At 43.7% G+C, this 288,358-nt stretch overlaps 1 protein-coding gene across 5 annotated transcripts; it reads left to right on the top strand.

Moving 5' to 3' along the window:
* Nucleotides 1-82,259: 82,259 nt before the first annotated feature.
* On the top strand, nucleotides 82,260-275,331 carry scara5 (scavenger receptor class A, member 5 (putative)). Of its 5 annotated transcripts, none has more exons than XM_063070132.1 (9): nucleotides 82,260-82,664; nucleotides 100,843-100,986; nucleotides 120,363-120,494; nucleotides 185,189-185,863; nucleotides 202,100-202,180; nucleotides 203,197-203,301; nucleotides 212,237-212,290; nucleotides 240,876-241,064; nucleotides 274,870-275,331. In XM_063070132.1, exons 2-9 carry the CDS (start codon nucleotides 100,866-100,868, stop codon nucleotides 275,004-275,006), a joined length of 1,494 nt encoding a protein of 497 aa, XP_062926202.1. In that variant the 5' UTR covers nucleotides 82,260-82,664; nucleotides 100,843-100,865; the 3' UTR covers nucleotides 275,007-275,331. The 5 variants fall into 5 exon arrangements, with proteins under 5 accessions (XP_062926202.1, XP_062926211.1, XP_062926187.1 ...); XM_063070141.1 differs by having other exon boundaries at nucleotides 82,261-82,664; nucleotides 185,525-185,863; nucleotides 240,873-241,064; XM_063070117.1 differs by having other exon boundaries at nucleotides 82,261-82,664; nucleotides 240,873-241,064.
* Nucleotides 275,332-288,358: the final 13,027 nt, after the last annotated feature.

Raw genomic sequence — 288,358 nt, 5'->3', positions numbered from 1 at the left:
ACTTTAACTGAAATGATGAATCCAGTGAATCTGCCAGACAGGTATCGTCGATGGTTAACGGGACTCTGACAACTTGCACTCGTTCTTTAACTATACTTTATTTACTTGTAGACAAGGAGAACAGCCCAGCCCCCGTCACCACTCTGTTTAGACGTTCAAACAAAGAAATGCCATTTTTATACTGAAATGACTGGTTGGAGATAGATATTCATCCAACTGAAATTTGTACACTTCTGATTCTCACATTTGCATGTATAAGTGCCAATTGTAATACATATATCAGATGTTACTTACATACTGCCCATTACACCATTTTTGGTGTTTAGGGCAGCAATGAAGCTCCTCCAACTCTGGTGGCGCTCAGGGCTTCCTTAATCACGCCAGTAGTTTCCTTTTGGTTTTCACTACTGTCAGTCGTGCAAGTCCCAGCTGGAGAGTCAGGAATACCATCGCACTCAGATGTAGAAGGATTCTTCATTGCTGCTTCCGTAACAGTTTTGTTTTACGGTCAGGGTTGTTAGCTCTGAGCCGAAGCTCTAAACCTGAAGAACCAGTGGACCACTCTTAGTCTGGTCTTTACCCGTTGACCTCTCTGACATGGGTGACCCTACCAAGAGCAAAAGCATGAAGTCCTGACTCCAGCCAACACAGCTCTCCAGGTCATTGAAGCACACAAGACTCCCAATCACGACAAGGTTGTAGTCCTTATGGAGGATCAGCTGTTAATAACCAATTAAATCTATATGTTAAAGGCCAATAATACTTTGTCCTAGAGCTGCCTTCATTTGCAACTTTATCACGTCCTGCTATGCTCAATGACCTTGGTTCCCAGGACTAAACAGAAAGGCCGTACAAGAATGACGTTTTCAAGAGCCATGTTCATCCTGGGTGACTGTACAATGTCTATACACTGTCTCTGTCAGTTTATCATCTTGACTATTGCCTTAGTGAACTTCAACACATAGAAAGGCTGTGCAAGGTGTCTGTGCTCTGTTCTGCCAGCACACATTTTAAACCTTGCTTTGTTGAAATTGATACTGGTACACTGGTACTACCAGAGACTCAAAAATGCAGATCATCACAGCTTTACTGAATGTTGAGAGTTGGACCATAAGTCCATAAGACATAGGAGCAGAATTAAGGAATTTGGCCCATTCAAGTCTTCTCTGCCATTCAATCATGGCTGATCTTTTTTTCCCCTCCTCAGCACCACTCCCCTGCCTTCTCCCCATAACCTTTGGAGCTGTGTCCGTTCAAGAACCTATCAATCTCCCCCCTTCTCACTGGTTCCCATCGCTCTGCCAAATTAGCTTGAACCCTCCCCAACAGCTCTAACAAACCTGCCCACGAGAATATTGGTCCCCTTGGGGTTCAGGTACAACCTGTCCCTTTCATACAGGTCATACCTCTGCCAGAAGGGATCCTAATGATCCAAGAACCTGACGCCCTGCCCCCTGCTCCAGCTTAAAAATCTTTAAATGTGAACGATAGAATTTCCATTGCATAATATTAAAAGTTCTTTCCAAATAGCTCTGGAAGACCGTGGAGACAGCTCACTTTGATAAGAAGAATGATGACAGTTTTTCATTGTATATGGTGGTTGTCCAACCATGAAAGGAGATCCGTGCAGGCCAGTTTTGAAAGTGGAAAGCTGTAGCACTGGGGGCAGTTCCACTCTCTCGACCTCTGGAGTCCGGCTGCAATGATACAAACATGCAACACAAACTGAGGTCTTCCTTGGGTGCAGTGGATGACCATGACATCTTCTGTGCCTTGCCGTGCCCTCTTCTCTCCCTGGAGCATTGCAGTACTGCCTGCACTGTTGATCTCATCCTCTCAGTCTGCCGGAGCTGACTTCGCCTGCCAGGACAGGCTACTTGGAGGAGCCACAGGTAGGGGCTGATTGGGGACCAAAGGTGAGTGAGCTGCGTAAGCTGCCCTGGAAATGGACATGACAAGCCCCTTCCCCAGAGGTCCTACCCCTCCCTGGACACTCCAAACTTCCCATTTTTCCACATATTAATCAGATACAAAGCAGTCAAAAGAAAAATTATCAAAGCCCTAATGTTAGAGAAGGAAGTAAAATAATCTTTCAAGCCTAATAAAATCCAAGTGGCAGCAAAGAATTAAAGCAATATAAATTCCCCACATCAGTTATCCAAAAAAAAAATAAAAACTGATAATCTGAGAGCTTGTATTTTGTTTAAAATAGTAATGAGGCACTGTGGTGCCATTATTACGTTGCCAAGACCGTAGTTTGCTAACGGAATCCACACACCAAACTTTTTTTTTAGTTGAAAGTAGGTCCATTTGTATTTTATTTAGCAAGATTTGTTTTTGGAGATGTTATGAAACATCACTGGGAAATTTGTTGTTTTACAGTAGCAGTACACCGCAATACATAATAAAAAATATACATTACAATAAAAAATACATTTTTAAAAATTAAATCAAATAAATAGAGAGAGACAAGAGAAAAAAGATATTCTGAGGCAGTGTTCATGGATTCATTGTCCATTGAGAAAACTGATGGTGGAAGGGAAGAAGCTGTCCCTGAAATATTGCGTGTGTGTCTTCAGGCTCCGGTACCTCCTCCCTGATGGTAGTAATGAGAAGATGACTTGTCCTGGGTGATGGGTGAGGTGAGTTTCAGTTACAGCAGAGGAAGAACCTGTGTGGCCCAAGTTTATAGTTTAGTTGATGCTCCACTCACACCACATGGGGGATAGGCTGTTTGCATACAGTAATATCTGGGATTTGGCAGACTGGGCTTCGCTTCCTCACCGTTTCCAATTTAACTAATACATTCTCTCCATCAATCCCACTTGTTTGCCTATGTCAAAATTCAATTCTGCTATTTACTCTTACATCTCCTGCCCATTACCTGGACAAAAGGTGATCTTACCTCACCTGTCATTGTCCACTGTCCTATAGCTTTAGCAGACTCAAATCTATGCTGTTTTGTGCTTCTGCATTTCATACCTTGTTTCTATCTCCTTCCTGACAAATATTTTGTCTTCGGCCCCTTGAACTCCTCTTGTGCTTATCCTAATCACTCCTGACTCAATAACCTCCAGATCTCTCCACTCCCTGAATTCTCCATTCCTCCGGCTCTGCTTTGATGCATATCCCCCTTCCACTGTTCAATACCCAACGCTGCCATGTATTTTGTTTCCTGGGCCACATGCACTCAATGGGTACCTTATTATATAGCTCCTGTACCTGAATGTATGTTCATGGTCTTGTAACTGTCTGTACCACCATCTGGAATGAGGGATGGTGGGGGGGGGGTGCATGGCACGGGATCGAAATAAGCTGCAGAAAGTTATAAACTCTCTGCTCCATTATGAGGACTCATCTCCCTAGCATCCAGGATATATTCAAGGAACGGTGCCTCAAAAAGGTGGCATCCATCATTAAGGACCCCCACTACCTAGGACATACTCTCCTCTCATTGCTACCATCAGGGAGGAGGTACAGGAGCCTGAAGACACACACTCAACAATTCAGGAACAGCTTCTTCCTCTCAGCCATCAGATTTCTGAATGGACAATGAACCCATGAAAGATACTGCCCAGAATAAGGCAATAACAAACCACTTCTGTAGAAAAAATTGGCAAGAGCAATCATGGTCATGGAAAGATCCTGATTATGTACCACGTCATACAACTTGGGACATAATGATGATGATGATCTCAATAAACTTTGTGCAAAAATCTTTCCCTTGAAATCCCCTTAAGAACTCCTTTCTCTTACCTTGTGACAGAAATGTAAGGCAAGCAACAGAGCCTGCAATTCCCGAGCATTTAAGATCAAAGAGGTGAACAGTAACTGGTTTTGGAGCCAATTAGTAAAGTGAGAAATTAGATGTAATGTCTGGTGCGGCCTGATGTGCTCCACTGTGTGAAGAACTGAGCCTGAGGCTATGTGCCTGCTCCAGGCTTTGTGTCTACAGATGCACCTTTCGTTCTGAATGCTGTTTGTTTTATTGTTTGCATGATTTATGTTTTTCTGTCTTGCTGCGCATTGGGTGTGTATTGGTCTTCTATTAATGGGTTCTTAGAAACATAGAAACATAGAAAATAGGTGCAGGAGTAGGCCATTTGGCCCTTCGAGCCTGCACCGCCATTTATTATGATCATGGCTGATCCTCCAACTCAGAACCCCGCCCAGCCTTCCCTCCATACCCCCTGACCCCCGTAGCCACAAGGGCCATATCTAACTCCCTCTTAAATATAGCCAATGAACTGGCCTCAACTGTTTCCTGTGGCAGAGAATTCCACAGATTCACCACTCTCTGTGTGAAGAAGTTTTTCCTAATCTCGGTCCTAAAAGGCTTCCCCTCTATCCTCAAACTGTGGCCCCTTGTTCTGGACTTCCCCAACATCGGGAACAATCTTCCTGCATCTAGCCTGTCCAATCCCTTTAGGATCTTATACGTTTCAATCAGATCCCCCCTCAATCTTCTAAATTCCAACGAGTACAAGCCCAGTTCATCCAGTCTTTCTTCATATGAAAGTCCTGCCATCCCAAGAATCAATCTGGTGAACCTTCTTTGTACTCCCTCTATGGCAAGGATGTCTTTCCTCAGATTAGGGGACCAAAACTGCACACAATACTCCAGGTGTGGTCTCACCAAGGCCTTGTACAACTGCAGTAGTACCTCCCTGCTCCTGTATTCGAATCCTCTTGCTATAAATGCCAGCATACCATTCGCCTTTTTCACCGCCTGCTGTACCTGCATGCCCACTTTCAATGACTGGTGTATAATGACACCCAGGTCTTGTTGCACCTCCCCTTTTCCTAATCGGCCACCATTCAGATAATAATCTGTTTTCCTATTTTTGCCACCAAAGTGGATAATTTCACATTTATCCACATTAAATTGCATCTGCCATGAATTTGCCCACTCACCCAACCTATCCAAGTCACTCTGCATCCTCTTAGCATCCTCCTCACAGCTAACACTGCCACCCAGCTTCGTGTCATCCGCAAACTTGGAGATGCTGCATTTAATTCCCTCATCCAAGTCATTAATATATATTGTAATCAACTGGGGCCCCAGCACTGAGCCTTGTGGTACCCCACTAGTCACCGTCTGCCATTCTTCTGGGTTTCTTGTTTTGTGGCTGCCTGTAAAGAGACGAATCTCAAAGTTGTATAATTTATACGTACTTTGATAATAAATGTACTTTAAACTTTGAATTTTGAAGACAGAACTTTGATGTCAGAGGTGAGATTCTTAACTAAGCTCCCTAGATCAAAATCAAGTGTTCACTGAACTTTGTTCTAAAAAATATAAAGTTCGAAATACATTTATTATCAAAGTATTTATAAATTGTACAACCTTGGGATTCTAATTTGTCCATGGTGTCCTTCCATAAACATCATTTTTGTTCTGTGTTTTTCTTACAGTGGACACATGAACAGAGACTTTGGCAAGTTTTAGAGATTTCTGCAGATGTTATCATTGGGTTCTTTTTCACCTCCTTCAGCATTGTACATTGTGCTCTTGGTGAGATCTTTGCAGGATGCCCACTCCTAGGGAGAGTAGCAACAGTACTGAGTTTCCTGACTTTGTGTGTCTTTTTTATAGGACAGGGCACCTCTACAACCCACACCTCCAATCTCATTTCATTGACTGGAACACTGGACTCCAAATAGCTTTTGTAGAAGGCATTACCTCAGAGGTTCACATATAAATACATAAGACCATAAAACATAGGAGCAGAACTAGGCCATTTGGCCCATCTAATCTGCTCTGACATTCAGTCATGGCTGATCCATTTTCCCTTCCTCAGCCTCACTCCCCGGACTTCTCCACATAACCATCGAAGCCGTGTCCAATCAAGAACCTATCAAGCTCTGTCATAAATACACCCAACAACCAGGCATCCTCAGCTGTGTGTGGTAACAAATTCCACAAATTCACCACCCTCTGGCTAAAGAAATTTCTCCACATCTCTGTTTTAAATGGACACCATCTATCCTGAGGCTGTCCCCTTTTGCCCTAGGGAAACATCCTTTCCACATATACTCTGTCTAGGCCTTTCAACATTTGAAAGGTTTCAATGAGATCCCCCCCGCCCACATCCTTCTGAATTCCAGCGAGTACAGACCCAGAGCCATCAAACGTTCCTCGTATGACAAGCCTTTCATTCCTGGAATCATCCTTGTGAACCGCCTCTGGACCCTCGACAATGCCAGCACATCTTTTCTAAGATGAGGGGCCCAAAGCTGTTTACAATACTCAAGGTGAGGCCTCACCAGGGCCTTATAAAGCCTCAGCATCACATCCCTGCTCTTGTATTCCAGACCTTGAAATAAATGCTAACATTGCATTTATCTTCCTCACCACTGACTCAACCTGCAAGTTAACCTTTAAGGTGTTCTGCACAAGAACTCCCAAATCCCTCTCATCTCAAATTCCTGGATTCTCTCCCCACTTAGAAAATAGTCTGCATATTTATTTCTACTACCAAAGTGCATGATCATGCATTTTCCAACATTGTATTTCATTTACTGCTTTCTTGCCCATTCTCCTAATCTGTCTAAGTCCTTCTGCATCGTTCCTGTTTCCTCAACACTAGCTGCCCCTCCACCAATCTTCGTATCATCTGCAAACTTGGCAACAAAGCCATCTATTCCATCATCTAAATCATTTATATACAGCATAAAAAGAAGTGGTCCCAACACCGACACCTGCGGAACACCACTAGTCACTGGCAGCCAACCAGAAAAGGATCCTTTTATTCCCACTCGCTGCCTCCTACCAATCAGCCAATGCTCTAACCATGTTAGTAACTTTCCTGTAATACATGTAATATTGGATCATTTTTCTCAATAAATAAATGAACAAATAAAATGTTGTGCTATTTATTTAATTGTGTTCCCTTTTTCTAGTTTTAGGACTTAAATGATCACATTTTAGGTCATATTTATGCAGAAATAGAGGAAATGCTATTGGGTTCACAAACTTTCTTGCACCACTGTGTCAATATTATGTAAGATTAACATGTGTGAAAACACCAAGATTGATTCTGACTAATGTATTTGATATTTTAAGTCAGATTGTTCACACATATTTATCTTATGTGTCATGTTATGAATAAATATCTATCAAAGTGTATATAATGGGAAAACATTGCTTCTATTCAGAGAAAGATATTGAGGAAAAAATTTTATATGATTCAACTACACTAAATAAACTTGCAAAACAAAATGATTCATCATGTTCCCTTCAGGTGCTTTAAAAGAAAAGCCCCATACCGTCATCTATGATAATTACAGGGTAGATTTTTATTGTGAGCATATTTCACTTTTCCATTAAACCTACAGTCCGTGCTGTCCCATTTCTGAATTGACTCAGATATTTGCCTCAAAACAAAATATTTGGAGTTTAATTTTTAATGCCTCTTGAAGAAGGTTTTGGATGGTTTGTCTATGATCACATGTACATCAGAATCAGGTTTAATAGCACCACATTTGTCATGAAATTTGTTAACTTTGCAGCAGCAGTACAATGCAAAACACGATAAATATAGGAAAAATATAGAATTACGGTAAGTATATATATGTATATTAAATAGTTGAATTAAGATATATAGTGCAAAACACAGAAATTAAAAAAAATAGGGAGGTATTGTAGCAACACACATAAAAGTTGCTGGTGAGCGCAGCAGGCCAGGCAGCATCTCTAGGAAGAGGCGCAGTCGACGTTTCAGGCCGAGACCCTTCGTCAGGACTAACTGAAGGAAGAGTGAGTAAGGGATTTGAAAGTTGGAGGGGGAGGGGGCGATCCAAAATGATAGGAGAAGACAGGAGGGGGAGGGATAGAGCCGAGAGCTGGACAGGTGATTGGCAAAAGGGATATGAGAGGATCATGGGACAGGAGGCCCAGGGAGAAAGACAAGCGGGGGGGAAACCCAGAGAATGGGCAAGGAGTATAGTGAGAGGGACAGAGGGAGGAAAAGGAGAGAGAGAGGAAGAATGTGTGTATATAAATAAATAATGGATGGGGTACGAGGGAGAGGTGGGGCATTAGCAGAAGTTTGAGAAGTCAATGTTCATGCCATCAGGTTGGAGGCTACGCAGACAGAATATAAAGTGTTGTTCCTCCAACCTGAGTGTGGCTTCGTCTTTACAGTAGAGGAGGCCGTGGATAGACATATCAGAATGGGAATGGGACGTGGAATTAAAATGTGTGGCCACTGGGAGATCCTGCTTTCTCTGGTGGACAGAGTGTAGGTGTTCAGCGAAACGATCTCCCAGTCTGCATCGGGTCTCGCCAATATATAGAAGGCCGCATCGGAAGCACCGGACACAGTATATCACCCCAGCCGACTCACAGGTGATGTGTCACCTCACCCGGAAGGACTGTCTGGGGCCCTGAATGGTGGTAAGGGAGGAAGTGTAAGGGCATGTGTAGCACTTGTTCCGCTTACAAGGATAAGTGCCAGGAGGGAGATCGGTGGGGAGGGATGGGGGGGATGAATGGACAAAGGAGTCATGTAGGGAGCAATCCCTGCGGAAAGCAGAGGGGGGGGGCGGGACCCTGGGCCTCCATGATCCTCTCATATCCCTTTTGCCAATCATCTGTCCAGCTCTTGGCTCCATCCCTCCCCCTCCTGTCTTCTCCTATCATTTTGGATCTCCCCCTCCCCCTCTCACTTCCAAATCTCTTACTAGCTCTTCTTTCAGTTAGTCCTGATGAAGGGTCTCGGCCCGAAACGTCAACTGTGCCTCTTCCTAGAGATGCTGCCTGGCCTGCTGTGTTCACCAGCAACTTTGATGTGTGTTGCTTGAATTTCCAGCATCTGCAGAATTCCTCGTGTGAGGGAGGTATTGTTAATGAGTTCAATACTCATTCAGAAATCTGATGGCAGAGGGGAAGAAGCTGTTCCTGAGTCACTGAATGTGTGTCTTCAGGCTCCTGTATCTCTTTCCCGATGGTAGCAATGAGAAGAGTATTTGATAGGATACTGCCCACATTAGATTAGTAAGGCCCCTTTCATTGTCAAAAGTTTGTTCAGTGACTTTCCTTTCCTACAGTCAGAAATGAGGATATTCACTGCTGCTTGCACAATGTTCACTTCCATTCATAAATCCTCGGCACTGAACTACAGCAAAGGACAGGGGACGCAGTCTCCTGTGAACCCGTCACCAAACTGCACACTATCCTCGCATGGCAGGATAACACCAGTCCTTCAGTTTTGCAGGATCTAGTTCCTAGAATGCATCCAGCACATCCTTGGGTGTATTGGTTGTTAAAGCAAACAACACAATTGATTTCCAGTTAATTGGGCCACCGGTTAATCAGGCAGCCGTTTATTTGGGTCAACTCTTAAAAAACAAAAACAAATCGAGAAAATAGCTGGTATTCCCTTCATTTATTTGGGACACTGTGCTACTTAATTGGGATAGGAGACTGTTGTCGGACGGTTTCTAACTAATGTCAATCACGTGCACATGTGCACTATGCTTAAAGTAAACAGTTTTTACATAGTGTCAGTTGTGCATGTTTCTGTTCAAAAAGCAGTGATTTTTGCCACTGATATTTGGCAAGAAATAAACAGTAAGACAATTCAGAACTGTTTTGCTCACTGTGGCTTCAAGCATTCAGGTTTGGCGATGCCAGAAACAGCCGGGAGCGAAAATGAAATGATTTTACTGCCACTGGGAGATCCTGCTTTCTCTGGCGGACAGAGCGTAGATGTTCAGCGAAGCGGTCTCCCAGTCTGCGTCGGGTCTCACCAATATATAAAAGGCCACATCGGGAGTACCGGACGCAGTATATCACCCCAGTCGACTCACAGGTGAAGTGATGCCTCACCTGGAAGGACTGTTTGGGGCCCTGAATGGTGGTAAGGGAGGAAGTGTAAGGGCATGTGTAGCACTTGTTCCGCTTACACGGATAAGTGCCAGGAGGGAGATCAGTGGGGAGGGTTGGGGGGGACGAATGGACAAGGGAGTTGTGTAGGGAGCGATCCCTGCGGAATGCAGAGAGAGGGGGGGAGGGAAAGATATGCTTAGTGGTGGGATCCCGTTGGAGGTGGCGGAAGTTACGGAGAATAATATGTTGGACCCGGAGGCTGGTGGGGTGGTAGGTGAGGACCAGGGGAACCCTATTCCTAGTGGGGTGGTGGGAGGATGGAGTGAGAGCAGATGTACGTGAAATGGGGGAGATGCGTTTAAGAGCAGAGTTGATAGTGGAGGAAGGGAAGCCCCTTTCTTTAAAAAATGAAGACATCTCCCTCGTCCTAGAATGAAAAGCCTCATCCTGAGAGCAGATGCGGCGGAGACGGAGGAATTGCGAGAAGGGGATGGCGTTTTTGCAAGAGACAGGGTGAGAAGAGGAATAGTCCAGATAGCTGTGAGAGTCAGTAGGCTTATAGTAGACATCAGTGGATAAGCTGTCTCCAGAGACAGAGACAGAAAGATCTAGAAAGGGGAGGGAGGTGTCGGAAATGGACCAGGTAAACTTGAGGGCAGGGTGAAAGTTGAAGGCAAAGTTAATAAAGTCAACGAGTTCTGCATGCGTGCAGGAAGCAGCGCCAATGCAGTCGTCGATGTAGCGAAGGAAAAGTGGGGGACAGATACCAGAATAGGCACGGAACATAGATTGTTCCACAAACCCAACAAAAAGGCAGGCATAGCTAGGACCCATACGGGTGCCCATAGCTACACCTTTAGTTTGGAGGAAATGGGAGGAGCAAAAGGAGAAATTATTAAGAGTAAGGACTAATTCTGCTAGACGGAGCAGAGTGGTGGTAGAGGGGAACTGATTAGGTCTGGAATCCAAAAAGAAGCGTAGAGCTTTGAGACCTTCCTGATGGGGGATGGAAGTATATAGGGACTGGACATCCATGGTGAAAATAAAGCGGTGGGGGCCAGGGAACTTAAAATCATCGAAAAGTTTAAGAGCGTGAGAAGTGTCACGAACATAGGTCGGAAGGGATTGAACAAGGGGTGATAAAACAGTGTCGAGGTATGCAGAAACGAGTTCGGTGGGGCAGGAGCAAGCTGAGACAATAGGTCGGCCAGGACAGGCAGGTTTGTGGATCTTGGGTAGGAGGTAGAAACGGGAAGTGCAGGGTGTGGGAACTATAAGGTTGGTAGCAGTGGATGGGAGATCCCCTGAGCGGATAAAGTCGTTGATAGTGTGGGAGACAATGGCCTGGTGCTCCTTAGTGGGGTCACGATCGAGGGGTAAATAAGAGGAGGTATCCGCGAGTTGTCGCTGTGCCTCGGCAAGGTAGAGGTCAGTACGCCAGACTACAACAGCACCCCCTTTATCAGCGGGTTTAATAATAATGTTAGGATTAGTGCGGAGGGAGTGGAGAGCAGAGCGTTCCGAAGGAGTGAGGTTGGAATGGGGACAAGGTGCGGTGAAGTCGAGACGGTTGATGTCCCGTCGGCAGTTGGCAATAAAGAGATCCAGAGCAGGCAGAAGACCAGAGCGGGGTGTCCATGAAGAAGAGGAGGGTTGAAGACGGGAGAAGGGGTCATCGGTGGGGGTGGAAGAGTCCTTGCCGAAGAAGTAGGCTCGGAGACGGAGACGGCGGAAGATGTTTAATGTTCTGTGTCTTATTCGCTTGCTTTTACCGTTTATGCAAACTCCTTATAGGCAGCGGTGCAAATTGACTGCCGGTCACTGGTGCTGTAAAGTGGTGTGCTAACCCCTAGGCTACTGTCCCACCCCTTGGATAGTTAATTAGAGAGGAAGGGCTTGGAGCGAGCAGGGAGAATGTGTGGTTGGGATAAACCAGATGGGCCGAATGGCCTGCTTCCCAGCTGTGTTATCCAATGTCTAAAATTATTTACATTGGAGAAAGACTGAAAATGGAAATCATACCAAAATACAGAGATATAAATTTCATAATGTATGCTAAAGACCCCAATATTTTGAGCAAGATTTTCTACTTTGGCTCAGACTCATACTCAACTGTATTTTTTGTGTTGTCTGCCCGACCACATTTCTAGAATGCATTCCTTCAGTATGTGTCAACCCTAGCTGTATAGAATTTAGCAAATCAATTGCAAATAAACTTGCAACGTGCACAACGAAGATCACTGTGATCTTCCCACATCTGCAGGCATTAACAGTACACATGCCGAAATCCCCACCAGTACGGCAAGCTGTGGAATTTGTGCCGCATTAAAATTATTTCGGATTCTTTATTGCCAAAACAACTTGTGCTAAAGAAGTTTATAGTCCAGATCTGGTAATCTTCCCTGTGGTTGAATATACAGATCAGTGTTATGCCTCAACAATGCCAAGGTTGTTTAATGCCTTTTCCAGCACACAAGTGCAAAGGAAAAAGACATAATTGTGACTCCAGAATCGAATGCAGCACAGAAAAAAGATAAAGGACACAATAATTTTTTAAAAAACACAATAAACATCAATACATAACACACAGAAATGCTGAAGGAACACAGCAGGCCAGGCAGCATCAATGGAAATGAACGTTTCGGGCTGAGACCCTTCTACAGGATGGGGAGAAGATGGCAGATCATAGATACATCTGACAGATTCTATACATAGATTGACTGTATATCCACAAAGTGACACAAGGCTCAGGAGCGTCTGTACATAGGGTGGCTCTGACAGGAAATGATAACTGGTGGAGGGGTGGGTTAGTGAATGGAAGCGTTTGTGGAAAGTGACTGCTTTTGAATCTGGTGATCCTGATGTCGATGGCACATAGCCTCCTCCCTAATGGGAATGGGGTAAGTAGTCCATGAGCAGGTTGGTGTTATGTAGATGAAGGATGCTATAATGCCTCATGGTACATGCAGTGCTTAAAAAAAGGTATTCACCCCCCCTTGGTAGTTTTCATGCTTTTTTTTTAAGACATTGAACCACAGTGGATTTAGTTTAGGATTTTTTTGACACTGATCAACAGAAAAGACTCTCTTGTGTCAAATTGAAAACATATTTCTACAAATTGGTCTAAATTTATTACAATTACTAAACACAAAAATAATTGATTGCATAATTACTCACTCTCTTAAAAGGAACCATTTCTGGTTGGCTGCCAGTGACTAGTGGTGTTCTGCGGGGGTTGATGTTGGGACCACTTCTTTTTATGTTGTATATAAGGGATTTAGATGATGGAGTAGATGGCTTTGCTGCCAAGTTTTCAGATGGTATGAAGCTTGGTGGAGGGGCAGGTAGTGTTGAGGAAACAGGTAGGATGCAGAAGGACTTAGATTATGATTAGATTATGAGAATGGGCAAGAAAGTAGCAAATGAAATACAATATTGGAAAATGCATGGTCATGCACTTTGGTGGTAGAAATAAATATGCAGACTATTTTCTAAACCGGGAGAAAATCCAGGAATCTGAGATGTGGAGGGACTTGGGAGTCCTTGTGCAGAAGACCCTAAGGTTAACCTGCAGATTGAGTTGGTGGTGAGGAAGGCAAATGCCATGTTAGCATTCATTCCAAGAGATCTAGAATACAAGAGCAAGGATGTGATGCTGAGGTTTTATAAGCAAGGCACTGGTGAGGTCTCACCTTGAGTATTGTCAACAGTTTTGGGCCCCTCATCTTAGAAAAGATGTGCTAGCATTGGAGAGGGTCCAGAGGAGGTTCACAAAGATGATTCCAGGAATGAAGGGGTTATCATACGAGGAACGTTTGATGGCTCTGGGTCTGTACTCGCTGGAATTCAGAAGGAAGAGGGGGGGATCTCATTGAAACCTTTCTAATGTTGAAAGGCCTAGAGAGAGTAGATGTGGAAAGGGTGTTTCCCACGGTGGGAGAGTCTAAGATAAGAGGGCACAGCCTCAGGATAGAGGGGCACGCTTTCAAAACAGAGGGTGGTGAATTTGTGGAATTTGTTGCCACATGCAGCTGTGGAGGCCAGATTGTTGGGTGTATTTAAGGCAGAGATTGATAGGTTCTTAATTGGACATGGCATCAAAGGTTATGGGGAGAAGGCTGGGATTGGGGTTGAGGAGGAGAAAAGGATAACCCATGATTGGATAGCAGGGCAGACTCGATGGGCCAAATGGCCTTATGTCTTATAGCCTTAAAGTCAGTATTTAGTAGATGCACCTTTGGCAGCAATTTTTAAGCTATTCCTATGTAGCTTTGGCTTATGTTTGGGATCATTGTCTTACTGGAAAGGAAATCTTCTCATAAGTCTCTGTTCTCTTGCAGACTGCATCAGGTTTTCCTCCAGAATTTCCCTGTATTTTGCTGCATTTATTTTACCCTCTATCTTCACAAGCCTTTCAGGAACTGCTACAGTGAAGCATCCCCACAGCATGTTGTAGCCACCACCGTGCTTCATGGTAAGGATGGTGTGTTTCTGATGATGTGCAATGTTTAGTCTGATGGCCAAAATGCTCAATCTTGGTTTCATCAGACCACAGAACCTTCTTCCAGCTGACTTCAGACTCTCCCACATGCCTTCAGCAAACTCTGGCCAAGATTTCATGTGAATTTTTTTTCAACAGTGGCTTTCTCTTTGCCACTTTGTCATAAACCTGTGCCTGGCGGAGCACCTGGGCAACAGCTGTATGTGCAGTCTCCCCCATCTCAGCCACTGTGCCATATTCTTTCCATTTCATGATGATTGAACTGCACTCCAAGAGATATTCAGTGACTCGGAAATTTTCTTGAATCCATTTCCTGACTAGTGCTTTTCAACAACCTTTTCACACAGTTGCTTGTAGTGTTCGTTTGTCTTCATGGTGTAGTTTTTGCCAGGATACTGACTCACCAGCAATCCAGATACATGTGTATTTCCACTACAATTAACTAATTATGTGACTTGTAAAACCAATCGGCAGCACCAGTGATGACTTGGTGTGTCACTTTAAAGGGGGTGAATACTTATGCAATCAATTATTTCGTGTTTTATATTTGTAATTAATTTCATTCATTTTATAGGGAGCTGTTTTCATTTTGACACGAGTCTTTTTCTGTTGATCAGTGTCAAAAAACCCAGTTACAAAATACACGTGGACTAAGATGTTAACTGTCCTGTGCTATCACCAGCGGGATCATCAGTTGATCTGCCACCTGTCTTCAGGAGTTTCAGGCCGCTTATGATCAAGACTCCCTCGAGGTGGTGGGCCAGCAGTGCTAAAGCACCACCTCCCACTGGTGAGCTTAAAAACTTGGCATCTGCCTCTGTTAGAGTTGTTGGTCGCTTCCATCCAACAGATAGTCTGCTCTTCAGGTGTCTATGTATTGATTCAATGTTGTAAAACAATAAAATATGAAAACTTCTGGGGGGATAGTGAATAACTTTTATAGGCACTGTAGATGGCATGGTAGATGGATGGCGTGACATGCTATATAGATGGTGGAGGCTGTGTAAGAGGTAGATGCTACATAAGGGGTGGATGTTATGTAGATGGGAAAACTATGTAGCCTCCTCCCTGATGGGAGTGAGACAAATAGTCAAATAGTCAATAGACAAATAGTCCATGAGCAGAGTGGGTGGGATCCTTCATGATGTTACTGACCCTTTTCCAGCATTTTGTTGTCCTTGATGGCGTGTAGGCTTATCTATCAATCTCTGTAAAAATAAGCAAGAAGTTGTAATCTGAGCCCACTAACACCCACAACGCTTACAAAACTTGTAGAGCTTGATCCTCTGATTCTAACAAACTTCCTTGTGACGTGGAGAACATGGTGTTGCATTTCAAAACTTTTCACCGCCTTGTCTGGATATTAATGTGCCCAAACAGCTTCCTTTGTGTACATAATACAGTAATACTCACCAAGCGTTACGGTTGTTCCGCGCTGAGGTACTCAGTCCAGTTTTTCAAGCTTATTGCACCACATTGTTTCACAAAGTGCCTTATGCTGTTGCGACATTCCTGTCAGAAGCTCATTCCTAACAAAAACCATTTATATTTTCTTTGCATTTTGTGTTCATGTAACAATCAACGTCATCTTAGAAGTGACTACATTCCTCAAGTTCTCTAGGAAACAGTTGTCACACATGCCAGTAACACATGCCTTTAACAGTCTGACAATTGTTATTTGACTGTGTCATTTGGCGTTGGTAATTTTTCCAGCTCACTACTCAACTTCCCTCTAATCACCTACACAGGAAAGTTTGTTGATGCTGGAAGTCCAGAGCAACCAAATGGTGGGGGAACTCAGAAGGTCAGACAGCATCCATGGAAGTGAATACACAGCCTTTCTCCAGGACTGGAAAGGAAAGGGGAAGACACAAGAATAAAAAGGTTGGGGGGGTAGAGGAAAGAGGCTAACTGGAAGGTGATAGGGGAAGGCAGGTGGGTGGGAAAGATAAAGGGCTGGAGAAGAAGGAATCTGATGGGAGAGGAGAGTGGACAATAGGAGAAAGGGAAGGGGGAGGGGACCAGAGGGAAGTAATAGGCACATGAGAAGGGATAAAAGGTCAGAGTGGGGAATAGAGGTAGAGGGGAGGGGGGAGGAAAAAGAATGAGTTTTACTGGAAGGAGAAATCAATATTCATGCCATCAGGTTGGAGGACACCCAGATGGAATATAAGGTATTGCTCCTCCACATTGAAGATGGCTTCATCTTGGCACAAGAGGAGGTCATGGACCAACATTTCTATGATGATTTCAATGTCACGTGGTGTTATTGGGACTCCTTCAAGACTAACTACTTTCCTTTAACATGCTTCTGCTACTAATGAAGATGAAGATAAAGATAAAGATGAACTCAAGTGGTCACATGTACAGTACTATATAAAAGATTTAGATACATATATATATATAGCCAGGGTGCCTAAGACTTCTGCACAGTACTGGATTTGTTAACATGGAGTGGAGAGTGAGTTTGTAAGTCTGGTTGTTGGGAATGGTGAGGGTGGAGTGCTGTGAGAAGGATGAGAGACTAGTGGTGGAGAAGAAAGGCCACATTAACAAATGCAGACACACCCAGTCCTGAAACACCAGACAAGGTCAACTGATTCCAAATAATTGGTTTATTGATCGTTACAGAACGTCTCTGTGGTACTTCCCTCTCCCTCCCCTCTCCTTTCCCCATTTCCCAACCATGACTCCCCTCACCCTGCCCCCTTCTCACTCTCAGTCCACAAGAGAGACCCATATCACAATCAGGTTTATTATCACTCACACAAACAACAGGAATTCTGCAGATGCTGGAAATTCAAACAACGCACATCAAAGTTGCTGGTGAACGTAGCAGGCCAGGCAGCATCTCTAGGAAGAGGTACAGTCGACGTTTCAGGCCGAGACCCTTCGTCAGGACTAACTGAAGGAAGAGCTAGTAAGAGATTTGAAAGTGGGAGGGGGAGGGGGAGATCCAAAATGATAGGAGAAGACAGGAGGGGGAGGGATGGAGCCAAGAGCTGGACAGGTGATTGGCAAAGGGGATATGAGAGGATCATGGGACAGGAGGTCCGGGGAGAAAGACAAGGGGTGGGGGAACCCAGAGGATGGGCAAGGGGTATAGTCAAAGGGACAGATGGAGAAAAAGGAGAGTGAGAGAAAGAATGTGTGTATAAAAATAAATAACAGATGGGGTACGAGGGGGAGGTGGGGCATTAGCGGAAGTTAGAGAAGTCGATGTTCATGCCATCAGGTTGGAGGCTACCCAGACGGAATATAAGGTGTTGTTCCTCCAACCTGAGTGTGGCTTCATCTTTACAGTAGAGGAGGCCGTGGATAGACATGTCAGAATGGGAATAGGATGTGGAATTAAAATGTGTGGCCACTGGGAGATCCTGCTTTCTCTGGCGGACAGAGCATAGGTGTTCAGCAAAGCGGTCTCCCAGTCTGTGTCGGGTCTCGCCAATATATAAAAGGCCACATCGGGAGCACCGGACGCAGTATATCACCCCAGCCGACTCACAGGTGAAGTGTCGCCTCACCTGGAAGGACTGTTTGGGGCCCTGAATGGTGGTCAGGGAGGAAGTGTAAGGGCATGTGTAGCACTTGTTCCGCTTACAAGGATAAGTGCCAGGAGGGAGATCAGTGGGGAGGGATGGGGGGCACGAATGGACAAGGGAGTCGCGTAGGGAGTGATCCCTGCGGAAAGCAGAGAGAGGGGGGAGGGAAAGATGTGTTTAGTGGTGGGATCCTGTTGGAGGTGGCGGAAGTTACGGAGAATAATATGTTGGACCCAGAGGCTGGTGGGGTGGTAGGTGAGGACCAGGGGAACCCTATTCCTAGTGGGGTGGCGGGAGGATGGAGTGAGAGCAGATGTACGTGTAGGGGAACCCTATTCCTAGTGGGGAGATGCGTTTGAGAGCAGAGTTGATAGTGGAGGAAGGGAAGCCCCTTTCTTTAAAAGAGGAGAACATCTCCCTCATCCTAGAATGAAAAGCCTCATCCAGAGAGCAGATGCGGCGGAGACGCAGGAATTGCGAGAAGGGGAATTGCCAAAGGAAAAATTATGGGCTCCTCCCACTTCTTCCAAACTAAAGGTGTAGCTATGGGCACCCCTATGGGTCCTAGCTATGCCTGCCTTTTTGTTGGCTTTGTGGAACAATCTATGTTCCGTGCCTATTCTGGTATCTGTCCCCCACTTTTTCTTCGTTACATCGACGACTGCATTGGCGCTGCTTCCTGCACGCGTGCTGAGCTTGTTGACTTTATTAACTTTGCCTCCAACTTTCACCCTGCCCTCAAGTTTACCTGGTCCATTTCCAACACCTCCCTCCCCTTTCTAGATCTTTCTGTCTCTGTCTCTGGAGACAGCTTATCCACTGATGTCTACTATAAGCCTACTGACTCTCACAGCTATCTGGACTATTCCTCTTCTCACCCTGTCTCTTGCAAAAACGTCATCCCCTTCTCGCAATTCCTCCGTCTCCGCCACATCTGCTCTCAGGATGAGGCTTTTCATTCTAGGACGAGGGAGATGTCCTCCTTTTTTAAAGAAAGGGGCTTCCCTTCCTCCACCATCAACTTTGCTCTCAAATGCATCTTCCTCATTTCACATACATCTGCTCTCACTCCATCCTCCCGCCAACCCACTAGGAATAGGGTTCCCCTGGTCCTCACCTACCACCCCACCAGCCTCCGGGTCCAACAAATTATTCTCCATAACTTCCGCCACCTCCAACGGGATCCCACCACTACGCACATCTTTCCCTCCCCCCCTCACTCTGCTTTCCGCAGGGATCACTCCCTACGTGACTCCCTTGTCCATTCGTCCCCCCCATCCCTCCCCACTGATCTCCCTCCTGGCGCTTATCCTTGTAAGCGGAACAAGTGCTACACATGCCCTTACACTTCCTCCCTTACCACCATTCAGGGCCCCAAACAGTCCTTCCAGGTGAGGCGACACTTCACCTGTGAGTCGGCTGGGGTGATATACTGCGTCCGGTGCTCCCGATGTGGCCTTTTATATATTGACGAGACCCGACGCAGACTGGGAGACCGCTTTGCTGAACACCTTCGCTCTGTCCGCCAGAGAAAGCAGGATCTCCCAGTGGCCACACATTTTAATTCCACATCCCATTCCCATTCTGACATGTCTATCCACGGCCTCCTCTACTGTAAAGATGAAGCCACACTCAGGTTGGAGGAACAACACCTTATATTCCGTCTGGGTAGCCTCCAACCTGACGGCATGAACATTGACTTCTCTAACTTCCACTAAGGCCCCACCTCCCCCTCGTACCCCATCTGTTACTTATTTTTATACACACATTCTTTCTCTCACTCTCCTTTTTCTCCCTCTGTCCCTCTGAATATACCTCTTGCCCATCCTCTGGGTCCCCCCCCCCTTGTCTTTCTTCCCGGATCTCCTGTCCCATGATCCTCTCGTATCCCCTTTTGCCTATCACCTGTCCAGCTCTTGGCTCCATCCCTCCCCCTTCTGTCTTCTTCTATCATTTTGGATCTCCCCCTCCCCCTCCAACTTTCAAATCTCTTACTCACTCTTCCTTCAGTTAGTCCTGACGAAGGGTCTCGGCCTGAAATGTCGACTGTACCTCTTCCTACAGATGCTGCCTGGCCTGCTGCGTTCACTATCATCACTCACACGTGGCATGAAATTTGTTTTTTTATTTGTGGCAGCAGTGCAGTGCAAAATATAAAATTACTACAGTACTGTGCAAAAGCCTTAGACACCCTAGTTACAGTACATATACAGTGACATGCAAAAGTTTGGGCACCTCTGGTCAAAATTTCTGTGAATAGCTAAGCGAGTAAAAGATGAACTGATTTCCAAAAGGCATAAAGTTAAAAATGACACATTTCTTTAATATTTTAAGCAAGAAAACTTTTTTATTTCTATCTTTTACAGTTTCAAAATAACAAAAAAGAAATAGGGCCCGAAGAAAAAGTTCGGGCACCCTGCATGGCAGTACTTAGTAACACCCTCTTTGGCAAGTATCACAGCTTGTAAACGCTATTTGTAGCCAGCTAAGAGTCTTTCAATTCTTGTTTGGGGGATTTTCACCCATTCTTCCTTGTAAAAGACTTCTAGTTCGGTGAGATTCTTGGGCCGTCTTGCTTGCAATGCTCTTGAGGTCTATGCACAGATTTTCGATGATGTTTAGGTCGGGGGACTGTGAGGGCCATGGCAAAACCTTCACTTTGCGCCTCTTGCTCATTGTGGCCAAAAAGTTCTATTTAAAAGGTTCAAAGGAACCTCTAGACAATCCTGATGCGTTTTGGAAACAGGTCCTGTGGACTGATGAAGTTAAAACAGAACTTTTTGGCCGCAATGACCAAAGGTATGTTTGAAGAAAAAATGGTGCAGAATTTCATGAAAAGAACTCCTCTCCAACTGTAAAGCATGGGGGTGGATCGCTCATGCTTTGGGCTTGTGTTGCAGCCAGTGGCACGGGAAACATTTACTGGTAGAGGGAAGAATGAATTCAATTAAATACCAGCAAATTCTGGAAGCAAACGTCACACTGTCTGTAAAAAGGCCGAAGATGAACAACAGGATAATGAACCTAAACACTTCAAAATCCACAATGGACTACCTCAAGAGGCACAAACTGAAGGTTTTGCCATGCCCCTCACAGTCCCCAGACCTAAACATCATCGAGAATCTGTGGATAGACTTCAAGAGCAGCGCATGCAAGATGGCCCAAGAATCTCAGAGAGCTAGAAGCCTTTTTGCAAGGAAGAATGGGCGAAAATCCCTCAGACAAGAATTGAGACTCTTAGCTGGCTACAGAAAGCATTTACAAGCTGTGATACTTGCCAAAGAGGGTGTTACTAAGTACTGACCATGCAGGGTGCCCAAACTTTTGCTTCGGACCCTTTTCCTTTTTTGTTATTTTGAAACTGTAAAAGATGGAAATAAAAAAGTTTTCTTGCTTAAAATATGAAAGAGATGTGTCATCTTTAACCTTATGCCTTTTGGAAATCAGTTCGTCTTTTACTCGCTTAGCTATTCACAGTAACAGAAATTTTGACCAAGGGTGCCCAAACTTTTGCATGCCATTGTATGTGCCTAAGACTTTGGAGACATACTGTATTTATATGTACTTTGATAATAAATCTAATTTTAACTTACGTTCTCTGCTTGTCCCACTCTGCACAGGTTTGTCCTCTTGTTGCTTTTGTGCAGTCTGGTTGCTGAAGAATTTCTACCAGCAGAAATATGCTGTTGCTCTCAGATCAGATCTGCAGTGAAATGTCATAGCCGGTGATCTCTGCCAACAGTCTCATTGATTATTAGAGGTTTGTTTATTTATTTGGAGATACGGCGTGGAGCAGGCCATTCTGGCCCTTCAAGTTCCACCGATTTAACCCTAACCTAATCATAGAGCAATTTATAATGACCAATTAATCTACTAACCTGTACATCTTCGGACTGTGGGAGGAAACCAGAGCACCTGGAGGAAACCTACGCGCATACGGGAAGGAGCATACCAACTTGCTTACACAGGGTGCCAGAATTGATCTCCGAGCTGCTACGTCCCAAGGTATGATAATGTCAAGCTAACTGCTAGGCTACGCTCACAGCAATGGTTGGTCTGCACAGCTGTAAAAAAATACTGGGGGGAATGTTGGACGGGTCCAGACAAAAGTGACTCTTAAATTTATCAGCCCATAAGCGTAAGCGTTGAAATCTAGGGTTGAACCAGGGGCCTTCAGGTCTTCATTCTAATGCTTTCCCACACTCAGGTTGGAGAAACAACACCTTATATTCCGTCTGGGTAGCCTCCAACCTGATGGCATGAACATTGACTTCTCTAACTTCCGCTAATGCCCCACCTCCCCCTCGTACCCCATCTGTTATTTATTTATATACACACATTCTTTCTCTCACTCTCCTTTTTCTCCCTCTGTCCCTCTCACTATACCCCTTGCCCATTCTCTGGGTTTTTCCCCCCCTCCACCTTTTCCTTCTCCCTGGGCCTCCTGTCCCATGATCCTCTCATATTCCTTTTGCCAATCACCTGTCCAGCTCTTGGCTCCATCCCTCCCCCTCCTACTTTCAAATCTCTTACTAGCTCTTCTTTCAGTTAGTCCTGACGAAGGGTCTCGGCCCGAAACGTCGACTGTACCTCTTCCTAGAGATGCTGCCTGGCCTGCTGCGTTCACCAGCAACTTTCATGTGTGTTGCTTTCCCAACTGAGCTATTTTGCCTACTAAATACTTCAGTTAGTTTAATACAATTCATCTGTTTTGTTTTGCATGTATGATTGGAGCAGGAGTTCCCAACGTTTTTTATGCGGTGGACCAATGCCACTAAGTAAGGGGTGCATGGATCCTAGGTTGGGAACTCCTACATTAGAGAGTAGGTCAGAAAGGCTCCTCTTATTATAAAGAGAATATCTGGATACGGAGCAATAAACACAGGCAATGAACAAAATAAAGACGCAAAGCGTCTGGCACATTTTTTGCATATCTTTTGCAATGCTCCACAGCACCAACAATCAGCAAAGAGGGTTCAATTCCCACTGCTGTCTATAGGGGGTTTGTACGTTTTCCCTGTGGCACATGGGTTTCCTCCGGGTGCTCTGGCTTCCTCCAACATTCCAAAGATTTGGGTTAGGGTTAGTGAGTTGTGAGCATACTATGTTGGCACTGCAAGCATGGTGACACTTGTGGGCTGCCCCCAGTACATTCTCGGATTATGTTGGTCATTGTTGAAAATGTCACATTTCACCGTATATTACGATGTTTCAATGTAAACTTCTCTTTCTGTTTTTAATTGTTCATTTCTCGCTTGATGGGACAGAGTAGTCTGGTGAGAATGGCTCCTGGGGCAGTGTTTTGTACTCTGTGTGGGATGTGGGAAGTCTCCCGGATAAACGCATCTGCAGCAGGTGAACCGAGTTGCCGCTCCTGAGAGAATGGATTAAGGAACTGGAGCTGCAGCTCGATGACCTTCGACTCATACGGGAGAATGAGGAAGTGAAAGGCAGGAGTTACAGGGAGGTAGTTACCTCTAGATTGCAAAAGACAGGTAATCGGGTGATTACCAGGAGAAGGAGGGTAACTGTACAGCCAGTGCAGAGAACACCTCTGCCCATTCGCCTCAATAATACGTATACAGCTTCAGATACTATTGAGGGGGATGACCTACCGGGGGGGAGCCATAGTGACTTGGTCTCTGGCACTGAGTCTGGTGCTGCGTCTAGGAAGAGCAGAGAGGTGAAGAGGACTGAGGTGTTGATAGGAGATTCAGAGGAACAGAGCCGAGGTTCTGTGGGCATAATAGAGACACCAGGATGGTATGTTGCCTCCCTGATGCCAGGATCAGGGGTGTCTCAGATCGGGTCCATGGCATTCTCAAGGGTGAGGGCAAGCAGCCAGACGTTTTGGTACATATTGGCACCAATGACATAGGTAGTCAAAGTGAGGTGATCCTGAAGAAAGATATTAGAGAGCTAGGTAGAAGGATGAGAAACCTGTAGGGTAGTAACCTCTGGATTGCTGTCTGTGCTACATACCAGCAAGGAAGAGAATGATTTAGCATGTGATTATGTGACTGAGGACAGAGGTTCACATTTATGTATCATTAGGATCACTTCTGGGAAGGTAAGACCTGTACGAAAGGGACAGGTTACACCTGAACAAGAGGGGGTACAGTATCCTTGCAGGCAGATTGGCTAGAGTTGTTCAGGAGGGTTTAAACTAATTTGGCAGGGGAATGGAAAACAGAGTAATATTGCTGAGGATGAGGTAGCTGGTTTACAAACAGAAACAATGTGTAGTAAGGAGAGGCTGCTGACAGGGCAAAATTGTTAGTCAACAGGATGAGCTGCAATGTAAAAGGTGGACAAAGTTGAAAAGGGTGAATACAGGGGTGAAGGTGTAATATTTGATTGTGTGCAGTGTATGGAATAAAATGAACTTGTAGCACAGTTACCAATTGGCGTGGGCATCACTGAATCATGGCGAAAAGATTATAGCTGGGAGCTTAATGTCCAAGGATACACGCTGTCAGGAAGGTAGAGAAGCTGGTGTTGCTCTGTTGGCAAAAATGAAATCAAATCATCAGGAAGAGGTGACATTGGATTAGAAGGTGTTGAATCATTGTGGATAGAGCTAAGGAACTGCAAGTTTAAAAAGACCCTAATGGGGAATTGTAAATAGACCTCCAAACAATAGTAAGGATGTGGCCTACAAGTTACAATGAGAGATAAAATATGTATGCCAAAAGAGAAATGTTACAAGTCATAGGGGATTTCAATATGCAGCTAGATTGGGAAAATAGGTTGGTGCTGGATTCCAAGAGGGGGAATTTCTAGAATGTCTATGAGATGGCTTTTTAGTACGCTCGTGGGTGAGCCTACAAGGTGATCAGAGATTCTGGATTGGGTGTTGTGCAATGAACTGGAATTGATAGAGAGCTTAAGGCAAAAGAACTCTAAGGGAAAGTGATCGTAATATAATCGAATTCACCTTGAAATCAGGGAAGGAGAAGGTAAAGTCAGATGTATCAATATTACAGTGGAGTAAAGGGAATTACAGAGACATGAGAGAGGAGTTGGCCAGAACTGATTGGAAAAGAACACTGGCAGGGATGATGGCAGAGCAGCAATGGCTGGAATTTCTGGAAGCAATTCAGAAGGCACGGGATATATATATCCCAAAGAGGAAGAAATATTCTAAAAGCAAGATGATACAACTGTGTCTAACAAGAGAAGTTAAAACCAACATAAAAGCCAAAGAGAGGGAAGTTAGAGGATTAGGAAGCTTTTAAAAACCAACAGAAGGCAACTTAAAAGGTCATTAAGAAGATAAAGATGGAATGTAAAAGGAGGCTAGCCAATAATATTAAAGAGGATACCAAAAGTTTCTTCAGATACATAAAGTGTATCTGAAGAAGAGGTGAGAGTGGATATCGGACTGCTGGAAAACGATGCTGAAGAGATAGTAATGGGGGACAACAAAATGGAGGATGAACTGAATAAGTATTTTACACCAGTCTTCACTGTGGAAGATGCTAGCAGTTTGATGGAAGTTCCAAGAATCGGCGTTCATGGAGTGTGTGAAGTTACCATTAGGTAGAGAGAAGGTTCTTGGAAAATGAAAGGTTTGAAGGTGGTTAAGTCACATAAATCAGATGGTGTACACTCCAGAGTTCGGAAAGAGGTGACTAAAGAGATTCTGGAGTTTGACTGACGTTTCAAGAATTACTAGATTTTGGAATGGTTCCGGAAGACTGGAAAATTGCAAATGTCACTACTCTTCAAGAAGGCAGAGAAGCAGAAGTAAGGAAACTATAGGCCAGGTCTGCCCTCAGTGGTTGGGAAGATGTTGAGGCCGATTATTAAGGATGTGGTCTCGGTAATTGGAGGATACACATGATAAAATAGGCTGTGGTAGGCATGGGTTCCTCAAGGGGATATTTTGCCTGACAAATCTGTTGGAATTCTCAAGTGGGATAGACAAAAGAGACTCAGTTGATGTTGTGTACTTGAAATTTCAGAAGGCTTTTGACAAAGTGCCACACACATGAGTCTGTTTAACTATTGTATTACAGGGAAGATTCTAGTTTAGATAAAGCAGTGGCTGATTGGCAGGTGGCAAAGAATGGGAATAAAAGGAGATCTTTCTGGTTGAATGCCGGTGACCAGTGTCGTTCCACAGGGACCGATTCTGCGTTGGGACCGATTCTTTTTAAGATAAATGGCAATCATTTGGATGATGGAATTGGTGGTTTTGTGGCCAAGTTTGCAGACAATATGAAGATAGGTGAGGGGCAGGTTGTTTTGAGGAAGTAGAGCGGCTACAGAAGGACTTAGACAGATTAGGAGAAGGGATAAAGAAATGGCAGATGGAAGACAGTGTCTGGAAGTATATGGTCATGCAACTTGGTAGAAGAAATGAAAAGGTTGACTATTTTCTAAATGGAGAAAAAATACAAAAATTTGAAGTGAAAAGGGACTTGGGAGTCCTTGTGCAGGACTCCCTAAAGGTTAGTTTGCAGATTGAGTCTGTGGTGAAGAGGACAAATGCGATTGTCACATTCATTTCAAGAGGCTATAAAAACAAGGATGTAATGATGAGACTTTATAAAGCACTGGTGAGGCCTCACTTGGAGAATTGTAAGCAGTGTTGGGCCCCATATCTTAGAAAGAATGTGCTGAAACTAGAAAGAGTTCAAAGGAGGTAAACAAAACTGATTCCAGAATCAAGTGGCTTGTCATATAAAGAGTGTTTGATGGCTCTGGGCCTGTATTCACTAGAATTTAGAAGAGTGAGGTATCACCTCCTTGAAACCTATGGATTGGTGAAAGGCCTTGATAAGGTGAATGTAGAGAGGATGGTTCCTTTGGTGGGAGAGTCTGACCAGAGGACACAGCCTCAGAATAAAGAGGTGTCCTTTTAGAATGGAGATAAGGCGGAATTTCTTTAACCAGAAAGTGGTGAATCTGTGGAATTCTTTACCACAGGCAGCTGTGAAGGCTAAATCTTTATGTGTATTTAAGGCAGAGGTTGATAGATTCTTGATTTGTCAGGGCATGAAGGGAAATTGGGAGAAGGCAGGAGTTAGGGACTGAGAGGAAAGTTGGATCAGCCATGATGAAATGATGGAGCAGATTCAAGGGGCCAAATGGCCTAATTCTGCTCCTGTATCTCATGGTGTTTTGGTAAATGTGGCAAATAAAGATTTCTTCTTTTTCTTAAATCACTAAACCAACAACAGAATTACATCTAGGTTTTGGGCAATGATGTGGAAGATGTCTACTGTTCTAGTAGGTTACAATACTCAGTGATGTCGATGTCAGGGAAGAACAATGAAAGCTACTATATATTTTCACTGAGGCATCGATAGCAGCACTGTTCCCTCTCAGTTGCATGAGTACACAGCTGTGCAGAAACTGAGGTGCTACCGTGCACATACCCTTCACTGCAGCACAGTTGGAGTTTTCTTTCAAGTTACAAATTGTAACAATAAACACAGAATGGAAATCAGTTGATAATTGTTAATAAAACACCAGGCCATAGAACAGTGATGCTGTCTAAGTTTAAAAGTTTACCAAAGTTGAAAGATTTTCTTTGTTGTACTGTATTTTATGATATCCTTCAATTAATAAATTTAATCAAAGGTGTGTAATTTTTCAATTTTCATTCTAACTATTCATAGTATGCATATTACTATAAAAAACCTTTTAAAGTGCTGTGCTCTTTTTTGCCCATGTAAAAATTTTCTGTAAAAAAAATTAGAGGGGATGTTAGACAGGACCACCCAAAGGGCCAGACAAATATGACTCACGTCACTTACTGTATTATTTCCTTTCTCTTTTGAGTTGCTCTTCATGTTACATTGGGGTTAATGATTTGTTGGCATGCTACGTTGACGGTGGAAGGGCGGCAACACTTATAGACTACCCAGAACAACCCTCGCTGATTTGATTTGAAATAAAGAATGCATTTCACTGTATGTTTCGATGTACATGTGGCAAATAAAGCTAATCTTCAACCTTTAGCTGCTACATTATAATACCTTATAAGGAGCATTTTTATACAAAGGGCCCAAAGTGTTGCTGAGGAGCCCTGCTACTCCTCCCACAATCTACTTGACCCATGACTGTCTGGAAGGAGGCACAAGATGAAGAAGACCTCAACGGTGGAACAGACGGACGAAGTTACTTCGAACTCAACGGCTGTGAAGGCGGATGAAGGCTGCAACAAATCCATCAGCTCCAATCGTCGTGGTTTCCATGCCATTGGAATCAGTTGGTTGATTTGTGAAGTATCGTGTGCTTCTTGGAGTGCAACATCAAGTACACGTTAAACAAATACACGCACAGGCATCTTCGCTCTGTGGGCTACCTCTTCAGAATGAAGACCAGCATCCTCGACCTCGAGGGATAGCCATGACGATGACGACAAGATGAAGATTGTTTAATGTCATTTCCAGTACACAAGTGTAAAGGAGAACAAAATAACTGTTATTCCGGATCTGATGCGGCACCAAAAAATAATTAGAATTGGACAACGAATGCAGTAACTATATACATAGATCAATTGAATGCCCATAAAGTGACACCTGGCTCAGGAATGTCAGTACATAAAGCCACTGACAAGAATGATAAAGAGATGGTGGTTGGGGGTGTGGTGGGTGGCTTCTGGACTGGCTGCAGTGATGACTGGCTTTCATGGCTGAGGACTCACTTTTGTGAACTTCAGTTCTGAATGTTATTTGCTTACTTTTGTTGTTTGCACAATTTGCTTTTTTCTGCTCATTGGCTGTTTGACAGTCTTTTTTTAAGTAGGTTCTATAGGGTTTCTTTGTTGTATGCTTGCCTGTAAACAAACGATTCTCGGGGGTGCATGTAGTACACATACCTTGTTTAACAATATTTTTATTGAATTTTACATATATTTCACATATACAAATAAACAATAATAATAATTAAACTAAATAGTGAAACATGTCCTCATGTTTTTCACAATCATCAAAGAAAAAGAAATATAACATTTCACACACTTCACATATTTAACAAAGAAATAAAATAAAAGTACATCAGAAAGAAAACTGTAGAAGCACTCAACACCACACAGCTATTTCAAAACGACTGTGCGCCTTCATGTCCGAGGAACTCCGATAAAGGTTTCCACACAGTTTCAAATTCTCCTGCCCTTCCTCTGGTTATGTAAGTCAGTCTCCCCAATACAATACAAGATGCCATCTCCTTCACCCATACATGTATCGAAGGTATATCCATTTTTCTCCAAGATAAAGCTATCATCCTCCTGGCCAGCAGGAATCCAAAGTCAATTAAAACTGACTGTTTTGAATTAACAGTAAAGTTCTTTGGATATATACCTAGTACACACGTTTTTGCTTGGCGAGGCACCTTTACCCCAACAATCTCAGATATAGTCTGAACAACTGTTTTTTCAGTATTTTTTAAATTTTGGACAATCCCATACACAGTGAAATAGAGTACCCTTTTCTTCTAAATATTTAACACAATTGTCCGGGATGTCAGGGGACCAACGGTTCAGTTTGACCAGGGAAATATAAGTTCTTATAGAAACATAGAAACATAGAAAATAGGTGCAGGAGTAGGCCATTCGGCCCTTTGAGCCTGCACCGCCATTCAGTACGATCATGGCTGATCATCCAACTCAGAACCCTGTACCTGCCTTCCCTCCGTACCCCCTGATCCCTTTAGCCACAGTTATTACCCCTCAACCACCAACCAGAGGGGATAACTTCACTCTCCCCATCACTGAACTCTTCCTTCAACCTATAGATTCATCTTCAAGAACTCTTCATCTCATATTTATTGAGATATTTATTGTTTATTTATTTATATTATTTTGTTTGTTTTCTGCTCTTTGTCTTTGCACAATTCGTTGTATTTTACAATTTGGTTGTTTATCCATCTTGTGTACAGCTTTTTATTGATTCTATTGTATTTCTTTGCACTTACTGCGAATGCCCACAAGAAAATGAACCTCAGGGTTGAACTTTGATAATAAATTTACTTAGAACTTTGAACTTAGACTCTTCCCTTGTCCAGTGTGTTCCGATGTAGTGTACAGAAACCCACCCTTTGGCCAGTCCAGTCCATGCTGAACCTACTCTCATCCAGCTGCACTGGGAGCATACTCCTCCATATCCCTGCCACCTGTGTACCTATCCAAACTGCTCTTAAACATTGAAATCAAGCTCTCATGACCACTTGCACTGGCAGCTCATTTTATACATTCACCACCTTCTGAGTGAAGAAGTTAGACAGTAAGACCATAAGACCATAAGACCAATTTTGAGGCTGTGCCTTCTAGTTCTGGACACCCCCACCATAGGAAACATCCTTTGCACATCCACCCTATCGAGTCCTTTCAACATTCGGTAGGTTTCAATGAGATGCCCTCACATTCTTCTAAATTCCAGTGAGTACAGGCCTAAAGCTGCCAAATGCTCCTTATACGTTAACTCTTTCATTCGCAGGATCATCCTCATGAACCTTCTCTGGACTCTGTCCAATGACATAATGATAATCCATCCTTTCTGAGATATATGGTCCAAAACTGTTGACAATACTCCAGGTGTCTTATAAAGCTTCAACATTGCCTCCTTGCTCTTATTTTCTATTCCCCTTGAAATAAATGCCAACATTGCATTTACCACACATGTTCTCCTTAAACTTCTCAGCTTTCACCCTTAACCCATCACCTCTGGTTGTAGTCTCACCCCACCTCAGTGGAAAAAGTCTGCTTGCATTTATCCTATCTATACCCTTCATAATTTTGTGTACCTCTATCAAATCTCCCCTTGTTCCCCTATGTCCAAGGAATAATGTAACTGGACATTTTGACGTCAGGTCATCTACCTGAAGTTTTTGCTCTGTTTGTTTACTTGACAGATACTGAATGATCTGCTGAGCATTTCAGGCGATCGCTCTTATTCAGCTTGCTGTAAGTACTGTATTCTGAACCTCATGGTTCAAGGATTGGTTGTAAGTAAGTTTAAACTCTTCTGACAGATCATCTCTGAATAGCACTTCCTTGAACAGACGCAGCTTCTGTTACTTGGACCATCTGGCCTTCCACCCTATCATGAAATGCATGCGAGTTTCAATTACATGTAAACCTATATGGTGAATAAAATTGGTCCTTGATCCTTTATCATGGACATTCCCTCTCTTCCCTCTCCACGGATGCTGCTGAATTTCTAGGGGTGGCGCGGTAGTTTAGCAGTTAGCGTAATGCATTGGCGCTGGGGACAAGGTTTCAGTTCCTGCCACTGTCTGTAAAAAGTTCTCCCCATGACTTCATGAGTTTCCTCCAGGAGCTCCAATTTGCTCCCAAGTCCAAAGACATACAGGTTTGTGGGTTACTTAGTCGCATGGGTAGAACTGGACAGTGCACATTCATTGGGCCGGAAAGATCTCTTACCACGCTGTAAATGAAATACAATAGTAAAATAGGTTCTCTGCTTTTATCCTGATGAAGGGTGTCGGCCCAAAAAGTCAACTGTTTACTCTTTTCCATAGATGCTGCCTGTCCTGGGTTTGTGCTGGGCACCTGGCCAAGTGGTTAAGGCGTTCGTTCAGTGATCTCAAGGTCGCTAGTTCGAGCCTCAGCTGTGGCAGCGTGTTTGTGCCCTTGAGCAAGGCACTTAATCACACATTGCTCTAGTCTGTGCGAGGAGTGCTGCCCCACACAGACTTCCAATCTGTGCCTTGTAAGGCATGAAAATGCCCAACGCAGGTCTCTCGTGGTCTGAGTTGACATTCGCTCCCTCCCTGCCAGTCCTGCTGAGTTCCTCCAGCATTTTGTGTGTCTTGCTTTGGATTTCCAGCATCTGCAGATTTTCTCTTGTTTGTCTCCATTTTTATATTGAATAAAGTTTCTGATTACTGAAAGAATTGTTACCAAGATTGTTTAATAATGAGCCAAAATCATTAAAACTTACGGTTTAAAATGGGTCTGATGAAACACAGCGATGACTTGCTGGCAACAAGTAAAACTATTAATTACTTTATTAATCGCACTTTTTCTGCTAAACGATCACTGCAATCAACAGCCTGTATCGTCCCTTTAGGAGCTGAGCTTTTGTACCACCTACATGACCTGGCATTTTTGAGGTGTGAGGTCCAGAAGGTGCAGGATGGTTGTGGTGTGTTGGGCACAGGCCAAATCGAAGCGGCGGTGCCAGGGTCTGAGAGCAGGGAAGGAGCCAATGTTTGACCAATTTAAGCACCAGGCCGGATTGGAAAGGTTGGGTATGGGCCAAACTGAGCTGGTGGGGCCCAGGCCCAAGAGCATATCAAAGCGGCCAGGCCCAGGTCCAAGAGGGAGGGACTTCTTGAGGTTTGGCCGATTTAAGCACCTGGCCAGATTGAAAAGGTCATAGCTGGAGGAGAGGGACAGGCCAGTCTAGTTCAGCTCTCTGCTCATGAGGATCACTCATCTCGGCACCAAAATGAGGCTGTAGCCTGCATCTAATGGGGTCCGGGATCGGCTGTGACGACTGGCTTTGTGGTTGTAGATTCACTTCCGGGAACTTCAGTTCTGAATGTCATTTGCTTATTTTCATTTGTTGCTCGGTTTATTTCTTTTTTCTGCACACTGGTTGTTTGATGGCCTTCTTTTTTTCATTTTTAAATCTTTTTTTAAATATAATCTTCTACAGCTATAAAATACAGAGATTCAACAAATTAATATATATAATTAATAAAGCTGAAGAAAAAAACCATATATATGTAAAAGAAAAAAAATTATAAAAGAAAAAGAAGGAAAAGAGAGAACCCCAGCTAACTAAAAAAAACCCCACTAACTATAGAACAAAAAAGAAGGAAAAAAACCCATTAGGAACCAACTCCTGGAGCGATACATCTTACAATCATTTATATATATTGTTGTTTTCTTTTTCTTATATATATATATAAAAGAAAAAGAAAACAACAACGACCAAATCACATTTATATAACATAAAATTGGAAGGAAACCATGTAAATTGATTCAAATTAAATGATAATATTTAGCAAAACAGCCCCACCTTCTCTCAAAATCAAATTGGGGATCAAAAGTTCTACTTTTGATCTTGAACTGATTTTGAGGCCTTCTTTTTTGAACGCATTCTGTTGAATTTCTTTGCTTTGCATGTGGCTGCCTGTAAGGAGACAAATCTCGAGGTTCTATATATATACATACTTTAATAATAAATGTACTTTGACTTTGAGCTTTGACTTTGAGCTGATATTGACAGTAATTTGATACAGTTTACCAGACATTAGAGAAAACGAAGTACACGGTAGGCCAAGACAGTGAGTGGGTACTATTGCACAGCGCAGCGAGTCTACAACCACAAAGCCAGTCATCCAAAAGCTTCAGTGGAGAAGGATTGGCTGAAATAACTTGAGATCGATTGGAAAGACCTTTCCAACTTAGACACTGAGAAGTGTTTCACCTTCAAAGGTTCACCTATTATCTAAGTGTACAACTCTGAAACTCTTCTTCCTCAGATAGCCATGAAACCAAGAAAGAAAAGGAAAGAATGGCAGTACGATTATCAACCCCCAAAACCCTCCTCCCTGCACAAAAAAAAACACAAACATAACAGGTATATCGACCCCCCCCCCCAAATCCCCCTCCCCTGCACACAATAAAACAAGAAAGATCAGGCAAAATACACAAAATATAAAAAACTCTAAGACTGGAAAAAAGTCTATAGTCCAAGTCCATATCCAAAACGTAGAAAACCTGGGTAACAATGCTCAGGCCCAATGGCAGTACTTTCCCTCTATGTAGCAGTGTGATCCCACCACCGATCAAAAGGCAGTCTCCTCTCTCCATAGTAGAGCAATCTCCCAGCCATTAAAAGGCAGTCTCCCTCTCTGTAGCAGAGTGATCCCACCAGCGATCAAAAGACAGTCTTCCCGTCAATCCTACCTATGATCAAAAGGCAGTCTCCCTTTTTTGTAGCAGATCAATCCCACCAGCAATCAAAAGGCAGTCTCCCTCTCTGTAGCAGAGCGATCCCACCAGCAATCAAAAGGCAGACAGCCGGCGCTCATCTTCTGCATTTGCCTCAATGATTCAATCACCCTCATTGTTTTAATTAGTGAACGGTAGAAGCTTTAATTGGTGAAACATTGGCTTGTGCCCCATCCCACAGCCTTCTTGCCATGAGGTTTGCGCACGCTGCCACTACCTCCCAGCCTCCTCTCGGAGACTGCAAAGCACTGAAACACTCAAATAATCACCAAACTGCAAATCACAGGCTGCAACAGTTCCAGAATCACATTCAAGATGAAAAAACAAATGTAAAAGACATAAAAGAAGTGGTTTCATAATCTATCCAGAAGATATTGGCCAACATCACACGCACACACACACAAACACACACACAAACACACACACACGCGCACACACACACACACACACACACACACAAACACACACACGCGCACACACACACACATACACATGCACACACACACAAACACACACACACACGCACATACACACACATGCACACACACACACACGCACACGCACACATACACACACACACGCACACACACATACACACACATGTACACACACACACACACAAACACACACACACACACATACACACACATACACACACACGCACGTGCACACACACACGCACACACACATGCACACACACACATGCACACGTACACATGCACACGCACACACACGCACACACGCACACACACACACAAACACACACACTCACACACACACATACACAGACATGCACACACAAACACATACACACACACACACACAAACACACACACATGCACACGCACACACACAAACACACACACAAACACACACACACGCACACATACACACACACACGCACACACACACGCACACACACACACAAACACACACACATGCACACACACACGCACACGTACACATGCACACGCACACACACACAAACACACACACAAACACACACACGCACACATACACACACACACAAGCACACACACACGCACACACACACACAAACACACACACACACGCACACACACACACATACACACGCACACACACAAACACACACACACGCACATACACACACATACACGGACATGCACACACAAACACATACACACACGCACATACACACACACAAACACACACACACGCACACACATACACAGACATGCACACACACACACAAACACACACACTCACACACACACACACACGCACACACACTTCTATAAGGTCTCCTTCTGATGCACAGTAGAAGAAAACCTCCTGAGTTTAGAGATATTCAGGATATTACATGAACACAATCCAGCCCAGATGGGTTACCTGGCCAAAAGTGAAAGGTCTGTGATGTTTATTGTTTATTTATATATTATCATTGTTTCTTCTTTTTGTATTTGCACAGTTTGTTGACTTCTGCAATCTGGTTGAACACCCCAGCTGGGTGGTCTTTCATTGATTCTGTTGTAGTTATTATTCTATAAATTTATTGAGTATGCCCACAGGAAAGTGAATCTCAGAGCTGTATATGGTGACATATAAACACGAGGAATTCTGCAGATGCTGGAAATTCAAGCAACACACATCAAAGTTGCTGGTGAACGCAGCAGGCCAGGCAGCATCTCTAGGAAGAGGTGCAGTCGACGTTTCAGGCCGAGACCCTTCGTCAGGACTAACTGAAGGAAGAGTGAGTCTCTTTACAGAGGAGCTATGTAGTCATTGAGGGGGATGGTTTGTTTGCACCTTCCTGAAGTCCATAATGATTCCCGCTGTCTCCTCCACATTCAGGCTTAGGCTATTCTTCTTACACTAATCCATCTGTACTCCATCTCGTTGTCGTTCACTGTGATAAGTCCAACCACTGTTGTGTCATCTGCAAACTTCTGATGACACAGTTCGGGCTGGATACCGTCATGTGCCAGCACACAGCCCTGGGGAGCACCAGCACATAGCGTATTGGTACAAGAGACGCTGCTGCCCACACAGACTGACTGTGGTCTTACTGTTAACAAGTCCAATATCCTATTGCAGAGGGAGGTGTTAGGACCCAGCATATGATGGGGTATGATAGTATTGAACACCAAAATGAAGTTTATAAACAGCAATGTGGCATATGAGACTCCATTTCCCAGGTGAACAGGGCAGAGGCTATTGAATTGTTGGTGGATTGATTAGCGTGATAAGCAAACTGGAAAAGGTTCAGTGTAGCTGGGAGAAAGACTTTAATGTGCTCTGTGACCAGCCACTCAAAGTATTTCATAATGGTTATTAATGCTGCCAGACAATAGTCATTTAGATGGGTTACTGTCGCCTTCTTTGGCACAGGAATGATGGTTACCACCTTGAGAGCCGAGGAGACAATAGATGGTTCGTAGTTTTCATGGGTTCAATGTACATTCAGAAATCTGATGGCAGAGGGGAAGATGCTGTTCCTAAATCATTTTACATTCTCGTCCCATCTACCTGCATCCAGACCTTAGCCTTCCATACTCCTCCCTTCTATGTACTTATCCAAATTTTTCTTAGATGCTGTAATTGAACACCCATCCATCACTTCCGCTGGGACCTCGTTCCACACTCGCACCACCCTCTAAGTGACGATCCCTCTCAGTTTTCCCTTAAATACTTTACCTTTCACCCTTAACCTATGACCTCCTATTCTCACCTAATCTGAGGGCAAAAGGCCTGCTTGCATTAACCCTATCTATATCCCTCATAATTTCGTATTCCTCTATCAAACCTCCTCTCATTCTGCTACACTCCAGGGAATAAGTTCCAAACCTGTTCAACCTTACCCTGTAACTCAGATCCTCAAGTCCTGGTGACAAGTATCTGAAAATTTTGTCTGTACTCTCTCAATCTTGTTGATACCATTCCTGTAGGTAGATGATCAGAACTGGACACAATACTCTAAATTCGGCCAATTTCTGTACTGTAGCACTTTGTGACTCCATGACTCTAACTGGGTGTTTTGAATCGACATTTCAGCCTGTGACTTTTCATCAGGATAGGACTTAGAGAAGAACAGCACAGAAATAGGCCCTTTGGCCCATCTAGTCTGTGCCAAAACCATTTAAGCCTCCTGCTCCCATTGACCTGCACGTGCATAGCCCTGCATAGCCCTACCATCTGTACACCTCTCCAAACTTCTCTTAAACGTTGAAATCGAGCTCGCATGGACCACTTGTGCTGGCAGCTCATTCAACGCTCCCACAACACTCTGAGTGAAGAAGTTTCTCCTCACGTTTCCCAGAAACTTCTCAGCTTTCACCCTTCAATAGGGCTTCAATAGGTAAACTTAATGTCAGAGAAATGTATAAAGTACACATCCTGAAATTCTTTTTCTTCGCAAACATCCACAAAAACAGAAGAATGCCCCAAATAATGAATGACAATTAAATGTTAGAACCCCAAAGCACCCCCAGCTCCCCCCCATGCATAAACAGCAGCAAAGCGATGACACCTCTCCCCCACCAGCAAAAAAGCATCTTCACCTTCCACCGAGCACTCAAGCGTGCAGCAAAACATCAGTAAAGACACAGACGCAGTACCCGAAAGACTACTCGTTCACCCGGTAATTCGACGTACCATAGGCTCTCTCTGTTCCTAGTAAGGGAAAAAGAGGTGCCCCCATTTCACAGCGAGAGGGAGGACATAACAAAACAACTCACTGATTTATGGTGTTAAAAGCTGTTCTGTCGCTTTTTCCAAGCTCTGTGACCAAGGAACTCAGGTCCCTGGGCACACAGCCAGCAGCCAGCTCGCTTCCTTCAACCTTCTGTGTACTCCCACGACACATCAGGCAACGGCACCGACCTCGAATCCACCCGCCTCCAGAGCCACGAAAATTCGGCACCCTGAAGGGAAGCTAGTCTTGCAGGTCGCATCCTTGGCATATGGAAAAGCATCCAATTGAGGCCCTGATAGCGGGTCCCATTTCCGCAACAGCGTGTAACTCCAGGTCAGGGTCTTCAAAAGAATCCTGAAAAGGAAAAAAGGAGATAATAAAGATAGAAATAGAACTGTTTCTGAAGATGCAAGCAAAGGAGTGGCCGTTAGGTGCCGTCATCCTAACCGCCCTTAACCCTTGACCTCTGGTTGTGGTCCCACCCAACCTCAGTGGAAAAAGTCTGCTTGTATTTACCCTATTGATACCCCTTATAATTGTGTATACCCCGGGGACATTCTTGGGGCGCTAGATGGAGTAGGTCGCATTTTGGCTTTGCTCCGTTCGCTTTTCAATCTCTTTACCACTCTTTTACTATCCATATCAAAGTGTTTATAACACTTTTATATGCTTGAATTTTGATTTTTAATCGATGGAAATGACTACCAGAGGAAAACAGGCATTAGCTGAAGGCAAGGAAGCCGGTAATAGAAATGGAAAGAAAGAAGGTGTTTTTGAACAGCCTAAACAGTCTCAACTTACTTTGGAGGCTATCTCGAAGCTCTTGGATGATAAATTCAGTAAAAGATTTGATACTTTGGAAGTATTGTTAAAGGAGATCGAAGGTAGATTGGCAGTACTTAAGCAGGAGAGCGAAAAACAATAACAACAAATTTCCGAACTCATTGAAGCTGGGAGATAGAGAAATCTCAGACTGGATCTATTGGAAAAGAAATTAACTTCAACCTCTCAAACACTGGAACAGTATAAAGTCAAGACTACTGACTTGGAGAGTTGTAGTCGGAGACAGAATTTGTGAATAATAGGACTCAGTGAAGACGTTGAGAGCAGTGACCTTAATAAATTTTTTTCTCAGTTTTTAATGGAGGTGTTCAGTTCTGATGTTTTTTCTTCTCCCCCTATACTCGATCACGCCCACCGGTCTTTAAGAGTTAAACCCCCTAAGGAGTTGAAACCTTGACCTGTGATACTCTGATTTCAAATTGCTCATCGGAAAGGGGTTATTGTGCATGGAGATCTCAAGTTTCGTCTAGTTGAGGGCTACAGTCCTGAGGTAATGCAAGAAAGATCGTTTTTTAAACCAGTGATGTCTGAGTTATATCAAAGAAATTTCCAACCAGCTCTGCTATTTCCAGCTCACCTAAGGGTTGTTCTGCCTGATGAATCGCGTAAATGGTTTAAATCTGTGGACGAAGCATATCAATTTCTTGAGGATCAAAGTTAGAGCTCAGATGTCTAATAAATTTGCTGTTTCTTCACGTTTGTATTCATTTGGCTTATAAACTGGTGATGTCCGAGCTCTATCGAAGAAAGTTCCAACCAGTTCTGCTATTTCCAGCTCGCCTAAGGGTTGTTCTGCCTGATAAATCACGTAAATAGTTTAAATCCGTGGGTGAAGCTCATTAATTCCTTGGCTTCTGTACTTAATAATAATCAGAGATCCCCCTTTTTTAGGCTTTTTCAAGGTACTAGACAGGGCTGTTCTTTAAGCCCTTTACTATTTGATACTGCCTTGGAACCCTTGGCAATCGCTCTTCGTGATTCACCCAATATATTTGGCATTATTCGTGGGAATGAGATGCATAAGGTATCATTATATGCAGATGACCTGTTACTATATATCCCTAATCCAGAGAAATCCATCCCTGCAGTAGTATTATTACTTGCTCAGTTTAGTAGTTTTTCTGCTTATAAATTGAACCTTAATAAGAGTGAGCTTTTTCCATTAAATATGCAAGTTCCAATCTATAGACAATCACCATTTAGACTGGTTACTGATTGTTTTACTTATTTAGGTGTTAAAATTACCAAGAAGCATAAGGATCTATTAACATCCCTAAATCCTTTTTTGATATTAGTGATTCTAAAATTTCTTCATATATATGGCAGAATAAAAATCCTAGATTAAGTAAGAAATATTTACAGAAATCGAAACAGGATGGCGGTTTGGCATTGCCGGACTTTAGATTATATGATTGGGCAATTAATATTCAATACCTAACGTTCTGGACACAAGATTTGGATGAAATTCAATGTCCACGATGGGTGAACCTCGAGTGTGAGTCTGTACTGGGGTTCTCATTGGCTTCTATTTTAGCGGTTTCGTTTCCCTTTACACTTACTAAACTGAATAAACAAACGATTATTCCGATAATTAAACATACAATACGAATATGGTTTCAATTTCGTAAATTTTTTGGATTGAATAAATTTATCCTATCAAGTCCTATTATATTCAATTTTTTCTTCCAAACATCCAGAACTGATCAAGCTTTTCTTTTATGGAAAATGAAGGGAATAATATGTTTTCGTGACTTATTCATGGATAATTGTCTCATGTCCTTTGAACAGTTGTCCAATAAATATAATTTACCCAGATCACATTCTTTCAGATTTTTACAGATTAGAAACTTTTTGAAGGTTATTTTACCTACTTTTCCGATATCACATCGAACTGAAATTACAGAAATTTTTTAGGTTTAAACCCCTATCAGAAGAGTTTAATAGCAATTGTTTATGATTTAATTACGAAAATACGTTTAGGTATGTCTGATAAAATTAAGAATGAATGGGAAAGAGAACTTCAGGTATCTTTACCCATAGAGAAATGGGAGAAAATTCTGCAACTAGTTAACCCTTCTTCAATGTGTGCCAGACACGCTTTGATACAACTTAAGGTGGTTCATAGGGCCCATATATCTAAGGATAAGTTGGCTCGTTTTTATGGTCATATAAATCCTGTCTGTGACAAATGTAATTCTGAGGTAGCTTCCTTGACACATATGTTCTGGATTTGCCCTCTTTTGGAAAAATATTGGAAAGACATTTTTGATATTATTTCAGTAATTTTACGTATTGATTTACAACCTCATCCAATTACTGCAATTTTTGGATTACCAATGATAGACTTCAGTCATTTATTCCCTTCAGCTTGTCGTTTGATTGCATTTGTTACATTAATAGCCAGAAGATCCATTTTATTTAAATGGAAAGATTCTAATCCCCCTACTGCATTTCAATGGGTTTCCCAAACTATAACATGTTTAAATTTGAAAAAAATTAGGAGTGGTACCATTGATCCTTCAGTTGAATTTGAAGAAACTTGGAGGCCATTTATTCAACATTTTCATATGATGTAAGTTAACCTTTTCTGAATCTTTTTTAATAACTTTTTGTTTATGTATAGAAGAGCGGAGTTAATGACAAATAATGATCTTAACCGATGAAATATGGCAGCCCAGTTTTTGTTTTGTTTTGTTTTGTTTTTTTTTAGTGTGGGGGTAAAAACTTTTTTTTTGTATCTTTTTTCTGTTCAGTTATAAAGAGATTGGGAGGTTTAAATTAAATAGGTTACTCAGAGTTTGTGTCTGTATACGTTAACCGTAATTAATGTAATCCCGATCTCTTTGTATCATTATCATTGTTATGTCTATCAATTTGAAACTCAATAAAAAGAGATTGAAACAGAAAGAATTTTGTATACCTCTATCAAATTTCCTCTCTACCTTCTACATTCTGAAGAAAACAGTCCGAACCTATTTGACCTTTTCTTATAACTCAAGTCCTCTAAGTCCAGTAACATCCTTGTCAATTTTCTCTGCACTCTTCCATCCTTGTTTACATCTCTCTTGCAGGTGGGTAACCAAAACTGCACCTACTACACCATATTAGGCCTCACTAACATTTTATATGTGGATAGAGAATTGGTTGGCAGACAGGAAGCAAAGAGTGGGAATAAACGGGACCTTTTCAGAATGGCAGGCAGTGACTAGTGGGGTAACGCAAGGCTCAGTGCTGGGACCCCAGTTGTTTGCAATATATATTAATGACTTGGATGAGGGAATTAAATGCAGCATCTCCAAGTTTGCAGATGACACGAAGCTGGGTGGCAGTGTTAGCTGTGAGGAGGATGCTAAGAGGATGCAGGGTGACTTGGATAAGTTAGGTGAGTGGGCAAATTCATGGCAGATGCAATTTAATGTGGATAAATGTGAAGTTATCCACTTTGGTGGCAAAAATAGGAAAACAGATTATTATCTGAATGGTGGCCGATTAGGAAAAGGGGAGGTGCAACGAGACCTGGGTGTCATTATACACCAGTCATTGAAAGTGGGCATGCAGGTACAGCAGGCATTGAAAAAGGTGAATGGTATGCTGGTATTCATAGCAAGAGGATTTGAGTACAGGAGCAGGGAGGTACTACTGCAGTTGTACAAGGCCTTGGTGAGACCACACCTGGAGTATTGTGTGCAGTTTTGGTCCCCTAATCTGAGGAAAGACATCCTTGCCGTAGAGGGAGTACAAAGAAGGTTCACCAGATTGATTCCTGGGATGGCAGGACTTTCATATGATGAAAGACTGGATGAACTAGGCTTATACTCATTGGAATTTAGAAGATTGAGGGGGGATCTGATTGATACATATAAAATCCTAAAGGGATTGGACAGGCTAGATGCAGGAAGATTGTTCCCGATGTTGGGGAAGTCCAGAACGAGGGGTCACAGTTTGAGGATAAAAGGGAAGCCTTTTAGGACCGAGATTAGGAAAAACTTCTTCACACAGAGAGTGGTGAATCTGTGGAATTCTCTGCCACAGGAAACAGTTGAGGCCAGTTCACCGGCTATATTTAAGAGGCAGTCAGATATGGCCCTTGTGGCTAAAGGGATCAGGGGGTATGGAGGGAAGGCTGGTACAGGGTTCTGAGTTGGATGATCAGCCATGATCATACTGAATGGCGGTGCAGGTTCGAAGGGCCGAATGGCCTACTCCTGCACCTATTTTCTATGTTTCTATGTTTCTATGCTTCTATGTTTCATCATAGCATCTTAACCAAGTACATTCATTTATGAAGGCCAACGTGCGAAAAACTTTCTTTATGACCCTAACACCATTTTCAATGAATTATGCACCTGTATTCCCAGATCCACTTTTTCAACCACATTCATCAATGTCCCACCATTTACTGTGTAAGACCTACCCTGGTTGGTCCTACTGAAGTGCAAAACATCGCACTTCTCTACATTAGATTCCATCTACCGCTTTTCAGCCCATTTTTCCAACTGATGCAGATCCCTCTGCAAGCCATGATAGCTGTCCTCACTAAGCAACACACACAAAGTGCTGGAGGAACTCAACAGGCCAGGCAGCACTTATGGAAAAAAAGCACAGTCGTCATTTCAGGCCAAGATCCTTCAGCAGAACTAGAAAAATAATGACTGTTCACTGCACCCCCAATCATGATGTCATTCACAAATTTGCTGATCCAGTTAACCACATCATCCTCCAGATCATTGATATAGGTAGATGACAAACAACAAAGGATCCAGCACTGATCCCTGTGGCACACCACTCGTCACAGGCCTCCAGTCAGAGAGGAAACCATCTACAACCGCTCTCTGCCTTCTCCCACAAAGCCAATGTCTAATCCAATTTCCTACCTCATCCTGAATGAAGCTGATGCCACTTTGCCGCAATTCTACAGACTCTGTATCCGGTTCCTGAGTAAATACAGATGTAAAGAATGCATTTAAGATCACCCCCATCTGTTTTGGCTCCACACATGGATCACCATTCTGGTCTTCCAGAGAACCTATTTTGTCCTTTCAATCCTTTTGTTCTTAAACTACATGTAGAATCTCTTAGAATTCGCCTTCACCTTGTCTGCGAGAGAAACTTCATACTTTCTTCCAGCGCCCCTGATTTCTTAAGTATTTTCTTGCATTTCTGATGCTCCATAAGCACCTCATTTGTTTCTACATGTCTATACCTGCTGTGCTTTTTTTCTCTCTGACCCTGGGCCTCAACCCAAAGGGCCCGTACACTTGCTATTCTTTTATTCTGATAGGCGCATACTAGCTTTGTACTCTCAACATTTCATCTCTGAAATTTTGAAATCCAAGACATCTTTGCCAGAAACAGCCTGTCCCAATCCACATTTGGCAGGTAATTTCCGATACTATCAAAATTAGCCTTTCTCCACTTTAGAATCTCAAACCGTAGACCAGACCTATCTAACTATTTGCATATTTACTTTGAAACTAATGGCATTGTGGTCACTGAATGCAAAGTGTTCCCTGACACAAACTTTTGTCACCTGCCCTGTCTCAATCCCTAATAGCAGATCCAGTACCACACACCCTCTCGTTGTACTGATGAAGGAAACCCTATCCCATCTAGTCACTTTACAGTATGGGATTACCAGTCAATATGTGGAAAGTTAATCAACCTTATGTTTCTTGCAACAGTCCACAATCTCTTTACAAATTTGTTCCTCTAAATTCCTAGGACTATTGGGTGGTCTGTAATATAGGGTGTAATATTTCCACCCTTAACACCTCACTAGTCAAGTTCTCCAGTCTGTCCTGATGGAGAACTGCTGTGATATTTTCCCTCACTAGTAATGCCATCCCACCTCCTGTAATCCCTCCTGCTCTGCCGTGTCTAAAACAACGGAGCCCTGAGATATTGAGCTGCCAGTCCTGCCCCTCCTGTGTATAAGATGATGAGAGGCATTGATCTTGTGGATAGTCAGAGGCTTTTTCCCCAGGGCAGGGCTGAAATGGCTAGCACAAGAGGGCACAGTTTTAAGGTGCTTGGAAGTAGGTACAGAGGAGATGTCAGGGGTAAGTTTTTTACTCAGAGAATGGTGAGAGCGTGGAATGGGCTGCTGGCGAAGGTGGTGGAGGCGGATATGATAGGGTCTTTTAAGAGACTCCTGGCCAGGTACATAGGCTATGAGTAACCTGAGGTAGTTTCTAAGGTAAGGACATGTTCGGCACAGCTTTGTGGGCCGAAGGGCCTGTATTGTGCTGTAGGTTTTCTATGTTTCTAACCAGGTCTTACTAATGGCTACAATGTCATAATTCCGGGAGCTGATCCATGCCCTGAGCTCATCCACCTTTCCTATAGTTCTTCGTACATTAAAATACAGTATATGCAGCTCAGGACACTAGTCGCACCACACTCAACCTTTTCATTCTTAACTTTGTCTGAGGTCTTACCAACATTTGCCTCCACAACCTTTCCATTAAATGTTCTGGCACTCTGGTTCCCACCCCCCACAACTTTAATATAAACCCCACCATGCTGCATTAACAAACCTTCCTGCTAGGATATTAGTCCCCCTCCAGTTCAGGTGCAAACTGTCCCTTCTGTACAGGTCCCACCTTCCCTGGAAGAGAGCCCAAAGATCCAAAAATCTTATTCCTTCCCTCCTGCACCAACTCCTTAGCTACATATTAAACTGCCTAATCTTCCTATTTCTGGCCTCACTAGCACATGGCACAGGTAGCAAACCCTGGAGGTCCTGCCCTTTACCTTTCATCTAACTCCATGAGTTCCCTGTGCTGAACCTGGTCACTTTCCTACCCATGTCATTGGTACCTACCTGGACCACGACTTCGGGCTGTTCACCCTTTCACTTGAGAATGCTGAGGACTCAGTCTGAGATATCCCAGATCCTGGCACTCTGAGGCAACATACCATCTGGGAATCTCATTCTCGCCTGTAGAATCTATAGAATCCTCTATTTAATGAATCTCCTACTACCAATTGTACACACACACACACACACACACGCACACACACGCACACACACACACACACACACACACACACACACACACACACACACACACACACACACACAGTGGCCAAGTGGTTAAGGCATTGGACTAGCAACCTGAGGGTCATGAGTTCGAGCCCCAGCCGAGGCAACGTGTTGTGTCCTTGAGCAAGGCACTTAATCACACATTGCTCTGCGACGACACTGGTGCCAAGCTGTATGGGTCCTAATGCCCTTCCCTTGGACAACATTGGTGTCGTGGAGAGGGGAGACTTGCAGCATGGGCAACTGCTGGTCTTCCATACAACCTTGCCCAGGCCTGCGCCCTGGAGAGTGAAGCCTTCTCAGGCGCAGATCCATGGTCTTGCAAGAATAACAGATGCCTTTAGTTAGTTTATCACCACAGCATGCCTTTTCTCCCCATCTCCCTTCTGAATCACAAAGGCAGGCTCAATGCCAGAGACCCAAACTGCTTTGCACTGTTAGGTCAACTCCCCCACCCTCCAACAGTATCCAAAATGATATATCTGTTGTTGAGGGGTGGCCACAGGGTTACTCTGCACTGGCCCCTTTTCCCTTCTTGACTTTCACCTACTCTCCCGTGTCCTGCACCTTAGGTGTAATCACCTCTACCATGTCCTATCTATCATTCTCTCAGCCTCCCGAATGATCCGCAGTTCATCCAGTTCCAGCTCCAACTCCTTAACGCTGTTCATTAGAAGTTGTAGTTGTCAGGGACACTGGAGGTCTCTGTGCCTTCCCACATCCCACAAGAGGAGCATTCCACTATCCTGCCTGGCATCTCTACTGTCCTAGCTGAGCAGATATAAAGAAGGGAGGTCTAAAAACCTTATCCTAGAGCTTTTCCTTTTTGCATGAAGCCTTGAAGAGCTAAAGCCTCAGGATCACCATTCTGCCTCTGTACACTCAGCGACGAATGATGTGACAATGCCCGTGCCTTCTCTTAATTTGCTCTTGCTAATCAACCCCAGTCGCGGACTGGTCACTGGTCAAAGTTCTATTACGCTGCCGTGACCCACTGCTCCCTTTTTCTACTCAGGTAGTGGACCTGAGTGAAACCTCCTCCTTGCAAACTTCTGATGTCCAGATTGGCTGCTGGTCAAAGCTCTGTTCCGGTAAGATGGTGGCATACACAGGTGCAGTGACCTCTGCAGGACCAACCAAAAAGCTGCTTTTGTATTTTTTAAATGCCAGATCCAAGACAATGCTCCCACGGCTTCACAAGACCCTGATCCGGGGGGGGGTGGGGGAGTGGTTCGAGACTAAGCATGTGCTACAACTTCCCCAAGGGTGACCTGCGGGCTAGCGGAGGGAAGGAGCGCCCTACACCTCCTTTGGTAGAGATGCTTCGATGTACATTTGGCAAATTATGCTAATCCTGTCATTAATCTTTTTAGAACTATTAATGTTGGGGTTGGAATTTTTGGGGGGAATAACCTTTACAAATTAGTTACCCGAAGCTCTATAGCTTTTCCCCCACTTTATCTGATTACTAAGTCTATTTTGCAGATTTACGTAAACAAGTTCTTAGGGCATTTCACATCATCTTTTTTGATGTGCCAACTATCCTCCCACAGAATGACAGTTCAGCTTCACAAGAAGTCCCACCCTTTAAATATGTCCAAAACTAACAAACAACTTTGTATAGCAGCATGGACAGGCTACAAATTTGCATGCTTACTCTCACGATTTCCTGAGACATACTAGCTGACGAGAACAGTAAACAGATATTAAGAGAGGGATATGAGGGGTATAGATAGGGTGATGCAAGCAGGCTTCTTCCACCGAGGTTTGCGTGAGGGTGAATTTAGAGGGTCATGGGTTAAGGGTGAAAGGTGAAATAATTAAAGAGGACCTGAGGTGAAACTTCTTCACTCAGTAGGTGGTGGCAGTATGGTATGAGCTGTCAGTAAAAGTCATAGATGTGGGTTCAGTTTCAACATTAAACAAAAATTCGGACCAGCACTTGGATGAGAGGGGCATGGGGGTCTATGGTCCAGATGTGGGTTGATGGGACTAGTCAGAATAATAGCTCAACACAAACTAGATGGGCTGAATGGCCTGTTCGTTATGCTCGGACGCTCTATTACTCTATCGCTCTCAGAAAAATGAATCTCTGGGTTTTACCTGGTGAGATGTATGTACTTTGATAATAAATTTTCTTTGAACTTTGTATTTTTGACTCTATAAACAGAAAATACTCAGCTGGTCATACAACACCGATGTTAAGGTGAGTACTGACAATGACTGACCCAGGTGTGGAGGAACGACAGACTCCCATGTAGAGACAGAAACAAGAGTTTATATATTGGAATTCCCCAGCATCGGCATGACCAAGCAACACTGCGAGACGAATCATTGTCAAAACAAGGACCCCTCAATAGATGCTAATCTGGAGTCTGTTTTAAATAAGCTCAGAGTGCTGAAAAACTTCCAATCAAAATAAACTTGACAAGATTGAATAGAAAGCGCAAGGGCTTAACAACGCTAGTTCAGACAAAAATTAACAAATATAGGTGCTCGAGAATCATAGAAGCTCAATACTCTACGGCTCACCGCAGAGGCCCGCATGGCTCATACAATAGAACACAGAAGAGTACAGCCCAGTACGGGCCACTTGGCCCATGATATAGTGCTCACTGTTCAACCTACTCCAAGATGAATCCAACCCATGTGTGAAAAACCTACCTCCAACATCTCCCCTAAACTTTCCTCTAATTGCCTTAAAATTATCATCTATGAGCCATGTTGTACGACGCGGGCAATCATGGTCTCTATGACTGTGATTGTCCTTGGCAAATTTTTCTACAGAAGTGGTTTGCTATTACCTTCTTCTGAGCAGTGCCTTTACAAGATGGGTGACGCCAGCCATTATCAATACTCTTCAGAGATTGTCTGTCTGACGTCAGTGGTCACATAACCAGGACCTGTGATATGCACCAGCTGCATATATGACCATCCACCACCTGCTCCCATGGCTTCACATGACCCTGATCAGAGGATGGGTTGCGGAGAGCTAAGCAGCTGCCACACTTTGCCCAAGGGTGACATGCAGACTAGCAGAGGGAAGAAGCAACCTACACTTCCTTTGGTAGTAGCACATCTCCACCCCACCTCCCATATTAGATAAAAGGCATCCGTTAGTCTTGCGAGACCATGGATCTGAGCCTGGAAAGTCTTCATTCTCCAAGGCGCAGGCCTGGGCAAGGTTGTATGGAAGGCCAGCAGTTGCCCACGCTGCAAGTCTCCCCTCTCCACCGCACCGATGTTGTCCAAGGGAAGGGCATTAGGATCCATACAGCTTGGCACCGGTGTCATCGCAGAGCAATGTGTGATTAAGTGCCTTGCTCAAGGGACAACATGTTGCCTCAGCTGGGGTTCGAACTCATAACCGTCAGGTTGCTAGTCCAATGCTTTAACCACTTGGCCACGTGCCCACCATGTTAGATAAGGGGACCAAAATTATTCACAATTCTCCAATTTTTTTAAAATTTAAATTTCCAGCATCTACAGTGTGCAGTTGTTGCAAACCATGGGGTGAGATTTAAAAATTTACCAATGAAGTTATGAGGAATGTAGAATCCTTTCACGTTACCCTAATGCCCTGGTTTGCAGAAGGCGACTACATCAGGTTCTCAACTTGGCCATTATTGCTGAGGTTTCATATTTATGTTTGCCTTAATGAATCGTGGCATTGAATTCATAGCAATAGTTGCAGCAAATCACTGGTGATGACTGCAAAGGGCTTAGTTTTTTTTTGGTACTGTCCGGTTAATTGTCTCAATTAATATTTATGTGTATGATTTCAAACCATTAGACTATAAGACAATAAGATGTAGGAGCAGATTTAGGCCATATGGCCCATCAAAAGTTTGCTCTGCCATTTCATCATAGCTGACCCATTTTCCTTCTAGCCTCAGCCTCCTGCTTTTTTCCTGTGCCGCTCATGCCCTGACTAATCAAGAATCTGTCAGCCTCTACCTTAAATATACACAAAAACTTGGCCTCCACGGCTACCGGTGACAATGAATTCCACAGATTCACCACCCTCTGGCTAAAGAAATTCCTCTTCATCTCCATTCTAAGAGGACAACCGTCTATTCTGAGGCTGTATCCGTGGGTCTTAGACTTCCCCACCATGGGAAACACCCTCTCCACATCCATTCTATTGAGGACTTGCAACATTTGATAGGTTTCAATGAGATCACCCATCCCATAATTTTTTCTGAATTTCTGTGAGTAGAGGTCCAGAGCTATCAAACGCATTTCATATGACAAGCCTTACATTCTTGGAATCACTTTTGTGAACCTCCTTTAAACCCTTTCAAATATCAGAACACCCTTTCTTAGATAAGGCGCCCAAAACTGCTCACAATATTCCAAGTGGGGTCTCACTGGTGCTTTATAAACATTACATCATTGCTTTTATAGTCATAGTCATAGTCATACTTTATTGATCCCAGGGGAAATTGGTTTTCGTTACAGTTGCACCATAAATAATTAAATAGTAATAAAACCATAAATAATTAAATAGTAATATGTAAATTATGCCAGGAAATAAATCCAGGACCAGCCTATTGGCTCAGGGTGTCTGACCCTCCAAGGGAGGAGTTGTAAAGTTTGATGGCCACAGGCAGGAATGACTTCCTATGACGCTCTGTGTTGCATCTCGGTGGAATGAGTCTCAGAGGATTTATATTCTGGTCCTCTCAAAATGAAAGTGAACTTCACATTTGCCTTCCTCACCACAGACACAACCTTCAAATTTACCTTTCAGGAATCCTGCATGAGGACTCCTAAGTGACTTTGCATCTCGGCTTAAACCAGTCATTAAAGAGTAAAGGTTTTCTTTGCCACATTTACATCAAAACATTGGGAGATACAATAAAAGAGTCATAAACACAAAATACTCTGCAGATGCTGGGGTCAAAGCAACACTCACAACATGCTAGAGGAACTCAGCAGGTCGGGCAGCATCCGTGGAAACGATCAGTCAATGTTTCGGACCGGGAGCACCGGATGCAATAGATGACCTCAACAGCCTCCTCTACATCGGTGAAACCTGACGCAGTTTGGGGGACCGCTTCGTCGAGCACCTCCTCTCTGTCCGCCACAACAGACAGGATCTCCTGGTTGCCACCCTCTTCAACTCTGCTTCCCATTCCCATTCGGATATGTCCATACATGGCCTCCTCTACTGCCATGATGAGGCTAAACTCAGGTTGGAGGAACAACACCTCATATACCGTCTAGGTAGTGTCCAGCCCCTTGGTATGAACATAGAATTCTCCAACTTCTGGTAATTCCCTCCCCCTCCCTTCCTCTATCCCTATGTCACTCAGCCCCCACCCCCAGCTGCCTATCACCTCCCTCATGGTTCCGCCTCCTTCTACTACCCATTGTGTTTTCCCCTATTCCTGCCTAACCCCCCCTGCTTCCCCTCCCCCACCCCTTTATCTTTCCCCTTACTGGTTTTTCACCTGGAACCTACCAGCCTTCTCCTTCCCACCCTCCCCCACATTCTTTATAGGGCCTCTGCCCCTTCTCCCTACAGTCCTGACAAAGGGTTCTGGCCCGAAACGTCGACTGATCTTTTCCACAGATGCTGCCCGACCTGCTGAGTTCCTCCAGCGTGTTGTGAGTGTTACAATAAAAGAGTCATTTGCACTAAATTCAATCAGTGAGGATTGTGCTAGGGAAGCCCACAAGTGTTACCACACTTCCTTCACCTACACAGCATGCCCACAGCTCACTAGCCATAACCTGCACATTTTAAAACTAATGGTACGTCTTCAGAATCTGGGAGGAAACCGCCGACTCACACCAGAGGAAACCGACAAAGTCAGGGGGAGAATGCACAAACTTACAGACAGTGGTGGGAATTGAACCTCGATCAGTGATCACTGCCGATGTAAAGCCACTACACCACTGTGCCATTCTTTAAATAAATGCAGTTGAAGTAGAGGGCTCTGAAGAACATTAATATGAACACACAATAATTATCCGATGGATACGGACCTCAAAATGACACTGATTAGTCACAAGGAAATATATCGATGACTCACTTGTTCATAGTGTTGAAACGTTTCTACACGTAACATGGCTCACTGACTTAAAACCTCTCCCTATACGCCCACCTCTGATCCAGTCGCCTGGATGTGGCCAGATCTCAAAGAAGATACTGAAGATGTTGCTTCTTATTTTGGCTATCTTGGCTGAGGATTATTGAGACATGTATCTGGCTGACTGTGTTTGGTGATGCTGATTACAATTGTTGAGGGAGCGGGGTGGTGGTTTGATACCCAAGTTCTCTCTGCACTGATTCATAGGCATGCTGGGTATTTCGGACTGGGCTGTGCTTTGGATGGATCATTAGTTTTGACCAATGTTCTCCTTTGTTATATACTGTATGTAAACCTTTAAAAATTACAGCACTGTGCAAAAGTCTTTGGCACATATCTATAGCTAAGGTTTCTAAGAGTTTTGCACAGTGCTGTACTGATTTTATGTATTATACTGTACTGCTGCCACAAAAGAAAAAAACAAATTTCATGACATATGTGAGTGATGATAAACCTGATTCTGATATGGGTCTCTCTTGTGGACTGAGAGTGGGAAGAGGACAGGGAGAGGGGAATCATGGTTGGGAAAAGGGGAGGTAGCGTGGAGCAGCAGAGTGACATTCTGTAATACAAACACGAGAAAATCTGCTGACGCTGGAAATCAAAGCAATATGCACAAAATGCTGGAAGAACTCAGCAGGCCAGACAGCAACTATGGAAGAGAGGAAACAGTCAATGTTTTGGGCCGAGACCCTTCATCAGGACTAGAAAAAAAAAGATGAGAAGTCAGAGCAAGAGGGAGGGGGAGGGGAGGAAGAAGTACAAGGTGATAGGTGATAGGTGAAACTGGGAGAGAGGGAAAGGTGAAGTAAAGAGCTGGGAAGTTGTTTGGTGAAAGAAGTAAAGGGCCGGAGGGGAGGGAATCTGACAGGAGAGGGTCAAAGACCATGGAAGAAGAGGAAAGGGGAGGAGACTGAGGAAGTTGATGGGGAGGTGTGGAGATAAGGTGAGAAAGAGAAACAGGATTGGGAGTGGTGACAGGGAGGGCGACAATTACTGGAAGTTCAAGAAATCAATGTTCATGCCATCAGGTTGGAGGCTACCCTGATGGAATATAAGGTGTTGTTCTTCCAACCTGAGTGTGGCCTCATCACGGTAGTAGAGGAAGCCATGGACTGACATGTTGGAATGGGAATGGGAAATAGAATTGAAATTGGTGAACATTTGGAGCTCCCTCATTTTCTGGCATGGGTGCTCAGCGAAGTGGTCTCCCAGCCTCTGTCGGGTCTCACCAATAAACGGAAGGTCACACCGGGAGCACCGGCCATAATAGATCATCCCAACAGATTCCCAGGTGAAGTGTTGCCTCACCTGGAAGGACTGTTTAGGGCCCTGAATGGTAGTGAGGGAAGAGGTTTAGGGGCAGGTGTAGGAATTGCTCTGCTTGCAAGGAAATTGTCAGGAGGGAGATCATGGGGAGAAACAAATGGACAAGGGAGTCGCGTATGGAGCGATCCCTGTGAAAAGCAGAAAGAGAGGGAGGGAGAGATGTGCCTGGTGGTGGGATCTCAGAGGTGGCAGAAGTTATGGAGAATTATGTGCTGGACATGGAGGCTAGTGGGGTGGTGGGTGAGGACAAGAGGGACCCTTTCGCTGGTGGGAAGGTGAGAGGGCAGATGTGCGTGGAATGGAAGAGGTGCAGATGAGAGTGGAGGAAAGAAAATCGCTTTCTTTGAAGAAGGAGGACATCTCATTTGTTCTGAAATGAAAAGCCTCATCCTGAGAGCAGATGCTGTGGAGTTGAAGGGACTGAGAGAAGGGAATGGCAATTCTTACAAGTGACAGGGTGGGAAAAGGTATCACCCAGGCAGTTGTGGGAGTCAGTGGGTTTATAAAAACTATAATGTAGGTAAACTGTCTCCAGAAATAGAGACAGAGATTGAGAAAGGGGAGGGAGGTGTGGGAAATGGAGCAGGTAAATTTGAGGGCAGGGTGGTAGTTGGAGGCAAAGTTGATGAAGTCAACGAGTTCTGTATGGGTGCAGGAAGCAACATCAATGCAGTCATTGATGTTGCATGGGAAAAGTTGGGGACGGACACCAGTGTAGGCTTAGAACATAGACTGTTGTACGTAACTGACAAAAAGCTGGGCCCACGCGAGTCTCCATGACTACACCTTTGGTTTGGAGGGAGTGGAAAGAGCCAAAAGAGAAATTATTGAGAGTGAGGAGCAGTTCCACCAGACCGGGACATCTGTAATGATCAACAAACCAACTGTTTGAAATCAAATGACTTTCCCTGGCTGGTGTCTCAGGGCTGGGCGTGTCTGCATCTGTGCCACCTCCAAGCTCCTGGCACCTCTTTGTTGCCACCTGTCTCATGCCCCTTCCACAGTGCCCCACCCTCACCGTTCCCAACATCCTTTGCCCCTGCCGGATTTACAGACTCACTTTCCGCACCACATTGACAAATACAGTACTGTGCAAAAGTCTTCGGCAGCCTAGCTGTGTATTTGTGCCCAAGACTTTGGCACGGTACTGTATGTATCAAGAGGTATGCATCTTGTTGTATTATTGTTACCATCCACAGTGTTGACAGTATTTACTAAAGAGTACTTTATATATCCTTGTATAAGAATATCCTTGTAATTTGCCTTAATGAAAAGAGGCTATGGATACCACACTGTCAATATGTTTGGGATGTCACAGCTTGAAGAAGTGTGCAGACAGTAATCAGAGATGAAGTAACAGGAAGTTGACTTGAAGACCATAAGACATAGAGGCTGCAAAGTTGGTTACTTAATCTTTATTATTTGCCTTTGTCAGCAGCAACACAAAAGGGTCTTTAGAGATTGGAGTTGACCGCTTTCTCCAGAATAAAAGTTCTATTTTCTTATTAAGGTGAATACATTGTGAAGTTAATTGCCTGAAACATTTTCTAAACTGTTTCATCAACAAGGTAAATGCATATTATGGTTTTCACACTATCTTGTTTCTGCATGATTATCAATCTCATCTGCTAAAATACAATTAAAAGAATTTAACAAGATACAATAAACATATTATCTGTCGGGGAACGTTCAACGTGATGGCGTGAATATCAATTTCTCGTTCCGGTTAAACAACTTCCCATTCTCTTTCTCTATTCCCCACTCAGACCTTTTACCTTTTCTCATTGGTCTATCACTTCCCCCGGGTCCCCTCCTCCTTCTCTTTCTCCTGTCTTCCACTCTCCTCTCCTATCAGATTCCTTCTCCAGTCCTTTATCTTTCTTACCCACCTGGCTTTCCTTATCAGCTTCCAGCTATCCTCCTCCAGCCAATTAGAGTTACTTTGTATTGTATTTTATTCCCTTCCTTTCGTTTTTTTTAGATTATGAAGTCACGCAGTCCTCTTTTATTGTCATTTAGTAATGCATGCATTAAGAAATGATATAATATTTCCTCCGGTGTGATATCACAAAACACAGGACAGACCAAGACTGAAAAAAACAGACAAAACCACATAATTATAACATAAAGTTACAACAGTGCAACAATACCATAACTTGGTGAAGAAGTCCATGAGCACAGTAAAAGTTCAAAGTCTCTCAAATGTCCCACATCTCACGCAGACGGGAGAAGGAAGAAAAACTCTCCCTGCCACGCCCAACCACAATCCGTCTCTGAGTCATCTGAAAACTTTGAGCCTCCGAATCAGCTCTCCGACACTGAGTACTGAGCGCCATCTCTGTCCGAACGATTCTACCTCAGCCTCAGTTGCCAACAGCAGGCAAAGCCAGGGATTTTGAGGCCTACCCTCCGGAAGATTCCCAAACGCGCAGTAACGACAGCAGTGAACGAGCGTTTCAGAAATTTCTCCGGATGTTCCTCTGTGCTTTCACGTCCCTCTCCATCAAATCAGAATTGTCCACGGCCCCTATTTAACGGATACCATATCATTTTTCACCGGAGGTCTGTGCACACACAACGCGCTGCTCTCTCTCCTCCCGCCTTCCCCAGCTTTTAATTTTGGCATCTTCCCCTTCCTTCTCAGTCCTGAAGAAGGATTTTGGCACAAAACATCGACTGTTTGGCCATTTCCGTAGATGCTTTGTGTCCTTTTTGAGTTCCTCCAGCATCTTGTGTGTGTTGGTCTGGATTTCCAGCATTTACAGTCTTTTTCATGTTTAAAATAGAAAGAAGTCATTCTGAATTTTAGTGGTGCAAACAGAAGATTATGTGCAAGATACATATATTTTAATTTTAGTTGTGGAGATAAAACCATAAACTCCCTCTTTCCCATTGGACATAAAGCCAGCATACAACTTTGATTAAAGGTGATAGTACAAATCATTCACCCATACAAAATATCATGCAGTTTTTCAATTTAATTATTTTCTTGTCAGCCAAAACCACCTCTTTCTTAGATCAGTGTGATTTCAGAGGACAGATTCAAAGTTCAAAGTACATTTATTATCGGAGCATAACCTTGAGATTCATCTCCTTACAGGCAGCCACAAAAAAAAACCCCATTAGAACCCGTTTAAAAAGCAGAGTCGAACACCCAACGGAAGGGAAAAAAACAAAGCATGCAAACAATAAAAGTAAACAAATCGCATTCAGAACATGTTTTCTATGCCAAATGTTCTCAACCATAGACTGTCTAGCAAAATAAACAACTTTAATTTTGCAAGATAAAAAGAAATAGTAAGTTAAGGGAGCAGAAGTGATCAAACAATCTGTTGGAGGAACCTGGTGGGGTAGAGCAGAGTCTGTGGGAGGGGTGGGAAGAATTGTTGACATTCACTTCACAACCTTGGATTAGGTCTCGTGGGGGTGTTATTTCTGGACTGAATTAGATTCGCCCATGAAATACGCTGTAAGAGATCATGAAGGACCTTTAGTGAGGTGGAATTTCTTTAGCCGGAGGGTGGTGAATCTGTGGAATTCTGTGCTACAGCCACCTGCGGAGGCCAAGTCATTGGGTGTATTTAAAGTGGCGGTTGATAGGTTCTTGATTAGTCAGGACAAAGGTTACGGGGAATTAGAATCAGAATCAGGTTTAATAACACTGGCATATGTTGTGAAGTTTGTTGACTTTGTGGAAGAAGTACAATGCAATACATAATTATAGAGAAAAAGCTGTGAATTACGTAAGTATATAATAGTTATATACGTGCAAAAATAAAAATAAAAAAGTAGTGAGGTAATGTTCTTGGGTTCAATGTCCATTCAGAAATCGGATGGCAGAGGGAAAGAAGCTGTACCTGAATCATTGAGTGTGTTTCTTCAGGCTTCTAAATCTCCTTCCTGATGGTAGCAATGAGAAGAGGGCATGTCCTAACTGATGGGGATCCTTCATGATGGCTGCCGCGTGTTTGAGACATCGCTCCTTGAAGATGTCCTGGATACTGTGGAGGCTAGTGCCCATGATGGAGCTGACAAAGTTGACAACACTCTGCCCCTTATTTCAATCCTGTGCAGTGACCCCTCCCCCTCCCATAACAATGGGTGATGCAGCCAGTTAGAATGCTCTCCACAGTACGTCTGTAGAAATTGGCGAGTATCTTTGGTGACATACCAGGTCTCCTCAAACTCCTAATGAAACTTTGCTGCTGCCCTGCCTTCTTTGTAGATACATTGATACGTTGGGAAGGAGGTTGTGACGGATAATGCTGGAATGGTAGAACAAGTTCAATGCGCCAATATGTCTTATGGTCTTATGGAATGTGTTTATGCTGCATCCGCCCTGGTTCTCTTGTCCAATATTTTGCCATTTGAAAGCTTAAGTTTTTTTTTCAGGCCCCAGGACCGAATATCATCTTGAAACCCAAAACTTTCATACTGTTTGACCCTAGTGCAGGGCCCTGGTCAGGAACTTGGAACTGGTTTATTACTGCCACATGTCATGTACTTATTGTTGCCCCAGTAAAGCAGCCAACAGCAGCAAAGGCCCTACCTACAGAACTCTGCAAAAAGTCTTAGGTACATATACATTGCAGGAATGCCTAGGACTTTTGCGCAGGACTGCAGTAATTTTATGTATTACACTGTACTGCTGCTGCAAAAAAAGACAAATTTCATGACCTATGTGAGTGATGATAAACCTGATTCTGAATTGGGTCTCTCTTGTGGACTGAGAGTGGGAAGAACAGAGGAAGAGGGAAATCATGGTTGGGAAAATGGGGAGAGAGAGGGGGAAGGAGCGGGCAGCACCAGAGATGCACTCTGTAATAATCAATAAACCATTTATTTGGAATCAAATGACCTTGCCTGGTGTTTCAGGGCTGGGTGTGTCTGCACCCACATGCTCCCCCCAAACCCCCGTCCTTGGCACTCCTTCTCTGCCACCTGTCCCACACCCCTGCTGTGGCCCTCCACCTTCGCCGTTCCCAACACAATTGTTTCCGCCAGATTTACAGACTCCTTCTCCACTCCATGTGGACAAATACAGTACTGTGCAAAAGTCTTAGGCATCCCAACTATATAGGTATGTGTGCTTAAAACTTTTGCACAGCACTGTGGATTCTCTCTTCTCCCCTCTGCCACCCGAAAGCATGTAACTGCAATGCATAGCGTCAGAGTGCGTATGACGTCAGGACATGGAGAAGAAAAATGGAAGTCTGGGGAATGAACATGGTTGTTCAATCTACAGCGGTGTCCGAGTCACATCAATATCACAGTAACCAGCAGGCTCAAGGACAGCTTTTACCCGACTGTTATATGATTACTGAACAATTCCCTGGTTGAAATCAAATTGACTCTTGACCTGACAATGCACCTTGTTATAATCTTGCACTTTATTGTTTGTTTCAGAATTTCACACACACCTCACACACTTGACGATTCAGGAACAGCTTCTTCCCCTCTGCCATCAAAAATCTGAATGGACATTGAACCCACGAACACCACCTCAGCACTTTTCTATTTCTATTTTTGCACTACTTATTTAATTGAACTTAGATTTAGATATACTTACAACAATTCACAGTTTTTTCTCTATTATTACATATTGCATTGTACTGCTGCTGCAAAGACAACAAATTTCACAACGTATGCTAGTGATATTAAATCTGATTCTGATCCACTTGTGCTGTTGTTGTTATACTTTGCATTCTGTTATTTACCTTGGTCTACATCAATGCACTGTGTAATGATCTGATCTGTATGAACAGTGTACAAAACAAGCTTTTCACTCTATCTCCGTACATGTGACAGTAATAAACCAATACCGGTACCAATTCCAAACGACTATGTAAAGAACAAGGCCTCAAACCCAACACCAAGCTCATGGTCAAGCTCTCTCAAGGGACAGGGCCTGAGAGTCAATATAGGGCGCACCAGTAGTGGGGTGGTTAGCAAAACACGATCACAGCTCCAGCGACCCGGTTTCATCTTGCGCCGCTCACTGTAAGGACTTTGTACATTTGTCCCATGACCACATGGGTTTCCTCTGGGTGCTCCAGTTTCTCCCACTTCCAAAGACGCATGGGTTAGTAGGTTAATTGGTCACATGGGTGAAATTGGTCACATGGGTGTAATTGATCACATGGGTGTAATTGGTCACATGGGTGAAATTGGTCACATGGGTGTAAAAGGTCACATGGGTGTAATTGGTCACATGGGTGCAATTGGGCACATGGGTGTAATAGGTCATATGGGTGAAATTGGTCACATGGGTGTAATTGGGCACATGGGTGTAATTGATCACATGGGTGTAATTGATCACATGGGTGTAAAAGGTCACATGGGTGTAATTGGTCACATGAGTGTAATTGGGCACATGGGTGTAATTGATCACATGGGTGTAAAAGGTCACATGGGTGTAATTGGTCACATGGGTGTAATTGGGCACATGGGTGAAATTGGTCACATGGGTGTAAAAGGTCACATGGGTGTAATTGGTCATATGGGTGAAGTTAGTCACATGGGTGTAATTGGTCATATGGGTGAAGTTAGTCACATGGGTGTAATTGATCATATGGGTGAAGTTAGTCACATGGGTGTAATTGATCATATGGGTGAAGTTAGTCACATGGGTGTAATTGGTCATATGGGTGAAGTTAGTCACATGGGTGTAATTGATCATATGGGTGAAGTTAGTCACATGGGTGTAATTGGATAGTGCAGGCTCGTTGAGCTAGAAGGATCTGCAGTATCAGTGCTGTATCTCTAAATAAAATAAATAACAGGTCATCCTCAATCCCATGACGTCCTAAGAAGGATAAGAATACTTGAGCTATACTTGGTGTAAGCACTCATACTCTGGGGACACTCTCTTGTTTCTCAGGTCAGGAACCCTGAGCTGAGGAAGTCCCAGCCCCAGTCTAATCCATTTCCTTTTCACTGATGAATAACAGAGGTTGGAAGATAGTGCAGTCCTTGAAAGCCAAGCAGAAATGTTAACTGATTGTCCCTGAAAAGATGGCTTGATGGAACGTGCCAGGACACAAGGACAGAGATGAGGAGGAACTTCTTCAGCTGAGGTTGATGAATCTGTGGAATTCATTGCCTCTGACTGCTGTGGAGATCATGTCATTGGGTATATTTAAAGCAGAAATTGACAGGTTCTTGATTAGTAAAGGCATCAAAAGGTAAAGGGAAAAGGCAGGAGAATGGGGTTGAGAGGGTTAATAAATCAGCCATGACATGAAAGAATGGCAGAGCAGACTCGATGGGTTCAATGGTCCAACTTTGTTCCTATGTCTTATAGTCTTTTGGTAATCAAAGTTCAAAGTGAAATTTATTATCTGAGTACATATATATCACCACATACAACACTGAGATTCGTTTTCAGGGTATACTCAGCAAATCTATAGAAAAGTAACTGTAAACAGGATCAATGAAAGAGCAAGAGCATAGAAGGCCAAAAAATGGTGAAATGCAACTAGAAGTAAATCTCAATAAAGAAAGAGAGCACGAAATAACAAGACAAAGAGTCCTTAAAATGAGATTGTTGTGGTAGGGACACAACTATTGCCTAGGACAATCTAGATGTTAAGCACTCACGTTGGCTGTGGTAGGGACACAACTATTGCCTAGGACAATCTAGATGTTAAGCAACACTCACAACACGCTGGAGGAACTCAGCAGGTTGGGCAGCATCCGTGGAAAAGATCGGTCGACGTTTCAGGCCAGAACCCTTCGTCTAGGTAGTCTCCAGCCCCTTGGTATGAACATAGAATTCTCCAACTTCTGGTAATTCCCTCCCTCTCCCTTCCCCTATCCCTATGTCACTCTGCCCCCTCCCCAAGCTGCCTATCACCTCCCTCATGGTTCCGCCTCCTTCTACTACCCATTGTGTTTTCCCCTATTCCTTCTTCACCTTTCCTGCCTATCACCTCCCTGCTTCCCCTCCCCCACCCCTTTATCTTTCCCCTTACTGGTTTTTCACCTGGAACCTACCAGCCTTCTCCTTCCCACCCTCCCCCGACCTTCTTTATAGGGCCTCTGCCCCTTCCCTCTTCAGTCCTGATGAAGGGTTCCGGCCCGAAACGTCGACCAATCCTTTCCACGGATGCTGCCTGACCTGCTGAGTTCCTCCAGCGTGTTCTGAGTGTTGCTTTGACCCCAGCATCTGCAGATTATTTTGTGTCCAGATGTTAAGCTGGAGGGCAATTGTTAGAAGTTTGTGCTCTATCCTATAGCTGCCTTGCATACTGCATTGCAGTTCATCATGGTTTGATATCAAGTGCCATCGTTATGCTCTGTTGGCACTGGAAGCACAGCAACACTTAATGGGCTGTTCCTCACATCCTCAGACTGATGATTGCTGACACAAACTGCATTTCACCATACGTTTCGCTATCTCATTGTACTGTACATGTGACAAATAAAGCTAATCCTTAATCTTTAATCAAATACTGCTTAGGACACCTGGGATCTCAGGTACAAATTTCAAAGTAATTTTCAAAGTACATGTCTCTTACCAGTAACTAGCTTGAAATTAATTTTCTTGCAGACATTCACAGGAAAATAAAGAAATGCAATAGAATAAGACCAGAAATCCAGGAGACATAGGAGTAGAATTGGGCCATTCGGCCCATCGACTCTGCTCCGCTATTCAATCACAGCTGCTTTATTTTCCCTCTCAACACAAGTCTCTTGCCTTCTCTGTGTAATCTTTGATGTTCCTACTAATGGTCTCCATACTTGAGGAAGGATATACTGGCTTTGGAGGCAGTGCAGAGGAGGTTCATCAGGTTGATTCCAGAGAAGAAGGTTTTAACCTATGAGGAGAGATTGAGTCGCCTGGGACTCTGGACTCTCTGGAATTCAGAAGAATGAGAGGGGATCTTAACATACAAAATTTTGAAAGGGATAGATAAGATAGAAGTAGGAAAGTTGTTTCCATTGGTAGGTGAGACTAGAACTAGGGGACATTGCCTCAAGATTCAGGGGAGAAGATTTAGGACGGAGATGAGTAGAAACTGTTTTTCCCAGAGAGTGGTGAATCTGTGGAATTCTCTGCCCAGGGAAGCAGTTGAGGCTTCTTCACTAAATATATTTAAAGAACAGTTAGATAGCTTTTTACATAGTAGGGGAATTAAGGGTTATGGGGAAAAGGCAGGTAGATGGAGCTGAGTTTACGGACTGATCAGCCATGATCTGATTGAAAAGCGGGGCAGGCTCAATGGGCCGGATGGCCTACTCCTGCTCCTATTTCTTATGTTCTTATGTAATTAAGAACCTATCAACCACTGCTTTAATAATACCCAGTGATGTGGCCTCCATAGCTGTCTGTGGCAATGAATTCGAAAGATTCACTATCTAGCTAAAGAAATTCCTCCTCCTCTCTTTTATAAAGGGACATCCTTCAATTCTGAGGCTATTTCCTCTGGTCCTAGTCTCCCCCACTACCGGAAACATCCCTTTCGTGTCCACACTATCTATGCTTTTCAATATTTGATAGATTTCAATGAGATCACCCCCCATTCTTCTAAACTCCAGTGAGTACAGCCCCTCGGCCGTCAAATGCTCCTCATATGTTAACCCTTTCGTTCCTGAGATCATTCTTGTAAACTTCCACTGGACCCTCTCTAATGTCAGAACCTCCTTTACGAAAAACTATACATAAAAAAAGACTGACAAACAACCAATGTGCAAAAGAAGAGAAATTGTAGAATTTTTATAAGCCTGTGCCCTTTTCGACTACTATCTACAACTTGTACACTGAAAGTGTTGTTTAACTTTATGCTCAAATTGATGGTTGCATTTTCCACTTTGCAGTGGTAACATCATTTCAGTGGTTACAGACAACGTCAGGATACGTGTGGATATGCAAAGCACCGTGTAAATCCAGATCTTTCCATTTCTTAGTTTACAAAGTACCCCCCAAAAAATTAAACTAATTTACAGAAAAAGTGATTGGAATGCAGAAATTATATATGGTTGAAAGAGTATCTGCAAGTTTTTCAGAATCAGAATCAGAATCAGGTTTATTAACACCGGCACATGTTGTGAAATTTGTTTTAAAGGAGATGTGCAAATTGCCTGGAAAGGGGAAATGTTAAAGAGCAAGGGATGAGGGCATGAAAGTCAGATCACATGGGGAGAAATGATTAGATTAGATTAGATTAGATTAGATTATGAGGACACGCAGTCCTCTTTTATTGTCATGTAGTAATGCATGCATTAGGAAATGATACAATATTCCTCCGGTGTGATATCACAGAAACACAGGACAGACCAAGACTGAAAAACTAATAAAACCACATAACTATAACATATAGTTACAACAGTGCAACAATACCATAACTTGATGAAGAACTCCATGGCACAGTAAAAAAGTTACATTCACAATGCGCTGGAGGAACTCAGCAGGTCAGTCAGCATCAGTTGAAAAGATTAGTCGACGTTTCGGGCCGAAACGTCAACTAATCTTTTCAACTAATGCTGACTGACCTGCTGAGTTCCTCCAGCGCATAGTACGTGTTCATTTGACAACAGCATCTGCAGATTATTTTGTGTTTACAGTAAAAAATTTCAAAGTTTCTCGAAAGTCCCACATCTCACGCAGACGGGAGAAGGAAGAAAACTCTCCCTGCCATGTTCGACCACAGTCCGACTTCTTGAGTTGCCTGAAATCTTTGAGCTCTGATCAGCTCTCCGACACCGAGTACCGAGCACCATCTCTATCTGAACGTTTCAACCTCAGCCTCGGTCGCCAGCAGCAGGCAAAGCCAGGGATTTTGGGGCCTACCCTCCGGAGATTCTCGATCGCACATTAACAACAGCAGCGAACCAGGCATTTCAGAAATTTCTCCAGATGTTACTCTGCTTCTCACGTCTTTCTTCATCAAATCAGAATTGTCCACGGCCCCTATTTAACAGATACGATATCATTTCACCAGAGAGCTGCGCGCGCTGCATCACGCTGCCATCTTCTCCTCCTGCGTCCCGCCTAATTCTGACTCCATTGACCATAAATAGCCTGTTCTTTGTCTAGAGCATTCACTCATTACATAAATATTAGTTTGTCAATTCCACTCTTAATTCAGAATTTAAGCTGAGATCTGAGGACACAACCTCAGAAAAGAGGGATACCCATTTGGAATATAGATGAGGACAAATTTCTTTAGCCAGAGAGGTGAATCTGGGGAATTTGTTGCCACAGGCACCCGTGGAGGCCAAGTAATGGCTTGGGTGTATTTAAGAGAGAGTTTGATTAGTCAGGGCACGAAGGGATACAGGGAGAAGGCAGGAGATTGGGGCTGAGAGGGAAATGGGTTAGCCATGATGAAATGGTGGAGCAGACTTGATGGGCCAAATGGCCTAATTCTGCTCCTATACCTTATAGTTTTATGGTCCTGCTAATGCATGTAATTTAGAACATTTTGATGAAAGGCCATGAAAGGGAAAAGTTAGTTCCATTTCTTTCTGAATAGGTCATGCCTGATCTACTGAGCAGTTGGTTCCTGTATTCTCTGTTTTTAAAAAGATTCTACAGTGCACCACTGAAACAGTGAAGCCTTGGCAAAAATAGTACCTTTCAGGCATAATGGTAAAGCACTATGTCCCAATGAAGAGCCTCGGCTCGAAACGTCGACACTTTATTCCTTTCCATAGGTTTTGCCTGACCTGCTGAGTTTCTCCAGTGGCTTGTTTATGTTGCTTTGGATTTCCAGCATCTGAGAATCTCTTGTGTTTATTGTGAACCGAGTTATTTTGTTTTAATGGTTCAGATGAAGTAGGAAGTCCAAGAGCATCTTTTCAACTAAATGCTATTGACAGTGGACATTAGACTAGAAGACTAGAGCTTAATTAGGCCACTCAGCCCATCAAGTCTGCTCTGCCATTCCATCATGGCTGATTTATTATCCCTCTCAACACCATTCTCATGCCTTCTCCCCATAACTTTTGATGCCCTTACTAATCTATCAACTTCTGCTATAAATATACCCAACAAATTGGCCTCCACAGCTGCCTGCGGCAGACAGTTCCACAGATTCACCGTGTTCTGGCTAAAGAAATTCTTCCTCAGCTCTAACACGAGGAATTCTGCAGATGCTGGAAATTCAAGCAACACACATCAAAGCTGCTGGTGAACGGAGCAGGCCAAGCAGCATCTATAGGTGGAGGTACAGGACTAGTCCTGACAAAGGGTCTCGGCCTGAAACGTCGACTGTACCTCCTCCTAGAGATGCTGCCTGGCCTGCTGCGTTCACCAGCAGCTTTGATGTGTGTTGCTGTTCCTCAGCTCTGTTCTGAATGAATGTCCATCTATCTTTGGAACGGCAATAAACGTGGCTACATAGTCATCCAAATCATTAATGTACTATGTGAAAAGAAGCAGTCCCTACACCAACTCCCAAAGAATGCCATTAGTCGCCAGCGGCCAACCAGAAAAGAACCCCCTTATTCCCATTTTTTGTCTCCTGCCTATCAGCCATTCCCCTATCCATGCTAGTGTATTTCATGTAATACTTTGGGGTCTTACTCCGTTCTCATGAGTGGCACCTTGTCAAAGGCCTTCTGAAAATCCAAGTAAACAACATCTACTGTCTTTCTTTTTTCTATCCTCCCTGCTATTTCCTTGAAAAATTCCAACAGATTTATTAGGCAAGATTTCCCCTTACGGAATCCATGCTGACCTTGGCTTATTATATTATGTGCCTTCAAATATTCCAGAAGGTCATCATTAAAAAATGGACTCCGACGTCTTCCCAACCATTGAACTCAGGCTAAATGGCCTATAATGTCCTTTCTTTTGCCTCCCTCGCTTCTTAAAGAGAGGAGAGATATTTGCAGTTTTCCAGTCATCCAGAATTATTCCTGAAACCAGTGATTCTTGAAGGATCATCACTAATCAAAGTTCAAAGTAAATATATTATCGAAGTACATATGTGTCACCATGTACAACCCTGAGATTCATTTTCTTGTGGGCATTCTCAATAAATCCATGATGGAATAATAACCATAATAGAATCAATGAAACACCACACCAACTTTGGCATTTACCAGTAACCAGTGTGCAAAAGACAACTAACTGTGCAAATACAAAAAATAAATAAAAAACAAAATAAGCAATAAATATCAAGAACATGAGATGAAGAGTACCTAAGAGTGAGTCCATAGTTTGTGGGAACATTTCAATGGTGGGGCAAGTGATGTTGATTGAAGTTATCCCATTTGGTTCAAGAGCCTGATGGTTGAGGGGTAATAACTGTTCCTGAACCCGGTGGTGTGAGCCCTGAGGCTCCTGTACCTTCTTCCTGATGGCAACAGTGAGAAGAGAGCATGACCTAGTTGGTGGGGCTCCCTGATGACGGATACTGTTTTCCTGCAACAACACCCCATGTAGATGTGTTCTGTATTATGTGTTCTATGTTCTTTTACTGTGGGGTCACAAGAATCTCATTCAATAAGTCTGATTCATTTGTTGATTGAATTTATGGAAAATTTTTGGACCCTATTGCTAAGCTTGTTCCCAATCTTTGCCATAACTTGGTCAAGTGGTGAGACAAAGCAGTTTCTGGGTTTATGGTATTATTCAGCAAAATGGTAGCATAGTTTGTACTCAATATCAACATCATAACTGCACCTCTACTTTCTTAAAAGTCTTCATAGATTTGACAGGTCACCAAAAACTTTGCCAAACTTCTATAGATACACAATGGAAAGTATCCTAACTGGCTTGGTATGAACAGAAAATTTTACAGAAAGAGGTGGATACAGCGCAGTCTATCACCGGCAAAGCCCTCCCCACGATTGAGTACATCCACAAGGTGAATCGCCACGAGAAAGAATCAGAATCAGGTTTAACATCTTGAGCATATATCGTGGTTTTGTTTTGTTTTGTGGCAGCAGTACATTGCAATACATAATAATAAAAACTATAAATTATAAGAAGAAATATATATAGGAAAAGAAATTAAATTAAATGAGTAGTGCAAAAATGAAATAAAAATGTAGTGAGGTAGTGTTCATGGGTTCAATGTCCATTTAGAAATCGGATGGCAGAGGAGAAGAAGCTGTTCCTGAATCATTGAGTGTGTGCCTTCAGGCTCCTGTACCTTCTCCTTGATGGTAGCAATGAGAAGAGCACGTCCTGAGTGAGGGGAGCTCATAAAAAGGAGGGAGAGAGAAACCGGGGAATTATAGGCCGGTTAGCCTAACGTCGGTGGTGGGGAAACTGCTGGAGTCAGTTATCAAGGATGTGATAACAGCACATTTGGAAAGCGGTGAAATGATCGGACAAAGTCAGCATGGATTTGTGAAAGGAAAATCATGTCTGACGAATCTCATAGAATTTTTTGAGGATGTAACTAGTAGAGTGGATGGGGAGAACCAGTGGATGTGGTATATTTGGATTTTCAAAAGGCTTTTGACAAGGTCCCACATAGGAGATTAGTGTGCAAACTTAAAGCACACGGTATTGGGGGTAAGGTATTGGTGTGGGTGGAGAATTGGTTAGCAGACAGGAAGCAAAGAGTGGGAATAAACGGGACCTTTTCAGAATGGCAGGCGGTGACTAGTGGGGTACCGCAAGGCTCAGTGCTGGGACCCCAGTTGTTTACAATATATATTAATGACTTGGATGAGGGAATTAAATGCAGCATCTCCAAGTTTGCGGATGACACGAAGCTGGGTGGCAGTGTTAGCAGTGAGGAGGATGCTAAGAGGATGCAGGGTGACTTGGATAGGTTGGGTGAGTGGGCAAACTCATGGCAGATGCAATTTAATGTGGATAAATGTGAAGTTATCCACTTTGGTGGCAAAAATAGGAAAACAGATTATTATCTGAATGGTGGCCGATTAGGAAAAGGGGAGGTGCAACGAGACCTGGGTGTCATTATACACCAGTCATTGAAAGTGGGCATGCAGGTACAGCAGGCGGTGAAAAAGGCGAACGGTATGCTGGCATTTATAGCGAGAGGATTCGAGTACAGGAGCAGGGAGGTACTACTGCAGTTGTACAAGGCCTTGGTGAGACCACACCTGGAGTATTGTGTGCAGTTTTGGTCCCCTAATCTGAGGAAAGACATCTTTGCCATAGAGGGAGTACAAAGAAGGTTCACCAGATTGATTCCTGGGATGGCAGGTCTTTCATATGAAGAAAGACTGGATGAACTGGGCTTGTACTCGTTGGAATTTAGAAGATTGAGGGGGGATCTGATTGAAACGTATAAGATCCTAAAGGGATTGGACAGGCTAGATGCAGGAAGATTGTTCCTGATGTTGGGGAGGTCTAGAACGAGGGGTCACAGTTTGAGGATAGAGGGGAAGCCTTTTAGGACCGAGGTTAGGAAAAACTTCTTCACACAGAGAGTGGTGAATCTGTGGAATTCTCTGCCACAGCAAACTGTTGAGGCCAGTTCATTAGCTATGTTTAAAAGGAAGTTAGATATGGCCCTTGTGGCTACAGGGGTCAGGGGGTATGGAGGGAAGGCTGGGTTCTGAGTTGGATGATCAGCCATGATCATAATAAATGGCGGTGCAGGCTCGAAGGGCCGAATGGCCTACTCCTGCACCTATTTTCTATGTTTCTATGTTTCTATACTGATGGATGTCACCTTTCTGAGGCATTGCCTTTGAAGATGTCTTCAGTGTTATGGAGTCTAGTGCCCACAATGGAACTGGCTAAGTTTGCAACTTTTTCCAATCCTGTGCGGTGGTCCCTCTATAGCAGATGGTGATGCAACCAGTTGGAATGCTCCGAGCAATACATCTGTAGGAATTTACACATCTCTTTGTTGACATACCAAGTCTCCTCAAACTCCTAATGAAATATAGGGGCTGTCTCCCTCCTTTGTAATGCCCAGGATAGATCCTCAGAGATGTTGACACCCAGGTACTTGAAACTGATCCTCCTTTCCACTTCTGATCCCTTGATGAAGACTGATGTGTATTCCCCTGACTTCCCCTTCCTGAAGTCTACATTTAGTTCCGTGGTATTACTGACGGTGAGTTCAAGGTTGTTGCTGTGACACCACAGAACTGCTGATCTATCTCACTCCTGCACACCTCCTCATCACCATCTGAAACTCTGACAACAATAATTGCGTCATCAGTAAATTTATAGGTGGTGTTTCAGCTGTGCCCAGACACACAGTCATGGGTGTAGAGAGAGTACAGCAGTGAGCGAAGCACACATCCCTGAGGTGCACAAGCTCTGATTGTCAGTGAGGAGGAGATGGCATTTTCGGACCGCACAGACTGGTCTCCCAGTGAGAAAGTCAAGGATCCAGTTGCAAAGGGAGGTGCAGATACCCAGGATTTGGAGCTTGTCGATTAGAACTGAGGATATGATTGTGTTGAACACGGCATTGTAGTCTGTAAACAGCAGCCTGATGTTGGTATTGCTATGGTCTAGGTGAATCTAGACTGACTGGAGAACCAGCGAGATTACAACTGCTGTAGACGTTTCTAGTGCTTGGCAAAATGCAGAGGGTCCAGATCCTTGCTTAGGCACGAGTTGATTCTGGCCATAACCAACCCCTCCACAGTAGATGTGTGTGCCACTGGGGAACAGCTGTTGATGGAGTTCACCCTGCTCTTCTTGGGCAATGGTATGTCTATCACCCTTTTGAAGCAGGTAGGAACCTCTGACAGCAGTAGTGAGAGCTAGAAGATGTCCTGCCGGTTGGTTGGCGCAGGTTTTCAGAACCCTACCAGGTACACCATTACAGACCGATGCCTCGTGAGAATTCACCCTCTTGAAAGATGTTCTGACGTTGGCCTCTGAGATAGAGATCACAGTGTCACCAGATACTGCAGGGAATTGTGCAGGTGTAGTTTTATCCTTTCATAGTGTATAGAAAAGGCATTGAACTCATCTGAGAGTGAAGCAGCACAGCCATTCATGTCAGATTTTGCTGTGCAAACCCTGCCCAATGCAACCGATTCCATCTTTAACCTCAATCAAAATTGTTTTCTTGACCCTAAAATAGCTTTCCAAGTCGTACCTGGACATCTTGTATATTTCTGGATCACCAGTCTTTAACGCCACGGACCTCACTACAAATCTCCTGGTTTATCCACAGCTTTTTGCTTGGGTGTGTCTGGCACGTTTTTGAAGGCACACACTCATCCACACAAGTCTTTATGAAGTCGGCAATAACGGTGGCATATTCATTCGGACTCAAAGATGAATCCATGAATATTGTCCTGATTACCAAAGACTCCCACCATCCAGACCATGCCATTGGGCAGGTGTACAACACCTCAGGTGCCACCAGGCTTCTGAGATGGCATTAATTTCATTCACCACCACTCTGAACTAAATCTACGACCTACAGACTCACTTTCAAAGATTTTACAACTCATCTGCCCAGTATTATTTTTTAGTTGCACAGTTTGTCTTCTTTTGCACGTTGGTTGTCAGCCTTCGTCCATTTTTTTTACAGTTCTATTGCACGGTACTGTGCAGAAGCCTTAGCTACATGTACCTCGATACATGCATCTGCACCAGCAGGCACAGGAAGAGCTTCTTCCCTGAGGCTGTGACCCTGCTGAACCTCACATCACAGCGCTAAGCAATATTGCACCCATATTGTACTGTCTCAGTACTTTTACATTTGTGTGCTGTAGCACTTACTTTTTATTCACAGTTATTTTGTAAATACCACTATTCTTTGCATTTCTGGTCAGATGCTAACTGCATTTCATTGGCTTTGTATCTGTACTCGGCACAATGACAATAAAGTTGGATCGAATCTCTATAGCTAGGGTGTCGAAGACTTTTGACAGTAGTAATTTTATGTATGCAATGTTCTGCTGCTAAAAAAAACAAATTTCATGACATATTCATAGTCATAGTCATACTTTATTGATCCCGAGGGAAATTGGTTAAATGTGAGTGATGGTAAATCTGATTTTGATAGGGGTCTCTATTGTGAACTGAGAGTGGGAAGGGGTCAGGGAGAGGGAAATCATAGTTGGGAAAAGGGGAAGGCAGAGGGGAGGGAGTGGGAAGCACTGGAGAGACACTGTAATAATCAATAAACCAATTGTTTGGAATCTAATGACCTTGCCTGGTGTCTCAGGGTTGGATGTGTCTGCACCTGCTGCACCCCTTCACCCCTGGTTGTCTTTCGCTGCCACCTGTCCCCCACCCCTCCCGCGGTGCTCCACCCCCACTATTCACAACAGCCTTTGCTCCTGCCAGGCTTACAAACTCACTTTCCACTCAGCATTGACAAATACAGGACTGTGCAAAAGTCTAGGGCAGCCTAACCACATACATGTCTAAGATAGTGCTGTATTTCTTTTTTTTCCCCATAAATGCCTGCAAGAAAATGAATCTCATGGTTGATTATGGTGACAATTAGATACTTCGATGATAAATTTACTTTGAACTTTCAAACTTTGAGCAGTAAAATCAATAATGCGCTGAAAATCTAAAATTATGAATTATTTATCCCACTTTCATGCCTACCCTTTGATCTGGAGCGTCCTGCACTGTTACAAAGAGGTCTCATGCAAGCATGGGGAGCAGGCCCTCATCATCCATTTAGGCACGTTGTAACAGTGGTGGGTGTGTGGAACGGTCTGCCAGGGGTGATGGTAAAGGAAGATACATTAAACAACTTGAAACAATCTCTCAGATAGGCACATGGATGATAAGGACTACGCTACCATGGGCGGCAGTACACCACAGTACCGGTGACCACATGGGTTTTCCGTTTGGTACTCCAGTTTCCTCTCACGGTCTGAAGGCATACCGGTTAGTGGGTTAATCGGTCATTGGAATGTGTCCCATGATGAGGCTGGAAATAAATCAGTGGATTACGGGTAGCTCAGCTTGAAGGGCCACGGTGCCTCTCAATACACAAACAAAACTGGAGGGCTATATAGGAGGGACCTTAAGACCATAAGATATTGGAGCAGTATTAGGCTATCTGCTCCGCCATTTCATCATGGCCTTCTCCCTGTGTCCCTTCATGACTTAACCAGTCAAGAATCTATCAACTCTGTCTTAAAGATACGAGGGGTGATTGATAAGTTTGTGGCCTAAGGTAGAAGGAGTCAATTTTAGAAAACCTAGTACATTTACTTTTCCTACATTTACACACTTAGTCCAGCCATCATGGTGCATACGGGTCCCTTCTTTGTAGAAGTTGGTGTCTTGGACCTCCAGAAAATGGTCCACAGCAGGGGTGATTGATAAGTGCGTGGCCTAAAGTAGAAGGAGATGAGGAGAAATGTCAGACTTTCTGCATTTTCACTCAAAGAGTTGAACTGCACGTGCCTGTAACGAGAGCTGTATAACTCATCTCCTTCTACCTTAGGCCACAAACTTATCAATCACTCTGGCTGTGGACCACCTGGAGGTCCAAGACACTCTCATTACATGCACGTGCAGTTCAACTCTTTGAGTGATAATGCAGAAAGTTTGAAGTTAATAACTCATCTCCTTCTACCTTAGGCCACGAACTTATCAATCACCCCTGCTGTGGACCACTTCTACAAAGAAGGGATCCGTATGCTCCACGGCCGCTGGACTAAGTGTGTACATGTAGGAGGGGACTATGTTGAAAATTAAATGTGCTAGGTTTTCTAAAATTGACTCCTTCTACCTTAGGCCATGCACTTATCAATCACCCCTGGTACATAAAGACCTGGACTCCATATCTGCCGGTGGCAAAGAATTCCACAGATTCATCACTCTCTGGCTAAAGAAATTCCTCCTCATCTCCATTCTAAAAGGATGTCCCTCTATTTTGAGGCTGTGTTCTCTGGTCTTAGACTCTGCCACCATAGGAAACATCCTCTCTGCATCCACTTTATCAAGGCCTTTCATTATTCGATAGGTTTCAATGAGTTCACCCCCTCATCCTTCTGTATAACAGTGAATACGGACCTAGATCCATCAAGTTCCCTTCATATGACATGCCATTCAATCCTGGAATCATTTTTGTATACCTCCTTTGAACCCTCTCCAGTTTCAGCACGTCCTTTCTAAGATTAGGGGCCCAAAACTGCTCACAATACTCCAAGTGAGGCCTCACCAATGCTTTATATAGTCTCAACATTACATCCTTGCTTTTATATTCTAGTCCCCTTGAAATGAATGCTAACATTACATTTGCCTTCTTCACCACAGAACTTGTAAACTAACCTTTAAGGAATCCTGCAGGACTACTCCGAAGTCCTTTAGCATCCCAGTTTTTTTGTATTTTCTCTCCATTTAGAAAAAAGTAACCCTTTAATTTTTTTCTACCAAATTACATTTCCCAGCACTGTATTCCATCTGCCATTTCTTTGCCTATTCTAATCTGTCTAAGTTCTTCTGTGGCCTCTCTACTTCCTCAAAACTATCTGCCTCTCCACCTATCTTCATATTCTCTGCAAACTTTGCAACAAAGCCATAAATTCCATCATCCAAATCGTTGACATATAACATAAATCGAATTGATCCCAATGCAGACCCCTGTGACGCACCACTGGTCACCGGCAGCCAGTCAGAAAAGGTTCCCTTTTATTCCCACTCTTTGCTTCTTGCCAATCAGCCACTGCCTTATCTAAGCTAGAACCTTTCCTGTAATACCACGGGCTTGTAGTTTGTTAAGCAGCCCCATGTGTGGCACTTTGCCAAAGGCCTTCTGAAAATCAGAGTGCACAACATCAATTGATTCTCCTTGGCCTATCCTGCCTGTTACCTCCTCAAAGAATTCCAACAAATTTATCAGGCAAGATTTTCCCTTGAGAGAACTATACTGACTGTGGCCTATTTTATCATGTGCCTCCAAGTTCCCTGAGACCTCATCCTTAGTAATCGATTCCAACATCTTTCCGGCCACTGAGGTCAGACTAATTGGCCTATAATTTCCTTTTTTCTGCCTTTCTCCCTTCTTGAAGAGTGAAGTGACATTTGCAATTTTCCAGTCTTCTGGAACCATTCCAGAATCTAGTGATTCTTGAGCAATCATTACGAATGCCTCCACACCTCTTTCAGAACCCTGTACTGTATACCATCTGGTCCAGGTGACTTATCTACCTTAAGACCTTCCATTTTCCCAGAGTATTCTCTCCAGTTATGGTGACATTACCCACTTCATGAGCTCTGATGCAAAATACTTATTCAGTTCATCCGCCATTTTTTTGTCCCTCGTTACTACCTCTCCAGCATGGTTTTCCAGATATCCACTCTCGCTTCTCTTTTACACTTCAGGTATCAGAAGTTGTTTTTGGTATCCTCTTTAATATTATTGGCTAGCTTACTCTCATATTCCATCTTTACCTTCTTAATGTCTTTTTAGTTGCCTTCTGTTGGGTTTTTAAAAGCTTCCCAAATCTCTAACTTCCCACTAATTTTTGCTCTATTATATGCCCTCTCTTTGGCTCTAATGTTGGCTTTGACTTCTCTTGTTAACCACGGTTATGTCATCTTTCCTTTAGAATATTTATTCCTCTTTGGGGTGTATATATCCTGTGCCTGCTGAATTGCTTCCAGAAATTCCAGCCATTGTTGTTCCGCTGACATCCAGCCAGTGTTCTTTTCCAATCAATTCTGGCCAATTCTTCTCTCATGCCTCTGTAATTCCCTTTACTCCACTGTAATACTGATACATCTGACTTTAGTTTCTCCTTCTCAAATGTCAGGGGACAATTTGATCATATTATGTTCACTTGTCCATAAAGGTTCTTTTATCATAAGCTCTCTAATCAATTCTGGTTCATTTCACAACACCCAATCCCCAAGTGGGCTCAATCATGAGCTGCTCTAAAAAGCCATCTTGTAGACATTCTAGAAATTCCCCCTCCTGGAATCCAGCACCAACCTGATTTTCCCAATCTGCCTGCATGTTGAAGTCCCCCATGACTATTGTAAAATTGCCCTTTTGGCATGCATTTTCTATCACCCATTGTAATTTGTAGGGCACATCCTTAGTACTGTTTGGGGGTCTATTGTTGTAGCGTGGATGAAATCACTGGAGAGGCAGTCACTGGTAGATACAAAGCAGCTTCTTTATTCAACACAACAAGGTACAGCAGACATCTTACAGATGGAGACGCTTTCGGTGGAAAGCTCTGTTAGCCCAATGTGGGCTCAATATTTATTTGCTAAAAGCAAAGGACAATTCCTATTTACAGAGTTATAGACAATGCTTCCTTTTGAAGCTACATACAAAACATCACACCTGACTTCATCCTTTCCTCCTGACACCAACATGTCTGTGTTGGTACTCACAGACTTTAGGAGTGTAAGTCAAATCCACAATACATTTATTTGGTATTTTATGTGCTAAAAATGAGGACAATTACATTTATAAAGTATAGATAATACTGTCTTCGAAACTACAGCATCTGGTCAAACTACGGCGTCAGCAGCGTCCGGTATTCACAGCTTTTAGGAAATGCATTGTTGTGAACTCAGTCCACAGTACTTTGTCAAACAGAAGACTGGTGGCCAAAGTCATTTAAGTGTAAATGAATCATCTACCCAAAAACTCACTCTAACATCTATATACAACTTCCATCAGGGTCTGTAGCTATTTCCACAATGATTCAACACCTTCCAACCCTATAAGCTCATTAATGCAAATATCTAATCAGCAGAAACTCAATGCATAAAAGCATGCAGACATGGTCAAGAGGTTCAGATATCAGAATAGGGAAGAAATATGATCCAAGTGACTTTGACTGGAGGTCGGTTTGAGCATCTCAGAAATACTTTGGGATATACGTGGAGAACAGCCTCTAGAGTTTACAGAAGATGGTGCAAATAATTAAAAATATCCTGTGAGTGGCAGTTCTGTGGGTGAAAGAACCTTGTTAATTAATCAGAGAGATCAGAGGAGAATGGCCAGACTGGTTCAAGCTGACAGGAAGGTGACAGTAACTCAAATAACCATGTGTTACAACAGTGGTGTGCTGAAAATCATCTCTGTACACACAACACTTTGAACCTTGAAGTGGACGGGCTACAGCAGCAGAAGACCACAAAATACACTTTGTGGCCGCTTTATTAAGAACAGGAGGTACCTAATAAAATGGCCAGTGAGTGCAAGTGCAGATGGTGTTGTATTTTCGCTGTCTCTTACTGTTTCCCTGTCTCTGGGGCACATCTTCTAAGAAGTCATGTTATTATACACTATGGTGTCTTTTGTTTTCTTTGCCGTTTTGCCCACCTCCCAACTTGCCTTTGAGGTTACGCTTCGACATTCCAGATGAAGGAGGTGAAGGTGTCACTTCCTTTTTTTCTCAGATGTGCTTAGTCATTCAAAACAGAAGTTGAAGATTCTGCTCTCTTTGGGAGAGGATAAAAGCTGCTGGTGTTGGGACAGTGGTGTTTTTTTCCAGTTCGTTACAGCAAGGCTCTCTTGGATATACGCAGGCTCATTCCAAGAACAAAGGCTCAAATTATTGAATTTGAATTAAAATCAGACCAGACAACAAAAGTCTACTTTTGCTTCGCACTAGGAATCTAAGCACCTGCTGCCTAAGAGATAATAACTTTAGTGAAATTCATTCATTCCATGGCCAAAGGGCAAACATTCACATTATAGACTGAATCAACATCATATTTCCCAGATGTATTTTAACAAGCCTGCCTTTAATTAAATGTAGTAGAGTTGACAAAAACTCTGCGGCATTGGCCAGAAAGGGGTTTATATGGAAGGAATTGTCCAGCGCACAGAGTGGGATCCTTATCAGTTATCTTCTGTGATTTTGCAAAATTTTGTCTTGGAAACGATAACAGATGATTGAAGAGCGGCTCTGCTAAAGAAAGCTACAGCACACAATATCACGGCTGAGGTAAGACCCTTCACTGGCACTAGAGAACAAGCGCGGATTTGTTGTACTCTAATTGAAATGAAAGCAAAATGCATTCGGGTAACAAAGGAGTTAAATTAAGTCAGTTTGTGTGAGGCTTGGCTAACGTTTTTCTTTTCAGTACATTTTACCCAGCTGTAGCTCAATTACTCTGAGCTGCCTTTTCTCCCTAACCACACACACACTGATTCAATTAAAGTGCATTTATACTACCACCATTATATTGGAATGTGCATGGGATGGATTAACTCCGTTATAAAAGTTATAAGTGAAAATCCTCTTTTGCACTGGAATGAACTTAGAAAATGTTTACTGGCGTAGTGTTCAGGCAGTACCTGCAGTTCCTTGTAAATCTCAGGATTAAGTCCAAAGGGGTTGAAATTCCTGACTTCATTAGTTTGAGCAGAAAATATCATTTGGAATCCAAAAGTGAAGGAATTTGGGAGACAGGACTAGCATATTTTGCATGCTTAACAAAATTACTTTTTGAAATATATATTTACATATGATAACAGCAAGAGAAATGAAGAATTTTTGTTTATTGATGTTGCTTATTAATAAGAAAAACATGTAGTATTTCCTTGATGCATTCCAAAGCAGTTTAGTTTATGCTTCTGGTATTTGTAGTATAAAATATCAATATTATTGGCATTGTTAACGTTAATGTCACAAATCAGAATCAGGTTTAATATCACATGCATATGTCATGAAATTTGCTAACTTTGCAGCAGCAGTACGATGCAATACACAATAATACAGAGAAAAAACTGTGAATTACGTAGTGTGTGTGTAGATAAATAAATATAAATGTAGTGTAAAAATAGAAATGAAAAGTAGTGAGGTCTTCTTCTTGGGTTCAAAGTCCATTCAGAAATCAGATGGCAGAGGGAAAGAAGCTGTTCCTGAATCATTAAGGGGCACCTCCTTCCTGATGGTAACAACGAGAACAAGGTATGTCCTGGGTGGTGAGAGTCCTTAATGATGGATGCTGCCTCCTTGAGGCACGCTCCTCACAGATGTCCTGAATACCACAGAGGCTAGTGTTCATGCTGGAGAACGGCTTCTCTGGCAGTGAAATCTAGGCCTGGAGTGACGTGCTGCAGCAGGACTGGGTCCTAATGCAAGGCTTGGACGATTTCAACGCCAGCCCGGATAGTCTGGGGGCTCCTCTTTCCATGACACTCGGGCTGAGAGACTGTCCCTGGCTGCTGTGCTTCATGTCTGTGAGCGTTGCAGCAATTTCCCCGCTAATATGATGAACTGAATACCCAGGCTTTGGGCCTACTTTGGGCTGCTCCAGGGATTTGGTCCTAAGGACTCACTTTGGTTCGGAATAGTGTTGTTGTTGCTTGCTTCTATTGTTTGCATGATTTGCTTTGGTTTTTTGTTCTCTTTCTCTGCTGGCGTTGGGATTTGGTCTTTTTCTTTAGTTGAGTTCTTTCGGGTTCCTTGTCTGTAGGCAAACAAATCTCAAGGTTGTATAATTTATACATTCTTTGATAATAAATTTACCTTGAATCTTTGAATGATGTAGCTGACTTAATTTTACAACACTTTGCAGCTTACTCCGATCCTGTATAGTAGCCCCCGAGCCCCGCCAATAAGCGGTGATACGGTCAGTTAGAATGCTGTCAGTAGAAATTTGAATCTGCGAGTGTTTTAAGTGGCGTACCAAATCTCCTCAAGCCCTGAATGAAATGTCTTCCCTGCATCGGTATGTTGGGTCCTCCGAGATATTGACACCCAGGCACATAAAACTGCTTATTCTCTCCACTTCTGATCCCTCTATGAGAACTGGTTTGCGTTCCCTCCTCTTACCCTTCCTGAAGTCCGCAGTCAGCTGTTTGGTCTTCCTGATGTTGAGGGCCAGGTTGTCGCTCAATGATCAATAATGCTTTAACAAATCACTGTGTTTAAAGTATCGGTACATCATTGTTGGTAAACAGGGTATATGGGTATTGCACAGGGCGAGGACAGGGTGATCTGTTAGCGCAGAAAGTACAAGACAGAAATTGATTGAGCAAGAAATGCAGCTGAAAGTCAGCTTGTGGGGTGACCAATTCCATAGTGAGATGTGGCACATAATGGGCTTGGCATGGACTAGATGGGTCGAAGGGCCTGTTTCTGTTCTGTACTTTTCTATGACTCTATTCTATAATTCGTGTGGGCATGTGGCCAAGTGGTTAAGGCATTCAACTAGTGACCTGAAGGTCGTGAGTTCAAGCCCCAGCCGAGGCAGTGTGTTGTGTCCTTGAGCAAGGCACTTAACCACACATTGCTCTGTGACGACACCGGTGCCAAGCTGTATCGGCCCTTGCCCTTCTCTTGGACAACATTGGTGTTGTGGAGAGGGGCGACTTGCAGCATGGGCAACTGCTGGTCTTCCATACAGCCTTGCCCAGGCCTGCGCCCTGGAGAGTGAAGACTTTCCAGGCACAGATCCATGGTCTCGCAAGACTAACAGATGCCTTATTATTCTATAATTCACTAAGTCTTTGATGTTGAGCTTATTGTTTGTTAAACATGGCAAAAAGATACCCTGATTGGCAACATCTTCCTGGATTTGTTCAGAAACTTTCAGAAGTCGATGACTTTGTTTACAACTGGCACTTTCTTTATTGTGCCTTAGAAAGATATAAAATCCTGGAGCATGTCACTTCTTCCAGAGCTGAGGGAAAACTTTCACCATAAGATTTATAGCACTTCAAATAAAGTATCTCACAACTGCCCTCTCAAGGACAGCTAGGTATATGGATTTACCATTGACACCAAAGGGTAGTGCTACAAGTTGTGTAACGGAATTCATCCAGTTCCAAAGCCAATGAAGCTGATGTGGTTTACTTTGCATTTGCTTCTGGATAAACCGTTCATTGCTGACTTTTATAATCCTCTATGTATTAGCTTTATTTGTCACTTGTACAAAAAACCTACAGTGAAATCATATCAAATCAAATCTGCGAGGGTAGCCATGGGTCGCCTTGCATCACCACACTTTGGCGCCAACATAGCATGACCACAGCTTACAGGCCCGAGCCCTAACCATGCGTCTTTGCAGACGGTGCCGGGATTCGAACCACAATCGGTGATCACTGGCGTTGTAAAGTGATTGCGCTAACTGCTATTCACCATGCCACACTAATAGGTCGTTCAACATGCATGAAGTCAAGGGAATGCGAAATGGGCGTGTGGTATGTGATGCCGGTGATCTGAGCTTGCAACCAATCCTGATGCATCCACATCAATTCAAACTGAGTGAAACAATTGCATTCAGAAATGTGACATAGCATGTTGGCATGTCGTCACACAAGGTAATACACATTCATATTATACTTCATCTTCTCCAATTCTCCACTAGCCTGCTTCAAAGGAGAACGATTAGCACTCTAAACTTACTGCCCACTTTTTCCTACATCTAATCTCAAGTGATTCTAAGCTACGTTGAACTGGGAGTTTAAGTTTCAAATTCTCGAGATGGCTGGATATGAGAGTAACAATCTATGTGAGACCTTTACTGAAGGTTTGTCGATGTTGCAACTCCCTTGCACCAATACATATAAACCCTGAGATTCCCACACACCACCATCAGTGGTGGCCAACCATAATTTAGTAGTGGGTCAGTTCCTTGGATTTGCCTTAGAGAATCGTCCTTAAGGGAAAGTCAAGGAATGGATTCTGATAAAAATGGCCACAATTGGTGGACATTAGGGGATGCTCCCTGCATTCAACTGAAGGATACTAAGAGGAATAGATAGAGTGGATAGCCAGCGCCTCTTCCCCAAGGCACCACTGCTCAGTACAAGGGGACATTGCTTTAAGGTAAGGGGTGGGAAGTTCAAGGGGGATATTAGAGGAAGGTTTTTTACTCAGAGAGTGGTTGGTGCGTGGAATGCACTGCCTGAGTCAGTGGTGGAGGCAGATACACTAGTGAAGTTTAAGAGACTACTAGACAGGTATATGGAGGAATTTAAGGTGGGGGGGTTATATGGGAGGCAGGGTTTGAGGGTCGGCACAACAATGTGGGCTGAAGGGCCTGTACTGTGCTGTACTATTCTATGTTCTATGTTTTATGATATTCCATGCAGGACAGACATTCAGTGAAAATGTAGATGGTAAAAAGATGATAAGAGGCATAGATCGAGTGGACAGCCAGAATGGATATGGCTAATATGAGGGGGCATAATTTTAAGGTGATTGGAGGAATGTATAGGGGCTGTCAGAATCAAGGTCTTTATGTAAAGTGCGGTGGGTGCATGGAACGCCCTGCCAGGGGTGGTGGTAGAGGCTGATACACTAGGGCAATTTAAGAAAATCTTAGATAGATACATTGACTTGTATCTTTAAAACATAGAAATAATTCAAAGGAAGACGCAGGAGTTTGAAATGTGCGTCTGACTTTGTGTCTTATTTTAAGTGAGGTGCACACATACCACATGATAGTGTCATGATGTTATGCAATTCACATATTTTACATATAACCATAATGAATTATATAAGCAATAAAGAATGCTTAATTAAACAATATATTTACAATATTGCTCAAATATCACTGAAATATTAAACATGCAATACATGTGGATGATTGAAAAATAGAGGGTTATAAAGTCATAGCAAAATACAGCACAGAAACAGGCCCTTCGGCCCTTCTAGTTCATGCTGAAACCAGTTAAACTGCCTACTCCCGTCAATCTGCATTGGGACCATAGCTCTCCATATTCCTACTATCCATGTACCTATCCAAACTTCTCTTAAATGTTGAAATCGAGCTCACATGCACCACTTGCGCTGGCAGTTTGTTTGATACTCTCACAATCCTCTGGGTGGAGAAGTTTCCCCTCATGTTCTCCTTAAAATTTGCACCTTTCACCCTTAACCCATGACCTCTGGATATAATCACACCCAACCTCAGCGGGAAAAGCCTGCTTGCATTTTATCCCAGCTATACCCCTCATAATTTTGTATAACTCTATCAAATCTGCTCTCATGTCGGAGGGAAGGGTTAGAGATGATCTTAAGGTAGATTAAAAGGTTGGTACAACATCATGGGCCGAAGGGCCTGTACTGAGCTGTAATGTAATCTTCTATGTTTTATGTTGTAAATGATAGTAAACAAAACAGTAAACCACCATACAAATCACAGTAATATTGTACATCACCCATGATTAGCCAAGGAGAACTATTTTAATATCACAATAAAAATATGCTTTATGATCGCCTGCTGTCTTCACGTTGCCAGATGTCTATTGCATAATTTATGACTGGAAATGGTAAGAAAGAAAAATAAAGAAAAAATAAAACAGACACTGGAAGTTCAAGGCAGAAACAAGTTGCCTCAGGCTACAGGAGAAGAAACAACAAGGAAAGCTGCCCTAACAACGTGTGGGGATTGTATGTATCACAGAAGTGATTCCTAGCAACCCTCAGACATGAGGAAATCAGCAGCATGTTAAATGGCATTTATAGCCAGATGATGATCTGCGAGGTTAACATTACAGCCTGTATTTAATAGAAAGCTCCGAAAGCTAGTTAACGTCGACATTCCAGAAAGAGAGAAGCAGCAGCATCTTGTTCTGCCCATGCCTGAACTTTGTATTATTTCAATTGCTATTTAACATGATGATCAAATGTCCGTGACAAACAGCATCAGCAGGGAGCACCAGTGCACTTCCCAGTCAGATGTACAGATGCTTTAACATTCATAGGAATAACAACATCTTAAGTTGCAGAACACTTGGAACTCAGGCCTGGTTCAGATTCTGTCTCCTCCCTTCAATCTCTTCCACCTCCCATTATTCCACAATTTCCTTTCCAGGAAGAGTTTTTTTGGATTAAGAACTGAACCGTTACAGTGTGACAACACTGGTACAATGCTCTAGCAAGATCATGCGCTGTGTTTGACACCAGACCAGGATCAAGGCACCTTGTGGAATGGAAAATAAAATTGTTGCACTATAAAATTATGTGAATCAGCCTGATGATTTTAGCACTAACTTCTGTTTAAATGACGCAACTCTGGTTTAACAAGGAGAAAACAAGGATTTTTTAACAGAAAGGTAAGCCATTCCAATTTTACAACTACCACTGTGCTGTGTTTTTAATTTGAGCAATAAGACTGGAAATTAATAACTAAACTTTGATTATTGCATAAAAAGTTATGTTGTTACAGGGCTAATGAAGGGCAAAAGAATCAGCTTCTTTCTCTTGGAAAATATGACAATATTAACTAAAAGGTACTTTAAGAATTTTTGAATTCAATAAAAGCATAGGTTGCCTTGAAGGCATTTTTGAGGAATTTTGTGCATCCCAGCAGGGAAATTATACTTATGTCAAGTTCTGAAGACTGAGCTACAAAAGTCTATCCTTCCGTTGGTGTAAAAGTTGTTTCCTTGATGGAATCGTAGTGCTGGGCGAAAGCTCTACACAGGGGTGTTATTGATCTGTGCAACCTGGGGGTAAGGATTCCCTTCTGTTACTTCAACAATATTTAAAATATGGTTGACAAGTTTTCAATGCTGCTTGCTTTAACAAAATAAGAAACATACTGAAAGAGAAAATTGATCATTTGAGTGAGTGCATGTGAAATCTTCATAAACACTGATAAAATAATGAGCGACTGGAGCCGATTTCTTAGTCCTAAGGTGTGATCAGTAGCTAACTTCAATTAAATGCCGTACTTTGTCGCATTTTCAGCTGAGATAAAATAAATAAGAATAGTTTTAAAGGGTGAAATGTAGGAGTCTGTCAACAGTCAGGTGGCTTCTGTAGACAGAGAAGATTAGAATTAGCATTATAAGTGAATTAAAGGTTACTTTCCACGTGTACATTGAAACACACAGTGAAATGCGTCGTTTGTGTCAATAACCAACACAGTCCGGGGAATATGCTGGGGGCAGTATGCAACTATCACTGCACTTCCAGTGCCAATGTGGTATGCCCACCATTTACTAACTCTAACTAGTCTTTGAAATGTGGGAGGAAAAGGGATCACACAGAGGAAAGGCACTTGGGCATGGGTCAAACACTTAAACTCCTTACAGGCAATGGTGGAATTAGAGCTGGTATCACTGATCACCGGCACTGTAAAGTGCTGCGCTAAACTGCTACGCCACTCTGCTGCCCTCGGTAAGGTATTTAAGTGGCCTAGCATCAGAAAATGCCGCAGACAGAGAATATTGAAAGCAAGGCAGAGCCAGGAAAAGTGGAGTATAGAGAGTGAACAATGACTATGTTACAGCATCATACACAGTTATTAAATACCAGGTAATTGGTGCAAGCCAAACATAGATAATAGTTAAAAACATTAAGGAAATTGAGGATGTTTCCAATGGTCTGGAGGGGTGTAGGTGGTTGTGGATTAATGCAATATGTGGGAGTAACACATCACATTATTTCAACACTAGTGACCTTGGGGCAGCACGGTAGGGTAGTGGTTAGCACAACGCTCTACGGTGCAGACGACCCAGGTTCAGCTCCCGCCGCTGCCTGTAAAGAATTTGTGCGTTCTCCCCGTGACCACGTGGGTTTCCTCCGGGAGCTCTGATCGCCTCCCACAGTCCAAAGACCTTTGTGAATTGTAAGCATGCTCTGTTGGTGCACGGAAACATGGGACACTTGTAGGCTGCCCAGCATAGTCCTTACTGATTTGATCTGACGCAAAATGATGCACTTCACTTTGTGTTTCAATGTATACGTGACAGATAAAGCTGATGTATTTCTTTAGTCAGTTTGATTAATTCACTGTTTGCCTTCTTTAATCGTACTCCATTAAACACAGACCTGTAAATGTCTGTGAAGGAAGAGCACTCTGATCCTGGTTGTTTACGCACTCAGGAGTGATAGTTTTTGTTGGGGTGTGTGGGGAAGGGGGTGTTGAAGAATAGAAGCTTTCGAGGCTGTAGTACTTCAGGGTCTATGCCCAGAATCCAACCATACTCCTGCCTCTAACCACACATCTTTAAATCATTAAAGACCACAAATGTGTTTCTCTCAACGCTTCAAGGGGAAAATACACACAAAAAAAGTTGCAATCTACCAACTAAGTGGCAAGATAATCACTCTATTATCAAAGAGCATATCCAAGTCTCTTGACTGCCGAGACCAACTGGTGGCTCTAAGTCTTCACGAAAAGTAGGTGGGGGATGGGGGGAGTATCTTTGCTGTGGCCCAAGCCGTCTCTGGAGAACAGAGATACTTGCCAAGTTTGGAAGAAGAGCACATTTAGCAGGAGTAAACATTTCTCTGAACTCTCTCACCACATTTCCCTTTTACTTCACTCCCAGTGGATAATAGGCTGAGAGAAACCCTCAGCTGAAGGCACACCACTGTTATTTGGACAAATATTTGAAATAAGCTGTGCTTCATTCAGCCTGGCGCAAGTAACGTTCTTTCAAGTCAATGGCTGGGGTAAGGACTGACATGAAGCAGATGTTCTTTGCTGTAGGGACTGGCGTGAGCCCTCTCCCACTGTGTTACTTTACAAGTCAGCTGCATTTTAACTGGCAGATAGTGTTTTTATAAGAACATGTAACACTGCAAAATGACACCTTCCCTTATGTGGGAAAACAGAGCAAAATATTCTTGTGTAAAATACTTCATTTATTTATTTATCAAGATACAGTGCAGAATCAACCAGTTTGGCCATTCGAGTCATGGCACCCAAATCCCCTGATTTAATCCTAACTGAATCACCAGACAATTTACAATGACTACCAACCCAACTGGTAGGCCTTTGGACTGTGGGAGGAAACTGGAGCACCCGGAGGAAACCCACATGGTGACGGAGAAAGCGTGCAAACTCTTTACCGATAGCTGCGGGAATTGAACCCGGGTCACTGGTACTGTAAAGCATGTGCTAAACACTTACGCTACCGTGCAGCCTTAATTTACCTATTTGGTATGTCTTTGGACTGTGGGAGGAAACCAGAGCACCCAGAGGAAACCCATGCAGTTACAGGGAGAACATAAAAACTCCTTACAGGCAGCACACACGCAAATGCTGGTGAGACACAGCAGGCCAGACAGCATCCATAGGAAGAAGCACACCCCATCTTCCTCTGGGTTCCCTCCCCCTTTCTTTCTCCCTAGGCCTCCCATTCCATGATCCTCTCCCTTCTCCAGCCTCGTATCCCTTTTGCCAATCAACTTTCCGGCTCTTAGCTCCATCCCTCCCCCTCCTGTCTTCTCCTATCATTTCAGATCTCCCCCTCTCCCTCCCACTTTCAAATCTCTGACTATCTCTTCTTTCAGTTTGTCCTGACGAAAGGTCTCGGCCCAAAACGTCGACTGTACCTCTTCCTATAGATGCAGTCTAGCCTGCTGCATTCCACCAGCATTTTTTGTGTGTGTTGCTTGAATTTCCAGCATCTGTAGATTTCCTCATGTTTGCGTCCTTACAGGCAGCAACGGGAATTGAAACTGTGTCACCTGAACTGTAAAATGCTGTGCTAACCACCACACTACCGTGCTGTCAGTCATTAGATTAGATTATGAGGACACTCAGTCCTCGTTTATTATCATTTAGAAATGCATGCATGCATTAAGAAATGATACAATGTTCCTCCAGAGTGATATCACAAAAAAACAGGACAAACCAAAGACTAACACTGACTGAACCACATAATTATAACATATAGTTACAGCAGTGCAAAGCAATACCATAATTTGATAAAGAACAGACCATGGGCACGGTAAAAAAAAGTCTCAAAGTCCCGAGTCGATCGACTCCCAAGTCCCCGATAGCAGGCAGCAAAGGGAGAAACTCCCTGCCATAAACCTCCAGGCACCGACAACTGCCGATGCCTTGGAAGCAGCCGACCACAGCCGACACTAAGTCCATCCGAAAACTTCGAGCTTCCGAGCAGTCTCTCCGATACAGTCTCCTGAGCGCCATCCTCTGCCGAGCGCCTTCGACCTCTCCCCGGCCGCCGAAACAAGCAAAGCCGAGGATTCGGGGCCTTCTCCTCCGGAGATTCCGGACCACACAGTAACAGCAGCAGCGAAGCAGGCATTTCAGAAGTTTCTCCAGATGTTCCTCCATACTCTCACATCTGTCTCCATCAAATCAGAATTGTGCACGGTCCCCTACTTGACAAACAACAGACATCACCACCGGAGTGGCCACGCGCGCTGCGTCGCGCCGCCATCTTCTCCTCCATTAGCTATAATCTTTGGCATTATTTTTAACATCATTAGCAGTCCTCCCTCTGTTTATTTATTGTATTTAATAACAGGTTTACACTTTGCAGTTACGTTCTTGCAATGGCTGTCGACAAAATGGCAGGTCGATTTGGATGTCAGATTGGAAAGGTCAGGGTGTGGGGGTCGGAGGTGAGGGACAGGCTAGGCCATCTCACTGCCCACGAGGTTTACTTGTGTCTGCATTGAACTGAGTCTGTGACCTGTAACTAATGGGCTACTGGACCAGCTGCAGTGACGACTGGCTCGACAACTGCACACTTACTTTCGTGAACTTCCGTTCTGAATCTCACTTGCTTACTTCTATTGTCTGCACGATTTGTTTTTCTCTGCCCATTGGGTGTTTGACCGTCTTTTTTTGATGGGTTCTATTGGGTTTCATTGCTTTGTGGCTGCCTGTAAGAAGGCGAATCTCATAGTATACATACTTTGATAATAAATAAACTGTGTTGCATTTGAACTTTGAACTTTGGTGAGGAAGTAAGTGCAATGTGAGTGTTCTTTTCAAGAGGAGTAGAATATAAAAACAACAATGTAATTCTGCTGAGGCTTTATAAGGCTTTGGTCAGATCACATTTGGAGTATTGCAAGAAAATTAGGGCCCCTTATCTAAGAAAGGATATACTGGCATTGGAGGGGATCCAGAGAAGGTTCAGGAGAATGATCCCAGGAAAAAAAGAGTTAACCTATGAGGAGCACTTGATGGCACTGTGTACTTGCTGGAGATTAGAAGAATGGGGGAGGGGGATTCTCATTGAAAGCCCTCGATAGAGTGGATGTGGAGAGGATGTTTCCTACGGTGGAGGAGGAAGGAGTCTAGGAACAGAGGGCATAGCCTCAGAATTGAGGCATATCCATTTAGAACAGAGAATTTCTTTGGCAAGAGGGTAGAGAATCTGTGAGATGCATTATCACAGGCAGCTGTGGGGGTAACGTCATGGGGTATATTTAAAGCAGAGTTTCATACTTTCTTGATTAGTAAGAGTGTCAAAGGTTATGGGGAGGAAGGGGGTTGAGAGGGATATATATCAGCTGTGATAGAATATTTGACAGACTGATGGGCTAAATGACCTAATTCTGTTCCTATGTCTTATGGTTTTATAATCTCAAATGAAATTGTTACAAAAACATAGATTGCAGGAAATAACAAAGTGAAAAATTTGCCTGTTTATATGGTATTTTCACTCATGCTATGCTTGAGTGTTTGGATGGAATTTGACCTAATGGAGTACTGAACCGGCTCTTCAGCAAATAGACCATGAGAAAAAGAGAACTTGTCTCCAAAATTAAGATGTAGTTGTTAAAATTCAATTCTTCTGAAAATATATTCACTTTATATATTTATCAAATAAAGAGAATATTGAAATATTGTGAGACATATTGCAAGACAGAGGGTCCCAATGGAATACCTGGTAAGGCTCTGTAAACCTGTGGCAACCAACTAGCAGGAGTATTCAAGGACATTTTCAACGTTTCACTGCTACAGGGGGAAGTTCCCGCTTGCTTCAAAAAGGCAACAATTATACCAGTGCCTAAAAATAATAATGTGAGCTGCCTTAATGATTATCACCCGGTAGCACTCACATCGACAGTGATGAAATGCTTTGAGAGGTTGGTCATGACTAGGCTGAACTTCTGTCTCAGCAAGGACCTGGACCCATTGCAATTTTCCTATCACCACAATAGGTCAACGGCAGACACAATCTCAGTGGCTCTCCACACGGCTTTAGACCACCTGGACAACACAAACACTTATGTCAGGATGCTGTTCATCGACTATAGCTCAGCATTTAATACCATCATTCCCATAATCCTGATTGAGAAGTTGCAGAACCTGGGCCTCTGTACCTCTCTCTGCAACTGGATCCTCGACTTACTAACTGGAAGACCACAACCTGTGCAGATTGGTGATAACATATCCTCCTCACTAACGATCAACACTGGCGCACCTCAGGGATGTGTGCTTAACCCACTGCTCTACTCTCTGTATACACATGACTGTGTGGCTAGGCATAGCTCAAATACCATTTATAATTTTGCTGACGATACAACCATTGTTGGTAGAATCTCAGGTGGTGACAAGAGCGTGTAAAGGAGTGAGATATGCCAACTAGTGGAGTGGTGCTGCAGCAACAACCTGGCACTCAGTGTCAGTAAGATGAAAGAGCTGATTGTGGACTTCAGGAAGGGTAAGACGAAGGAACACATACCAATTCTCATAGAGGGATCAGAAGTGGAGAGAGTGAGCAGTTTCAAGTTCCTGAGTGACAAGATCTCTGAGGATCTAACCTGGTCCCAACATATCGATGTAGTTTTAAAGAAGGCAAAACAGCGGCTATACTTTATCATGAGTTTGAAGAGATTTGGCATGTCAACAAATTCACTCAAAAACCTCTATAGATGTACTGTGGAGAGCATTCTGACAGGTTGCATCACTGTCTGGTATGGAGGGGCTACTGCACAGGACCCAAAGAAGCTGCAGAAGGTTGTAAATCTAGTCAGCTCCATCTTGGGTACTAGCCTACAAAGTACCCAGGACATCTTCATGGAGCGGTGTCTCAGAAAGGCAGCGTCCATTACTAAGGACCTCCAGCACCCAGGGCATGCCCATTTCTCACTGTTACCATCAGGTAGGAGATACAGGAGCCTGAAGACACACACTCAGCGATTCAGGAACAGCTTCTTCCCCTCTGCCATCCAATTCCTAAATGGACATTGAACCCTTGGACACTACCTCACTTTTTAAAATATACAGTATTTCTGTTTTTTGCACATTTTTTAATCTAGTCAATATATGTATATTGTCATTGAATTATTTATTTATTTTCTCTCTTTTCTATATTATGTATTGCATTGAACTGCTGCTGCCGGTGATAATAAACCTGATTCTGATTTCTCTGTACATTTTATTAATCTTTTTAAACAGCAACATCAAATTGCAATCACACTAATACAAGATATTCTGCAGATGCTGGAAATCCAGAGCAACACACACACACAATGCTGGAGGAACTCACAGGTTAGGCAGCATCTATGGAAATGAGTAAACAGTCAACATTTCTGATCGAGACCCTTCATGAAGACTCATGAATTCCCGATGAAGGGTCTCAGCCTGACAAGTCACCTATTTATTCATGTCCATAGATGCTACCTGGCCTGCTGAGTTCCTCCAGCACTTTGTGTGTGTTTCAATTACATTGTACAGTAATTGTAATGTTATCAATTTTGTCACTTAGCCAGGCAATTAACTATCTGGCTGCAGAAAAATTGCATGAGCTGGAAATCTGAAATTAAACCAAAAAATGCTGGAAACATTCAGCCCAGCATCTGTGGAAACTTGGTTACCATTCAGGTCAAAGATCCTTTATACTGTAAGTCAGTTCAAATGAAAGGTCTTTGCTCCAAAGTGTTACATCTATTTTTCTTTCAGTCGTTGCTCTCCGATGCACTGAATGTTTCCAGAATGTTCTATTTTATTAGGTTACAGAATAGGTTTATGTAGAAATCTTAAGGGAACAGCAGTTGGTGGTGACTTTACTTAATACTTTATTGTCACCAAACAATTGATACTAGAACATACAATCATCACAGCGATATTTGATTCTGCGCTGCACACTCCCTGGATTACAAGTATTAAATATTAAAAATAGTTAAAATTTGTAAATATTAAAGATTTAAATTATAAATCATAAATAGAAAATAGAAAAATGGGAAGTAAGGTAGTGCAAAAAAAACCGAGAGGCAGGTCCGGATATTTGGAGGGTACGGCCCAGATCTGGGTCAGGATCCGTTCAGCAGTCTTATCACAGTTGGAAACATGGTTAGGTAAAGAAATGTCCAAAGGCACAGTGGTCAATATTGGGGTGAACGAAATGGGAGCCACCCAAGAGATTAGAGTTGTAGAGTTAGAGATTTGTAAGGTTAGCAGTACAATTAACTTGGACCATAAGGCTATGAGATATAGGAGCAGAATTAGGCCATTTGGCCAATTGAGTTTGCTCCACCAGTTCATCATGGCTGATCCATTTCACTCCATTTTCCTGCTTTCTCCCCATAACCTTTCAAGCCCTGACTAATCAAGAACCTACCGATCTCCACTTTAAGTATACCCAATGACTTGGCCTCTACAGCCGTCTGTAGCTGCCCTCAGAGGGGTCTTTGGGTCCCAGTGCTCTCAGAGATGTTATCAAAATTCTGAGATTCACGGGTGGGACGCTAGTTCATATTGGCTTCTTTCAGTTCTGTGTTTCTTTCGCGTTCTCGACCATTCTTTCTTGTTGCCGATAGGTGGGCTGGGGTTAGGGGTTTGAGGTTCTTACCGTTGTTTCTCCATGAGGGTGATCTGTTAGTTTTTGTGTGAGGGAGGGGTTGGGGGCGTTTGCAGTTTTTGTTTCTTCTTCACTTCATGCGGTGGGGGGGGGGTGGAATTCATGTCTTATTTCAACTCCTTCTATAGTTTTATGTATTTTATGGCTATCTGAATTTTTCATACATACTTTGAAACTAAAATGAACCTTTGAACCTTTTTTCTGACCTTTGGACCGGCCAGACATTGGATCAGTACTCGGTCTCAGACCCAGGCCCTGCTGCCTCAGTTTGATGCACTTCCAAGCAGCCAAAGTATAAACAGATGAAAGAAAATGATCCATTCCTTGCTAATATTCACAGGGTCATAGAAAAGTACAGCACAAAAACAGGCCCTTTGGCCCATCTAGTCTGTGCTGGACTATTTAAGCTGTCTGCTCCCATTGACCTGCACGCAGACCATAGCCCTCCATACCCCTATAACCCATGTAAGCTATCCAAACTTCTCTTAATTAATGAAATTGAGCTTGCGTGCACCATGTGCGCGGGTAGCTTGTTCCACACTCTCATGACCCACTGAGTGAAGAAGCTTCCTCCCCTGTTTCCCTTAAACTTCTCACCTTTCACCCTTAACTCATGACCTCAGATTGTAGTCCCACCCAACCTCAGTGGAAATAGCCTGCTTGTATTTACACTATCTGTACCTCTCATAATTTCGTATACCTCTATCAAATCTTTTCTCAATCTTCTACGTTCTAAAGAATACATTCTTAACCTATTCAACCTTTCCCTATAACTCAGCTGCTTCAGAACCCGGCAACATCCTTGTAGATTTTCTCCGTACTCTTTCAACCTTATTAACATCTTTCCTTTTGGTAGGTGACCAAAACTGCAAACAATACTCCAAATTAGGTCTCACCAGTGTCTTATACAACTTCAATATAACATCCCATCTCCTGCACTCAATACTTTGATTTATGAACGCCAATGTGCCAAAAGCTTTCTTTGTGACACTACTTGCCTGTGATGCCACTTTCCCTTTTCAAATCTTTTTATTGTTATATTATACAAAAGAAATAACGTGAGCACATTGAAGTAACAACACTTACAATGTCTCAAAAAAGACATTATCTTAAAGATTGAAAAAAAATTTGTGATAACAAAAAAAACCTACTAAGCAGAAAAGTGAGAAAAAAAAGAACCCATTAGGTGTACAACCCTGGAGTCATGCATCATACAAAAAGCTTCTAAAAATAAACATCAAACCGCCAGTGAGAAAAGAAAATGTACTAAAAAATTTACAATTAGATCGTGGAAAAAAAACTATCAATTAGCTTAAATGATAATAACGAGCAAATGAGCCCCATCTTTTCTCAAAATCAAATAAAGGTTCAAAGGTTCGACTTCTAATTTTCTCCAAACTAAGACATAGCATCACTTGAGAGAACCATTGTGACAAAGTGGGAGCTGATGTGTCCTTCCACTTCAACAAAATGGCCCTCCTAGCTATCAATGTAACAAATGCAATAACATGTTGGTCAGACACAGAAATACCATGAATATTTTGAGGAATTATTCCAAAAAGTACAGTTAATTTATTAGATTGTAGATTAATTTTAAGTGCTTTAGAAATTGTTGAAAAAACCGACTTCCAGAACTGTTCCAGTATAGAACAAGACCAAAACATATGTGTTAGTGTAGCTATCTCAGTTTTACATCTATCACAATGACTATCAACATTAGAAAAAATATTAGAAAGTCTCTCCTTCGTCAAATGATAACGATGTACAATCTTAAATTGAATCAATGAATGGCTAGCACAAATTGAAGAAGAGTTAACCAACTTCAAAATCCGCATCCAATCCTCCGTCATAAAAGTCAAATTGAGTTCCTTTTCCCAATCCTGTTTAATATTAGATAAAGGACACTTAGCCCATTGTAATAATAAATTATAAGTTCTTCCAGTAGAACCCTTGATCGAAGGATTCACACTCATAATAGTATCCAACAGGTCAGCCTCCAATATGTAAGGAAAATTACTTAAATATTTTTGTAAAAAATGTCTAACTTGAAGGTATTGCAGAAAGTGTGAGTATGAAAGAGAATATTTATCAATTAATTGTTCAAAAGACATCAACCTATCTTCTTTAATTAAATCCAAAAAAGAAGTGATGCCACTTTCAATGAACTATGGACCTGTATTCCCAGATCCCTTTGTTCTTCTGCATTCCTCAGTGCCCCACTCTACACTAATCGACTTGTTTACTCTCTCCACAATTGCCCTCGAGATTCTTCCACTCAGCTACATCTTCGGGCCAACTTACAGTGACCGTTGAACCTACCAATCCGCACATCATTGAATTGAATTGACTTTTTACTTACATCCTTCACATACGTGAGGACTAAAAATCCTTGCATTGCATCTCAGTTCAAATGGGCAATGTGCAAATATAGTAAATTATAATAAATATTACATACAACAGGACAGTCAATATAATGTAGAAATACAGTTGTGTCAGCATGAATTAATCAGTCTGATGGCCTGGTGGAAGAAGCTGTCCCGGAGCCTGTTGGTCCTGGCTTTTATGCTGCGGTACCACTTCCCGGATGGTAGCAGCTGGAACAGTTTGTGGTTGGAGTGACTCCCCGATGATCCTTTGGGCCCTTTTTACACACCTGTCTTTGTAAATGTCCTGAATAGTGGGAAGTTCACATCAACAGATGCACTGGGCTGTCCACACCACTCTCTGCAGAGTCCTGTGATTGAGTGAAGTACAGTTCCCATACCAGGCAGTGATGCAGCCAGTCAGGATGCTCTCAATCGTGCCCCTATAGAAAGTTCTTAGAATTTAGGGGACCAGACCACACTTCTTCAACTGTCTGAGGTGAAAGAGGCGCTGTTGTGCCTTTTTCACCGCACAGCCGGTTAGTACAGACCACACGAGATCCTTGGTAATGCTTGTGCCAAGGGATTTAAAGCTGTTCACCTTCTCAACTTCAGATCCATTGATGTCTATAGGGGTTAGCCAGTTTCCATTTCTCCTGTAATCCACAACCAGCTCCTTTGTTTTTGCGACATTGAGGGAGAGGTTGTTTTCGTGATACTACTGTGTCAGGATGATGACTTCTTCTCTGTAGGCTGCCTCATTATTAGTTGAGATGAAGTCAATCAGTCTAGTGTCATCGGCAAATTTAATTAGCATATTGGAGCTGTGAGTGGAGACACAATCATGGGTAACAGAGAGTAAAGGAGGGGGCTTAGGACACAGTCCCGAGGGGCACCTGTGTTGAGGGTCAGAGGGGCAGAGGTGAGGGAGCCCACTCTTACCACCTGCCGGCGATCCAACAGGAAGTCCAGGATCCAGCTACACAAGGCGGGGTGAAGCCCGAGGTCTCTGAGCTTCTTGTCAAGCTTGGAGGGAATTATGGTGTTGAATACTGAACTGTAGTCCAAGAACAGCATTCTCAGATAAGCATCCCTCTTCTCCAGGTGTGTAATGATGGTGTATCGAGCTGTGGTTATTGCGTCAACTGTTGATCGGTTGTGTCGGAAGGAGAATTGTGGGGAGTCCAGTGTGGGTGGTGTCATGCTGCAAATGTAGTCCTTGACCAGCCTCTCAAAACATTTGCTTATTATTGAGGTGAGTGCGACAGGACACCAGTCATTCAGACATGTTACCTTGGTCTTTTTAGGTACAGTGACAATGGTGGATAATTTGAAGCAGGAGGCACTCTACACTGGGAGAGGGAGAGATTAAAGATGTCCGTAAACACACCTGCCAGTTGTGCCGCACACACTCTGAGTACCCACCCTGGATGCTGACCGGTCCTGCAGCCTTGCGACTGTCCACTCGTTGGAAACACCTGGGTACTTCGGCCTCAGAGATAATCAAGCTGCCGGTCGCATCATCTGCAGGTCTCAGTACTGGTGACATCGAACCAAGCGTAAAAAAGATTGGGAGAAAGGCATCGATGTTGGAAACTCCACTGCGTTTACCTTTTAAGTCTGCGATGGTGTGCAGACCTTGCCATAAGCTGCATGTGTTGTTGGTGGAAAGTTGAGTCGAAATCTTGTCTCTGTATTGTTGTTTTGCTGCCTTGATGACCTTGCGCAGATCGTAGCTATATTTCCTCAGTTCATGTTGATTACCAGCAATGTAAGGTCTGTTTCGCATGGTAAGTACTGCTCACACAGAACTATGAATCAAGGATTTCTGATTCGGGAAGACCCTGAACCAATTTCTGGAGGACAACATCCTCGATGCACTTCCGGATGAAACTCGTGACCCCATCTATGAACTCAGAGACATCCTCATCATGGAAGACATTCCAGTCAACGTCATCGAAGCAGTTCTGCAGCATGGAGGCCGATTGGTTGGACCAACAGTGCACGGTTTTAACTATGGCTGCCTCTTCTTTCAGCTTCTGCCTGTACTTTGGCCCCAGAAAAAATGGAGGGGTGTTCTGATTTTCCAAATGGAGGGTGGAGGAGTGCCTTGTAAGTGTTGTGGAAGGGAGAGTAGCATTGGGATGTAGAAGGAAGCTGGTGGAAAAACCCACCCAGACTTAGGTCGGAACTCTACACAGACAGTACTAGAGGTCAAGATGGAACCCAATCTCTGTTGCTATGAGACGGCAGAGCTACTAGCTGTGCACGCTACTGTCTTTCACTGGCATTGGGCCATCTGGCCCGTCGAGACTGCTCCGTCCTTCAATAAGATCATGGCTGATCTGGCCATGGACTCATCTCTATCTACATGCATTTTCCCCATAACCTTTAATTCCCCTGCTATGCAAAAATCCTCATTTTAAATATATATCCTGAGGTAGCCTCCGCTGTTCATTGGGCAGAGAATTCCACAGATTCCCCACCGTCTGAGAAAAACAATTTCTCCTCATCCCCATCCTAAACCTACTCCCCCGACTCCTGAGGCTGAGTCCCCTAGTTCTAGTCTCACCTATCAGTGGAAACAACTTTCCTGCCTCTATCTTATCTATCCCTTCCATAATTTTATATGTTTCTATAAGATCTCCTCTCATTCTTCTGAAAAATTACCCACCTTGGAATAATTTACTTGATTCAGATTGGTCAAACATTATAAATCTTAGTAACTTATCTTTTTTAACAAAATACACTTTATTCAAAATAAAATTATTTACAATAAACCATTCAATGACTCTCAATCCTTTCCAGACATTACCATTACATTCTATACACTTCCACAAATTTTAGCCACCCACGTGGCACTCCGTTGTTTCACCTTTCCACACCGTTGTTGGGGGGTATATTCCCCGCCACTGGACCCCTCCCACTCCCGCGGGAGAAGAACCTTAAACTGTGGTCCTTCCCCACCGGGCCCTTGCGGTGGCTGCACCGAGTTTTTAGTGCGTCCCTCAGCACGTACTCCTGCAGCCAAGAATGTGCCAGTCGGCAGCATTCTCCCACGGACATCTCCACGGTAGATCATGAAGTTTCGGGCCGACCAAAGAGCGCCTTTCACCGAGTTGATGATCTGCCAGCAGCACCGGATGTTGGTCTCCGTGTGCGTCCCTGGGAACAGCCCGTAGATCAGAGAGTCCTCTGTTACGCAGCTGCTGGGGATGAAACGTGACACTAGCCCGTCCATCCTCCTCCACACCCTCTCTGTGAACTGACAGTGTGCAAAGAGGTGGGTCACAGACTCCTCCTCACTGCAGTCCTCCCGTGGGCAGTGGGGTGCGGAGATGACGTTCCAGGCGTACAGGAGGGATCTGACTGGGAGGGCCCCTCTCACCGCCAGCCAGGCGAGGTCTTGGTGCCTGTTGGTGAGGTCTGGCGATGAGGCATTTTGCCAGATGAACTGGACAGTCCACTCAGGGAACCACCCCACTGTGTCCATCATGTCCTTCTCCTGCAGCGCCTGCAGGACATTACGTGCCGACCACTGCCTGATGGTCCTGTGGTCAAAGGCGTTGACCTGGAAGAACTTTTCTACGAAGGACAGGTATGCCGGCAACGACCAGCTGACTGGGGCGTTGCGTAGGAGTGGGGCCAGACCCATCCTTCGTAGCCAGGGCAACAGGTAGAACCTGGGCACATAGTGGTACTTGGTGCCCACATATCTGGGCTCCACATGCAACCTGATGCAGCCACACACGAAGCTAGCCATCAGGGTGAGGGCGACATTGGGAACGTTTTTGCCCCCCCTGTCCAGGGACTTGTGCATGACGGTCCGTCTCACCCGCTCCATCTTGGATCCCCAGACGAATCTGAAGACAGCCCGGGTGATTTCCGAGCTGTAGGAGCGGGGGACAGGCCAGACCTGCGCCAAGTACAGCAGCCCTGAGAGCACCTCACACCTGATGACCAGGTTCTTACCCGTTATCGATAGGCAGCACCCTCCCCACAGTCCCAGTTTCTGTTTCACCTTGGCAGTCCGCTCCTGCCAATTCTTGTTGCACGCCTCAGCCCCTCCGAACAAGATCCCCAACACCTTCACGTGGTCAGACCTGATGGTGAAGGGGACACTGGATCGGTCGGGCCAGTTGCCGAAGAGCATGGTTTCGCTCTTCGTGCGGTTGACCCTGGCCCCCGATGCCAGCTCAAACTGTTCGCAGATGCTGATCAGCCTGTGAACTGACCACAGATCAGAGCAGAAGATGGTGACGTCAGGGAGGTTTTCGCTTGGGTCCCTCCACTGCCTGGCAGCGTCACCCCTCTTATGCCCTCATCCTTCCTGATGGCGTCGGCAAAGGGCTCTATGCAGCACACAAACAAGACAGGGGAGAGGGGACAGCCCTGCCTGACTCCAGACCTGATGGGGAAGCTGTCTGTTTCCCACCCGTTGACCTGGACTGCACTACGGATGTCTGTGTAGAGCAGTCTGATCCAATTCCGGATTCCCTCCTCAAATCCCGTTTTGGAGAGCACGTCCGCCACGTACGTGTGCGATATCCTGTCGAAGGCTTTCTCCTGGTCCAAGCTGACCAGGCAGGCGTCCACCCCCCTGTCCTGCACGTAGGCGACGATGTCCCTCAGCAGTGCGAGGCTGTCTGAGATCTTCCTGCCCGGTACAGCACAGGTTTGTTCCGGGTGGATCACCTGTCCCAGAGCAGACTCGACCCTGTTGGCGATAGCCTTGGACAGGATCTTGTAGTCCGCATTCAGGAGAGAAATGGGCCTCCAATTCCTAATGTCCTCCCTTTGCCCCTTCTGCTTGTAGATGAGGGTGATGATGCCCTTCCCCATGGACTCTGACACGCAGCCGGCCAGAAGCATAGCATTGTACACTTCCAGCAGGTCTGGGCCCATCCAGTTCCACAGAGCCGAGTACAACTCAGCCGGTAAGCCGTCGCTTCCGGGAGTCCTATTTGACCCAAAGGAACGGATGGAGCCTGTCAGCTCGTCCAGGGTCAGTGGCTGATCCAGACTCTCCCACTTGCCGTCATCTAAGACCTGCGTGAAAGATGACTGGAAGTTGCGGGAGGCTGTGGATTCTGTAGCCTTTTCATCGTACAGACTAGCATAGAAGGACCTGCAGATCCTCAGTATGTCTGTCTGCGAGGACGCGACTGAACTGTCCTCTTCCTTAAGGTTGTGGATCACAGAGCTCCCCCTGTGCACCTTTTGGAAGAAGAAGTGTGAGCACATCTCGTCCTGTTCCATGGTTTGGACCCTTATTGGAAGATGATCTTGGAGGATTCGGTGGCAAGACATCCACCCCCTTTGACTGCAGAAGGAGAAGTTGCTGCAACTCTGTCTGGAGTTTACACAGTTCCCTCTGCTCCTGCCTTGCTTTCTGGATACCCTTGCGGATGAAGAACCTCTTGATGTTCTCCTTGGTGGCTTCCCACCAGTGAACCGGGGAATCAAAGAAGGCTTTCAAGGTTCTCCAACCTGTGGACTCCCTCTCTAGTTCCTTGATGTTCTCTGGGGTCAGCAGCTTTACGTTCAGCTTCCATGTCCCCCTGCCTGCCTTCCGGTCCTCCCATAAGCGACAGGTGGCTCTCAGAAGGCAGTGGTCAGAGAAGAGCACCGGTGTGACGTCGGTGGACCTGACCGTGAGGGACTCAGACAGGAAGAGGAAGTCGATCCGGGAGCGGGCTGAGCCATCCGATCGTGTCCAGGTGGCTTGCGGCTGTGCTCCACCTGTGGGGGTGCCAAAGGCGTCGCGCAGCTTGGCTGACTTCACCATTTCCATCAGGAGTCTGAAGGTACTGTCCAGCCTGCCGTCGGCACTGCCGGATCCTCCAGCCGCATCAATGGTGCAGTTGAAGTCTCCGGCCAGAACGACCGGCTGGGACGTCACCAGCAGCTGTGGGAGCTGCTCGAAGACGGACCGCCACTCACTCCACACGTTGATCAGCCGGAGCGGAGTGACCCGGTATTTGACGTCTGCTACCAGGAGGCGCCCTGCAACCACATCTTTAACTTGGGTGATTGAGAAGTTGCCTCCCCGCAGCAGAATCCTTAGGCCGGAAGCACAACAATCGTTGCCCCCCAACCGGAAACCTCCAACAATTTAAACCACTGTATGAAGTGGTCAATGGGGCAGCACAGTAGCATAGTGGTTAGCACAACACTTTACGGTACTGACGACCTGGGTTCCTTTCCTGCTGCTGTATGTAAGGAGTTTGTACTTTCTCCCTGTGTCCGCGTAGGTTTCCTCTGGGTGCTCCCGTTTCCTTCCACAATTGAAAGACCTACTGATTGGTAGGTTAATTAGTGATTGTAAGTTGTCCCGTGATTGGACTAAGATTCAGTTGGGGATTGCTGGGCGCCATGGCTCGAAGGATTGAAAGGACGTGTTCTGCACTGTATTTCAGTAAATAATAAATAGTAGAAAAAATACCCTTGAGAATGCTGTTTGAGTGCTTAGTGCAATACCTTACACTGCCAGTTCTAGGACTGTGGTTTAATCATGTCGCTCTCTGTGAGGCGTTTGTACGTCCTCCCTGTGAATTCATGGGTTTCTTCCAAAGTCCAGTACTTCAGTGTCCTCCCACCGTGCAAAGGCGTAAGCATTAAGGTTGGTGAGTTGTCAGTATGCCATATTGGCACTGGAGGTGAAGCACCTTCAATAATTCCAAAAGACTGAAGTAGACCTCCATGCTGAGTCTGAGGCGGAGGAGGAGGGCGAAAACGCCTTTATTCAGGGTCTGTGGGAGGAGCCGCAGGGGCAGTCAGCAGAGGGGTATGTCCAGACAGGTAACCCAGTTACAACATATATAAATGGTTTACCACAGGAGGCAAGGCTGCCCCCAACACACCCTCACTGACTTGATTTGATGCCAATGACACGTTTCAGAGTATGTTTTGAAGCTTCAACGTACATGTGACAGTCTCCTATCAGATTTCCTCCTCTCTAGCCATTGACCTTTCCCACCCACCTGGCTTCACCTATCACCTTCCAGCTAGCCTCCTTCCCCTCCTCCCACCTGCTTATTCAGCCATCTTTCCCCTTTTGTCTCAGTCCCAAAGAAGGGTCTCGGCCCGAAACGCCAATTGCTTGCTCATTGCTGTCAGTGCTGCCTGGCCTGCTTAATTCCTCCAGCATTTTGTGTCTGTTGCTCAGGACCTGCAGCATCTTCAGACTTCAGATTTATATATGGTTGCAATATCAGTCTTGGTTAAGCTGAGATTCCAATCTTATATCTTAAAAGTGTTGTGTCAGCATGAACAGGGCTTACTATGGTTTCTGAAAGCAGAGTATTTATTTCTACAACTGAGTAACTGAGCTCTTCATTTCTCAGGTAAAGTCCACTGTCCAGGATAAATGGAGAACAAAGATCTCCCTCTCATTGCAAATGAGTACCAGGAGAATGGGTCAACGTTCGAAGAGTCAATTGATGAGTTTGTTGGAAGGAACCTCTCAAAGCTGAACCTCTGCGAAGAAAGTATGTACAATTTGTTTAGAATAATTTAAATTCACTGTAAAATTTCATTGTTTTTATGGAGTTCAAAGTTGAAAGTGAATTTATTATCGAAGTGCATATATATTACCATATACAACCCTGAGATTCATTTTCTTGCAGGCATACACAGTAAGTCCACAATAGAGTAATGACCATAATAGAATAAATGAAACTCTGCACCAATTGAGTGTTCAACCAGCGTGCAAAAGACACAAACTGTGCAAATACAAAAAGAAATAATAATAATAATAAATAAGCAATAAATATCAAGAGCATGAGAGTCCTTGAAAATGAGTCTATAGGATGTGGGAACATTTCAATGATGCGGCAAGTAAAGTTGGGTGAAGTTATTCCCTTTGCTTCAAGAGCCTGATGGTTGAGGGGTAGTAACTGTTCCTGAATCTAGTGGTGTGAGCCCTGAGGCTCCTGTATCTTCTTCTTGATGGCAGCAGCGAGAAGAGAGTATGACCTCGGTTGGGGGGGGGGGGTCCGTGATGATAGACGCGGTTTTCCTGAGACAGCACTCCGCGTAGATGTGCTCAATAGTGGGAAGGCCTTTCACTGTGATGGGCTGGGCCATATCCACTATTCTTTTAAGGATTTTACGTTCAAGGGCATTGGTGTTTTCATACCAGGCTGTGATGCATCCAGTCAAGACATTCTCCACCACACATTTATAGAAGTTTGTCAAAGTTTTAGATGTCATGCCATGTTGGCGCGTGGCCAAGTGGTTAAGGCGTTCGTCTAGTGATCTGAAGGTCGTGAGTTCGAGCCACAGCTGAGGCAGCGTGTTGTGTCCTTGAGCAAGGCACTTAACCACACATTGCTCTGTGACGACACTGGTGCCAAGCTGTATCGGTCCTAATGCCCTTCCCTTGGACAACATCGGTGGCGTGGAGAGGGGAGACTTGCAGTATGGGCAATTGCCGGTCTTCCATACACCCTTGCCCAGGCCTGCACCCTGGAAACCTTCCAAAGGCGCAAATCCATGATCTCACAAGGCTAATGGATGCCTATAAAAAAAGATGTCATGCCGAATTGTCACAAGTTCCTAAGGAAGTAGAGGTGGTGTTGTGCTTTTTTTGTAATTACACTTACTTGCTGAGCACAGGTCAGATCTCTGAGATGACAACACCAAGGAATTTAAAGTTGCTGACCCTCGCCACCTGTGATCTCCTGATGAGGACTGGCTCATGGGCCTCTGGTTTCCTCCTCCTGGTTAAAGGAGGAATCATCCACCTAGATTGTTATTTTAGTTATTATTTGGATGTTAAAACTATTAGACCATAAGACATACGAACTGAATGAGGCCATTCGACCCATCAAAGCAGCTCTGCCATTCCATCATGGCTGATTTATTCTTCCTCTCAGCCCCATTCTCTTGCCTTCTCCCCATGACCTTTGACAGAGTGACTAATCAAGAACCTATCAACCTCTGCTTTAAATATAACCATTGACCGGCCATCCCTATCCATCCTTGGCAATGGATTCCACAGATTCTCCACCCTTTGGCTAAAAACACTAAAGCCAGAAATGATCTCTGAAAATGTGATTGGATGAAAGAGTAGCCACCTTTATCCTTTGACTCACCACAGCCGTGTTAAGCATTTTCACGTCCTGTTACTAACGAAGAGAGTTATAGTACGTTAGGAGCGGCATAGCAGCATAACGGTTAGTGTAAGGCTATTACAGTGCCATTGCGACCTGGGTTCAATTCCTGCCGCTGCTGGTAAGGAGTTTGTATGACCACGTGGAGCACCTCTGGGTGCTTTGGTTTCCTCCCACATTCCAAAGACATACAGGTTAGCAGGTTAATTGGTCCCATTAGTGTAATTGGGTGGTTTGGGCTCATTGGCCGGAAGGCCTGTACCAATTCATAGTGAGGTAGTATTCATGATGAAATCTGATGGCTGACGGCAAGAAGCTGTCTCTAAAACATTGAGTGTCCATCTTCAGACCCAAAGTAATCTGCAGATGCTGGGGTCCTGATGAAGGGTTCCGGCCCAAAACGTCGAGCGATCTTTTCCACGGATGCTGCCTGACCTGCTGAGTTCCTCCAGCGTGTTGTGAGTGTTGCATCTTCAGACCCTCCTCCTCATTGTTGGTAGTAATGAGAAGAAGGTCCACTCAGTGTTTTATGAATAGCTTCTTCCCCTCTGCCATCATGAGGCCTTGAACAACACCTCACTATCTGGCAATGCAAACACAAGGAAGTCTGCAGATGCTGGAAGTTCAAGCAACACACACTAAAACTGCTGGTGAACACAGCAGGCCAGGCAGCATCTCTAGGAAGAGGTACAGTCGAGGTTTCGGGCCGAGACCCTTCGTCAGGACTAACTGAAAGAAGAGATAGTAAGAGATTTGGAAGTGCGAGGGGGAGGGGGAGATCCGAAATAATCGGAGAAAACAGGAGGGGGAGGGATGGAGCTAAGAGCGGGAAAGTTGATTGGCAAAAGGGATACGAGGCTGGAGAAGGGAGAGGATCATGGAACGGGAGGCCGAGGGAGAAAGAAAGGGGGAGGGAAGCCCAGAGGATGGGCAACGAGTATACTGAGAGGGACAGAGGGAGAATATTTTATTATTATTAAAGTTATTTATTTATTATTAATTTTTTTTAAAAATTCTCTCTTTTTTCTCCCTCTGTCCCTCTCACTATACTCCTTGCCCATCCTCTGGGCTTCCCCCCTCCCATTTCTTTCTCCGTAGGCCTCCCGTCCCATGATCCGCTCCCTTCTCCAGCCTGTATCCCTTTTGCCAATCAACTTTCCAGCTCTTAGCTCTATCCCTCCCCCTCCTGTCTTCTCCTATCGTTTCAGATCTCCCCCTCCCCATCCCACTTTCAAATCTCTTACTATCTCTTCTTTCAGTTAGTCCTGACGAAGGGTCTCGGCCTGAAACGTCGACTGTACCTCTTCCTAGAGATGCTGCCTGGCCTGCTGCGTTCACCAGCATTTTTTGTGTGTGTTGCCTCACTATTTGGTCTCTTTTTGTACTTTTTAAAAATATCTCCTATTGCAATTTATGGGAATATTTTTACGTACCACTGCCGCAAAACAATAAATTTCACAACATATGCTAGTGATAATAAAGCTGATTCTGACAGTAATAGTCAGGAACTCAAACTTTTAATGTAGATCCTTACTGAAAGACCATGGCGTTAGGCAGCTTTCTAACAGTTTTCTTCCAGAACACAACTGTCTTTGGAGATTTTTATGCACATTATAAACACATTATCAAAGGAGATTCACGACAATCATTCCAGGATAGAAAGGCTTATCATATGAGAAGCGTTTGATGGCTCTGGGCCTGTACTCACTGGAATTCAGAAGAATGAGTTGTGACCTCATTGAAACCCATCGAATGGTGAATGGTCTCGATAGAGTGGATGTGCAGAGGATGTTTCCTGTGGTAGGGGAGTCTAAGGCCAGAGGACACAACCTCAGCACAGAGGAACGTCCATTTAGCATGGAAATGAGGAGAAATCTCTTTAGCCAGAGAGTGCCGCATCTGTGGAGGCCAAGTTTTTATGTATTTTTAAGGCAGAGATTGATATTTTCTTGATTGATCAGGGCATGAAGGGATACAGGGAGAAGGCAGGAGACTGGGGCTGAGAGAGAAAATAGATCAGCCATGACGAAATGGCAGAGCAGACTTGATGGGCCAAATGGCCTAATTTTGCTCCTGTGTCTTATGATCTTATTATTGCAGTCCAAAGAACAATTTGTGACGTTACTTGATGTCAGAGAGATTACATCATTAAAGCAGCGATTATTGTCCATTAACTGTTGTTACATTTGACATGTGACATGCATGTTGCAAGTTGAGCAGCATGTTTACACCAACATTCATTTGACTCACTAGCAGGCAATGTGCCAAATAGAATAACCGGGGCCAATGTGCTTTGCTGAGCCAGATCCGGGTCACCTTGGGAAATAAGGGGAGGCAGTCCATCTGTTCCAGCTACCTCACTTTGAAACCCTGAAACAAGTTGTTCTGGCAGCATCTATGGAAAAAAGTACAGTCGGCAGGGTCTCGGCCCAAAACGTTGACTGTGCTCTTCTCCACAGATGCTGCCTGGCCTGCTGAGTTCCTCCAGCGTTTTGTATGTGTTGCTTTGGGTTTCCAGCATCTGCAGATTTTCTCTTGTTTGCAACAAGTTGCTTATTTCATTTGAAAAATTGCTTTGAAGAACCCATACTTTCAGTTTAATAGATATGCAAGGAAAAGGAAATTTTGTTGAGAAATGATACATATGACATGTTAGGGTAAGTAAATTGTTGGCGTGCTATGTTGGCACCAGAAGCATGCCCACACTTGCGGGCTGCCCCGGCAGGTTGAGGCATGGAGTAATAGAAAAGCTACAGCATTGAAATAGGACTTTCGGCCCATCTAGTCCATGCCGAACCGCTGCCTAGACCCATTGACCTGCACCCAGACTGGGTCACATGCTTGGACAGTGTTGGTCGTTGATGAAAATGGTGCATTTCACTGCGTGGGCAAAGGTCAAAGTAAGTTTATTATCAAAGTACATATATGTCACCACCTGCTACCTTGAGATTTAAAGAAATACAAAAGCATTTATAAAGTAATACAAAAGAATTTATGAAAATCTGTAAATATTAGATTAGATTAGATTATGAGGACACACAGTCCTCTTTTATTGTCATTTAGTAATGCATGCATTAAGAAATGATACAATGTTCCTCTGCTGTGATATCACAGAAACACAAGACAGACCAAGACCGAAAAACTGACAAAAACCACATAATTATATCATATAGTTACAACAGAGCAAGCAATACCGTAATTTGATGAAGAACAGACCATGGGCACGGTAAAAAAAAGTCTCATCATCTCAAACAGACGGTAGAAGGAAGAAAAACTCTCCCTGCCATGAGCTTCCAGCGCCGCAAACTTGCCGATGCAGCATCCTGGAAGCACCCGACCACAGTCCCTCTGAGTCCGTCCGAAAACTTCGGGCCTCCGACCAGCCCTCCAACACCAAGCACCGAGCACCATCTCTGACGAGCGCTTCGGCCCCAGCCCCGGCCGCCAGCAACAGGCAAAGCCGAGGATTTGGGGCCTTCCCCTCCAGAGATTCTCGATCGCACAGTAGCAGTGGGAGCGAACCGGGCATTTCAGAAGACAGACAATGTGCAAAAGAAGATAAATTATACATATTTTGATGTTTCAATGTACATGTGATAAAATAAAGCTGACCTTCTTGCTTACTTACTGCCTGTTACGCCATTTGTGTTTAGGGCAGCAATGAAGGTCCTCCATCTCTATCTGTCCTTGGCCATCTTCTCTATTGTGCCCCAGGTGTGGTTCACGGTCCAGGAAGCTAATCTAACCAAATCCATATTCAATATATTTGAACATTACAAAGAAATCTTCATTCTGAAGTGGAGAGGACTGTATGCCAGAGGTGCTTAAATATTGTTGTTTGTGGACAGAAATCTTGCTCTCAGTGGTGGTTCCAGGGCATAGTTCAAAATAGCTTGGAAATCTGCCTATGTTTTCTTGGCTACATGAAGCTAAATCCTCATGAATAAATGTTTCTAACCTTCGCTGGACCAGCTCCCAGATAGATTTCTTCCCAATCGGCAGATGTCCTCATGGAAAAAATTGTGCCATCACCAACACAAGGACAGAGACGATGCTGACTTGATTGGGAAGGGGTGTAATGTAAAGCACCTTATTATTTATTGAGTTACCGAAAGTACTCCTTCAAGCTGCCAGTAACATGTTGATCATAATCTTGATGGGCACATAGATCTCAAAGCTGAAGTATATTTGTTATCATAGTATGTATTATGTTACCATACACTACCCTGAGATTTATTTTCTTGCAGGCGTTGCAGGAAACAAAGAAATGCAACAGAACTTATGACAAAATATATATTACCAAAAACTGAGCAATGACCAATGTGCAAAAATAGACAAATTGTGCAAATAAAGATTATTGAGAATATGAATAGTAGAGTCATTGAAAGTTAGTCTGCGGATTGTGAAGTCAGTTCAGCTTTGTGGTGAGTGAAGTTATGCACGCTGGTTCAGGAGCCTGATGTCTGTTGGGTAATAACTGCTCCTGAAGCTGGTGGTGCGAACCTACGTCCCTGCATGATGGTTGTAGCAAGAAGGGGGTGCGGCCTGGATGGTGAGGTCCTTCATGATAGATGCGGCTCTCTCATGGCAGCGCTCCCTGTAGATGTTCTCAGTGGTGGGGAAGGCTTTGCCTGTGATGGACTGGGCTGCCACCGCCATGTTCTGCAGATTCTTTTGTCCTTCCAAGCCAGGCCTTATCACCCGGTAACACTCACATTGACAATGGTGAAATGCTTTGAGAGGTTGATCATGACTAGACTGAACTCCTGCCTCAGCAAGGACCTAGACCATTGCAATTTGCCTATTGCCACTATAGGTCAATGGCAGATACAATTTCAATGGCTCTCCACATGGCATTAGACTACCTAGACAACACAAACACCTACATCAGGATGCCGTTCATCGACTATAGACAATCAACAATAGACAATAGGTGCAGGAGTAGGCCATTCGGCTATTCGAGCCAGCACCGCCATTCACTGTGATCATGGCTGATCATCCACAATCAGTACCCCGTTCCTGCCTTATCCCCATATCCCTTGACTCTACTATCTTTAAGAGCTCTATCTAACTCTTTCTTGAAAGCATCCAGAGAATTGGCCTCCACTGCCTTCTGAGGCAGAGCATTTCACAGATCTTCAACTCTCTGGGTGAAAAAGTTTTCCCTCAACTCCGTTCTAAATGGCCTACCCCTTATAGCCTCTGGTTCTGGACTCCCCCAACATCGGGAACATGTTTCCTGCATCTCGCGTGTCCAATCCCTTAATAATCTTATATGTTTCAATCAGATCTCCTCTCATCCTTCTAAATTCCAGTGTATACAAGCCCAGTCGCTCTAATCTTTCAACATATGACAGTCCTGCCATCCCAGGAATTAACCTCATGAACTCCCTCAACAGCAAGAATGTCCTTCCTCAAATTTGGAGACCAAAACTGCAGACAATAGTCCAGGTGTGGTCTCACCAGGGCCCGGTAAAACTGCAGAAGGACCTCTTTGCTCCTATACTCAGCTCCCCTTGTTATGAAGGCCAGCATGCCATTAGTTTTCTCACTGTCTGCTGTACCTGCATGCTTACTTTCAGTGACTGATGAACACCTAGATCTCGTTGTACTAGTGACTGATAAACAAGGACACCTAGATCTCATAGCTCAGCATTTAATACCATCATTCCCACAATCCTGATTGAGAAATTGCAGAACCTGGGCCTCTGTACCTCCCTGTGCAAATGGATCCTCGACATCCTAACCGGAAGACCACAATCTGTGCAGATTGGTGATAACATATCCTCCTCGCTGACAATCAACACTGGCGCACCTCAGGGGTGTGTGCTTAGCCCACTGCTCTACTCTCTGTATACACATGACTGTGTGGTTAGGCATAGCTCAAATACCATCTATTAATTTGCTGATGATACCACCATTGTTGGTAGAATCTCAGGTGGTGATGAGAGGGCGTACAGGAGTAAGATATGCCAACTAGTGGAATGGTGCCGCAGAAACAACCTGGCATTCAACGTCAATAAGACGAAAGAGCTGATTGTGGACTTCAGGAAGGGTAAGACGAAGGAACACATACCAATCCTCATAGAGGGATCAGAAGTGGAGAGAGTGAGCAGCTTCAAGTTCCTGGGTGTCAAGATCTCTGAGGATCTAACCTGGTCCCAACATATAGATGTAGTTATAAAGTAAGCAAGACAGTGGCTATACTTTATTAGGAGTTTGAAGAGATTTGGCATATCAACAAATACACTCAAAAACTTCTATAGCTGTACCGTGGAGAGCATTCTTCCAGGCTGCATCACTGTTTGGTATGGAGGGTCTCCTGCACAAGACTGAAAGAAGCTGCAGAAAGTTGTAAATCTAGTCAGCTCCATCTTGTGTACTAGCCTACAAAGTACCCAGGACATCTTCAGGGAGCGATGTCTCAGAAAGGCAGCAGTTAACAAATTTCACGTCATGTGCCGGTGATAATAAACCTGATTCTGACTTCAGACTTTTCACAATCTCTGTCTGTGGCTGTGCAGGTTAAGTAAGTTCTCTTTTTATTCATTTACGGGATGTTGGCATCGCCAGATAAGCCAGCATTTATTGCCCATCCCTAGCTGCCCTTGAGAAGGTGGTGATGAGCTGCCTTCTTGAACCGCTGCAGTCCCTGAGGTGTAGGTACACCCACAGTGCTGTTAGGGAGGGAATGCCATGATTTTAACCCAGCAACGATGAAGCAACGGTGATATGTTTCCATGTCGGGATGGAGAGTGATTTCCAAGTGGTGGTCTTCCCTGGTATCTGCTGTTCTCATTCTTCTAGATGGTCGTGGTCATGGGTCTGGAAAGTGCTGCCTTGGGAACTTTGGTGTGTTGTTGCAATGCATCTTGTACAAACGTTTGTAGATAGTACACACTACTGCAACTGTTCGTCGTTGGTGGAGGGACTGGATGCTTGTGGAAGGGGTACCAATCAAGTGAGCCACCTTGTACTGGATGGCGTCAAGCTTCCTGAGTGTTGATGGAGCTGCCCTCATCCAGGCGAGTGTCGAGTATTCCATTACACTCCTGACCTGAGCCTTATAGATGGTGGACAGGCTTTGGGGAGTCAGGAGGTGAGTTACATGCCACAGGATTCCTAGCCTTTGACCTGCTCTGGTAGCCACAGTGTTTATATGGCTAGACCAGTTCAGTTTCCTGTGAATGGTAAGCCCCCCAGGATGTTTCTAGTAGGGGATTCAATGATGGTGATGCCAATGAATGTCAGGGGACCATGGTTAGAGCCTTTCTTGCTGGAGATGGTCATTGCCTGGCACTTGCATGGCTGGACTGTTACTTGCCACTTGGCAGCCCAAGGCTGGATATTGTCCAGAAAGTAACACCGGACAATTTAACTGTGAAAGCAAAACTGAAAACTGCCCTGCGGGAGACAAGTGCAGATATTTCAGAGGCCCTAGCAGAGATATTTAAAATGTCTTTAGCCATGGGTGAGGTGCTGGAGGATTGGAGGATAGCTATTCCTCCATTAGAGGTCATGGGTTAAGGGTGAAAGTTAAAATGTTCCATTGTGAAAGCAAGTCTCTAAGAATAAGGCAGGAGATTATAAGCCAGTGAGCCTGACATCAGCAGCGGGAAAATTATTGGAAGGTATTCTCAGAGACCAGATATATAAATACTTGGATAGACAGGGATTGATTAGGGATAGTCAAGATAGCTTTGTGCATGGTAGGCCATGGTAGGTTGTGGCTAACTAATCTGAAGAGTTTTTTGTGGAAGTTACCAGCAAAGTTGATGAAGGCAAGGCAGAAGATGTTGTCTACATAGACTTTAGCAAGGCCTTTGACAAAATTCTGCATGGGAGGTTGGTCAGGAGGGTTCAGTCTCTCAGTACTCAGGGTGAGGTAGTAAATTGGATCAAACATTGGCTTCGCAGGAGAGGCTAGACTGTGGTTGTAGCTGGTTGCCTCTCTGACTGGATGCCACTGGGATCGGTGCTGGATCCATTGCTGTTTGTCATCTAGATCAAAGAGCTGGATGGTAACCTGCTTAACTGGATCAGCAAATTTGTGGATGACGCCAAGAGTGGGGGCATAGTGGACAGCGAGGAAGACTGCCAAAGCTTGCAGTGGAATCTCAACCAGCCGGAAAAAGGGCTGTAAAATGGCAAATGGAATTTTATGCAGACAAGTGTTGGATGTTGCACTTTGGGAGGCCCAGACAGGCTAGGTCTTACATTGTGAGCAGTAGGGCAGTGCAGAGTGCGGTAGAATAAAGGGATCTGGGAATACAGGTCTATCATTCCTTGAAAGTGGTGTCACAGGTTGAGTGTGTTGTAAAGAAAGCTCTTGGCACATCAGCCTTCAAAATGAAAGTTTTGAGTGCAGGAGATGGAATGTGATTATTAAGTTGGATGAGATGTTGGTGAGGCCTAAATTGGAGAATCGTGTGCATTTTTGGCCACAGGAAAGTTGGCAATAGGATTGAAAGCGCTCAGAGAAAATTGACAAGGAAGTTGCCAGGACTTGAGGACCTGAGTGATAGGGAAAGTGTGATTAGTTTAGGATTTTATTCCCTAGAGCACAGGAAAATGAGGGGAGATTTGACAGAAGTATACAAAATCGTGAGGGGTATAGATCGGTAAATGCAAGCAGACGTTTGTTGTGTTTGGCCTCTGTATGTCACATTTACTTTCAGTTTGCCTTTGGGAGACACTTTTTCACATGTATAGGTCTTTGGCATCACTGAGGTCTTCTCTAATAGTATCTCAGAAAACTGTCTGTTGTAGTCAGCCTCTGGAATTATAGATCCTGTATCCAGCTCCATTTTCAATTTTACACCGGACACATCTATTGTGATCCAAATGATTCAGTGATTCAGTTAAACTACACAGTTCTAGGCATGAGATTTCACCTTTGTCAGACTCTATGTTGTCTCATTCTGTTTTACAGTCAGTAATTATGCATTTCCTTAGTTTTGTGTTTGAGACTTCATATTCAGATGTGCTTTTTGTCTGCCGTGCACGCTCTCTCTATGTGATCTTGTCTGTGACACTTTCTGCAAACTTTTTCTTTGAAACAACGGTCAGTTGCATCATGGGAGGTCTTGCCACATCGATAACATTTTTGGCTTTTTGCACCTTTCAGGCATATTTTGTACATTTCACATTCTAACCTACTTTTCTGTAGTTCTGCTGCATCCTTTGCTGCAGTCTGTAAAGATACTGCAAAGGTCAATGCCCGTTCTAAAGTTAGGTCTTTTTCTGCCAGTAGCCTCATTTGTGTGCTTTGACTATGCATGCCAATGTATTCAGAAATGTTTTCATCTTTTGACTGGCTCCTTCTGTAAAATCTAAATCTCTCAGCTATTACCAGCAGTTTAGGGCTCAAGTGATTTGTAATTTAGTAACAATTTTGTCAAACATCTTGCTTGCTGGCTTTGCAGGGGTTACTAAGTTGCATAACAGACTGTACATTCTTGCAACCATTAAGCTAAGAGGAGTTTGGACCTTATTTTGCTCCTCCACGTTGTTTGCGTTACAATACAGTTCCACCCTCTCGATATACAACTCCCAGCCTTCATTAGCACTATCAAATTCGTGAACATCCCGGCTTTTTACTTTAAATTCAGCATGTCTTTCACTGTTACTCTGCACTGTACTCACACGTTTGTTAGTGTCCATGATGGCCCACTCTGTGCTGTTTAACTCTCGCTGTTTCATCCCGTAATCGTGCCATAACTGTCGGTGCAGTTCGTGATATTTTCTGACATTCAGGTTCCTACTCATCGCCAATTTGTTGTGTCGGTGCACAACTACATATATATCAAATAAAAGCACGCACACGGGAGATGGCTTTAACTGCGTATTCACGTTGCAGCGAGAGAGGGCAGATCAATGCGCATACATAGACAACAGATCAATATGTAGTGCTAAGTGGAGGGTTAGTAATGAGAAGAGGGCATGAGACCATAAGACTATAAGACATAGGGGTAGAATTAGGTGATTCAGCTCTGCCATTCCATCATGGCTGATCCCGGATCCCACGCAAACTCATACACCTGCCTTCCCACGATATCCTTTGATGCCCTGGCTGATCAGGAAACTTCGGCCTTAAATATATGGACGGTCTTGGATTTGGCATGTTCTGGGTGATGGGAGACCTTAATGGTATATGTGACCTTGTTAAGGAATCACCTTTTGAAGGTGTCCTAGATGCTGGGGAGGCGGGTGCCCACGGTGGAGCTGCCTGAGTTTACAGCTTTCTGCCGCTTTTTCTGATCATGTGCAGTGAAAGCTGTGTAGTCAGACCTCAAGGGTAGTAATCTTGGGATTGCTGCCTAGGACATGCGATAGTGAGGATAGGAATAGAATGAGGTAGCAGATAAATGCGTGGCTGAAGAATTGGAGCAGGGTGCAGATTTCTGGATAATTGGGACCTGTTCTGGGGCAGGTGGGACCGTTACAAAAGGGACAGGTTGCACTTGAATCCGAGGGGGATGAATATTCTTGAGGGCAGATTTACCAGAGCTGTTGGGAGTGGTTTAAACTAATATGGCGGGGAACCAGGATGATAGAGCTGAGGATGAGCCAGCAGGTTTACAAGTAGATGATGGGTGTAACATGAATGTGAGGAAGGACAAGCCAATAATTGGGTACAGATACAGACAGAACAAAGAGTTGAGTTGTACCACAGAGGCAAAATTCAAAAGGGTGAAGAATGCAGGAGTGAAAGTGTTGTATTTAAATGCATGTAGCTTTCAGAATAAGGTGGATGAACTCGTGGTGCAGTTAGAGATTGGTCATTATGACATTGTGGGCATTACTGAGTCGTGGCTGAAAGTTGGCCATAGTTGGGAGTTTAACATCAAAAGATAAACTTTGTATCAAAAGTACTGGCAGGAAGGCTTAGGCGGTGGTGTGGCTCTGTTGGGAAGAGATGGAATTGCATCTTTAGAAAGAAGTGACATAGGATCAGAAAATGTTGAATCTTTGTTGGTCGAATTAAGAACTTGGCGCGGCCAAGTGGTTAAGGCGTTGGTCTAGTGATCTGAAGGTCGCTGGTTCGAGCCTCAGCTGAGGCACCGTGTTGTGTCCTTGAGCAAGGCACTTAACCACACATTGCTCTGCGACAACACCGGTGCCAAGCTGTATCAGCCCTAGTGCCCTTCTCTTGGACAACATTGGTGTCGTGGAGAGGGGAGACTTGCAGCATGGGCAACTGCCGGTCTTCCATACAACCTTGCCCAGTCCTGCGCCCTGGAAACCTTCCAAGGCGCAAATCTATGGTCTCATGAGACTAACGATGCCTATTTATTTAAGAAACTGCAAGGGTAAGAAAAACCATTAAGGGACTCATATACGTATAGGCCTCCAAATAGTAGCCAAGCTGTGGGGTTGAGATTGCAAAGGGAACCGGAAAAGGCATATAACAAAGGTAACTTCACAATTGTAATGGGGACTTCAATATGCAAGGGAATTGGGAAAATCAGGTTGGTATCATTTAACATAGAGCATAGAAATCTACAGCACATTACAGGCCCCCTAACTCTTGAGTCCCCTATGACTATTGCTCCGCCTGACCTCACCCTACCTTGAGGCTCAGAGCTGACCACAGTGCTACTGGTCTGGCTGCTGCTGCCTTGCCCCCCTCTACACTCAGCAGCATCCAAAGGGAAATGAGGAGAATGGCAACAGAGGGCTCCTGCACTGAATTCTTTCACCCATCTACTCCCCGAATCCTGCGCTCAGGCTGTAACCACCTGCTCTAAAGTCTATCAATTGCACTGCCTTCCGGATGATCCTTAGTTCATCCAAATTGTAGCTCCAGCTCCTTAATGCCATCTTTCAGGATCTGAAGTTGGCTGCACTACCTGCAGATGTAGTCATCAGGGAGACTATCAGGTTCCATGAATTCCAAAATCCTACCGGAGAAGCATTCCACTACCATATCTGCCATCCTGCCTGCACTGTACAATGGGCAACCAAGACCAAGTCAACAATAACGTAAGGAAATACTAACCCTTCTGACATTTTCTTTGGCCTCAGCTTCTTCTCGTTGAATCCTTGTGAGCCTGACACCCCTACTCTCACCACTGGCTGCTTGTCCTTTCTGCACTTTTATTAAATTTGCTGTGCTCTGCTCCCTCCACTGATTGGGCCTCCAGAGTATCCGAACGCCCGCCAAGATCTCCTTTTATACAAGCTTCGCCAACCTGCGAGGTATTGGATCACATGGGAGGGAATTTTTTGGATGTCTACGAGATGGCTTTTTAGAGGAGCTTGTGCATGAGCCTACTTGGGGAAGGGTTATCTTAGATTGGGTGTTGTGTAATAACCCAGATCTTATTAGGGATCTTAAAGCAAAGGAACCCTTTGGAAGCACTGGTCATAACATAACTGAATTCATACTGCAATTTGTGAGGGAGAAGCATAACTCACATGTATCAGTATCACAATGGAAATAAGGGAATTACAGAGGCATGAGAGAGGATCTTGCCCAAGTGGATTGCAGGAGGAGGATAGTGGCACGGATAAAAGCAGAGCAGAAGTGGCTGAAGTTTCTGGAAAAAGTTCACAAGTCGCAGGATAAATATGTCCCACAGAGGAAGAAGTTCTCAAATGGCAGTGGTAGACAACTGTGGCTGACAAAGGAAGTTAACGACTGCATAAGAGACAAGGAAATGGCATGAAAGGTAACAAAAGTGAGTGGGAAGTTGGAGGATTGGGAAGATTTTAAAATCCAGATGAAAGGCAACTAAAAAATCTATAAAAAGAGAAAAGATGAAATGTGAGGGCAGACTAGCCAATAATATAAAGCAGAATAGTAAAAGTTTTTTCCTGTTATATAAAGAGCAAAAGGGAGGTGAGAGTTGATATTGGACCACTGGAAAATGATGCTGGTGAGGTAGTAATGGGGGACAAAGAAATGGCAGATGAAAATAATGGATACTTTTCATCAGTTTTCATCGTGGAAGGCATTAGTAGTGTGCCAGATGTCCAGGAGTGTCAGGGAGTAGGAGTGAGTGCCTTTGCAAAGGAAAAATGTAAGGCAAGGTGGATAAGTCACCAGGACCAGATGGACTACATCCCAGAGTCCTGAGAGAGGATGCTGAAGAGATAACGATGCATTGGTCATGATCTTTCAAGAATCACTTGATTCTGGCATGGACCCAGAGGAATGGAAAATTGCAAATGTCACTCCACTCTTTAGGAAGGGAAGGAGGCAAAAGAAAGAAAATTATAGGCCAGTTAGCATGACCTCAGTGGTTGGGAAAGTGTTGGAATCTATTATTAAAGTTGAGGTTTTGGAGACCAATGATAAAATAAGACAAAGTCAGCATGGTTTCTCTAAAAGGAAACTTGCCTGACAAATCTGTTAGGGCTCTTTGAGAAAGTAGCAAGCAGGGAAATACAAAGAGGAGCCAGTAGGTGTCATTTACTTGGATTTTCCAAAGGCATTTGGTAACATGCCACACATGAGGCTACTTAACAAGATGAAATTATATGACATTACAAGAAAGGTACTGGCATGGATAGAGGAATGGCTGACAGGCAGGAGGCAGCGAGTGGGAATAAAGGGGGCTCTGTCTGGTTGGTTGCCATGACTAGTGAATTTCCTCGGGGGTCAGTATTGGGACCGCTACATTTCACATTGTTTGTCAATGATTTGGATAATAGAATTGATGTCTTTGTGACAATGTTTGTGGATGACATGAAGATAGGCGGAGGGGTAGGTAGTGCTGAGGAAGCAATGTGATTGTAGCAGGACTTAGACAAATTGGAAGAATGGGCAAAAAGTGGTAGATGGAATACAGTGTTGGGGAATGTATGATAATACATTTTGGTAAAAGGAACAATAGTGTGGACTATTATTTAAATGGGGAGAAGGTTCAAACATTGGCGGTGCAGAGGGACTTAGGAGTCTTTGTGCAAGACTCCCAGAAGGTTAATTTACAGGTTGAGTCTGTGGTAAAGAAGGCAAATGCAATGTTGGCATTTATTTCATGGGGAAAAGAAAATAAGAACAAGGAGATAATGCTGAGGCTTTATAAGACACTAGTCAGGCCGCAGGAAGGATGTGCTGTCATTGGAGAGAGTCCAAAGGAGTTTCATGAGGATGATTCAGGGAATGAAGGGATTAACATATGAGAAGTGTTTGACAACTTTGGGCCTGTACTCACTGGAATTTAGAAGGATGCGGGGTTAACTCATTGAAACCTACCATATGTTAAAAGGACTAAAGTCGATGTGGAGAGGATGTTTTCTATGGTGGGGGTATCCAGAACTAGAGGGCACAGCTTCAAAATTGAGGGGGCAACATTTTAGAACAGAGGTAAGGAGGAATTTTTTTAGCCAGAGAGTAGTAAATCTACGGAATGCTCGGCCACAGACGGCAGTGGAGGCCAAGTACTTGGGTTTATTTAAGGCAGAAGTTGGTCATTTCCTGATTGGTCAGGGCATCTAAGGATATGGCGAGAAGGCAGGTTTGTGGGGTTGAGTGGGATCCGGGATCAGCCATGGTGGGATGGCAGAGTGGACTTGATGGGCTGAATGGCTCCTATGTCTAATGGTCTTATGGCCCCTCTATACAAGATTGTGTTGCAGCTGGTTAGAATACTCTCCACAATACATCTGTAGAAATTTGCCAGAGTCTTTGGTGACAAACCAAATCTCCTCAAACTGCTAATTAGATTATAGCTGCTGACATGTCTTCTTGTTACACACACAAAATGATGGTGGAATTCAGCAAGCCAGGTAGCATCCAGGAAGAGTACAGTTGACGTTTCGCCCAAAATGTCAACTGCAGTTCTGCCGAGGGGTTTTGGCCTGAAACATTGACGGTACTCTTTTCCTAGATGCTGCCTGCCCTGCTGAGTTCCTCCAGCATTTTGTGTGTGTTGCTCAGATTTCCAGCGTCCGCAGATTTTCTCTTGTTTGCCTTCTTGGTAATTGCATCAATATGTTGGGCCCAGGAAAGATCCTCAGAGATGTTCCATAGCAGTGAGTCACAGATATAGGCTGATAATAATCCCACTGTTAATAGTCATGTATCATACAAACTCATGTTATCAAGTATTTCTGTGGCCAGTGAGAACAGATTTGTAGAGGTTGCTTCTATTCAATAAATACACACAAGAATGGACATGAAATTGACTGGATTTGCTGATGCTTCCTGCCAGAAAGTCAGGGCTTTTAACCATAAGACCATAAGACAAAGGAGCAGAAGTCAGCCATTCAGCCCATCGAGTCTGCTCCACCATTTTATCATGAGCTGATCCATTCTCCCATTTAATCCCACTCCCCCGCCTTCTCACCATAACCTTTGATGCCCTGGCTACTCAGATAGCTATCAATCTCTGCCTTAAATACACCCAATGACTTGGCCTCTACCGCCACCCGTGGCAACAAATTCCAACAAAATTCAACACCATCTGGCTAAAAAAATTTCTTCGCATCTATGTTCTGAATGGTCGCCCTTCAATCCTTAAGTCATGCCCTCTCATACTAGACTCCCCCATCATGGGAAACAATTTTGCCACATCCACTCTGTTCATGCCTTTCAACATTCGAAATGTTTCTATGAGGTCCCCCCTCATTCTTCTAAACTCCAAGGAATACAGTCCAAGAGCGGACAAACTTTCCTCATATGCTAACCCTCTTATTCCTCGAATCATTCTCGTGAATCTTCTCTGAACCCTCTCCAACGTCAGCATATCCTTTCTTAAATAAGCTGTGTAACTCACCTCCTTCTACCCAAGGCCACAAACTTATCAATCACCCCTGCTGTGGACCACCTGGAGGTCCAAGACGCTCTCGTTACATGCACATGCAGTTCAAGTCTTTGAGTGGAAATGCAGAAAGGTTGAAGTTAATAACTAATCTCCAACTACCTTAGGCCACGAACTTATCAATCACCCCTGCTGTGGCCCACTTCTACGAAGAAGGGATCCGTATGCACCACGACCGCTGGACTAAATGTGTACATGTAGGAGGGGACTATGTTGAAAAATAAATGTGCTAGGTTTTCTAAAATTGACTCCTTCTACCTTAGGCCATGAACTTATCAATCACTCCTTGTACAACCCTGAGATGCATTTTCTTGCAGGGATTCACAGTAAGTACAAAGAAACACAGTAGTATCGATGAGATAACTACAGGAGGCTTGGTACTTCCACCAAGTATTCTTCATGATAACTACCGAGGTCTATTTAAGGTGCAGCGGAAAACTTTGCTTCATTTTGATGCCATAGTTTTCAAGCAGACAGTTTTATTTCATGACTTGGCACACATCTCTGTTCATTAACAGCTGTACAGTTGTGCTGAATAGCTGTAGAACAAAGAAAGAAGTATTGTTATTTTCATATGTTACAAGCGGGACTTCCCGTGGGGCCAAACATTTTAATTCTGATTCCCATTCTTTTTCCGACGCATCATCCATGGTCTCCTCTTGTACCAAAATGAGGCTACCATTAGGGTGGAAGAGCAACACCTTTTATTCTGTCTGCATTTTGTGTCTGTTGCTTTGGATTTCCAGCATCTGCAGACTTTCTTATGTTAATATCAGTTACCTGATTAGTCTCCTCCCCCCAGTCAGGGTCACGTGAAGCTATGGGAGCAGGTGGTGGATGGTTGTGTGAGCAGCCGGTGCAGATCACAAGTCCTGGTTATGTGACCACTGACACCAGGCAGACAATCTCTGAAGAGTATTGACAGTGGCTGGAGTCACTGGTCTTGTAAAGACACTGCCCAGGAGAAAGCAATGGCAGACCGCTTCTGTAGAAAATTTGCCAAGAACAATCATGGTCATGGAAAGACCATGATCATAAGACCATAAGACAAAGGAGCAGAAGTCGGCCATTCGGCCCATCGAGTCTGCTCCGCCATTTCATCATGAGTTGATCCATTCTCCCATTTAGTCCCACTCCCCCGCCTTCTCACCATAACCTTTGATGCCCTGGCTACTCAGATACCTCATACGCCCACATCATACGACATGGAACATAATGAAGAAATATTAATTAAAAATAAGGAATAAAAGTGAACCTCTACCAGAACTTGTTTTTTAATTTTAGGTCAGCAACCTCATGCAAATGACTGGGTTAGCCCTTCACACTTAGCTTTGTCCCCTGAAATGATAACACCAAAGAATTTAAAGTTGCTGATCTTTTCCACCTCTGATCCCTTGATGAGGACTGGCTCATGGACCTCCAATTTCCACCTAGTGCCTTTGTCTTGCTGATATTGAGTGAGAGGTTGTTGTGTGGCACCATTCAGCCAGATTTTCAATCTCCCTCCAGTGTACAGCTTCGTCACTACCTTTGATACGGCCAGTGACAGCGGTGTCATCAGCAGCAGAGAATGGGACACAGAAGAGTAATGAATAAGTCGTGATGGAATGGCATAGCATGCGTAATGAGCTGAATGGTCTAACTCTGCTTCTATATTTATGGTTTCATGTTCTAAGAGGATGATTTGCCTATTAAATAATCAACTCGTTTCTTTTATAGAATCTCAGAAATCTAAAACATTAAGGTCAATGGGAATAAGAACCATAATATAGTCATTCCTACACTCAACACCAAGTTCTGAAGAAATGACTACACTCAGAACTTTGCTTTTTATTTCTAAATAATAATGGCTTTGAAAATTTACTTTAATGTACAAACACATTACCACTGCTAACCGGATTTGAGTGTTATTCTTAACAACGCCTACAATGTTGGTGGAGAGATAAAGAAGTCTCTAACGACACATTTTATTCTTTTTAGGGCCAACTGGGAGAAGAAGGGTTCCCAGCAACCTCTGCAACCATTGGAGCTCAATGGGAGGCATCAGATGTGCGATAGCTGTCCTATATCTTCTTGTTTTCCTCATTTGCATTGGAATTATCATTGTTGCAGGTAACATTCCTTCTCTTAATCAATACCCTTTCCTGAGGTGTGTACTGCATGATTGTTAAAACCTGTTAATCATGTGCCGTGTCGTATGACATCATCATCATGTGCCGTATCGTATGACATCATCATGTGCCATGTCGTATGATGTGGGCAACCATGGTCTCATGACCATGATTGTTCTTGGCAAATTTTTCTACAAAAGTGGTTTGCCATTGCTGCCTTCTGGGCAGTGTCTTTACCAGACAGGTGACCCCAGCCATTATCAACACTCTTCAGAGATTGTCTGCCTGACGTCAGTGGTCACATAGTCAGGACTTGTGATTTTCTCATACGACCTGCTCCCAGGGCTTCACGTGACCCTGATCGGTGGCCTAAGCAAGTACTGCATCTTGCCCAAGAGTGACCTACAGGCTATCAGAAGGCATCAGTGCTTTACACCCTCTTTGGTAGAGACATATTCCCACCCCTCCACTCTGTTAACTAGCTCAGCCAAAAAAAATGTTTTTCTCAACTGTTGAGGCAATGTGAGATGCCTTAATGTAACAAGAAGTAAGTTTGTGAATTATTTCTAAATAACACACACCATGGAAGGCTTTATTTTTAAAGATGAGATGATATTTTATTTTTTAAAAAGATAAAGGTAATGGTATATCATACGACCTGCATAAAATATATGTTGTTGCTTGTTTCATGAACACCTCAAAGCTGCCATTTTTTTGAGTGTTCAACTTGGCTACCACTGTTCCCTCTAAGCTGTGGGTGAGCACAGCTGCACAGTAACTGCAATGCTCCTGCACACATAGCCTTTGTTGCCACGCAGCCGGATTTTCTTTTAATATAGAACATAAAACAACCATTAGCTGGTGCAGCACAGGAGCAGGCTTAATGCAGCTAAAAAGTATTTCAAAAATACCTGAACATGAACTCCTCCTACCTACACGATGGCCATATCTCTCCATCTTCCTTACATTCATGTGCCTATCAAAATGTCTCTTAAAAGCCTCTAATGTACTTGCCTCTACCAGCATACCAGGCAGTGTATTCCAGGCATCCACCACTCTCTGAGTAAAAACTCACCCCTCACATCCCCCTTGAACCTACCCCCTCTCACCCTCAATGCATGCCCTCCGGTATTAGGTATTTTTACCCTGGGAAAAAAAAATGCTCTTTGTCCACCCTATCTGTGCTTCTCATAATCTTGTAAACCTGTCAGATCTCCCCTCGGTCTCCAGCGCTCCAAAGAAAGCAACCCAGGTTTATTGAGCCTCTTGTGATAGCAGCTGTCCTCTAAACCAGGCAGCATTTTAGTGAACCTCTTCTGCACTCTCTCCAAAGCCTCAACATCCTTCCTATAGTGGGGCAACCCAGAACGACATGCAATACTCCAGATGTGGCCTAACCAGAGTTTTATAAGGTTACAACATAACCTCCTGACTTCTGAACTCAATGTCCCAATTAATGAAAAGAAGCTTTCCGCAAGCTTTCTTAACCTGCTTAGCCACTTTCAAGGAGCTATGAACTTGGGTCCCAAAATTTATCTGCTCGGCAACACTGTTAAGGACTTTCATATAATGTTACTATAATTTTGAAATTATCTTTATATAATTTTGATATTTAAAGTATGTGACTTCTCAATTTTCATTCTAAATGGTCAAACTATGTACATTACCAAAAAAAAAACATTTAAAGTGCCACACAGTTTTCAGGCCATGTAAAAATTTTCTGCTCAGAGCAATGGTTGGTCTGCACCGTTGTAAAAAAAAATTAGAGGGAAGATTAGCCGGGAATCTGCTAGGAAACACATTGAAATTAGAATTGCATTCAGCCTACAACCCCAAGATTGCATGATGATGAAATATTGGGGTCTGTAGACATTTTTTAAAATTTTAAAGAGATTTCTATAAATTTAAAAAATCTTCATAACTACCTACAACTCTTTTAATGAAAATAAAGCACCTTACTTCATAGTAAGATTATTTGTCCAGTTAGCATTGCCCACCTATGAAAACACATACTGCTTCAATAGAAGTGGAACCTTTGTTCGAACTCTGCTTGTGACTTTGATAATTGACACAGAAACCAAAAAAGAGGATTACAGTTGTGCTAGAAATTTGGTGAACCCTGTAGAATTTTCTCCATTTCTGCATAAATGTGTGATCAGATCTTTGTGCAAAAATTAGATAGAGAGAATCCAATTAAATAAATAACACAAAAAACTTGTTAATTTACTTATTGAGAAAAATTATCCAATATTACATGTATTTATTGGAAAAAGAATGTGAACCTTTGCTTTCAGTAACTGGACCCCCTTGTACAGCAATAACTTCAGCGAAACATTCCCAGTTACTGTGAATCAGTCCTACACATCAGCTTGGAGGAATTTTAAGCCATTCCTCCTCAAAAGACCGCTTCAGCTCTGGGATGTTGGTGAACTGTTTGCACAAACTACTTGCTTCAGGTCCTTTCACAAACTTCTATAGGATTCAGGTCACGACTTTGACTCGGCCATTCCAAAACACGAATTTTCTTCTTTTTAACCCATTCTGTTGTTGATTTACTCTTTATCTTTTGGATCATTGTCTTGTTGCATTATACAGCTTCTATTAAGCTCCAGGTGACAGACTGCTACCCTGACGTTCTCCTGTGAAATGATTCAAAGGTTTCAATAGGTACATTTAATGTCAGAGAAATGTATACAATATACATCCTGAATTTTTTTTTCTTCACAACCATCCACGAAAACAGAGGAGTGCCCCAAAGAACGAATGACAGTCAAATGTTAGCACACCAAAGCACCCCCCAAGCTCCCCCCCACGCACAAGCTGCAGCAAAGCAACGATCCCCCCTCCTCCACCAGCAAAAAAAGCATCAGCACGCACCCCCCCCACTGAGCACTTAAGCATGCAGCAAAGCATCAATGAAGACACAGATTTGCAGGACAGGTTTCCCCCGCCATCCGAAGGTAGAGCGTTCCCATGAAAGGGTTCATAAGCCAGAAAGTCGTAAAGCGAAGAAGCAATTACCATTTATTTATACGGGAAAAATTTGTGAGCGTTCGCAGACCCAAAAAATAACCTACCAAATCTTGCCAAATAACACATAATACCTAAAATAACAGTAACATATAGTAAAAGCAGGAATTATATGATAAATACACAGCCTATATAAAGTAGAACTACTTTTCTACAATCATTGCCGTACTGTTCTCCGTAGCGAAAATCTCACGCAAGCGCTCTCGGCAGAAACGTGGCACAAGCACTCTCGGCAGAAACACTCTCTCCAGTAATCTTTGAGCTATGAAGCTGCCAAATCATACCAAATAACACATAAAAATACACAGCCTCTATAAAGTAGAAATAATGTATGTACAGTGTAGTATCACTTACTGGAACCGGGAAGACTGCGCCAAGCACACTGATGATGGTGTGTTAGGCTGAGACGTCGGAGGTTGGGGTGGTGCAGTGGTCCCCAACCTTTGGGCTGCTGACCGATACCGATCCGCAAAGAGTGCAGTGGTGCAGCGGTGGCCGGGACGCACCCAACACATCTTTAAGTAAAAAGCCGAAATAAACATGCTAATTAATTAGGTGCCGCCTAGCACGTAAATGTTGGCCCAAATCAGAGGCGATTGCCGATTGCGTCGCCTCTGATCTGGGCCGACATTTACGTGCTGGGCTGCACCTAATTAATTAGCTTGTTCATTTCGGCCTTTTTTCTTAAAGATGTGCTGGGTGCGTCCCGGCTACGGCTGCATTCTCCGCAGCAATGTATCAGTCCGCGACCCCGGGGTTGGGGGTCGTGGGACATTGAGGTGTCATCTCATCATCGTCTGTTTCCATCAGGGCAGGCAGGTCATCTTCTACCAGCTCTTTTAGGCTTTTCCGATACCTTAGAACTAATCTTGCTAACGGCTGCTCACAGGCACGTGTTTAAGCAATGCCAGCTAAAATACAGTTCCGTGGGAGGAGCTTGGCTGCTCGGGGCGTGCGCTGCCTTTTATCGCGCACTGCCTTTTCTTGTAACAATGAAAACACCTTCTGTTAGCGAAAACAGGTAACTAATGTAGGTCTTTCGTAACAGCGAGGTTTCGTAAAGCGAATGTTCGAAAAGCGGGGGACACCTGTACCCCAAAGACCACTCGTTCACCTGGTATTCGACATACCACAGGCTCTCCCTCTCCCTAATAGGAGAAAAAGAGGTGTCTCCGTTTCACAGCGAGAGGGGAGACATAACAAACAACTTGCTGAGTTACGATGTTAAAAGTCCGTTGTGTCACTTTTTCCGAGCCCTGTGCCCAAAGAACTTGGGTCTCTGGGCACACAGCCAGAGATCTTCCGTCTCCCACAACCCATGGATCTCCTGCAGAGGCACCGACCTTGAGTCCGCCCACCTCAAGAGCCATGAAATCCCGAAACTCCGAAGGCAAGCTAATCTGGACCGGGTCCTTGGTATATCGAATAGCGGCCAGTCGTGAGACCCCAAGAGCAGGTCCCATTCTTGCAAAGAACCAAAGTCAGTGTGTAACTCCAGGTCAGGGTCTTCAAAAGAACCACGAAAGGGAAAAATAGAGATATTAAAGATAGAAATAGAGCTATTTCCGAATATACAAGCAAAGGAGTCACCATTAGGTGCCATTGTTTCCTAAGCTCCTCTTGATACAATTTTGAATTCATTGTTCCCTCAATGATTGCAAGCTGTCCAGGCCCTGAAGCAGCAAAGCAGCCCCAAACTAGATGCTCCTTCCACCGTGGTCCACCGTTGGGATGAGGTTTTGGTGTTAGTGTGCAGTGCCCTTTTCCCTCCAAACATAACAATGTGCATTTCTGCTAAAAATTTCAACTTTAGTCTCATTTTTCCTAGAGGCATTGTAGAATATCCAAGTGGTATTTTGCAAACTTGGGATGTGCAGCAATGGTTTTTTTTGAGAGCAGTGGCTTCCTCCATGGTATCCTTCCATGAACACCATTCTTGTTCAGTGTTTCTCTTACAGTCTTACAGTAAACACATGAACAAAGACTTCAGCAAGTTCTAGTGATTTCCGCAGGTCTTTTGCTGTTATCCTTGGGTTCTTTTTCACCTCCTTCAGCTTTGTACATTGTGCTCTTGGTGTGATCTTTGCAGGATGCCCTCTCCCAGGGAGAGTAGCAACAGTACTGAATTTCCTCCATTTGTAGACAATTTCTCTTTCTGTGGACTGATGAACACTCAGGGCTTTAGAAATGCTTTTGTAGCCTTTTCCAGCTTCATGCAGCTCTACAATTCTTCTTCTAAGGTCCTCTGAAAGTTTGGATCGAGGCATGGTGCACATAAGCAGATCTTTCTTCAGAAGAGCAGGCTCTGTCAGTAACCTGACTTAGTGTGTGTTTTTTTTTATAGGATAGGGCACCTCTACAACCCACAGCTCCAATCTCATCTCATTGATTGGAACCCCTGACTCCAAATAGCTTTTATAGAAAGCATTACCCCAGAGATTCACATACTTTTTCCAACAAACATATGTAACATTGGATTTTTCACAAATAGTGACAAGGAATGAAGTAATTCATTTCACAAATAATGAACATTTTAAATAAATGAACAAGTATAATGTTTTCTGTGTTATTTATTTAATTGGGTTCTCTATCTAGTTTTAGGACTTGCATGAACATCTGAGCACATTTTAGTTCATATTTATGCAGAAGTAGAGACAACTCTACAGGGTTCATAAACCTTCTACTTTATACTTAATTGTCACCAAACAATTGATACTAGAACATACAATCATTCCAGCGATATTTGATTCTGCACTTCCGGCTCCCTGGATTACAAATTGATAGTAAATATTAAAAATTTAAATTATAAATCATAAATGGAAAATAGAAAAATGGAAAGTAAGGTAGTGCAAAAAAACTGAGATGCAGGTCCGGATATTTGGAGGGTACGGCCCAGATCCGGGTCAGGATCCGTTCAGTGGTCTTATCACATTTGGAAAGAAGCTGTTCCCAAATCTGGCCGTACGAGTCTTCAATCTCCTGAGCCTTCTCCCGGAGGGAAGAGGGACGAAAAGTGTGTTGGCTGGGTGGGTCGTGTCCTTGATTATCCTGACAGCACTGCTCCGACAGTGTGCGGTGTAAAGTGAGTCCAAGGACGGAAGATTGCTTTCTGTGATGTGCTGCGCCGTGTTCACGATCTTCTGTAGCTTCTTCCGGTCTTCAACAGCACAACTTCCATACCAGGTTGTGATGCACCCTAGAAGAATGCTTTCTACGGTGCATCTATAAAAATTAGTGAGTTTTTTAGGGGACAGGCCAAATTTCTTTAGTTTTCTCAGGAAGTAAAGGCGCTGGTGGGCCTTCTTGGCAGTGGACTCTGCTTGGTTGGACCAAGTCAGGTCATTTGTGATATTGACCCCAAGGAACTTAAAGCTTTTGACCTGTTCCACTTGCGTACCACCGATGTGAATTGGGTCGTGCGGTCCGCTACTCCTTCTGAAGTCAACAACCAATTCCTTCGTCTTTCTGACATTGAGGGATAGGTTATTGTCTTCGCACCATGCCACCAGGTTCTTAATTTCCTCTCTGTATGCCTTACGTATGCGTCTTTATTCTCCAGGTGTTCTAAGGCAGAATGTAGGGCAGCACCACTCTATCAATTCTTCACTTATATTTATCGGAAGTATAATCATTTGGTGAAGGAATAAGGTATTAAAGCTGGAGTCAGCTACCATGGTGTTAACTCTGCTCCTGTTCACGGTTTGAAATGGCAGGAAATCAAACTCAGCAGGATATCCTGTACCTTGATCTTGCTGAAAATGTGTTAAAGAGATGGATTGTCTAACCTGACCACAGGCAGTTGTTTCTGCGTCTGCTTGTACTTACCATGGCTTCAGGTTGGATGGCAAGTCAACCACTGAGGTCTTTGTGGCATATTCAATAAATCTATAGAATAATAACCATACCAGAAACAACGAAAGACCACCCAACTTGCCATTCAACTGGGGTGCAAAAGACAACAATCTGTGCAAAAATAACAAGTAAGAAATAATAGTAATACATAAATAAGCAGTAAATTTCGAGAACATGAGATGAAGAGTCCTTGAAAGTGAATCCATAGGATATAGAAACAGTTCAATGTTGAGGTGAGTGAAGTTATCCCCACTGCTTCAACAGCCTCATGGTTGAGGGGTAATAACTGTTCCTGAACCTGCTGGCTCCTGTATCTTCTTCCTGATGGTTGAGGGGTAATAACTGTTCCTGAACCTGGTCATGAGAGTCCTGAGGCTCCTGTATCTTCTTCCTGATGATTGAGGGATAGTAACACAACAGCAAATAGCATGCAAAAGTGAGAAGGCAAGTGAACAAGCACAGAAGAACCTGTGTTTTCTCTTGATATTGCACACTAGGTAAAGCTGGATAGAAAAGGGAGTATTTGTTCTGATAAGAACAGTCTGCAAACAATAGGGACAGCCTTGACCATCCTCCCAGGTGAGGCAAAACTTCACCTGTGAGTCTGTTGGGGTCACCTACTGTATCTGATGCTGCCGCTGTGATCTCCTCTGCATTGATGAGACTCGATGTAGATTGGGAGATTGCTTCGTTAAGTACGTTAGCTTCATCCACAACAGTGACCAATGGCCAGCCTTTTTAATTGCACTGCCCATTCCTACAGCTTCCTCTACCGCCACGACAAGGCCACTCTTAGCTTCGAGGTACCACACCTCATATTCCGTCTGGGTAGCCTCCAACCTGACAGCATGAACATCGATTTCTCCAACTTCTGGTAATTTCTAGCACCTCCCACTTCTCTCCTTTACCGTTTCCCGTTCTGGTTCCCCTCTTACCCTTCTCTTCTTCTCATCTGCCCATCACCTCCGTCTTCCTTCCCTTTCTCCTACCTGCTACTCTCCTCTCCAATCGCTTCCCAGCTTCTCACTTCATTACCCCTCCCCATCCACCCAGCTGCCCCCTCACCTATCACCTTCTAGCTTGTACGCTTTCCCCTCTCCCTACCTTCTTATTTTGGCTTCTTCCCCCTTGCTTTCTAGTCCTGATGAAGGGTCTTGACACAAAGCATCAACTCTTTATTCTTCTCCATAAATGATACCTGGCCTACTGAGTTCTTCCAGAACGTTGTGTGTGTGTTACTGCCGAACTAGCAATTTTCCAGATGTGCATAAGAAATAGGAGCAGAATTAGGCCATTTGGCCCATCGGGTCTGCTCCACCATTTCATCGTGGCTGATCCATTTCCCTCTCTGTCCCCATCTCCTGCCTTCTCCCTGTTTCCCATCATGCCCTGACTAATGGAGGACCTATCAACCTCTGCTTTAAATATACCCGATGACTTGGCCTCCACAGCTGCCTGTGGCAACAAATTCCACAGGTTCACCATGCTCTTTTCCTAGATGCTACCTAGCCTGCTGAGTTCCTCCAGCATTTTGTGTGTGTCTCCTCCTCACCTCTGTTCTAAATGAATGCCCTTCTATTCTGAGGCTGTGCCCTCTGGTCCAAGACTCCTCCACCATCAGAAACATCCTCTGTATGTCCAGTCTATCGATTCGATAGAGTGGATGTGGTGATGGTGCTTCCAACTGCACAAGAAGAGAACCTCCTGATCTTCATATCACCAGAGTCGTCTTCTTCCAACCATTGCACTGGGCTGCCAGGAGGGAAGAGAGCAGGGATCTGTGTCCAATGGCTAGGGAAACAGTAATGCATAAGGATGTCCTACTACAGTAATATAAAGATTTGGTGTGACCTCCTCTAAGGTGTGGAGTTCTGCTCTCCCTATCTACTGGATTTGGAGATGACGTCGTCTGGAGGATTCTTTGGAAGTCAAGAATGAGGCGCAGATCTTGTGGTTTTAGCCATTTTACATCCAGTAAAGGAGGTCAGATAGAGGCCAGCTGCGATGCAAATAGCAAAGTTCAAAGTAAATTTATCATCAAAGTACATTATCAGAATCAGAATCAGGTTTAATATCACCGGCATATGTTGTGAAATTTGTTCTTATAAGGCAGCAGCACATTGCAAAGCATAATAATAAACACTGAATTACAGTGAGCATGTGTATGTATATTTGTGAAAGTTAAGTAAGTAGTGGAAAAAGAGAAAAAAATGGTAGTGAGGTAGGTCCATTCAGAAATCAGACGAGAAGAAGCTGTTCCTGAATCATTGAGTGTGTGTCTTCAGGTTCCTGCGCCTCCTCCCTGATGGTAGCAATGAGAAGAGAGCACGTCCTGGGTGATTTGAGTGCTTAATGATGGATACTGCTTTTCTGAGGTATCACTCTTTGAAGATGTCTGGATGCTGGGGAGGCTAGTGCCCATGATAGAGCTGACTGAGTCCACAACTTTCCACAGCTTATTTCGATCCTGTGCAGTGCCTCCCTCCCACCACCACACCAGACGGTGATGCAGCCAGTTAGAATGCTCCCCATGGTACACATGTAGAAATTTGCGAGTGCCTTTGGTGACATACCAAATCTCCTCAAACTCCTAAAGAAATACAGCCATTATGTGCCTTCTTTCTAACTGCATCAATATATGTCACCATATACAACCCTGAGATTCATTTGCTTGTGGGCATGCTCAATAACTCTATAGAGTAATAAGCATAACACAATCAATGAAAGACCACCCAACTTGGTGTTCAACCAAAGTGCAGAAGACAACAAACTGTGCAAATACAACAAGAAAGAAATCATCTTAATAAATAAATACCCAATAAGTATGAAGAACATGAGATGAAGAGTGTTTGAAAGTGAACCCATAGGTTGTGGGAACAGTTCAATGATGGGGTGAGTAAAGCTGACGGAAGTTATCCTCTCTGGTTCAAGACCCTGATGGTTGAGGGGTAACAACTGTTCCTGGACCTGGTGGTGTGGGTCCTGAGGCTCCCATACCTTCTTCCCAATAGTTGAGGAGTAGTCACACAACAAGGACAGTCTTAATATATGTTTCCGTGACATCCCAGACTTGCAGACGAAGAAACTCTCATACAATAGCTAAGACTTCAGAAGGACTGAAAAACAACTTAGGTTTCACTGTAGCTGGTGGTCAACACAAAGTGGCAGTTGGGAAGAGGAGACTGGCAGGCATAACACTGAGTACTGAGAAAACATACCAAAACATTTTGCCAGGAACAGAGTTGTAGGGAAGGGTTGAATAGGATAGGACTTCATTCCCTGGAGTGAGGGGAGATCTGATGGATGGATACAAAATTACGAGGAGTATAGATAGGGTCAGTGTAAGCTGGCTTTTCCCACAGAGGCTGGGTCCAACTACCACTAGAGGTCATAGGTTAAGGGTGAAAAGGGGAACTTCTTCAATCAGAGGGTGGCAGAAGTGTGGAATGAGCTGTCGGCAGAAGTGATGGATGCAGGTTTGATTGTAACATTTCAGAGATGTTTGGATAAGTACTGTCCATGATTGGGAGGGTTATGGAGAGCTGCGGCCTAGAGAAATCGACGGAATAACAATCTGGAGTGGACTAAGTGGGCCAAAAAGCCTGTTTCAGTGCTCTAAGAGGCATTTCACAATATTCCAACTGACAGACTGTTTGCCAGCTACAGAAAATGGAAATTCTGGCTTTTTGCCTTCTGGGATATATTATTTTTATTGTGTGAGATTGCAAGTGGATAACTACAGCTACTATCCTTCCTCTGTCACAGTGAAATCCCAAAGAAACTCTTCTTTTGAGAGGAGACCCATGGCTTCCAGGTATTTTTCTACCTCTATTACTTTCTAAGTGCCTTAACTATACCAAAGTCTTCTTCATTTCTGCACTTCTCTGCTGCATGAGGGACAGAGATAGACTGTGTGCACTGACCCTTTCTCCCAGGGTTCCAGGACCAAGAACTAGAGAGCATAGGTTTAAAGTGAGAAGGGAAGATTACAAAGCTTTTGAAAGCAAACAGAAGGAAACCAATAAAAATAATAAGGAGAGAAAAGATGAAATATGAAAGTAAAAGTTTAAAGGTAGAAGTAAAATGTATTATCAGAGTACATACGTGTCTCCACATACAACCCTGAGATTCTTTTTCCTGTGGGCATACTTAGCAAATCTATAGAATGGTAACTGTAAACAGGATCAATGAACAGAAAACTGTGCAAATGCAAATATAAATAAATAGCAATAAGTAACAAGAGCATGAAATAACAAGATAAAAAGTCCTTAAATTGAGACCATTGGTAGTGGGAACACCAGAAATAGAATGAGTGTAGTTATCTCCTTTTGTTCAAGAGCCTGATGGTTGAGGGGTAGCAACTGTTCTTGAACCTGGTGGTCAGAGCCCTGAGGCTCTTGTATCTTCTACCTGATGACAGCAGTGAGAAGAGAGCATGGCCTGAGTGGTGAGCATCTTCGACGCTGGAGGATGCTTTCCTACAACAACGTTTCATGTAGATGTGCTCAATGGTTTTAAGATGCACAATTGTATGAAAGTATGATAGCTGGTAAAGAGGAAATTAAAAGTTTTTTTCAGATATACTGTATAAAAAGTAAAAATGGTGAAAATGGATATCAGACTGCGAGAAAATGACGGTAAAGAAGTAGTAATAAGGAGCAAGGAAACTGAACAAACTGAGTAAGTATTGTGTGTCAGTCTTCGCTGTGAAAGACACCACCAGAAATTCAAGACAGTCAGCGGGAAGAAGTGAGTTTAATCGCTATTACTAAGAAGAAAGTGCATGGGAAACTGAAAGGTTTGAAACTGGACCTCATCCCAGGGTTCTGAAAGACATATCTGAAGAAAATGTGGAGGCTTTACCAGTGATCTTTCAAGAATCACTAGATTCTAGGATGGTTCCGGAGGACTGGAAAATCGCAAATGTCACTCCACTCTTTGAGAAAGGAGGGAGGCAAAAGAGAGAAAATTATAGGCTAGTTAGCTTGACTTCAGATGTTAGAGTTCTTCATTAAGGATGAGGTTTCGGGGTACTTGGAGGTGCATGATAAAATAGGCCAGAAGTCAGCATGGTTTCCTTAAGGGGAGATCTTGCCTGACAAATACGTTGGAATTCTTTGAGGAAGTCATAAACAGGGTAGGAGGGAAGTCCCTTTAGAACAGAGATGAGAAGGAATTTCTTTAGCCAGTACATGATGAATCTGTGTAATTCATTGGGTATATTTGAAGTAGAGGTTGATAGGTTCTTGACTAGTAAGGTTATTAGGAGAACACAGGAGAATGGGATTAAAAGAGAAAGCAAATCGGTTATGATGGAATGGTGGAACAGTTTTGATGTGTCATATGGCCTAATTGTCTGGGCACGTGGCCAGGTGGTTAAGGCATTGGACTAGCGACCTGAAGGTCGTGAGTTCGAGCCCCAGACGAGGCAGCGTGTTGTGTCCTTGAGCAAGGTGCTTAATCACACATTGTTCTGCAACGACACTGGTGCCAAGCTGTATGGGTCCTAATGCCCTTCCCTTGGACAACATTGGTCTCATAGAGAGGGGAGACTTGCAGCATGGACAACTGCTGGTCTTCCATACAACCTTGCCCAGGCCTGCGCCCTGGAGAGTGAAGACTTTCCAGGCGCAGATCCATGGTCTGGCAAAACTAACGGATGCTTTTAATTTAAATGGCCTAATTATGCTCCCACATCTTATGTTCTATTGATGGAATTTAGCAGGACCAGAGTATGAAGTATTTATGCTTTGCCCAAAAATAACTTTTAAATAACTTGGCATCTGGGTGCTGCTTGTCCATTTCCCATAAAACCAAGAATTGGGTCGGCTGGGGATCAGCTTAAGGGTTTCAGATATTTTTAGTCTGAACCACTCCAAGCCTAGTACCCTTTAGATTCTAAAATCCAGCCTGTGTATTCATACAAATCGAAAGTAATGTTATTTGATCTGTATCACAAAAATACTCTACGTTTATGTCACTTTTGGCATGTAGTCTGTTGTTTATCCCTTCCAAGCAACATCTTTCAGTGAAGGGAAACTAGCCGCATCTGGCTTAAATCTTAGAAATGAGTCATCACTGCATGAATCAGAAATCAACCCAATGTTAGCTGCTGTGAGCAGGTCCTTGGTGACTGTAACACAACTGAATGGGATATTATAACCTCACAGAAGAAGCTTGGTTTTGTAACCGCTTCCAGGCAAGCAAGTGAACATGTTGAAACTCCCAAACAGCTAACTCAAAAATAAACTCTTGAATAAATCCATATGTTCGGAATTTAACAGTTTACGAGGAACATGTCACATCTGTACAAAGCCGTGGTTCAAGGAAAGATCTGGAAAATGAGGCCAATTGGCTTTGCGACCATCCACAGTGCTACGAAGTTCCACAGTGGGGGGGGAGGGTTGATATAGATTAAACTAAAGATTCGCTTTATTTCTCACGTCAACATCGAAATGTCAAACAATACAGTGAAATGCATCGTTCGCCCCAACAAACAACCAATTCCCTCCGGGAGGAGAAGATGGCGGCACGCCTGTGTGTGCGCAGCCCTCCGATGAAAAATGATATCGTATCTGTTAAATAGGGGCCGTGGACAATTCTGATTTGATGGAGAATGGACGTGAAAGCACAGAGGAACATCTGGAGAAATTTCTGAAACGCCCGTCCGCTGCTGTTGTTACTGTGTGGTTGGGAATCTTTCGGAGGGTAGGCCTCAAAATCCCCGGCCTTGCCTGCTTTTGGCGAACGAGAAGGAGGTCGAATCATTCGGACAGAGGTACTCGGTGTTGGAGAGCTGATCAGAGCTCGAAGTTTTCGGATGACTCAGAGTTGGATTGTGGTCAGTATGGCAGGGAGAGTTTTTCTTCCTTCTCCCGTCTGCGTGAGATGTGGGACATTTGAGAGACTTTGAACTTTTACTGTGCTCATGGACTTCTTCATCAAGGTATGGTATTGTTACACTGTTCGTAACTATATGTTATAATTATGTGGTTTTGTCAGTTTTTTCAGTCTTGGTTTGTCCTGTGTTTTGTGATATCACACCGGAGGAAATAATGTATCATTTCTTAATGCATGCATTACTAAATGACAATAAAAGAGGACTACATGGCTTCATAATCATAATAATAATAATTCCGAACTTGTACCGGAGGAAGCCTGCAAGTGTTGTCATCCCTCCAGTGCCCACATACATTGCCCACAAATGACTAGCCTGAATATCTTTTAGACTAAATACAAGAGATTCTACAAATGCTGGTTATCTCGACTGAAACACACAAAATGATGGAGGAACCCAGCAGGTCTGGCAGCATCTATGGAGAGGAATAAAGAAACGACATTTCAAACATCAGAACTTGATGAAGGGTCCCAACCAGCAATATCAACTCTTTATTTCTCTCTATGGCTGCTGCCTGACCTGCTGAGATCCTCCAGCACTTTGTACGTGTTATTCTCATCTTTTGTAATGTGGGAGGAAATCAGAGCACCAGAAGTAACCCATAACTGCAAGAATGTACGAAGACCCTACCGGCAATGGCAGAATTGAACCCATTTTGCTGGCGCTGTAGAACATTATGCTAACCACTACATTATAGTGCTGTCCTGCCAAAATAGAAAGTTTTGTATCAATTTTCGAAACCCAAAATCTATGCTGTATTCACTCATTTCTTCTTTTAATGAGATTAGGCATGTTAAGCATATCACTTACTTATCTTGCAGAGGTTGTAAACCTCAGAGCAACATAGACAAGATGCTGGAGGAACTCAGCAGGCCAGGCAGCATCTACGGAAAAGAGGAAACAGTTGATGTTTCAGGCCGAGACCGTTCATCAGGACTGGTTAAAAAGATGAGAAATCAAAGTAAGAAGATGGGGTGGGGGGGGGGTCGGGAGAAGTAGAAGGTGGTAGGTGAAAGGTGAAACCAGGAGAAGGGACGGTCAGAATCTCTCTGCCACTTTGGCACTCACAAAAATAGGTTTCCCAGAGCCTGAGATACCAGAAGCTAAAGGAAGATTGGAATTGTTGCATGGAAAAGATAAATATTTTTCTCAGGCCACGGGTCGGCCATTTTGTCTTAATTCCCCAGACATTTCACTTTAAGATTACACTGCCTGTTGTAATCATCAAATACCTTCCATAAAGTTCAAGTTCAAGTTTAATTGTCATTCAACCACACGTGAATACCTATGAATACAGCCAAATGAAACAGAGTTACTCCAGGGCCAAGGAGCAAATCAGAGAACCAACAGTCACACCACAACACCAGGCACACATAACACACAAAAACAGCAAGAACATGTAAGATATCACTAAAATACTGTCACACAAAAAAAATTATAGTCCAAGACCCTGAGTCCATGAATGTTGTAGCAGTCTACAACCAAACACAACACAGCTTGCCTTCTGCCAAGCCAACATTAAGAGGCAGCCTCGACTGCAGCTTGGATGCTACGCCACACCACCTCCAGGGAGAGTGCTGACTCTGACACCTCCCTCCCGGGCTGTAAACAAGTAACAACTCAGCTTGAAGCCTCGCCCTGTCTACGACTGAGGCAGCTTCCCCGCTGTTTCGCCAATAAACCAGCGAATCCGACTTGCGGCATTCCACATTAATAATGTCCAACAGGGTTGCGTGATCACAAGAAAAATGGTCAACACAGTTAGTGCAGTGGCAACTCTAACCCCTACATTGTGATTTTGCTGTTAATCTCCCTCTGCCTCTCCATTATCAATCCCACCTTCATTCAGCCTATAATGTTTACCTTGTAATCTCAATCTCAGAAGGAAGGATTCACCGGCTTCGGCACCCCACCCCCTCCCACCATCTGGCAGAGTGCCAGGACTATGAATCAGGCTGACTGTCCAGCAGAGACGGAATTGTGAGTTAATTTCACAGACCTTTCAAAGGCATTGTACAGCAGTGGCTAGCATAACCCCTTACACCAGGGATCTGTGTTCATTCCTCACTGCTGTTGGTAAGTTTATATGTTCTTCCCGTGATCGTGTGGGCTTCCTCCGGGTGCTCCAGTTTCCTCCCACATTCCAAAGACGTACCAGTTAATCAGGATTAATTGCTATGTTGGTGGTGGAAGCATAGTAACACTTGCAGACTGCCCAGCACAGCCTCACACTGCATTGGCCATCGACACAAGCAATGCATTTCACTATATGTTTCGATGTACAGATGACAAATAAAATTAATCTTTCTTCCCCTCAATTTATTTGAAATCCGCCCTTGTTCTGGACTTATGAATTTATAAGAGGCCTCACTTGGAGAATTGTGAGCAGTTTTGGGCTCTTATCTTAGAAAGGACGTGCTGAAACTGGACAGGGTTCAAAGGAGGTTTACAAAAATGATTCCAGGATTGAATGGTTTGCCATATGAAGAGCATTTGATGGCCCTGGGCCTGTATTCAGTACAATTCGGAAGAATGAGGGGTGACCTCATTGAAACCCATCGAATGGTGAAAGGACTTGATAGAGTGCCTGTGGAAAGGAACTTTCCTATGGTGGGAGAGAGTAAGACCAGAGGACACAGCCTCAGAATAAATTTCTTTGGCTAGAAAGTGATGAATTCGTGGAATTCTTTGCCACGGGCAGCTGTGGAGGCCAAGTCTTTATGTATATTTAAGGCAGAAGTTGATGGATTCTTGATTGGTTGGAGCATGAAGAGGAGAACAACAGGAGATTGGGACTGAGAGGAAAATTAGATCAGCCATGATGTTGGTAGAGCAGACTCAATGGGCCAAATGGCCTAATTCTGCTCCTATATCTTATGTTCTTATGTTCTAATTGAAACTCACAATTCATTGCATGATTTGGGAGACACAATCCATTACTGAAGGAATCAAGGATATAAGGAAGTAAGGCTACTTCTGTGTTCAGTTTGATTGCCCTAATGCTTTGCCTATTACCTAGTCTCTGTGCCATTTTAATACTACCTCCTGTACCTAATAAAGAGGCTACTGAGAGTATGTCCGTGGTCTTCTGCTGCTCTTGCCCATCCCTTTCAAGGTTCAATGTGTTGTGCCCTTCTGCACGTCACTGTTAAAATGTGTGGTTATTTGAGTTGCTATCAGCTTGAAATGCCTGGGATTCTCCTCTGACCTCTCTCATTAACAAGACACATTCTCCCACAGAACTGCCACTTACTGGATGTTTTTATTTGTTTTTCACGTCATTCTCCGTAAACCCTCGAGCCCGCTGTGCACGAAAATCCCAGGAGATCAGCAGTTTCTGAAATACTCAAATCAACCCTTCTGGCACCAACAATCACTCCACGGTCAAAGTCACCTAGATGACATTTCTTCCCGCATTCTCGTGCTTGCTCTGAACAACAACTGAACCTCTTCACCATGTCTGCGTGCTTTTCTGCACACGATTGGCTGATGAGATATTTGCATTAACGAGCAGGTGTATAGGTGTACCTAATAAGGTGGCCACTGAGTATATAATTACCACGGCAAGTCAGGAGCTCACCACTGGGAACCAACAAGAGCTCAATAACAGTAAGAAACAAATTATTTCCTTTCAGTAGAAATTTGTTCTCAGTCACGTTTTAAACAAACATTAATGCAGCAGCTGTAAGTTGTGCTCAGCTTTCAAAAGGCACCAGGGTAGTGTAACGGTTAGCACAATGCCATTAAAGTATGGGACGCTCCGGAGTTCAAAGGTCAGTTCCGGCACTGTTCCGTAAGGAAACTCTGTACGTCCTCCACATGGAATGCGTGGGTTTTCCCCAGGTACTCTGGTTTCCTCCCACAGTCCAAAGACGTAGCTGGTAGATTATATCACAAACACGAGAGATTCTGCAGATGCTGGAGATCCAAGGCAACACACACAAAATGCTGGAGGAACTCAGCAGGCCAGGCAGCATCTATGGAAAGGAATAAACAGTCGAGAGTTTGGGCCGAGACCCTTCGCCAGGACTGGAAAGGAAGGGGAGAGGTCAGAAGTCAGGTTAGTTGTTCATTGTAAATTATCCCGCGATTAGGTTAGGGTTAGTCAGGTTTATTGGGGTTTGCTGGGATGGTGTGGCTCTAAGAGCCGGAAGGATCGATCTTTATCGCTAAGTTAAAATTAAAATTAATTTAAAATATAGGTCAGCATAGAATAGAATACAACTTCATTATCATTGCCTGAGACAATGAGGATGTGATACTACTCCAGTCCAAGTAAAACGGACATTTACGATGGAAGCAGTATGGCTTAAATAAAATTAAATCCATATTTACACACAACAAATGATTTGATATTCTGTAACACTCAAAGTGCATTGGCAAGCTGGGGGTGTAGCATTATTCAGCTGCACAACAGCCCTTGGGAAGGAGCTGATTTTCAGTCGTACGGTCCTGGCTAAGATGTTCATGCACCTCCTACCAGATGGCAGGAGATTGAACCGAAAGCATCCATAACAGGATGGCTCTTTAATGATGTTAAGACCAGAAGACCAGAAGACACAGCAGCAGAATTAGGCTATTCAGCCCATTGAGTCTGCAATGCCACTCTGTCATGGCTGATCTCGGATCCCATGCAACCCTGTACAGCATATCATGACCAACAAGGAAACTATCAACTTCCGCCTTATATCTACCTACGGACTTGGCCTCCACCGCAGTCTGTGGCAGAGCATTCCACAGATTCATCACTCTTTGCTTTAAAAAAATCCTCCTTACTTCTGTTCTAAAAGGTGGCATTTCAATTTTGAGGCTGTGCCCTCTCGTTCTGGATACCCCCACCACAGGAAACATCTTCTCCACCTCCACCCTATCTACTTCTTTCAACATTCAGTAGGTTTCAATGAGGTTCCCTCCGCACTCTTCTAAATTCCAATGAGTACAACCCCAAAGCTGCCAAACACTCTTCATAAGTTAACCCTTTCATTCATGGAATCATTCTCGCATACCTCCTCTAAACTCTCTCCATTGACAAGGGGCCAAAAACGGTTGATGATACTCCTTGTGAGGCCTGACTATGTCATATAAAGCTTCAGCAATATCTCCTTGTTTTTAGATTTAATTCTGTATGAAATAAATGCCAATATTGCCGTTGCCTTCTTTACCACAGACTCAACCTGTGAATTAACTTTCTGGGAGTCTTGCACGAGGACTCCTAAGTCCTTTTGCACCTCTGATGTTTGAATTTTCTCCCCATTTAGATTACTGTCGGCACTATTGTTCCTTTTCCAAAATGCATTATCATACATTTCCCAACACTGTATTCCATCTGCCACTTTTTTGTCAATTCTTCCAATTTGTCTAAGTCCTGCTGCAATCGCATTGCTTCCTCAGCACCTCCTACCCCTCCACCTATCTTGGTACCATCTGTAAATTTGCCACAAAGCCATTAATTCCGTTCTCCAAATCATTGACAAACAATATGAAAAGTAGCGGTCCCAATACTGACCCCTGAGGAACACCACTAGTCACTGGCAGCCAACCAGTAAAGGCCCCTTTTATTCCCACTCGCTGCCTCCAGCCTGTCAGCTATTCCTGTATCCATGCCAGTATCTTTCCTGTAACACCTTAGGATTTTATCTCGTTAAGCAATGTCATGTGTGGCATCTTATCAAATGCCTTCTGAAAATCTAAGTAAATGACATCCACTACCTCTCCTTTGCCCACCCTGCTTGTTACTTCCTCGAAGAATTCTAACAGACTCGTCAGGCAAGATTTCCCTTTACAGAAACCATGCTGACTTCGACTTATTTTATCATTAGTCTCCAAGTACCCTGAAACCTTGTACTTAATAATGGACTCCAACATTTTCCCGACCACTGAGGTTATGCTAACTGGCCTATAATTCCCTCTCTTTTGTCTTCCTCCCTTCATAAAGAGTGGAGTGATATTTGCAATATTCCAGTCCTCCAGGGCCATGCCAGTATCAAATGATTCTTGAAAAATCATGATCAATACATCTGTTATGATTTGATCAGGACGCGACTGCAAGCGTGTGGACGTCAAGTCAGTGAGATCAGTGAGAAGAGTTTAAAAAGGAGACGGCTTTATAGAGCAGGTGTCAGAGTAGAGGAAGACAGAGTAGGAAGGCTTTGGCTCAACGGGGTATGTAGAATACAGTCAGGAAGTATGTGTGTGAGGCCGGTGTTCTGTGCTCGGTGTCAGATGTGGGAAGTCTGGGAGACTCCCAGGCTCCTGGATGGCCACATCTGCACCAGGTGCGTCGAGCTGCAGCTCCTAAGGGACTGCGTTTGGGAACTGGAGATGCAGCTTGATGACCTTCGTCTGGTCAGGGAGAGTGAGGAGGTGATAGAGAGGAGCTATAGGCAGGTAGTCACACCGGGGCCTCAGGAGACAGATAAGTGGGTAACAGTCAGGAGAGGGAAGGGCAAAAGGCAGATACTAGAGAGCATCTCCGTGGCTGTCCCCCTTAACAATAAGTACTCCTGGTTGAGTACTGTTGGGGGGGGGCGGGGGTGGCCTACCTGGGGGAAGCAACCGTGGTCATGCCTCTGGCACAGAGTCTGGCCCTGTGGCTCAGAAGGATAGGGAAAGGAAGAGGATGGCAGCAGTGATAGGGGACTCTATAGTTAGGGGGCAGACAGGCGATTCTGTGGACGCAAGAAAGAAACACAGATGGTGGTTTGCCTCCCAGGTGCCAGGGTCTGGGATGTTTCTGATCGCGTCCACGATATCCTGAAGTGGGAAGGAGAATAGTCAGAGGTCGTGGTACATATTGGAACCAATGACATAGTCAGGAAAAGGGAGGAGGTCCTGAAAACAGGCTACAGGGAGTTAGGAAGGAAGTTGAGAAGCAGGACCACAAAGGTAGTAATCTCGGGATTACTGCCTGTGCCACGTGACAATGAGTATAGGAATAGAGTGAGGTAGAGGATAAATGTGTGGCTAAGGGATTGGAGCAGAGGGCAGGGATTCAGATTTCTGGATCACTGGGACCTCTTTTGGGACAGGAGTGACCTATACAAAAAGGACACGTTGCACTTGAATTCCAAGAGAACCAATATCCTGATGGGGAGGTTTGCTAAGGCTGTTGGGGAGAGTTTAAACTAGAATTGCTGGGGGGTGGAAACTGAACTGCAGTGATGAAGGAAGAGGCAGTAGGCTCACAAATAGAGAAATTTGCAGACAGTGTGAGAGGGAGGATGGGCAGGTAATAGAGAAGGGACGTGCTGAGTCCAATGGTTTGAGATGTGTCTATTTTAATGTGAGGAGTATTATGAACAAAGCAAATGAGCTTAGAGCGTGGATCAGTACTTGGAGCTATGATGTTGTGGCCATTACAGAGACTAGGGTGGCTCAGGGACAGGAATAGTTACTTCGAGTGCCAGGCTTTAGATGTTTCAGAAGGGACAAGGAGGGAGGCAAAAGAGGTGGGGTGTGGCACTGTTGATCAGAGATAGTGTCACGGCTGCAGAAAAGGAGGAAGTCATGGAGGGATTGTCTATGGAGTCTCTGTGGGTGGAAGTTAGAAGCAGGAAAGGGTCAATAACTCTATTGGGTGTTTTGTGCAATCCTCCCAATAGTAACAGGGACATCGAGGAGCAGATAGGGAGACAGATTCTGGAAAGGCGTAATAATAACAGGGTTGTTGTGGGAGATTTTATTTTCCCAAATATTTATTGGCATCTCCTAAGAGTGAGGGGTTTAGATGGGGTGGAATTTGTTAGGTGTGTACAGGAAGGTTTCTTGACACAATATGTAGATAAACCTACAAGAAGAGAGGGTGTACTTGATTTGGTATTGGGAAATGAACCTGGTCAGGTGTCAGATCTCTCAGTGGGAGAACATTTTAGAGCTAGTGATCACAATTTTATCTCCTTTATCATAGCATTGGAGAGGGATAGGAACAGACAAGTTAGGAAAGTGTTTAATTGGAGTAAGGGGAAATATAAAGCTATCAGGCTGGAACTTGGAAGCATAAATTGGAAACAGATATTCTCAGCGAAATGTACAGAAGAAATTTGGCAAATGTTCAGAAGATATTTGCGTGGAGTTCTGCATAGCTACGTTCCAATGAGACAGGGAAAGGGTGGTAGGGTACAGGAACCGTGGTGTACAAAGGCTGTTGTAAATCTAGACAGGAAGAAAAGAAGAGCTTACGAAAGGTTCAAAAAACTAGGTAATGATAGAGATCCAGAAGGTTATAAGGTTAGCAGGAAGGGGCTTAAGAATATAATTAGGAGAGCCAGAAGGGGCCATGAGAAGGCCTTGGCGAGCAGGATTAAGGAAAACCCCAAGGCTTTCTACAAGCATGTGAAGAGCAAGAGGATAAGACGTGAGAGAATAGGACCAATCAAGTGTGACTGTGGAAAAGTGTGTATGGAACCGGAGGAGATAGCAGAGGTACTTAATGAGTACCTTGCTTCAGTATTCACTACGGAAAAGGATCTTGGCGATTGTAGGGATGACTTGAACATATAGATATTAAGGAAGAGGATGTGCTGGAGCTTTTGGAAAGCATCAAGTTGGATAAGTCACCGGGACTGGACAAGGTGCCACTGTGGGAAGTGAGGAAGGAGATTGCTGAGCCTCTGGCAATGATCTTTGCATCATCAATGGGGACAGGAGAGGTTCTGAAGGACTGGAGGATTACAGATGTTGTTTCCTTATTCAAGAAAGGGCATAAAGATAGCCCAGGAAATTATAGACCAGTGAGTCTTACTTCAATGGTTGGTAAGTTTTGCGTCTCTCCCTGAGAAGATCCTGAGAGGCAGGATTTATGAACACTTGGAGAGGGAAAATACGATTAGGGATAGTCAGCATGGCTTTGTCAAAGGCAAGTCGTGCCTTATGAGCCTGATTGAATTTTTTGAGGGTGTGACTAAACACATTGATAAAGGTAGAGCAGTAGTTGTAGTGTGTATGGATTTCAGCAAGGCATTTGATAAGGTACCCTGTGCAAGGCTCTTTGAGAAAGTAAGGAGGCATGGGATCCAAGGGGACATTGCTTTGTGGATCCAGAACTGACTTGCCCATAGAAGGCAAAGACTGGTTGTAGACAGGTCATATTCTGCATGGAGGTCGGTGACCAGTGGAGTGCCTCAGAGATCTGTTCTGGGAACCCTACTCTTTGTGATTTTTATAAATGACCTGGATGAGGAAGTGGAGGGATGGGTTAGTAAATTTGCTGATGACGCAAAGGTTGGGGGTGTTGTGGATAGTGTGGAGGGCTGTCAGAGGTTACAGCGGGACATTGATGGAATGCAAAACTGGGCTGAGAAGTGGCAGATGGAATTCAGCCCAGTGAAGTGGTTCATTTTGGTAGGTCAAATATGATGGCAGAATATAGTATTAATGGTAAGACTCTTGGCAGTGTGGAGGATCAGCGGGATCTTGGGGTCTGAGTTCAAGAGCCGTGAGGTAATGTTGCAGCTATATAGGACCCTGGTCAGACCCCACTTGGAGTACTGGTCACCTCATTACAGGAAGGATGTCGGTACTATAGAAAGGGTGCAGGGGAGATTTACAAGGATGTTGCCTGGATTGGGAAGCATGTCTTATGAGAATAAGTTGAGTGAACTTGGCCTTTTTTCTTTGGAGCGACGGAGGATGAGAGGTGACCTGATAGAGGTGCACAAGATAATGGGAGGCATTGATCGTGTGGATAGTCAGAGGCTTTTTCCCAGGGCTGAAATGGCTAACACGAGAGGGCACAGTTTTAAGGTGCTTGGAAGTAAGTACAGAGGAGATGTCAGGGGTAAGTTTTTTACGAAGAGTGGTGAGAGCGTGGAATGGGCTGCCAGCAACGGTGGTGGACTTTTAAGAGACTCCTGGATAGGTACATGGAGCTTCAAAAAATAGAGGGCTGTGGATAACTCTAGGTAATTTCTAAAGTAAGGACATGTTTGGCATAGCTTTGTGGGGCAAAGGGCCTGTATTGTGCTGTAGGTTTTCTATGTTTCTATGTTATCTATTCAGCAACCTCTCTCAGGGCTCTGGGATGTAGTCCACCTGGTCCAGGTGACTTATCCACCTTAAGACCTTTGAGTTTGCCTAGCACTTTTTTCCTTTGTAATAACAATGACACTCACTCCTGCTCCCTGACGCTCACTGACCTCTGGCACACTGCTACTGTCTTCCACAGTGAAGACAGATGCAAAATACACATTAGGTTCATCTGCCATTTCTTTGTCCTCCATTACTACCTCACCAGCATCATTTTCCAGAGTTCCACTATCAACTCTCACTTCCCTTTTATTACTTACATAACTGAAAAAACTTTTAGAATCCTGGTTAGTATTATCAGCTAGTTTTCCCTCATATTTCATATTTTCCCTTCTTATGGTTTATTTAGTTGACTTTTGTTGGATTTTAAAAGCTTCCCAATCATCCAACTCACTCACTTTTGCTACCTTATATGCCCTTTCCTCGGCTTTTATGCAGTCCGTAACTTCCTTAGTCAGCCAGGGTCATCCAGCCCTGTCATTGGAGAATTTCTTTTTCCTGCTTTTTGTGAACTATTTCCAGAAACTTCAGCCAACTCTGTTCTGCCATCATCCCCACCTGTATCCTCCTCCAATCCACCTGGGCAAGCTCCTCTCTCACGCCTCGTAATTCCTTCTATTCCATTGAGATACTGATACATGTGACCTATGCTTGTCTCTCTCAAATTGCAGAATGAGTTCAATCATATTATGCTCACTCCGTCCTAAGAGTTCCTATACGTTAAGCTGACTAATAAAATGTGGGTTATTACACAACACCCAATCTAAGACAGCCTTTCCCCGAGTAGGCTCGAGTACAAGCTGCTCTAAAAAGCCATCTTGTAGACATTCAACAAATTCCCTCTCTTGCAATCTGACACCAACCTGACTTTCCATTACTATTTTGACATTACCCTTATTACAAGTTCTTCCCAGCTCCCTTTGCAATCTCAACCGCAGATCCTGGCTATTATTTGGAGCCTATAATTGATGCCCATAATGTTTTCTTTTATCCTTGCAGTTTCTTAACTCCACCCACAAAGATTCAACATTTTCTGACCCTATATCACCTTTCTAAAGATGTAATTCCATCTCTTACCAACAGAGCCACACTACTGTCTATGCCTCCCTGCCTGTCCTTTCGATACAAAGTATATCCTTTGACGCTCAACTCCAATCTGACCTTCTTTCAGCCTCGACTCAGTGACTCCCACAACATCATAATGATCAATCTCTATTTGTGCCGCGAGTTTGTCCACCTTATTCCGATTACCGCGCACATTTAAATACAACACCTTCAGTCCTGCATTCTTTACCCTTTTGAATTTTGCCTCTATGGTACAATCTAACACTTTGCTCTGTCTGCATTTGTACCCAGTCATTGGCTTGTCCTTCCTTACATTCACGTTACACCCATCATCTACTTGTAAACCTGCTGGCTCATCCTCAGCTCTATCATACTGGTTCCCATCACCCTGCCATGTTAGTTTAAACCACTCCCAACAGCTCTAGTAAATCTGCTTGCAATTATATTGGTCCCCCTCGGATAATATAGAAAAAAAACTGTGAATTACAGTATGTATATATGTATATCAAATAATTAAATTAAATAAGCAGTGCAAAACATTAAAAAAAGTAGTAAGGCAGTGTGCATAGTTTCAACGACCATTTAGGAATCGGATGGCAGAGGGGAAGAAGCTGTTCCTGACTCACTGGGTGTGTGTCGTCAGGCTTCTGTACCTCCTTCCTGATGGTAACAGTGAGAAGAGGACGTGCCTTGGGTGGTGGGAGACCTTAATGATGGACGCCGTTTTTTTTAAGACACTGCTCCTCGAAGATCTCATGGATACGACGGAGGCTGTTACCCAAGATGGAGCTGACTAATTTTACCGCTTTCTGCAGCTTACTTCAATCCTGTGTAGTAGCCCCCTCCCCCCCACCCACCATACCGGGCAACAATGCGGCCGGTCAGAATGCTCTCCATGGCATATCTGTAGAAGTTTTCTAGTGTTTTAGGTGACATTCCATATCTCCTCAAACTCTTAATGAAATATAGCCACTATCTTGCCTTCTTTATAGGTGCATCGGAATGCTGGGACCAGATTAGGTCCTCAGAGATATTATCACCCAGCATTTTGAAGCTGCTCACTCTCTCCACTTCTGACCCCTCTATGAGGATCGGTTTGTGTTCCCTCATCTTACCGTTTCTGAAGTCCACAGTCAGCCCTTCGGTCTTACTGATGCTGAGTGCAAGGTTATTGCTGCGACCTCATTCAACCAGCTGGTATATCACACTCCTGTAAACTGAGTGCACATATAACACACAATAACTGAGGAAAGAAAGGATAAAACCTACAGATGAATCATGCATAAATAATAAACTGAAGTGCATAAATTAAAGTTTGTAAGGAACAGAACAGATGAACAGTGACAGTTCGACTGCGATGCGGCTGGGATTTCAGAAGTCTAATGGCCTGGGGGAAGAAACTGCTTCTCATCCTGACCATTCTTGTTTTTATGCATCATAGTCTCCTGCCTGATGGTAGAAAGTCAAAGAGGATGCTAGATAGGTGAGTGGGATTCTTAATAATACCAAGGGCCCAGCGTATGCAACGTTCCTGATAAATGTCCCTGATGGATGGTAGGAAGGCCCCTATGATCCTCTCAGCTGTTCTCACAGTCCTTTGTGGGGACTTCTGGTCCAATGCTCGACTGCTCCCATACCAGATGGAGATGCAACTTGTCAGGACACTCTCGATGGTACTCCTGTAAAATTCCATAAGACCATAAGACAAAGGAGCAGAAGTCAGCCATTCGGCCCATCAAGTCTGCTCCGCCCTTTTATCATGAACTGATCCAATCTCCCATTTAGTCCCACTCCCCTGCCTTCTCCATAACCTTTGATGTCCTGGCTACTCAGATACCTATCAATCTCTGCCTTAAATACACCCAATGACTTAGCCGTACACCCAATGACTTGATGACTTCAGTTAAGATGGGGCGGGGGGGAGTCTTGCTTGACTCAATCTCCTGAGGAAGAGGAGACGCTGCTCTGCCTTCCTGTTCAGAGAGGTGAAGCTGATGAGGAGTGCCTTCCTCGCTGGTACCTTTGTACATCAAGCCAGGTGTAAGAGATATTGAGTCTGTTGGGGAGTAAGGCATCCTGGTCACTGACACACAGGGTAGACTTGCAGCCTGTAATCCTCTGAAATCCCTGTCATGTGCATCTCGTGTCTCTGGTATTGCAGAAGTGGTTGTATAATGAGAATTCTCCCGTTTTGCCTTCCTGATGGAACAGGAAAGCACAGTTCCTGCTTCCCTGAGACCTGTCCCCCAATCTAAAGTTAGCATCGCAATCTCTCAGTCCTGCCCAGACCTCTGCAGTAAGCCATGGCTTCCGATTTGGCCTCACCCTGATGTAACAAAAATTTGTTTAAAATTCGCTTCGTGTTCTTTCTGAATCAGCAATGGGTACTTGCAAACAAAGGAGTCACTGTACTCATGCTAAACCACAAGAAATCACTCTATTAGAGTTGAATAAAGGAAAACAAATGGTTAATGAAGCAGCAATGCAGAAAGCAAAGTAATATTTATCAGCCACTGAACGAACTGATCTGCAGAGTGAACCACAGGTCCAACAAACTCTCACGCAGCCTTCTCTCTCTCAACCTCTCTCCCTCTTGGCCTACTTGTCACTATTTTCTGGAGGAACTCAGCAGGCCCGACAGTCCCTATGGAAAAGAGTAAATCAGTGTTTCCCAACCTTTTTTGGCCCAACACCCCTCCTAAAGTACTTTCATACTTGCCATTGCCCCCCAAAGCACCTTCATACTTGCCAACATCCCTCTTGGGCACAATATACTTTCCAATGCCCCCATAGTGTACAAACATGTCGGGTACTACCCCCATTGGGAATCACTGGAGTAAACAGTCAATGTTTTGGGCCAAGACCCTTCATCAGGACTGGTGAAGGGTTTCGGCCCACGATGTCAACTGTTCATTCTTTTCCATGGATGCTGCCTGGCCTGCTGAGTTCCTCCAGCATTTGGTGTGTGTTGGTTTGACTTTCCAGGATCCTATTGATTTTCTCGCGATTGTCTGTATCTTCACTGTCACTGGTCATAATCTAACATAAGAGTGAATTCTGCCCTTGCACAAAAACAGTGCCTCTTTTTATACACTTCAGGATCCCTCAAAACTCGAAAATAACTCTTAGCCCAGTGATTTCCCATGATAAACTTACCTGAACCTGCTCAATGACCTTATCTCTTCCAGGCAAACTTAGATTCATCTTGATCCACTCTCAATACTGGGGACCAGAACTCCTTTAACTTTCTCAAAATAATCCCACTCAAAATAATAACTCACAAATTATAGGAAGGATGTCAATAAAATTGAGAGAGTACAGAGGAGGTCTACTAAAATGTTGCCTGGGTTTCATCTCCTAAGTTACAGAGAAAGGTTGAACAAGTTAGGTCTTTATTCTTTGGAGCATAGAAGGTTGAGGGGAGACTTGATAGAAGTGTTTTAGATTATGAGGGGGATAGATAGAGTTGACGTGGTTAGACTTTTTCCATTGAGAGTGGGGGAGATTCAAACAAGAGGACATGAGTTGAGAGTTAAAGGGCAAAGGTTTAGGGGTAACATGAGGGGGAACTTCTTTACTCAGAGAGTGGTAGCCGTGTGGAACGAGCTTCCAGTAGAAGTGGTTGAGGCAGGTTCGATGTTGTCATTTAAAGTTAAATTGGATAGCTATATGGACAGGAAAGGAATGGAGGGTTATGGGCTGAGTGCAGGTCGGTGGGAATAGGATAGGGTAAGATTTCGGCACGGACTAGAAGGGCCGAGATGGCCTGTTTCTGTGCTGTAATTGTTATATGGTTATGTGGTTATATAGGCTAACACCATCTTGTCAGAATCAGAATCATGTTTAATATCCCTGGCATTCATCATGAAAAGGGTTCCATTTTATTTCAGCAGATACCACGGAGGAATCAAATTTAACTCCTCCCTTACAATATCCCAGACATGCATTTAAAAATCAATAAACTTTGTTAAGCTGGTAGAATTATGCTTACCCATGTCAGGAAAGCACACAAAGCAGAAATAACAGAATTGCACATTGACTGGAGGCATCATTTCCTCCTAATTGTAACAATTTCTTTCCGAGGACTTTGTTGGCCAGAGTTGACCGTGGATGTTGTGTCCCAGCTGTCTAGATATGCAAGCCAGTGCAGTATGATGTGGAGAGCAAGCTGTTGTACATGGAGCAGGCTCCCCCTCTCCGCATCTCTGACGAACTCAAAGGAACGGCAGAGACCGATACAATTTGGCACCAGCAGCATCGCAGGCACTGCCAGTCAGCATTGAACTCAACAGAAGACTACTTTAAGGACTCCAGCTCTGGATTTTTCCCTCGGGATTTGCTCCCGGAGGTTTGAGATTAGAGTTTTCCTTCTCCGAGATGAGCTGCCAACCATGGCTTTCAAGCCCCATCTGCCTGAAGTGACTGGTTTTGATGCACCAGTAACCCGTCTTTGCCCCTTCACCTGTCAGTAGAAAAAGTTGCACTGGACTTGGTAGTTAAGCCACACATGAAGGCCAGGAACTGGACTTGGTTGAGAGGCTATTTGAGATTCATGCCATAGGGAGCATTTAATAGGTAGTAGGAGCTTATCCCACTACCACCCCCCCCCCCCCCCGTCTACATCATCCTTAAGAAACCAGCAAGTTCTTTACACAGGGAAAAATTGTTCAGGATCCTGGAACAAGGACAGGAATTCCAGCCAAGAAGTTGTCTCTTAGGACTGTCTCCATCTTTAATTACTCTATAAGATAATAAAATGAAATTTGCAGGTATAGGAGATCTAATTTGAAAGATTAGAATGTAGTACACCTATTCTCAATCAGGTTTTGCAAGTGGTGGGAATGTAGTTGTCTGGGAAAATAATGTGCAGGTTCATAAAACACAAGTTGGGTAAATTTTAAAAAAGCCATCACAACATACTATTGAGATGTCAGTGAAGAGATGTGAGTCACAGGTTATCAATGCTAAAGTGTATTTGGATGGGAAAAGGGATGATGGAGCAATCTTCTTCATGATAATGGGCCAGTTATACATCGTCTCATCCAAAAGATTGACTCCAGTTCCTGTCATGTTTTATAACACCAAAACATAAATGTCACAACCAGGGGTCATTTGTTTTCAATTGATATGTGGATTACATTTTCTCAGTGTAACTGAAATTGTTGCCTTTTCATGATCTCATACGTTATTTCTCTTTTTGTGTTTGCTCTGTTCATGACATCCTCGTTAGATATGCATTTTGTCCATGATATTCTTTGCATCCTCCTCAAAAACCACATCTCCGCTGCTTCAATTCATTTCCTCATGTTACTAGATAGTGTCCGACATTCTGAGCCATATAACGTAACTTCATTGGACATGTGATTAGGAAAGAGGAGTTAGAATGCACGGTAATTATGGGAAAGATTGAAGGGAAGAAAGCAAGAGGAAGACAAAGACAAATGATAATGGAGACAGCAGCCAGAGAACTGGAAATGAATACCAATGAATTGATCCACTTGACCCAAAACAGAAGTTTGTGGGCCATGGCAGTCAAAGCTCAAACTGGGCACGGCACCTGATGATGATGATGAACTGAGATTGTATTTCCTCTGCAGGGAGGACGGTGACTAGTGGTGTTCTGCAGGACCCCTCCTCTTTGTGATTTTTTATAAAGGACCTGGTTGAAGAAGTAGAAGGGTGGGTTAGTAAGTTTGCTGATGACACAAAGGTTGGGGCTGTTGTGGATAGTGCGGAGGGCTGACAGAGGTGACAGCAGGACATTGATAGAATGCAAAACTGGGCTGAGAAGTGGCTGATGGTGTTCACCCCAGATAAGCTGTGAAGTGGTTCATCTTGGTAGAACAAATTTGAAGACAGAATGTAATATTAATGGTAAGACTCCTGGCAGTGTGGAAGATCAGAGGGATGTCAGGGTCCTTGTCCATAGGGCAGTCAAAGCTACAGCATAGAAAACCTACAGCACAATACAGACCATTCGGCTCACAGAGTTGTGCCGAATATGTCCACCTTAGGAATTACTTGGCTTATCTATAGCCCTCTATTTTACTAAGCTCCACGTACCTATCTAAAAGTCTCTTAGACCCTATCGTATCTGCTTCCACCACAGTTGCTGGCAGCCCATTCCACACACTCGCCACTCTCTGAGTAAAAAACTTACCCATGACATCTCCTCTGTACCTACTCCCCAGCACCTTAAACCTGTGTCCTCTTGTGGCAACCATTTCAGCCCTGGGAAAAAGCCTCTGACTATCCACACGATCAATGCCTCTCATCATCTTATAAACCTCTATCAGGTCACCTCTCATCTTCCATCGCTCCAAGGAGAAAAGGTCGAGTTCACTCAACCTATTCTCATAAGGCATGCTCCCCAATCCAGGCAACATCCTTGTAAATCTCCTCTGCACCCTTTCTATGGTTTCCATATCCTTCCTGTAGTGAGGTGACCAGAACTGAGCACAGTACTCAAAGTGGGTTCTGACCAGGGTCCTATATAGCTGCAACATTTCCTCTCGGCTCCTGAATTCAATTCCACAATTGATGAAGGCTAATATACCGTACGCCTTCTTAACCACAGAGTCAACGTGCGCAGCTGCTTCGAGCGTCCTATGGACTCAGACCCCAAGGTCCCTTTGATCCTCCACACTGCCAAGAGTCTTACCATTAATACTATATTCTGCCATCATATTTGACCTACCAAAATGAACCACTTCACACTTATCTGGGTTGAACTCCATCTGCTACTTCTCAGTCCAGTTTTGCATTCTATCAATGTCCCGCTGTAACCTCTGACAGCCCTCCACACTATCCACAACACCTCCAACCTTTGTGTCATCAGCAAATTTACTAACCCATCCCTACACTTCTTCATTCAGGTCATTTATAAAAATCACAAAGAGTAGGGGTCCCAGAACAGATCCCTGAAGCACACCACTGGTCACCGTCTTCTGTGCAGAATATGACCCGTCTACAACCACTTTTTGCCTTCTGTGGGCAAGCCAGTTCTGGTTCCACGAAGCAATGTCCCCTTGGATCCCATGCCTCCTTACTTTCTCAATAAGTCTTGCATGGAGTACCTTATCAAATGCCTTGTTGAAATCCATATACACTACATATACTGCTCTTCCTTCATCAATGCGTTTAGTTACATCCTCAAAAAATTCAATCAGGCTCAAAAGACACGACCTGCCCTTGACAAAGCAATGCTGACTATTCCTAATCATATTATGCCTCTCCAAATGTTCATAAATCCTGCCTCTCAGGATCTTCTCCAACAACTTACCAACCACTGAGGTAAGACTCACTGGACTATAATTTCCTGGGCTATCCCTACTCCCTTTCTTGAATAAAGGAACAACATCTGCAACCCTCCAATCCTCCGGAACCTCTCCCATCCCCATTGATCATTGCCTCTCTTTTGTTCATTCTCACTGTGACCTCGTGGGTCTCCTCCAAAGGGAGAAAGCCTGAGACAAAATCAGAGGTGAAGAACCAGCAAAATGATTCACTTCTGATATAGACAGATAGATAAAGTGAGTTAACTCCACTTTCATCCTACATTGGATTTGTGCAATGAGTATGACTATTTGATCTTAAAAATTAAACAGCAAAATCTGATAATTTATTCTGCTACCTTTTTAATATGTGTTAATTAGCTACCTGGATCCTGAAAGAAATAAATGAAGCGTGTATGGGCAATCTCTAGCTTGTCTGTGGTGGCAGATTCATTATGGTTGATTGTGCCTTAATTGTAATGACCTCTTCAGGCCTGTGAGTGGCACCAGAGAGCATAGGGCTCCTAGGCTTTTAGAGCACCTGAACTGATTAGTTGCTGTTTAATGATAGTTGTTACTCATTTAGATTTCCTTGTGTTTTACTCAATCGAGCACTCTTTGTAGTGCAGTCTCCTTGTGCTTTCTGTATAAACTCGTTGAGTTCATTTTGATAGGCTCAGGGTTTTCGTGTTACTTGCATTACCACAGTGGACTTCCAATTAGTGCTAATTGTGGGGTCCTAGATTTGAGAATGTTACATCTCACGGTGTCATTCAGCCAAGCCACCAATATTCTGTTTGAATTCTTATGAATGAACTCCGGTCGCTGTCTCTACAATGAGTCTGTCTTTCCTTGGGTTGTGACATTGTGACACTAATAGTCAAGCTACCAAAGGTCTGTTTTCAAGGACTACCTCAGTAAGTTCAACATACTTAGTGGCCATCTTATTAGGTACACCTGCTCGTTACTGCAATTATCTCATCAACCAATCAAGTGGCAGCAACTGAATGACTAAAAGCATGCAGACATGATCAAGAGGTTCAGTTGTTGTTTGGACCAAACATCAGAATGGGGAAGAAATGTGATTGAAATAGCTTTGACCGTGGAATGATTGTTAGTGCCAGACAGGGTAGTTTGAATATCTCAGAAACTGCAGAACGCCTGGGATTTTCATTGACAACAGTCTCTAGAGTAGGAGTTCCCAATATTTTTTATGCCATGGACACCTACCGTTAACCAAGAAGTCCATGGACTCCAAGTTGAGAAACCCTGCTCCAGAGTTTACAGAGAATGGTGCAAAAAGCAAAAATAATCCAGTGAGCAGCAGTTCTGTGGGTGAAAACGCCTTGTTAGTGAGAGAGGTCAGAGGGGAATGGCCAGACTGGTTCAAGCTGACAGGAAGGCGACAGTAACTCAAATAACCACACATTACAACAGTGGTGTGCAGAACAGCATCTCTGAACACACAACATGTTGAACCTTGAAGTGGATGGGCTACAGCAACAGAAGACCTCAACCACTCAGTGGCCACTTCATTTGGTGCAGGAGGTAACTAATAACGTGGCCACTGAGCGGAACTGGTTTCCCATTTAAAACCTGGAAATTTAAGAAGTAGGAGCAAAAGTTCATATGATCCTTTGAGCCTGTTTCACCGTCAATGTGATCATACCTGATCGAATCTTGGCCTCACCTCTTCTTTCCTGCCTGTTCTTTGTAACCCCTGATCTTCTTGTATTCCAAACATCTGTCTACTCCAGCCTTGAATATGTGCAATGACTCAGCCTTCACCACTCCCTTGAGAAGCACTTCCAAAGATTTATGAGCCGCTGAAAGAAGAAACTCCTCTCACCTCAGTTTCGAACCAACGATTCATAAAAACTAGTTCAGCTTTAGAGAGATTTTACGCAGCAGATTACGTATTCTTCAGATTAGTCTCCCTAGCATAATTGTCCAAATAGAATTGGGCAGCATGGATCCAATATCTCTCACAAAATTTTTTACAGACATGAATACAAATGAAGTTGAATATAATTTTGAACATGATAAACAATAGTATACAGTAGGATGATTAAAAAAAGCCATAAATGTGTACAAGATGCTTGTAGCCCCAGTTAGATTCTTGTTTGGGTGTAAAGAGGATATTAAGACCACAGGGAGCTGACATTCACTGGAATGTAGTTATCTCCTGTTACCACCAGAAATTCATTTTTTCATGTTGCAGTTTAGTTTTTGTTCATTTTCAAGAGGGGCACCACAGTAAGGTTGTCTTCAGAAGGAGAAAATTAATGACCAAGATATCCAGCCAGTAACCACAGCCACCACTTACTCTTGTCCGCACTGCATCAGAATATATGGATACTGGATTGGCCTCTACAGCCACTTGAGGATCCACCAATAGACGACCCAGTCCCTTAGGAGAACATCATACTCAGCTCAGATGATCTCACTACTACTACCATTATCTCATTCCAATTAGGTAATACAGCCTGCCTTCCCCATTACTCTGACAGGGATGGATTTATTGGGTATAATAACTTTTCCATGTTCTTCAAAAATCTTATATTATTAACCATTTAATGTCACTTTGTAAAATCCCTTTACTGGCCAAGTGCTGCCGACAAAACAGTAACACTAGAGATTCTGCAGACACTGGATGTCCAAGGGAACACACAGAAAATGCTGGAGGAGCTCAGCAGGTCAGGCAGTATGCAGGGAAATGAATAAACAGTCGATGTTTCAGGCTGAGACGCTTAAGCATTCTTATAGATATTTCAAGTACCTTCAATACATAGTCACTGGAACATTACAGCGCAGTACAGGCCCTTCGGCCCATAATGTTGTGCTGACCTCATAACCTACTCTAAGGTCAATCGAACCTATTCCCTCTTCCTAACCCTCCACTTTTCTATCATCCTCAGAGTCTGTTAAATGTCCCCAATGTAGCTGTCTCTGCCACCACTCCTGGAAGGATGTTCTACATACCCCCACTCTCTGTGTAAAGTACTTACCTCTGACATCCCCCCTACATTTCCTTTCGAACACTTTAAAATGATGCACCCTCATATTAGTCATTTCTACCCTGGGAAAACATTTCGGGCTGTCCACTATATCTATCTACAATCATCTTGTAAACTTCTATCAAATCACTTCTCATCCTCCTTCGTTTCAAAGGGACAAGTTCACTGAATCTGCCTTTATGAGACATGCACTCTAGTCTATGTAACATCCTGGTCAATCTTCTCTACATCCTCCCTAAAGCTTCCACATCCTTCCTATAATGAGGCGAACTTTATATATTTCCCCAGAACAAGGAATGAGACATTCTGCCCTTTTAGTTATGCTGGTTTTTGGAGCAATCCTACTCCGCTATAACCTATTCTCTAACACTTGATCATTAATAGGTTCGTTAAGGTTGTTATAGCTGGGGAGGAGGGAAGTGTGGTAGTGGGGATCAGCCCATTACCACACTTCCTGTTAAATGCTCCCAATGGTGTGCACCTCAAATAGCCTCTGACAACCAAGTCCAGCTCCTGGCCTTCACGTGTGGCTTGGCTACTAAACCTGGTGGAAGCATTTCCGCTGACAAGAGGAGGGACAAAGGCAGGTCACTGGCACCTAAAAACCAGTCGCTTTGGGCAGATGGGGCTGGTCATAACGCTCATTAGCCATGGCTGGCAGCTCATCTCAGAGAAGGAAAACTCTGATCTCAAACCTCCACGACCTTACGGCTATACCCACTCATGAGGATGGTTTTGGATGTAATCCCTGAAAGAAACTCCAGAGCTGAAGTCCCTAAGGTTACAAGCTGAGTTCAATGTTGACCGGTAACTCCTGTGATATTGCTGGTGCCAAGCTGTAACGGCCTCTGCTCTTCCTTTGGGCTGATCAGCTCCATGGAGAGGGAGAGTCTGCTGCACGGGCAACAGCTTCCTCTCCATATCGTACTGCCCAGGCTTGCGTATCATGTAGACAGCCGGGACACAACATCCAATGTCAGCCTTGACCAACGGAGGGCCTCAAAATCACTAATACCTCCCAGATTCCTTCACAAAATACTTCCCACACCTCAAAATGCAACCTTCCTCCAGGTTATAGAGATCAGATACGGATATAGTGTGCATGCGTGTGCCACAGGGGACTATCTTGTCTCCCTTTCTCTTCACCATTTACACCTCGGACTTCAACTACTGCACAGAGTCTTGTCATCTTCAGAAGTTTTCTGATGACTCCGCCATAGTTGGGTGCATCAGCAAGGGAGATGAGGCTGAGTACAGGGCTACGGTAGGAAACTTTGTCACATGGTGTGAGCAGAATTATCTGCAGCTTAATGTGAAAAAGACTAAGGAGCTGGTGGTAGACCTGAGGAGAGCTAAGGTATCGGCGACCCCTATTTCCATCCAGGGGGTCAGTGTGGACATGGAGGATTACAAATACCTGGGGATACGAATTGACAATAAACTGGACTGGTCAAAGAACACTGAGGCTGTCTACAAGAAGGGTCAGAGCCGTCTCTGTTTCCTGAGGAGACTGAGGTCCTTTAACATCTGCCGAACGATGCTGAGGATGTTCTACGAGTCTGTGGTGGCCAGTGCTATCATGTTTGCTGTTGTGTGCTGGGGCAGCAGCCTGAGGGTAGCAGACACCAACAGAATCAACAAACTCACTCGTAAGGCCAGTGATGTTATGGGGATGGAACTGGACTCTCTCACGGTGGTGTCTGAAAAGAGGATGCTGTCCAAGTTGCATGCCATCTTGGACAATGTTTCCCATCCACTACATAATGTACTGGGTGAGCACAGGAGTACATTCAGCCAGAGACTCATTCCACCGAGATGCAACACAGAGCGTCATAGGAAGTCATTCCTGCCTGTGGCCATCAAACTTTACAACTCCTCCCTTGGAGGGTCAGACACCCTGAGCCAATAGGCTGGTCCTGGACTTATTTCCTGGCATAATTTACATATTACTATTTAACTATTTATGATTTTATTACTATTTATTATTTATGGTGCAACTGTAACGAAAACCAATTTCCCCCGAGATCAATAAAGTATGTCTATGACTATAAGATCGCTGCTTCGCAGTCAGTCTAACTCCAAACTGCCAGTCATTATATCTTGTTACATCTCCAATTAACTCCCTAAAAAAAAAGACAGATAAAACTCGCTTTATTTGTCACATATCCATTTTGTTGTCTTCTATGCTCTTGCTCTTTTATTGATCCTGTTTACAGTTACCTTTCCAGAAATTCGCTGGGTATGCCCGCAGGAAAAAGAATCTCAGGGTTTTATGTGGTGACATGTATGTACACTGATAATAAATTTTACTTTGAACTTTGAACTTTTGAAAGATACAGCAAATGTGACATTTGCATCAAATCAAATCAGCGAGGATTGGGCTGGGCAGCCTACAAGTTTTGCCACGATTCCAGTGATAATTTAGCATCCAAAATTACGAGATTAATTAAACAATGAAAAACCTTAATAAATTAGTAGTGATAGGGGACTCTATAGTTAGACAGGCGATTCTGTGGATGCAGGAAAGAAACTTGGATGGTAGTTTGCCTCCCAGGTGCCAGGGTTTGGGATGTTTCTGATTGCGTCCATGATATCCTGAAGTGGGAAGGTGAACAGCCAGAGGTCGTGCTACATATTGGTACCAACGACATAGGTAGGAAAAGGGAGGAGGTCCTGAAATCAGACTACAGAGAGTTAGGAAGGAAGTTGAGAAGCAGGACTGCAAAGGTAGTAATCTCGGGAATAGGAATAGAATAAGGTGGAGGATAAATGCATGACTGGGGGATTGGAGCAGGGGGCAGGGATTCAGATCTCCGGATCACTGGGACCTCTTTTGGGGCAGGTGTGACCTGTACAAACAGGACGGGTTGCACTTGAATCTTGGGGGACCAATATCCTACCGGAGAGGTTTGCTAAGGCTACTGGGGAGAGTTTAAACTAGAATTATTGTGGGGTGGGAACCAAACAGAAGAGACTGCAGAAGAGGAGGTTGGCTCACAAATAGAGAAATCTTGTAGACAGTGCGAGAGGGAGGATAGGCAGGTGATAGAGAAGTGACGTGCTCAGACCGAAGGTTTGAGATGTGTCTATTTTAATGCAAGGAGTATTGTGAACAAAGCGGATGAGCTTAGAGCATGGATCAATACTTGGAGATATGATGTGGTGGCCATTACAGAGACTTGGAGCGCTCAGGGACAGAAATGGTTACTTCAAGTGCCGTGTTTTAGATGTTTCAGAAAGGACAGGGAGGGAGGCAAAAGAGGTGGGGGCGCGGCACTGTTGATCAGAGATAGTGTCACAGCTGCAGAAAAGGTGGACGCCATGGAGAGATTGTCTACAGAGTCTCTGTGGGTGGAGATTAGGAACAGCAAGGATTCAATAACTTTACTGGGTGTTTTCTATAGGCCACCCAATAGTAACAAGGATATCGAGGAGCAGACAGGGAAACAGATCCTGGAAGGGTGTAATAATAGCAGAGTTGTCATGATGGGAGATTTTAATCTCCCAAATATCGATTGGAATCTCCCTAGAGTAAGGGCTTCTGATGGAGTGGAGTTTGTTAGGTGTGTTCAGGAAGGTTTCTTGACACAGTATGTAGATAAGTCTACAAGAGGAGAGGTTGTACGATTTGGTGTTGGGAAATGAACCTGGTCAGGTGTCAGATTTCTCAGTGGGAGAACATTTTGGAGCTAGTGATCACAATTCTATCTCCTTTACTGTAGCATTGGAGAGGGATAGGAACAGACAAGTTAGAAAAGCGTTTAATTGGAGTAAAGGGAATTATGAGGCTATCGGGCAGGAAATTGGAAGCTTAAATTCAGAACAGATGTTCTCAGGGAAAAGTACAGAAGAAATGTGGCAAATGTTCCAGGGATATTTGTGTGGAGTTCGGCATAGGTACGTTCCAACAAGACAGGGAAGTTATGGTAGGGTACAAGAACCATGGTGTACAAAGGCTGTAATAAATCTAGTCAAGAAGTTAAACTTACAAAATATTCAGAGAGCTAGGTAATGTTAGAGATCTAGAAGATTATAAGGCTAACAGGAAGGAGCTGAAGAAGGAAATTAGGAGAGCCAGAAGGGGCCATGAGAAGGCCTTGGCGGGCAGGATTAAGGAAAACCCCAAGGTATTCTACAAGTATGTGAAGAGCAAGAGGATAAGATGTGAAAGAATAGGACCTATCAAGTGTGACAGTGGGAACACATTTAAAAGTTGCTGGTGAACGCAGCAGGCCAGGCAGCATCTCAAGGAAGAGGTACAGTCAACGTTTCGGGCCGAGACGTCAGGACTAACTGAAAGAAGAGCTAGTAAGAGATTTGAAAGTGGGAGGGGGAGGGGGAGATCCAAAATGATAGGAGAAGACAGGAGGGGGAGATCTCCCCCTCTCCCTCCCACTTTCAAATCTCTTACTAGCTCTTCTTTCAGTTAGTCCTGAGGAAGGGTCTCGGCCCGAAACGTCCACTGTACCTCTTCCTATAGACACTGCCTGGCCTGCTGCGTTCACCAGCAACTTTTAAGTATGTTGCTTGAAATTCCAGCATCTGCAGATTTCCTCGTGTTTGCGTGACAGTGGGAAAGTGTGTATGGAACTGGAAGAAATAGCAGATGTACTTAATTAATACTTTACTTCAGTATTCACTATGGAAAAGGATCTTGGTGATTGGAGTGATGGCTTGCAGCAGACTGAAAAGCTTGAGCATGTAAATATTAAGAAAGAGGATGTGCTGGAGCTTTTGGAAAGCATCAAATTGGATAAGTCATCAGGACCGGATGAGATATACCCCAGGCTACTGTGGGAGGCGAGGGAGGAGATTTCTGAGCCTCTGGCGACAATCTTGGCATCATCAATGGGGATGGGAGAGATTCCGGAGGATTGGAGGGTTGCACATGTTGTTCCCTTATTCAAGAAAGGGAGTAGAGCTGGGCCAGGAAATTATAGACCAGGGAGTCTGACTTCAGTGGTTGGTAAGTTGATGGATAAGATCCTGAGAGGCAGGATTTACGAACATTTGGAGAGATATAATATGATTAGGAGTAGTCAGCATGGCTTTGTCAAGGGCAGGTCGTGCCTTACGAGCCTGATTGAATTTTCTGAGGATGTGACTAAACACATTGATGAAGGTAGAGCAGTAGATGTAGTGTATATGGATTTCAGCAAGACATTTGATAAGGTACCCCATGCAAGGCTTATTGAGAAAGTAAGGAGGCATGGCATCCAAGGGGACATTGCTTTGTGGATCCAGAACTGGCTTGCCCACAGCACGGCAAAGAGTGGTTGTAGACAGATCATATTCTGTATGGAAGTCAGTGACCAGTGGTGTGCCTCAGAGATCTGTTCTGGGGCCCTTACTCTTCATGATTTTTATAAATGAGCCAGATGAGGAAGTGGAGGAATAGGTTGGTGACTTTGCTGATGACACAAAGGTTGGAGGTGTTGTGGATAGTGAGGAGGGCTGTCAGAGGTTACAGCGGGATATTGATAGGATGGAAAACTGGGCTGAGAAGTGGCAGATGGAGTTCAACCCAGATAAGTGTAAGGTGGTTCATTTTGGTAGGTCAAATATGATGGCAGAATATAGTATTAATGGTAAGACTCTTGGCAGTGTGGAGAATAAGAGGGATCTTGGGGTCCGAGTCCATAGGACGCTCAAAGCAGCTGTGCAGGTTAATTCTGTGGTTAAGAAGGCATACGGTGTATTGGCCTTCATCAATCATGGAATTGAATTTAGGAGCCGAGAGGTAATGTTGCAGCTATATAAGAACCTGGTCAGACCCTACTTGGAGTACTGTACTTAGTTCTGTTCGCCTCACTACAGGAAAAATGTTGAAGCCATAGAAAGGGTGCAGAGGAGATTTACAAGGATGTTGCCTGGATTGGGAAGCATGCTTTATGAAAACAGATTGAGTGAATTTGGCCTTTTCTCCTTGGAGCGATGGAGGATTAGAGGTGACCTGATAGAGATGTATAAGATGATGAGAGACATTGATCGTGTGGATAGTCAGAGGCTTTTTCCCAGAGCTGAAATGGTTGCCACAAGAGGACACATGTTTAAGGTGCTGGGGAATAGGTACAGAGGAGATGTCAGGGGTAAGATATTTTTTACTCAGAGAGTGACGAGTGTGTGGAACGGGCTGCCGGCAACAGTGGTGGAGGTGGATTCGATAGTATCTTTTAAGAGACTCCTGGATAGGTACATGGAGCTTAGTAAAATAGAGGGCTATGTGTAAGCCTAGTAATTTCTAAGGTAGGAACATGTTCGGCACAACTTTGTGGGCCAAAGGTCCTGTATTGTGCTGTAGGATTTCTATGTTTCTATGTTTCTAAGTTATGATTAACATTAGGAAGCTTTTAAATTTGCATTTAGAAACAAGAGTATCCAAGCAGTTAGGTGGGCCTTTACCCAGAGGGTAGCAAATCTGTGGAATTCTTTACCACAAACAGCTCTGGGGGCCAAGCCACGGGGTACACTTTAAATGGATGCTGATTAGTAGGGGTCTCAAAAGTTTCAAAAGGAGCATGGGATTGAGGGGGATAAAAATCAGCAGAGCAAACTCAGTGGGCTGAATGGCCTAATTCTGCTCCAACGTCTTGTGGTCCTGATGAGTTGAGTTCATAGATTCCTGAAATTTGGGTCGAGACCAAAAAAACCTAATTTTTTGAGGAAATAAGATAGCAGACAGAAAAAATGTCTGAGAATGTGGTTATTTTTGATTTCCAGTTTACATTCCCTAAGGTTCTATCAGAGAGATAGTTTATTAAACTGCCAGCTCGCAAAACCGATGACAATTTATTACCTGGTGTGATGATTAGAAAGAAAGGAGGCAGTCAGAAAGTACTTGGATGGGGAGAGGTACAGTGGGGAAATGCTGAGGCTGTGAGCTTGAGCCTCGCGTAGAGCACGTGTGGTTTTAATTGTTGTCCGAGATATGATGGTGTGACTCTCAAACTCGGCATTCAGCTGAAATGCTCCGTTTCTCATACCGCTGCCTCTAAGGAGCTTGTAAGTTCTCCCCGTATCTGCGTGGGTTTCCTCCGGGTGTTCCAACTTCCTCCCACATTCCAACTGGGTACAGTTGGATGGTGTGGGCTCGTTACCATGCTGTACCACTAAATTGGAGGAGAAGAAGATGGCAGTGCGACGCAGCGCGCAGCGGCCACTCCGGTGAATGATATCTGTTATCTGTCAAGTAGGGTGCCGAGCACAATCCTGATTTGATGAAGACAGACGTGAGAAGTGCAGAGGAACACCTGGAGAAATTTCTGAAACACCTGCTTCACTGCCACTGCTACTGTGTGATCCAGAATCTCCGGAGGAGAAGGCCCCGAGTCCTCGGATTTGCTTGTTGCTTGGCGGCGGGGCGAGGTTGAAGCGCTTGGCAGAGGATGGCGCTCGGAGAGGCTGTATCGGAGGGGCGGTCGGAGGCTCGAAGTTTTCGGACGGACTCAGAGTTGGCTGTGGTCAGGTGCTTCCAATGCATCTGCAGTTGTCGGTGCCTGGAGGTTTATGGCGGGGAGAGTTCCTCCCTTTTGCCGCCTGCTATCGGGACTATTAGGAGTTGATCGGAACTTTGAGACTTTTTTTTACCGTGCCCATGGTCTGCTCTTTATCAAATTATGGTTTTGCTTTGCACTGCTGTAACTATATAGAAACATAGAAACATAGAAACATAGAAAATAGGTGCAGGAGTAGGCCATTCGGCCCTTCGAGCCTGCACCGCCATTTATTATGATCATGGCTGATCATCCAACTCAGAACCCCGCCCCAGCCTTCCCTCCATACCCCCTGATCCCCGTAGCCACAAGGGCCATATCTAACTCCCTCTTAAATATAGCCAATGAACTGGCCTCAACTGTTTCCTGTGGCAGAGAATTCCACAGATTCACCACTCTCTGTGTGAAGAAGTTTTTCCTCATCTCGGTCCTAAAAGGCTTCCCCTTTATCCTCAAACTGTGACCCCCTGTTCTGGACTTCCCCAACATCGGGAACAATCTTCCTGCATCTAGCCTGTCCAATCCCTTTAGGATTTTATACGTTTCAATCAGATCCTCCCTCAATTTTCTAAATTCCAACGAGTACAAGCCCAGTTCATCCAGTCTTTCTTCATATGAAAGTCCTGCCATCCCAGGAATCAATCTGGTGAACCTTCTTTGTACTCCCTCTATGGCAAGGATGTCTTTCTTCAGATTAGGGGACCAAAACTGCACACAATACTCCAGGTGTGGTCTCACCAAGGCCTTGTACAACTGCAGTAGTACCTCCCTGCTCCTGTACTCGAATTCTCTCGCTATAAATGCCAACATACCATTCGCCTTTTTCACCGCCTGCTGTACCTGCATGCCCACTTTCAATGACTGGTGTATAATGACACCCAGGTCTCGTTGCACCTCCCCTTTTCCTAATCGGCCACCATTCAGATAATAATCTGTTTTCCTATTTTTGCCACCAAAGTGGATAACTTCACATTTATCCACATTAAATTGCATCTGCCATGAATTTGCCCACTCACCCAACCTATCCAAGTCACCCTGCATCCTCTTAGCATCCTCCTCACAGCTAACACTGCCACCCAGTGTTAGTCTTTGGTTTGTCCTGTTTTTTTGTGATATCACTCTGGAGGAACATTGTATCATTTCTTAATGCATGCATTTATAAATGACAATAAACGAGGACTGAGTGTCCTCATAATCTAATCTAATTAAACTTTAAAAAATAACAATAATAATCAGGACTGTGCCTAAAAAATGATGGTGGCTCTCCATCGTGTCCAATGATGACAGGAAACCTGTGCAGGAGAGTTTTTCGTGGAAAAGCCGTGTATTGGGGCAGTTCCACTCTCTTGACCCCAGATGTCTGGGTCCAGTGGTACAAACAAGCGTCACAAACTGGCGTTTTCTTTGGTTGGAGTGGATGACCATGATGCCTCCTGTGCCTCCCCATGCCCTTCGCTCTCCATGGGGAGTTGCAGAACCACCTTCCAAGCCATGGATCTCATCCTCCTAAGTCCGCCGGCCCTAGCTCACCAGCCTGTGAGGCCGCTGGCTACCTTCACGTGGTCACATCATCATCATCATCATTATGTGCCGTGTCGTTTGTGTAATGTTTTGTAACTTCAAAACGTTAAACTAATTCAAACAAAGACACTGAGTCCAAAAATATGGGCGTAGTTCGAGTTTACTTTAAGTGAGGCAAGCATATATAAACATGGTAGTGTGATGATGTATGCAATTAATGTCTTTATTCATGCAACCTATAATTAATTATTTAAATGAACTAGAATGCTTAATTAAACTATATATATATATATACACATACACACACAAGATTACTCAAATATTATTGAAATATTAAATACACAACAGTATGAAGTAGGCGATCATGGCCTTTGACCGTGATTGTACTTGGCAAATTTTTTTTACAGAAGTGGTTTGCCTTTGCTTTCTTCTGAGCAGTAGCTTTCCAAGACAAGTGATCCCAGCCATCATGAATACTCTTCAGAGATTGTCTGCCTGGCGTCAGTGGTCAAATAACCAGGATTTGTGATATGCACCGGCTACTCATGTGATCATCCTTCACCTGCTCCCGTGGGTTCACATGACACTGATTGGGGGTGAGAGGGGCTGGGGGGTGCGGACTAAGCAGTTGCTACACCTTGCCAAAGGGTGACCTGTAGCCTGCAGAGGGAAAGAGCACCTTACACCACCTTTGATAGAGATGTATCTCGCCCTGCCACACCTAGGGTGGTTTAGCCCGCCTAAAGTAGGAGGCCATATATTCATGTTTGGCACTAGCACCTTAATAGAAACTGTAATAAACTAAAACAACAATAAAATCATTGTTCTGTTAATTGAGTGGGCAACTGGGTCAGACGGATTTCAGTACAAACCGAAGCCACCCACTTTGAACAAATAAAGAAAGTAGCAAATAGACATTCAGTGATAAAATACCTGCAAATTGATTTAAGAGTTCATGTACACAGACCACTAAAATCTAACAAAGAGCTGACTAAAATGCTGAGGTAGAATTTCACTCTACTGAATGGATATTCACTAATCGTGAACAAGATTTGCATAATTATTTATGGCATAATTATGGCATGGAATTTCACAGTTCAGGGAACTTGGGTCCCTCAAAGTTGCCAGACAAGTTGATAGGGCGGGTAAGAGGATGTGCTGACCTTCATGAGTCAGGGGACTGAGTTCAAGGACCACGAGGTAATGTTGCAGCTCTGTAAAACTCTGGTTGGGCCACACTTGGAGCAATGTGTTCATTTCTGGTTGTCACATTATAGGAAGAATGAGGAAGCTTTACAGAGGTTGCAGCGGAGGTTTACCAAGATGCTGCCAGGATTGGAGGGCAGGTCTTATGAGGATAGGTTGACTCTAGCTTCACTCTTTGGAGCAGAGGAGGATGAGAGGTGACTTTATAGAGGTGATAAGAGGCATAGGTCAAGTGGACAGCCAAGGACTATTTTTTCCCCAAGGTGGAAATAACTAATACGATGAGGCATAATTTTAAGGTGATTGGAGCAATGTTTAGGGAGGTATGTCAGAGGCAATGTTGTTTTTTTTACAGTGCATGGAATGCACTGCCAGAGGCAGATACATTGGGGACTTTTAAGATAGGACCATGGGTGAAAGAGAAGCGGAGGGGAAAGGTTAGACTGATCTCAGAGTAGGTTAAAAAGTTGGCACAACATCCATGAGTCAAAGGACATGTACTGCGCTGTCATGTTCTATGTTCTAATATATAGAGACAACACCTCTAGGAAATTCAATTGCAGATAGGTAGTCTGTAGTTGACAGGAACCACTGGCACACAAACAAGGCATTGAGATAAGTATGAGGCCTGTATCGGCAATATCTAAAAGGGAGTTTTATGAACTAGAGTTCTGCTCTTAAAACTGTGGCATTTAAATTAGAAACACTCCACAAGCCAGATCTTCCATATCAACACATTGATGGACATTGGACCCACGAACACTACCTCACTATTGTTTTTCTCATTTTACACTACTTAATTTTATATGTGTGCATACTTACTGTAATTTACAGTCATTATTATGTATCACAATATACTGCTGCCATATAACAACAAATTTCACAACACATGCTGGTGATATTAAATCTGATTCTGACACTGTCCCTATGAAATACAAGATAGCTAGAGAAGTTTTATGAGTCTTTTGGAAAATTTGTCCTTTTTTGCTGACGTTTAGCATTTTAGTTTCAGCTGTAAGTGTTTATGCCATTTATAGAGGAAATGAAATGAAATTACTCATGATGGAGATGATTACCTGATACCTTTGTCAGAGGAGATGACTGGTGATATTATTACTCTTTATAGAATAAATGGGATGAAGTAATCGGAGCGGGAGAGACAGTACAAGCAATGATCTAATGGTTTCCTCAGTTACAGCACTTCATATTTCACGTTATTGGATTTAAGTAAAATTAGGTTAGACAGTAAAATATATAACTGGTTGGGATAATGGAAGTATGGCCCATGGTGCAGTAGAAGTCCCACCAGTGCCTGTAAGAAGTTTGTACGTTCTCCCCTGACCATGTGGTGTTCGAAGAAACAGAAACGAAATTTCAGGAGCTGTCTGATTAGGTTGTGCAGTGCTTCAACCAGGGCTTCTGTAGCCTGTTAAATCTGGAGACTGTGTCGTCCAGAAGATTTTTCAGAAGTCAAGAGTGAGGTGAAAATCTTAGAGTCATGGAGTCATAGAAAAATACTGCACAGAAACAGGCCCTTTGGCCCATCTAGTTCATGCCAAAGCCATTGAAACTGCCTACGCCCATTGACCTGCACTGGAACCATAGCCCTTCCATCCATGTACCTATCCAAACTTCTCTTATACTCACATGCACCGCTTGTGCTGGCAGCTCATTTCACACTCTCATCTCACCCTGAATGAAGAAATTTTCCCTCGTGTTCCCCTTAAACATTTCACCTTTCACTCTTAACCCACGAACTCTAGTTGTAGTCCCACCTAACCCCAGTGGGAAAAGCCTGATCGCAGGTACTCATAGTACATCATCGTACAGGTCATCCAGGCTCAGCCTGTACCAGGAAGTAAGGTGAGTAAAGCAGTAACAAAGGAACTTGAGGTTACTGTTTTCCTTTTACACTGCAAACCTGTTGAAACTGGTCTGGATGAGAAACCCTGTGAGCAGGCACTGATGGATTCCCACTTCCTCCTTCGCAGGCCAAGAAACCACAGAAATTTAAAACCAATCATTCTGAAAGTTACGTGAGAGGCCTCCATCGGTCAGGGTCGACCATGGATACTGTGTCCTGGCTGACTCGATGAGCAAGCCAGGGCAGTAGTCATAGTCATAGTCATACTTTATTGATCCCGGGGGAAATTGGTTTTCGTTAGAGTTGCACCATAAATAATAAATAGTAATAGAACCATAAATAGTTAAATAGTAATATGTAAATTATGCCAGTAAATTATGAAATAAGTCCAGGACCAGCCTATTGGCTCAGGGTGTCTGACCCTCCAAGGGAGGAGTTGTAAAGTTTGATGGCCACAGGCAGGAATGACTTCCTATGACGCTTTGTGTTGCATCTCGGTGGAATGAGTCTCTGGCTGAATGTACTCCTGTGCCCAACCAGTACATTGTGTAGTGGATGGGAGACATTGACCAAGATGGCATGCAACTTAGACAGCATCCTCTTTTCAGACACCACCGTGAGAGAGTCCAGTTCCATCCCCACAACATCACTGGCCTTGCGAATGAGTTTGTTGATTCTGTTGGTGTCTGCTACCCTCAGGCTGCTGCCCCAGCACACAACAGCAAACATGATAGCACTGGCCACCACAGACTCGTAGAACATCCTCAGCATCATCCAGCAGATGTAAAGGACCTCAGTCTCCTCAGGAAATAGAGACGGCTCTGACCCTCTTGTAGACAGCCTCAGTGTTCTTTGACCAGTCCAGTTTATTGTCAATTCATATCCCCAGGTATTTGTAATCCTCCACCATGTCCACACTGACCCCCTGGATGGAAACAGGGGTCACAGGTACATGGAGAGCAGGATGTTGCCAATGGACCAAGCTCCCCCTCTCCACGCATCTGACCAATCCAAAGGAACGGCAGAGACCAATGCAGTTTGACACCAACAACATCGCAGGAGCTTCTGGCCAGCGTTGAGCTCAATGTAGGGTCTCCAGCTCCAGATGTTTCCCTCTGGATTTACTCCCAAAGCCTTCCCCATGAGTGGGTACAGCCACAAATCAGTGGAAGTTTGACATCAGAGTTTTCCTTCTAGATGAGCTGCCAACCACGACCAACCAGCCCCATCTGCCCGAAGCGACTAGTTTTAAGGCACCAGTAACCCGTCTTTGCTCCTTCTGTCAGTAGAAATGGTTCCACTGGGGTTGCTGAGGCCAGGGGCTGGACTTGGTTGTCAGAGTCCATTTCAGGCGCACGCCACTGGGAGCATTTAATAGGAAGTGGGAGCTTGTTCTCATTGCAACCCCACGGCTATAACAGTTTTCAGGAACCACAGACAAACAAGTGATTATATAAACATATGAGCAGGCATAAAGAAAGCTAATGCTACAAGGGAGAACTCTATAAAAGCAACACTACATATACTAAAAACAACAGTCTGGGCCCTAATTCAACACGTCCATTTACTTCAGTTGTAAGTTTTGAACAAGTTCACATGGCCTCTATATAGATTATGAGAACACTCCATCCTCTTTTATTGTCATTTAGAAATGCATACATGCATTAAGAAATGATACAATGTTTCTCCGGCGTGATATCACAGAAAACAAGACAGACCAAGACTAACACTGACAAAACCACATAATTATAACATATAGTTACAACAGTGCAAAGCAATACCATAATTTGATAAAGAGCAGACAATGGGCACGGTAAAAAAAAGTCTCAAAGTCCCGAATTGATCGACTCCCGAGTCCCCGATAGCAGGCGGCGAAGGGAGAAATTCCCTGCCATAAACCTCCAGGCACTGACAACTTGCCGATGCCTTGGAAGCAGCCGACCACAGCCGACACTGAGTCCGTCCGTCCGAAAACTTCAAGCCTCCAACCAGCCCCTCCGATACAGCCTCCCGAGCGCCTTCGACCTCGCCCCGGCCGCGAAACAAGCAAAGCCGATGATTCGGGGCCTTCTGCTCCGGAGATTCCGGTTACCACACAGTAACAGCGGCAGCGAAGCGGGCATTTCAGAAGTTTCTCCAGATGTTCCTCCATACTCTCACATCTGTCTCCATCAAATCAGAATTGTGCACGGTCCCCTACTTGACAAATAACAGACATCACCATCGAAGTGGCCACGCGTTGATTATTTATTCATTTGCATGGATGCGACCTGACCCACTGAGTTTATCCAGCATTTTGTGTGTGTTGCTTTGGACTTCCAGCACCTGCAGAATCTCTCATGTTTGAAGTCCTAATCTATTCAGCCTTTCCCTATAACTCATATTGTCCAACATAATATAAGATGTTGCTTGGGTAGACAGGACATCCCTTAAGTGCCCCCAGCGGGATTTTCTTTGAAAACCTGTTTGGGGATTGGTTCATTATTTGTACAGTGAGGATGCTGTTGCCTAGGAATAGAATTCTGGCTGGACGTATTCCTCGAGATGTTTTAAGCTCACCAGTCAAACTATCTTTTTCCCATCTTCTTATTTTTAAGACCATAGGACCCCAGGATATAGAAGCCAAATTAGGCCCTTTGCCCCATCAAATCTGCTCTGCCATTACATCATGGCTGAACCTGCCTTCACCTCATATCCGTTCATGCCCTGACTAATCTCAATTATCTATCAACCTCTGCCTTAAATATACCCAACGACTTGGCCTCCACAGCCGCCTGTGGCAATGAATCCCACAGATTCACCGCTGTCTGGCTAAAGAAATTCCTCCTCATCTCCATTCTAAATGGACGTCCCTCTATTATGAGGCTGTCCTAGACTCCCCACTATAGGAAACATCCTCTCCACATCCACTTGATTGAGACCTTTCAATATTTAATAGAATTCACTGCAATCCCCCCTATCAAACACAGACAATATTCTAAAGAAATGGAAGCAAAACACATTTAATGCCTCAATTGATTTTATTTTAAATTGCTTGCAGTAATGGGCAGGAAATTAATTTTTAAGTCTTGAAGAATTGGCAACTTTACTGACGCGTGTTTACTCCGTCAGCTTATATTTCAACAGTAAGTAGGCAGTATTGAATCTTTAATACAAAGGAAGTTACTGAAAATCGAAAGTAAAAAAATTCTGGAAATACTCAAATAGTCAGGCAGTAGCTATAGAACAGAAACAGGAGGTGGCGGACGAGGGAGATGTCCTCCTTTTTTAAAGAAAGGGGCTTCCCTTCCACCACTATCAACTCTGCTCTTAAACGGACAAGGGAGATGTCCTCCTTTTTTAAAGAAAGTGGCTTCCCTTCCTCCACTATCAACTCTGCTCTTAAACGCATCTCCCCCATTTCACGTACATCTGCTCTCACTCCATCCTCCTGCCACCCCACTAGGAATAGGGTTCCCCTGGTCCTCACCTACCACCCCGTAACTTCCGCCACCTCCAATGAGATCCCACCACTAAGCACATCTTTCCCTCCCCGCCTCTCTCTGCTTTCCGCAGGGATCGCTCCCTACGCAACTCTCTTGTCCATTCGTCCCCCCCATCCTTCCCCACTGACCTCCCTCCTGGCACTTATCCATGTAAGCGGAACAAGTGCTACACATGCCCTTACACTTCCTCCCTTACCACCATTCAGGGCCACAGACAGTCCTTCCAGGTGAGGCGACACTTCACCTGTGAGTCGGCTGGGGTGATATACTGCGTCCGGTGCTCCCGATGTGGCCTTTTATATATTGGCGAGACCCGACGCAGACTGGGAGACCACTTTGCTGAACACCTACGCTCTGTCTGCCAGAGAAAGCAGGATCTCCCAGTGGCCACACATTTTAATTCCACATCCCATTCCCATTCTGTCATGTCTCTCCATGGCCTCCTCTACTGAAAAGATGAATCCACACTCAGGTTGGAGGAACAACACCTTATATTCCGTCTGGGTAGCCTCCAACCTGATGGCATGAACGTCGATTTCTCTAACTTCCGCTAATGCCCCACCTCCCCCTCATACCCCATCTGTTACTTACTTTTATACACACATTCTTTCTCTCTCTCTCCTTTTTCTCCCTCTGTCCCTCTGACTATACCCCTTGCCCATCCTCTGGGTTTTCCCCCCTCCCCCTTTTCCTTCTCCCTGGGCCTCCTGTCCCATGATCCTCTCGTATCCCCTTTTGCCAATCACCTGTCCAGCTCTTGGCTCCATCCCTCCCCCTCCTGTCTTCTCCTATCATTTTGGATCTCCCCCTCCCCCTCCAACTTTCAAATCTCTTACTAGCTCTTCCTTCAGTTAGTCCTGACGAAGGGTCTCGGCCTGAAACGTCGACTGTACCTCTTCCTCGAGATGCTGCCTGGCCTGCTGCGTTCACCAGCAACTTTGATGTGTGTTGCTCATATTTAATTGATACTGGATGAAAGTTCAAAGTTCAAAGTGTATGTGTTATTGTTAATGTATATATTATACAACTTTGACATTTGTCCCCTTACAGTCAGCCACAAAATAAGAAACCCAAAAGAACCCATTGAAAAAAAATCAACAAACACCCAATGTGCAGGGAGAGAGGATAAAAAAACACAAATTGTGCAAACACTAAAAGCAAGCCAACAGCAGGCCCACAGCCTCAGCCTCAGTCCATCACACAGCAAAGCAAAACATCGCAGAACTCGCGGACACGAAGCCCACAGCAGTCGGAGCAAAGCCGATTCAATGTCGTTTGAAAGTCAAATCAAAATAGAAGCAGTTGAAACAACAATGCACACAACACCAGTGTTTAAAAATAAGATGTCAGGTTGGTGACTGAGATGCAAACCTTTTTGGTTGAAACTGACTCCAATGAATTTCAAGGAAAAATTTGAAAGACAAACACAGTAACCTGAAATCAGCTGAACTGAGGCCAACAAAGAGCACACTTGGTTAAAACAGCAATCCAGTTTGCATCACAATCAATCAACCATCAGAATCCATAGTTTAGATTTCTAAAGGGATTCCCAGATGGAGGAGAAAACAATTGTTCCCAACTTGCAAAACAAAAGCATAGCAAAAATATTAAAATAAATCAGTTTATCCATCCAACACGTGCTGAATGTACTTTCGATTAAAGATTAAAGTCTGTCACGAGCCTTGTGGCCCATCAACCCAGTGCTTATGCCTGTTTCTGTGGTGTGAAGCAACTGAGAGTACGAGACTCCCCCTCGGATAGGACGCCAGTCTATCGCGAGGCTAACCACCAGTATTTTTGCTGGTACCCGTTCTCAGCTGGGTAGACTGGAGCATTGTGTGGTTAAGTGCCGTTACTGAAGGACGCACACACACACACTGCCCCGGCTGAGGCTTGAGCCCACGACGTTCAGATCGCTAGTCCATCGTCCTAACCACATGGCCACGTGCCACGCTGAGTGTACTTTAAGAGTCAATTAACTAGGCTCACTTTGCCCATGGGGCATAAAGTCTATGATTCCGAGGTACACCCGAGGGTGCGTTGGAACACGTTGGCGGTGGTATAACCTGCAGTCATCAGGTATTTCAGCATCAGTCACCCTCACCCAGGTGTCACAGCTGGGGTTCGAAGTTCAATGTTCAAAGTAAATTTACTATCAAAGGACATATATGCCACCATGTACAACCCTGAGATTCATTTCCTTACTCAGTAAATCCAAAATAGAATAATACCCATAACATTAAAAGACCACACCGACTTGGGGATCCACCCAGTGTGCAAAAGACAACAAACCACGCAAATACAAAAACAAATAAATAATAATAATACATAAATATGCAATAAATATCGAGAACATGAGATGAAGAGCCCCTGAAAGTGAGTCCACAGGTTGTGGGAACAGTTCAGTGAAGATGAGTGAAGTTATCCCCTCTGGTTCAAGAGCTTGATGGTTGAGGGGTAATAACTGTTCCTGAACCTGGTGGCGTGAGTCCTGAGGCTTCTGTACCTTCTTTCTGATGGCAACAGCAATAAGAGAGCCTGGCTGGGTGTTGGGGGCCCCGATGATGGATGCAGTTTTCCTACAACAACACTCCATGTAGACGTGCTCAATGTTGGGAAGGGATTCACTTATGATGAACTGAATTGAGATGTTGTTTATGAACAGTTGGTGTTATATCACCAAATCTGGTTCTACTGACAGAAGAAGGAGTAACCAAGTCCAACTCCTGGCCTTCATGCTACTAACCCTGATAGAACCATTTCTCCTGACGGGAGAAGAGGCAAAGGCAGTTTACTGGAGCCTTAAATCCAGTTGCTTTGGGCAGACGGGGCTCAACGGCTGTAATTGACAGCTCATCTAGGAGAAGGAAAACTCGGATCTCAAACATCCGCTGCCTTGTGGCTGTACCCACTCATGGGGAAGGCTTTGGAGTAAACCTCAAGGAAAATTCCAGAGCTGGAGTCTCTAAGGAAGTCCCACATTGAGTTCAACGCTAACTGGCAGCTCCTGCAATGCTGCTGGTGCCAAAATGTATAACTCTCTGCCGTTCCTTTGGATTGATCAGCAGGATGGAGAGGGGGAGCTTGCTTCATGGGCAAAATTTTGCTCTCCATATTGTACTGCCCAAGCTTGTACATCATGCAGACAGTTGGGACACAACATCCTAGTCAACCACGACCATCTGAGGGCCTCAGTCTGGACAAATTGTAGAAAATAGATCCCACATAGTTTCTCTTTCTAGTAGATACGTAAGCGACAAAAATAACAGCTTTTTTATGTTGCTCTGGATTTCAAGCATCGGCAGAATCTCTTGTGTTTGTGAAAGTAATAGTTTTACAAGGTTTGCAAATGCTATTACATTTGGGAGAAAATTGTCACAGTTAACAAAGTTGGGCTTTTTGCAAAAAAATTGTACAAGGAGATGAATAATTAAAAAAACAAAAATAAATAAACATACTATAAATCTGAGATAGAAAAATAGAAAATTATCAAAATAAAGAATAAAGTTATTTCCAAGGTATGAAGCATTAGTGATATATTAGTTAGCATCCAGCAGAGAGAGAGGATAACAAAAGGCCCATTTCTTGATGGATAGAATATGAATGTGATGGGCCTCGAGATCTGAACTGAGACCCTGATTCTCATCGGGAGATAATGCAAATGAGATTTGTGCTTTCTGGCAACTCTGAGCTGAATTGTCTTGACTGACAACCATCAGTTCCAGACGGAATTGCCAATTGAGGGGCACTCTCACCTCAGATCAGGCCATCAGTTCAAGAGGGAATTGCCAGCTGAGGGACCTTCTCACCTCTGGTCAGGCCATCATGAAGGGTGAGTACTGACACACTCGGGCATCTCATTCGCCACAGGCTCCAACACGGCTGGGCCCTTGAAGGTGGAGGAGCAAAGGGCATCCATGTAAACAAATCATCAGAACCTAATGAAAAGATTTAAGTTTAAAGTTAATTGTCACTCAGCCATAGATATGACTATAGTGAAACGAAACAGTGTTTCTCTGGGGCCAAGGTGCAGAACACAGAAACACAGTCACACACTGCACATCATTATGACAGCATACAGTTACAAAAAAAAAAGTAATCTTAAAACAATGTAGCCCAAGCCCCTGAGCGTCACAGCTTGTCGATTGACGGAGCCACATTTCTGCAAGAACAATCTCGTGTCAGTTCCTCATGCCGTGCAAACACAGCTTCAGAAACATGGAATCCAGCTTGTCTTCCCGGAGGCAAACACTGGAGGGCAGCACTGATGGGAGAGGGGTTAGCCTCCAATCCAGCAACACAAAGCCAGCTCCAGCATCTCCTTCCTCAGTGGTTGCATCAAGCGACCATGAGGCACGAGTGAGGCCTGGTCTGTGCCACAACCGAGGTCACGCAGCTCCCCATCTGTTGGTCTCGCCAATGAACCGGTGAATCTGACTCATAGTATTATAAATTACCAATGTCCAACAGGGAAATTGATGAAGAAAATCTGATGGTCTATTGGCTTCATGTCAAAGAAGTCTGAGTGCAAGGGCAGGGAACGAGTGGAGGAAATTATAAACACAGGAGATTCTGCAGATGCTGGAAATCCAGAGCAACACACACAAAATGCTGGTGGAACTCAGCAGATCAGGTAACATCTGTGAAGGGGAATAAAGAGTTGATGGTTCAGGCATAGACCTAATTACCAAGGTATAAAGGGTTAAGTTATAAGGAGCATATCATAATAAACAAGATGGAAAGTGGTTCTGATGAAGCGTTTTGGCCTGAACATCTACTGTTTATTCACCTCCATAGATGCCTTCACCTTCTGAGTCCCTCCACTTCCTAAGGAGATTGAGCCAAGCAAGGCTTCTCCAACTCCCCTACCCCAATTTTAACCGCATTTTACAGGAGCACCATTGACTCCTTCCTGACAAGTTGCATCTCCGTCTGGTGCAGGAGCAGTCGAGCATTGGACTGAAAGTCCCTACAGAGGACTGTGAGAATGGCTAAGAGGATGATAGGGGTCTCCCTACCATCCATCGGGAACATTTATCAGGAGCATTACGAACGCAGGGATCTTAGTATTATTAAATATCCCAGCTATCCATCCAGCATCCTCTTTGACTTTCTGCCATCAGGCAGGAGACTATGATACATAAAAACAAGAATGGTCAGGATGAGAAACAGTTTCTTCCCCCATGCTTCTGAACTCCCTGTTGCACTGTATTCGTAGTGCCATTGGCTAATCTGTTCTGTACCTTACAATATTTAATATTAATGCACCTCAGTTTGTTATTTATGTGTGATTCATCTGTAGATTTTATCCTTACCTTCATAAGTTATTGTGTGTTGTGTGTACTACTGTGCTTTATACCCTGGTTTGGAGAAATGTCCCATTTCTATATACATTTAATGGTTATATATGTTATATACATATATATAGCTAAATGACAGTAAATTTGACTTAACTTGACTCATGTGATGAGGAAAGTTGCTGTATTAAACACTGGTGATCTGTGGCCAGAAATTTGCACTGAGCATGAATGAAGACTAAAGATTTGCTATGTCACATGTACATTGAAACATTGAAACATACAGTGAACTGTGTCTTTTGTATCAGTGACCAGCACAGTGCAAAGGTGTGCTGGACATAGCCTGCAAGTATCGCCATGCTTTCAATACCAAGGTAATATGACCATAAGTCCGTAAGAAGTAGGAGCAGAATTAGGCCATTTGGCCCATCGAGTCTGCTTTCCCACTTCATCATGGCTGATCCATTTTCCTTCTCAGTCTCAATGTCCTGCCTTCTTCCTGTATCCATTCTGCCCTGACTAGTCAAGAATCTATCCTCTGCCTTAAATATACCCAGTGACTTGGCCTCCACAGCCGCCTGTGGCAATGAATTCCACAGATTCACCACTCTCTGGCTAAAGAAATTCCTCCTCATCTCCGTTCTAAATGGACGTCCCTCTTTTCTGAGGCTGTGTTGTTGCAACAAAACAACAGCAAAACAGGCCAATCTCAGCCTCTCTCTCTCTCAATGTCTCAATCCCACCCAATCTCTCTCTCTCTCTCACACACACACACACACACACACACACACACACACACACACACATGAACGCACAGTCCTTACACCCCAGGACAGGCCACCTCCAGTCCTCCAGACTCCAGTGGACTTTGGGTCTAGCTGAGCTGCAGTTAGCCCACATCTGGAATACAAGGTATAATCTTACAAAGTAGTGCAAGGCTGAAATCCCAGTCCACATTCCTGGGAGTATGATTCATACCATTACCCCACTGTGTATAGTTTTAAATTACTTACTTGTAGAGATTGATGATATCCCAGGTTTCGATGCAGGACAGATTTATACAGATTTACACAGGGTGAAGAGGTGAAAGTTCAGAGCAATTGAATTTTATAAACTGAGTGAATATGTGTAATTACACTCTAGTATTCATGATCAGCCAAGGCAAAGAAAGCATGATCGCAAGATAAGCTGCAGAAGGCTTGAGTAGTTTTGTGGAAAAATTTATCGGAATGCAGACTACTTCGGCACAAGTGATGCTCAAAGCAAAACTTCACGAAGATGCCTTAGCTGCAGCATCGTGATTACCTGCACGTCATCTTGTCATCATCATCATCATCACGCGCTGTCTCACACAACGTGGGCGATTGTGGTCTTTGACCATGATTGTTCTTGGCAAATCTTTCTACAGAAGTACTGATATTGAAGGAGGGTTCAGGAGATTGATTCAGGAAATGAAAGGCTCATAATACGAACAGCGACCTAAGGCTCTCGGCCTGTACTGTTCCCCTATCTTACGGTCTTACGGTTATAGCTGCTGTTTGCATTGTTGTGTTGAACACTGGCAGCGTGCTACATTTACGCCAGAATGTGTGGCGACACTTCGGGCTGCCCCCAGCACATCCTCCTGTTGTGTTGGCTGTTAATGCAAAGGACACAATTCTCACTGTAGGTTTTGCTGTACATGTGATAAATAACTGTGTTTAGTTCTGGTCACCTCACTACAACAATGATATGGAAACCATAGAAAGGGTGCAGAGGAGATTTACAAGGATGTTGCCTGGATTGGGGAGCATGCTTTATGAGAATAGGATGAGTGAACTCGGCCTTTTCTCCTTGGAGTGACGGAGGATGAGAGGTGACCTGACAGAGGTGTATAAGATGATGAGAGGCATTGATCGTGTGGATAGTCAGAGGCTTTTTCCCCAGGGTGAAATAACTAACAGGAGGGGGCATAGTTTTAAGGTGCCTGGAAGTAGGGACAACAGACATCCCACCTCTCCCGGTACTTCCGGGAGTCTCCCGCATATTACTAGTGGCTCCCTGATGCCCACAAGTTACATACAATATCACGGAACTCAATTTTTTTCAGAGCGAGCGAGAGAAAAGCAAGAAAGAGCGCGAGAGCGACCACGAGAGAGAGAGAGAATGCGCGAGAGAGAGCGAGAGAGCGCTAGCAAGCGAGAAAGCAAGCGAGAGAGGGAGAGAGAGCAGGCGAGAGAGAGAGCGCGCGAGCGACCACGAGAGAGAGAGAGCGCACGAGCAAGAGCGCGCCATGGCAGAGTGTTCCAAAAAAATATAAAATGTACATCACCCAGACTACACTAAAGTGTACCCCTGCCTAATAGGGGTCAAAATAATGACAGTGTTGCTCGCTGCACTGTTTGCAACAGTGACTTTTCTATTGCCCATGGCGGGTTAAGACTGTAAAAGACATGTTGAGGTGAGTTTAACAGGTGTCATTCGTTCATTAGCATAGCTAACGTTATTTAAACTAAAACTACAGGAATTCTGCAGATGCTGGAAATTCAAGCAACACACATAAAAGTTGCTGGTGAACGGACAGGAATTCTGCAATGAATTCAGGACATGTTATTTAAACTAGCTGGCTAGCTGCTAAGGAGCTGCTCTATTGCAGACATCCCACTTCTCCCGGGAGTCTCCTGCAAATTGATGGTGCTACCTCCCTGAAATGAGTTTTTGCAGGGTGGGATGTCTGGGTACAAGGACGATGTCAGAGGTAAGTATTTCACACAGAGAGTGGTGGGTGTGTGGAAAGCACTACCAGTAACAATGGTAGAGATGCATACAATAGTTTTTTAAGAGACTCTTAGATAGGTACATGGAGCTCAGAAAAATAGAAGGCCATGCCATAGGGAAATTCTAGGCAGTTTCTAGTGTAGGTTACATGGTCGGCACAACATTGTGGGCCGAAGGGCCAGCAATATGCTGTGGATTTCTGTAACCCTGAATATGCGATTGTGCTGCCCATATTTTTAAAGTGAATAGTTAAAGAATAACTGAGCAGGCAGCGCATTTTCAGAAGTCTGTGATCATCTGTTGCCAGATAAAATTAATGAAATTAGCTAATTTATCATATGTACATCGAAACAAACAGTGAAATGCATTGCTTGTATCAAATCAAATCAGTGAGAATTGTGCTGGGAACCCCGTAAGTTGAGTGAACTCGGCCTTTTTTCCTTGGAGCGACGGAGGATGAGAGGTGAACTGATAGAGGTGTATAAGATGATGAGAGGCATTGATCATGTGGATAGTCAGAGGCTTTTTCCCAGGCCTGAAATGGCTAACACGAGGGGGCATAGTTTTAAGGTGCTTGGAAGTAGGTACAGAGGAGATGTCAGGAGTAAGTTTTTTACGCAGAGAGTGGTGAGTGCGTGGAATGGGCTGCCGGCGACAGTGGTGGTGGTGGATATGATAGGGTCTTTGAAGAGACACTTGGACAAATACATGGAGCTCAGAAAAATAGAGGGCTATGGGTAACCCTGGGTAATTTCTAAGGTAAGGACATGTTCAGCACAGCTTTGTGGGCCGAAGGGCCTGTATTGTGCTGTACGTTTTCTGTGTTTCTAAGTTTCTAAGCGTCACAGATCAATGCCTCTCATCATCTTATACACATCTGTAACCCTCAGGCTCTCCCAGCTCGTGTTCGTCTAGGGGAATCAGCCTTCAGCACTGCCAGACTGGATAATCGCGTCTGTGTGGATGCTGTATAATGTACCCCCAGTTACAAACCCACAATGCAAAATATCAGACAGTACACCATATGCAATTAAATGATTGAACTTTATGAATCTTAATATGAATATAGGGTTAGTAATAAAAATTTTAAAAAGGCCCCAAGTCAAGTCGAAGTCATGTTGGGGCTCACTCAGTAGTCATTCTTCCACCATTGATCTCCTCCAAACGTTGCCGGCCTTCGGACCCTCAGATCCCAGTCCACTCCATCCAGTCGTCTACCAGCTCTCTCCACACACGTCTTCCCTCTTCATCTCTCCTCGACAAAAGACCACGAAAAAACATCTTTCCAGACTCATGAGACACAGCAACAATCTCTTATTGGCTAACATGCATCCTGTTATCTCCAGTGTTACATACCCCTTAACTGGGTTGCCAAACCAGCAGAAATGGATCACTCAGTTGGAGTCTGGATTACGAGAACTAAGAAAGTTTTATTAAAGAAACAAGCAACACAGTACTCTAATCAAAAAGGATAATAAATGCAACAGTTCAGCAATGATAAACATACATGTACACAGAATTAAGATAACAGGATCAATCAAACTCTATCGTTGTCTAGGGGTAAATGACCAATTTCAAAGTGACGCAAAGTTCAGTTCAATTTAGTTCAGTTCAGTTCGCAGACAGTGGGGGAGAAGAGGAGAGAGAGCAAAACGAATGAATATTCAAACGGCTTCCACACACAGACCTTCGCAGTCAGCTTTCGGGAGAGCCCTTTGTGATGTCATCTGAGGTCACTGACCGTGACTCCTCCGTTTCCAGATACGAATCGTTTCCCTGCGGTGAACCTGGCACCCAGGCAAGGGTGGACACACACCAGGTTCCCGCCGCTCGTGCCTTTCCACCCTGAGCGTCTATGGCTTGATCCCACGATCAGCTGTTCAAAAGCTTCCCACCGACTTGTGAGAGGCACACCGCTTCCAGGGTCTCATTACCTCGGGTGTCGTGTGTGTCCTGCTTTAGCAAACCTATGCCTTTTTATCCCCCTGCTGGGGTATCACCTGTCCATCACTTCAAACAGTTCAGGGTTCAAAGGGGGAGCCGCTCTTGACAGCTCCCTCTTTCTGTTACTCTCTCTCCCGTCCCTTCATTACACATCTCCAAATGCTGCTCCATTGTTTTCCTTATCTCTCTCTCTCCTGAAGACAGGTGGCAGACCAACTGCTGATCACACAGGACAGCTAACATCTTAATCTATGTGTACTCTTGTCACACCAGCCACAACCCAAACATTGCTGACATCTCCTCTGTACCTACTTCGAAGCACCTTTAAACTGTGCCCTCTCATGTTAGCCATTTCAGCCCTGGGAAAAAGCCTCTAACTACCCACATGATCAATGCCTCTCATTATCTTATACACATCTATCAAGTCACCTCTCATCCTTAGTTGCTCCAAGGAGAAAAGGCTGAGTTCACTCAACCTATTCTCATAAGGCATGCTCCCCAATCCAGGCAACATCCTTGTAAATCTACTCTGCACCCTTTCTATGGTTTCCACATCCTTCCTATAGTGAGGCAACCAGAACTGAACACAATACTCTAACTGGGGTCTGACCAGGGTCCTATATAGCTGCAACATTACCTCTCAGCTCCTAAACTCAATTGATGAAGGCCAATGCACCTTATGCCTTCTTAACCACAGAGTCAACCTGCGCAGCCTTTCACCTGCCTTTCTCAAAGCTATGCTGACTATTCCTAATCATATTATGCCTCTCCAAAAGTTCATGATTCCTGCCTCTCAGGATCTTCTCCATCAACCTACCAACCACTGAAGTAAGACTCGCTGGTCTATAATCTCCTGGGCTATCTCTACTCCCTTTCTTGAATAATAAAACAACATCCGCAACCCTCCAATCCTCCGGAACCTCTCCCGTCCCCATTGATGATGCAAAGATCATTGCCAGAGGCTCAGCAATCTCCTCCCTTACCTCCCACAGTAGCCTGGGTACTTCTCGTCCAGTCCTGGTGACTTATCCAACTTCATGCCCTCCAAAAGTTCCTGCACATCCTCTTTCTTGATATCTACATGCTCAAGCTTTTCAGTCCACTGTAAGTCATCCCTACAATCGCCGATCCTTTTTCGCAGTGAATATTGAAGCAAAGTACTCATTATGTACCTTTGCTATCTCCTCCGGTTTCATACACACTTTTCCACTGTCACACTTGATTGGTCCTATTCTCTCACATCTTATCCTCTTGCTCTTCACATACTTGTAGAATGCCTTGGGGTTTTCTTTAATCTTGTCCGCCAGAAGGGGCTCTCCTAATTTCTTTCTTGAGCTCCTTCCTGCTATCCTTATAATCTTCTAGATCTCTATCATAACCCGGCTTTTTGAACCTTTCATAAGCTCTTCTTTTCTTCATGACTAGAATTACAACAGCCTTTGTACACCACGTTCCCTGTACCCTACCATCAATTCCCTTTCTCATTGGACCGTACCTCTGCAGAACTCCACACAAATATCCCCTGAACATTTGCCACATTTCTTCCGTATATTTCCCTGAGAACATCTTTTCCGATTTATGCTTCCAAGTTCCTGCCTGATAGCCTCAGATTTCCCCTTACTCCAATTAAACACTTTCCTAACTTGTTTGTTCCTATCCCTCTCCAATGCTATGGTAAAGGAGATAGAATTGTGATCACTATCTCCAAAATGCTCTCCCACTGAGAGATCTGAAACCTGACCAGGTTCATTTCCCAATACCAGATCTCTCCTCTTGTAGGCTTTTCTACATATTGGGTCAAGAAACCTTCCTGAACACTCCTAACAAACTCCACCCCACCTAAACCCCTTGCTCTAGAGACATGCCAATCGATAGTTGGGAAATTGAAATCTCCCACCACGACAACCCTGTTATTATTACACCTTTCCAGAATCTGTCTCCCTACTTGCTCCTTGATGTCCCTGTTACTATTTGGTGGTCTATAAAAAACACCCAGTAGAGTTATTGACTCCTTCCTGTTTCTAACTTCCACCCACAGAGACTCTGTAGACAATCCCTCCATGTCTTCCTCCTTTTCTGCAGCCGTGACACTATCTCTGATCAACAGTGCCACGCCCCCACCCCTTTTGCCTCCCTCCCTGTCCCTTCTGAAAGATCTAAAACCTGGCACTCGAAGTAACCATTCCTGCCCCTGAGCCATCCAAGTCTCTATAATGGCCACAACATCGTAGCTCCAAGTACTGATCTATGCTCTAAGCTCATCCGCTTTGTTCATAATACTCCTTACATTAAAATAGACACATCTCAGACCATCGGTCTGAGCGCGCACCTTCTGTATCACCTGCCTATCTCCCCCTCGCACTGTCTCCAAGCTTTCTCTATTTGTGAACCAACTGCCCCTTCCTCCATCTCTTCAGTTTGGTTCCCACCCCCCAGCAATCTTAGTTTGAACTCTCCCCAATAGCCTTAGTAGACCTCCCCACCAGGATATTGGTCCCCCCCCTCAGATTCATCCTTTTTGTACAGGTCATTCCTGCCCGAAAAGAGGTCCCAATGATCTAGAAATCTGAATTCCTGCCCCTTGCCCCAATCCCTCAGCCACGTATTTATCCTCCACCTCACTCTGATCCTATACTCACTGTCACGTGGCACAGCCAGTAATCCCGAGATTACTATCTTTGTGATCCTGCTTCTCAACTTTCTTCCTAACTCCCTGTAGTCTGTTTTCAGGACCTCCTCCCTTTTCCTGCCTCTGTCGTTGGTACCAATATGTACCATGACCTCTGGCTATTCCCCTTCCCACTTCAGGATATCCGGGACGCCATCAGAAACATCCTGGACCCTGGCACCTGGGAGGCAAACTACCATCCATGCTTCTTTCCTGCATCCACCGAATCCCCTGTCTGTCACCACAGTTCTGGCGACAACATAGCAAGCCCACAGTTCACTAACCCTACCCGCATGCTTTTGGAAATTGAAAGGAAACTGGAGAACACAGAGGAAACATCCCTGGTTACAGGAAGAATGTACGAATTCCTTACAGGCTGTGGTGGGATTGAGCCCCAGTCAGTGATCGGAGGCACTGTAACACAACGTGCTTATTTACACAATTTACCTATGATTATCTCTGTTTGATTCAGATATACTTTGCCAGTAAATGTACCAATTTATCTATTACATTCCCCATCCAAACATAAAAGTCCCAATTATTTATTACTTAATCATCAGCTATAAATGTTTTAAATCAGTTGCAGTAAGCAATGCTTTTAGCATTTAACTTTTCCCGTCAAGTTGACACATCCTAAGATTGAATTAATAAATGAGTTTTCAGTAGAAGCTTACAAATTGCTTATTTTAAATGATTAAATCTTAAAAACTGCAAAATGTTTGCAAGCAACACACACAAAATGCTGGTGGAACGCAGCAGGCCAGGCAGCATCTGTGTTTGCAAGTAATGTTTATGTTAATAACCCACACAGAATGCTGGAGGAACTCAAAGGTCAGGCCACTCTATGCACAGGAATAAATGACATTTTGGGCCAAGGTACTTAATCAGGACTGGAAAGGAAGAGGAAGCCAGAATAAGAAGGTGGGGGGGAGGGACATGAAGAGGAGTACAATCTAGTAGGTGATAGGTGAAACCAGGTGAGGGGGATGGTGAGTGGCTGGGGGAAGGGGGTATGAAGTAAGAAGCTACGAGGTGACAGGTGGAAAAGGTAAAGAGTTGAAGAAGAAAGAATCTGATAGGAGAGGAAAGGGAAGCATGAGAGAACGTGAAGGAGAAAGGATATCAGACAGAGCTGATAGACAAATGAAGAGAAGAGAAGACGTAAGAGGGAAGCCAGTTTATTACTCTCCATAGATGCTGCCTGATCTGCCGAGTTCTTCCAGCAATATGTGTGTTGCTCTGGATTTCCAGCTTCTGTAGAACCTCTTGTGTTTATGAATGTTTACATTAATATTTTTCAGTTCCCAGACATCAACGCTCACCCGTTGACTGGAAAGTATTGACAGACAACATTACAACCTTAGGTGAAGACTTCAAAGACATGCAACAAGCAATGGAGGAAAAGGCATCTCAGGCAGATGTCATGGATAATATTTTGAAACTGAATGACCTTTTCCGGAATCGCTCAGCACTCTGGCTTCAACTGAGAGAATCTGTTCAGAGACTGGAAAACAAGCTGCAGAGCTTTGAATCACGCATGGATGACATTAATGCATCTGTGATTGATTTAGAAGATGATTTACAACAGTTTAGTTTAACAAACAGACAAGTCATATACAATTTGTCTCTCAATTTAGGTATTGCACAGGATGCATTCCAAAAGCAACAAGCAAACTTGAAACAGATAACATCCAACGTAGGAAATCTGAGTCGGCAGGTGAAGGAGGTACGTTGGACACTAACTATAGTCAACAGCACCTTCAAAGAGGACATTAGCTACTATCACACAAGACTTCAGCAGTTTCAAATACGCTTAGCAAATGTATCAGAAGATGCAAAGATCCTTAAAGTCGTTCAGCAGAACACCGAGAAACGACTGAAGGAAGAGGTGGCTGTACTCAACAATGTCACAGAGGATCTGAGACTGAAGGACTGGGAACATTCACTTACTCTGAGAAACCTCACCTTGGTGCAAGGTAACTTTGATCCCTCATTCTCTATGATCTTATTCCTAAAGAATGTTGCTAAAGGAAATTCAGATGACGGTGATGTATATATCTTTTGAAAAAGGTCTTCAATTTACCGTCTCTGAACCATTATTTTATTGTGCTGTTTCTCAATTTATCCTGAGTGATGAGCATGTCTTTCTGCATTGTCAGAGTATCCATCAGAATTAGAATCCAGTTTATTACCACTGACATAAATCGTGAAGTTTGTTGTTTTGTGCCAGCAGTAGAGTGCATCACACAAAATAAAAATTACAATCAGAAATAGAAAATATAACAAACACAACCAGTCCCAGGGTGTCCTGGGGAGCATGCCAGTATTTTTTTTAGATTATGAGGACACGCAGTTCTTGTTTATTGTCTTTTAGTAATGCATGCATTAAGAAATGATACAATGTTCCTCCAGTATGATATTACACAAGACAAACCAAGACTAAAAAACTGACAAAAACCACATAATTATAACGTATAGTTACAATAGTGCAAAGTAATACCATAACTTGATAAAGAACAGACCATGGGCACGGTAAAAAAAAAGTCTCAAAGTCTCTTGAAAGTCCCATCATCTCATGCAGACGGTAGAAGGGAGAAACTCTGCCTGCCATGGACCTCCAGCGCCACAAGCTTGCCGATGCAGCACCCTGGAAGCACCCGACCGCAGCCAACTCTGAGTCCATCCGAAAACTTCGAGCCTCCGACCAGCCCTCTGACACCGAGCCCCAAGCACCATCTCTGCCGAGCGCTTCGACCCCGGCCCCAGCAACAGGCAATAGGCAAAGCCGAAGATCTGGGGCACTTCCCCTCCGGAGATTCTCGATCGCTCAGTAGCAGCGGCAGCAAAGCAGGCATTTCATAAGTTTCTCCAAGTGTTCCTCCGTGCTTCTCACATCTGTCTCCATCAAATCAGGATTGTGCACGGTACCTACTTACAAATACCGATATCATTTCGGAGCGGCCACGCGCGCTGCATCGTGCTGCCATTTTCTCGTCCCCCAGTGGGTCCCAGGGAGTATGTTATTTAAAGGTGGTCCAGGTGGCCAAGTAGTGTGTGTCTATGTGTGTATGTACACTACCTGGACCCCCTTTAAATATATATATATATAGTATATACACACACTACGTTGCTATCACAAAAATATATATAAGTATGTTCAAAATAATTCAGAAAAAGTGTTGCTCAGGAAGTCAATGTTTGGGTTGAGTTGTTCTTCAGTCTTTGCAATTTACTTCCAAATGTTTCATCACCATACGAGGGGACATCATCAGTGTGGAGATGATGTATAACTAATGCAAAAAGAGAACAAAAATAGTGAGGTTCTATTCATGAGTTTATGAACTGTTCAGAAACATGTAGGCAGAGGGGGAGAGCTGTTCCTAAAGAACTGAGTGTGTCTTAAGGCTCCTGTAGTTCCTCCTTGATCGTAGTAATGAGAAGGGGGCATGTCCTGGGTGATGGGGGTCCTTAATAATTGATGCTGCCTTTTTGAATTATCGGCTTGTAGGAAGGTCCTCGGTGGGGGCGGGGGGTGGTGGAGAGCCTGGTGCCCACGATGGAGCTGGTGGAGTCCTCAACCCTCTGCAGCTTTGTACAATCCTGTGCGTTTACACCTCCACACTCGACGGTGATGTAACCAATCATATTGCCTTGCACAGTACATTTGTAGAAATTTACTGGAGTCTTTGCTCCACTCAAACCTCTCAGGAAATAGAAAGGGGGAAACCTCTCAGGAAATGGTGTACCTTCTTTGTAAATACAGCAATGTTGGGCCCAGAGCAGATCCTCTGAGATGTTGGCACCCCGTACCCATAAGAAACCTCCTGTGACATAAAACATCAGGAGTTACTTCTGCCAATAGTGCCAAAGGCCAAATATCAGAATAGTCACAGACCTGTTTGATAGGGAAAACAGAATTTGGCCAAAGGAATTATTGCTTTAGAAAGTTAGCACAAGTTGGGCATCAGAAAAGGTAGGTTTAAAGCACACCAAGTTACTCGTGTAATCTGTAAACTTAATACCATGATGGGGAATACAATGGGAGAGTGGAATGAGCTGCTGGCACAGGATTGATTTCAACATTTAAGAGAAGTTTGGATAAGGGAAGGGTGGGGAGGACTATGATCCAGATGCGGGTCGATGGGACTGGGATAGTTCAGCATGGTCTAGATGGACCAAAAGGTCTGTTTCTGCTTTATGACCAAGCATCCCCCGTTAGTCCACTGCTGGATTGTCTACTGCTCCATTGTCGGTCTTGAACTGTAGATAGATTCCAACCAAGGGGAGCAAAGGAGTTAATAAGACCATAAAGCAGAGGAGCAGAATTAGGCCACTCGCTCCATCAATTATGTTCCATCATTCCATCATCGCTGACTCATTATCTCTCTCAACTCATTTTCCTGCCTTCTTCCTATAACATTTAACGCCAAAACTAACCAAGAACTTATTGAGCTTTAAATATACCCAATAACTTGGCCTCTACAGCTGCCTGTGGCAACAAATTCCACAGATTCACCATCCTCTGGCTAAAGAAATTTCTCCTCATCTCTGTTCTAAAGGGGTGTCTCTTTATTCTGAGGATGGGCCCTCTGGTCCTAAACTCAGCCACCATAGGAAACATCCTCTCCACATCCACTCTTTCTAGGCCTTTCAATATTGGAAGATTTCAATGAGATCCCTCCTCATTCTTGAAAATTCCAGTGAGCACAGACCCAGAACCATAAAACACTGCTGGTACATTAACTCTTTCATTCCTGGAATCATTCTTGTGAACCTTCTCTGGACCTTCTCCAAGGCCAGCACATCTTTTCTTAGATAAGGGGCCCAAAGCTGCTCACAGTACTCCAAATGTGATCTGACTAATGCCTCATAAAGCCTCAGCATTATATCCTTGCTCTTATGTTCAGGTTCTCTCAAAATGAATGCAAATATGGCATTTCCCTTCCATACAATCGACTCAATCTGCAAGTTAACTTTTTAGGGAATCCTGCACAAGGACTCCCAAAACACTTTGCAACTTTAATTTTTGAATTTAGAAAATAGGGGCCTTTATTCCTTCTACCAAAGTACATGCCCATGCATTTTCCTACACTATATTCCATCTGCCCATTTCTCCAATCTGTCCACATCTTTCTGCAAACTTCCTCACCACTACCTGCCCCTCCACTTATCTTCATTTCATCTGCAAACTTTGCTACAGAGCCATCAAATCGCCATCCAAATTGTTGACATACGTTAGAAAGTGAAAAGAAGTCGTCCCAACACTGATCCCTACGGAGCACCATTAGTTACTGGAAGTCAACCAGAATAGGCCCCCTTTCTTCCAATTCTTTGCCTCCTGCCGGTCAGCCAATCCTCTATCCATTTTAGTATCTTTCTTGTAATATCATGGGCACTGAAGCTGTTAAGCAGGCTTTTGTGTGGCTGAGGGCCTTGTCAAAGGCCTTCTGAAAATCTAAGAAAACAACATCCACAAACTCTTGTTTGTCTACCCTGCCAGTTATTTTCTCAAAGAATTCCAATAGATTTATCAGGCAAGATTTCGCCTTAAGAAAACCATACTAACTCTGGCCTACTTTATCATGCGCCTCCTTGAAACCTTATCCTTAAAAACAAACTCCAACATCTTCCCGCAAACAACAGGAATTCTGCAGATGCTGGAAATTCAAGCAACACACATCAAAGTTGCTGGTGAACGCAGCAGGCCAAGCAGCATCTATAGGAAGAGGCGCAGTCGACGTTTCAGGCCGAGACCCTTTGTCAGGACTAACTGAAGGAAGAGTAAGTAAGGGATTTGAAAGCTGGAGGGGGAGGGGGAGATGCAAAATGATAGGAGAAGACAGGAGGGGGAGGGATAGAGCCGAGAGCTGGACAGGTGATAGGCAAAAGGGGATATGAGAGGATCATGGGACAGGAGGTCCGGGAAGAAAGACGGGGGGGGGGTGACCCAGAGGATGGGCAAGAGGTATATTCAGAGGGACAGAGGGAGAAAAAGGAGAGTGAGAGAAAGAATGTGTGCATAAAAATGAGTAACAGATGGGGTACGAGGGGGAGGTGGGGCCTAGCGGAAGTTAGAGAAGTCAATGTTCATGTTGATCAGGTTGGAGGAACAACACCTTATATTCCGTCTGGGTAGCCTCCAACCTGATGGCATGAACATTGACTTCTCTAACTTCCGCTAGGCCCCACCTCCCCCTCGTACCCCAGCTGTTACTCATTTTTATGCACACATTCTTTCTCTCACTCTCCTTTTTCTCCCTCTGTCCCTCTGAATATACCTCTTGCCCATCCTCTGGGTCACCCCCCCCCGTCTTTCTTCCCGGACCTCCTGTCCCATGATCCTCTCGTATCCCCTTTTGCCTATCACATGTCCAGCTCTCGGCTCTATCCCTCCCCCTCCTGTCTTCTCCTATCATTTTGCATCTCCCCCTCCCCCTCCAGCTTTCAAATCCCTTACTCACTCTTCCTTCAGTTAGTCCTGACGAAGGGTCTCGGCCTGAAACGTCGACTGCGCCTCTTCCTATAGATGCTGCCTGGCCTGCTGCGTTCACCAGCAACTTTGATGTGTGTTGCTCCAACATCTTCCCAACCACTGAGATCAGACCAACTGGCCTACAGTTTATTCTCTACTGCCTTACTCCTTTCTTAAAGAGTGAAGTGACATTTGCAATTTTCTAGTTGTCCGGAACCGTTCCATAATCTAGTGATTCATGAGAGATCATTACTAATGCCTCCACAATCTCTTCAGCCACCTCTTTCAGAACCTTGAGGTGTTGTCCATCTGGCCCAGGCAACTTATCTACCTTCAGACCTTTTAGCTTCCCAAGCACCTTCTCTTTAGTAATGGCAACTTCATTCACTTCTGCCTCCTGACACTCTGGCATACTGCTAGTGTCTTTTATAGTGAAGACTGATGCAAAATACTTATTCAGTCTTCATTTTTCATTTCTTTGTCTCCCATTACTACCTCTCCAGTGTCAATTTTCAGTGATCTGACATCCACTTTTGCCTCTTTTTTATTCTTTATCGATCTAAAGAAACTTTAGGCATCCTCTTTGATATTATTGGTTAGCTTTTCAGTTTTTATGGATTTTTATTTGCCTTCTGTTGTTTTTTAAAAGCTTCCTAATCCTCTTACTTCCCACTCATTTTTGGTATACCACGTGCTTTCTCTTTTGATTTTATGCTGTTTTTGACTTCCCTTCACAGCCACCTCCCCCTCGTACCCTATCCGTTATTTATTTTTATACACACATTCTTTCTCTCACTTTCCTTTTCTCCCTCTGTCCCTCTGACTATACCTCTTGCCCATCCTCTGGTTCTGCCCCCCAACCTTGTCTTTCTCCCCGGGCCTCCTGTCCCATGATCCTCTCATATCCCTTTTGCCTATCACCTGTCCAGCTCTCGGCTCCATCCCTCCCCCTCCTGTCTTCTCCTATCATTTTGGATCTCCCCCTCCCCCTCCCACTTTCAAATCTCTTACTAGCTCCTGACGAAGTTAGTCCTGATGAAGGGTCTCGGCCTGAAACATCGACTGTACCTCTTCCTAGAGATGCTGCCTGGCCTGCTGCGTTCACCAGCAACTTTGATGTGTGTTGCTTGACAGCCACAGCTGCCTCATCCTCACTTTCAAGCATTTCTTCATTTTTGGGATGTATCCTTGTTGTGCCTTCCGAAGTACTGTACCTCCATCGAGTCTGCTGTGCCATTCCATCATGGCTGAACCCGGCTCCCAATCAACCCCGTACACCTGCCTTCTCGTTATATACTTTGATGCCCTGAGTGATCAGGAAACTATCAAATTATGCCTTAAATATACCCATGGACTTGGCCTCCACCACGATCTGTGGCAGAACACTCCAGAGATTTACTACTCTCTGGCTTAAAAAATTCCCCCTTACCTCTGTTCTAAAGGGCCACCCCTCAATTTTGAGGCAGTTTCCTTTAGTTCTGGATACCACCACCAGAGGAAACATCCTCTCCACATCCACCCTATCTAGTCCATTCAATATTCGGTAGGTTTCAATGAGATCCTCCCATTCTTCTAAATTCCAGTGAGTACAGGCCCAAAGCTGCCAAACACTCCTCATATGTTAACCCCTTCATTCCTGGAATCATCCTCTTGAAGATCCTCTGAACTCTCTCCAATGACAACACATCCTTTCTGAGATATTGGCCCAAAACTGTTGACAATACTCCAAGTGTGGCCTGACTAGTGTCTTATAAATGTCCCCAGCATTATCTCCTTGCTTTTATATACTATTCCCCTTGAAATAAATGCCAACATTGCATTTGCCTTCTTTACCACAGACTCAACCTGTAAATTAATCTTCTGGGAGTCTGGCACGAGGATTCCTAAGTCCCTCTGCACCTCTGATGTTTGAATCTTCTCCCCATTTAAATAAGAGTCAACACTCTTGTTCCTTTTACCAAAATGCATTGTCATACATTTCCCAACACTATATTCCATCTGCCACTTTTTTGCCCATTCTTCCAATTTGTCTAAGTCCTGCTGCAATCGCATTGCTTCCTCAGCACTACCTACCCCTCCACCTATCTTCATATCATTTGCAGACTTTGCCACAAAGTCATCAATTTCATTATCTTCGTCATTGACAAGCAATGTGAAAAGTAGTAATTCCAATACTGACCCCTGAGGAAAGCCACTGGTTACCAGCAGCCAAACAGAAAAGGCCCCTTTTATTCCCATTCGCTGCCTCCATGCCAGTATCTTTCCTGTAATGCCAAAGGATTTTATCTTGATAAGCAGCCTCATGTGTGGCCTTATCAAATGCCTTCTGAAAACCCAAGTAAATGACATCCACTGCCTCTCCTTTGTCCACCCTGCTTGTTACTTCCTCGAAGATTTCTAACAGACTCATCAGGCAAGATTTCCCTTTACAGAAACCATGCTGACTTGACTTATTTTATCATTAGCCTCCAAGTACCCCAAAACCTCATCCTTAATAATAGACGCCAACACTTTCCCAACCACTAAGGTTAGGCTAACTGGCCAATCATTTCCTTTCTTTTGCCTTCCTCCCTTCTTAAAGAGTGGAGTGACATTTGCAATCTTCTAGTCCTCCTGGACCATGCCAGAATCAAGTGATTCTTGAAAGATCATGACCAATGCATCTGCTATCTCTTCAGCAACCTCTCTCAGGACTCTGGGGTGTGGTCCATCTGCTCCAGGTGATTTATCCACCTTAAGATCTTTCAGTTTGCCTAACACTTTTTCCTTTGTAATAGCAATGACACTCACTCCAGCTCCCTAGTGTCTTCCACTGTGAAGACAGATGCAAAGTATCCATTAAGTCTATCTGCCATTTCTTTGTCCCCTATTAGTACCTCACTAGCATCATTTTCTAGTGATCCAGTATCGTATGGCCAGATCTGGGAACAGCTTCTTTCCAACTGTGATAAGACTGCTGAACGGATCCTGACCCGGATCTAGGCCGTACCCTCCAAATATCCGGACCTGCCTCTTGGTTTTTTTTGCACTACCTTACTTTCCATTTTTCTATTTTCTATTTATGATTTATAATTTAAATTTTTAATATTTACTAATTTTTACTATTTTTAATATTTAGTATTTGTAATCCAGGGAGCAGGAAGCGCAGAATCAAATATCGTTGTGATGATTGTACGTTCTAGTATGAATTGTTTGGCGACAATAAAGTATAAAGTAACTCTCAGCTCCCTTTTACTCTTTACATAACTGGAAAAACATTTGGTATCCTGCTTTATAATATTGGCTAGTCTGCCATCATATTTAATCTTTTCCCTTTTTATAGCTTTTTCAGTTGCCTTTTGTTGGATTTTAAAAGTTTCCCAATCTTACAAAGTCCTACTTACTTTTGCTACCTTTCCTTGGCTTTTATGCAGTCACTTATCTTCAATTAATAGAAGGAATTTTAATCATGATTTTTGGTTTCTTGCTTATATATTTTAATCTACCACTACTTATTAAATGCTTCCAATGGCGTGCACCTCGAGTAGCCTCTGACAACCAGGTCCAGCTCCTGGCCTTCACGTAAGACTTAGCTGCTCAGCCCGGCAAAACTGCTTTTACCTGCAGGAGAAGAGGCAAAGGCAGGTTACTGGCACCTTAAAGCCAGTCACTTCAGGCAGATGGGGTTTGTCAGCCGTGGTCGGCAGCTCATCGAGGAGAAGGAAAACTGATTCCAAACCTCAGCTGCCTTGAGGCTGTATTCACTTATGGGGAAGGCTTTGGGAGTAAACCCCAAGGAAAAATCTGGAGCTGAAGTCTCTAAGGCATTCCTATGTTGAGTTCAAGATGATGCCAACTCCTGTGACGCTGCAGGTATGAAACTGTGTCAGTCTCTACTGTTCCTTTAGATTCATCAGCTGCGTAGCAGGGGAAGCTGTGTACAGGCAACAGTTTGCTCTCCATAGCATATTCCCCTGACTTGCATATCATATAGACAGCTAGCATGCAACATCTTGATCTCTGGCTTAACCAAAACATAACGGGTTCTACATATTGTATTAAGACTGTAATGGAGGGACGGAGAAGAAGATGGTGGCACGACGCAGTGCGCGCAGCCACTCCAGTGAATGATATTTGTTATGTGTCAAGTAGGGTACCATGCACAATTCTGATCTGATGGAGACAGGCGTGAGAGTACGGAGGAACATCTGGAGAAACTTCTGAAATGCCCGCTTCGCTGCCGCTGCTACTGTGTGGTCTGGAATCTCCAGTGGAGAAGGCCCCAAGTCCTTGGCTTCGCTTGTTTCGGCGGCCAGGGTGAGATCAAAGGCGCTCGGCAGAGGATGGCGCTCGGGAGGCTGTATTGGAGAGGTTGTCAGAGGCTTGAAGTTTTCGGACGGACGGACTCGGTGTCGGCTGTGGTCGGGTGCTTCCAATGCATCGGCAGTTGTCGGTGCCTGGAGGTTTATGGCAGGGAGTTTCTCCCTTTTGCCGCCTGCTATCGGGGACTCGGGAGTCAATCGGGACTTGAGACTTCTTTTTACTGTGCCCATCATCTGCTTTTTATCAAATTATGGTATTGTTTTGCACTGCTGTAACTATATGTTATAATTATGTGGTTCTGTCAGTGTTAGCCTTTGGTTTGTCCTGTTTTTCTGTGATATCACTCTGGAGGAACATTGTATCATTTCTTAATACATGCATGCATTTCTAAATGACAATAAACGAGGACTGAGTGTTCTCATAATCTAACCTAAAAAAAGACTCAAGATTCAAGACTGTTTAATGTTATTTCCAGCACACAAGTGTAAAGGAGAACAAAATAATAGTTACTCCAGTTCTGATACTGCACAAAAAAAACACAATAAGGTAAAGAACATCACCATCATCATTATGTGCCATGTCATATGATATGGGCGATCACGGTCTTTCTATGACCATGTTTGCTCTTGGCCAGCTTTTCTACCAAAGTGGTTTGCCATTGCCTTCTTCTGGGCAGTGTCTTTACAAGATGGGTGACCCCAGCCATCATCAATACTCTTCAGAGATTGTCTGCCTGCTGTCAGTGGTCACATAACCAGAACTTGTGATATGTACCAGATGCTCATACGACCATCCACCACCTGCTCCCATAGGTTCACGTGACCCTGAACAGTAGAGGGGGGGTGGGGGAGGGGTCTAAGCATGTTCTACACCTCTTTTGGTAGAGATTTATCTCCACCCCACCACCCGAAGATAAAGAACAGAATAATTAAAAAAGCACAATGAATATAAATATGTAACATACCGGTATCTTATATTCAGAGATTGATTGTATGTCCACAAAGAGACACTGGGTACAGGAGTGTCCGTACAGAAAGTGACCGAGAGGAAATGATAAAGTAGTGGATTCTTCAAGGTTCGAGGTTCAAAGTAAATTTTATTATTAGAGTAGATACATATGTCACTACATATAGCCTTGAGGTTCATTATTCATTGCTCCTTTGTGTCTTTTTGGAAATATACACAGACATAAAAATAATCTTTACCTAGTTGAAACATGGAGGCTTGGCATTCTCTAGAAAGCACAAATGAGGCAATAAAACAAACTTGGCAAAATCTTGAGGAAAATCCCAAAGTTAAATAGGACAATTGACAAGCACGTCAATGCAAATTCCACTGGGGAGCTCGTGTATTTAGTAGACGAAGTAGCTCATCAGCTTCAGTGCTTGGTGATGTAGAAGAAATGTGTAAAAACAGGGTGAGACTGCTATTTCACGCATAAAAAGATGGAGGAACTCTGCAGGTCTGGCAGTATCAATGAAGAGGAAAAAACAGTCAACGTTTCGGGCCAAGAACATACTGTAAGAACATAAGAAATAGGAGCAGGAGTAGGCCATCAGGCCCATCGAGCCTGCCCCGCCATTCAACAAGATCATGGCTGATCTGTCCATAAATTCACCTCCATCTACCTGCCTTTTCCCCATAACCCTTAATTCCCTTACTATACGAAAACCTATCTAACTTTTTCTTAAATATATTTAGTGAAGAAGCCTCAACTGCTTCCCTGGGCAGAGAATTCCACAGATTCACCACTCTCTGGGAAAAACAGTTTCTCCTCATCTCTGCCCTAAATCTTCTCCCCTGAATCTTGAGGCAATGTGCCCTAGTTCTAGTCTCACCTACCAATGGAAACAACTTTCCTACTTCTATCTTATCTATCCCTTTCAAAATTTTGTATGTTTCTATAAGATCCCTTCTCATTCTTCTGAATTCCAGAGAGTATAGTCCCAGGCGACTCAATCTCTCCTCATAGGTTAACCCCTTCATCCCCGTAATCAACCTGGTGAACCTCCTCTGCACTGCTTCCAAAGCCAGTATATCTTTCCTCAAGTATGGAGACCAGAACTGCACACAGTAGTCCAGGTGTGGCCTCACCAGTACCCTGTATAGTTGCAGCATGACCTCCCTGCTCTTGAATTCAATCCCTCTAGCAATGAAGGCCAACATTCCGTTTGCCTTCCCAATAACCTGTTGTACCTGCAAGCCAACCTTTTGCGATTCATGAACAAGCACTCCCAAGTCCCTCTGCACAACAGCATGCTGCAATCTTTCACCATTTAAATAATAATCTGCTCTTCTATTATTCCTTCCAAAGTGGATGATCTCACATTTATCAACGTTGTATTTCATCTGCCAGACCTTGGCCCACTCACTTAACCTATCTATATCCTTCCGCAGACTCTCCACATCCTCTGTACAATTTGCTTTTCCATCAGTGTAGTGTCATCAGCAAATTTTGCTACGCTACACTCAGTCCCCTCTTCCAAATCATCAATGTAAATGGTAAACAGCTGCGGGCCCAGCACCGACCCCTGCGGCACCCCACTCACCACTGACTGCCAACCGGATCAACACCCATTTATACCAACTCTCTGCCTTCTATCGGTTAACCAATCCACTATCCATGCCAATACACTTCCTCCGACTCCATGCATCCGTATCTTATTTATAAGTCTTTTGTGCGGCATCTTATCGAACGCCTTCTGGAAATCCAAGTATACGACATCCACCTGTTCCCCTCTATCCACCACACTCATTATATCCTCAAAGAACTCCAGTAAGTGTGTCAGACCCTTCTTCAGGACTGGAAAGGAAGGGAGAAGAAGCCAGAATAAAAAGATGGCGGAGGGGAAGGAGTACAAGCTGGCAGGTGATAGGTGAGACCAAGTGAGGGAGAAGGTGGGTGGGTGGGGAGGGGGGAAATGAAGTGAAAAGTTGGGGGAGGGGGGATATCAAAACTGGAATCAGGTATAATATCACCTGCACATGCTGTGAAATCTGTTGCTTTGCGGCAGTTTATTGCAATACATGCATAATAATTTTAAACTATAAATTGCAATAAGAAATACATTTAAAAAATAAACGAAGTAGTGCAAAAGGAGAGTAGCAGAAAAGGAAAACAAATTGAGTTAGTGTTCATAGCTTCATTTTCCACTCAGAAATCTGATAGACGGGGCGGGGGAAGTGATGGGGAAGATATTGTTCCCTGAAACGTTGAGCGTGTGTTTTCAGGTTCCCGTACCTCCACCTTGACAGTGGCAACGAGAAGAGGGCATGTTCTGGGGGATGGGGGACCTTAATGATGAGTGTCAACTTTTTTGAGGCATGGCCTTTTGAAGATGTCCTGGATGCTGGGAAGGCTAGTGCCCATGATGGAGCTGACTGAGTTTACGACTCTCTGAAGCTTTTTCTGATCCTGCTCAACGGACCTTCAATGCCGGACAGAGATGCACCCAGTTGGAACGCTCTCTCTGGTACATCTGTAGAAATTTGCGAGAGTCTTTGGTGTCATACAACACTTCCTGAAACTCCTAATGAACTATAGCTGCTGTCATGCCTTCTTTGTAATTGAGTCGATATTTTGAGCCCACGATAGATTCTCAGAGATGTTGACTTCCAGGAACTTGACCCTTTCCTCTGCTGATCCCTTAACGAGGATTGGTGTGTGTTCCCTCGACTTCTCTTTCCTGAAGTCCACAATCAATTCCTTGGTCTTACTGAAGCTGAGTGTAAAGTTATATTTGAGACACCACTCAACCAGCCGATCTATCTCACTCCTGTACGCTTCCTCATCACCATGGGAAATTTTGGCAACAATAGTTGTTTCATCAGCAAGTTCTTAGATAGCCTTTGAGCTGTACCTAGCTACACAATCACGGGAGAGGCTAAACACACATCCTTGAGGTGTGTAGGTGTTGATTGTCAGTTAGGAGGAGATGTTATTTCTGATCCCAATGAGGACACGAGGATTCATTTGCAGAGGGAGGTACAGAGGCCCAGGTTTTGGTGCTTGTAAATCCATACAAAGAATATAATGGTGTTGAATGCAGAACTGTAATCAACATACGGCAGTCTGCTGTAGCTATTGCTATCGTCCAGGTGATCCAAGGCCAAGTGGAGAATCAGTGAGATTGCATTCGCTGTAGACCTATTGCAGTGAAAGGCAAATTGCAGTGGGTGCGGGTCTTTGCTTAGCCAGGAGTTGATTCTGCCCAAGACCAACCTCTCATGGCAATCCATCACAGCCGTTGAGGCACCTCACCCTGGGCACTGGCATGACTGTCGCATTTTGGAAACAGGTGAGAACCTCCTACTGCAGCAGTGAGAGATTGAAGATGCCCTTGAACACTCCTGCCAGTTGGTTGGCGCAGGTTTTCAGAGCCCTACCAGTTACACCATCAGGGTCCGACGCATTGTGAGGGTTCACACTCTCAAAAGATGTTCTGATAGGTGGAAGAGGTAAAGAGCTGAAGAAGGGACCTGATAGGAGAGGACAGTGGGCCATGGAAGGAGGAGGGGAGGAGGGCAACCAGAGAGAGGTGATGAGCAGGTGAAGAAAATAGAAAGGGTGAGAGGGTAACCAGAATGGGGAATGGAAATGTATCTTCTGGTTTTTTTTCTCTCTCTACTGTTATATGAAAACTAGTATACAATTATATTACCTTGTTATTTTTTTAACTAACCTATGTTGTTTTCATTTTTTTTTGTCTTAATGCCTCTTGTATATCTATATCGTAACAATGTATTGGCTGCTATATGTTTTATCCTGTGTGTACTAATTTAATAAAAAGATTTAAAAAGGAAAGGAAATGTATCCATAGGTGCTGCCTGACTTACTGAGTTCCTCCAGCATCTTGTGTGTTGCTTAAGATTTCCAGCATCTGCAAAATCTCTTGTGTTTATAAGACATATGATTTATAACATAATGACATATGACTTACATGATGTACAGTTCTGTGGAAAAGTCTTAGGCGCATGGAAAAAGTTCTGTAAAGTGATGATGCTTTCAAAAATAATGAAACAAAAAGTTTCAAAATATTTAAAAAATGCTATTAAGAGCAGTAAACAATAAAAAACAATATCAAATCAATATTTGGTGTGATCACCCTTTCCCTTTAAAACTGCATCAATTCTTAGGTACGCTGTCATTTCTTAGGTACACTGTCGTACAGTTTTATAAGAAAATCGGATGGTAGGTTATTCTGAGTATCTTGGAGAACTTGCCACCATTCTTCTGCAGACTTTGGCTGTTTTGCTTGCTTCTGTCTGTCCAGGTAATGCCAGACAGCCTCGGTGGCATTGAGCTTAGGGTTCTGTGGAAGCCACCTGAAACCATATGAAAAATCTAGCGTGCCTGAGACTTTTGCAGAGTACGGTATATAATGGTTCACTGTGGAAATGACATAAACTAAGATGAAAGTCTTTTGTCTTTCAATATTTCATTTTATTTATTTAAAGATACAGTGTGAAACAGACCCTTCTAGCCCAACCAGCCACACTGCTCAGCAACCCTCCTATTTAACCCTAGCCTAATCACATGTGTAGGCGCGTGGCCAAGTGGTTAAGGCATCGGTCTAGTGATCTGAAGGTCGCTAGTTCGAGCCTCAGCTGAGGCAGCGTGTTGTGTCCTTGAGCAAGGCACTTAACCACACATTGCTCTGCGACGACACCGGTGCCAAGCTGTATGGGTCCTAATACCCTTCCCTTGGACAACATCGGTGGCATGGAGAGGGGAGACTTGCAGCATGGGCAACTGCCAGTCTTCCATACAACCTTGCCCAGGCCTGTGCCCTGGAAACCTTACAAGGCACAAATCCATGGTCTCACGAGACTAATGAATGCCTAAAAAAAAAATCACAGGACAATTTACAATGACCAATTAAACTACTAACTGCTATGGGAGGAAACCGGAGCACCCAGAGGAAACCCACACGGTCACAGGGAGGATGTACTAACCCCTGACAGATGGTGCCAGAGTTGAACTCTGAACTCTACAACGCCCCGAGCTGTAATAGCACTGCGCTAACTACTACGCTACATTCTCTTCTTGGACAGAATGTTAAATACTATCAAATCAACGTCACAATTTCACAATCTTTTGTTCTTAAGTTAACATTGATGCAAATGTTTCCATGACAACTCAGTGAATGCTGACACCATGTGGAGATTTGCAAACTTTAAGGGCAATCTCAACTTTTATGACATTATAGACAATAGACAATAGATGCAGGAGTAGGTCATTCGGCCCTTCGAGCCAGCACCGCCATTCACTGTGATCATGGCTGATCATCCACAATCAATATCCAGTTCCTGCCTTATCCCCATAACCTTTGATTCTGCTATCTTTAAGTGCTCTATCCATCTCTTTCTTGAAAGCATCCAGAGACTTGGCCTCCACAGCCTTCTGGGGCAGAGCATTCCATATATCCACCACTCTCTGGGTGAAAAAGTTTTTCCTCAACTCCGCTCTAAATGGCCTACCCCTAATTCTTAAACTGTGGCCTCTGGTTCTGGACTCACCCATCAGCGGGAACATGCTTCCTGCCTCCAGCGTGTCCAATCCCTTAATAATCTTATATGTTTCAATCAGATCCCCTCTCATCCTTCTAAATTCCAGTGTATACAAGCCCAGTCGCTCCAATCTGTCGATATGTGACAGTCCCGCCATCCCGGGAATTAACCTTGTGAACCTACGCTGCACTCCCTCAATAGCAAGAATGTCCTTCCTCAAATTTGGAGACCGAATCTGCACACAGTACTCCAGGTGTGGTCTCACCAGGGCCCTGTACAACTGCAGAAGGACCTCTTTGCTCTTATACTCAATTCCCCTTGTTATGAAGGCCAGCATGAATTTACTGTACTGCATATATAGATACATAGAAATATAGAAACATAGAAAATAGGTGCAGGAGTAGGCCATTCGGCCCTTCGAGCCTGCACCGCCATTTATTATGATCATGGCTGATCATCCAACTCAGAACCCCGCCCCAGCCTTCCCTCCATACCCCCTGACCCCCGTAGCCACAAGGGCCATATCTAACTCCCTCTTAAATATAGCCAATGAACTGGCCTCAACAGTTTCCTGTGGCAGAGAATTCCACAGATTCACCACTCTCTGTGTGAAGAAGTTTTTCCTAATCTCGGTCCTAAAAGGCTTCCCCTCTATCCTCAAACTGTGACCCCTCGTTCTGGACTTCCCCAACATCGGGAACAATCTTCCTGCATCTAGCCTGTCCAATCCCTTTAGGATCTTATACGTTTCAATCAGATCCCCCCTCAATCTTCTAAATTCCAACGAGTACATGTAGATACTGTGAATGCAATAAAGTCTAAGAACAGTGCTCTTTGGAATAAAATATCACTTATGAAATGAAATTGCCATCATTGGTCAAACCATTACATTTCAATCAGTTTGCTAAGTATTCAATTATTCTTTCAGGACCTCCTGGGCCAAAAGGTGATAAAGGCGATCAAGGATTACAGGGGGCAGTTGGACTAACTGGATTTCCCGGGGCTGATGGTGAGTTAAACATAGGGTTTTATTAACAGATTTTTAACATAGTGTTTTATTTACAGATTTTTATTTTATTTTGAGATACAGCACAGTAACAAGCCTTTACGATCCAATGAGCCCATGTCACCCAATTACACCCAGGTGACCAATTAACCAATTAAATTGTATGTCTTTGGAATCTGGAGCACCCAGAGGAAATCCCTATGGACAACAGTGGAATTGCACCCTCATCTCTGGTGCTATAACAGTGCTACACTAGCTGCTATCTGAATGTTCCTCACTAAATGTTTAATCTCAAAGATGTACAGGACTGTGCAAAGTCTTATTCTCACTGTACTGCTGCCACAAAATAAACCAAATTGCATAACATACATGAGTTTTGATAAATCTGATTCTGATATGGGTCTCTATTTTCAATTGACAGTGGGAAGGGGGTAGGGAGAGGTTGGAGAAATGGGAAGAGAGAGGGGAGGGAGTGGGAAGCACCAGAGAGACATTCTGTAATGAACAATAAACCAATTGTTCAGAAAAAAAGTGAACTTGCCTGTTGTCTCAAAGCTGGATATATCTGCTTGTGCTCTACCACCACCGACCCTGGCAGTCCGTCTCTGCCACCTGTCCCACACCCTTCCTGCAGCACTCCAACCTCGCCATTCCCAGCACCTTTTGCTCCTACTAGCTTTACAAAATCGCTCTCTGCTCCATGTTGACACAATGCAGCCAAGCAATATATATATGCCAAAGTCTTTTGCACAGTACTGATTTCAAGGAAGTGTATTTAACACTTGGTGTTTACATTTTTTTTGTTGCAGCATTCAAAATTTGAGTCACTTTATGTGTGTGGTACACCTGATTCTGATATGGGTCTGTATTGTGGACTGAGAGTGGGAAGAGGGCAGGGAGAGAGGAATCATGGTTGGCAAAAGGGGAAGGGAGAGGGTGCCTTTTGTGATTTTAATTTATTGCAAGGAATGCAACAGGTAGATATTACTCATCCAATGGCATTTTGTTTTTGTTTTTAGGGATACCTGGTAGTCCAGGAATGCCTGGATTACCCGGCCTCAAAGGAGATCCTGGAGAACGTGGCCCACCCGGGTTTTCTGTCAAGGGACAAAAAGGATCATGGGGTAAGTTATTGTTTCACCGTTATCCTGCCATTATTATTCAAGCCTTATCACATTAATGGCCTAATTCATTTTTATCAGGGAATTGCAACTCTCCAAAAATGATGATAAAGGACGTAATTTTATTTTCAGCTGCCCTTCTAAGAAGATGCTAACTAGAGTCAGGCATAAATAGTTTGAGTCCTTTATGTGTCAGCCCTTCACCACTTCCACTTATCATCTGCCAGCTTCTTACTTCATTTTCCCCACCCTTCCTTCCCCTTCGCCTGGTCTCACCTATCACCTGCCAGCTAGTACTCCTGCCCCTCCTCCCACCTTCTTATTCTTCCCTCTTGCCCCTTCCTTCCCAGTCCCGATGAAGGGTCTCAGCCTGAAATGTCAACTGTTTATTCCCCTCCATAGATTCTGCCTGACCTGCTTCAGCATTTCGTGTGTGTTGCTGAACATTCCCAGCATTTGCAGAATCTGTTGTGTTGATAGACAGTCTGAGTTTTTCCTTAACCTAGCGTGGGCAGCATCTGAAACTAGAAGACGTGGGTCTCTGGTGAGGTGCTGGTTATATGGAACAAGCTGCCAGAGGAAGTGGGAGATGCAGTTACAATGTTTGAACAGCTTTTGGACAGGGACTTGGATAGGGTGGGAGTCAATGGGATTAGCCTAGAAATGCACCACAGTCAGTATGGGTGAGTTGGGCTAGGGGCCTCTTTGATCTCTATTACATGAAATGAAAGAATGAGGGAACGTGTCACAATGTGCTCATTGTGTAAGCATAATTAAGTTATTATCAATCTTATTTCCCTTCTCATCACCCACCATATTAGTAATGATCTTTCAAGAATCACTAGATTCTGGAATGGTTCCGGAAGACTGAAAAATTGCAAATGTCACTCTACTCTTCAAGAAGGGAGAGAAGCAGAAGAAAGGAAACTAGGCCAGTTAGCCTGACCTCAGTGGTTAGGAAGATGATGGAGCCAATTATTAAGGATGAGGTCTCAGGGTACTTGGAGACACATGATAAAATAGGCCATAGTCAGCATGGTTTCCTCAAAGGAAAATCTTCCCTAACAAATCTGTTGGAATTATTTGAAGTAACAAGTAGGGTAGACAAAGGAGAATCAGATGATGTTGCGTACATGGATTTTCAGAAGGCCTTTGAAAGGATCTTAACAAGCTATAAGCCCTTAGAAATACAGGAAAAATTATAGCATGGATAAAGCAGTGGCTGATTAGCAGGAAGCAAAGAGTGTGAATAAAGGGAGCCTTTTCTGACTGGCTGCCAGTGACTAGTGGTGTTCCACAGGGGTCTATGTTGGGACCGATTCTTTTTGTGTTATGTTAATGATTTGGTTGATGGAATTATGGCTTGGTTGCAAAGTTTGCAGCCGTTATGAAGATAGATGGAGGGAAATGGAGGTTTGAGGAAGTAGAGAGGATGAAGGGCAGAAATGGTCACTTAGAGTGCCAGGCTTTAGATGTTTCAGAAAGGACAGGGAGGGCACAAAGGAGGTGGGACCATGGCACTGTTGATCAGAGATAGTGTCATGGCCGCAGAAAAGGAGGAATTCATAGACAACAGAGAAAACATAGAAAACCTACAGCACAATACAGGCCCTTCAGCCCACAATGCTGTGCTGAACAAGAACTTCCTTTATTAATTACCTAGGGTTACTCATAGCCCACTATTTTTCAAAGCTCCATGTACCAAGTCATAGAGGGATTGTCCACTGAGTTTCTGTGGGTGGAAGTTAGGAACAGCAAGGGGTCAATAACTTTACTGGGTGTTCTTTATAGATCTCTCAATAGTAACAGGGATATAGAGGTGCAGATAGGGACACAGATTCTGGAAAGGTATAATAATAACAGCGTCATTATGGTGGGAGATTTTAATTTCTGGAATATTGATTGGTACCTCCCTACAGCAACGGGTTTAGATGGGGTGGAGTTTGTTAGGTGTGTTCAGGAAGGTTTCCTCACACAATATGGAGATAAGCCTACAAGAGGAGAGGCTGTACTTGATCTTGTATTGGGAAATGAACCTGGTCAGGTGTCAGGTCTCTCAGTGGGAGAGCATTTTAGAGATAGTGAGCACAATTCTATCTCCTTTACCATAGCGTTGCAGAGGGATAGGAACAGACAAGCTGGGAAAGCGTTTAATTGGAGTAAGGGGAAATATGAAGCTATCAGGCAGGAACTTGGAAGCATAAAGTGGGAACAGATGTTCTCAGTGAAAAGTACGGCAGAAATGAGGCAAACGTTCAGAGGATATTTTTGTGGCATTCTGCATAGGTTGTGGGCCGAAGGGCCTGTACTGTGCTGTAGGTTTTCTAAAGAGACTACAGAAGAACTTGGACAGATTAGGAGAATGGGCAAAGAAATGGCACATGGAATACAGTGTTGGGAAGTGTATGGTCGTGCACTTTGGTAGAAGAAATAAAAGGGTTGACTATTTTCTAATTGGAGAAAAAATGCAAAAATATGAGGTGCAAAGGGACTTAGGAGTCATTGTGCAGGATTTCCTAAAGGTTAATTTTCAGGTTGAGGCTATGGTGAGAAAGGCAAATACAATGTTAGCTTCATTTCATGAAGACTAGACTTTTAAAGCAAGAATGTAATTTTGAGACTTTATAAAGTGATTGGTGAGGCCTCACTTGGAATATTGTGAGCAGTTTTGGGCACCTTATCTTAGAAAGAATATGCTGAAACTGGAGAGGGTTCGAGGAGGTTCACAAAAATGATTCCAGGATGGAATGGCTTGTCATATGAAGAGCGTTTGATTGCTCTGGACCTGTATTGACTGGAATTCAGAAGAATGAGGGGTGACCTCATTGAAACCTATCTAGTAGTGAAAGGTCTTGATAGAGTGGATGTGGAGAGGATGTTTCCTATGCTGGGAGTGTATAAGACCAGAGGGCACAGCCTCAGCATAGAGGGGTGTCCGTTTAGAACGGAGATGAGAAGGAATTTGTTTAGCCAGAGAGTGGCGAATCTGTGGAATTCTTTGCCACAGACAGCTGTGGAGGCCAAGACTTTATGTATATTTAAGACAGAGGTTGATAGATTCTTGATTAGTCTGGACATAAAGGGATATGGGGAGAAGGCAGGAGATTGGGGCTGAGAGGAAAATTGGATCAGCCATGACGAAATGGTGGAGCAGACGTGATGGGCTAAATGGCCTAATTCTGCTCCTATATCTTATGGTGTTATGGTCTTATGGTCATATATTGATAACTTACACCAAGGAAATAAATGCATTTCCCTTGAAAGGAAACATCAAACATCTCTTCAACAAATGTCATCTTCTACCTCAGACTCATTTGTCTGCTTTGGAGATGATTCAATGTTCCCAGTCCCCTGCTGAGAAAGCATGTTTTTTTAATTGTATGTAAACTTTCTCAAGGGTTAAGGAATTTTCCTTATTTTGTTTTGGACACCATTCTTGTATTTTTAATAGTTTGGCATTTTGGCAATTCATTTATACATTTCTGTTATTTTGAAGATTTATAGATTCTTCTAAATTTCTTTTCTCCAGTAGAAATAAGCTCAAACATTTCTTCCATCTTGCCAAAGATTCTCAAATCATTGGTATTTCACACACACACACACACACACACACACACACACACAACACACACACACACACACACACACACACAGACGCACACATACACAGACACAGACACACACACACACACACGCACACACACACACACACACACAGACACGCACACACAGAGGCACACACACAGACGCACACATACACAGACACACACACACACACACGCACACAGACGCACACACACACAGACGCACACATACACAGACACACACACACACACACACAGACGCACACATACACACACACACACACACACACAGACGCACACACACACAGACGCACACATACACAGACGCACAGACGCACACATACACACACACACACACACACAGACGCACAGACGCACACATACACACACACACACACACACACAGACGCACAGACGCACACATACACACACACACACACACACACAGACGCACACACACACACACACACACGGACACATTCGTACACACACAGACAAACGAACGCTATTTTAAGATATAATAATCACATACGTATGCACAACATACTACACAACTGCCCCATTGTACACCTTTATTCTTATCAGACACCATCTGTATTTTCTACTATTTGTGGCTTCCTAAAGTAATAGATTTCCTTCTATTAATTACCTACAAAGTAACCAACTCTTAATCAACAAATGTCCAATTAATTTACATAATTCACTCTGAGTACTCTCCCTCAATTCGTTGATTCACAACTGTCTAAATTCCCTACACTACAAGTTTCAAAGAACAGATCCCAATGGAATTCCAATGGAACCTGTTACATTTTCCTAGTCGTACATAGCAACTTCTACTGGTCACAACCTCCTGTAAACCCGTTAAGAAGAAGATTTCTGATTTAATCCCTAAACTTCAGCATTCCCTCCTAAAATACCATTTTCTTAAATTCCTTTTGAAAATCCAGGTAACTTGAAATTATTTGGTTGCCTTTCAAAGAATTCCAAAAGATTTTTGGTGTCAAGATCATGCACGTTTCACAAATGGATCACGTGACAGAGCCTGATTCCCAACCTACAAGTGAAAATCCAAAACTTTATTATCATTAAAAATTAAATTTGATCTGCTCAGTTTTACTAACAAGTAGTTTTAATTAAAAGCAGACGGAATTCTGTGCTCACTATAAAGGAGAACAGTGTTGTATTTACAACACCAGCTTGGTGTGTGTGCAGTTTTTCATTGATTCTATCGTATTTTCATTTTCATATTGTATTAAACATTTTCTATATTTCTATTTCTCTGTTCTACTGTGAATGCCTGCAAGAAAATGAATCTCATTGTGGTATCAGTTGATCACTACGTGCCATGTCATATGACATGGACGATCATGGACTTTCCATGATTGTTCTTGGCTAATTGTTCTACAGAAGTGATTTGCTATTACCTTCTTCTGGGCAGTGTCTTTACAAGACGGGTGATCCCAGCCATTAGCAATACTCCTCAGAGATTGTCAGCCTGGCATCAGTAGTCGCAGAACCAGGACTTGTGATATGCACCAGCTGCTCATACGACCATTCGCCACCTGCTTCCATGGTTTCACATGACCCTGATCGGGGCGTGGGAGTGGTGCAGGGGGGCTAAGCAAGTGCTACAAATTGCCCCAGGGTGACCTGTAGGCTAGTGGAGGGAAGGAGTGCCTTACACCTCCTCTGGTAGAGACATATCTTCACACTGCCACCCAACAGTGTAGTATACGCTGACATATATGTACTGTTCTTTGATAATAAATTTACTTTGACCTTTCAGCTTTGAGCTCAGGACCTGCATTGCTGAACCAGTTACAGGGTCAGAGTTATCCAGCTTGGAAACAAGCCTTTCAGCCCAACCTGTCGCTTCTGACCACTGCATCCTCCCCATTAATCTCACATTCAGCCTAAATTCCTCAAAGCTCTCCCTCCCCAATTCAAATGTTAGATTAGATTATTAGGTTACGAGGACACGCAGTCCTCTTTTATCGTCATTTAGTAATGCATGCATTAGGAAATGATACAATGTTTTTCCAGAATAATATCACAGAAGCACATGACAAACCAAGACTGAAAAATTGACAAAAACCACATAATTATAACATATAGTTACAACAGTGCAAAACAATACCGTAATTTGATAAGAACAGGCCATGGGCACGGTAAAGTCACAGAGTCTGTCAAAAGTCCCATCATCTCACGCAGACGGTAAACCTCCAGCGCCGCAAACTTGCCGATGCAGCATCCCGGAAGCATCCGACCACAGTCTGACTCCGAGTTCATCTGAAAACTCCGAGCCTCCGATCAGCTCTCCGACACCGATGCACCGAGCACCATCTCTGCCAAGCATTTTGACCCCGGCCCCGGCAACAGGCAATTGGCAAAGCCAAGGATTTGGGGCCTTCCCCTCCAGAGATTCTCAATCTCACAGTAGCAGCGGCAGCGAAGCGGGCATTTCAGAAGTTTCTCCAGATGTCCCTCTGTGCTTCTCATGTCTGTCTCCACCAAATCAGGATTGTGCACGGCATCCTACTTCACAGATACGATATCATTCGGAACGGCCGCGGGCGCTGCATTGTGCCGCCATCTTCTTTAATATTTCTTTAATAATGAGATTTGGAATGACATCAAAAACTCTGACACGCTTCTTTGTCAAAGTGTAGTGGAGAGTACATTGACTGGCTGCATCACAGCCTGTTATGGAAACACCTTGAGCAGAAAATCCTACAAAAGGTAGTGGATTCCGCCCAGTACATCACGGGCAGAGCCGTCCCAACAGATGGACACATCTGTATGAAACACTGTTGTAGGAAGGCATCAGAGATCCCCACCACCCAGCCCATGCTCTTTCCGCCCTGCTGCCATCAGATAGAATCTCAGGGTTATATATGGTGACGTACATGTACTCTGATAATAAACTTACTTTGAACTTTGAAAAAAGATTGTAAATATTGTAATTGAACTCAACTTGACTACATTCTTTGGCAGTTTATTCTAGGTACCCATCACCCTCTGTGTAAAGAAGTTACCCCTCAGATCTCTTTGAAATCTCTCTCCCCTTATTTTGTATGTGTGACCTCTCATTGTTTTGGAAAATTCAAAGTAAATTTTATTATCAGAGTACATACATATGTCACCACATACAACCCTGAGATTCTTTTTCCTGTGGGCATACTCAGCAAATCTATAGAATAATAACTATAACAGGATCAATGAAACATCAGCCAGAGAACAGAAGACAACAAGCTGTGCAAATGCAAATATAAATAAATAGCAATAAATAATAAGAACATAAGATAAAGAATCCTTAAAGTGAGACCGTTGGTTGTAGGAACATTTCAATGATGGGGCAAGTGAGTGTAGTTATCCTCTTTTGTTCAAGAACCTGATGGTTGAGGGGTAGTAATTGTTCTTGAACCTGGTGTTGTGAGTCTTGAGGCCCCTGTACCTTCTTCCTGGCGGCAGCAGTGAGGATGAGCATAACCTGAGTGGTGAGGGTCTCTAATGATGGTGGATGTTGCTTGCCTATGACAGTGTTTCATGCAGATGTTATCAATGGTCAGGAGGGCTTTAAGTGCAATGGACTGAGCTGAATCTACTACCTTGGTAGGATTTTCTGTTCAGGGGCATTAGTGTTTCCATACACAGCCGTGAGCAGTCTGTCAAATACTGTAATATGTTGAAGCTCTAAAATGCTTCCAAGTAAATGATGAGTGCATTGATTACTTAATTAATTACAGGGTATTTCACAATTATAGTATATTACAGTATAGATTGTCAGTGATTCAAGTTGCAACACTGTTACAAATTGTAACAATTAACACAGAAAGGAAGTCAATAGCTTGTTGTTAATAAACAGCTAGCCCGCTGAATGCCAACAATGTAATACGCATATTACAAAAAAAATACATTTGAAGTGCCGCATAGTCTTCAGGCCGTGTAAATTTTCCCGCTCAGAGCAATGGTTGGTTCATGCAGCTGTAAAATATATTCAAGGGAACGTTAAGATGGGCTTGGAGGGTTAAGGGCTGAACATGGGCACTGGGACTAGCAGCGACCAGTTGGGCCGAAGATCAGCTTCCATCCTCTATGACTCTATGCCTCTGCAAGTTAGTCGGCAATGCAGATCACGAGCTGGTGCTGAAAGTACGACTCTGTGAGTGACTACATACTCTTCCTGCTTTTAATTAAAACCATTCATTAACTAAAAAAACTAAGCAAATCAAATATAAATTTCATGACAACGAAGTTTTGGATTTTCATTTGTGCTTTGGGGTCAGTAGTTCAGAAATATCGAAGATCTAGATCTAAAATCGTGCAACTCTCATGAAATCCCTGATGTTTCATTTTTCACTGACTGTGCAGCTGGCTGCTGAAGTTTTGACTTTCTGATCTCCTGCTTCAAAGGTCAAAGTACATCTATTATCAAAGAACATATATGCTGCCAAAATGAACCCTGAGATTCATTTTCTTGTGGGCATTCACAGAAAATCCAAGAAACACAATAGAATCAGTGAGAGGCGGCAGCCAACAGCACAGACAAATGATGCTCAAACGACAACACACTGCACAAACACAAAAGAAAACTATAATAATTATATAAATAATAATTATATAAATATAGAACCCAAGAAGAAAACTGTAGTGTGCCAAAGTCTTTGGCACATACGTATAGCTAGGGAGTCCAAGACTCTTGCAACGTACTGTTGTAATTTTATGTATTGCACTGTACTGCTGCCACAAAAGAAAATAAATTCCATAACATATGTGAGTGATGATAAACCTGATTCTGATATAGGTCTCTATTGTGGACTGAGAGTGGGAAGGGGACAGGGAGAAGGGAATCAGGGTTGGGAAAAGGGGAAGGGAGAGGGGAGGGAACAGGAAGCACCAAATAGACATTCTGTAATGATTAATAAACCAATTGTTTAGGATCAAATTAATTTGCCTGGTCTCTCAGGGCTGGGTGTACCTGCACCCATACCACCCCCACCCCTGGCTCTTTTTCTCTGCCACCAGTCCCACACCCCTCCACTGGCGCTCCATCCTTGTCATTCCCAACATCCTTTGCTCCTGCCAGATTTACAAACTCGCTCTCTGCTCTATGTTGACAAATACCGTACTGTGCAAAAATCTGAGGCACCCTAACTATATATATATATATATATATATATATATATGCGCTTAAGATTTTTGCACAATACTGTATATACATGATTTTGGTAATTATTAAAACATTCTATTCTCATTAGCATTTCTCGAATTTAGCTTATACCATCAGAAACAGAAATTCAAACTCAGCTTACAATTTTAGTAATTTTGTACATGTTGTCATTTGTCTTATAAAGGTCGCAGAGGTGAAAGGGGAAGAAAAGGAGAAAAAGGGGAGAAGGGTAATATTGGTGAGTATGGTGCAGAACTGCCCTTCCCGTTGCATTGCACCGAGGCATCGTTTGAATGTTAGCACTCAGAGCCAGCTACAAAAACTATCAAACATACGTTGGTAATTTTCTCAAAGGAGCTTCATTTATTCACAACCCACTGACAGTTGCAGTCGGGCCAAAGATTCTTTCTGTGGAGAAACATTCATGTCGCTCCAAGACCAAAAAATTTATTAAAACATAACTTGAGCTGCTTTCCCTGCGGCGCCTTTTGAATAAAGACCATGAAAAGCTGTGTACGATTCACATCGTCATTGTTACTGATTTTGCCTAAATATTTTAACAATTATGTTTAAACTGCAAATACTTGCAAGGGTACGAGGGATCATGAAGTAATGGTGAACTGCTCGAGTGTATGTGTCTTGCTCATCCCACTCTCTTCACCTCCTGCTACGAGGTCCATTCTCCAAAAGGCTGACAAGACTGTTTCTTTCACTTCTTTTACGTCTTCTTCTTCTTTTAAGTGTGGTTCTGGCACTGTTGGCGACTGCGATCTACTGTTTGATGGTGTGATTGAATGATCTGGCGCTTTACTGTCTCCAAGAAGGCTCCAGGAAGTGAGAGGCCTTGAGGCCAAGAAGCTTGGAGGTGGGCCGTGAGCCCATGATTGACTGCATTTCTAGCCAATGTCGCTGATCAAGGCATTGGGGAAGATTGAAACATTGAGGAGAGCGTGGAGGGCGAGTGAGTGTTCTGCACCGTCTTCCAGTCTCTTGCTCGCTGCAGCCAGAGGAAGGTGCCTGTATGTGACAGCCTCTCTCTCCCGCTCACTCACTGCCCCAGAGGGGAGGTCTCTGCATTCGAATAATCTCTCTCTCTCTCTCTCTCTCTCAGTGCTGTCGGAGGATGTTACCAGAGCTGTGGGTCTGTGGTTTGTGGTTTGGGCAGTGGTTCCTGGTTGTTCCTTTTTCTGTTGCTATTTTGGGTGACTTTGAACCAGGGTGGCCTGCAAATAATGGACATGAGCTGAGCTGAATATGGACTCTTTGATTGTGTGTTTTATCTCCTGTGATTTCACTCATTCCTTCCTATTGCCGTTTATGCGATTTGTTTTTTGCGCATGGGGGGTGGTGTTGATGTTTTTTTCTTTGAATGGGTTCCGTATTGTGTCTTTTTTCCATGACTGTCTGTGGGAAGACAACTGTCAGGGCTGTATGCTGCATACAGACTTTGACAATAAATGTATTTTGAATCTTTTGAATTTTTCAAGACATTCTACATATCTGCATGTTTTATACGTTGTTCAGCAAACCTTTTATACAGTCTATGTACTGTGTGTATATATACAATCTCTACTGTTTTTGTATTTTCAAAGTGAGTAATTCATCATACTACGAAGGCCTTCCACTGGTCAGGGTCAACCATGGATGTTGCACCCCAGTTGTTTGTGTTGAAGTCGATACACAAGCCAGGGTGGTACAATACGGAGAGCAAGCTGTTGCCCGCGTAGCAAGCTCCCCCTCTCCACACAGCTGATAAATCCAAAGGAACGGCAGAGACCGATACAGTTTGGCACCAGTGGTGTTGCAGAGTTGTCCGTCAGTGTCGAACTCAACTTAGGGCTGTCTAGGGGGCTCCAGCTCCAGATATTTTCTTTTGGGTTTACTTCTGAAGCCTTCCCCATGAGTGGGTACAGTCGCAAGGCAGCGGAGCTTTGAGATCAGGGTTTTCCTTCCCTTAGATGAGGTGCCAGCCATGGACGACGAGACCCATCTGGCTGAATTCTTCATTTTGCTTATAGATTTAATATAGATTAGTTTTATTTATCAAATGTGCATTGAAACATGCAGTGAAATGTGCTGTTGGTGTCAAAGACCAACGGAGCCTGTGCTACGGGCAGCCTGCAAGTGACACTATGCTTCTGGCACCAACATCGCATGACCACAACTTACTAACCCTCTCCCATACGTCTCTGGAGTGTGCGAGGAAACCGGAGCACCCAGAGGAAACCTATGCAGTCATGGGGAGACAAACCACTTACAGACAGTGGCCAGAAGTGAACCCCAATTGTTGGCACTGTAAAGCATTGCGCGAACCACAACGCTATCTTACCGCATGATATTCTTACAGGTATTCTACATCTTTTTGCCTTTGAGTTAAAAGGGATTTCAATTCTGCAGATATTGTAGTACCAGACCTAAACAATTTCAGCATATTGCCTTCTGGGCGACTACATAGAAATCCCCTTCTCATAAGGGAGGGGCGGAGGGAACGTCGACTCAGACCATGAGAGGCCTGTGTCAAGCATTTTCATGCCTTACAAGGCGCAGATTGGAAGTCTGTGAATCATAACAAGACCCGGTTTTAAAAAGACCCAGTTAACCATTTCAAACACTATCAAGATATCTCTGGTGGGTTTCCACAACAATTATTAATGTTTTCATGTTTCCTTCCTCAATAATTGTTTCCAATTTCCCAGTACTGATCGTAGTTTAGTTGTGCCTACTTTTTGACTTAAGATAAATTACTTCATTTTATACAAGTGCATACTTGTCTCCTTTGAGCTTTGCTCGTGTATTTTTGGTCACCTAAGCACTTCTAACGTTTGAAGATTTTCTTCTTTAACACTTGTGGGTATTAATTCATCATGATTGTATTGACATGGACAACAATCTATGCATTCCAATATCTTGTCCATTGTTACCGGAAATGTCTTTGGTAACGATTTCACACACAATGTAGTGATGCGTGTGAATACAGATATGTATATTAATTATCAAATATTACTGATTCTCCTGAACACCATTCTAATGAGTGTTTCCAAATGAAAAATTGAGTTTGATGAGAATTTTGGCTCAACCTAACATTACGATTAGAAATCTAAAGTGGATTCCCCTTCCTCCAGCCCTTTATCTCCTTCACCAATTGACTTCCCAGCTCTTCACTTCACCTCCTCCTCTCCCAGATTCACCAGCACCTGACACCCTGTGCTTCTTCCAGTCTCACGTCCGAATCCATCAAATCAGAATTGTGCATGGTCATCTACTTGACAGATAACAGATATTCATCACCAGAGAGGCCGCGCGCGCTGCATAATTTGGTTCAGAATTCTGTTGTTGTATCACTTCTATTGTTTACATGATTTGTTATGGTTTTTTTCTCTTTCTCTGTGGGCACAGGGGCAGCCTGGATTGGAGAGCATGTCTTGTGAGAATGGGTTCGGGATTGGGAGGGGTTAGGGCTTCTCTCTTTGGAGTGAAGGAGAATGAGATGTGACCTGATAGAGCTGTACAAAATGACATCTGGTATAGATCCAGTGGATAGCTGAAGACCTTTTCCCAGGGTGGAAGTGGATATTATGCAGGAGCATAATTTTAAGGTGATTGCAGGAAAGTATACAGAGCATGAAGGGATACAGGGAGAAGGCACGAGACTGGGGCTGAGAGGAAAATGGAATAGCCATGTTGAAATGGCGGAGCAGACTCGAAGGGTCAAATGGCCTAATTCTGCTGCTATATCTTATGGTCTTATGGGATGTCAGTGATATGTCCTTTACATAGAGAGGGTGTGATAAATGCACTGCCAGGGGTGGTTGTAGAGGCAGATACAGTGCCTATAAAAAGTATTCACCCTCTTGGAGGTTTTCATGCTTTATTGTTTTACAACATTGAATCATAGTGGATTTAATCTGGCTTTTTTTGACATTGATCAACAGAGAAAGACATTCATGTCAAAATGAAAAAAAAATCTCTTCAAAGTGATCTAAATTAATTTCAAATATAAAACACAGTTAAAGGTAGAGTTAAATCAATCATCAAGAAATGGAACTATGATGCAGCTGTAAATCTACCTAGAGGAGGTCATCCTCAAAAACTGAGTGACCGTGCAAGAAAGGGACTAGTGAGGGAGGCCACAAAGTGACCTATGACAACTCTGGAGGAGTTACAAGCTTCAGTGGCTGAGATGGGAGAGACTGCACACACAACAGCAACTGTTGCCCATGTGCTTCACCAGTTGCAGCTTTATGGGAGACTGGCAAAGAGAAAGCCATTGTTGAAAAAAAACTCACATGAAATCTCAGCTAGAGTTTGCCAGAAGGCAGTCAGCTGGAAGAAGGTTCTACGGTCTAATGAAACCAAAATTGAGTCTTTTTAGCCATCAGACTAAACACTACGTTTGGTGTAAGCCAAACACTGCATATCATCAAAAATGCACCATCTCTACCATGAAGCATGGTGGAGGTTGCATCATGCTGTGGAGATGCTTCACTGCAGCAGGTTCTGGAGGCTTGTGAAGGTAGAGGGTAAAATCAATGTAGCAAAATACAGGGAAATCCTGGAGGAGAATCTGATACAGTCTGCAAGAGAACTACGACTTGGGAGAAGTTTTGTTTTCCAGCAAGACAATGACCCCAAGTATAAAGCCAAAGCTACACAGGAATGGCTTAAAAACAACAAAGTTAATATCCTGGAGTGGCCAAGTCGGAGTCCAGACCTCAATCCAATTGAGAATTTGTGGCTGGACTTGAAAAGGGCTGTTCACTTATGATCCCCATGCAATCTGACAGAGCTTGAGCAGTTTTCTAAAGAATGGGTCTACAGTGTCCGGATGTGCAAAGTGATAGAGACCTATCCGCCCAGACTCAAGGCTGTAATTGATGCCAAAGGTGCACCTACTAAATAGTGAGTTGAAGGGGGTGAATACTTATGCAATCAATTATTTTGTGCTTAATAATTTTATTAAATTTAAACCGATTTGTAGAAACTTGTTTTCACTTTGACACGAAAGTCTTTTTCTGTCGATCTATATCAAAAAAGCCTTAGACCTGTTGTGGAACCGTGTCGAGGAGCTTGAGAACAGGAGCAGACGCAAAAACGTCAGGCTGATCGGTATAAAGGAGGGTGTGGAAACGGGCGGTCTGATTAAGTGTGTGCAAAGAATCATATCCAAAGGATTTGGCATCGAACTGAACGCAGGGCTTGAGATTGAGAGGGCGCATCGGGCCCCGGCTCCTAGGCCGGGCGAGAATCGCCCTCCCAGGCTGGTCCTAATATGATTCTTGCGCTCCTCGGCTAGAGAGAAAGTGCTGCAAGTGGCCAAAGCAAAGAGAGGAGTTGAGTGGGAGGGATGCAAAGTTTCCTTCTTTCCAGATACGTCCAGGGAACTGGCTGAAAAATGGAGGGCATTTACTACGGCTCGGAAAATGCTGCAAAAAGTCAACGTGAGGTATACACTCGCTTATCCAGCAGTTGTACACTTCACGTGGAAAGGAAAAAACAAGTTCTTTACTACTGCTGCAGAAGCAGAGAAATTCATTCAGGGAAACTGTAGCGCTGGCACTGACTGAGAGACAGGATATGATTACAGTAATAGGTGGAGATAACTTTTTAGGTATAACAGGGTGGGTGGGGAGCTGGTTAAAGTGGTCTGATTAGGACTAGGTTTGCTAGCTGGCACGGCACTTTGCGGACCATATCATGTGCCTTTTTCTTTTCTGTTTCTTTGTGGAGCTTATCCTGCCTGTTTGTTTTTATTTGTTAGTTGATCTGGCAGAAATATATTATTTCTATGTTTTTAGGTTATGTTGGTTGTTTACTTGCTGTTTGAGAGCGCAGTATTTGCAGTGTTTGTTGGTAATAATTGAGCATGGGGATAGAGCACAGGTTTTTTTTTGGAGTTTTCATTTTATTGCATTCTAGACTCAGCCATCCAGGTAAATGTATATTTTTGCACATGTGTGTATGAAGTTTAGGACATGAAAATGGTTAATTTAATATCATGGAACATTAATGGGTGTGGAAATCCAATCAAGAAGAAAAAAATTTTATCATACCTTAAAAGGTAAACAAACTTATGTTGCATTTGTCCAGGAAACACATTTTAAAGATGTTGAAGCACTGAAATTTAGAAGAGATTGGGAGGGCCAGATTTTCATCACTTAATAGCAAACAAAATGGGACAATGATTTTAGTTAAAAAAAATTAGTTTTGTATTGCTTGGAGAATTTAAAGACAAGGAAGGCAGGATAATTTGTATAGATGTACTTATTAATGGGGTGAAAGTAGTACTTTGTAACTTATATGCACCTAATACGGAAGACCCAGACTTTCTTAACAAGGTGAATGAAATTTTAGGTATCAAGGAAGGAAAAATAATTTTAGCAGGAGACTTTAACCAAGTAATGGACCCTGTTATCGATAAAAGCAAATTTCAGACATCACCAGTACCCAGGGACAGGGCTGCCTTACATCAACTTATTGAGGATATCATTCTGGTGGATATATGGTGATTGGTGAATCCATCTGGAAAAGAATATACATTTTTCTCTCATCGACATAAATCCTACTCGAGAATAGATCTTTTTCTAATATCCAACTCCATTGTAGAACAGGTGATAGACTGTAAAATTGGCCCAATAGCATTATCAGGCTATGCACCAGTTGAAATTCAAATTAATTTAAATACTGAAAGGGGAAGGAGGGGTAGATGGCGAATGAATACTATGCTGTTAAAAGATGAGGATTTTAGTGATAAGTTGGCTGAGGATCTGACTTTGTTTTTTGAACTGAACGTAGGGACCGCAGTAAAGCTGTCCTTGGTATGGGAGGCATCCTAGGCGTATGTAAGAGGAAAATTAACAGCACAAGCATCCAAAAGGAAGAAAGAAAGTATCGGGCCGAGCAAATAAAAAATCTGGAAGCAGAAATAACCAGATTGTAAAAGGTCTTATCAAGACCATATACCGATGACTTATACAAAGATCTATGCAATTTGAAATTCCAGCTAAATAATATATACAACAAAGAAGCAGAAAATGCATTATTTAGATTAAAAACAAGTTTCTACAAAGGTGGTGACAAAGCTGGTAAGCTGCTTGCATGATATTTAAAGCAGCAGAATACAAATAGTGTTATACCTGTAATTAAGAAAGGGGATACATTAGTGTCATCATCTAAAGAAATAAATGAAGTCTTTCAATAGTTCTATGAAGATTTATATGCATCACCGTTTAACCATCACCAGGAGGAGCTGAGTCAGTTTTCTGCTAACATAAAATTGCCTACATTATCCCCACAACAAGATGAGTCCTTGGATGCCCCAATTACTGAGGATGAGGTCAGACGGGCTACTGTGGCTATGAAAATGGGGAAATCTCCAGGTATGGATGGCTTCCCAGTTGAATATTATAAGAAATTTCTGGACATATTGGCTCCTATTCTAACAAAAATCTACTCAGAAGCATTTAATTTGGAATCCTTACCTAACACATTTAATGAAGCATTAATATTGTTGATCCCAAAAAAAGTCAGGGATGCAATAGATCCTTCCAATTATAGGCCTATAAGCTTCATTGATGTGGACTGTAAGATAGTGGCTTCGCGATTAGAGAAAGTATTGCCATCTATAGTTAATACTGACCAGGTTGGCTTAATTACTTGGGAGTTCTCGTGCAGGATACCCTTAAGGTTAACCTCCAGGTTGAGTTGGTGGTGAAGAAGGCGAATGCAATGTTGGCATTCATTTCTAGAGTAATAGAGTATAGGAGCAGGGATGTGATGTTGAGGCTCTATAAGGTGCTGGTGAGACCTCACTTGGAGTACTGTGGGCAGTTTAGGTCTCCTTATTTAAGAAAGGATGTGCTGACATTGGAGAGAGTACAGAGAAGATTCACTAGAATGATTCCGGGAATGAGAGGGTTAACATATGAGGAATGTTTGTCCGTTCTTGGACTGTATTCCTTGGAGTTTAGAAGAATGAGGGGGGACCTCATAGAAACATTTCGAATGTTGAAAGGCATGGACAGAGTGGATGTGGCAAAGTTGTTTCCCATGATGGGGGAGTCTAGTACGAGAGGGCATGATTTACGGATTGAAGGGCCCCCATTCAGAACAGAGATGCGAATACATTTTTTTAGCCAGAGGGTGGTGAATCTATGGAATTTGTTGCCATGGGCGGCAGTGGAGGCCAAGTTATTGGGTGTATTTAAGGCAGAGATTGATAGGTACCTGAGTCGCCAAAGCATCAAAGGTTATGGTGAGAAGGGGGGGGAGTGGGACTAAATGGGATAATGGATCAGCTCATGATAAAATGGCGGAGCAGACTCAATGGGCCGAATGGCCGACTTCTGCTCCTTTGTCTTATGTGTTATGTCTTATGTTATTAAAGGCAGATCCCCAACTGACAATTTAAGGAGATTACTGTACTTAATATGGCTGAACTCCTCAAGTAGTGTCCCAGTTACTGCCATCTCCCTGGATGCCGAAAAGGCCTTTGACAGGGTTGAGTGGAGATTTTTAACCACAGCCTTGTCATTCTTTGGGTTTGCCTCTATCTTTAAATCATGGATTAGAATTTTGTATAAAAACCCTAAGGCTGCAGTTATTATAAACTGTATCATATCCCCATTTTTCAACATATCATGGGGTACATGCCAAGGCTGCCCCCTCTCCCCAGTGTTATTTACGATTTTTTTGGAACCGTTGGCAATCATGATTAGAGCAGATCCAAATATTAGCGGGGTGAAGGGAGGTGGAAAGGAGCATAAGCTGATGCTATATGCTGACGATATTTTATTACTGATTAGTGACCCTCCTAATTCCTTACCTCCACTAATGAAAACAATTCAATTATACTCTGAGGTATCTGGTTATAAAATCAACCGCAATAAATCTTCTGAGGCTATGCCAATGTCAAAATTGTGTTAATCAAATTCAGTATCTCAGTTTAATTTCAGATGGGTGCCAGTTGGAATGAAGTATCTTGGGGTCAAACTCAGTCAGAATTTAGATGAAATAATTACTTTAAATTATGGTCCATTATTGAGTAGGATAAGAAATAATCTGGATAAGTGGGGGCACTGAGACTGTCACTCTGGGGTAAAGTTAATGTAGTTAAAATGGTCATAGTAGCTCAGTTTAACTATCTTTCTATGACGCTTCCTTTAAATATGTCAGATTTGATTTACAAGCAATACAACAAAATTATCAGTGATTTTCTATGGGATAAGAAGAAGCCCCGAATTAAAATGAGTAAGATGTGTACATCCAGGGACATGGGTGGGCTCAGTCTACCAGGCGTCAGGGCATATAAATTATCCTTTGAAATGACCAAATTAGCTAAACATTGGGACAGGGCTGATGTTGATTTAGATTGGGTAATTATAGAACGGAGCCTGGCTGCACCACATTCACCCCTCAACATCCTCTCACAATATGTGGAAAACAAGACTAATCTAAATCCTATACTATTTCACTCAAGGGGTGTGTGGAGTACAATTCATAAAGCCTGTAGAATGTCACATTTGAACCAGTTATACTCCTCACTCTGGAATAACCCTGAGATATGCATTGGGAAAAGAATGGTGTACTGAAAAGAATGGAAGATTAAAGGTGTAAATACAGTTGGCGACCTCTATGAGAATGGGATTTTTATGTCATATGTGGATTTGCAGAGGAAATATAACTTTGTAGATAAAGGGAATTTTTGGAAGTATTTACAAATAAGACATTGCATTAGTAGCATATTTAAGAATGGTGACTCACAAAGTAAGTCTTTAACTGAATACTTCACATTACCACAGGAAGTTTATAAAGCATCAGTGTTTTATAAAATGTTCAAGCACTCTGTGGGTGAATCGTGTAACAATCTCAAAGCAGTACGGCAGAAGGATCTTGGAAGCGATATTGAAGATAATGAGTGGTCAAGTATTTTATCAAATGTGGGTAGACATATTAGGGAAGCGAGAGGGAAATTTATTCAGTATAAGATAGTACACAGATATTATTGGACACCAACTAGACTCTACAAAATGGGGATTGGTGATAATAATTTATGCTGGAGATGTAAAAGTGAGATGGGCACATATTTTCACATGATTTGGGAGTGTTCCATGGTTCGTCCATCTTGGTGTAAAGTTCTTGATTTGTTGGGGAATTGGTCGGGTTCCACACTGCCCTTGTGCCCACTGCTTTGTCTCCTGGGTGAAAGGACAATGATACCTAATGTAAACAATGGCAAATTTACTATTTTAAAGGTGGGTCTCATCACAGTTGCAAGAATTATATTGCAAAACTGGAAAAAACCCAGATGTCCCACTGTGAAGGAATGGACTGAGGAAATTATTAAGATTTGATCATATGAACACATGTTGGGAAGAATTAACAGTGAGGGAAAAGTGCAAGACGCGTGGGATCAATTTTGGCTGTATGCTAATTTAAACTTAAATTAGAACTTCTTTCTGTCTCTAAGTTTTATTTGTTTTCCCGTCATGGGATGGCTGTGTAAATATGCTGTACTGTATCTGCTCTGTGATATGCTGTGCTGCTTTGTAAAATAAGAATAAATAATAATAAAAATTTGAATTATAAAAAAAGCCATATTAAATCCACTGTGATTCAATGATGTAAAACAATTAAATACAAAAACTTCCAAAGGGGATGAATATTTTTTATAAACTCTGTAGATTAGAGGCACTTAAGAGTCTTTTGCTTAGGCATATGGATGATAGAAAAATGAAGAGCTGTGTGGGAAGGAAGGGAAAGATTGATTTTACAGTCAGCACAACACTGTTATAATGTTCTATGCTCTCTATCTCCTTCTACAACAATTCCTCCTCCCCCCCCCCAACCCCACTATTGTGACAGCACATTCTAGTCACTTACCACAATCTGTGTAGAAAAACAAAACAAAAGCCTTGCCTTACACATCTGCTTTAAACTTTTCTGCTCTAACCATAAACCTATACTCTCTTGCAGTTGGAACTTCCCCCCGGAAAAAAGACTTGACTACTAATTCTACCCATGCCTCTCATAAATATGTCAACTTCAGTCAGATCTTCCCTCAGCCTCTGAAGCTCCAGAGGACCAATCCACATTTGTCCATCCACACTTTCTAATTAATGCCCTCTGATCCAGGCAACACCTGAGTGACACTGTGTCCAAAGCCTCCCCATCCTTCCTGTAATACGACATCCAGAAATCTACACAATCTACCCAACTTTTATAGAGCCCCTACTTTTTACATTCTGTATTAAATTAGTTCTGTAATTAAACAAGCAGGACAGACAAAGGAAAATCGGTGGATGTTGTGTACTTGGATTTTCTGAAGGCCTTTGACAAGACGCTGCAGATGAGGCTGTTTAGCAAGATAAGAGCCCATGGAATTACAGGAAAGATTCTAGCATGGATAGAGGATTGTCTGACTGGCAGGAGGTAAATAGTGGGAATAAAGGGAGCCTTTTCTGGTTGGCTGCCGGTGACCGGGGTGTTCGCAGGGGCTGGTGTTGGGACCAACTCTTTTTACGTTGAATATCAATGACTTGGATGATGAAATTGATGGCTTTGGTGGCCAAGTTTGCAGATGATACGAAGATAGGTGGAGAGACAGGTAGTGTTGAGGAAGCTGGGAGCTTGCAGAGGGACTTAGACAGATTAGGAGAATGAGCAAAGAGGTAGCAGTTGGAATTCAGTGCAGGGAAATGTATTTCCTTTGGTAGACGGAATAAAAGCATACACTAGTTTCCAAACAGGGAGGAAATTCAAAAATCTGAGGAGCAAAGGGACTTGGGAGCCCTTGTGCAGGATTCCCTAAAGATTAATTTGCAAGTTGAGTCTGTGGTGAGGGAGGCAGATGTGATGTTAGCATTCATTTCAAGAGGAATGAATATGACGACAGGAATGTAATGCTGAGGCTTTATAAGACACTGGTGTGGTCTCACTTGGAGCATTGTGAGCAGTTTTGGGCCCCCTATCTAGGAAAGGATGTGTTGATATTTGAGAGGGTTCAAAGGAGGTTCATGAAAATTATTCCGGGATTGAAAGGGTGACGCTGGAACAATTTTTTTCTTGACAGTGTTGCTTCCTCAGAATTTTTTTTTGTTTATGGTAGACCATTTGAAGCCAAACACAAAATAATTTCAGACAACTTATATCACATAGGAATTTGGAGAAACAAGAAATTAGCTTTTATTGAATATAATGTCTTTAATTGCAAAATGGTGTTGATGCTTTGCAATAGTTCAACAAAGCTAAACATGTTTTATTGATGATTTTCATTTGTACTCAGTGTCTGAGGCTTCTTGCTGAAGTGTCCAAAAATAATCAGCTGACATTGATGGATTCCAGTTGCCCTGATACTGTTTCTCCATGACCACAATGTCCCGGTGAAACCTTTCACCATACTCGTCATTGACAGCGCCAAGATTTGCAGGGAAGAAGTCTAAATGGGAATGTAGAAAATGAATCTTTAGTGACGCGTTGCAATTCGTGGTTTTGTATGCTTGAAGCATATTGTCAACCAGCTGCATGTAGTTTGGTGCTCTGTAGTTGCCCAAAAAAAATTCAATAACATCCTTCAGTGTCTTCCATGTGATCTTCTCCAGTCCCACTAGAAGTTCTAGAAATTACCTGTCATTGATGACCTGTTTAATTTGTGGACCAATAAAAATGCCTTCCTTAATCTTGGTATCAGTTATTCTGGGAAACATGTCTCAAATATCAAAATGCTTCATGGAAATTTATAGCCTTTCTAAAACCTGTCCTGCCATACAGCATCCACCCTGCCTAAGCAAGCCTGGACAAGATAGAAAACTTTTCCAGCTTACATTGTTGGCAACATTTTAATTGACTTGAATTATGAATTGAAGTAACAAATATGGGTGATTTCAAAAACTGGTGCCTGGTAGTGAAATTTCATGGTGATTTTCACGATCAGCGGCCCAAAATCCATAAGATGCACTGAAAAATATTCTGGAAGCAAAATCTTTGTTGTCCAGTGTTATTATGTGAGGAGTACTTGATGGCTCTGGGCCTGTATTTGCTGGAATTTAGAAGAATGACAGGGACTTTATTGAAACTTATTCAATGTTGAAAGGCTCGATAGAGTGGATGTGGAGAGGATGGTTCCTATAGTGGGGGAGTCTAGGACTAGAGGGCACAGAGATAGAGGGATGTCCACTTAGAACGGAGGTGAGGAGGAATTTTTTTAGCCAGTGGATAGTGAATCTGTGAAATTTGTTGCCAAAGGTCGCTGTGGATGTCAGGTCCTTTGATGTATTTAAGGTGGACGTTAATAGGTTCTTGGTTAGTCAAAGCAAGTAAGGTTACTGGGAGAAGGCAGGAGAATGGGGCTGAGAAGGGAAATGGATCAACCATGATCAAATAGTGGAGCAGACTCAAGGGCTGAATGGCCTAATTTTCTTCTATACCTTATAGTCTAAATTGTATATTTAACTGCGCTACATAATAGATTATGGTGTAATAAGTTTGAACCCAGTGAGTTTAGAAGGGGAAGAAAATATTCCACCTTTCTGTACGCTGACTCCACCAACAATCCCATCTCATTCCTGAGCTCTGATGTTCTGGGACCCTTATTCCCAACTCTGGCTCCACAACTAGCTCTGCCGCACACCTGATTCTCCCACCCTCTCGCCCCACCACTTCTCTGGCATTTTAGGCCCTCTCTTCTGGGCCAAGGAATGAGCCAGAAGCCGAACCATCAGGATCTTCAAAGCAGCTGGTTATCAGTGTGTTTCTGTAGTGCCTATGCAAGTATCCTGCAACAGTTTTGTATTCTTTATCATATTATGGTCTCGAAACTTCCATGTTGAACATCTCTGCAATTCTCTGAGCCAAGTTGTGTCCATGAATATTTGAGGTATTGTGAGCAGATGTGGACCCCATATCAAAGAAAGGATGTGCTGGCATTGTAGAAGGACCATGGGTTTACGAGAAGGATCCTGGGATTGAAAGGTCATGAGGAGTGTTTGATGGCTCTGGGCCAATGTTCATGAATGTTTAGAAAATTGAACGGGTACCTCATAGAAGCCTATAGAATACTGAAAGGCCGACACAGAGCAAATGTGGAAAGGATGTTTCCCATAATGGGTGAGTCTAGGATCAGAGAGGCCAGCCTCGGAATAGGACATCCCTTTCAAACAGAGATGAGGAGTAATTACTTTACATAGAACATAGAACATAGAATAGTACATCACAGTACAGGCCCTTCGGCCCACAATGTTGTGCCGACCCGCAGACCCTGCCTCCCATATAAGCCCCCACCTTAAATTCCTCCATATACCTGTCTAGTAGCCTCTTAAACTTCACCAGTGTATCTGCCTCCACCACTGACTCAGGCAGTGCATTCCACGCACCAACCACTCTCTGAGTAAAAAACCTTCCTCTAATATCCCCCTTGAACTTCCCACCCCTTACATTAAAGCCATGTCCTCTTGTATTGAGCAGTGGTGCCCTGGGGAAGAGGCGCTGGCTATCCACTCTATCTATTCCTCTTATTATCTTGTACACCTCTATCATGTCTCCTCTCACCCTCCTTCTTTCCAAAGAGTAAAACCCTAGCTCTCTTAATCTCTGATCATAATCCATACTCTCTAAACCAGGCAGCATCCTGGTAAATCTCCTCTGTACCCTTTCCAATGCTTCCACATCCTTCCTATAGTGAGGCTACTAGAACTGGACACAGTACTCCAAGCCAGAAGGTGGTGAACCTACGGAATTCATTGCCACAGACAGCTGTGTAGACCAGGTCATTGGGTATATTTAATATGGGCATTGACAGGTTCTTGATTAGTAAGTACATCGGATATTATGAGGAAAAAAGGGTTGAGAGAAAAAATAAGTCAGCCATGGTTGAGATTTGGAGAAGACTCAATTGATCAAACGGCCTAATTTTGCTCCTATGTTTTATGGTCCTATGGCCTATCATTGAACAATTGGTATAATCAATAGCAGCCATTGGTGATTATTATGATTCAGTCAACATTTCATCTGGCCTAAGTTCATCAGTACTTTGCCTGAAGCTGTATTCAAGCTTCCTGTTCTCCTGGACATGTAATCACCAAGAAGCCTTGGTCACGACAGTGTAATCTGCAGCAGCGTGATCGTTTATACTTCCGTGAATGCTTTGGTGTCTTTCTGCTCTCCGGCCTTGCTGTTGGGAGTGTAAGTGTAATATTGGCTAGTTTTATCAGTTCTTTCATTGAGAAACTTATGGTGGACTTTCAACTTCAACCTTTTCAGTCCTCACAGTGTTCGGATAGGAAATTTCAGATCTTTGACCTTACACTGAAAAAGGAATGATAACGCAAAATCACATGACAGGAGCAATATTGTGCCAAATAAAGAAAGTGTAATTTTAAGTGTTTAAAGCCAAAGCCAGCATAATTTCCTGAAAGCAAAATCTTGCCTGACAAACCTACTGCAATTTTTTGAGGAAATTACAAGCAGGGTAGACAAAGGAGATGCAGTAGACGTGGTGTACTTGGATTTTCAGAAGGCCTTTGACAAGGTGCCGCACATGAGGCTGCTTAGCAAGATAAGAGCCCATGGAATTACAGGGGAGTTACTAGCATGGGTGGTCGGCTAGTCGGCAGAAAACAGAAATTGGGAATAAAGGAATCCTATTCTGGCTGGCTGCCAGTTACCAGTGGAGTTCCACAAAGGTTAGTGTTGGAATCACTGCTTTTTATGATGTATGTCAATGACTTGGACTTTGGGATTAATGGATTTGGGGCTAAATTTGCCAATGATACAAAGATAGGTGGAGGAGCGGGTAGTGTTGAGGAAACAGAGAGCCTGCAGAATGGCTTAGATAGTTTAGGGGAATGGGCAAAGAAGTTTCAAATGAAATACAATGTTGGAAAGTGTATGGTCATGCACTTAGGTGGAAGAAATAAACAGGCAGACTATTATTTAGATGGGGAGAGAATTCAAAATACAGAGATGCAAAGGGACTTGGAAGTCTTTGTGCAAGATACTCTAAAGGTTAACCTCCAGGTTGAGTCAGTGGTGAAGAAGGTGAATGCATTGTTGGCATTCGTTTCTAGAGGTATAGAATATAACAGCAGGGATGTGATGTTGAGGCTCTGTAAGGCACTCGTGAGACCACACTTGGGGTATTGTGTGCAGTTTTGGTCTCCTTATTTAAGAAAGGATATGCTGACTTTGGAGAGGGTTCAGAGAAGATTCACTAGAATGATTCCAGGAATGAAAGGGTTACCATATGAGGAACGTCTGGCAGCTCTTGGGCTGTATTCCCTGGAGTTCAGGAGAATGAGGGAGGATCTCATAGAAACATTCCGAATGTTAAAAGGCCTGAACAGATTAGATATGGCGAAGTTATTTCCCATGGTAGGGGAGTCTAGGACAAGAGGGCACGACTTCAGGATTGAAGGACATCCATTTAGAACAGAGATGCGGAGAAATTACTTTAGTCAGTGGGTGGTAAGTCTGTGGAATTTGCTACCACGAGCAGCTGTGGAAGATAAGTCATTGGGTTCATTTAGAAACATAGAAACATAGAAAACCTACAGCACAATACAGGCCCTTCAGCCCACAAAGTTGTGCTGAACAAGTCCCTACCTTGGAAATTACTAGGCTTACCTATAGCCCTCTATTTTACTAAGCTCCATGTACCTATCTAAAAGTCTCTTAAAAGACCCTATTGTATCTGCCTCCACCACCGCCGCCCGCAGCCCATTCCACGCACTCACCACTCTCTGCGTAAAAAACTTACCCCTGACATCTCCTCTGTACCTACTCCCCAGCACCTTAAACTTGTGTCCACTTTCTACGTTTTATTATGAGGGCTCTGTGCTTTACTGTTCCTTGTTCACCATCTGTAAAACTTTCCTGCTGCACTTACACAATGGCTTGCAGGTTTTTCCATTGTGATGTCATCTGAATGGACCCCACCGGTCTCCTTCAGCTTGTAAATTCAAGTGTTTCCAGCAGCTGTAGCGGCTCACTGTAAATCACAGCCTACAACGCAGTGACTGGAATGTCCGGATAATCAAAATAATTCACATTGCTCTTCTAGCCTGGACATTAAGCAAGTATCAGTTAGCCACAGGCAAATCATATGCCGTGGTAATATTCAGACATAAATCAACTTTATTATTACAACTTGAGTGAATCTTATTTAGTGATGGAACTTGGGCCGTGTCTTCACTGGGGGTGTTGGATGGTTGATGTAGAGTACTGATGTAGAGTACTGACAGCTCCATGTTTAAATAGGTGCAGCGTGATGGCATAACACTATCACAGGACCCGAAACCTAGGCTGAAACCCCAACTCTGTCTGTAAGGGGTTTGCACATTTTCACCGTGACCGAGTGGGTTTCCTCTGGATGCCCCAGTTTCCTCCCACAGTCCACACACAGGATAGTGGAGGAGCTCAGCAGGTCAGTCATCATCAATGAAGAGGAATAAAGAGACAACATTTCTTCCCGTATTCCAAAGATGTATGGGTTAGTGGATTAATTAGTTATGAGTGTGTAACTGGGCAGTGTGGGATCATTGGGCCAGAAGGGCCTGTTTGGTTTCAATAGGTACATTTAATGTCAGAGAAATGTATACAATATACATCTTGAAATTCTTTTTCTTAGCAAACCTCCACGAAAACAGATGAGTGTCCAAAGAATGAATGACAGATAAATGTTAGAACCCCAAAGCGCCCCCAGCTCCCCCTCCCACACATAAGCAGCAGCACAGTGACAATCCTCCCTCTCCCCACCAGCAAAAAAAGCATCAGCGCCCTCCACCAAGCACTCAAGCGTGCAGCAAAGCATCAATAAAGACACAAACTTGCGGTACCCCAAAGACTACTCGTTCACCCGGTAATTCGACATACCACAGGCTCTCTCTCTCTCTCTCCCCCTAATAAGGGAAAAGGAGGTGTTCCCATTTCACAGGGAGAGTGGAGACGTAACAAAACAACTCACTGATTTATGGTGTTAAAACTCTGTAGCGTCGCTTTTTCCGAGCTCTGTGCCAAAAGAACTCGGGTCTTCGGGCACACTGCCAGCTGTCAGCTTGCTGCTTTCGACCTTCTTTGTACTCCCACGGCACATCAGGCGGCAGCACCGGCCGTGAATCAAGCCATCTCCCGAGCCGTGAAAATCCTGCTCCCTGAAGGAGCACTAGCCTTCTAGGCCGCATTCTTGGCATATCGAAAAGCAGCCGGTCATGAGGCCCTGAGAGCAGGTCCCATTCCCACAAAGAACCGAAGTCAGCGTGTAACTCCAGGTTAGGATCTTCAAAAGAATCTTGAAAGGGAAAAAAAAGAGATATCAAAGATAGGATCAGAGCTGTTACCGAAGATGCAAGCAAATGGCTGGCCATCATCCTCCTAAGATACCGTGTTGTATCTTGAATGAAATAAAATAAAATAAATAATTCCCTGTTATAACTTGAACAAATAATCGAACTGAGCCTCGATGAGAATGCTGTGCTATCCAAAGGGATGATAAACCAGTGAAAGATCTCTTCCCCATATTTATTTATTTATTGTGATACACCACGGAACAGGCTTTCTGTCTCTCGGAGCCACGCCACCCAGCAATCCCCACCGCCCGATTTAGTCCTAAGCTAATCACGGGACCATTTACAACGACCGATTCACCTACCAACCGATAGGTGTTTTGGAGGAAACCGGAGCACCCTGAGGAAACCCACATGATCACGGGAAGAACGTGCAAACTCCTTACAAACAGCAGCGGGAATTGAACCAGGGTTTCTGGCACTGGTTTCCTCCCACGGTCCAAATTCCAAATACGTACCAGTTGGTAGGTGACTTGCTCATTGTAAACTGTCCCATTAGGTTAGACTAGGGTAAATTGGGTTTTTTGGGGGGACAGCTTGAAGGACTGTAAGGGCCTGCTCCACACTGTATCGCTAAATAGTTAAATAAAAGTTCAAGTTTATTGTCATCTGACTGTACATATAAACAACCAAACGAAACTATGTTCCTTCAGACCACGGTCACCTGCAAAACATCTATCTCACACAACCCAAAAAAAAATTACCAAAAGTAAGTTAATAAAATATAATTCAAAAATGCTTGTAGTGCACAGCACTGGTAAACAGTTAACTGTACAGTAAAGAATAAATGCCTAGTGATGAGACCTCAGTATTCATTAGTCTCACAGCTTGATTGTACAACTGCTACGTTTACTCAGTTTCACAATAGAAATTGATCATTTCTGGTAAAGCATTTCAGGATGACTAATAACATAAACTCAAGTCTTTTTCTTTTTTCCTTGAAGCATGTAATGGCAATGGATCCCTCCCCATGACATTCCTGTCCAGAAAAATATTTTTCTTCCTTGATTTGCTGAAGGCTTTATTAATTGGTTGTGATTTTTGGAATTGTCCAAGCAGGTTAATATGATTTTTTGTAATCATTCCATTGTGTCCGTTAAGTCAACATAAGGAAGCTTTGATGGCTCTGGGTCTGTACTCACTGGAGTTCAGAAGAATGAGGAGGGAGAGCTCATCAAAACGTATCGAAAATTGAAAGGCCTAGATAAAGTGGAGGAGATGAGGACGCTTACTATAGTGAAGGAGTCTAGAAGCAGAATAGAGACACGTCCCTTTAGAACAGAGATAAGGGGGTATTTCTTTAGCCAGAGGGTGGTCAATCTGAGGATTTATTGCCACAGGTGACTGTGGAGGCCAAGTCATTGGGTATATTTAAAGCAGAGGTTCATACGTTTTTGATTTAGACGTTTTTTTCCCAGGGCTGAAATGGCTAACATGAAGGGGCATAGTTATAAGGTGCTTGGAAGTCGGTACAGAGGGAATGTCAGGGGTATGTTTTTCAGACAGAGAGTGGTGGGTGCGTGGAATGCCAGTGGTGATGGTGGAAGCAGATGCAATAGGGTCTTCTAACAGACTCTTAGATAGGTACATGGAGCTTAGAAAAATAGATCTAGACTAGGTTACATGGTTGGCACAACATTGTGGGCCGAAGGGCCTGTAATGTGCTGTCGAGTGCTATGTTCTATCTTTGATTAATAAGGGTGTCAAAAGTTACAGGAAGAAGACAGCAGAATGAGGTTGCAAGAGTTAATAAATTAGCCACGATGGAATTGCAGAGCAGACTCAATGGGCCAAATGGCCTAATTCTGTCCCTGGGTCTTATGGTTTTATAAAAGCTTCCAGGTGGAGAAATCAATGTGCTTTTCATCTGGCTTAGATATCTATACCTCTTACAGGGATGAATACTAGCACGGTACTAAACTGTAGATCCAGAAAGGTCCACTGACTGAAATAGAGGCCAGAAGATCTCAATATCATAATACATTTATTTACCCAGCCTACTTTTTGAAACTAATTAGTTATCGAACTGTGACACACTCTTTTTCATCTAGATTTGGGCTGCCTGTTACATAAAGGGTTAAGTCCTGAGATTTTAAATACATTCAGTGGCCACTTTATTAGGTACACCTGGTCGTAATGCAAATATCTAATCAGCCAATCATGTGGCAGCAACTCAATGGGTAAAAGCATGCAGACATGGTCAAGAGGTTCAGTTGTTGTTCAGACCAAACATCGGAATGGAGAACAAATGTGATCGAAGTGACTTTGACCTTGGAATGATTGTTAGTTCTGGACGGGGTGGTTTAAGTATGTCAGAAGCTGCTGATCTCCTGGGATTTTCACACAAAACCATCTCTAGGATTTACAGAGAATGGTGCGAGAAACAGCAAAGATCCAGTGAGCAGCAGTTCTGTGGGCAAAAATATCCTGTTAATGAGCGAGGTCAGTGGAGGATGGCAGATTGGATCTAGCTGACAATAAGGCGACAGTAGTTCAAATAACCACACCTTACAACAGTGGTGTGCAGAAGAGCAACTCCGAATACACAACATGTCGAACCTTGTAGTGGATAGGCTACAGCAGCAGAAGCCTACACACACACTCAGTGCTCACTTTACTAGGTACAGCAGGTATCTTTCCAAGTCATTCTTTATACTTAAGGACCTCTGTAGCAGCCAACATTCTTGTGAAGCTCTGATTTGCATACTCTGTTACTTCACCGTGAACAGCATCCCCACTGCGAGAAAGCAATAACAGTTCCGAAGAATAGGTCACGTCATCAGAATGCATAACTCACAACTCCCCGAACAGATCCTTTGCTTCCAGCTGAAAAAGAGGTCAGCGAGCCCCTGGTGGGCAAAGGAAACGGTTCAAAGGTAGCATCTAAAAACTGGGAAGACATTACACTCAATAGATACACCTGGAGGAAATCGGTTCAAGAGGGAGCTGTGCTACACGAGAATGCCCTCTGTTGCACTATGGACAACAAGTGGCAGATGTGAAAGGAAAGACTGAACAACTAAGAGACCAGCCACTAACAACAGCCCACACTGCACCGGAATACAGGGATCCCGGATCGGCCTCTGCAATCACCTGAGAGCCCAACAATTGCTTACTGATACTCTTCTCTTAGGCCTCCGTTGGCTGGGGTCAGCTGTGGATATTGTCTGTCGGCTATCTTTGTGATACACGAGCCAGGGCAATACAATATGGAGAACAGCCTGTTGCCCATGCAGGAAGCTCACCCTCTCCATGCAGCTGATGAACTCGAAGCAACAACAGAGACCAGTACAATTTGGTACCAGTGTCATCGTAGGAGCTGCCAGTCAGCATTGAACTCAATGTAGGACTGCCTTACAGACTCCAACTCCAGATTTTTCCCTTGGGGTTTACTCCTGAAGCCTTCCCCATGAGTGGATCTAGTCGCAAGGCAGCAGAGAGTTGAGATCTGAGTTTTTCCTTCTCCTAGATGAGCTGGCATCTATGGCTGATGTGCCCCATCTGTCCAAAGCGACTGGTTTAAAGGCACCAGTAACCTGCCTTTGCTCCTTCTCCTGTCTGTCGAAACGGTTCCGCCAGGCTTAATAGTTAAACCATACGTTGAGGCCAGGAGTTGAACTTGGTTGTCAGACACTATTTGAGGAGCACGCCGTTGGGAGCATTTAACAGATAGTTGGAACATCCCCATTACCTTACCCACGCTGGCTGTGACAACACTAAGGAACCATTACTACTAATACTAATAAACTGATTGTTATATGTAGTTAAGTACTTACTCACCCGCAGGATCACTTTCAAGGACACTACAACTCCTGTTCGCAATATTATTTATTGAAATTTTATTTGCACAATTCATCTTCTTTTGCACATTGGTTGTTTCTCAGTCTTTGTTTAAGCAACACACCCAAACGTTGGAGGAACTCAGCAGGCCAGGCAGCATCTATAGAAAAGAGTACAGTCGACATTTCGGGCAGAGACCCTTCATCAGTAATGGGAAAAAAAAGATGAGGAGACAGATTTGGAAAGTGCAGGGAGAGGAGGAAGAAATACAAGGTGATAGGTGAAGCAGGGAGAAGTAAAGAGCTGGAAAGTTGATTGGTGAAAGAGATACAGGGTTGGAGAAGAGGGGGGATCTAATTGGAGAGGACAGAAGGACATGGAAGAAAGAAAAGGGGGAGGAGCACCAGAGGTAGATGATGGGCAAGTAACAAGAGAGAGGGGAAAGGGAATAGGGAATGGTGAAAGGGAGCATTACCAGAAGTTTGAGAAATCGACGTTCATGCCATCAGGTTGGAGGCTACCCAGATAGAATATAAGGAGTTGTTCTTCCATCGTAAGTCTGGCCTCATTGCATCAGTAGAGGAGGCCATGGAAATAAAATGGGTGACCACTGGGGATCCTGCTCTTTCTGGCGGATGGAGTGTAGGTGCTTGGCAAAGTGGTCTCCCAATCTACATCGGGTCTCACTGACATACAGGAGGCCACACCGGGAGCACCGGAGACAGTATATGACCCCAACAGACTCTCAGGCGACTGTTTGTAGCCCTCAATAGTAGTGAGGGAAGAGGTGGAGGGGCAGATGTAGCACTTTGTTCTGATTACAAGGATAAGTGCCAGGAGGGAGATCGGTAGGGAGGGATGAATGGACATGGGAGTCGCGTAGGGAGCGATCCCTGTGGAAAGCAGAAAGTGGGGGAGGGAAGGATATGCATGATGATCTCCTTACTTACCTATCACTTCCCTCTGGTGTTCCTCCCATTTTCTTTCTTCCATGGCCTTCTGTGCTATCCTATCAGATACTCCCTTCTCCAGCCCTGTATCTCTTTCACCAATCAACTTTCCAGCTCTTTACTTCACCCCTCCCCACTCCTGGTTTCATCTCTCACCTTGTGTTTCTTCCTCCCCTCCCCCCACCTTCTAACTCGGACCCCTCATCTCTTTTTTTCTCCAGGCCTGATGAAGGGTCTTGGCCGAAACATCAATTATACTCTTTTTCATAGATGCTGCGGGCCCTGCTGGGTTTCTCCAGCATTTTGTGTGTGTTTCTTGGATTTCCCACAACCACGGATTTTCTCTTGTTTGTAATCTTTGTTTATGTACAGTTTTTCATAAATTCTATTGTTGTTTTTATGTCTGCAAAAAAATGAATCTCAAGGTAGTAAAGGCATCCGTTAGTCTTGCGAGACCAGTCTTCACTCTCCAGGGCGCAGGCCTGGGCAAGGTTGTATGGAAGACCAGCAGTTGCCCATGCTGCAAGTCTCCCCTCTCCACAACACCAATGTTGTCCAAGGGAAGAGCATTAAGACCCATACAGCTTGGCACCAGTGTCGCCGCAGAGCAATGTGTGATTAAGTGCCTTGCTCAAGGACACAACACGTTGCCTCGGCTGGGGCTCGAACTCACGACCTTCAGGTCGCTAGTCCAATGTCTTAACCACTTGGCCACGTGCCCACATGTAGTATTTGGTAATATATCAAAGTTCAAAGTAAATTTATTATCTAAGTACATCTACAACCCTGTGATTTATTTTCCTGTGGCATACTCAATAAATCTATAGAATAGAAACCATAACAGAATCAGTGAAAGAACACCCTACTTGGGTGTTCAACCAGCGTGCAGAAGACAACAAACTATGCAAATACAAAAAGAAAGAAATAATAATAATAATAAATAAATAAATAGGCAATAAATATCAAGTGCATGAGATGAAGAGTCTTTCAAGGTGAGTCCGTATGTACTTTGATAATAATCACGGGCACACTGCGCCCCACAACCACTAACATCATCTACAGACTTGCAGGCATTGCCCCCCACAGAGATCCAAAGACACACTACAACAAAAATTGAAAAAGGTAAACAGAACTTGGATCCACGGCACCCACTACATCATCGTGTGCCAGTTTCCAACCGCCTAAAATCAAGGAAAAGCTTTGCTGCAGTGGAGGAACTACCGCACGGAACATCCCCCCAAACATACAGGATTGACCTCTGGCAACAAACAGAAGCCAGAACCCCACCAAACAATACAGTGCAAGACCCCACAGAAATGTTACCAGACGGGGCACTGCTTGACAGATGGAAGTGGTGCAGTCTCGACAGAGCGAGAGCGGGAATTTGTAGGACGGGAGACAATATGGTGAAGTGGGGTTTAAAGACCAGTGAATCCTGTGAATGTGGCGAAAGGGTGCAGAACATTGAACACGTTCTGCACGACTGCCCACTCTCACCTGATTTAGCTGACACTGACCTGCTCAACATTAACCAAACCACACTAGAGTGGCTGGCTGTCTGGTGTGACAAGCTATGATGATGATAAATTTACTTTGAACTTGACATGATCATGTAAGAGGCTATAGATGTTCACCATGTAGGCAATTGCATGAAACTTTTATTTTTGAATTTTCATATTTCACCAACAAACAGCTTGAGTTATTCAGCACAGCTGGTAAAGGACAACCAAGTGTAAATCATTTCCTATAAGTACGCCATGGAAGATGGTTGAACATCCCACAAACAACGTGCCACAAGCAACATCCCACAATGTCCCACAAACAACATCCCACAGACAACGTCCCACAATATCCCACAAACAACATCCCACAGACAACGTCCCACAAACAACATCCCACTAACAACATCCCACAAACGACATCCCACAAACGACATCCCACTAACAACATCCCACAAACGACATCGCACAAACAACATCGCACAAACAACGTCCCACAAACAAAGTCCCACGCTACTGTGGTTCGTGTACTGCTCATACCACTGAAGTGCCAGTACTATAAAGTTTATAACTATATAGTTAACTTCACTCCCAGAAGTGTTTTCCACATTTTTCCCATTCTTTGTATTACATACATAGTGCACGACTAATCCTCGGGAAAATTTTTTGACTGTTGTTGCTCATTGTATGTTGACTGCACATTGTTCTGCTGAACATTGAGGGCACTAGAATGTGTGCAAGCACTTGTGGGCTGGCCCCAGCACACCCTCAGACTGTGTTCAAAGTTCAAATTTTGAAGAGTGTTTGTTATCAAAGTACATATACAGTGTGTAACCCTGAGATGCATTTTCTTTCAGTCATTCACAGCAGAGGAAAGAAACACAACATAGACTCCCAACCAGCCAATGTGCAACGGAAGACAAACTCTGTAAATACAAAGTAAACAAATAAATAAATAAATATTGAGTTGTGGAATCCTTCAAAGTGAGTCCATTTGTTGTGGAATCAGTTCAGTGTTGAGGTTATTCGTGTTGGCTCAGGGTAGTAACTGTTCCTGAACCTGGTGATTTTTAATGCAAATGACATGTTTCACTGTATGTTCTGATCTATATAAGACTCCTTAAGGTTGTCATAGCCAGGGAATGTAGTAGGGATAAGCTCCCACTGCCCATTAAATACTCGCAATGGTGTCTATTTCTAATAACCTCTGACAACTAAGTCCATCTCCTGGCCTTCATGTGTGGTTTAGCTACTAAGGAAAAGAGGCAAAGGCAGGTTACTGGTGCCTTAAAACCAGTCACTTTGGGCAGATGGGGCTTGTCAGCTGTGGTTGGCAGCTCATCAAGGAGAAAGAAAATTCTGATCTCAAACCTCCACTACTTTGTGGCTATACCCACTCATGAGGAAGGCTCCGTGAGTAAACCACAAGAAAAATCCAGGACTGGAGTCCTCAGGGCAGTCCTACATTGAGCTCAACGCCGATTAGCAGCTCCTGTGACACCGCTGGTGCCAAACTGTATCTGTCTCTGCCACTGGAGGGTCAGACACCCTAAGCCAATAGGCTGGTTCTGGACTTATTTCCTGGCATAATTTACATATTATTATTTAATTTTTTATGGTTTTATATTGCTATATTTATACTCTATTCTTGGTTGGTGCAACTGTAACGAAACCCAATTTCCCTCGGAATCAATGAAGTATGACTATGACTATTTCTTTAGATTGTTCAGCTGCATGAAGAGGGGGAGTCTACTGTATGGGCAACTGCTTGCCCTCCATATTGTATTGCCCTGGCTTGTGTACCATGTTGGCAGTTAGGACACAACATCCATTGTCCACCTCGACCAAGGGATATCTCCACCTCACTCCACATAAGATTAATAAATTAATTACCTCCTGTTCAGTCCTGAAGAAGGGTCTCGATCTGAAACACCAGCTGTTATACGTTTCCATAGATGCCTCATTAGATTCATTAGATAACTAATGATCTCTTGTGTTCTTGTCTAATTGTCAAATGGATTTATAATCCAGACAGTTTTGGAAATTACATCAAATGCACCTACAATTTCCCTTAAGGTGTACAGAACGTTTGATAGCTCTGGGCTCGTGCTCACTGGAGCTTAGTAGCATGAGAGGGGATCTCAGAAACCTATTGAATATTGGAAGGTCTAGAGAGAGTGGATGTGTGGACGTTCTTGATTAGTAAAGGCATCAAAGGTGATGGGGAGAAGGCAGAGAATGGAGTAGAGAGGGATAGTAGAGAGGGATGGAATGGCAGAAGTGAATCAGTCAGAGTTGAGGTTATTCACGTTGGTGCAGGAGCCTGATAGGGTAATAACTGTTCCTCAATCTGGTGGTGTGGGACCCAAGACTCCTATATCTCCTGCCTGATGGCAGCAGTGAGAAGAAAGCATGGCCTGGATGGGGGAGGTCCTTGATGTTGGATGCTGCTAATTTAAGTGAACCACGAGTCTATGATCAGCTCATAATTTTCTAAATGTCCACTCATGTAGTGGGTGTTGTCTACATGGACTTCAGTAAGGCCTTTGACAAGGTCCCGCATGGGAGGTTAGTTAGTAAGATTCAGTCGCTAGGTATACATGGAGAGGTGGTAAATTGGATCAGACATTGGCTCAATGGAAGGAGCCAGAGAGTGATAGTAGAGAATTGCTTCTCCGAGTGGAGGCCTGTGACTAGTGGTGTGCCACAGGGATCAGTGCTGGGTCCATTGTTATTTGTCATCTATATCAATGATCTGGATGATAATGTGGTAAATTGGATTGGTAAATTTGCTGATGATACAAAGATTGGAGATGTAGTGGACAGTGAGGAAGGTTTTCAAAGCTTGAAGAGGGATTTGGACCAGCTGGAAAAATGGCAGATGGTGTTTAATACAGACAAGTGTGAAATATTGCACTTTGGAAGGACAAACCAAGGTAAAACGTACAGGGTAAATGGTAGGGCACTGAGGAGTGCAGTGGAACAGAGGGATCTGGGAATACAGATACAAAATTCCCTAAAAGTGGCATCACAGGTAGATAGGGTCGTAAAGAGAGCTTTTGGTGCATTGGCCTTTATAAATCAAAATATTGAGTATAAGAGTTAGAATGTTATGGTGATGTTGTATAAGGCATTGGTGAGGTCGAATTTGGAGTATTGTGTGCAGTTTTGTTCACCAAATTACAGGAAGGATATAAATAAGGTTGAAAGAGTGCAGAGAATGTTTACAAGGATGTTGCCGGGACTTGAGAAACTGAGTTACAGAGAAAGGTTGAATAGGTTAGGACTTTATTCCCTGGAGCATAGAAGAATGAGGGGAGATTTGATAGAGGTATATAAAATTATGGTGGGTATAGATAGAGTGAATGCAAGCAGGCTTTTTCCACTGAGGCAAGGGGAGAAAAAAACCAGAGGACATGGGTTAAGGGTAAGGGGGGAAAAGTTTAAAGAGAATATTGGGGGGGGGCTTCTTCACACAGAGAGTGGTGGGAGTGTGGAATGAGCTGCCAGATAAAGTGGTAAATGCAGACTCACTTTTAACATTTAAGAAAAACTTGGACAGGTACATGGATGAGAGGTGTATGGAGGGATATGGTCCAGGTACGGGTCAGTGGGACTAGGCAGAAAAATGGTTCGGCACGGCTAAGAAGGGCCAAAAGGCCTGTTTCTGTGCTGTAATGTTCTATGGTTCTATGGATGATTTTTCTAAATGTCCACTCCTAAGAAAATTCCAGCAACTTCATTTCAAAATGTGTTGAGCTGTGAGGTCTAAGGCTATCTGGTTTTAATTTTTCTTCCATTTACTCTTGCCTAATCCAAAGATACAAAGTACACTTATTATCAAAATATGTATGTAGCATGCAACCCTGAGATTCGTCTCCCACAGATAGCCAGGAAACAAAAAAACCATGAAACTCATTAAAAAAAAACATCAAACCTCCCCCCTCCACCCACAAGTGGAAAAAAGCAAATCACATAGAAGGCAACAAGGAAAAAAAACAATTGAGAAACACAGGATATGAAACACAAAAATGAAAGAGTCCATATTCAGCAGCTCAGCGTCCATTACCTACTGGTCACTCTGATCAAAATCGCCCAGGATAGCAAAAAAAAGGAGGGGAACTTATAGTTTTTCAATTGGATTTATGGTCCAGTCAGTTTTGGAAGTTACATCTAACACTTCTGCAATTTCCTTACAACAACCAGTTTCGTTGATATGGTTGGATTTTAATCGGTTTGTCAATCCATGTTTTCCCTAGGAGAAATCGGACCCGTGGTAAGACTGGTGAATGGCTCTGGACCTCATGAAGGCAGAGTTGAGGTTTTCTACGACTCGCTGTGGGGAACGGTGTGTGATGACAAATGGGACAAGTTGGATGGAGAGGTGGTCTGTAGGATGCTTGGCTATAAAGAAGTTTCTGAAACCCCTACATCAAAGAAGTTTGGACAAGGTAATATTTTGTATTCATTTTTAAAATACCAAAAATGTGTATGTGTGTGATGGACTTTCTGTTTGTAAGAGTTTTAAGTCAGATGTTTTAGCAGTCCATTCATTCATTAAGTGCCACGTTGTATGATATGGGTGATCATGGTCTTCCCATGACCATGATTGCTCATGACAAATTCTTCTACAGAAGTGGATGGATGGTCATATGAGCAGCTGGTGTATATCACAAGTCCTGGTTATGTGACCACTGACGTCAGGCAGACAATCTCTGAAGAGTATTGATAATGGCTGTTGTCACTCATCTTGTAAAGACACTGCCCAGAAGAAGGCAATGGCAAACCGATTCTGCGGAAAAATTTGCCAAGAGCAATCATGGCCATGAAAACACCATGATCAAATACATCATACCACAGGACACACAACGAGCGAATGACCTGACTTTAAAATGGTAATTTGATACCTGTTAGATTTGGAGCTGAATTTAATTTGTAACCAAAGCCTTATTTCATAGGAATTATGCTCCAATGAGAATGAAACAGCCCATTGTTCCACTGGTTTAGATATTATATCCTGTAGAGGCAAAGGATTTACTGTATCATTAAATAAACTTCTGAAACAAGTGATCGTTTCAGCCCAATCAGCAGTAAACTTATTCTGTGTGAATTAATTTTATACAAGGACAATGCAGTTTTTATTTTCTTCTTTAAAAAAATAGTAGCATCTTACATCAGTTTCCATATTAATGGAGTTTTGTGTTTTTGTAGGAGCATATCATATGACATGCTTTGTTTTAAATACTTGCATTAATATGTGGACATTTCAGAATCCAAGTTTGCGTTGGTACTCTCAAGGGTAGAATCACTCAGCGTTGGATTAATCAGAACATTTTTTTTCTCTTTCTAGTGTAGATATATGAGCTTTGTACATTGATATTTCCTGAGGAAGGTGTATGAAATATAGTACTCTTGGCCACTTTGTTGGTTACTTTACATTTCTCTCATGTGGTGAACTATATTTTCCTTGAGTTCAAATCCTATTTTAGTTATTCCCTTACTGGAATGGAACTTGACTTGGAGTTACCTTTTCAATATCGTAAGGAGTAAAAGCGTGACTTTTTTGCCAAATAGTGCATTATACGTTCCCGTCACTTCGAACATGGTTAGAGAGTATTTCAGAATCAGAATCAGATTTAATATTACCAGCATATGTTGTGAAATTTGTTGTTTTGCAGTGCAATACTTAATAATAAAAACTGTAAATTACAGTAAGAAGTTTACATATTAAAAAGTGCAAAAAGAGAAAAAAAACTAGACAAAAGAATGTAATTAATTAGGGATAGAGTACAGTAACAGGCCTTACCAGCCCAACAAGCCCACCCGTAACTTACTAACCCGGACACCTTTGGAATGTGGGAGGAAACTGGAGCTCCCAGAGGAAACCTACATGGTCATGAGGAAAACAGACAAACTCCTTATAGACAGCAGTGGGAATGAAACCCAGTTCACTGGCATTGAAATACCATTGTGTTAACTACTATGCTACAGTTCAACACCTCTAATTTTCTGAACTAAACTGTGACTTCTTTGTGTCTGCTATTTTCTGTTACTTCATCAGTGACTTGACGAAGGATCTCAGCCCAGAATGTCTGTTGTTTATTCCCCACCACAGAGGCTACCTGACCTGCTGAGTCAGAACATTGAACATAGAACAATACAGCATGGTGTAAACCCTTCAGCCCATGATGTTGTTCCAACCTTTTATCCTCCTTTAAGATCACTCTAACTCTTCCTAGCCTTCCATTTTTTTAAATCAATGTGCCTATGAGCTTGTTAAATGCCCCTAGTGTAACCATATAACCATATAACAATTACAGCACGGAATCAGGCCATCTTGGTCCTTCTAGTCCGTGCCGAACTCTTACCCTCACCTAGTCCCACCGACCTGCACTCAGCCCATAACCCTCCATTCTTTTCCTGTCCATATAGCTGTCTAATTTAACTTTAAATGACAACATCGAACCTGCCTCAACCACTTCTGCTGGAAGCTCGTTCCACACAGCTACCACTCTCTGAGTAAAAAGGTTCCCCATCATGTTACCCCTAAACTTTTGCCCTTTAACTCTTAACTCATGTCCTCTTGTTTGAATCTCCCCCACTCTCAATGGAAAAAGCCTATCCACGTCAACTCTATCTATCCCCCTCATAATTTTAAACACCTCTATCAAGTCCCCCCTTAACCTTCTACATTCCAAAGAATAAAGACCCAAATTGTTCAACCTTTCTCTGTAACTTAGGTAATGAAACCCAGATAACATTCTAGTAAATCTTCTCTGTACTCTCTCTATTTTGTTGACATCCTTCCTATAATTCGGTGACCAAAACTGTACACAATACTCCAAATTTGGCCTCACCAATGCCTTGTACAATTTCAATGTTATATCCCAACTCCTATACTCAATGTTCTGATTTATAAAGGCCAGCATACCAAAAGCTTTCTTCACCACCCTATCCACATGAGATTCCACCTTTCTGGAACTATGCACCATTATTCCTAGATCCCTCTGTTCTACTGCATTCTTCAATGCCCTACCATTTACCATGTATGTCCTATTTTGATTGGTCCTACCAAAATGTAGCACCTCACATTCATCAGCATTAAACTCCATCTGCCATCTTTCAGCCCATTCTTCCAAGTGGTCTAAATCTCTCTGCAAGCTTTGAAAACCTACTTCATTATCCACAACTCTACCTATCTTAGTATCAACTGCATACTTACAAATCTAATTTACCACCCCATCATCCAGATCATTAATGTATATGACAAACAACCTTGGACCCAGTACAGATCCCTGAGGCACACCACTAGTCACTGGCCTAGTGTATTATAGAGTATATTATGTATATTGTTGAGATGCATTCTTGGTTGCGTTGGAGTTTATAGCTAAGCAGGTAGGAGTCTTGTTTGTTTAATATTTCGGTAATATTTGAGTAATATTGCAAATATATTGTTTGATTACGCATTCATTGTTGTTCACATAATTCATATCAGGTTATACATAAAACTATGTGAATGGCATACTGTATGTCAGCGGTCCCCAACCACCGGGCCGCGGACCAGTACCGGGCCATAAGGCATGTGTTGCGGGCCGTGAGGAAACGATATGAGTCAGCTGCACATTTCCTCATTCCTTGTCACGCACTGTTGAATTTGAACATAGGGTTGTCAACTATATCGTATTTGCTGGGAAATCCCGTATATTGGGCTAAATTGGTTTGTCCCATATGGGACCGCCCTTGTCCCGTATTTCCCCCGCTAAGGTAGAGCGTTCCTATGAAACCTTCCGTGCCGAAATGGTGTAAAGCAAAGAAGCAATTACCGTTAATTTATATGGGAAAATTTTTTGAGCGTTCCCAGACCCAAAAAATAACCTAACAAATCATACCCAATAACATGTAAAACCGAAAATAAATAACACTAACATATAGTAAAAGCAGGAATGATATGATAAACACACAGCCCATATAAAGTAGAAATAATGTATTACAGTATAGTCAGGAAGATGAAACCAAAATCGATTGGTGGGAGAAAAAAATCGGCACGTACGCGCATGCGCACATCACACGCGCATGTCACGCATGCGCACACAGGTGCCCGCGCAAGGTTTCATGGTCATGGTAGTCTTTCCTGGGGTAAAGTGTCTAGTATTTGACTGCTACTTTTGTCCCTTATTTGGGAGTGAGAAAGTTGGCAACCCTAACTGTAAAAGACATGTTGAGGTGAGTTTAACCCCACTTGAACACCCCCCTGCCCCCCGGGTCCGCTGGTCCGCAAGAATATCATCAATATTAAACTGGTCCGCAGTGCAAAAAAGGTTGGGGACCCCTGCTATATGTTACTTCGTCACCACATCATATGTGCGAGCCTTAAAGTAAAAATGAAGTAGACGCATTTTTACGTGTGCTCCTATGTTTTTCTTTCAGTTAGTTTTTGGAGTGACAAAACATAACAGCCAGCATTTTTGCAACACACATCAAAGTTGCTGGTGAACGCAGCAGGCCAAGCAGCATTTGTAGGAAGAGGTGCAGTCGACGTTTCAGGCCGAGACCCTTCATCAGGACTCATTTTTGTATGTGTTCCTCCACAGATGCTGCCTGACTTGCTGAGTTTCTCCAGCAATTGTGTGTGTTGCTCAAGATTTCCAGCACTCGCAGAATCTCTGATGTCTGCTACTTCTTCCTCTGCCTTTCCTCTTCCACATCTGCCTTCTCTCATTGATTCGGTGTTTTGTCTTTTCTTTTACCATCTGTCTTTTCTTCTTTCCTTTCAAGAGGGAGCTGGGGGCCACCGCTTCATTCTGTTCACTCAGAAAAAATACTGAATGCTGAAAAAAAGAGACTGCATTCTCTGCTCGTGGTGCAAGGTAATTGTTGTCCTTCAGAACCCTTCAGCAATCTTCCCCCACCCTCCCTCTTTATTTGTGCTTCTTCTCACGCCTCTCCCAATCATACAGACGGCATGGTAGCATAGCGGTCAGCAGCAGCAACCCGAGTTCAATTCCTGCCACTGTCCTTAAGGAGTTTGATTCAAAGGTTCAAGGTTCAAAGTACATTTATTAACGAAGTACGTATGCAACATACAACCCTGAGATTTATCTTTTCACAGACAGCCATGAAACAAAGAAAACTATCAAACCCAACACACAAAAAAAAGAATAAAATGATCTCCCTGTGACTGTGGGGGCTTTCTCCGAGTGTTCTGGTTTCCTCCCACATTCCAAAGACGTACGGATTAGAAGGTCACATGGGTGTAATTGGGAAACACGGGTTCATTAGGCTGGTAGGGCCTGTTACTATACTGAATTCCTAAAGAAAAATAGATAAATAAATTTGCATTTTCGCCATCTTTATTTTATAGTGTCACAGATTCGAAGAGTCAAGGAACACTACAGCACAAATTTTTTATTTTCTGATTTCTTTTCTATTTATGCTTTTGTTTCAAAACTTCACCAGAACTGCACTCAACCATTTAACCATTCCTCACTTTCCCCAAATTCCCAATTGTGTTCCAAAGGTGGAGGCATCAATCTGGAAGCTTTATAAGATATAGGAACAGAATTAGGCCATTTGGCCCATCAAGTCTGCTCTGCCATTTCATCACAGTTGATCCTTTCTCCCTCTCAGCCCCAATCTTCTGCCTTCTCTCCATATTCCAACATGCCCAGACTGATCAAGAATCCATCAACCTCTGCCTTAAATGCACCCAGTGACTTGGCCTCCACAGCCACCTGTGGCAATGAATTCCACAGACTCACCACTCTCTGGCTAAAGAAATTCCTCCTCATCTCCGTTTTAAATGGATGTCCCTCTGTTCTGAGGCCTTTCAACATTCGACGGGTTTCATTCTTCTGACCTCCAGTGGATACAGACCCAGAGCCATCAAGCGCTCCTCATATGACAAGCCTTTCAATCCTGGAATCATTTTCAAGAATCTCCTTTGAACCCTCTCCATTGTCAGCACATCCTTTCTAAGAAAAGGGGCCCAGAACTGCTCACAATACTCCAAGTGAGGCCCCACCAGTGCTTAATGAAGTCTCAACATTACATCTTCGCTCTTATACTACACTCACTTCCCTCTGCCTTTCATTCAACCCTTCATAACTACCCTCAGAGAAGCCTTTATTATGCAACTTGAAGTAGAGAAATGTCCACCAGAATCGTCTTTATTTCTCTTGAGCTGTCAGAAACAACAAGCCCGCAGAGCAGGTATGATATTGGGGCTGAACTTCATATTCAGAATCAGAAACAGCTTCATTATCACTGACATACTGTATATCACGAAATTTGTTATTTTGTGGCAGCAATACAGTGCAATATATAAAATATACATTACAATAAGGACTATACATATTTAAAAAACAAATCAGTCATGCAAAAAGAGTACAAACACACACACACACACCTTAGAGGGAGCTTTTTCACTCAGAGGGTGGTGAGTGTGTGGAACGAGCTGCCAGCACAAGTGGTGGATGCGAGCTCGATTTCGGTGTTTATGAGAAGTTTGGATAGGTACATGGACGGTAGAGGTACGGAGGGCCGTGGTCCCAGTGCAGGTCGATGAGAGTAGGCAGCTTCTGTTCTGCATTTCTGTTTCTGTTTCCGTTCTGCATTTTCCCGTGACTCTGTGACTCAGATCTCAGGTGTATTTATCACGTGTACATCAAAACATACAATAAAATGCATCGTTTGCGCCCACAACCAATACAACCCGAAGATGTGTCTCGGGCAACACACGAGTGTCTCCACGCATTCTGGCGCCAACACAGCGTGCCCGCAGTGTTCCAGAGAACAACGCAAGCAGCAGCAAGAACTACAACACAACAACAAAAGAGAACAATCGAAACAAGAGCCTTTCCTCCCTCCCCCCACCCCCTTCGCACTCCCACAGACTAGTCTCCACTCCCAGGACGAGGCTGCCTCCGGGCCTTCAACCTCCAGCCTCTGGCCTGGACTTGCAGTCTCACACACCAGTTCGCAGATCCAAACAGCAATAAATCAGCCCTAATGGAATAGCGGAACAAACTTGATGGGCCGAATGGCCTGGTTTTGCTCCTGCGTTTTATGGTTTTATTGATTTCACTTTGAGCAAACTTTTTTTTAAGATATGGAATCTTTCTTTAAAAAAAACAGTGCAATTTAATGTCAGAGAATGTATGCAGTATACAACCTGAAATTCTTACTCTTCACAGACATCCATGAAACAAGAACCCCAAAGAATGAATGATAGTAACAGGAGAACCCCAAAGCCAACCCTCCCACACACCAGCAACAGTAGAAACATTGAACCTACCCTCCCCCCACTTACACCAGCAGAGCACCGACACACTCCCACCAGGCAAGCAAGAGCAAAAGTCCTCCCCCAAGGAGACCTTCATCTTGGGTCCATCAAAAACCCAGTCCTTCAGTGTCTCGGACTGAATCAATTACTGAGTAGATATTTGATCTGAATTTTTACTTCTCCTTCTAAGACAATACTTAGACTTGGACTTGGTTCCTCCCATGCCTTAATTGGCACATCGGGCGGCAAACTGTTCCCAATTGGAACGGTCACTGGCAGTAACTTCAGCATTCTCCTTTTGTTGTCTGATGGAATCCAGTGCTTTTGATTGCCATTTCCGTAGCGCTTGTTGGTTTTACAAGGTCAAGTTGCCAACCCAATACTCAACCCTCCTCCTTTCCCTGCATGGGCTCGGGACCAGCCATGGCTGGGTTCTAAGAACTTGGCAGTGTTTATATCACTCAGTCGATGTATGCTGTTCGTTAACAGGTGTGCTAAGATATCATGCAGTGAGAATTAAACACAGCCATCGCAAATTCCAAACCAAAGCCAATAAAATAGGTTAGTAATTTCCCAAGATCTGATTAAACCCAGTTAATTGTGGTGGGGAGGATGTTAATTTTATTCTTGGCATCTCACATACTAAAACAAAAGTTAACCAGTAATAGTTAACATATGCTTGGCTTACAAATGTAAGCTAGGCTGCATTATATGCACTTTAATCTATCCATACTAAGTCAACTTTGTTTAAAAATATAGCGAATAGTAACTTAATGCATCAGAGAAGAAAACATCTGTCGAAAATATGAGTAGTAATTTTGCAACAACTTGGTCCAAATGCACAGCTTTAGACATTTACAGAGGGTTCAAAGTTCCTACTTCGTGGTATGCTTCATGGTTTGTAGGTGAGAAGTCAGCTTCAGAGGTTATCTACAAACTGCTCGGAAGTTAATGGAGAGTGTGATCCAAAAGCGGGGACAAAATTTGAAATGTCTTATTATTGTTCATATTTAACAACACTATTCTGCTTTTGATGTTTGGTATTTTGAATTTTTGCAGCCAGACATTTTTCATGCTTTCCTTTATTCGAGTGGAGGATATAGTCACGGTCTGCTTTCCTAAATGAAGAAAAGCTGCTGTGTGTTATTCTAATATTTAATTTCAGCGGCAGGATTGGTTTGTGATTCCAACGTGTTGACAACTTTCAGCTTTGGCTTTAATGAGTGCAATATGTACAGTTTGTCGCATGTTGCTGGGAATTCATGTTGGAGCTGCTGGTGTTCTTTGAGGGCTTCGAGGTGTTTTGTGGGATTTCAACTTTGAACTTTCAGTCACCCTGTCGGAGAGTAACAAGTGTAGTGGACTATGACCACAGACCAGGAGACTACCAAATGTCTCCCCTCCCAAGCCGCCAGTCCAGACAACTGCCTGACATGAACCCAGCCCAATGCATGCAAACATAATGTAGTTGAGTACAGTTAAGTTACTTACTAATGTCACTAAGCCAATTCTGCAAAATGTAATTTGCAATGTGAATTTTTTGGCACAGACTAGATGGGCCAAAGGGCCTATTTCTGTGTTGTACTTTTCTATGACTCTCTGAGTAACACTGGGTAAAGCCTGAGCTGGAGAACTTTTGTTTAATCTGACATCGTATTTGGGGGCACCATGACGGCATAACAGTTAGCACAATGCTATTACCATAAGCCCATCAAATATAGGAGCAGAATTAGGTCTTTTCAAGTCAAGTCAAGTCACCTTTTATTGTCATTTCGACCATAACTGCTGGTACAGTACACAGTAAAAACGAGACAACGTTTTTCAGGACCATGGTGCTACATGAATAATACAAAAACTACACTGAACTACATAAAACAACACAGAACTACACTAGACTACAGGCCTACCCAGGACGGCATAAAGTGCACAAAACAGTGCAGGCATTACAATAAATAATAAACAAGACAATAGGCACAGTAGAGGGCGGTAGATTGGTGTCAGTCCAGGCTCTGGGTATTGAGCAGTCTGATGACTTGGGGGAAGAAACTGTTACACAGTCTGGTTGTGAGAGCCCGAATATTTCAGTGCCTTTTTCCAGATGGCAGGAGGGGGAAGAGTTTATATGAGGGGTGCATGGGGTCCTTCATAATGTTGTTTGCTTTGCGGATGCAGCGTGTGGTGTAAATGTCTGTAATGGCGGGAAGAAAGACCCCGATGATCTTCTCAGCTGACCTCACTATCCGCTGCAGGGTCTTACGATCCGAGATGGTGCAATTCCCGAACCAGGCAGTGATGCAGCTGCTCAGGATGCTCTCAATACAACCTCTGTAGAATGTGGTGAGGATGGGGGTGGGAGATGGACTTTTCTCAGCCTTCGCAGAAAGTAGAGATGCTGCTGGGTTTTCTTTGTTATGGAGCTGGTGTTGAGGGACCAGGTGAGATTCTCTGCCAGGTGAACACAAAGAAATTTGTTTCTCTTAACGATCTCTACGGAGGAGTCGTCGATGTTCAGCGGAAAGTGGTTGCTCTGTGTCCTCCTGAAGTCAACAACCATCTCTTTTGTTTTGTTCACATTCAGAGATAGGTTGTTGGCTCTGCACCAGTCTGTTAGCCACTGCACCTCCTCTCTGTATGCTGACTCATTGTTCTTGCTGATGAGACCCACCACAGTCGTGTCATCGGCGAACTTGATGATGTGGTTCGAGCTGTGTGTTGCAACACAGTCGTGGGTCAGCAGAGTGAACAGCAGTGGACTGAACACACAGCCCTGGGGGGCCCCCGTGCTCAGTGTGATGGTGTTGGAGATGCTGCTTCCAATCCGGACTGACTGAGGTCTCCCAGTCAGGAAGTCTAGGATCCAGTTGCAGAGGGAGATGTTCAGGCCCAGCAGGCTCAGCTTTCCAATCAGTTTCTGAGGAATGATTATGTTGAATGATGAACTGAAGTCTATGAACAGCAATCGAACATACATGCCTTTTTTGTCCAGGTGGGTTAGGGCCAGGTGGAGGGTGATGGCAATGGCGTCGTTTGTTGAACAGTTGGGACGGTACACGAACTGCAAGGGATCCAGTGAGGGGGGCACCAGGGTCTTGATGTGCCTCATGACGAGCCTCTCTGGCCCATCAAGTCCACTCCGCCATTTCATCATGATCCATTTCCTTCTCTCAGCCCCAATCTCCTGCCTTCTCCTTGCAACGAATTCCACAGATTAACCACTCTCTGGCTAAAGAAATTCCTCCTCATTTCCATTCTACATGGACATCCCTCTTTTCTGAGATTCTGCCTCTGGTCTTCGACTCCCCCACCACAGGAAGCATCCACCCTTTTGAGGCCTTTCAATATTCAATCGGTTTCAATGAGGCGCCTCTCATTCTTCTGAATTCCAGTGAATAAAGGCCCAGAGCCATCAAATACTCTTAATTTGGAAAGCCTTTCAAACCAGGTACCATTCTCATGAACCTCCTTTGAACCCTCTCCAATGTCAGCAAATCCTATTTCTGTTGCATCATCTCGGATCGCAAGACCCTGCTGCGGATTGTGAGGTCAGCTGAGAAGATCATCGGGGTCTCTCTTCCCGCCATTACAGACATTTACACCACACGCTGCATCCGCAAAGCAAACAGCATTCTATGGGTCTCAAGGGCCCAAAACTGCTCAGAATACTCCAAGTGAGGCGTCGCCAGTGCTTTATAAAATCTCAACATTACATCCTTGTTTTTAAATTCTAGTCCTCTTGAAATGAATGCTAATATCACATCATCACATTTGCCTTCCTCACCACAGACTCCTGCAGATTAACCTTTAGGGAATCCAGCACGGGGACTCCCAAGTCCCTTTCCACCTCAGATTTTTGAATTTTTCCTCCATTTAGAAAATAGTCTACCCTTTCATTTCTTCTACAGAAGTGCATGACCATACTCTTCCCAAGACTGTGTACCATCTGCCACTTCCTTGCCCATTCTCCTAATCTAAGTCCTTCTGTAGCCTCTCTACTTCCTCAAAACTACCTGTCCCTCCACCTATCTTCATATCATATGCAAACTTTTCCAGAAAGGCATCACTTCCATCGACAAATAAATCAGTGGGGTGCTTGACGACGGAGCTCCAGGGGTCGGAGGAGCCTGTTCCACACTGTCATCTCCGAATAAATAAGTATTTCTATGACTTCCTCAAAACTACTGTTTAATTATTGCTATCACTTTACAACTTTGCCTTTCTGAACAGGCTTCAAAATGACCATCAACGTTTGGCATGAAGGAGTTCAATGTGGAAGCCTTCTGTCCTAAAGAAGTTAAAGAAATGAAAGAGAACTGATTATAGGGACATGAAAGATTTTTTTTTCCATTCCACAAAGCATGTTTAATACATTTTACAAATTAGGACATTTTGCAAAAAAAAACCCTTGTAAAAGAATGTTCCAGAAACCTCAGATTTTCCCTTTGGGAATTGGAAAGTTTCTGGATGAAGTCCTACAGCCCACTTCAGCGAGAACCACAGCAGTATATGAGGACAGAGTGTTTACTTTTCACAGTGGGTTGTTCCTGGCAGCTTTGGGCAACATTTCCCACATTAGGCAAACTTAAAGATTTTGAAGATTAATTTTATTTGTCATATGTACATTGGAGCATCAAAACATGTAGTCAAATGCATTGTTAGCGTCAATGACCAACACTGTTCAAGATGTGCAGGAGGCATGTATTATGCTCACATAAAATAACCCACATTTTATTAATCCTAACCCATTCTAAAGGATAGAATCAGAGAGGACAGGAAAATTTTTAATTGGGGAAGGGCAAATTATGAGGCTATAAGGCTAGAACTTGCGGGTGTGAATTGGGATGATGTTTTTGCAGGGAAATGTACTATGGGCATGTAGTCGATGTATAGAGATCTCTTGCAGGATGTTAGGGATAAATTTGTCCCGGTGAGGAAGGTAAAGAATGGTAGGGTGAAGGAACCATGGGTGACAAGTCAGGTGGAAAATCTAGTCAAGTGGAAGAAGACAGCATACAAGAGGTTTAGGAAGCAAGGATCAGATGGGTCTATTGAGGAATATAGGGAAGCAAGAAGGGAGCTTAAGAAGGGGCTGAGAAGAGCAAGAAGGGGGCAAGAAAAGGCCTTGGCAAATAGGGTAAAGGAAAACCCCAAGGCAATCTTCAATTATCTGAAGAACAAAAGGATGACAGGAGTGAAGGTAGGACTGATTAGAGATAAAGGTGGGAAGATGTGCCTGGAGGCTGTGGAAGTGAGCAAGGTCTTCAATGAATACTTCTCTTCGGTATTCACCAATGAGAGGGAACTTGATGACGGTGAGAACAATATGAGTGAGGTTGATGTTCTGGAGCATGTTGATATTAAGGCAGAGGAGGTGTTGGAGTTATTAAAATACATTAGGACGGATAAGTCCCCAGGGCATGACAGAATATTCCCCAGACTGCTCCACGAGGCAAGGGAAGAGATTGCTGAGCCTTTAGCTAGGATCTTTATGTCTTCGTTGTCTACGGGAATGGTACCAGAGGATTGGAGGGAGGTGAATGTTGTCCCCTTGTTCAAAAAAGGTAGTAGGGATAGTCCGGGTAATTATAGACCAGTGAGCCTTACGTCTGTGGTGGGAAAGCTGTTGGAAAAGATTCTTAGGGATAAGATCTATGGGCATTTAGAGAATCATGGTCTGATCAGGGACAGTCAGCATGGCTTTGTGAAGGGCAGATCGTGTCTAACAAGCCTGATAGAGTTCTTTGAGGAGGTGACCAGGCATAGAGATGAGGATAGTGCAGTGGATGTGATCTATATGGACTTTAGTAAGGCATTTGACAAGATTCCACACAGTAGGCTTATTCAGAAAGTCAGAAGGCATGGGATCCAGGGAAGTTTGGCCAGGTGGATGCAGAATTGGCTTGCCTGCAGAAGGCAGAAGGTTGTGGTAGACGGAGTACATTCAGATTGGAGGGTTGTGACTAGTGGTGTCCCACAAGGATCGATTTTGGGACCTCTTCTTTTCGCGATTTTTATTAACGACCTGGATGTGGAGGTAGAAGGGTGGGTTGGCAAGTTTTCAGATGACACAATGGTTGGTGATGTTGTAGAGGATTGTCAAAGATTGCAGAGAGACATTGATAGGTTGCAGAAGTGGGCTGAGAAGTGGCAGATGGAGTTCAACCCGGAGAAGTGTGAGGTGGTACACTTTGGAAGGACAAACTCCAAGGCAGAGTACAAAATAAATGGCAGGATACTTGGTAGTGTGGAGGAGCAGAGGGATCTGGGGGTACATGTCCACAGATGGATAGACAGGGACTTATTAGGGAGAGTCAACATGGCTTTGTGCATTGTAGGTCATGTTTGACCAATTAATTGGAGTTTTTCGAGGAGGTTACCAGGAAAGTGGATGAAGGGATGGCAGTGAATATTGTCTACATGGACTTCAGTAAGGCCTTTGACAAGGTCCCGCATGGGAGGTTAGTTAGGAAAATTCAGTCACTAGGTATACATGGAGAGGTGGTAAATTGGATTAGACATTGGCTCAATGGAAGAAGCCAAAGAGTGGTAGTAGAGAATTGCTTCTCCAAGTGGAGGCCTGTGACTAGTGGTGTGCCACAGGGATCAGTGCTGGGTCCATTGTTATTTGTCATCTATATCAATGATCTGGATGATAATGTGGTAAATTGGATCAGCAAGTTTGCTGATGATACAAAGATTGGAGGTGTAGTAGACAGTGAGGAAGGTTTTCAGAGCCTGCAGAGGGACTTAGACCAGCTGGAAAAATGGGCTGAAAAATGGCAGGTGGAGTTTAACACAGACAAGTGTGAGGTATTGCACGTTGGAAGGACAAACCAAGGTAGAACATATAGGGTTAATGGTAAGGCACTGAGGAGTGCAGTAGAACAGAGGGATCTGGGAATACAGATACAAAATTCCCTAAAAGTGGCGTCACAGGTAGATAGGGTCGTAAAGAGTGCTTTTGGTACATTGGCCTTTATTAATCAAAGTATTGAGCATAAGAGCTGGAATGTTATGATGAGGTTGTATAAGGCATTGGTGAGGCCGATTCTGGAGTATTGTGTTCAGTTTTAGTCACCAAGTTACAGGAAGGATATAAATAAGGTTGAAAGAGTGCAGAGAATGTTTACAAGGATGTTTCCAGGACTTGAGAAACTCAGTTACAGAGAAAGGTTGAATAGGTTAGGACTTTATTCCCTGGAGCGTAGAAGAATGAGGGGAGATTTGATAGAGGTATATAAAATTATGATGGGTATAGATAGAGTGAATGCAAGCAGGCTTTTTCCACTGAGGCAAGGGGAGAAAAAAACTAGAGGACATGGGTTAATGGTGAGGGGGGAAAAGTTTAAAGGGAACATTAGCGGGGGCTTCTTCACACAGAGAGTGGTGGGAGTATGGAATGAGCTGCCAGACGAGGTGGTAAATGCAGGTTCTTTTTTAACATTTAAGAATAAATTTGGACAGATACATGGATGGGAGGTGTATGGAGGGATATGGTCCGTGTGCAGGTCAGTGGGACTAGGCAGAAAATGGTTCGGCACAGCCAAGAAGGGCCAAAAGGCCTGTTTCTGTGCTGTAGTTTCTATGGTTTCTATGGTTCTATCCCTGAAAGTTGCCTCACAGGTGGATAGGGTAGTTAAGAAAGCTTATGGGGTGTTAGCTTTCATAAGTCGAGGGATAGAGTTTAAGAGTCGCGAGGTAATGATGCAGCTCTATAAAACTCTGGTTAGGCCACACTTGGAGTACTGTGTTCAGTTCTGGTCACCTCACTATAGGAAGGATGTGGAAGCATTGGAAAGGGTACAGAGGAGATTTACCAGGATGCTGCCTGGTTTAGAAAGTATGCATTATAATCAGAGATTAAGGGAGCTACGGCTTTACTCTTTGGAGAGAAGAAGGATGAGAGGAGACATGATAGAGGTGTACAAGATAATAAGAGGAATAGGTAGAGTGGATAGCCAGCGCCTCTTCCCCAGTGCACCACTGCTCAATACAAGAGGACATGACTTTAAGGTAAGGGGTGGGAAGTTCAAGGGGGATATTAGAGGAAGGGTTTTTTAGACAGTGGTTGGTGCGTGGAATGCACTGCCTGAGTCAGTGGTGGAGGCAGATACACTCGTGAAGTTTAAGAGACTACTAGACAGGTATATGGAGGAATTTAAGGTGGGGGATTATGTGGGAGGCAGGGCTTGAGGGTCGGCACAACAATGTGGGCTGAAGGGCCTGTACTGTGCTGTACTATTCTACATTCTATGTTCTATGTTCATACAGCTTTGGAATGTGGGAGGAGACTGAAGCGTCCAGAGGAAACTCACATGGTCAGGGAGAACCTGAATCGGGTTTAATATCTCCAGCACACATTGTGAAATTTGTTCACTTTGTGGCAGCAGTATAATACAATACATAATAATAGAGAAAAATCTGTGAATTGCAGTAAATATATAGATTAAATAGTAAATTAAATACGTCGTGCAAAAAAGAAGTAGTGTGGCAGTTTTCATGGGCTCAATGACCTTTCAGAAATCAGATGGCAGGTTAGATCCTTGGGGAAGAAGCTGTTCCTGAATCATTGAGTGTGTACCTTCAGGCTCCTGTACCTCCTTACTGATGGTAGGAATCAAAACAAGGCATGTCCTGGGTGATGGGGGTCCTTAATGATGAATGCCACCTATTTGTGGCATCGCTCCTTGAAGATATCCTTGATACTGTGGAGGCTGGTACTCATGATGGAGCTGACTAAGTTTACAACTCTCTGCAGCTTATTACGATCCTGCGCAGTAGCCTCCCCACATACCAGACAATGATGCATCCAGTTAGAATGCACTCCATAGAAATTTTCAGGTGTTTTTGGTGACATACCAAATCTTAGACTCCTAATGAAATATATGAAATATAGCCCCTTCCTTACCTGCTTTGAAGTTGTATCAATATGTTGAGTCCAGATTAGATCCGCAGGGATATTGACCACAGGATCATGAAATCACTCACTCTCTCCACTTCTGGTCCATCTGTATGGATTGGTTTGTGTTCCCTCTTCTTGCCTTTTCTGAAGTCCACAATCAGCTCTTTGGTCTTGCTGAAGTTGAGTGCAAGGTTACTGTTGCGACATCACTCAACTAGTTGATATATCCCGCTCGTGCATGCCATTCTGCCAACAATGGGTGCATTGTCAACAAATTTATAGATGGCATTTGAGCTGCAGAGAGAGTAGAGCATGGGTTAAGGATAAACTCCTGACAGGAAGCAGTAAGGATTGAACCCCAATTTTACAGCTGGTGCTGTAAAGTGTTTATCTAATAGCTACATTCCCGCTGTACTACTGTACTGTAGAAACTCCAACTCAACAAAATAAGGACGGGAGTGAAACTCCTGGCCTGCCACTCTATATAATAATGGCTGATCAGTCCCAACCCTTTCATGGGGCAGCTTAACGTAGTCCTTAATCTCCTGATCCTGAAACAAACATCCTCCCTCTCTATAAGCACTTCCTGTATCCTAAGCTTCACATTTCCCCCCCCCCCGGTAGAGAATTTAAGAGGTTCATCAATCCCTCCAAGAAGTTCCTACAATCCCCAGTGTTTATTTATTCAGGGATTCAGCACAGTAACAGGCCAATGAGCCAGCACTGCTCAATTACCATGTGAGCCATTAACCAACTCTCTGTACGTCTTTGGAATGTGGGAGGAAACCAGGGCTCCCAGAGGAAACCCACACAGTCATGCAGAGAACGCATGAATTCCTCACAGTGTGTGGCAGAATTGAACCTGGGTCACTGTTACCGTAACAGTAATGCCAGACGCTACGCTTTCACAATGCCCCAGTTTTAAATGGCCACTCTCTATACGTGTACCAATGAGTCCCTATTTTAGATTGTTCGATTGATGGAATTACCTCAGCATTTACCCTGTCTTGCTCCTCAGCGTTTTACGTGTTTCAGTAAGATCACTCCTCGGTCTGCTAAATTCAGATTTAGATTCATTTTTTTATCACAAATACAGGATTGTGCAAAAGTCAGGCACACATGTATAAATTTCATGTCATTTGTGAGTGATAATAAACCTGATTCTGATATGGGTCAATCTCGTGGACTGAGAGTGGGACAGGGGAATCATGGTTGGGAAAAGAAGGGAGAGGGGAAAGAGCAGATTTATTAGAGAGACATTCTGTAATGATCAATAAAACAATTACTTACTGCCTATTACACCGCTGGCATTTAGGGCGGCAATGAAGGTCTCCAACTCTAGCGGTATCGTTTGGAATCAAATGACCTTGCCCGGTGTCTCAGGGCTGGATGTGTCTGCACCCTTGCAAACACCCTGCCCCTGGCACTCCTCCTTTGTCACCTGCGGCACTCCACCCTCACCGTTCCCAACATCCAGATTTACAAATTCGCTCTCTACTTCATGTTGACAAATACTGTGCTGTGCAAAGGTCTGAGGGCCCCAGCTCTACATACGTGCTGAAGGCTTTTGCATAGTACAGTACATCAAGACATACAGCAAAAAGTGTTTTTTGCATTAACAACCAACAGACCAAGGAAATGATGGGGGTAACATGCAATGACTGTCACATATTCCATCGCCAACAAAGCATGTACACAATGCTCAGCAGAACAACGCAGAATCAGTCAAACCAGAACATCACAACCAACCAAATAATGACAGCAAATCAAGCCCCTTTCTGTCTCCCACGCACCCACACACATGGGCAGTCCTCCAAACACAGGCCTACAACACACAGGCAGTTCTCCAAACACAGGCCTACAACACACGGGCAGTCCTCCAAACACAGACCTACAACACATGGGCAGTTCTCCAAACACAGGCCTACAACACACAGGCAGTTCTCCAAACACAGGCCTACAGCACATGGGCAGTCCCCCAAACACAGGCCTACAGCACACGGGCAGTCCTCCAAACACAGACCTACAACACACAGGCAGTTCTCCAAACACAGGCCTACAACACACAGGCAGTTCTCCAAACACAGGCCTACAACACACGGGCAGTCCTCCAAACACAGGCCTACGACACACGGGCAGTCCTCCAACCACAGGCCTACAACACACGGGCAGTCCCCCAACCACAGGCCTACAACACACAGGCAGTCCTCCAACCCCAGGCCTACAGTCTCCAGTTACTGGGCATTAACATCTGGACTTCTGATTGACCATTGACCTCCGGGCTTCAATCTTCATTATCGACCCCTGGACTAGCTGATGATGCAACCCCAAACTCAAGGATCAAAATTGAATGTCAAAGAATTCAGCCTGAGCTGTTGATGAAAGAACAACCTTTCCAACCCTTTGACTCTTTTGCAATAAAAATAATTGTGCTATTTATTTTCTTGCCCTGTCCGCATGCTATTGCTTCGTGCTTCATGCACAAGAACACACCATCACCCAGGTCATGGCTTGTTCTCATTGATACCATCAGGAAGCAGGTACAGGAGCCTAAAGGCACACACTCAATGATTCAGGAACAGCTTCTTCCGCTCTACCATCCAATTTCTGAAAGGCCATTGAACCCATGAACACCCCGCATCTCTGTTTCAAATGGACACCCCTCTATCCTAAGGCTATGCCCTCTTGTCCTAGACTTCCCTACCATCGGAAACATCCTTTCCATATCTACTCTGTCCAGGCCTTTCAACATTTGAAAGGCTTCAATGAGATCCCCTCTCATCCTTCTAAATTCCAGCAAGTACAGACAATATTGTCTGTTCTGCACAGACTTCCAAGTCCCTTTGCATCTCAGGATTTTTGGATTTTCTCCCCGTTTAGACAATAGTCCGCACATTTATTTCTTCTACCAAAGTGCATGACCATGCATTTTCCAACATTGCATTTCATTTGCCACTTTCGTACCCACCCTTCAACACCTGGCACATGCTAGTGTCTTCCACAGTGAAGACTGATGCAAAATACTCATTCAGTTCAACTGTCATCCTCTTGTCTCCTATTATTATTTCTCCAGCCTCATTTTCTAGAAGTCCTATATCCACTTACATCTCTCTTTAATTTTTATATACTTGAAAAAGTTTTTACTATCCACTTTGATATTGTTTGCCAGCATGCTTTTATTTTTCCTCTTTTTCCTCTCAATGATTCTTTTAGTTGCTTGCTGTAGGTTTTTTAAATCTTCCCAATTCTCTATCTTCCTGCTAATTTTTGCTGAGTTGCATGCCATCTCTTTTGCTTTTACATTAGATTTGACTTCCCTTGTCAGCCATGGTTGTACTGTTTTGCCATTTGAGTATTTCTTTGTTTTTGGAATACATCTATCCTACAACTTCCTTATTTTCCCAGAAACTCATGTCATTGCTGCTCTGCTGTCATCCCTGCCAGCATCTCCTTCCAATTTACTTTGGCCAATTCCTCCTTCATAATACTGTAATTTCCTTTACTTCACTGATATTTTGCTACATCAGTCTTTACTTTCTCCCTATCAAATCTCAAGTTGAATTCACTGTCTCCTAAGGTTACTTTTACCCTAAGCTCCCTAATCACATCCAGTTCATTACATAACATCCAATCCCGTATAGCTAGTAGGCTCAATGGCAAGCACCTTAAAACTATGCCCTCTCATACTAGCCATTTCAGCCCTGGGAAAAAGCCTCTGACTATCCACACGATCAATGCCTCTCATTATCTTGTACACCTCTATCAGGTCACCTCTCATACTCTGTCACTCCAAGGAAAAAAGGCCGAGTTCACTCAACCTATTCTCATAAGGTATGATTCCCAATCCAGGCAACATCCTTGTAAATCTCCTCTGCACCCTTTCTATGGTTTCCACGGCCTTCCTGTAGTGAGGCAACCAGAATTGAGCACAGTACTCCAACTGGGGTCTGACCAGGGTCCTATATAGCTGCAACATTACCTTTCGGCTCTTAAACTCAGTCCCACGGTTGAAGAAGGTCAATGCACCGTATGCCTTCTTAACCGCAGAGTCAACCTGCACAGCAGCTTTGACTGTCCTATGGGCTCGGATCGCAAGATCCCTCTGATCCTCCACAATGTCAAGAGTCTTACCATTAATGCTATATTCTGCCATCATATTTGACCTACCAAAATGAACCACCTCACACTTATCTGGGTTGAACTCCATCTTCCACTTCTCAGCCCAGTTTTGCATCCTATCAATGCCCCGCTGTAACCTCTGACAGCCCTCCACACTGTCCACAGCATCCCCAACATCCCCTTGTGTCATCAGCAAATTTACTGACCCATTCCTTCACTTCCTCATCCAGGTCATTTATAAAAATCACAATGAGTAGGGGTCCCAGAACAGATGTATGGTTGAATGAATTAAATTTGAATTGAATTAAGTAATGGCTGATGGCACCCATCTTGCAAATACAATGCCCAGAGGAAGACAATGGCAAACCACTTCGGTCGAAAAATTTGCCAAGAACAATCATGTTCATACAACAAGGTAGATGACGAACGAACAAGGAAATATAGGAACTACAATATAAAAGAAACAATAATGTCTTGGTGCTACATGGTGGATCAATTGGCAATGTTAAGTATTTTCCAACAGGGGCTCAGGAATTGTTCTTATCATCAGCAAATTTCAGAGTCGTTTATAAACGAGGCAAGGTTGCCGAACAGTTCCCACGTCAGAGATGTAGTTACGAGCTGAGTTCAGACCGGACATAAGATGCCTGCAGCCCTGCAGTAGAGAGCCAATCAGTTTCATTAGTGTCCTCGGTGCTCAACTGTATGTCCAGGCTGTAAGTATATCAGGCGTTCATAAGCTGGGAAAGTTCTGCAACTCCTCATATTCCATCTTTGTAGTCTCCATCCTGATGGCATGACTATCAATTTCTCTAACTTCTGGTAGCCACTCCCCTCTAATTTCCCTCCTTTCCCTTTGCTTTGCCTCATTCTGGTGGTCATCTCACCCCTTCTCTTCCCCTCACCTGCCCATCGCCTGCCTCTGGTTTTCCACCTCTTCCCTTGTCTCCCATGATCTACTGTCCTCTCCTATCAGATTCCTCCTTCTCCAGCCCTCTACCTCGCCCACCTATCAGCTCCCAACTTCTTCATTGTTTTATGTGTTACGTACTCCGTAACTGGGTTGTCAAACGGAACACTCGTTGGAGTCTGTGATTACTAGGAGCTAATAAAGTTTTATTAAAGAAATAAGTAATACAGTACACTAACCGCAAGGATATAAATGTAACAGGTTAGCAATGATAGTATACACATATACACAGAAATAGGGTAATAGGAATCAACCAAGCTCTATCGCAGTCTGGGGGTGAAATGACCAGTCTTATGTGACGCAGAGTTCAGTTCAGTCTAGTGTAGTTCGAAGTAATCGCTGTTGTTGTACCATTGGAGAGAGAGAGAGAGAGAGAGAGAGAGAGAGAGTGAGAGATACAGTTGGTTTCAGGCAAACTTTTCTATGCCTTCTGATCCCGCTGTGGTCACCGACTGTGACCCCTCTGTTCCGGATGCGATCAGTCTTCCATGGTGAACTCGGCACACCAGGCAAGGGCGGACACACACCAGGTTCCCACCGATCGTACCTTTACACCCTGTGAGCCTCTGACCAATTCCCGCGAATCGGTCCTCCAAACTCCCACCAACCTGTGGGGCACAATGCTCTTTCCAGGGTCTCGTGGCGTGTGTGTCCCATGCCTTAGCAAACCCACTATTTTTATCTCCCTGATGGGGTATCACCTGTCCATCAAACTTCACACTTCCTATTGTCTCAGCAGGATTTGTTAGTGAACAGTTCAGGTTCAAAGCAGACGCAACATACTGAATTATGTGTCTGTCTCTCGTTAATCTCTCTCTTCTCTCTTATTAGCATTTTGAATGGCTCTCCATTGTCTCTTGTTATCTCTCTCATTAGCATCATCCGTTCTGCAGCTCTGCTTGGTTTCACACATGACATATTATTTATGTATTTAGTTATTTATTGATTTACTTATGGAGATACAGTGCGGAGCCAGCCCTTGCAGACCTTTGAGCCACGCCACCCAGCAACTCTTGTTTTAACCCTATACAATTTACAAAGACCAATTAACCTACTAACCAGTACGTCTTTGGACTGTGGGAGGAAACGGGAGCACCCGGAGGAAAGCCAAGCAATCCACGGGAAGAAGGTACAGGTGACATTGGAATTGAACACCAAACTCCAATGCACCAAGCCGTAACAGCAGCGTGCTAACCACTATACCACTGTGGTGCTCCTGCCCCCTCATCTACAAGGTTGTACTCCTTATTCTGGCTTTTGCCCCCATCCTTTCCAATCCTGATGAAGGCTCTCAGCTTAAACCCCGACTGTTTATTCCCCTCCATAGCTGCTGTCTGACCTGCTGAGTCTCCCCAGTACTTTGTGTGTCTTGCTCAAGATCTCCGGCATCTGCAGATTCTCTTGTATATCTGTATAAACTATGGTTGGAAGTGAGATGCAACTCAACTAGTATTTCATTTTGAGTTTAATGAACAAAAATTAGCACCATAATTCATAACCATATAACCATATAACAATTACAGCACGGAAACAGGCCACCTTGGCCCTTCTAGTCCGTGCCAAACTCTTACTCTCACCTAGTCCCATCGATCTGCATTTGGCCCATAACCCTCCCTTCCTTTCCTGTCCATGTAGCTGTCCAATTTAGCTTTAAACAACAACATCGAACCTGCCTCAACCACTTCTGCTGGAAGCTCGTTCCACACATCTACCACTCTCTGAGTAAAGAAGTTCCCCCTCATGTTACCCCTAAACTTTTGCCCTTTAACTCTCAATTTATGTTTGAATCTCCCCCATTCTCAATGGAAAAAGGCTATCCACGTCAACTCTATCTATCCCTCTCATAATTTTAAATACCTTTATCATTCCACAGATGACACAGGGGCAGTGTGGTAGTGTAGTGGTCAGCACAACGCTTTACAGTACCAGCAAACCAGGATCAATTCCTGCCATTGCCTGTAAGGAGTTTGTATGATCTCCCCAGGACTGTGCGGGTTTCCTCTTGGTGCTCCAGTTTCCTCCCACAGTCCAAAGATATACCAGTTAATAGGTTCACACGCAAAATGCTGGAGGAACTCAGCAGGGCAGGCAGCATCTGTAGAGAAGAGTAAATAGTCGACATTTCGAGATGAGACCCTTTCTGAAGATGCTGTCTGGCCTGCTGAGCTCCTCCAGCATTCTGTGTGTGTTGCTTTGGATCTCCAGCAGCTGCAGATTTTCTCCAGTTAGTTGGTTAATTGGTCATTGTATATTGTTCTGTGATTAGGTTAGGGTTAAATGGGGGGATTGCTGGGCAGCACAGCTCGAAGGGCCAGAATGGCCTGCTCAGCGCCCTATCTCAATAAATAAATAAATAAACAATTAATGACCAAACTTCAGAAACGTACTGCGAACATATACCGCAACATGCTGTGGATAGCGCGTGAGAAACCTCCCCCTCCCCCTCATCTACACGTGGAACAAATACTACTGTGCTAGAAATTTGTTTTGCCGCTTTTATTGACCTTTCCATTTAATATAAATTGAAATATGCTGAAAAAAGGAAGCAAAAATGTTATTTTAGTGTTTTAAGTGGAACTGTTACAAAATGTTTCCCATAGAATAGTTTATTTGAAACAGAAAACTGAAGAAACATTATCAATGAAAAGTATGCAAAATATGTCAAAAACATTTTACTTCCCCTTAGAAAAAATTATTCATTTGCTACACAGATGTCTTTGTCAAGGAGATAGGATACATATTTGTTGGCTCTAGGAGCTTTAAGGAAATTGTGATTAAATACAGATGTGTGCATTTAATTGAGACTTTGATCAGAATTCCAGAAACCATGGAGCATCCTATAGAGATGTCTTCGTAGCTTTACTGTGACTTTAGAGACGGTTGTCCAAGTTCACATTGCCTCAACCACCAGCAGCACGCAGCGGGAACTAACGGGCAAGCTGCCCACATGTTCCCATCCATTTCCCACCATATACAACCAGCAGGCTCTCAGTAATGCAAATTCAGCTCTCTGGCGCTCAATCTTCCTTCATTGGACTCGTCTCGGAGTCAGAGGTTCACGGGTTCAAAGCCCCACACTAAGTGTCTTCTCCAACAGCGATGGATTGTAGATGTTTGTGCTTTCATTGCATTTGTACCAGCTGGGGGGAAGAGTTCCAGATGATTTAGGAAAAGAAATTGGTGTGAATAATGAAATAAACTACATACAGACTCCCTTTCAAGGACATACAATTCATGTTCTCAGTGTTGTTTGTTTATTTATTAATTCATCCACTCATTCATTCATTTATTCACTAATGCATTCATCAATGTATTTATCTGCTTATGTACTCTCAGGGGCCACTTTAAATGTAGCTCCTGTTCCTAATAAAGTGCCCACTCAGTGTAGGTTTGTGGTCTTCTGTTGACATCTGCTTCAAGGTTTGACGTGTTGTGCATGCTGAGATGCTCTTCTGCACACCACCATTGTAATATATGGTTATTTGAGTTAAGGCTGATTTATACTTGTGCGTCAACTCAACGCTGTAGCCTACGCAAGTGGCCTATGTGCGTTGTGAGCATTTATACTTGTGCGTTGGTGTGTCTGCATCGCTCTGCAATTCAGGGACATCGCACATCCGCACACACCTGCCCGCGCAAGGCTTCGTGGTCATGGTAGTCTTTCTCGGGGTAAACAAGTTTAAAGTGAGCGTCTTTTCTCGTAGCAGTGAAATATGTCCTCCATAATTTTGGAGGTCTGTAAAGCTTTATGGAAAGTATTGCAGCCAGAGTTCCTTCCCTGCCCTTCAGTCGCCCAATGGGAAGCTATTGCAGCGTAGGAGAAAATGCGATGCTACCAAGCGGACCAATCACAGTTGTTCGGTTTGCATTGCCGCGACGCATGGTTACATTTTGGAAGAGGTGCGTGTCAGGCTACGGCATAGGGGTCCGTGTAGGCTCTGCATAGGGTTCGCGACGACGCCGTAGGTACGGCATCGAGTTGACGCAGAAGTATAAATCAGCCTTTACTGTCACCTGCCTGTCAGCTTGAACCAGTCTGGCCATTCTCCTCTGACCTCTCTCATTAACAAGATATTTTCACTCACAGAAGTGCCACTCACTGGATGTTTTTATACCATTCTCTGTAACCTCTAGAACAGGGGTTCCCAACCTAGGATCCACAGACCTATTGCTCAATAGTATTGGGACATAACATAGAAAAGTTGGGAACCCCTCGTCTAGAGACTGTTGTGTGTAAAAATTCCAAGAGATCAGCAGTTTCTGAGATACTCAAACCACAATCGTTCTACAGTCAGTCACTTTAATCACATTTCTTCCCCATTTTGATGTTCGATCAGAACAACAACTGAACTCTTAACCATGCCTACATTCTGTGATGCACTGAGTTGCTGCCACATGATTGGCTGATTAGATAATTGTATTAACGAGCAGGTGTACAGGTGTCGTCGTCGTCATGGCTATCCCTCGAGGTCGAGGATGATAGTCTTCGTTCTGTTGATCTACTTATGGGCTCTCAAGTGGCTTATGAGTCCAATCTTGGCTTTGAAAGTTCTTCTGCATTCAGGACAGGTAGTTCCAGATGGCAGATTGGGCTTTGGTTGTTGCTGCCTCTCTTTCCATTTTCTTCTCTTTTCTTCTAATTCTGCACATCTGTTGGCTTCGAATGTTGCTGTTCCCTGCCAGAGATTCCTGTCCTTGACATTGGTTTCCCAATTGTTGATGTTGATGTTACATTTCTTCATGTTGGCTTTTAAGACGTCTTTGAATCTCTTCTGTTGTCTTCCTCTTTTACGTTTGCCTTCTTTAAGCTGGGAGTAGAAGATTTGTTTCGGCAGATGTTCGGCTTTCATCCAAACAACATGACCGCTCCATCTTAGTTGGTTCTTGATGACGTAGGCTTCAATGCTTGTTGTTTTTGCTTCATTTAGCACACTGACGTTGGTTCTTCTATCTTCCCAGCTGACATTTAAGATGTTTCGAAGACAGCGTTGATGGAACTTTTCAAGTGGTGTACCTAATAAAGTTACCATTGAGTGTATATATCAATTATTTATTTAGTTAGTTAGTAATTTGTGCAATTTGTCTTTTGGCATATTGGTTGACAGTCTTTGTTTACGTAAAGATTTTATAAATTGTATTGTATTTCTTTGTTTTCCTATAAATGCCTGCAAGATAATAAATCTCAGGGTAGTAAATGGTGGTATACATGTCATTTGATAATAAATTTACTTTGACTTTGAAATGAAAATGGAATAGAAAGCTAGCAGAATAGTGAAACACTTTGGAAATGGCTTTGGGGCTGAAATGTGAAAATTGGATTGAATTGGGATAAGATGGGACAGCTGCAGGGAATGTAGCCAACCTCAGTGCATGAATGTTTGAATCCAGCAAACAGTATTTCCAGGTGAAGCAATGATTCTCTTGAACTTCATCTCATCTAATCTAATGTGTTTGGTGTTCATAAAATGGCCTTCTCTACATTGGAGAAACAAACTGCAGACTGAGTGATCATTTGAGGTTCTGGTTGACATTATATTTTGCCATGCGACTCCCCAGCCTGATCTTTCTGTCTGCGGTCTCCTGCGCTGTTACAACAGGGTCCAATGCAAACTCAAAACCAACACCATTTGGCACACTGCAGCCTGCAGAACGCAGTCTTGAAATCTCCAACTCTAGACAACCTTTCCTTTCTCACTGCTTGTAAGAGATCTAAACATTTTTCCTTGCAATCTTTTTTTTTTATTCTTTCTCAGTATTTCTATAGAGTTAGACGTCAGTAACACATCGCACAAAGACACCTGCTCAGTCACCTCCATTCAGGCCTCAAACAGTCCTTCCAGTCGAGGCAACACTTCACTTGTCTATTGTCACCTATTGTCTCCAATGTTCTTGATGCAACCTCCTCTACTTTTGTGATACCCGTTATAAACTGGAGGTCAGCTGCATCGAGCACCTCCGCTCCATCCGCCAAAAGCGATATTCCCAGTGGCCAAACATTTTAAAACCGATTCCCATTCCTATTCCAACATGTTGGTACATGGATCCTCTTGTGCTACCCTCAGGGTGAAATAGTAACCACCTTATATTCCACATAATGGACATCCTTAATAATGGACGCCGCCCTTCTGAGGCACGGCTCCTTGAGGATGTCTTGGATTCTCATGGACACCACAGAGGCTAGTTCCCAAGATGGAGCTGATTAACTTTACAACTTCCTGTAGCTTCTTTTGGTCCTGTGCAATAGGATCCCTCCCTCCCCAAACCAGACAGTGAGGCAGCTTGTCAAACTGCTCTCCAAGGTACATCTACAGAAGTTTTCGAGTGTTTTAGGTGACAAACCAAATCTCTTCAAACTCCTAATGAAATATAGCCGTTGCCTTACCTTCTTAACAGCCACGTTGATCTGTTGGGACCAGATTAGATCCTCAGAGATCTTGACACCCAGGAACTTGAAATTGCTCACTCTCTCCTCTTGTGATTCCTCCATGAGGATTGGTGAATGGACAATGAACCCATGAACACTACCTCACTATTTTCCTCTCTTTTTGCACGAATTATTTAATTGAATTTTTTTAATGATATGCTTTTTATTGTAATTTACAATTTTAATTACTAAGTATTGCACTGTACTGCTGCTGCGAAACAAGAACTTTCATGACATTCTGTATGTCAGTAATATTAAATTAGTGAGAGTAAGAGTTCGGCATGGACTAGAAGGGCCGAGATGGCCTGTTTCCGTGCTGTAATTGTTATATGGTTATATGGTTAAATGATTCAGATTATATTGCCATCTATTTGTATCATGTAATTCTAGCTGGATAAACAACTATTTTGTTTGCACATTTATTATAAAATCAAAAGAATTTAACTGTGAATCTAAACTCAAGCAATAAATCTTTAAAATAAAACCAACTACCCATTCACTTACCGAAGTCCACACTCTTTGAATGGTCCTCATATTTTTAACAATCTTACTGATTTGATATCAACTTCGAGTTGAGATTCCTGTCTTCCGCCTTTAACTCACACTAGTTATACAATGTGGCCTTCAACAAGTGTTAGATATTTACCAAAAAACAGGAAACACAATTTTTTAGATTAACTCAAATTCTTACACGCATTCAAATATTTAGAATAAAAAATGTCACAGTTGCTGGGCAATTTATGACTTTCTCCAGTTATCATGTTTGTATTGTGCATCTTAAGGTTGTCGTAGCCAGGGTAGGTAGTAGGGATAAGTCCCAATGGTGTGCCTCTCAAATAGGCTTTGACAACCAAGACTATATCCTGATCTTCAAATCTGGCTTAGCTACTAAGCCCAGCAGAACTGTTTCTACCGTCAGGAGAAGGAGCAAAGACAAGTTACTGGTGCCTTAAAGCCAGTTGCTTTGGGCAGATGGGGCTTGTTAGTCATGGTTGGCAGCTCATCTAGGAGAAGGAAAACTCTGTCTCTAAACTTCCACCCATTCTTGGAGAAGGCTCTGGCAGTAAACCCCGAGGAAAAATCCAGAGCTGGAGTCCCTAAGCTCCTGAGTTCAACACTGACTGGCAACTCCTGAAACGCCGGTGGTGCCAAACTGTATTGGTTTCTGCTATTTCTTTGGATTCATCAGCTGCATGGAGAGTGGAGCCTGCTGCATGGACAACAGCTTGGTTTGCGTATCACCTGGACACTAAGACGCAACATGCATAGTTGACCTTGAGCAATGGAGGGTCTCAATGTGTGAACACTAAGCTCACATGGCTGTTGCTGGTGGTGGGGGTTGTGGAGATTGCAGGGGAGCAAGAAGTGAAGCAGGCTGAATATGTATTACTCAACATTGGGCAATTAGCTGTGGAAAGTCAATAGCTTTAAATTCTATGTGTTAACATATCCGATGACTTCTCCTGGACCCAGCACCTAGATGCAATCATAAAGAAAATGTGCAGTGTCGTTACATCATTAGGAGGTTAAGGAGGTACGGCTTATCATCAAACCCTCTTAATGAATTTTTGAAGATCCTCACTGATTGGAGCAGCAATACATAATAAGCAATACATAATAAGTCCCCTCCACTAGTAGTATTTACAGGGGGCACTGCTTGAAGAAGGCAACATCAATTGTCAAAGATCCCCACCATCTGGGCCATGCCATTTCTCTGTAACCAACATCGGGCTGGACGTACTGAAGCCTGAAGTCCCACAACACCAGGTTCAAGAACAACCAGGACTTGTGACATGCACCAGCTGCTCATACGACCATCCACCACCTGTTCCCATGACTTCACGTGACCCCGATCGGGGAGATAAGCAGGTGCTACACCTGGAGGGAAGGAGCCCCTTACACCTCCTTTGGTAGAGACGTATCTCCATCCAGCCACCCATTCAAAAAGAGCTACTTCACTTCAAATATTTGGTTCTTGAACCAACTGGCAAAACCCTAATCATTAGAGTTTAACCACTTGCACTTTTTTTTGTGAATGCTGCTTATATGATGCTGCTGGAAATAATTTCAAGGACTCTACAACTCTTGTTCTCAGTCTTATTTATTTACATAATTATTATTATTTTTTATTTTTTCTCAGCTGAAGCTGGTAAAACCTGAGGTAAGGGCATAGCCAAGCACAGTCATTTCTCAATTTCTAGGGATTTTTGGACTATTTTATTGATATTTAATAATGTGGATTTCTGGAGGTTTACATAAGTATTGCTGTGTTGGCCTAATTGTTTAATACTATTGTGCAGTGACTTTGGGATAATGCCAGTTGCTATTGGGACAATGTATAAATTTCCACTTTTAATTCGGCAGATTTCTGGTGTTTCTCATTTACTGATTTCTGTAAGTGATGTGTGTTTGGAAAGGCTATGTCGATTAAGTAAGTTCTTCTTGCTTGTTTATCCTGTATTATTATATCCGGACAGTTACTATGGATTGTCCTGTCTGTAGTAATGAATTGGTCGTAATATAATTTGTCTGACTCAGATGCTACTTATGTTATTATTAGTATTGTATATACATTTTTCTCCTTTTGCATCTTGGTTGTTTGTGTGTAGTTTTCATTGATTCCATTGTACTACTTGCTCTGCTGTGAATGCCTGAAAGAAAATGGATCTCAGGGTAGTATATGGTGACCCACTGTACACGTACTATGATAACAAGCTGACTTCAAACTTTGAACTTTGGACACAATACAAGGGTGTACAAGTGTCATCACACATTCTGGCACCAACATAGTATGCCCTCAATGTTCAGCAGAACAATGCACAGTCAACATACAATGAGCAACTACAGTAAAACAATCTCAGGTCATATACGGTGACATATACGTAGTTTGACAACAAATATACTGTAAACTTCGAAGAATTTTTTCATACACCTGTGCTTATGTCTCTCTCTGCTGCCCGTTATGCTGCCTGTTTTAGGGCAGCAATGACGGTCCTCCACCTCTGCCAGGGTTCAGGGCTTCCTTCATCATGTCAGTAGCTCAGTTCTCACTACTCTCAGTCATGCAAGTCCCAGGTGGAGACTCAAGAATACTGCTGCACTCAGACGTACGAAGGATTCTTCATTGCTGTTTCTGTAATAATTTTGCTGTTAGGGTTGTTGGTCCTGAGCTGAACCCCTGAACCTGGAGGTCTGGTGGACCACTCTTAGTCCGGCCTCTACCCTTTGACCTGTATGGCATGAGTGACCCTAACAAGAGCCAACGCATAAAGCCCTGACTCCAGCCAACATCGCTCTCCAGGTCATTGAGACACAGAAGCCGCCAAACCCTACGACGAGGTTGTGGTCCTCGTGGACAGTGCACTTATCTATATAACAATAAACTTGACTTTGACTTTGGTGTTGGTGGTGGTGCTGTGTGGGTATGTGGTAAAGCTGAAAATCACAGTAAACTTGTGTGGAGGAAAACCACATCCCTGTGGCTGGGCACGGCATCAGGCTCAGCAAAATATGTTGAGTTGCCAAAATCTGAGTAAGTTTGAAAGAATTAAAATTGGTTCCAATTAGTAATAAGAACAAATTCAATATGTTTGCCTTCATTGGATGGCCATTCAGTACAAGCATGGGAATGCCATGTTACAGCTGTGTGTGATGTTGGTGAGACCTCACCTGGAATGTTGTGAGCAGTTCTGGTCACCGTACTACAGGAAGGATGAGATTGAGCTCGTGTTCATTCATTCGTTATGTGTCATGTTGTATGACGTGGGTGATCATGGTCTTTCCATGACCATGGCTGTTCGTGGCAATTTTTTCTACAAGAAGTTGTTTGAAATTGCCTGATTCTGGGCAGAGTCTTTACAGAATCAGAATCAGATTTATTATCACTGGCATGTGTCATGAAATTTGTTAACTTAGCAGCAGCAGTTCAATGCAATACATAATATAATCAATCAATCAATTACAGAATATGTATATTGAATAGATTAAAAATCATGCAAAAACAGAAATAATATATGTTAAAAAAGTGAGGTAGTGTCCAAGGGTTCAATGTCTATTTAGGAATCAGATGGCAGAGGGGAAGAAGTTGTTCCTGAATCACTGAGTGTGTGCCTTCAGGCTTCTGAACCTCCTACCTGATGGTAACAGTGAGAAAAGGGCATGCCCTGGGTGCTGGGGGTCTTTAATAATGGACACTGCCTTTCTGAGACACCGCTCTTTGAAGATGTCCCCAGCCTTTATCAATACTCTTCGGAGATTGTCTACCTGGCGTCAGTGGTCGCATAACCAGGACTTGTGATATGCACCAGCTGCTCATACGACCATCCACCACCTGCTCCCATGGCCTTACGTGACCCTGATTGGGGGGGGAGGGGATGGGGGCTAAACAAGTGCTACATCTTGCCCCTGGGTGACCTGTAGAGAAGGAGAGCCTTAAGCCTCCTTTGTTAGAGACAGATCTTGACCCCGTCACGCATATTAGGCTAGTGGGAGCGCAGAAAATTTTCTGAGATGCTGCCAGAACTGGGGGCTTGAGTTTTAAGCATAGACTGGGACTTCCTGGAACTAGATTGGTCTTGGAGGTCAGCACAGCATTGTGGCCAGAAGGGCCTCTGCTTTGCTGTACTATTCTAAATTTGATGTTCTATGGAGCAAAGCAGGCTGATAGGTGAATTTATAGAAGTCCATAAAACCATGAGAGGCACGAATAATATCACAGAATTTTCCCTAGCGTATAGGAATCTAAAAGTAGAAAGCATTCATTTAAAGAGGCAGCATCTTTAAAGGGGATGTGAGAGGAGGTCTTTCCATACAGGGGGTAGTGGGCACATGGAACGAGCTGCCAGAGGAAGTGATAGAGGCAAGTATAATTACATAGCTTCCAAGGCATTGGGCAAGGCATGGATAGGAATCTAGGAATGGTTAGATGGAGGGGTTCCCAACCTGCGGTCCATAGACCCTTTGCTTAATGGTATTGGTCCATGGCATAACAAAGGCTGGGAACCCATGGTTTAGAGGGATTTTGGCAAAGCGCGGGCAAGGTAGGCTAGCTCCGGAAGGCATCTTGGTCAGCAAAGACTAGGGTCTGTTTTCTTTCTGTGTGCTGATAATGACGCACGTTCATTGAGTTAACTCCTCATTGTTGCCTATTTAATATTTCAGTAATATCTGAGTAATCTTGTAAATATACTGTTTGACTAAACAATCTTGCCCATTGAAATAATGCACTGCAAATTATCTGTCAAAGTATGTAAATGGCATAGGTCATCGTGCTACCATGTCATACGTGCGCACCTCGCTTAAAATAAAATACGACTGAGACGTGCATCTCTCGGCTCTCTCGTTTTCCTTTGAATCAATTTAATGTTTTGAAGTCACTAAGCATAATAGTCATCTGGCACGCTGTTAAATTACTTTGCTTAATGATTGGAAAACAAGAGTGCTGAACAGGATACTCAGAATTACACAACAAAACTTTGGCCAAAGCTGAAATCATCAAAATTGTGCAAGGTTTGTAACTTCCTAAAAAAAAAAGCTAATATAGGCATTAGACAACTTGGAATGCATTTGATTGATCTTGCTTCAACAATATGCTAGACTCTTAAATCTGGCACGAAAGCTTAAGCAATCAGTACTTTGAAACAACAACACTAACATTTGACATTCTGAGAAGTTAGCCAACAAAAGGAAGGAACAGGCATATATTAATTCAAAGCAAATTTGGAATATGTGAACTTTAGAGCTGTTGGTCCTAACGTACAAGATGGTGAATTTAAATTGACAGTAACACACACAAAATGCTGGATGAAATCAGTAGGTCAGGCAGCATCCATGGAAATTAATAAACAGTTATCAACAATACTGTGGGGTGGCACAATAGCGTAGTGGTTAGCACAACACCTTACTGTATCAGTGACCCGGCTTCAATTCCACCACTGTCTGTAAGGAGTTTGTATGTTCACCCCATGACCGCATGGGTTTCCTCCGGGTGCTCTGGTTTCCTCCCACAGTCCAAAGATGTACTGGTTGGTAGGTTAATTGGTCAATGCAAATTGTCCCGTGATTAGGCTAGGATTAAATGTGGGGGTTGCTGGGCAGTGCCACTCAAATAGCTGGAAAGCCCTATTCCACACTGTATCTCAATCAATCAGTAAATTAAAGTTGACACTTCAAGTTGAAATCCTTCAGAGCCCACCTACCACCACCCAGCTTCTTACTTCATCCCCTCTCACCTTCCCTCCTGTCTCCACCTATCACCTTCCAGCTCCTACTCCTTCCCCCTCCCCTCACCTTCTTGCTCTGTCTTCTTCCCTCATCCTTTACGGTCCTGATGCAGGGTCCCGGCCCGAAATGTCGATTGTTTATATACCTCCATAGATGCTGCCTGTCCTGCTGAGTTCCTCCAGCATTTTGTGTGCATTGCACTGGATTTCCAGCATCTGCGGAATCTCTTGTGCTCATGGTTTTAATTGATTTGATTTAACATTTGATCAACTTTTACCAGTGGTAATTTTTTTCTGAAAAAAATGCCACAAGCCAACTAAAAAGTGACTGTTTGCTTGCAGGTACGGGGCAAATCTGGATGGATGATGTGGCCTGTACAGGGACCGAGGACACAATTCTCCAATGCAAATTCGCAGGCTGGGGCAAGACTAACTGCGGACATGCAGAAGATGCGGGTCTTATTTGCAAGGTCGACTGATGTGAGAAGGAAGACCCTTAAACATCCAAAGGGCGTCACACATTTAAAATCAGTTTTGTTTCTATTTCGATTTATTTTCACCTATTAAAAAATTATGACAAGCGAACCCATTCCCTACTCTCCATGATTTTATCATTTTATGCCACAACATCTGTAGAAGACAACTATATTCAGAAGTATTATCTGTGGAAAAAGATAAAATATTATAATAAATATTGTTATGTTGTTTGATAATCATTTAATGCACTGAGGAATACAGACACCGTTTTTATTGTGCATGTTGAAGACAGAATATTGAAGATCATCGACTCAATAAATATTACCACTGTCATTTGTCCTTGCTATTGTGCTCAATTAAACAGTTGGTGCAATCGCTTTAAAGTGCCAGTGATCACCAATCAGGGTTCGATTCCCACTGCTGTCTGTAAGGACTTTGTTCATTCTCCCCTTGAACGCAGGGGTTGCTTCCAGGTCAGAGTAAGAATCAGATTTAATATCACCAGATACAGATAGACAGGCCAATGGATACATAGAAACATAGAAACATAGAAAATAGGTGCAGGAGTAGGCCATTCGGCCCTTCGAGCCTGCACCGCCATTTATTATGATCATGGCTGATCATCCAACTCAGAACCCCGCCCCAGCCTTCCCTCCATACCCCCTGATAGAAATCCAGACAGAAAGATAGACAGACAGACAAACAGATACAGATAGACCGGCTGATGGATAGATAGTTAGACACGCAGATAGAGAGATAAACAGGCAGACAGGCAGGCTCAGATAGACAGGCCGATGGATAGATAGATAGATAGACAGATAGCTAGATGGATGGATAGATAGGTAGACATGCAGATAGAGAGATAGACAGACAGATAGGTAGATAGATATTTTATTCTTTCTTACCTCTCTTGTAATATTTGTATATCTGTACACTTGTAATGCTACCATGATACTGTATTTTCCTATGGGATCAATAAAGTATCTATCTATCTATCTATCTAACTGGATAGATATAGAAGACAGGCAGATGGATAGATAGATGAACTGAAGGATAGACGGATAGGCTGACAGACAGATAGATGGATAGATCGGCAGATAGGCTGATAGACAGAGAGATAGATAGATAGATGGATGGATGCTTTGCCACATTTTATATTTTGAACCTCCAACATACTGTGCAGCAATTGTAAAAAAAATTTAAATTAAAAAATAAATTTCGCTTATCCTCTCCTGCTCCCCTATTCCCCACTCTTGCCTTTTGCCTCTTCTCACCTGCTTATCACCTCCCCCAGGCCCTTTTGAAAGTGAAAGTCTGCTGCTGAACCAGTTCAGATTATGCTTTCCTTTCTCCTAGGGTCCGCTGTCCTCTCCTATCAAATTCCTTCCTCGCCCGCCCTTGACCTTTTCAATCCACCTACCTTCATTTATCACCTTCCAGATACTCTCCTTTCCATCACCCTCACCTTTACATCTGGCATCTCCCCGCTTCTTTTCCAATTCTGATGAGGGGCTTTAGCCCGAAACATCACCTGTTTATTCCTAGCTGCTGCCTGGCCTGCTGACTTCCTCCAGCAACTTGTGTGAATGGTAAAGATTACCTGAAAGTGAGCCTGTTGACAAATCAGTTCAGTTCATGCAGAAGCCTAACTATTCAGCTCCTGGTTAAGGAGCAGTACACTACTTGAAGATTCAAATATACCGGTTCAAACACAAACGCAGAAACCTCCAGTGCCCTACTTTAAGAGGGCTGCATGGCAACTTCCCCAAGTACAAGGCACAGAGCTCCCTAATAAGAACATACACTCAGTGGCCACTTTATTAGGTATTCCTAATGTTCATTGATGCAAATACCTAATCAGCCAATCATGTGACAGTAACTCAATGCATAAAAGCATGCAGACATGGTCAAGAGGTTCAGTTGTTGTTCAGGCCAAACATCAGAATGGGGAAGAAATGTGATTGAAATAGCTTTGACTGTGGAATGATTGTTGGTGCCAGATGGGGTTGTGTGAGTATCTCATAAACAGCTGATCTCCTGAGATTTTCATGCACAACAATCTCTAGAGTTTACGGAGAATACCATGTAAAACAAAAAAAAACGTCCAGTGAGCAGAAGTTCTGTGGGTGAAAATGCCTTGTTAATGATCTAGGTCAGAGGAGAACTGCCAGACTCATTCAAGCTGACAGGAAGGTGACAGTAACTCAAGTAACCACATGTTACAACAGTGGTGTGCTGGAGAGCATCTTTGAATGCACAACATGTCAAACTTGAAGTGAATGTGCTACAGACGCAAAAGATCATGAAGACCATTCTGAAGGTATCTAACGAAGTGGATGCTGAGTATATGTCAAAATAATACTGACACATCCCATTAGATTAAAATTGGCAGGTTGGGTGGGGAGTTGGTTCAAAGTAGAAGACAAAATCAAGATAAAGGATAGAGATTGCAGTCTGCCCCAGGGATCTGTATGTGGCCTTAAATGTCTTCCCTGTCCAGTGGCATCAGAGGTAAAAGTGCAGAGATCTGCATATTAAATTTTAATTGGAAGTCACAGCAAATTTGTACGTGAGAACAACCAGATTAAGTCGAATCAAGCAGGTGCTTAAAATAGAAGCAGGTGAAGGTTTAAAACAACCAGACAAGTAATCATACTGGGACTTCTGAAGATAACCTTTGGCAACCGTTTGCCCAATTCATTGAAACAGATCATCTGGTACAACAGCAAATCATACTTTGAGTGGAACATCAGCCTTACCTCATGGGCTAGAGTACAAAGTGGAAGAAGTTACTGCTCACGTTCTCAGTACAGTTTGTCTTCTCTTTCACGAAGGTATCTGTCAGCCTTCGGTTGGTAATGAATAGCTTTTCATAAAATTCTGTTTTTCTTTCGCCCTTTAAGTGCCTGCAAGAAAATGAATCTCAAGGTAGTATGTCGTAACATGTATGCATTTTGATAATAAATTTACTTTGAACTTTCAGCTTTGAAACTAGGTAATGGTATGTGATAAAAGGAACGCCAAGGTACAAGTAGATTATGAAACAGACTAAATTACATTTTAAACAATAGAAATTATACATTTATTTTTATGTTTTAAATTCAGCTTTGTAAATAAAGAATAAAAGCATATCTAACATTTGGAATTCTTTACCTGTGTTCCTTTAGTGAGGATAGGGTCATCTGGGCAAGTAACAGCACCTGTATAAAGATACCAGACTGTACCAGGAATTATCGACTTTATAAGACCACAAGACATAGGAGCAGAATTGAGCCATCTGGCCCATCGAGACTGCTCCTCTATTCAATCCTTGCTGATCCTTTTCTCCCCTCCTCAACCCCATTCCCCGGCCTTCTCCCCACCCCCCGGAACCTTAGATACCATGTCCAATCAAGAACCTATCAAGCTCTGCCTTAAATACACCCAATGACTTGACCTCCACAGCTGCACGTGGTGACAAATTCCACAAATTCACCACCCTCTAGCTAAAGAAATTTCTCCACATCTCTGTTTTGAAAGGGTGCCCCTCTATCCTGAGGCTGTGCCCTTTTGTCCTTTCCACATCTACTCTGTCTAGGTCTTTCAACATTCGAAAGGTTTCAATGAGATCTCCCCTCATCCTTCTGAATTCCAGCGAGTACAGACCCAGAGCCATCAAATGTTCCTCGTATGATAACCCTTTCATTCCTGGAATCATCCTTGTGAACCTCCTCTGAACCCTCTCCAAAGCCAGCACACCTTGTCTTAGATAAGGAGCCTAAAACTGTTCACAATACTCAAGGTGAGGCCTCATCAGTGTCTTATAAAGCCTCAGCATCACATCCCTGCTCTTGTATTCTAGATCTTATGAAATGAATGCTAACATTGGATTTGCCTTCCTCACCACCGACTCAACCTGCAAGTTAACCTTTAAGGTGTTCTGCACAAGGACCCTCAAGTCCCTTTGCTTCTCAGATATTTCAGATTTTCTCCCCATTTAGAAGATAGTCCACACATTTATTTCTACTATCTAAGTGCATGACCACGCATTTTCCAACATTATATTTCATTTGCCACTCTCTTGCCCATTCTCCTAATCTGTCTAAGTCCTTCTGCAGCCTTCCTGTTTCCTCAACACCACCTGCCCCTTCACCAATCTTTGTATCATCTGCAAACTTGGCAACAAAGCCATCTATTCCATCATCTAAATCATTTATAAACAGCATAAAAAGAAGCAGTCCCAACACCAACACCTGCAGATCACCACTAGTCACTGTCAGCCAACCAGAAAAGGTTCCTTTTATTCCCAGTCACTACCTCCTACCAATTAGCCAATGCTCCAACCATGTTAGTAACTTTCCTGTAATACCATGGACTCTTAACTTGGTAAACAGCCTCATGTGTGGCACCTTGTCAAAGGCCTTCTGAAAGTCCAGTTATATGACATTCACTACATTTCCGTTATCTATTCTACTTGTAATCTCCTACGTATAAATTCAAAGTTCAAAGTAAATTTACTTTCAAATTTTATATATGTCACTATATAGAATCCTGAGATTTGTTTTCTTGCAGGCAATCACAGTAAGTGTAAGACAAACAATAGAATCAATGAGAGACCGCGCCTAACAAGGCAGACAACAACCGACGTGCAAAAAAACCCAAAAAATACTGTGGCAAGTACACAAAGGAAGAGAGAAAAAAACAGTAATAAATGAATGAGTAATTAATATCGAGCACATGAGATGAAGAATCCTTGAAAGTGAATCTAGTAAAGTGACGGGGTGAGTGAAGTTGAGTGAAATTATCGCCTCTTGTTCAAGTGCCTGATGACTGAGGGGTAATGACTGCTCCTGAACCTCGTGGTGAGTCCTGAGGCTCCGAAGAGAAAGTCCTTGTGCTGGTGTCACGTTAAATCCTCACATTAAAGTCACAGGCTGCAGCCATATGTGCCCTTGTCTGCCCTGCTGGCAGACTTTCACTTTAAACCAATTTCTGTGTCTGCACTCACTCCTAGTATCTTAATGAGGCCAACAGTTCATCTAGTCTCATTAGGTATGAGTGATCTCCGCCAGAATCTATATCTGGGCCAAGACTCTCTAGACTTAGTGAATTCTGTAATCACTGCACCAGGTTCACTGCGGTCTGATTTGATCCGGAGCCTTTTTTCTACTTGAGTTTGCTGTTTTTTGGTGAGCCCAAAGTACTTTGCTGTCCCAGGGAATCATTGTTTTTGTTTAGGTCACAGCACATAGAACAGTACAGGCCCTTCGGCCCACAATGCTGTTCCGGCCTTTTAACCTACTCTGAGATCAGCGCAGAGGTTAACACAATGCAGGTGACCCAGGTTCAATTCTTATCGCTGCCCGTAAGGAGTTTGTACGTTCTCCCTGTGACTGTGTGGGTTTCCTCTGGGTGCTCTGGTTTCCTCCCACAGTCCAAAGACTTACTGGTTGGTAGGTTAACTGGTCATTGCAAATTGTCCTGTGATTAGGCCAGGGTCAAATCAGGGGACTGCAGGCCCAGGAGCCAGAAGAGCCTATTTTTAGATTATGAGGACACTCAGTCCTCTTTTATTGTCATTTAGAAATGCATACATGCATTAGGAAATGATACAATCTTTCTCCGGAGTGATATCACAGAAAATAAGACAGACCAAAGACTAACACTGACAGAACCACATAATTATAACATGTAGTTACAGCAGTGCAAAGCAATACCGTAATTTGATGAAGGACAGACCATAGCACAGTAAAAAAATAGTCTCATAGTCCCCGAGTCGATCGACTCCCGAGTCCCCGATAGTGCTGGCAAAAGGGAGAAACTCCCTGCCATAAACCTCCAGGCACCATCAATTTGTCGATACCTTGGAAGCAGCCGACCACAGCCGACACTGAGTCCATCCGTCCGAAAACTCCGAGCTTCCGACCAGCCCCTCCGATACAGCCTCCCGAGTGCCATCCTCTGCCGAGCGCCTTCGACCTCTCCCCGGCCACTGAAACACGCAAAGCCGAAGATTTCGAGGCCTTCAGCTCCAGAGATTCCCGTTACCACACAATAGCAGTGGTAGCAAAGCAGACATTTCAGAAGTTTTCCAGATGTTCTGCTGTGCTCTCATGTATGTCTCCATCAAATCAGAATTGTGCACGGTCCCCTACTTGACAGACAACAGATATTCATCACCGGAGAGGCCGCGTGCGCTGCCGTCGTGCCGCCATCTTCGTGCTGCATCTCAACAAATAAATAACCTTCCCCTCCCACAGAGCCCTCTCTTTCTCTTTCATCCATATTCCTATGTAAGAATCTCTTAATTGTCCCTAATCTATCCTCCTCAACAACACGCCTGCAGTGCGTTCCACACTCTTACCACTCCTTGTGTAAAAAATCTCCCTCGGACATCCCCCCCATGCTTTCCTGAAGACTATGCACCCTCCTATTTAGCCACATCTGTCCTGGGAAAGAGACGCTAGTTGTCCGCTCTATCTATGCCTCTCATCATCTTGAACAGCTCCATCTAGTTACCTCTCATCCTCCTTTGCTCCAGAGGGAAAAACCTGAGCTTCCTTAGCCTATCAGCAGGTGCAAGGTGTACCTAATAAAGTGGCCACTGAGTGCTGCCAAATACGAGCTTGACCAAGTGTTTGAGACCGGGAGCTCACTGCCCGAGGGATTATAGAGGCAGCTGCTCACACAGTGCTTACGAAGCAATTAGATGAATGCTTGAAAAAGTTTAGAAGTCTACGGGCCAAGTTCTAGAAAACTGGGTTCATATAGATAATGAATCATATAGATAATGAACATATAGATAATGAATAAGGAGAGAGGAGAAGATGGCGGCACGACGCAGCACGCGTGGCCGTTCCGAATGATATCGTATGTGTTAACTTGGGGCCGTGCACCATCCTGATTTGATGGAGACAGACGTGAAGAAGCACGGAGGAACATCTGGAGAAACTTCTGAAATGCCCGCTTCGCTGCCGCTGCTACAGTGCGATCGAGAATCTCCGGAGGGGAAGGTCCCGAATCCTCGGCTTTGCCTATTGCCTGTTGCCGGGGCCGGGGTCGAAGCGCTCGGCAGAGATGGTGCTCGGTGCTCGGTGTCGGAGAGCTGGTTGGAGGCTCGGAGTTTTCGGACGGACTCAGAGTCGGACTGTGGTCGGGTGCTTCCAGGATACTGCATCGACAAGTTGGCAACGCTGGAGGTTCACCATCTGCGTGAGATGATGGGACTTTCGATAGACTTTGAGACTTTTACTGTGCCCATGGCCTGTTCTTATCAAATTACGGTATTGCTTTGCACTGTTGTAACTATATGTTATAATTATGTGGTTTTTGTCAGTTTTTAAGTCGGTTTCTCATATGTTTCTGTGATATCATTCTGGAAAAACATTGTATCATTTCTTAATGCATGCATTACTAAATGACAATAAAAGAGGACTGCGTGTCCTCATAACCTACTCTAATTACAATACTTGGAGCCACAAGAGATTCTGTGGACGCTGAATTCCCTTTATTCCCTTATTTGACTATCCTCCCTGTCAGATTCCATCTTTTTCAACACTTTGCACCTTCCACCTATCACCTGCCAGCTTCATACATCATTCTCACTTCTCCCTTTCCCCCACTCGCCTATATTCCTCCCTCATCTGGCCTCGCCAACGGCCCGCCAGCTCGTGCTCCTCCCCCTCCCTTACCTGCCCTTTCATTCTGCCTTCTGCCCACTTCCTCCCCAGTCCTGACAAAGGGTGTCAGCTGGACACGTCACCTGTTCGCGTCCCTTCACAGATGCTGCCTGACCTGCTCTGTTCCTCCAGCGTTTTGTGTGTTGCTGTGATGTTTACTAGAAGACCAGCAGATAGTGGTCCCTACTGATTCTATGCTGTGTGATTCCATGACCAGCCCCTTTTGAGCAGATTCCAGATCAGAGCCAGTTTAATTCTCACTGATAGAGAACATGTTGTGAAATTTGTTTTGCACCAACCATAAATTATAATAAGAAATATCTTTAGAAGTAAATAGTACATAAGGACAGCAAAATGGCGATCTGTGTTCATGGAGTCACACGTTGTTCAGGAATCTGATGGTGGAGGGAAAGAAGCTGTTCCTAAAGTGTTGAGTGTGCATTCTCGGGCTCCTGTACCTTCTCGTTCCGACGTCAGCAATGAGGAGAGGGCGTGTCTGGTGGAGAGAGTACTTAAATCATGGAAGCTACCTTCTTGAGTCACCAACTTTTGATGATGTCCTTGATAGTGGAGTGACCACTGCCCAGGGTGAAGCTGACTGAGTGTTCAACCCTCTGTAGCTTTTTCCCGATCCTGCGCAGTGGCCCCTCCACACCAGGCGGTGATGCAACCAGTCAGAATGCTCTCCACGGTACACCTGCTGAAATTTGCCAGAGTCTTTGGTGACACACCAAATGCCCTCAAAGTCCTAATAAAGTCTAGCCACTGGCTGCCTTCTTCATGATTGCATCAATAGGCTGGGGCCAAGATAGATCCTCCGAGATGTTAATGCCCAGCAACTTTGCTCACTCTTTCCACTCCTGACCCCCTCCATAAGCACTGGTATGTTTCCCCAACTTGCCCTTCCTGACGCGTACAATCAATTCCTTGGTCTTACTGATGTTGAATGCAAGATTGTTGTTGCAACCAGCCACTCAGACGAACCTCACTCCAGTGCGCCTCCTCTTCATCATCTGAAGCTTTGCCAACAGCAATTGTGTCATCAGCGTGACAGCGGCTATACTTTAGGCTTGGGGTGTTCCCAAAGACTCTTGCAAATTTCTACAGGTGTGCCACGGAGATCGCTCTAACCGGCTGCATCAGTCTCTGGTGTGGAGAGGCCACCGCACAGGATCGGAAACAGCTGCAGAAAGTTGTTAACTCAGCCAGCCCCATCACTGACACTCGCCTCCCCAGCATCGAGCCACCTTTAAAAGAAAGCGCCTCAAAAAGGCGGCATCCATCATTAAGGATCCCCATTACCCAGGACATGCCCTCTTCTTATTGCTACCATCAAGGAGGAGGTACAGAAGCCTGAAGACACACACTCAATGTTTTAGGAACAGTTTCTTCCCCTCTGCCATCAGATTTCTGAATGGATATTGAACTCATGAACAATTTTTTTTGTTCACGTTTTACCCTACTTACTTCTGATTCTGATTCTGAGCTATATTGTTTGAGCTACATAGAATGAATGCCCCAAGTGGGAGGTCTGAAAATGGCCTAAAATTCACCTCATGATCGTGACCAAAATGAGCCTCTGGCGTCCGCTTTGCTCTTGCAGATGTCCAGCCATTTTTAGAGAGATCATTGTTGAAGGGAAGTTGAGTGAATTGGGACCCGGTCAGTGCAACCCATGACTAACGAGGCCAAAGACCATGCATTCATATCCCAAGTTACCATTCACAATCCCACAATCCTCTGCAGCTGCTCAAGGAAGCTTTTGATTCTGGCTGGGAGTTCAGTGAATGTCCGTAAGCACTTTTAACCTCTGTCTCTAATTTTTTAACTTGTACTTCTCTCAAGATCAGCCAAATCTGTTTTGTACTCGGTTTTACTCTTGTTGATCACTTGACAAAGGCTGCCTAGACACACTGAAGCAGATGATGCATCTCATCTTCAATGGCAGCCTATAAAAATGGCAAATTGTAAAAACTGAGTAACTAAATAACATATGCCAGGATCCTGTGACGAACATCGACTTTCACAGGGTTCTGTTGTACAGTGAAGTTAGATTGTAGGTTCCTTAAGACTGTTATAGCTGGGGGTGGGGGGGGGGTAATGGGGATAAGCTCCCACTACTTATTAAATGCTCTCAATGGCCTGCGTCTCAAATAGCAATTTGACAACCAGGGCCATCACCGGGCCTTCACATGTGGCTTAGCAGCTAAGCCTGGTAGGACCCTTTCTACCGCCAGGAGAAGGTCAAAGGCAGGTTACTGGTGCCTTAAAACCAGTCGGATCGGGCAGATGGGGCTTGTCAGCCAAGTTGGACAGCTCATCTAGGAGAAGGAAAACTCTAATGTCAAACCTGTGGTATACCCACTCATGGAGAAGGCTTCGGAAGTAAACCCCGAGGGAAACATCCGGAGCTGGAGTCTCTAAGGCGGTCCTACATTGAGTTTAACACTGACTGGCAACTGCTAGTGCCAAACTGCATCGGTCTCTGCAGTTCCTTTGGGATTCATCAGCTGCGTGGAAGGGGGGGTACCTGCTGCATGGACAACAGCTTGCTCTCCATATTGTACTGCCCTGGCCTGCCTGGCAACTTTGACAGCTCGGACGCCACATCCATGGTCAACCTCGACTAACGAAGGCCATAGAAGCTAGGTTGAGAGAGGACCATTGTTTAATAGGTGTTAAGTGTTCAGGCTCACTCTCTCTTTTGCTTGGTGATGACCTGTACTTTGGCCTCTGAATGTGTGTAGAAGAACAGGTCCTGAGTTCAATAACTACAATTGCTGATCCTTGCTCCTAACAAGCTGCATGATACTGAAACTCCACTGAGCAGACAGAAAGCCTATACAACAGGTAGTCAAAACTGCCTATCACATCGTTGGCACCAGCCTACCTGCCAGCAGGTACACATGTACAGAAAGGTGCCAGTAACATCATGAAGGGTCCCATCCACCCTGTTCATGGACTGTTTGTCCCACTCCCATCAGGAAGGAGGCTACACACCAGGACCACCAGACTCAAAAACAGTTACTTTCCCCGAGCAGTAAGGCTGATCAACACCTCCATCTGCTAATCCACTCCTCCACACCCCCAGCCACCACTACTTTATCATGTACTGTCAGGGTCACCTATCTACATATGCTCCTGTACCCAGTGTCACTTCATGGACATACGATCTATGTATATAAGCTTCTTCTTCTTCATGTGCCTTGCGTGTTACACGCTTGAGCGATCATGGCTTTCCACATCGAACGATCCCACACAGCGTCAATGATATCGCGCACACTTAGATCTGTTAGTTCTTTCACAGTGTCCATATACTTTCTTCTTTGCCTTCCTCTTCCGTGTTTCCCAGGCATACGGCCTTGTAATGTAAGGCATTCTATTTCTCCCTTTCTGATGACATGGTCCAGGAATTTAAGTTTCCTCTCATTTAATGTTCTCATTAAAGATATTTTGTATGGGCATGTTGGAGTACTGTCTCATTAGTTACCTTATCTCTATATGATATTTTCAGCATCCTTCTAAGAAGCCACATTTCTGTTGCTTCTAAGTTTCTTTGGAGTTCTGGTGTTATAGTCCATGTTTCGGAAGCATACAGCAAGATTGACCGGATGTAACATTTTAGTAGCCTAAGCCTTGTTGTTATAGAAATGTGTCTGTTGGTAAAAATGGGTCTCATATTTTGGAACCGCAAACACGAGGAAATCTGCAGATGCTGGAATTTCAAGCAAAACACACAAAATGCAGGTGAACGCAGCAGGCCAGGCAGCATCTCTAGGAAAAGGTACAGTCGACGTTTCGGGCCGGCCAGCATTTTGTGTGTGTTGCTCGTTTTTTGGAAGTTGGTTTTGGCAATGGCAATTCTTCCTTTTATTTCTATTTTACTTCTAGCATCTTGTGATATAAAGCTACCAAGGTAATTAAAGCTGGTCTTTTGTTCAATTTCTTGGTTACCGATGTACAATTGGCATTTGGGACTATCCTGCTGGTTTGATATTACCATACATTTGTTTTTTCTTTACAGTTGATGGTTAGACCAAAATCTACACTTGTTTGTACTACTTTGTCTAGGAGGATTTGTAGATCTTCTGCAGCACTTGCTATTAGGGTAGTATCGTCTGCATATCATATTGTTGATGTTAACACGTCCAATTTTTATCCCATCTAGGTCTTCTATTTCTCTGAGAATCATTTCACTATAGATATTAAACAATTCCGGTGAGGCAACGCATCCCTGTCGAACTCCTCTTTGAAATAAGCTATCTGTGACAAATAAAGCTAATCTTTAAAAGATCTTCGTCTTTGTTTCAGGAAAACAAAGATAATAAAGTGTGTGGGAAATAACACAGCTATGCTTGAGACCAATGTGTACCATTTTTGGACACTTCTGTTGAATACTTCCCAATACTGTAATCAATTAACAGATTCTAATTCATATTCAGCCCTGATCTCTGCACTTCTGTTCCTTAATAAAATACTATACTGCCCTCTAGTGGACAGATGAAAGTTACACAATTAATAGAATTCAAAAACACAAGAGATTCTACCGAACAGAATCAGAATCAGGTTTATTATCACCAGTGTGTGACGTGAAATTAGCAGCAGCAGTTCAATGCAATACATAATCTAGCAGAGAGAGAAAAAATAATAGTAAATATATATTTTAAAAAGTGAGGTAGTGTCCAAGGCTTCAATGTCCATTTAGGAATCGGATGGCAGAGGGGAAGAAGCTGTTCCTGAATCGCTGAGTGTGTGCCTTCAGGCTTCTGTATCTCCTACCTGATGGTAACAGTGAGAAAAGGGCATGCCCTGGGTGCTGGAGATCCTTTATAATGGATGCTGCCTTTCTGAGACACCGCTCCCTAAAGATGTCCTGGGTACTTTGAAGGCTAGTGCCCAAGATGGAGCTGACAAGATTTACAACCCTCTGCAGCTTCTTTTGGTCCTGTGCAGTAGCTCCTCCACACCAGACAGTGATGCAGCTTGTCAGAATGCTCTCCATGGTACAACTATAGAAGTATTTGTTGACATGCCAAATCTCTTCAAACTCCTAATAAAGTATAGCTGCTCTCTTGCCTTCTTTATAACTACATAGATATATTGGGACCAGGTTAGATCCTCAGAGATCTTGACACCCAGGAACTTGAAACTGCTCACTCTCTCCACTTCTGATCCCTCTTTGAGGATTGGTATGTGTTCCTTCATCTTACCCTTCCTGAAGTTCACAATCAGCTCTTTCGTCTTACTGATGTTGAGTGCCAGGTTGTTGCTGCAGCACCACTCCACTAGTTGGCATATCTCACTCCTGTATGCCCTCTCGTCACTACCTGATATTCTACCAACAATGGTTGTATCATCAGCAAATTTGTAGATGGTATTTGAGCTATGCCTAGCCACACAGTCATTTGTATATTGAGAGTAGAGCAATGGGCTAAGCACACACCCCTGAGGTGCGCCAGTGTCAATCGTCAGCGAGGAGGAGATGTTAACACCAACTGTGGTCTTCCGGTTAGGAAGTCGAGGATCCAATTGCAGAGGGAGGTACAGAGGCCCAGGTTCTGTAACTTCTCAATCAAGATTGTGGGTATGATGGTATTAAATGCTGATCTAAAGTCGATGAACAGCATCCTGATATAGGAGTCTGTGTTGTCTAGGTGGTCTAAAGCCATGTGGAGGGCTATTGAGATTGCATCTGC

This window comes from Mobula hypostoma, chromosome 2, assembly GCF_963921235.1.
Source record: "Mobula hypostoma chromosome 2, sMobHyp1.1, whole genome shotgun sequence".
NCBI lineage: Eukaryota > Metazoa > Chordata > Chondrichthyes > Myliobatiformes > Myliobatidae > Mobula > Mobula hypostoma.
Note: the sequence above shows the minus strand (reverse complement) of the source record. Positions and strands in the feature narration are given on the sequence as shown.

Excerpts from the sequence above, each read along its gene's own strand:
- scara5 (XM_063070117.1), top strand. The coding sequence starts at position 100,866 with ATGGAGAACAAAGATCTCCCTCTCATTGCAAATGAGTACCAGGAGAAT. Across the intron at positions 202,181-203,196 it reads TGGATTTCCCGGGGCTGATG|GGATACCTGGTAGTCCAGGA; the intron begins GTGAGTTAAACA and ends TTTTGTTTTTAG. Across the intron at positions 212,291-240,872 it reads AGGGGAGAAGGGTAATATTG|GAGAAATCGGACCCGTGGTA; the intron begins GTGAGTATGGTG and ends TGTTTTCCCTAG.